The sequence below is a fragment of the Pseudopodoces humilis genome, chromosome 17, assembly GCF_049639895.1.
Source record: "Pseudopodoces humilis isolate 2021_Gansu_Grassland_sample_001 chromosome 17, ASM4963989v1, whole genome shotgun sequence".
In the NCBI taxonomy this organism is placed as follows: Eukaryota; Metazoa; Chordata; class Aves; order Passeriformes; family Paridae; genus Pseudopodoces; species Pseudopodoces humilis.
Window position 1 is genome coordinate 770,689 of NC_142216.1, and position 283,041 is coordinate 1,053,729.

A 283,041-nucleotide genomic window follows, 5' to 3' on the forward strand; every position below is an offset into this window, starting at 1 on the left:
CTTTTCGCCCCTTTTGGGTGTGGGAGGAATGACAGGAGGAGAGCGATGGTGTTGTGAGTCCCTCCACGAGTTGTGCATATCAGGAAAACGGAGCAAGGCACAGATTCTCTTCTTCCATGTGCAGAATGAAACAGTTCCAGAAATTCAGCTCCCCCTGAAGCGACAGCTCCCAGATTCCCCCAGGGCTCTGTGCACTTGGCTGTCCCTGCTTCTAGAGGTGATTTGTTGCGTTTTCCTGCGCTGGGCTCTTGCAGGAAAGCTTTGGCTGTGGAGAGCAGGCCCTGGGGCTGTGCGTGCCCTGAGCCTGTGAGCTGGAGACCTCACGGAGCAGGCCGAAGGTGTAGCATCCTCTCCGAGTGAAGGATAACCCTGACGCTGCTTCCCTCTGGGAAGGTGTTCCGGCCTTCCACAGAAGGAATCTCATCCTTCAGACACTGATTATGTTCTGATGGCAGCAGGGCAGAAACTGAGGCTGTCAGTTTTCATTCCTGGGTTCAGGCCAGTCGGGAACGGATCGCTGGGCACTCGCCAAATGAGAGATACTGCAAAGAGTTAACCTTTATCACAAAGGCATAAGCACGCTTAAGCCACACATAATGGCAGCATTATTTCCGTGAAACTCCCTCCTCCCATCTACAACCTTGGTCACATAATCAAGAATGAAAATCATTATCTATTTCGTTCACATCTGTTAGTAATTTTTTTGAAACCTCCTTTTAATCTGATTAGAACTTCTCCTCTAAACCAAACAAATTCTAAACTCAAGGCTAAAATATCAGGTTATCTTAGTAATCCGCGTAATATTTTCATTTTCTCTTCCTAATTGAATTTGTACATTGATCCATGTTACTGTTCTCCTGGCCGTTGTTAGCAGCCGCTCCCCAGCTGCCAGAGGTGTGTGATGCAGGGGGAAGGCGCTGCCCACGCTGCTTTTCCCCTGAATGCATCCCTGTCCCTGCCCAGGCCGTCACCCTGCGCCTGCCCCCGCTCTCCCTGCCCCCAGAACAATGAGGATTCTTCTCTATAACTCCCTGGGAGCTCTGTGGGAAAGGTGAGCTCCTGAGGACTGGGTGAGCTCTGGGTGGATCCCCCATCCCTGGCAGGGTTCGAGGGAGTGTCCTGTCCCTGGACAGGGCTGGGACAGTGACAGGAGTGGGACAGGATGGGCTGCAAGGTCCCTCCAGCCCAAACCACCCTGGGATTCTCTGGTTCTGACTCGGAGGGAGTGTCCTGCCTGGCAGCAGCAGTACAGGTGGAACAACCAGGCAATTCGAGGCATTTTGTTTGTCTCCTCCTGAGTGTCCCGGTCATTGTCGGGCTCTGCAGGCAGCGGGAGCAGGGAAGCGCATCCCCTCCGCGGAGCTGTGCGCTCCTGTTTTCTCTGACAGATATCTAGAGGTGTCCCAGTGCAAACAGCCCCCGGTCCCCGTGGGGCTGCTCCTGTGAGCCCAGCAGCCCCCGGAGGGCCAGGCCAGGGCTGGGCTCAGCTCCCAGCGCAAATAACACAAATAACCCGTGCAGTTTCACTTTCGTTCTGCCGCCGAGAACTGATGCTCCCGGGCGGTTTTGCTTTGTGGAAATCCCTTAATAAAGCAGCTCCAAAGCCCCGTGGGAGCTGATGCAGCACTTTGGGAGGAGCAGGCAGAAACCCCCGAGCCCCCGCGGCTCCGAGTGCGGGAGCTGCGATGGAATTTTGTTCTCATCTGGCCTCTAATTTTCTTGCCTCTGTCTCAGCCCTTCGGGGGCTACAGGCACAGCAGAGTTTTGGCAAGGAGACCACGCTGTAAAGCTTTTATTTGCCTTTTGCAGTTGTTTCACGTTCCTGTTCCTTGTTAAGCAGTAATGGAAGAAGTCAAACGCTGACCTTTCGTGTAAGCACAAAAGAGCCTTTTGGGGCACTGTAACAACCTCTGAGGACTCCTGTAGTTCTTCACAAGTCTGTATAAAAGTTGCTGTTCATAATCTGCTTTTTCCTTCCTCTCTGATGATAACTGAGTTATTTTAAATTGCTATTTAGTGGTTTATTAGTGAATATTTCTCAGTCCCTTCCATTCATTGGGAGCATTCTCTAACACTGCTGATTTAAGGTGCAGATGTCTCTGCCCAATGGCACAGGGTCGGATCAAAATTATCTTTACTGGCCCTCCCAGCCCAAACCTGCCTGGGATTCCCCAGTTCTCCAAACATTTCCTTCAGCTTTCCCAGAAGGAAATGCACACTGTGAGCACTCAGCTGGAGAGGCTGTGCCCGTGGGTGCATGGCAGGGATGCTGGCACACCACAAACCTCAGACCTTGCGCACACAAACCATGCAGCAAGGCTCAATGTTGGACTGCTCACAGCACCCAGGGAGCTTCAGCTCCTGAGAGACGTGAGAAACTTTTGTAGTAATTCCCTGTGAGTGCTGAGCCTCGAGTTCCCTTCATCTCTGCTAAACCCTATAAATCATCACACCTGCAGGACTTCTGCCATCACGCAGCCCCTTCGGCTGTGACAGCAGGGGTGCGGCCGCCTCTTACCTGCAAACTGACGAGGAGTTTCACCCCATACCTGAAAAACCAGAGTGGACTTGTTTCACGGGAGAAACGTTTGGGGTTTTTTTTTTTTTAGGAAGTTTTGCATTGGTACAGGAGAGTCCAAACCTGCAGCTTCATTAGCGCCTCTAAGGCAATTAACCTCGCTCGTGTTCTGTTGGGGAGAAGTTTGCAAACTGAGGAGTTCAAATGCTGAGTCTGTGCTTGGGCAAAAGCCCCAGTTCCTCCTCTCTGCTGCAGCAGAGGGTTTCTGTCTGCAGGGTGAGTCAGGCTCTTGTTCCTCTCAGCAGGAATCTCCAATTTCCTTCTGCTGACACCCACAGCAGAACTGTGCCCGTCATCTCTCCTTGCTGGGGCTCTGCTAAAAGGCCAGCCTCGTTCTCTGCCTTCTTGCCCCTTCAAGACAGCTTTCATCTCAGACAAATCTGCCCAGGGAAGGAGAGAGGATCCTTTACAGGGTCAAAAAGTGGTTAAAACGTAGAAGCAAATGTAGGAAGAAATAGATCATGTCACAGCTAAGTGGAGTCCCACAGAGATCTCTGCCATTCCAAATACTCATAAATGACTTGGAAAAGGAGAGGAGGTGGCAGGAAGTGACAAAGTTGACTGCTGAAAATAAATTATTCAAAGCAATAAACCCAAAAACTTAGCTGTAAATAGCTGTAGAAATACCTGACTAGAGTCTGACCTGAAAGTGAGCAGGTGATCAAACGCCAGGCTGAATTTATAATGCACACAAGGAGAAGCAAGGAAACAAATGAGTGTGTGCCATGACAAGCTGTGAATTAGGTATTGCCACTGGAGATACGGAGTTCTTCTGAAACAAATTCCCCACTGGCTGTCAGAAAAATCAGCTGGAATGTTCAGAATGATGAGGGAAGGCAGAGAACAGAGCTTTGTGTGGCCATGTCTTGAGTACTGTGAGTACTTCTGGTGTCCCCTCTCAGCAGGTACATCCTACAATTAAAAGGTGTAGGACAGAGCAAGAAACAGGATTAGGGCAAAGCAGCAGCTTTGGAGAGCACACTCTCCCGTTTGATCCCGTGGTGATCACTGTGTGTCTGCCCCTGGAGCTCCGGGACACGAGCTGTGACAAGGGACACACGGCCCCACTGTCCCCAGCGAGGGCACAGGGGAGAGCAGGAGCTGCAGGGGGCTGCTCCAGGAATTCCAGAGCAAAAACTGGGAGAGGCCCCGCTCCTTGAAATATTTTAAGTGAGGCTGTTTCTGACAGAGCTGCTGCTTATTCACACTGAAGTGTTTTCAGAGCCTCTCACAAATCTGTGTTTCAATGCCGCTGGCAATGCAGAAACTCTCAGGTGGCAAAATAACCACCTGTTCTGGAGAGCTTTTTGTTACCAGAATGTTTAGGCTGTCTCTAAACTCATCTTTAAATAAGATAAGACAATATGATTTTATTTGTTTTCTCTTTTCAGCACCAATTTCTGAGATGTCAGTCTGATGCCAAGCACAATCCCACAGAGGAAATACCTTGGTAAGTCTTCTGGTTTTTTATACCATCTCCCTACTAAATCGTAGAAAAAAACTGTTTAAAACAGAAGTGCTTTGAAAGTTATATCCATGTAAATACTGGAACAACAAAACACAGGGAGTAAAGAGGATGGAGCCCAAAGGATAAGGAAATGAAGCACTTTTTCCACAAGAAATTAGAAGATCAAAATCTCGCATCAAATTGATTGTCTCCAGAAAGAACATTTTAATTTTTTTGTGCCCCAGCTCCTTAAGTAACTCCCTTTGAATTCTCCCATTTTGGGTATGTGATATTTAGGAAAAGGTTTGAAAATTCTTTCTTCATGTGGTGCTCATACCACAAGTCCAAGAATCCTTCCCCTTGGCCGCTGGGATTGCCTCAGGCTCTAATTTAGGACCCATCCAGGGTACTAAACAGGGCAGAGTTTGGAATTATGGTTTCAGTTTGAAGAGGTACCATATCTCTTGCTGCAAAGGCAGATGTTTTAAAAGGCACATGGCATTTCATAAAACACCCTTTCAGTGGTAACATTTTTGTTTTGTTCATACCTTTACTTACGTATTTCACTCCTGAGTCCGAGCTGGAAACTCTGCCAGTGTAACAGCTGAATTTGTTTCATTAGTGAACCCAGCTGCACATAACTCTGCTTTACTGCTGACAAGCCCTGGATTTATAGAACGTGGTTTGAGATCACCAGCACGGGGATGCGGGACTTGCTTTAAAACCAAGCGGGGGTGAGCCTGCTGTGTGCTGCACTCCTGCCATGGCTCTGCCACGGTGCAGCCACGCAGGGCTGCAGCTCCAGGGCCCCTGGGAACACACAGCTGTGCCCACTCTGCTTCCAGCACGCTGCTGCAGCCCTGCCTTGGCAGTGGTGTTAATCTGCCCCTTTGCAGCAGCAGCAGCAGCAGCAGCAGCAGCAGCAGCAGCAGCAGGACATTCCAAAACAAACAGAGGAACTCCCAACACTGTTGTTCATCATTTCCTCTTGCCTGGCTCCTTGCACATGCGATTCCTGGAGCTGTCCCAGGAGCTGGTGAGCTGGGTCAGGCCTTCACTGATCCACCTGCCCAGGGACCTTCTCCCTGTGCCCTGGGCAGCTGAGCCAAGGTGACCCGGGGAGCTCCCAGGCTGCCATCAGGTCTCTGTGACACCAGGAGCCCCCAGAACCCTCCTGCCCATGGAGGGGCTGCGTTGGCAGTGCCACAGAGCCCAGACTCCACTAAAATCTGTGTGCCACTGGATTGCAGCAGGCATTCTGCTGCAGGAAAAAATACAGCTGCAATCAAAGGTGGTCCTCTTCTTGCAGGCATCCTGTAATTAGCTCAGGTTTTCTTTCTTCACAGAGAGGTCTTGATGCATAAACCAAAGGTTTCCTCTTCCTTGCATGTTGTTGCCAGATGTTTCTGCAAAGCTTCAAAACAACAAAGCTGTTTGTGTGTACTTGCACGTGACTTCACCCCATGCCTGTCACAAAGTGCTCCTCCTCCTCCTCACCAATCAACCTAATTAATTTCTCTCCCCTTCCCCCTTCCATTTCTGACCACTGCATTCACTGTCTGGCTGTCCCAGCACCTTGGAGTTTCAGCCCTTTGTCACAGACCCCACAGGAATGGGTTGAGCTTCAGGGTCCCTTCCAACCCAGGCCATTCCATGGTCCTTTCAGGGAAGGAACAAATGGATTCAGGATCAGATCAATACATGTAAAGAAGAAGGAGCCGGGAAGGAGAATGGCACAGAGGAAGAACTACAGAGTGGTTCAAGTAGATGTGAAGGACCTGGTGGGAAATCAAGGCACAAAATAGACCACAACAGACAAGGGCTACCATGGGAAATACAGGAAAAAACATGGTAAAAATAGAAAAAAATACCAGGAGTCATTAATGTGAGGAGGAGGAAGGAGGGCATGGCCCAGCCCCTCTGTGCCTCAGTCTGTGTCTGAGCACAGCTAATGGCAAAAGCACACTTGGAGTGAGCTCAGAGCCAGGAGCTCCCTGACAAACACGTGGGGGATGCTGTGATGTCCTGCTGGTAAAGCAGCAGCCCCTGAGCTGTGGGAGCCACAGCTGGGGAACATCCTTATCCCATCCTGGCTTCCCTGCAAAGCTATTGACAGGCTGCAGGCACCGCCTGGGGGACTTTGATGGATGTTCAAGAATTAAACAGAATTACTCTCAAGCTGATAGGAAAGAAAATGCAGCTCCTTACAAGGCAACCGAGAGCTTAAAAGGTTTGGCCTTGGGAAGAGCCTTAGACAATGGGCATGTCACTGCCCTTTCGGGAGAGAGCGGGTGGCAGGAGCAGCTCCTATAAAACTGCTTTACACGAGCTGGCTGAGGCACAACGACACAACTGGCCTTTCACAGGAAAAGGCAACACAACCCTTCCTTCTGGAAGTATTTCCAAGTAGGCTTAAGGACTTTATGTGTGCACTCCACAGAGCCTCCATTCCCTGAGTGCAAACTCTGATCCTTCCCCGTGTGACTCCGGTGCGAGGTGCTTCCTGCGCCCCACGTTCTGCACGCTCCCTTCAGTCAGATGTGACAGGATCTGCTTATCTCCAGGTGCCCCCATTGTCCGTGCTGACCCCAGGCAGATTTATGTCAGCCTCTGGCAGCCACGGGAGTTCCCTTCTGTGCTTCAGATGTTCTTCCTGACCTTTGGAACGCTCTACACAAAGCTCAAAGTGCCTCCTGTTCCATGAATTGCTCGATCTCCTCAATGAGAGCCATAATTATGTTTTAATGATTTAATAATATTCTCCACTTCTATATTATAAAGTCTATATTTAGTGTTTGTTAAGGTCAAGGCTCATTATCTCTGCAGTATTCTTACATTGTGGCGTAGGAACGTGCAGCCATTTATAGATTTTTGAAATCTGTAGTATGACATTTGGCACCGCTCTCCCTGTGGCTCCCCAAAATTCCTGGGGCTCTGGGCTCCCACCACATCTTCACTTACTTGAAAAAAAAATCACAGTTTTTTTAAAGCCTAACTTACTTCCTGCATTTTTATAAAGTATCAGAGATGAGATGTATTTAACTCTGACCATCGTCACACGACACATTTGTTCTGTATTGGATACACGTTAAGGTTGTAAAGCAGCCGGAACACACAGCTGATCAACTTGTACATTACATTTATTTGACAGTGTAGGAGTGTCCTAGGGAACCCTTCTGTGTGAAGGAGAAGGAGGGCTGCCTTGTTGGCTTGTTCAGCCGCAGAGGACAGCTGTTGGAAAGGTTTGTGCAGCCCCGGGGAGCCTCGGGCACAGGAGCATCCCTCGGTCCCTGCCCAGGAGCGCCTGGGGAAGGGACAGCCTGCAACATTCTTTTCCCAGTTTTATAGAGAGAGGCAGAAAACGTCGGACATTTTCATCTGCTCCGTTCAGCAGAAAACCTCTCCAAGGGAGCAGGTGTCGGGCAGAAGCCGGTGCGGGCGCGGAGCTGCGGGGACAGCCCGGAGCGTCACCGAAGAGCTGGCACTGAGCGCTGCTGCAGCCAGCCCCGAGCAGAAACTGTCCCCGGGCCACAGGGGCACGGCTGGGGCTGGGCAGAGCCCTCCTGCCCACCCTGCCAGGGTACGGTAAAATCCTGTACAACAATCTAAAATTGGGTTCTTCTGGATCAAAGATGACATTAAGATAAAGAATTATTCATTAGAGGAGGAGTGTCCTGCTCATTGCTGCACAAACTCAGCTGTAATTAAGCATCCGAACGGGTGTTTATAAACAGATGTTCCCATCCAAACGTATTAGATATAAGCAGCTTTGTTATTCCAGTTTCCCCAAGCTTACAGAAGGAGCTCCAGCTCTCCTCCAGAGGCTGATGTTCTCCCACACGTACCCTCATACTCGAGTTCCACAATTGCAGGGGTAAGAGGGGTCCCCAAATGCAGTTTCTGCAGCAGAACATTCACAGAGCAACAGTGTAAGTTTTCCGAGTGTAGTCTCAGCAGCAATTTTGGATTTCGAGCTTTGAGAGACGTTGTTGCCTTTATTGAACAGCCAGGAGCTCTGCAACAGCCCTGCACTGGTGACAGAGGTTTCAGTCTCTGCGAACACTGACTTCTGCTATTTCGGTTCCCTCGCATGGGAAGAAGCGTTTCCTGAGAGCTGTAAATCCATTGCATCATTCAAAATGCACCACAAGACAGTTTTGAGGGCTGCTTTAAACATACCTTTCAAAAATGGGGAAGAGCTACCACTTTTACAATCATTTCTCATAACTTGTGGGGAAAGAAAATAATGTTAATGTAACATTGTGTGCATACGTTTTTGCATTTTAAAAGTAAAATAACAGCTTCCAAAAGTCAGTGTGGCCTGAAAAAAAAGTTATAACTTAAAAAAAAAAAAAAAAAAAAAAAGGAAAGAAAGAGGGCATATAATTGTGGTTGAAAATCTCTTCATCTTGTCCAACCCTCTGCCAAGGCAGGGTCACCTGGAAGTGACGCAGGAACGTGTCCAGGTGGGTTTGGGATGTTTCCAGAGAGGGACAGCTCCAGCCCCTCCCTGGGCACTGTTCCAGTGCCTGCCACCCTCCAGGGAGGGAAGCTCTTCTTGCTGAGATGGAACTCGATGTGTCTGAGATTATTGCTCCTTGTCCTGTCACTGGCACTGAACAGGGTCTGGCACCATCCTCTGCCAGCCCCTGGAGATGTTTGTATGGATTTATGTTTGTATGGATTTATGTTTGTATGGATCCATGTTTGTATGGATCCATGTTTGTATGGATCCATGTTTGTATGGACTGATCCCCTCTCAGTCCCCTCCAGCCTAACCCAGCCCAGCTCCCACAGCCCCATCTCCATCAGAAAGATGCTCCAGATCCCTCAACATCTTCATGGCCTCTGCTGGACCCTCTCCAGTAGCTCCTTGTCTCGCCCGTAGAGCAGAGCCCAGAGCTGGACATGGGCTGCAGCCGTGCCTCGCCAGGACGGAGCGGGAGCATCTCCCCCTGCCCGCTCTGCCCTGCCTGCCCTGCCCGTCTCTGTCTGCTCTGTCCTGTCCATTCTGCCCAGCTCTGCCCGTCCCTGCCCGCTCGGGCCCGGCCCGGCTGCACTTTCCCGTCTCGACCAACAGGTCGCACCGTTCCCCCTCGGCTGGGGCTGCCCCGGAGCCGGGCGGCGGCGGGGCCGGAGCCGGGCAGGGCACGGCAGAGCCGAGCGGAGCGGAGCCGGGGCGCGGAGCAGCGCCGGCCGCGGCCGCCCCTCGCCGAGCCGGCTGTCTCCACTCCCTCTCCACGTCGGGGAGGCGGAGGGAGGGAGGGAGAGAGGGAGGGGAAGGGGAGGAGGCGGCCGCCGCCGCCGTCCTCCATTTTGTGGCGGGGGCAGAACCGCCGAGCGCGGCGCTGCCCGGCGCGGGGACGGGGCGGGGAGCGCGGGGGGGCGAGCTCCGCCGAGGCAATTAGCGCTAATTAACGGAGGGGGCGCCGCGGCGGCGGGCGGGGACGGGTCAGGGTGTGGGGCCCGCGGGAGGAGCAGCGGCAGCGGCCGGAGCAGCAGCGGGGGGAGCGGTGCTGCCGCCGCCGCCGCGGCCCCCGAGGGGCGGCTGTTGACCCCCCCCAGCCGGCTGCCGCCCCCGCCGCGGGCCGCCATGCCCGTGGGGGGCGGAAGGAGCCCCAGCGCCCTCCCCCGGACGAGGTAAGGGCGGCGGGGGTCCCGCGGGGGCCGCTCTTCCCCTCGGGAGTTGGGCGGGGGGGAGCGGCGGCGGTTCCCTCAGGAATGCCCGGGGCGGGGGGAGCCGAGCCGAGCCGCCCCCGGAGGAGCCCGGGGCGGGAGCGGCGGCGGGGCCGGCCCGGCGGGGCGCGGGGACCCCGGGCCGGTCCCGGGGGAGCGCGGCCGAGCCCCGCGCGGGGCTGGCTCTGCACGAGTGGGTGTGCCGGGAGACGGCTCAACAGGTCCCGGCACATTGATTGCTCTCAAAACTCTACTTTGCGAAGGCGATTTTATTGCGATCCGGCGGCTTTAAGTATTTGCAGTGTTTTCCGCCCTTGGGCAGGCTCTCGCAGCTGATTTTTGACACGTTTCCTACGCTGGATGATTCGCCGCCTTGCTTTTTGGGGCGTTGGGGGAATTGTCAAATGAAACAACTACCTCTTCCCTCCCCTTCACGTTAAAAAGGAAGAAGGCAGCGCTGGAGGTAGATAGCTGTATTTTTTCCGGTCGCTGTCGGGTGTCCACCTTAAGCAGCGCAGCGGTTCGTGGTGCCCGCTCCCGCCCGGGGCCGTGGCCGGGCTGCGGCTCCCCGGGGCTCCATCCCGGGGGGACAGCGCGGCCCGGAGCCCCCCGGAGGGGCCGCTCAGGCTGCCCGGGGCTCCGCCGCCAGCTCGCCCGGGCCACCTTAAGCTTTTCCACGTGGGGCCTTTTCGTCGCTCGCACTTTAACTTTGCGCACAGAAGCGGGGCCGGGGCTGCGGCGGTGTCCCCGCGGGTGGACGGGACGGGCCGGCACTGGGGCGCTGCCCCCCGGACTGCGGCACTGCCGGGGGAGGGCCGGACACCGTGTCGGAAGTTTGCCGAAGAATTTACGGTGCTCCTCCAAATATTTATGCTTTCCGCTGGAAAAAAAAAAAAACAAACCACCAACATGTAGCAAATACAAACATCTGAAACTTACGAGGTTTGTTTTCAGTGTCGGGTGTGTTTGGAGAGTAGCCGTGAATGGGCAAGGGTGCTGGAAGCTAATAAAAATCCTGCTTTGTTTTTAGGTAGATTTTATTTATAAATTTGAGACGTATTTAAAGATTATGCGAGGTTTATTGCGAGATGGGTGGGTTGCATTTCAAGACTGGACCTGTGCAAAGGTGGCAGATGCTGTGTGTTGTGGTCGGGAGGTTGAGTCCTGGGGAATGGCAAACCACGGAGGTGCCGCCTCTGGGATCTCCGGACCTGCTCTGCAAGGGGAAAGCTGACTGGGAAAGGTGACAAATGTCCTTTTCTCCTGCTCGAGGTGTAGTTAAATACCAGGGAAATTTACCTGGCAAAGTTTGTTAACCCAGTCCTTTAACAATTCTTACAGTTCCTTAGTGTAGGGATGGGTGACAGAGCTGGTGAGTGCGTGCAGAGATGTTGTGTGCTGTAGCTTGAATCCAAGTTGTGTGCAGGCAGACTTTCCCCTTCATCCAGGATGAGCAAAGTTTTAAAATACATAGTTCCTCCTCACTAGGCAGAAAACAAAAACAAAACCCCCCTGAAAACAAGCGCAGTGTGTTTGAGAGACGTGGCACGTGTCAGCCCAGAGCGTGGTGTGCTGTGCCTTCGTTCTCAGAGCAGCTGAGCCAGGTTCGCCAGGCAAAGGATTTGGGCTTTTTATTTTAAAGCTGTTATTAACATGTCCTTGCTGTGCTGACTTTGACTGCCTCTCATCTTTTTATAGTTAATGGTAAAGTAATGGATTCCAAAGAATTGCTTAACCCGTCGGATCGGGATGAAACCAGGAAAAATGCACTCATCAGTACCAAAGGAGGGATCGTGATGGACTTCCATCCACCCTTCAGGGGTGGAGCTACTGTCCAAGCCCCTGTGTCTACATCTCCTCTCCCTGCATCTTCTCAGTCGGATTCCGGTCAGCAACCTGCTTTGGCCGACTTTCCAAAAGGATTAGGAAACAATGTGCCTCAGCCAGACCTTTCCAAGGCAGTGTCGCTCTCGATGGGACTGTACATGGGTGAAACGGACGCAAAAGTGATGGGAAACGACCTTGGATTTTCGCACCAGGGCCAAATCCACATCTCTTCTGGAGAAACGGACTTCAGGCTCCTGGAGGAAAGCATTGCGAGCTTGAACAAGTCCTCGAGCCTGGCCGAGGACGCGAAGGGAACCGCGTCTTCTGAGGTGCCGCTCGAGCCGGATTTCCCAGGCATGGCCGGGCGCAGCGTCCCCGCGGAGTCGGGAGCTGCAGTCCAAAGCCAGGTGGGCTCGAATGGTGGCAACTTGAAGTTGTTCTCTGAAGACCAAAGCACCCTGGATATCCTCCAGGATCTGGAATTGCCACCGGTGTCGCCGGGCAAGGAGCCCAACGGGAGCCCGTGGCGGCTGGACCCGTTGCTCGATGACGGTGGCTTGCTGTCCCCCATATCCGCGGACGACGCCTTTCTCCTGGAAGGAAGTCTCGGCGAAGACTGCAAGCCTCCTCTTTTATCTGACACTAAACCTAAAATTAATGACCGTGGTGACCTTTTACCCAGTTCCAAAATGCCAGTGCCACAAGTGAAAACAGAAAAGGAAGACTTCATTGAACTGTGTACTCCCGGCATCAAGCAGGAAAACATGGGCCCGCTTTACTGCCAGGCCAACTTCTCCGGGTCGAACCTGCTGGGTACGAAAGTCTCGGCCATCTCCATCCACGGTGTCAGCACCTCTGGGGGACAGATGTACCACTATGATTTAAATACTGCATCGCTCTCTCAGCAGCAGGATCAGAAACCAATTTTTAATATCATTCCATCTCTTCCTGCCGGGTCAGAAAATTGGAATAGGTGCCAGGGATCGGGGGACGAGGCATTGGCTCCGCTGGGAACGCTCAACCTCTCTGGCAGACCTGCTTTCTCTAATGGCTATTCAAGGTAATTAGTTTTTGTTCCTCTTTATTAAAACGCTACAAGTGTGTTTAGCACAACTCTGCATGCTGGGCTGTTGCTTGGGCTTTTTTTCCTTTATTTTTTCCTTTTCTGTTTGGTATGTGTGGCTGATTAGACATCACTGGGGAATGTTTATCCCACAGTACAACAGCAGCTTTAAGCAACTACTCAATTATTGGTATTAAAGGGAAGAAAAGTGGAGGGGAGCTGGCATGCTCTAAAAAGTAAATAAATAAAAATAAAGCTTCCAAGATACAGCCTAGAGGGAAAATCGAGTATGAGGTAGAAGGACCGATACACAGGCAGTATGGAAGGAAGTATTTAAGTGTATACAAAAGCTCCTTCGTTCCCAGGGGTTAGAGGATCAATCACTGTGGGCTTTTTTTCCTTCCTAGCATTACTTAAAGTTATGCACAAAAATAACTTGGTTGCTGGGTAAATTTCTAGAATTACATTTAAGCTGAACTCGAGTTTTCGCTGTGCTCGGTATCGCATTTACCTTACATGGACAAGAAGATTCCGAGTGGGAAATACTCACCAGCTTGTTCAATAACTGCCTTTAAAGAGATAAGAATATTTGCAGTCAGACTTAAACATACCTGGAATTTAACTGGGGAGTGGGAGGGGGTGTGGGGAGCTGGTTCCTACCTGTGGCCAGTGCAGTGCTGGTTGTGTTTCCTCGAGTAATGCAGAAGTGCAGCTGATGCTGGGAAGGGCTGCAGGAGGAGCAGCGTGGCTGGGCCAGCTCCGGGGCCAGCTCCGGTCCTGCTCGGGGCCAGCTCCGGGGCCAGCTCCGGGGCCAGCTCCGGGGCCAGCTCCGGGGCCAGCTCCGGGTCCCGCTCCGGCCCCGCTCCGGCCCCGCTCCGGCCCCGCTCCGGGCCAGCTGCGCTCGGCTGTGCCGCAGGAACTGTTCCCGTTCCAGGGGAACACCCAGCTGTGTCTCCCTCGGCTGCCCCGTGTTTAACAGCGCCGTGCAGGAGCAGCGTGTGGCCTCCACGGAGGAGGGGGATTTCGTGGAGTCTCTTAGAAAATGGCTCTGCAAGCGCCTGTACAGAAACACAGCGTTTGTAGGCTTCTGATGAAGGATCTGGTTTAACATTCTGGGTTTTATTGCTCTACTGGCAATTGGATCCCTGGGGCGTTCTCACCAGTCCCGGGGCTCTCCCTGCACGATACTTGCTCCATTTTCCCATGGTTGGATTTCTTCTTTATTTCAGGAAGACAGCTGTTAACTTTCTTTCGTTGTCAGTTTCTTCCATAGATTTTCATTTCTGTTGTAAATGTTTTGGTTTTTTTTTTCCTTTGAAGTATTTCAAGCAATTTGCAATGTAAGAGATCCCGAAAAGAAAATCAAAATCTGTGGCTAGACTCCACCTTGATACATGAATACTGAGCGTGTCTTACCATTTATTTCGACAGAGCAGAAATGCTTTGTGCTCACCTTTTGCGTAATTAGTTTAATGCCATGTTGTGCTCAGTTTGTTTCATGGGGATTTTTTTGGGAGTTTATTTCCTCTGCTCTCACTGTATCTTTAATGATGATCATAAACTCTGTGTCAGAGCAAGAAGTGTTTCTGCATCGGGGAGGGTTTCAGGGCCAGTTTAAATGAGCAGATTCCCCCGAGATAATGGGAACGTCACTTGTGAGAGTAATTCCGAGGAGGTGCTGTGTAGGCAGAGCCCCAGCGCTCGGGGTGGGTGACACGGAGATGCCAGAGTCGTGTCCTGTGTGCGATCCTGGAGGGGTGAGGAGCTCCTCTGGGCTGTGAGTGTGGCAGAGCCGCTCCTGGGGGAGCAGGGGGGGATGTTCTGGTGCCATCTGCAGCACTTTGGGGACGGTGGTGGCGGTGCAGGAGCAGTGCAGGGAACGTCCCGGAGCATCCCGGCACCAGCTGCCTCCTCCAATGCCCAGGGTTATCCACGCTGGGCTTCAGCGTTGACGTTCTTGCTTCCTGCAAGGTCATCTTATATTTTATTGCTTCCTTTTTGCCGTAAGATAATGGATTTTTTTTTTTTTTCTTTGTGGAATGTGTAAGGAATTTTGAGGTGGCTCCTAGTTGAGCTTTGCATAAAAATGCATTATTCACAGCTTTGTGGAAGCTGTTCTTACTTCCCAAGGATCTTTATACACTTCAACTACAAAGTCCGGTTCTAAAAACAGCATTGTTTGGGTTTGCTTTATTATTTTTATTCTGTAACATTCAGGCAATTCCATCTTCCTTTTACAGTGTTTGAGGTATTAATGAGCCCTGGGTTTGAAGGAGGAATTTTCTTTCTTGTCGAACCTTGCCAGAAATACTTGGTCTAAACTGGGTTAGTTTAAGGTGATTCGTTGTGGATCTGTTTGTTTTTCTTGCAGAAGACTTAACAAAATTGGCATTTGTTTGAGAAACAAAGGAAGGACTTTCTTGCCAGGTTCCCGTGGTCTGGTTTTTTTTAGGTACTAAATGTGAGAGGTGGAGGCTGGGATTTTGAGAAGCTTCAGGTTCCAGGAGGAAATTCTTTTCGGTGTTTGTAGAATTATTTGTCTACTAATGACATATTAATTGTAGAATGAACACAGGGAAAGAAAAGCTGCAGTTCAGCCCTGGTTGTATTTAATCTGCCTGTTTAATGGGAAACCTGGAATGTCCCTTTCTATCCACTCAGCCTGGAATTGATGTCGTGCCATTTCTGAGTGGTTTTGCTCCTCCAGGTAGCCCGGCATGCTGGCTTTAATGAGACAAGTGCTAATCAGGCCCAAGCAAACCAATCAATCACAGCGAGCTGCAGGAGGGATCCAGGAGTTAACACGCAGAATGCAAACTTCGGGATTGGATTAATGGGAATGAATTGGCAATAATCAATAAGCTGTTGTCGGTGGAAGAGCCAGCTGGTGCTTGTGTGAGCTGCTGAAACGCTGAGCTGCAGCTCCTCAAGCTCCAGATCCTGAGTGGCAGGACGGCTTCGTCCGGGATCGCTCCGGGTCTCCCCTCCCAGCGGGTGCAGTGAATGGAGAAGGTGGACAGAATAAAAGGGAGGAAAAAGTAGGCTAGCAGACAGTTTACCTTAGATTGTCCTTAATGGCAGTGAGACAGCAGCTGGAAGGGAAGCAAATCGCGCTGCAATGCTGCACTGGAGAGTTGGAGGCTTTGCTGGCGTCCGTCTCCGATGGGATGTTCCTGTGATTTATTACACAAACCCAGGGAAAACCGTTCCATTTCAAGGAAATGGTTTTAGCAACACACACTCGAGGGGCTCTTGCATGGTATATACATTAAATCCTTCACTCAACTCCTGTTGCTCTGGCTTCCTGGAGATGTGGCTTGTTGTGGGGGGAGTGAAGGATGCCGAGAGCCGGCCCAGCAATGCAGGGTTTGCTCCTGCAGCCAGAATTCGCAGAAACTGGGCCCCATTGGCACTGCTAGGGCTTCTCTTATTACAGTTGAAATCATTCCTAGTACTTAAGCTTGTGGGGGATAAGGATCAGTAAGGAAGTTTAAGAAAGGGCAAGAGCTGAGAGAAGCCATTAAAGAGGAGGAGAGTCTGGAAGGAGGAGAAGTTTCTCTGGCCAGTCGCAGTTCAAAGCCTTGCTTCCAAAAGTTACCCTTCTACCCTTAACTCTTTCACTGGGATTCTTCTTGGGCTCAGGTGCAGTGTGAGAAGGAAGGGGAAAAAAGGGGATTGTTTGCCAGCAGTGGGAAAGGTCAGTTGTCCGTTTGTCTTCCCGCTTTGTTTCCCTCGGCTGCTGGCCAAGGCCGGTGGCTTGGCAGGGCTGGATGCAGAGCTTTAAGTGCTGCCTGACTCAGCAGTGGATAATGTATGGGACATCCGGAATCGGGGCTTTTTTAATAATTCTATTTTGATATAAAACCCAGGCGTGGTATTTGGAGTGCTCAGGCTTCCAGTAGTCTGTGTTGTGATTTGTCAGCTTAATGTAATACTGTACTTGGGGGTTTGCCTCTGGAAGTACATGGCAAAAAAATCTGGCTGTTTTGGCAGAAAGGGGTGAATCAGGAATGTCCTGCAGAATGTGCTCTGAGGTGCTGTGAAAAGGTGACCTCATAAATGAGAGGTCATGTAAGCTGTAATCCACTTTTCCCACTTTTGGCTGATCCTTCCATTGAACTCGTAGCCAGGGAGGTTGTTGTAAGTCCAGTCCAAATTGTCACCTTCTACAAATTTATTTCTCCCTACAATGATCTCTGTTTTAAACATCCTTACTTTTGTTGTCCATACCATTTAAAAAAAAAAATTATCTCCATGGTTCAATTCCTTGTAGTCTCCTTCTGCCAGTGAAGGCAAAGCTGTGGTTGAATGAGTCCTGCTCACGAATCTTCTCAGAAATGCGAAATACAGGTATTATCTAACTCCTACATCGTATATTTACCATGCTAAAGATTCCTTTTACTGTGAGAGTAATTTATCTTGGGGGAAGCAAATTTCCCTTGTTCCTTTGATTATTGCTGCTCGTTCTGGAAATGAACAAGTGCTGCATATTCTGTGTGTATATATAACTGCAAACTGGAATTATTTCTGTACTTCAAAAGGTTCTCAAGTCCTCCTGTCTTCCAGTTTTGTAGCCACTGCGCAGCGTGGTGGTAACTTTCCTCCTCCCATTCATTTTGGGATAGCTGAAGGCTGCCCGAGGTGCTGCTGTGGTGTCACGTATGCATTCTGTGAATGGTCCCTGTGGCACCAGTCCTGAGGAAAACAACATCCCAATAAAATCCTGTTTTCAGCCCAAGTTACGAGCAATGGGAAAAGCTTTGTAGAGCCGCAGTTACAATTACTTTGGGTTTGTGCTATTAAAAAACTGCGAGTGGCACCTGTGGTGTAGAGGAGTGAGCTTGGAAGTGCCTTTGTGAAGTGATCAGCTTGGAGCTCGGAAGCACAGAACGAGTGTGTGTGCAACAAGGTGGCTTCTGCACATTTGGGTGTGCTGAATGCTGTGCACCAGACCCGGGGAGTTTGGGTTAAGCTCTCTGGTTTCCTAGCCTTTGTCTCACAGAGTCTCAAGTATACACAGATTTTAATCTTATTTACTGAAGAATTAATGTGTGGCACTGTTGCATGTACAGATTATTGTTCTCATCCCAGGGATTTTCTGGCTGATTCACTGTGGTGTGAGATGCATTGATAACCATTTGTAACAGCCGCTGTAGTGTGAGATCCATTGATGCCCTTTTATAACACAGCCTTTGCTTAAATAGCCAAGGCCCTCCCAGACCAGGAGTTAATCCTGTTCTCAGTGCTGGGTTCTGGAAATACTGGTCAGATGCTGTCAGTGGATGGCCTCATCCCCCTGGGACAGGAGTGAACCAGTACAGCTGGAATAGATGACACACGCGAAAAAAGAATAATTTCATCTCATTGTCTTGGCTCTGACTCCAGAGCAGCTCCTTTGGGCTATCTGTGGGAAAAAAACAAAACACAAAATCCAGGGTTTCTTTGCCCATGTGTGAGGGTGTGGCCAGCCGTGGCGTGGCTGGTTGCCTGCAGAGGGATGTCGGAGAGCATCACCTGCACGGAGCGAGCTCCATCCGTGCCTCGGAGCTGAGGGCAGCTGGGAGACTCTGGCTGTGCAGCCCTTGCTGCCTGGGGGCAGGAGAGGCAGCAGCTCTGGGCTGTCCCCACACATGGGGATGTGTCCCCCAGAAGTGCAGGGCTGGGCTGGAAGGACAGTCGGGCACAGTTACCTTGTCTCTCCTGGGGGTTTTCCTCCTTGCCTCGCCTTCACTCCAGAGCAGGTGTGGTGCCTGTGCCTGCCATGTCCTGACTCAGCTCCCACAAACCTCTGCCGTGACGTTTCCTGCAGGAATTCCATCCCTGGATGGATGAAGCAGTGTCTCCCTGTGCTTGAGCCATGCCTGTGTTGTTTGAAGTGGAGCTATAAAACACCCTGGCCAAGGATTTCCCTCCGTGTGCCGTGGCTGCCCCGCCGGCTGTGTCACCTCCACGTCCCAGAGGTGTCTGGCAGGAGCAGCAGGAGCAGCTGCAGCTCCTCTGGCTCAGGGAGCTGCGAGCCTGGAGCTGGCCTTTGGAATGCAGGGGATGGAGATGGGGTCAGGTTTTCTCACTGCTCCTGTGTGAGAGGTGAGTTCAGACTCCAGGACACACTGTTACTTACCCAGGATATCATGTAGAGTTCTGTAATCCTGGTGCCTTAAACCAATAATCACCACGATTGTGTGAATTTCTGGAGGAAACTGTGCTCTTCAGAAGTCATCTTGACATCGTGTGTGGAGAATGTTTCTGTACCAGCCCCGCTGCCTTTCCAATCCAGCCAGTGCCAACAGGCCACCATTAAACCTCCAGATTCTGGCTCTACCTGTGGAGCTCCCAGTCTGTGCTAAATCTTCCTAGAAAATCACAATCCTGATGTGTTTTGGAAATTAATATCCCACAGACTGCCGATCCTTTGCTGTGGGGATGCAGTATCGTACACAACTTCCCCTTTTTGATCAACTATCTCGGTTTTTGTGAGATTGGGAAGGCAAAAGTACTGTTGGGGAAGGAATTCTAAAATAATGATCATGTCTTTCTTGAATTCAGTTCACTGCTACTGTAATTTAGTAAAGAAAACGAGTTTTATATTGGATTTTACAGTAATACATTCTTCATACTATTTGTAATATGTTTGTACAGTTACTGTGTGTCAGAAAACAGCTGGAGATCATCAAATTTCTGCACCACGGTCACACAAGATTTAATATGAAACTTGTGAGAAGCAGGGCGCCATTTACTCTTGTGTTGCTTTTTTCAGATACTTATTTCTTGTTGCTTTTATTTGTGTAGATGAGTTTAAAGTTAGTAAGTATTGCTCAGGATGGGACTTTTATAAAGAAGTGAGGGCGGAAATTAGTAGTTTTCCTCAAAATATTATCTGGGAAACTCAAAAATGGGCTGGAGAGTCAAGGACTTCATGATTTGCTCCTATCAGTGAAGTCTGTCATCAGTTCAAGAAGCAAATAATGGAAGTGGTTTCATGGCTCCCTGGCTTGGCTTTCTGTTTTCCAAGAAACCTGGGAAAGGTGCTGTCAGTGTCCTTAGCCAGAAGATGCCACGTGGTGCACTTCTGGGTGCCGCACGGACTTCAGTCTTGTCTTGTTAGAAACTTTGTGGGCAGGGGTGATCTGGGGGGTTCTTGCTGTGTGTTCCTGTCCCTGGATGTTTGAATCCCTGTTCCTGCTGGCAGCTCTCATGGAGAGGAGGGGCTGGAAGGTGGGTGACCCCTCTGCTCACAAGCGGGCAGGAGCTTGGCTGTGTCTCACTGGTGAGAGGGATGTGAAAACAGGATATCTGGGGTTACAAATTCTGTAAAATCTCTAGAAAATGAGGCTCTGGTCTTAGCTGAGAATCCTCCAGCCATTACACAGCTCCTTTCCAGCTGTGTGAATTGGGTATGACAGGGGAGGGCTTCCATGGATCTCTTCTTTCCCAGCTGCACATTGGGAAGGACATGGATGCTTGTGGTGTGTGTGCACCTGGCCTTGCTTTGGGCTTCAGCCCTTTGGCAGCTCTCCAGAGCCTGCCTGGTGTCTCCTTGCCTTCCCCTGCCCTCACAGCCTGCTTTGACAGCACCAGTTTGGGGGTTCTCAGGGATTTTTATTGCCAAGCTCCAGCAGGTCCATGCTGCCCTGAGCCAGGAGTCTGGAATCTGACAGAAAAGTGCAGCTGATGTGGTTTATTTTTGCTGTCACGGCTTGGAGAACCTGCACCAAGGTGTGGTGGGGTGTAGGGATGTAGTAACAGGGTCTGGGAGGGCTCAGCACCGTGCCACCGGCCTGGGGCATGGCCAGGAGAGCAGGAGCCCCTCGGGGGGCTGGTGTGGGGCATGGCCAGGAGAGCAGGAGCCCCTCGGGGGGCTGGCGTGGGCAGGGGCAGCTGCAGGGCTCAGCTGTGGCTGTGCAGGAGGGCGATGTTCCCGTGGCTGCACTGCCAGGAAAGGGCTGGGGGATCTCCCCCATCACTTAAAAACTGGGGGGTGCCGTGGGGGTGGTGTAATACAGCTGTAATGTATTAAACTCTGCATTTTATTTATGATTTTGTAGCTTTTCAGTTGGTCAGATGCTGTAAATTCAGAATGATGTCTTTTGAAGCAGCACACCTATCCACAGGCACGCTGTCCCTTGCTGTGTACCCGTTTTTTTTTTAATCTTGCTTATTTTTTCTTCCCCCTAAGAGATTCTGTTACCTTTCTGAATTAATACCTCCCTAAAGCCATCAGCAAAGGTTTTGAATAAATCCATGCTGCAAACATGCATGTTCTGCATGCACATGTGTGGATTTGTTGCACAAGAATGCAGTCCAGGCTTGTTAACTTCAAAAACAAAAACCAAAACTAAATAAAGAAAAGAACTGGCAGATGTGATAGTTTCATGTGGATTTCAGCTTGCATGCCGATTTCAGTTTCCTACTCCCCGGCTGTTGTTGTCTCTCTTGTATTTTTTTCTGTGGGTTACTTTTGCTAGCAGGGCCTTTGATGGTTTATTTTGCCTGTTGAATTTCTGTTAAACTCGTGTTCCGTATGAATTGCTCCCAGATCAATTGTGCTGTCCCATTATGAGTGTGATGTAGGTATAATTACACTTTTTTTTAATAAAGGACTCTGCATCTTGGTTCTCTTAAAACACAGACTAGATTGGAACATAAGCAAATATGAGAAAAACAGTATCTGAAAACAGATTTCTAAAACAGCTTTAAAAATTAGAAATCTTAAACTTCGTGTGCAGAATAGTTTTTGGATGCTGAAGATGTATGGAATTTAATTTCACTTCACACTTTAATTTTAGTAAGATAATACATGATTTTTACATGTTTATTGAAATAACAGCACTGCCTGTTGGTGAAGGTTGGCAGTGACCCCAGCGATGGCATTGGAGTGGCCTTTGGGGTTCCCCAGACCTGGCTTTTATTAATAAGTCATTCCCAAACAGAATCATTTTGGTTGGAAAAGCCCTCCTGGACCATTGAGTCCAAGCTGTGCCCAGTCCCTGCCTGGTCACCAGCCCAGAGCACTGAGTGCCACGTCCAAGGTGTTTTCAGCTCCTTACTGGGATTTCCAGGCTTGAATTAAAATTTGTTGGTAGAGAATGATTTTACATCTTTTCCTTTTTATTAATAAATGATGTAATCCCATTTGGGGGAAAAGGAAGACTTGCAATGCTTTTGGGGTTATTTACTTTGACCAAACAATCCTGATAAGCTTCAGGTTTAAGAGAAAACTGCAGCTTAAATTTAGGCTGTTATTTGAAGCAGCACGAAGTGTAGCCCTGGTCCTGGATCACAGATCGGCTCTCCCAGCTGGAATAGCGCTGCTGCTTTAATCCATATTTCAGCAAAGGCTCTTCCTCTGACCTACTTTGTCCCAGCCCAGCCCAGGCTTTTGAGAGGTCCCTTGGCCACCCTGACTGTGGGGGAAGTTCTCTGGTGTAGGGTCCCAGTCCTGCTCTGGTGTGAGTTCCCTTGGTGTCATTGCCATGCGGCTTTATGAATTCTGCCCTTCCTGGACACGTGTTTCTGCGAACCCCACACATCTGCCATTTTCTGAACTGAAAAGGAAGCTTCTCTGACACCTTCTTTTTTAACAAAACCCAGCTAACAAGTTCTGTGCTGACTTGGTTTCCGTAGCTGGAGAAGACAAGTCTGTTCTCATGCAGTGCCAGGTGATTTGCAAGTCCTGTGCATGATTTGATTAAAAATCCAGTGCTGAAACTCCCTCATCTAAAATGTAAGTGTTGTAAGAACCTGAGTGCTTGGAATTCTGTATTATGAGTAGCAGAGCATTTCTTTTTCAGCTCTTATTGAAGGGAGCAGTTAATATTAGGATGCCTGCACGACAACATCCTGAGTCATCGAGATACTTGACAGCTACTTTCCAACCAGAGCAACTGGTTTGACAAATGAGCTTGGACTTATTTTATCACTTTAAAGATAAATCTTTAAAGATTCTTTTAACACGTTAAAGGTTGGGACATCTGATATTTTATTAAATAACAATCTGGAGGTTTCTAAGTCCACTTATTTTTGTGCCTGAGCTTGTTCTGTGTTGCGGATCAAAGCCCGGCTGAGTCGCACGGCATACCAGTGGGGAGGAGGAAGTGACTGGGTTTCTATTCCTGGCTGACCCCAGCTCGGAACCGAGGAAGAGCTTTAAAGGAAATGCAGCATTCAGCTCTGAATCTTTCCAAGTATTCATGAGTGCTACCAGCACTGGCTTCCTGCATGCGGCATTTCAAGGTGTGGACGTCTTCAAACTGTCCTAATTTCAAAATGAAACGGGTAACAAGGGAAGCCCTAAACTTCATGGAAATAGCAAAACTTGCAATTCCAGATTTTATCAAAGACATCCAAACCATCCTATTTTTACCTGCAGGCAGCTCTGCAGGCCCAGCCAGGGTGGAGGGTGGTGGGAAGGGATGGCCAGAGCCCGGTGGGGCTGCTGGCACATGGGCTGGGCCCCTTCAGCCTGGGCAGGGAGAGCTCCATGGGACCAGGGCCGTGCCACTGAGCCCCTGGGCCAGCGGGGCTTCGCCACTGGAGGAGCTGCCAGCCCACAGAGATGTTGTCTGCAAGGAACCCGTGGTGTGGCTCCTGGAGCACCTGGAGTTGCCCAGGACCTCAAGCCCCGTGGGTTGGGAGCCCAGCTCGGCCCTTGGCAGAGGGGGAGCCTGTAAACCTGTAAGGTCACTGAGCACGTGGGGGCTCTTGCGAAAGAGCTGTCCTTGTCCCTGGAAGGAAAACATCCCTCATCCAGTGTCCTGGGCTTCTCTGAGCTTGTGGGGAGCTGGAAATCCAGTTGACATTGCTTTTTCTCCTTCAAGACTTGGACAAGCTTCCTTGCCAGAGGCCATTTCAAAAGAAAGAACCCAGCAGCCCTGGCAGGCTGTCATGGAAGTGGAAGAGCAGTTCTTTAGTGGGCTGGAGAGCTGGGCAGGGCTGGGATTGGGGGTGGCTGTTGAGGCTGGGGAGTTGCTGCTGGTTCCCTGCGGGTCAGCGCTGGGCTGGGCAGGGAGCGTGCACAGAGCTCTCTGGGTTAGCTGTTCTGAGCTATTTCGGGTGCTCAGTGCCAGGCTGGAGAGCTCTGCGAGCACAGAGGGAGCTCCAGCTGGAAGATGGAAGGCTGTGAGGCTCGGGAATATTATCCGTGCATTGCTTTCACAGGATGGAGCTCGGAGCTGGCAGCTGGGACTCGGAAAGGGGTTCTGGCTTCTCACTGATCATCTTGGGACACCCAGGGTGTCGAGGGGACGAGGGTGTTTGTCAGCAGGAAGGATGGAGGAGGAGCTGTGGCTGTGCTCCCATCCCAGCACTGCCCCTTCCCTGCTGCCTGCTCCTGAGCAGGAGTTCCTGAGTGGCCGCCAGAGCGCTTCTGTGCCTGCCTTTGGCTCCAGTGCTTGAGAAATTGTCCCCAGGTGCCACCAGGTAAACAGGCAAAATGGAGAGGGGACAGGGGCAAATCTGGGGTCTTGTGGTGATGTCTTCCTGCACACTTTTTCCTTTCTTCATTTTTGGTACTGGGATGTTCACGTGTGTGTGTATTCCCCCCACCCCATGTGTTAAATTCCATACTTCATTTTGTCTTTAAAATTTCAAATAAATCAAGGTGATTATAAGAAACAGGCTGTTCCAGATGCTGCCTGGGGAAATTCCTAAGGGCTTGAAAGCCATCCTTCACTTCTTCCATGCTGTAGTCATCGTTCCAGAGACATCTAGGAAATTAAAATCTTCTATTATAAAGATGGGTTACTCTGTCACACATATTACCGTCAGTGGTTTCCTTGGCTGTCCCTGTCGTCCCCACATGTTTTGGATTGCTGTACCAGCACTGGGGAATTGTTCTTTTCTCTCCTGTGCTGCTGCCACAGATGTGCCACCAAGAGCAGCCAAACCCCAAATGCCAAAAATCAATTTTCTTCTCTAGTTTAGCTGCAAGGAGATTGCAGTAAATAGAATAAATGTCAATCTAATACAATTCATACAAATTTGTAACCAAAATGTAATATTTTGAAGTATTTTCTACAAACACAGCAAGAAAGAACTTTAATTGTGCAAGAAACGTAAGAGCTTGACCACGTTACAGCCATTCCAGTAGTTTATTTTCCTTTATTTTCTAACTGCCAAGGGTAGAACTCAGTGCTCTCCTCTCTCTAATCATTCTTTCCCAGGAAAGGTGATTATGTTTGTTGTTGCTGTGTTAACAGAGTCCTCATTTTGAAGGTGCATTAAATCTGAGGGGTTTCCAAGGTGAGAAATTGGGCTGCTGTGAGGAGCTGGCTCTGCTCTGGGTGTGTTTGGAGCAGGCTGTGCTTGGGGTCTGGAGGGGCAGAGCTGGGGGATCCATGGGATCCCAGGGCTGATCCCAGCGTGTGCAGATCCCTCCTCAGCCGCTCTGTGTGTGTGCAGTACATTGTGTTACTGCTGTACATTTCCCAGGGTGATGATGAATCTCTAACAGTTTTCCCAGAATTGTAGTTTTAGTGAATAAAGCTGTTCTCGATGTCGGAACAGGGAATGGTGTTGGGAATCCTTTGCGTATTTCTGCCCTGAGGGGGTTTCTAATTCTTTCCAGTAGAAATTTATCGTGCAGATACTGCAGAGCATTAATTGCTTGGACTTAGCCTCCACCAACATGTGAAAATTACCAGTAATGCAAACAAGCTGACGATGAGATGCTGCACTGGGAGACGCTGTGTTAAAATGACAATTACTGGCTTCTCCAGCCTGTATTTTGAAGACCTTTTTGTGCCTGTAAGTGAGACCAGGCTGGGAGCAGCTAATGGCTCCATCTTCCATGGCTGCTGCTCTGCTCCAGGGCATGTTGCTTTGCTCTTATTTCTGGAGCTCAGTCAGGCAGGGCTTTCAGATCACGTCAAAAGCAGTATTTCTTTGGATTAAGTCAGTCTTCGGGCAGTGGTGTCCTTGCTGTAGGATGCCACGGTTTGTGCACAGAAGTGGAAGAGCTGTGCCACTGCACTCTGGAGCAATTTCTCAAGGAAGAGCTGTTCCACTGTTCTCACTGCCCTGGACTACCTGAGATGCTCCTTCTCAGGGCCTTCCTCTTGGCCTGAGCACTTGAATTACTTTGGACCCATTCAATCCAAACCTGCTGCTTTGTTGCTATTATTTTCCGTTCACGGAAGAGCTGCAGAGCGTTATTACTTTCCTCTTCCTTCAGGTGTCTGATTTGTCACCTGCCTTTATTAATGCCTTTGCAGCATCACTCTCACCAAGCTGCTGCTGGTTTGGGGAGGGGCTGTGTCTGTCACCGTCCTTCATCTCAAAAGTCAGAGTCAAATATTTGATTATAATTTTGTAGCACTCCAGCACTGACACATTCACCTTTTATTTTGGATCCCTGAGTTGGGGAAGTCTCTTTCTTTTTTTATTATTGCTGGCACAGTGAAGACGGGGGTCACAGAATGGTTTGGGTTGGAAAGGACCTCAAAGCCCATCCTGGGCCACCGTTGTCATGGGCAGGGACACCTTCCACTGGCCCAGGCTCTGTCCAACCTGGTCTTGGCCACTGCCAGGGATCCAGGGGCAACCACAGCTTCTCTGGGCACGCTGTGCCAGGGCCTCATCCAAAATCCCATCTAACTTTGAATTGAAACTTCCCTCTGTGCATTTAAAACCTTTCCTCAGACCCACATAAAAAAGGAAAACACCTTTAGTCTCCTTCTAAGTAACCTTTTGCCAGTCCAGATTTCAGTTTTCAGGCTGCTCCGTCTGGGTTGTGCAATTGCTTTTGATAAACAGGCAGTGTCTGAGTTTGCATTTGACAGGACAGGCATGTTGGAATTCACTTGGTGAAGCCTTTTGGCCAGTGAAAACTGCTTCTTCATCCCAGCAATGTCTTTTTCTTTTAAATCACCAGCTATGATTATATCACTTAACGTATGCAAGTACATTTTAAATTTTCTGTTATGAAACTTGTATTTACTTAGATTAGAAGGCACATATAGAAGGCCTGTATTTGATGTTTAATATTTTTAGAGAAGTAGTGTGCTGGTTTTGTCTCAGGGTAGACATGCAAATGTAAGACAAACACTTTGAGTCACAGGTTTGAAGGCTGTTGGTCAGTCCCGGCCTGTGAGACAAGATTAGAGTGTCTGGTTGTGAGAGATGGTCAAGGACCGAGTCTTTTTCTTAAAAAACCATGGGTTTTGTAACTGTCCACGTAAAGGCAGGGGAGAACTCAGCCACTATCCCCTGCCAGCTCCTTATCAGCTCTGCTGCAGCCTGTGCTGCTGGAATCATGGAGCAGGATTAGCTCGGGCTGGTGGCGTCACACGCAGCTGCAGGTCCAGCACGGCCACAGGTCCAGCAGGTCCAGCAGGTCCAGTCCAGCTGCAGGTCCAGCAGGTCCAGCAGGTCCAGTCCAGCTGCAGGTCCAGCAGGTCCAGTGTGGCTGCAGATCCAGCCCAGCTGAAGGTCCAGCCCAGCTGCAGGTCCAGCGTGGCTGCAAGTCCAGTCCAGCTGCAGGTCCAGCAGGTCCAGTATGGCTGCAAGTCCAGCCCCGCCGCAGGTCCAGCCCAGCTGCAGGTCCAGCCCAGCTGCAGATCCAGCCCAGCTGCAGATCCAGCCCAGCTGCAGATCCAGCCCTGCTGCAGGTCCAGCGTGGCTGCAGGTCCAGCCCAGCTGAAGGTCCAGCCCCTCTGAAGGTCCAGCAGGTCCAGCCCCACTGCAGGTCCAGCCCAGCAGCACCTGCTGCTGTGGGCATGAGGGCTCAGACACTGTCCCTGTCTCTGCACAGCCACGGTGCCCTTCAGGCTGCTGGCACCAGGGTGTGTGCTGGCCGTGGCTCCTGGAAGCCAGGCTGGGTTTATGCTCTTGCTGATGCTTGGCTCAGCCTGCCAGGATGGGGGTGCTGGTGGCAGAGCCCCTGCTGTCCATGGAGCTCCCAGAACAGCCTCGGGGTGTTTGGCAGCTCCCGCACTGCTGGGGGTCAGCAAGGGGCTCAGGCCCAGAGCTTCCTGCTCTCCATGGCTCCAAGGGAGGAGGAACTGCTCCAAGAGCCGCTGCTCCCTGCTCGTGAGGGGCAGAGGCACTTCCCAAAGCCGTGCCAAGGCTCCGTGGATGGTGAAGCTGGGACCTGGACACCAGGACAGGCTCCCAAGTGTCATGAGTGGTGAAGGTGCTGTGACAGTGTTCTGTCTACACTTTAGTAACCCTTGGCTTTTGGAATACTTGCCAGCCCCCATCAGAAGGGTTTTTCACTTGAATCACAAGATTAAACTTAGTCTTAAGCAACTGAGAGCTCTTGGAAGGAACATCTGTGTTGTGTGTCTGCTTCAGGCTTGTGTGTGCTCTGTGCTTGTGTTTGCTCGAGGAGCACAAGGTCCTGAAAGCTGGAGTTTACATGGGGGGCATGTACGTAGCAGCATTATTTCTCTGTAATAATATCATTCCTGCTTCTGTCTAAATGCTCCTGCTGGTTTGATATGTAAGAGTTTTAATTTGACGCTGGATTCTTTGATCACTGCATGTATTCAGAAGTGAGTGTAGTACCCATCAGCATGAGTATTTTTATTGTTGTCTGCTTTGTTCTGCCTTCCTCTCTGACTAGAAAACTAGGTTCTTTTTTGGATTCATGGATGCTCTCTGAGTTATCAGTGGTTAGACAACAAGTAAACACGTACTGTACATGGGCTGCTGGCCAGCTGGCCCTGGCAGCCGGCAGCTCGGGACTTGCTTTCAGCCCCAGAAGAATGCCTGTTTGCTTGGTCATTTCCTTTCCTTACAAATACAAAAAATAAAACTTTCTTCTTCCAATTATATTGCTTTCTTGGCCTAAATATTGGAATTAGGGAGAGAGCTCCTCAGATATTGGGGCTTGGGCAGTTTGGGAAGAAGCTTTTGAGCCTGCATTGGTGCCCTCAAGAAACAGATGCCGGGCTGGGGAGCGAGCGGGCCTTAAATTCATCTTTTTTTTTTCCCCCTTTCTATGTGGGAGCGTTTAACATTGAATTTCTGTCCCTGGCTGAGGCCTGCATTGTTTGTGGCAGCTGTGCCTGCCCCCAGGGAGGTGTTGGGGCGCACAGAGCTCTCCAGGGGCAGTGCCCTGACCAGGGGCTGTGTCCCTGAGGCTGAGCTTCCTCTGCTGGGAAAATCCCCTTGCACAAGGCTGTTTTCTGCATGTTTTGAACTCCAGGGTGGGGAAGGCAACTCAGAACATTACCTGAAGCACCCTGGGACATACCTGGCCACAGTACCCTGGTGTTTTGCCCCACTGTGACTAGTTTTCTTCCAATATTGGAGTGATTACATTCTGTAATGTGGCTGTAAGCTGGAGAATAATTAGTCTGAATGCATTCCTGCAATTGATCTTTTTGCTGGCTATTATACTAAAGATCTGCCAGGAAATTAGCTTCCTTTCTCGCATCCCTTTCCTTCTCCCCTCCCAATGTGCTCAGAAACTCCAAAACAAAATCCTTTGGCTGGGGAAGCCTCAGCCCATGAATGGAGGCTGGTGGTTGTGGCCACCTTCTTTGAGCAGAGGAGGATTTTTTCAAGGACACCAGCACAATGTGTGTGCTCTTCCCTGCAGCCGATGGGTTCTTCAGCCTGGGATAGTGTCAGGGCAGGTTTGGCAGGGGCTGCCCAGGGAGGGTTGGATCCCCATCCCTGGAGGTGTCCAGGGCAGGGCTGGAGGTGGCACTCAGTGCTCTGGGCACAAGGTGGGCATTGGGCACAGCCTGGACTTGATGGCCTTGCAGGTCTTCTCCAGTTTAAGTGATTCTGTGATTTTGATGGCATCCTTTCCCCAGTGTTACGTATACCAAGGAGTTATCATTGGATGCTGGAGTAAATCTGCTTTTGCAGGGAGCTTCACAGTAACTGTTTTCTACACAGCAGTCATCTCTCTTCTTGGCTTTAGTGTGAGGCCAAAAAGAAATCGGGGTGCCTTGGCAATGGGATTGAAACAGCGACACAGGTGATCTTGGATTAATTTACTTATTCTACAGAACCCTATTTCCAACTTAATTTTATCTCCTCTTCTGATCTGTTGTCTCTGCTGTCCATGTAATGCTCTTTTGCAATAGCAGTTGCATTTCTGGCAACTTCTGGGCTGGTTTTGCCACCTTGGGATGACAGTGCTGCCTCCGCACACCCACGGTCACCCCTGCTTGTGGCACACTGCTGAGGGGGAAAGGCGGATCAGAACACATGGATGTGTCTCCTGAGCTTCTGGAGAGGCTGGAGGGAGTCTAAGGAGAACTCCAGCATTCTGAATCTTGGGAAATCAAAGCAGCAGAGGCTTGCAGGAGAGTGAAGGCTGATGGTAGGAGCCACCTTCTTTTCCAGCTGCCTCCAATAAAGGTCGAGTAAAATGCTTTTTTTTACACACCAAGGGTGTGAGGGAGTTTGCCTTTAAAAAGTGTGTGAAAACTTTCTTTTCATATTGTAATTCAGGACTGAGTTTAAAGGCTGGTTTTGAAAGCAATAATATTTAGTGGAAGCTGGTTTTGAGTATCTTGAGCGGTTTTCTTCATTATTTTCCATTTGAGCACTTTAAAACCTATCAAGTCCATTTCCCATCTCCACAATCACATTGAGATTACTTGGTGGTTTCTCTGATCTTCTCAAGGCCTTGCTTTCTGTAAATGACAGTCCCTGTGATATTTATAAAATTGTTTTTTTACTTGGTGGTGTTATTAAAAAATATCAAGCAGAAAAAGTGAGTCCGGGAGGAATGAATTTGGTTATTTCTGACTTTGCAGCACTCTTGGCTGGCTCTCACCGGGGGAAAGAAGAGGCTGGTTCTGAGCAGGAGAGCAATAACCATGGGTTTATTCCATGTCTTGGGAGCACGTTCCAGGCTGCAGTTAAGGCTGTAACGAGTCCCCTGCAGTGTGCAGTCCTGCAGGGCTCCAGGCTTCTCAACACCTCACATTCCCACAGTACCTGGCTGGGAAACACCTGCCCGTACCTGTAGGGCTGTGCAGGTGAGCACAGCCACAGGGTCCCCTCAGGGCTGGTCCTTTACCTCCTGCACCCCAGGAGCAGTGGGCTTCGTCCTGGAGCTGGGATTTGTCCCCTGGTGTTGACTCTGAGCCGTGGAATTTGTTCCTTGCTTCATCAAAGTCCATAAAATATTTCAAGTTTTTCTTACAAAGCTTAAAAACACTACCAGGTCATGGTTTGAGGCTCAGCCTAATCGTGAGATTTAGTTGGTAATTTCCTTTCAAATACAAAAAAATAAAACTTTTTTCCTCCAATTAAATTGCTTTCCTGGCCTAAATATTAAAATTAGGAAAAGAGCTCCTCAGATACTGGAGTTGGTGCAATTGGGAAGGAAGCTTTTGAGGTCTTTGAGAAAAGGTTGTGCAGATCACAGAATCCCGGAATGACCGAGGTGGGAAAAGACCCCCAACACCATCGAGTCCAGACTGTGCCCAATCCCCACCCTGTCCCCAGCCCAGAGCTCCGAGTGCCACCTCCAGGAATTCCTTGGGCACCTCCAGGGGTGGGGATCCAACCCTCCCTGGGCAGCTCCTTCCAAACCTGTCCATACATTATCCCAGGCTGAAGAGCCCAGGAGCAGGGAGGAATAATGTTTTCTTTTTCTTTCCTTTGTGCAGCAGTTGAAGCTCTCCCTGGCTGAAATCAGAAGTGCTGCTTTGTTCTTTAGCTCTTCTGCTCATACATTTCTCAGCTCAGAACAGATTTTCTGAGAAAAGACAGATTCTCTTAATTGTCAGCCCTTAAGTGAAGCTGAAGGAGAAGTGCCAGATGCTGCAGGATTTGTGATTAAAGTTGCAAGAATAAGCAATCCAGGGATACGCTTATCATTGTCTCCTTGGAAAGGCTGACCTGCTTATCTCCAGCACCAGCTCCAGCTGAGGTGAGGAGCTGCAGCCCTTTGCCTGGATCTGGTATTTCCTTATGGATTGTTGCAGGGGAAAATAGGGTTAAGTTGTGACTTCTCCAAGTTTTTTTAAGCACCGCAGCTTCCGAAGTACTGAGAAGAAGCAGCAGTAATGGAAGTTGGTGGGTCTGCTCTTGTCAGGTTATCGTTTACTGTATTTCTCTCATGGTGCTTCCTGGGTTTTTCCTCCAGAACCAGCTATACGTACAGAAATAGGGGTAAGAGGAAGATCTGTATTACAGGTAAAAGCTGAGGATAATGATGGCGTGTTCAGCATCATGAATAAGAAAATACAAAACTTAAGACATTCCTTCCTGTCAGTTTGATGATAATTTATATTCAGGCGTTGGTTAATCTCATCTAAATTCAGATGTGCTGAGGACTCAAATTTAAGAGCATAATTATCCATAGTTCAGTTTTCTCCATGAGGCAGTGGGGAGGAGAAACAGGCTTGGATTGTTCTTTGCTGTTCAGTGTTTCTCTCTATTGCCAGGTAAGTGTTAATTATAGCCATACTTCTAAAATTAGAAGAGAAGAACTCTTTTGGTTCCTGAAGTGAGGTGAAATTAATCTGGGGGGAAAGGTTGACCCTAGATTTTTAAAAATATTTTATTCCTAGGATGTGTTAGTTTTTTTATTTTTAATTTTCCGTGGCGGTGGTTTATTTGTTGATAGTCTCAACTATACTTTACAGATTGGTTGTTGAAACATTGAGCTGTTATGACTGTATCCATCCTGCATGAGACAGATATTGTGTTAACTTTTAACCTGGTTTGTCTCTCAGCCATAGCCTTTATTGCCTTGCCATGAGTAGATTGGATGGCGGAAGCTTCCCTGGGCAGGGTGGAAAGGAAAGCCCCATGTGTGGTGGGATGGCTCCATAAAAACCAGGAGCTCCTTTTCTCCTGGGAGGGGCAGTGGGATGGCTCCATAAAAACCAGGAGCTCCTTTTCTCCTGGGAGGGGCAGTGGGATGGCTCCATAAAAACCAGGAGCTCCTTTTCTCCTGGGAGGGGCAGTGGGATAACTCCATAAAAGCGGATTCTCCTGGGAAAGCAGTGGGGTGACTCCATAAAACCAAGGGCTCCTTCTCTCCCAGGAAGGGCCAGCACAGCAGGTTCCTGTCTGGGTCCCACTGGGTCCCACTGGCAGCCCTGCACAAGCAGCCACAAACCTGTGCCAGGTGAATCCCTGGCCACACAAGGCTTTATCTGCAGGTTTAAGCAGAGCCCTCTCCACACAAAGAGTTAATGGTGCAGTCAGAGCTGGGTTTGTTCCTGGTGCAGACATGTTTGTCAGCGTGACCTTTGTTTAATGTTTCTCAGACAGAACATGTAAGTGACATAAGAGCAGTTAAGAAGTCGGACGGATTTTAGCCTGGAAATACAGCGAGGCTTTGGCCATACATGCATTTATTGCACCTTAAAAATACTCCTGGGGGAGCTGCACCTTCTAGGGGCCGTTCAGAGCCGGGTGGGAGCGCTGAGCTGGGGAGCCAGGCTGGTCCCACCCTCCTTTGGGATCCCTGGTTGTGCTGACGTGTCTGGAGTCTCATGTGCTGCTTCGCTCTGAACCACTGTGAAAAATAAGGGAAGATTAACCACTTCACTGTTTCCCAAAGGTGGTTTGTTCCTGGGTTAATTTCTCTAAAGCCCCACAAATCGGAGAGTTTCCAAGGGTAGCAAAGCTTTTGTCTGAGGGAACCTCATCCCAGCATTGGAGTTTGCTGAGCCATTGGAGCAGTGTCTCTCAAAGATGCAGTAGCAGTTGAAGCTACTGTATTGTTAAAGCAATACAGAAGTGCTTGTTTAAACCAGGATGTTGTGTTTTAGATAAAAGCACCTCTATGTGCCTTTCATTTGAAAACTTAAGGCTTTCTGTATGTCAGCATCTCCTGTTATATTAGGAGTTAAAAGCTTGTTTGGTGTGTGTGATTGCACCTGTATGGGGTCTGCACCCTGGGAGTTTCAGTACTGCTTTGGTTTGTTTCTCTGGTACTTGCTGCTGAAAAAGCTGATTATAAGGCTGAGACTGAGGTAAATGAAGTTGTACCCCAGTGAGGACTTCTCAGTAATGTCCGATTGAAATGGATCTTTTTTTTCTCCTTTGCTTGATGTTAATACTTTTGAAAGGTGGGATTGTTGGATTGACAGATCATCTGACAGGTTGAAGGAATTGGCTGATGAACCTTCATTTTTTCCTATCCTATCCTGCATCTAGCTTTGTCAGATTTTTGTCTCTGTTATGCTTTTTTCAGGTGCCTGTAGCTTTGAAACCTGTCCTAGCTGCAGCTCAAAAAGCATTTTTTGGTATTTTCATATTGTTTGATTTCATCAATAATATGGGGAACTGATGCCATACCTGTTCTCTCACCTCCTGTGTAATTATGCTTATGTAAGGAGATAAGGACTTAGGGACTAATACATAGTCTTAAAACTGAGTTAAACACCTGTTTTCTTCAGGTGCTGAGTAGAGTGAGCTCACCTTCCAAGCCCAGCATGCAGTGAATTCTGCCTTTCCTAGATTTCAGTAGTAAACATCCAGTAATTTTTCCATAAGGAATACTACAGCTCTCCTACTGGAACAGTCTTTAGATGACTTCAAAACCTGTTGCAGCTGTGAATACTATATACACTCCATTGAGTAAATCTTGAGTAATGACCATAGTTAAAATGTTTGATATGAGCTGTTGTAGCATGTTCTAATTCCAGAGAAGACAAGAGTTTCCCAGCAGGAAAGTTTTTTAATACTTTTCGTAAAGAATGTTGGAATTGCTGCTGTTGGACACTTGCAGTGAAGTCAGCCCCGAAGACACAGGAGGTGCCCTGGGAAAAGAGGGGTGCTGTGGAGGGCTCAGAGTCTGTCTGTCCCTGCCATGGTGGTTTTGTGAGAGGTAAACAGCCCATTAATGAAGTTTACAGATGGAGTTTAATTGGGAGGGGTTCCCAGTGCTGCTCAGGAAGAGAAAATACACAAAGAGGCAGAGGCGAACAATGTGGCCAGGAAACTGTGCGAGGTTCACAAGGAAGGAATAGAGGTTCCTTCAGCTGACAGGGAGGGGAGAGGACAGAGGAAAGACGATAAAATAATACCAGAAGCCCAGGAGAGAGAAAGAAGGTGAGAGCTAAAAGTATCTTGGAAGGGGGAAAAAAAAAGCACACCACAAAGGAGGCCGAAGCCCCAAGGTGAGAGTTGCCTGTAAAGGCCGGGTGTGGGCCACAGGAGGGATGTGGTGAAACATCTTAATAGTCTTGAGTGTGTGACATGGTTGCCAAGTGGAAATAAAAGCAGGTAATGACCTACTGTGTGTGCATGTCATAGCAGAAATTGTGTCTGTAATTGCTTAACAGTGTTGACAAAAGTAATTACAGCACTCTACTGGATAATTCAGTAAAGTTGACTTAAAAGTGCCTTGGAAATGACATACAATATACACGTCATACAGGTCTGGGGTGCTACTCCTTGCTTGGCCTTCTGAGAATATTACACAAGTTTCTGTGGCTGACTTTGTGTCAATAAACAAACTTTTGACATGCTTTTCTTCCTGTTCATGCGAGGAAGAGTGGTTTCGTATTTGTTCTTTGCATCCACTGTGTCAGAGGCCAGTTAAAGTGAAGTGAAATTGTGTTCTGAAAAGTGGTAAAAGTGGCTGCAAGAGTTCAGGAAATGCTTTTTAAACAGGTTTGCTCAGTTTTAAGCTCTGTTATGTAGATACACAGGTCTGGATATGAAAGATAAAATGCTCTAAGAACTAAATGTAAAATGGAAAAGAGAAACTTCTTGTAGGGTTTGGGGAGAAGCCTCGGCCTCTCCCTCAGGGCCCTGAGCCGTCACCGTGCTCATCCGTCAGCAACTCTCTGATGCTTAAGTCACCAGGAATTTTGAATTTGCTCCTTATCTTTCCTGTAGGAACTCCTGCTCCCTCTGTAAGATGGTAAAAAAGAATCTCTACCCTTTCAAGTGACGTTAGTGCTCATGACTAAATGGGGAACATAATCCACACGAGTTGGTGCTGCACCTCAGCTCGGGCCTGTGGCGCTGACAGCAGCTTGCAGTCGTCATCCTTGTGACTAAGATCTCAAAATCATCACAAGTATTTTTGTCTTCCAGCAGAGTACCCAGGATATGATGTTTTTATTGCTTTTTGTTTATTTTTCATGCTCTTGGAAGCCGTCACGAAAGCTGATTCCATCCTGGCGGGTTTATTGTAGCAAAGCCCAGTCTCCCTTCCCACTGCACAGCTCATTAAAGCCAGCTCAAGCTCCTCATCAGCTCATTTCTTTAGCTGCTGATGAAAATAAATGGATTTAACAATGAATTTCCTTCTCAAGCGATCTAAACATACTGAATACATACCTGAAACTGGAGTGGAAACACAGTGAGTTTAGTAAACAGTTTGAAAACAACAGGAATGAACCTTCAGTACAAATTCCTGTTGGTAAATGCAAATTATCTGTGTAACAAGTCCATGTCATGTCCCATCCATGTGGAAACAAACCAGTACAGTTTATGGGCATCTCTTCTGCCCAACAGAAGGGTGTCTTCAGTACTGAAACAGTAAGTGCTGGGGGATAAATCTTCATTTTCAGTTGCGGGTTGAGCACTGGTTGAAGCAAGTGACCAGTGTGCCCATTGACCATCCAAAATTTCAGGAATATGCTACTGTTAAAAATACAGTTCTCATTCGTTGGTTGGTTTATTTTGGGGGAAAAAGTTTGCTTTCTTTCCTGCAGATACTGGGAATATAACAGACATGTTTTAAGCCATGAGGTAGATTTTGATTCTTTAGCAGTTTCTGCTAAAAGCAAATGTCATTTAAGGAGAGTATTTTTCTTGCTTACGTTCCTTGTTTAAACTCTGTTTTGGCTGTTTTCTTTTTGGTCCACTGGTGTTTTTTGAGCTTCTGGACTTCTGTTCAAAGTTTAAAGAACAATAAGCAGTCAAATGTAAAATAATGTCAATTGAACCAACCGATGACTCAACAGTCAACCAAGTCATCCTGGCCCTGCACCAAATGGACCAAGGCCAAAACCTAAAGTTGGCACCGGTCCCCGTCCCTGTTCTCCATAGATTTGCACTGAAGCAGAGCCCAGAGTGCAACACGTTGGTTAATATTCCATAATGAAGTGCTGCACATGTAAATGCGTGCCTCCCATTGAGAAATCCGTGCTGGGGGAGGACCTGTCGTGCAGGGAAGCGGGGAAACGGGGTTTGTGCTCCAAGAAATTCAACAGCCTCAGTTGCTTCAGTATGGCTTCCCCTCTGAACAGAGCTTCCTGGAAGGGCTGGAGAAGGAATGAAGGGAAAAACATTCCTTTCTGCTTCTCTTGCCTTCTCTTAATTTTTCCCTTCTCCTCTTCTTCCTGCTCAGAGTTAACGTGTTACTTTTACTCTGTTATTTGTTTTTGACTTATATTACTTTTAGTTTCTTTCTTTATATTTCTTCTGATTTTTGTTGTTGTTGTAAAGCAGGAATTAGCTCTGCAGTGCAGCTAAAAGCATGAACTGGTGAATAAGTCCGTGTGGCCACATAGATACAACTCCAGGCCCACACCACTGTTAGATATTCCACTGGCAGCAGGAGAGTCTTAATTTTACTGTGTTTTTTTTCAGAATAGAAGAAATGAACTTCCTAATTACAAGTCTAAATTTATTTATATCTTGATGATTATTTGACTGGGGAAGGACTATACTGCAGCTTTGAGGCATTTCAGCCTGGAGAAGAGAAGGCTCCAGGGGACCTTGAAACCCTTTCCAGTGCCTAAAGGGGCTCCAAGAGGGCTGGAGAAGGACTTTGGACAAGGAGTGACAGAAAAAGGGGGAATGGCTCCCCACTGCCAGAGAGCAGGGTTAGATGGGATATTGAGGGTGGGGAGACCTTGGCACAGGCACTGAGAGCAGCTGTGGCTGCCCCTGGATCCCTGGAAGTGTCCAAGGCCGGGTTGGACAGGGCTTGGAGCAGCCTGGGACAGTGGAAGGTGTCCCTGCCCATGGCAGGGGGTCTTTAAGATCCTTTCCAATCCAGACCATTCTGGGATTCTATGATTCTACTGCAGTTTAGTTTAATCTTTTACTGCCTTTCTTTCTGTATCATTAATATTTTTCCATGTATGTTAGAATCAGCTTTCCAGATGTCTCTCTCTCCTTTCCTAGCAGCATCATTTTGGCAGCCTGCACGCAGTCCTGTGATTGACACGAGCACTGGACACGGCTCACACTGAGGTCATTAATGGAATAAGTCCTGTTTAATATTTTAAGTTCAGTTCCTCTGGTACAACATTAATGAGTGCTGGGATAAGGGGTCAGATCTGATATATGCTGACTGTGGAGGAAGAGCCAAAATGCTGTGGCTGCTCTGAGCTCATGGATCTCTTGTGATAATTGCAGAATGTCTCAGTACAGTTCTGCTGCTGTTGAATTCCAAGTGCTGGCCCTTGGAATTGGTGTGTTAAAGGGTCAGTGTTAAGACAACATGGTTTTGGGCAGTATCTTGGCTCTTGGTTAGTTTGCAAGGTTCAGAAAACTAAAAACCTGCCTCCAAGACAGGTAGAGCAGCTCTGAGGCACCTGAGATCTGAAACAGAATCCCAGAATCCACAGGAGTTGGAAAAGACTTTCAATGTTACCGAGTCCAGGCTGTGCCCGATGCCCACCTTGTCCCCAGCCCAGAGCTCTGAGTGCCACCTCCAGCCCCTCCTTGGACTCCTCCAGGGATGGGCACTCCAAACTTCTCTGGGCAGTTCCAGTGCCTGAGCTCCCTTTCCATGGGGAAATTCCTGCTGCTGTCCACCCTGAGCCTCCCCTGGCCCAGCCTGAGGCCGTTCCCTCTCCTCCTGTCCCTGTTCCCTGGGAGCAGAGCCCGACCCCCCCGGCTGTCCCCTCCTGCCAGGGACTTGTGCAGGGCCAGAAGGTCCCTCCTCAGCCTACTTTTCTTCAGGCTGAGATTTCTTGGGATGCACTGAAAATAAAAAAAAAACCCTCCAATTCTACTCAGACGTTTGCACTTTATTGTGCAGTGCATTATTCTTGCAGCTGTCCTGGTCCTGGCTCACCTGTGAGCACCAAGGGTGTCCCTGTGCCCTCGATGTGTCCGCGAGACCGAGTCTGTGAAAGGCAGGTTTGAGATGATCCATAGGCTGTAAATACAGGTAGATCAAATGGCTGTCATCCAGCAAAGCATAAATAATTTGTGTGGCCCAGGATAATTTAATTCCATATTTTTCCGTATTTTTATGTAAAGTCTGTATTTAAGTATAGAGGTACTGGCTTCTGTCTGGATCTCTTTTTTTGCTGCGTCTTTATTTAGGGAAGGAAGGGTGCACAATGAAATTTAAAAAGCAGCACAAAGCTTTGGAAAAGTGTGCCTAAACCGATTCATATAGAAATGAATTCTACCCTTGAAGGTAAGACTTTTTGGCTGCTTTACTGGAGCACTGTAATAAATATAAAAGTTTAGAACATATAATTTAATTATCATATTCTGGCCATAAATGCTTTAGGTCTGTAGTACATTTGAAATCCCAAGAGCTCTGGCTGAGGTTGCAGCTGCAACATCAATTACCATTTATCCATTCCAAGAAAGCTTTGCCTGTGCCCTTGAAACCTTTTCGTTCTGGAGAGGCTCCAGTGGGAGCGCGGCCGCTCCGCTCTGCGCGCGGCTGCTCCAGCGGCGCTCCCAGGGATGCCAAGATGGGAGCAGGCGCCATTTCACAGCGGGGCCGGTGCCTCTGGAGCTGCCAGCGGCTCCTTGGTGCTTCCAGACAGCTCAGGGTCCCCTTGGTGGATGCTCCTCAAGGTTTGGGCATAGCCGTGGTGCAGGCTTGGAGAGGACTGGAAGCACGGTGGCCGTGGCGCTGCCAGAGTGGGTTTGCTCCGTGTGTTGTGTTGGGAATCTGCAGATTCCTGTTCTGCTTCTGTGCTGGTGGTATCTGCCAGCAGTATTTGTACAAACCCACAAATCCTGCAGCCAGCTTCAGTTGTACGAAGGGATGGTAAAAGGTGTGTCCTGCAGGTGGGGGTGATCCGAGACTTTGCTGCTGGAGCTATCTCTGGTACCTTAGATGTTTCTGTTAGAACCCTGGCAGTCCCCTAGCACCATTTTCTGTGACAGGGTCGGGAGGAGGGACAGTTCCTGCCCCTCTGACTGCACACCAGGAGTTTCTCTGCCATGAGTTTCTGGCTCTGGCAGTGAAGGAAATTTGGCCGTGGCCTTCCGGAGTGACACATCCCTGACGGCGGCATTATCTCGGCTGTGTCATAGACACGTTACACAGAACGAGACCGTTAGCTCAAAATCTGATTTCCTGGCTTATCAGGGGGTTTTTAATACAGTGTTTATCTGGGTGTGTGATAAAGGAAACCCTGTTAATTGTCCTTCTTCTCAGAGAAGCTGGAAAGCAGAAGTGCTGGGGGCTTTTATTTACAGGCTTTGGTTAAGTACTCCAGAGTAGATTTTTCATTTGTTACAGCATCATTGAGGACATGCTTGTTGTCAAGACCAGCACTCCTACCAAAACCATCCTGGTCTCCATATTAAACAGAAAATATGAAAGAGAATTGAAGAATAGGTGGGTCTGTTAGGAAGTTATGTGGAGGGAGGATTTGTGGCTTGGTGAGCAGTCAGCACCCCAGGACACCTTGGCTTGGGGTCTTGTCACCTTGTGATTTGTGCCTGTGGCAGTGGCTCTGTGCCCCTTCTGAGGCACCCAGCCAGCCAGGCCTGGCTCTGTCTGCAGAGTTCAGGCAGCCTGGAGGGAAAACCTGGGTTCTTACCAATTTTCAGTCTCTTGAAAATGAAATGAAAACATTTCAAGAGACAGAAGAAACCAGTGGTTCAGGTTCTCAGCAAAATGCCTTTCTGGAATTGTTTCCAATTGGCAAACGCAATTCTATTTTAATAGTCATGACAAGTCTAGTGTCAACAGCCTTGGATTAAATTTTTTTCCTGCTTGAACTGAAAACTACTTCCCTGTGTAAGAGGATATAAAAATAATTAATAGTTTCTGTAGTTAATGAAGAAATAAATAAACAATTCAAAAAATGTAATCAGTCGGTATCCACAGCCTAGTGTTTACATTGTTCTCATTGCTGGAAGATAAGGAGGAGGCCCAGATGGCAATGACATTGAAAATGGTTTCTTTAGTTTGGTGATACCACTTACACCAATAAGTAATTTGCTTTTTGGAATACGTTCCCAGTAGTTGGTTCAGTTGAGCTGCAGAGCCAGGATGTGTGGTGGGCTGTGTTTTGGTGTCTGGGTGTGTCAGGAGTGAGCTCCTGTTTGGAAAGAATTTGATCCAGGCTGACCATCCCTTCCATGCGCTGGTGAAAAGAGGTGCAGGAAATGATCAGTAATTTTGGTTCCTGAAAGTGTTCCCCTTGTCATTGTCTCACTAGAGTTGTTTTTCATAGGATCAGAGAACCATGCAGTGGTTTGGGTTAGGAGGGACCTTAAGGATCATCTGATTTCACCCCTGCCATGGCAGGGACACCTTCCCCTGTCCCAGGCTGCTCCAAGCCCCGTCCAGCCCGGCCTTGGGCACTGCCAGGGATCCAGGGGCAGCCCCAGCTGCTCTGGGCACCTGGGCCAGGGCCTGCCCACCCTCACAGGGAGAGATTTCTTCCCAGTGTCTATTCTAAACCTTCTCTTGGAAGTTTGATACTTCCGTGATTTTCATTTAATAGTGGTAAATAACAGGAGGGCGGTATATTTTTTAAATTACATTACAGTGTTAGTAGGTTCAGCACATAGGGCTGTGGCCATTCTGTGTGTTGGGGAGGTTTTCTCTTCTTCACAGTAAAGAGAAAAAGGAGACAAGCAAATGTTCTCCTGAGCAGTGCCCACCTGCCCTGGGAGGAGGTCATTTCTTCACAGGGTGAATCCCTCCTCCCCTGCATCTGCTGCATGTCCATGGCTGGTGGCAGGGCCAGAGCCTGGTGCTCCCTGTCTGTGTGTCCTGTGTGTCCCTGTCTGTGTGTCCTGCCTGTGTGTCCCTGCTGTCCAGGCCATGCTGTGACCATCCCCCAGCAGGACCCCGGGACAGGAGCTCTCCCCAAGCCTTACCGCACCCTCCCGTGCTGCAGGTGACCCTTGAGCTGGGGTTGAAGTCTCTGGTGAATGATTAACACTGAAATGGCTTTAGTTAAACAGCTTGATTTCTGCAGAGCTCCTTACTGGGGCAGCACCTTGCTTAAGCCTTTCCATTTTGCCCCCTTCATTAAGATTTCCCATTTCACCCCCTTCATTAAGGTTTCCCGTTTTGTCCCCATATGTTGCCTTGATTGGAAATGATAAACACATCTATACAAATAAATAAAATCAGATTGTGTATGAATAGTTTCTGAAAAATACATGTGAATGTACTAAGTTTAGTACCTCATGCCAATACCTTGCCTCCCAAAATGAAATTTAATCAGTTTTTACAGATTTGGAACCCTGAAAATTGGGAGGTTTTTTCCTCTCTCATCTGTGCTGCTTGATTATTTTTTTTTAAATCTTGATAAGACTTACACTTTGCTAGGGTTTTGTTGAGCTGAAAGCAACTTCTGTAAACACTGAAAGGTATTCCATTATTATATTACCTCAGAGCATAAATTCCCTGCTTACCTCTTCCTTAGGAAGCGGTCATTTGCCTTTTACTGTGTATAACTTTCTAGGTGAGAGATTTGTGTGTAATGTCAGCCTGGTTAGGAGCCCTGCTGCCCTGCAATCCCTCCTGCTGGTGTTTTACACGCGGGGCTGTCTGGCAGCTCTCCACACCGTTAGTAAATATTGCCCTTATCTGATACAGCCAGGCTGGGAAGATATGCCTGCAGCCCGGATTGGATTGCTGGCTACTGCTTTATTAATCAATGTAATCATTTATTTTTAGTTTTCTAAGTCATATCATCTGTTTTCTTTCTCATATTACATTTTCTGTGGTGCTGGTATAGAAAATGAGCCCTGTTTAAAAATTAAAGGTGACTGAAAAGTTTCAGTGGAATATGTTTGGCACTGTCATGGTTTCCCTGACAGCTGATGAATGTTTCCTTAAAAATGCTTTTGTCAGAAATTTGAGAGGTATAAAGAGTTTTATTTTTGTATCTAAATTAGCTGTCTTCAAAACTATACATAGAAAGATGTTTCCATCTTTTTCTGGGTTTAATAATTTTAATGAAGCGAAGTTCTGAAGTTATATATTCCTTATTTAAAATCATAGCTCTCAGCCTGTACTTCAGTGTTTAATCTGAGATACTTAGTCTTAGAAAAGGAGTTGCTGGGCCTAAACCTTTAGAGAAAATAAGACATGTTAGAGTAGCCAGCCAGTGATTGCTGCTAGGAGAAGGGGTATTGCTTGGTTTTGAGGGAAGTGTTGGGCTTTTTAGTTGTTTTTTTTTTGCATATGACAGTCTAAAAACACAGAAACAAATTTCTTTTTCCAAATGTATCAGTAAGCTGGGGAGAGAAGAAAAAAACAAAAACCGAAACAAATGAAGTAACGTGTATCACATGAAAGGAAGCAGAGCTTTGAGGTCAGAATTGCCTGATGATCAGGCAGGAAAGCTGTGAGACAGCAAAGAACCAAGGACAGCGCTCGAGCCTGAGGTTCTCCTCTTGTCTCTGGGCTCCTTCTGCAATCTCCAGGAGCAGCAGACCTGGCCAGAGCCAGCACAGCAGAAATAGATGTGACTCCTCAGCTTCCTCAGCCATGAGCTCTGCGCTCCTGCAGCCCGTGCCCGGGGGGGACAGACCCCTCCATCCTTCCCAAGCTGTTCCTAGAGGTCTGTGCACTTGAGGAAGGCAGGCAGAAAGCAGGACCAGCCTGTAATTAAAGATGCGTGTTCCTACGGACATCAAATAGGTGGGACTGGCTTGAATTACATCCTGCCATGGCTTGGGTGCTGAGGGCTGGGTTGTGCAACCACGGGGGGTTATTAAAGCTCACTGTTTTAGAAAGAAGACAGATTAATTGGAAAAGGCAGAAGAGCCGTGCCATGGCTGATGAGCAGCCCATCAGTGAGCGCTGCTCCAGCTGACAGACACCTCGTGGGGGCTGCCAGCCTCGTGGCACAGCCATGGAGGAGACGTGCCGCAGCATTCCACAGATACTTGCTGAACACGGAGGAGCGATGTGACAGATTTGAGTTCTTTTCCAAGCTCTGGAAAGAAGCATTCTTCCTTTCGGGAAAAGAAGGGCCTTGTTCTTCCCTTTTTCCTCAAGTTTGACTCATTCTCCTCCATTCCTGCTGCCAGCCTTTCCTACTGAGGGCTTTGCGCCACCCTTGTTCTGGTCTTACTCTGCTCTCCTTCTCCCACTGCTCTTCCAGCACGTTGAAGCTGTTGCTGTGTTCCTGTCTGGTGTTTTCTCCTCTGCTCTGAGACACAGCTCAGCTTCTCCCCAGCTCAGTCACTGGATTTAGGGGGTCCACACATCCCTTAGGTCTTTGCCTGCCTGTGCTGTCTCATTTTTCCCCCCCTAAAGCAAGTAATTTTCACTTCTCTCTGCCTTCTGGTTCCATTTTTGTCAAAGTGAGAACTTCATTGACACATTTATTCTGGTCTGACTTTGATCCCTCTGTATTGAGTGGGAGGATCCTGCTCCTTGTCTTTTGATTGCCTCAATCCCTGTAGGAAAGAACACAGTGGCAAAGTCCTTTGGATCACTGGATGGGCCATTTCTCTGGTGCTCTCTGGGGATGGGACATGAGGACCTGTGCAAAAGCAGAGCACCCAGGTGTCGGAATCTCTTCATTCGGGATGGAATTTTAAGCTTTCCATGAGCGTGTTGGAGCTGTAGGTTTTTTTAAATGTGTGACCAAATCTGGTCAGACTTCCTTGAGGAGAGGAAAAGGAATTTTCCATGCAAAAGCCATCCCACATACAAATGTTAAGCCCACATCAGGGAACGTGGATGGTCTGGAGAGTTTCCAAGGAGAGGCACCAAAACCTTAAATAAAAGTGTCATTTTTCTAGCTTCATCTGGAGAGGCTGGAACCCTGGTGAACAGGATTTTCTGTGAAAATTAGTCTCAAGTAAAGCAGGCAGTATAGAAATCATATTTTAGAAGTTTCAAACTTAGCTGGAAATCACAGAATAGCTGGGGTTGGAAGGGACCCCTGGAGATCATCCAGTCCAACCAAGGAAGGGTCACCCAGAGCAGGGGATGCAGGAACGTGTCCAGGTGGGTTTGGGATGTGTCCAGAGAGGGAGACTCCGTGACCTCCTGGGCAGCCGTTCAGTCTCTGCCACCCTCCATGGAAGGAAGTTGTTCCTCATGTGGAGGTGGATGAGCTCAACAAGCTGGGGGCAGTGCTTGGGGCTGCAGCTCTCTAAGATCAGCCCCTGAGCTCTGGCCCAGCACTGCTGGGTCAGCCCTGAGGATTAGGAGCAGCTCCAAGGTGATTACGATGGATTGTTTGTTGTTCAAAGAGGGATTTGGGTTTTTTCTTACCAAGCCAACCCTTCATTTGTAGCTGGGCTGGGTGTTTACATCCAGATCCTGGAATGAGGAATATTTCTCACTCTGCTCCTAAACTGCTGGGGTGAAATGATCACTTGTTACTGTGAATATTTGTTACTATATGGCCCAATTTGCACAGCTTCTTGCATAACAGAATCCCAGTAGGAAAGCCGGTGGTGGTGCTGGGAAGGGAGCCCTTGTGCAGACTGCAGGGAATGTGGCAGTAATGGAAACAATATGGAGTAAGAACGTGTTTTAAGAGTCAATTTTAAAGGCTGGGATAATTGTGCAAGAAACTTGGCTTCAGAAACGTGTAAGGGAAGGAATCTTGATGCAGCCAAATAGGCTGTGAAAAATCCATACAGCTTTGCTTGGGTTTTACAGAAGTCCTTGTTTAACTGTTTCTGGTGCTCTGTGTGCAGAACTGCCCCCGAGAGTGGGGACAAGCCACTCTGGCAGGTGTGAACTCTGTGTTCACCTCTATCCCAGTTAAAGGTATTTTTCTGCTTTGTTTCAGCCCTGGAATGAGGTCAGATGTAAGCTCTTCTCCATCCACAACCTCAGCAACGACGGGACCACCTCCCAAGCTCTGCCTGGTGTGCTCCGACGAGGCCTCCGGGTGCCACTACGGTGTCCTGACGTGTGGCAGCTGCAAAGTGTTCTTCAAACGGGCAGTGGAAGGTAGGACCTGCTTGGATGAGTTTCCTGCTTACAAATATAAAATCCCCATGCATATCATCCAGTTTTGAGCCCAGCATCCATGGTCTTGCTAGAATCCTACTGAACATCCCATCCATTAGATCACCGATCTTGTCATAGTAAATCACATTGATAATGGTGCATTATCCAAAGCGTGGATTCCATTCACATTGATAAAATGCTCCCATTCACTCTGTGTAAAAGAATTTATTGTTGTCTTGGCTTTTGTCTCTTTCATTTTCTTTCACTGTTGTTTTTGTTTGTTTGTCACATTTTTGTACAGATCTTTGTCTGTGTGCAATAGATTTGTAAAGTTTGTGATTTTCAATTTAAGGTTATTTGGTTTGTGTAGAAAACTTACATGGAACTTGGTAAATCTGTTGTGTGTGAGGTTATCTTAGTTTTACAGTTCTTCCTGTAAACAATGTTGGTTGAATTGCATCCATGTCCCTGGGTGCTACTTGTGGGGACACTGGGTACCAGGGACATGTGTGGGATTGAATCACTGAGGTTTCTCTCTAGTTGTGATTAGAGAAGATCATTCTGGAAAACAGAGATGATGGAAACCTGACGTGATTAAGAACTGTGATTATGGGGTGTGTTTGTTGCCATTTTGTAAGGGACTAGGTCGTACCTCAAGATCTGACTCTGCTTCAGTATCACATGCAGAAAAACTGGAGCATATTCCCAATGTTTCTGGGAAGATGGTGATTCCTCAGGTCTGAAGAACATTGTTCTTAGTTCTGGCCCTCAGGGCTTCCTGTCTTGTGCCTTCCTCATGCAGCCCTCGCTGAACCAGGCTCTTTCTGCTGACATTTCTGCGAGCTGGGGTCACTGGAAGAGAGGCTGTTTGACAAAGACAAGCCACTGTTCAGTCCTCAGAGGCAGCACTTCCCCCAGTTCCTGGCTCACCGGGTGCCATGGGACCTCCATGGAAGGGCAGAGCATCCCGGAGGGATCAGAAAGTCAAGTTCATGTCATGGTTTCTGCTGGTCACAAAGGGGTGTTGGCTCTGTGGGAGCTGAACTTCAACAAGGCACTATGATCTCAAGTGCAAAGCAGATGATCATCTGTACCTTTGATTAAAACATGGTCACCAGAGATCCCTCAGTTTACAAGGCAGCTGGATGTGTGCCAAAGGCATGGGTTTGCCTGTTCTCAAGCTTAATTTAATCACAAAAGTATTGATACGGGAAGGAGTCACCCCAGTGATTCCTTTTGGTTTTGACACACCATAAATCAACTGTCTTGATATTAAAAATGTAAGCAGGCTTGTGGCAATCAGTTCCTCAGGGCTCACCTCTGCTTCCACTTTGATTGTGCCACAAATTATCCCACTCTTGACAGAATCCCAGAATCATTAAGGTTGGAAAAGACCTCCAAGATCATCAAGTCTGGCCTTTGTCAGCTGGGCCATGGCACCAAGGATTGAGCACCCTAAATCCTTCCATTAGATGCCATGGATGTTTTCAGGACACTTCCAGGATCCGTTAGTCCTAGTCTACACGTTAAAAAACAAATAATTTGGTTTTGTCTTTTATAGACATTTTTCTTATTAGGAACACATGTAAAAAGAATTTGTTTCTGCAATATCATTTTTATTAGTGGCTGCCAGGCACCTGTTAGTGTTCAGATCAAGCTGACTCTGCACACTCATTATCCGGCCTTTAGCCAAAGCCCTTTTTTCCACCTTTGCCTCCAGGCCTGTGTACTGTGACAGAAATACTCACAGAAACGGGAAGTGTCAGTGTCTAGGAAGTCAATATAAAGTGCATTTTTTTCAGCAAATAGTGGAACCAGAGAAGAGGAAGGGTGAAGGTGGGACAGCAGGTATCCACTTATGTGCAGTTCTTCAGGCAGACAGGCCTTTCTTCAGGAGCCCAGGCTGGCCAGAGACAGCTTTTTCTAGTTCTGATTTTGTGGTGTTTCAGAGCCCAGAGCCCTCGTGGCTGAGTTTCTCCAGCCCCAGCCCCGCTCAGCTCCCAACACTTCACCCAATGTACCAACCTTGATCCTCAGCGCTGCTCACACCTCCCTCCCTGAGGCTCCCCAGCACCTCTCCCTCCTGCTCTGCTCCAGATCGGCCCTGCTCATCAGCAGTTTTCATTCCATCTTCCCAAGTCCTTTGTCCGCAATTCCCAACCCTTTTCTAGGCTGCTGTGCTGAAACGGGCACGGAGCTGTTGGTGCCACAGCGCGGGATGGCGTGGGGATGGGATTGGCCAGCCTCTGAGAAATGTCCCTGTGTGCCCCAGATCCCCCTGGAAACAGCTGCATTGGCTCACTGCTGGTTTTTAGCAGAGCATTCGGGGAGTTCCTGGGTTTGAGCAGCAAAGAGAACGGAAGCTGGCACATCCCTGGGGAACAGGAGGGAGTGCAGCTCCAACTTCCCTTATTTTCCCTCAAAGTGGTCATGTGGCAAGAGAGCTTTGCTATAACATAACACAAAGAAATAGTGTAGCTTGGTCCTAGAAAAGGCAAGAATGGGTGAGCAGTAAATACAAGAAACCAAGCATTCATGGAGAGGAAGCCCTTGTGTCACTTTTGTCAGGAGTAAAATGGAGCAGCTCAGGAGAATCCTCACATGAAGTGTCTGTGTTGATGTGTGAAGCTGTGGTCTCATCAAACAGCGTGGAGGGACATGGAGCTGCTGTCTCTGCTCCACTGCAGTGCTGGCTCATGGGCATCAGTTCATGTTTCATGTGTGTTTCTGTGTGTTTCTGTGTGTTAGAATGCTAATGGCAACCAGAGCGGTGAGTCGAGGATCTGTGTCTGAATTAATTAAACACAAAGCTGGCACCAGGGTCAGGAAGATTCCTCTTCCCTGAGTGGAAGAGGTGTGGGGATCATTCAGAAAAACATTCCTTGGAATATCAACTTGAGGCGCTTCACAGGAGAAGTTTGGCCAAAGCCATAGGAATGAACTCTGCATGCCCATAATTTTAACAGCTGACTTGTAAGAAATTCCTTCTCCAAGCTGTTTTCCTGTGAGAAAACTCTTGGACTCTGTTGTTAATAACTCAGTATTTGGAAAGTCTGTTTGTTTCTCACAATATTGTACTGTCAGGACTTTGCAATAAAGTGTAAAAGCCCAGGCTGCAGCTTTCTGGCCTCTGGAAAAACATGCTCCTTGACCCCCACCTGGGAGAAGGATCTATTCTTTGGTCATACCTTTCCCTAAATAAGTTACATTCCGACATTCATTCACATAACTGACATAATTAAGAATAGATACTTCTGTTGTCCTGCTCTAAACAGCTAAGAAATACAGTTAATTTATGTACTTCAACTTGTCATGTTTTCAGTTTTGCGCTGAATCTGCAAATCCATAAAAATGTCAGAGCAATTGGTTTGTCCAGGTCAGGCTGTAAGTTACAGGAAGGTTTTATGACTGTCCAGCTGATGAAGCTGTGTCTGTGCTCTGTAGAAATGTTTACAAGCGTTCTCTCGGAATGTGTTTGTGCACATTATTCATGTCTCCTGTCAAACTATTCAGAGATGTGGGAAACCTGCTGTAGAAGGTGGCTTTGGTAAATGCAGGGGGGGATAGTTTTAAAAACAGAAGTTTCCTGGTGTTAACAAATAGAATATTATATAAATAATAAATAGAATAATAATATTTCAATAATATTTCTACCTAAGTGTATTGGCTTTGAGGTCTGCCCATGAGAAATGGGTTTGGATATGTGAAATCAGGTGGACACTGCTGTTTTTGCAAGGCACGCAGTGCAGGCAGTGAAGGTTCTCTGCGGTCCTTGCTGGGATGCAGGGATGGCTGAGCAGGGTCTGTGCCACGGGGAGCTGATGTTTGTCCGTGTCTCTTTGTGCCCAGGGCAGCACAATTACCTGTGTGCCGGCAGGAACGACTGCATCATCGACAAGATCCGCAGGAAGAACTGCCCCGCGTGCCGCTACCGCAAGTGTCTGCAGGCGGGCATGAACCTGGAAGGTAACGAGCCCTGGGGGCACAGGGGCTGCACTCTGGGCTGGTTTGTGGGCTCTGACACGAGACACAGCAGCGTTTGTGCTGGATCTGCTGTCTGTGCTCACTTGCTCTCTCTGTTCAGCACGAGTGAGCCACGCACACAGACCAGGGTTGTTTCTCAGGGTTGTTTCTCGTGCGCTCAGTTCATGCGTCCCGTGGCTTTCTCATGGAATGTGAGGCAGCAGAGCTCTTGGACAACACCTGCAGGGAGGTGTAACACCTGCAGGAGGGTGTGCTGAGTGACCTGACACTCAGACCATGGGGAGTGGGGATTACACCTTCCAGCTAATGAAAACTGAAGTACTCTTGTTCATGCTGTGGATACTTCTTAAATATCTGTCAAAATTTCTCCAGAAAACGTTGGTTAAATTTAACATACCACCACATCGTTGTTCTCTGCCGAGTCCTGAATGACTCGTGAGAATCTGAAGGCCACATCAACCAGAGATTTAGCAACAGTTGTAAAATGGCATAAAACACTTTTATTAGTGTCAGCTTCATTTTATGTTTGCTATTTTTCCCTGAGCAGCAGAGATTAAGGCAGCACTTAGTAGTGCAGTTATCCTGGTGGTACTTGTATAATCAAAATTGTCAGATAAAATAAAAATGTCAAAGATGTATTTGGCAGCTCCAAGGATGAACAGAATTTCATTTCAGTCAGTGATAATAGCCTTGGTGAGGTGTAAGTGATAAGTTAGAGATCAGTGAAGCACAGTCTGTTGTTAGCATGTCCTTCCTTCCTCTTCTGCTCCCAGCCTCCCTGAGGAGGACACAGCACCACTTTACCCTGCAGGGACCTGGACCTGCCCTTGTGTGTGTGTGCAGGAGGGGAGGCTACAGCCAACACCTGCACTAGCAGCTTCTGAAATAAATCCCTGAAGGACATGGATGGTCAGTGAGTGTCTGCCAGGAGCTGCATTTAGGTTTTGGACGCTCCCAGTGGGCTGGACCTCATCCTTCAGAGGTCAGAGCAGGACAGGCCTCTTGCCTCCTCCTGGTGTCCGTGGGGACAGGTCACTGCCCTGCCAAGCATGGCCGGGAGCAAGGACGTGTAACAGCAGAGCCTAAAGGCAGCTTAAATGGTGCCAAACCCCACAGGTTTGGTTTGGAGTGGAAAATAATGCATTTTGGTTAAGGTTGGTTTCTATTTTTTGTCTTCACAGTTGTTTTCAAAGTACATCTGTGATATTCATGTATTTATCTATGTGGAAAAGTGCTCCCATAGTGAGGAATAGCTCTCTAACTGTACAATAAACGTGCTCCCATTGTAAGCTCTCCCCCCTGAATCACTTTCAGTGGACACCAGTATTGCTGTCTGTGGCTCCAGGACATGGAATCAGAGAACTGAGGAAGGCTTTGGGCTGGGGAGGTGTCAGAGCTCATCCAGTCCCACCCTCCCCTAGCCCAGGTGGCTCCACTCCCTGTGCAGCCTGGCCCTTTCTGCAGCACAGAAAATGCAGGGCCGTGACGTCGGGCTCCTGTCACTTCTCCACGTGTTGCTTGGAGCCCTTCCAGCCTGGTTTGTCTGAATTTTGGCACAGAGAATCCTAGAGAATAGTGAGGTTTTGGAGGATGGATTTTGTTATATAAGTTGCTGGAGAAGGTGAGGAGAGGGAAGCTTTTATGGCTGAGAGGGAAAAGGAATCTAGAAACTCAGCAGCACAAAATGGAAGAAGAACCCAGAGCAGTGTGAAAGTGTGAAAAATACCCTGAAAACGAGGATTTTTGGGACATATCTGAACAGATGGAGAAGTGGTCATGCAGAAAAGCAAACTGGGAGGCAGCATAAAGTGCAGAAGAGACAAAAATCCAATTTATTTTATCTTGTCTATTTTAGGGTCACAGTTCAGGAACGACTGTTTAAAAGAGTATTTGCATGTTTTTTAGACAGTAATTTCTTTTTTGAGAAGTCCCCAGCTGCATTCTCAGAGCATGAACAATGGTTATAGCAAACCAGTGAATGGTCAGAAGAGATCCCAGTACCCAGCCCATCAATCCTTGGGCCCCTTGCACTCACCTGACTTCCTGCTGGACTTTTTCCAGGAGTTTTGGGTATCTCTCAGTTTCTGCTGCCTACAGTGGATTTCACTGTTAGGTAATGGGTAAAAAACTAATTTATTTTAAAATTAATTAATTCATTCATTCATTCTATCGTGCAACATTTTAATTGACCTCTTCTTGTCCTGAGTTAAAAGTGACCCTTTCTAGTCACTTGATAAGTTTCTGTTAGTCTTGTTCACCATAAAATAACTGAGGTTGGAAAAGACCTCAAGTCCACCAGTCATCCCTTTGGCCCTGCATATCATCCTTTTCTGGAACTTTCTTTTTTCTATTGCATGTTTTTTGGGGCGTAGGAGACTGGAAACAATCAAACTAGCAAGCTGCAGGTACCAGAGATTTACACAGCACAGTGATGATATTTTGTACTCCAGCCTTCATTTCCTTGAGTTCTCATTTCCGCTGCCACCGTTAATTGGTGTTCCTTGGCTCCCTTTCTCTTTGTGATGTGCTGGAAGAAAAGATTTATTGTTAGGTTTTGTGCCTGTAAAAAAACGGTCTCATAATTTTTTTGGTTTTTCATGCCCCTTTTTACAGTTAAACTTGGCAGTTAATCAGTTTTTTCTGCAGTCTTCACTTGAAATTTATTTCACTTTTTTGAGGAATCTTTAGTTGTTCCTAATTCTGTGCCCGTGGCTGCTGGGGGCGGTGGCAGCTCCCTCACCCACCTGGCTCAGGTGCTGGGGCCATCTGCCCCGGGCAGGGAGGAGGAAGCTCTGGGGCCTGGTGCCTGCCAGGCTGCAGGAGCCTGGGGCTTGGGGGTTTGTTTGTTTTGAACAAAAAATCTTGGATGCTTCTCTCTCCATGCTGAGCTTATCTATGGGGGTTATCTCCTGTAACGTGCCCTAAGGAGCTGCCTTTAAATTAGCAGTCCTTTTATTATCTGAAAATTAATTGCAAGGAAATACATTATCTCAACCTTCTTTTTATTCTTTTTTTTTTTTTTTTTGTGAGGTACAGCTATATATCTAAGTCAGGACTGGGAACAGCCTAATAAAAATCCTTGCATAATAATTTGTCTTATCAGATCTGTTTATTTTGATTATAATTTTATCAGGCTTTCTGGACTGAAAATACTCCATCCAGGTGTCTGCAGGAAGCTGAAGGCATGTGCTTCTAAATTTAAGTCAAAGTTCATTTGCTCTTCAGAACATGATAATGGGGCAAAAAAAAGCCAGAATATGAAAGGATTTTGAAGCAGCCATTTCAAAATTGAGACGAGAATAACAAGAAGCTCTTTGCTCCAAGGAAACAACTGTTGCTATTCCCTCATGGCAGGCTTGGCACATGTGGCCAGTCTACAAAACTTTGGGAAAATGCAATTTGTACAAGGTCTGTAGAGGATTCCTTGTCTCGGGCAGTTGTTTTCCGAAGGCTCTGTCGCAGCCAGAGGGAGAGGCGGCTCCAGGAGGGGGATTTGTGTGCTGGCACTGTGGGGTTGGTGCATTTTGGGTGCTCAGGGATTCTGAACAGGTCAGGGGAGCTTGGAGCACGACCACGTTACGTGATGCTTTTATGGGCTACAGATTTATCTGGGAAGTTCCAGAGCAGAAATCAATTAATTAACTGAGGCACCCAGGGACGGAGCTGGGCTCCTTTGGTCTCGGTTAAACAGCGAGTTCCGTGTGGCCGCCTGCATCCAGGAGAGCCAGAGCCAAGCAAGAGACTCCATTAGGGACAAGATGCTAATAAAATTGCTGCTCCAACTTTTTTTGTAGTTTACAGTTAACATCTCTGTGTGATGTTTTATTTACTTGGCGAATGAGTTTTATGGTTTAATTACGCAGCAGTGATTTATATGCAAGAGAGCTGGCAAGAGAAAAACCTCCTTCTGCCCAGCATTTTTTAAAAAAATCCTGTTCTCCCTGGCTCGAGAGATCCAGTAACTTCTTACCCATTAAATACATTTTTTTTTCCTTTCTTTTGCCTAGTTTCTATGCTTGGTATTTAAAGGAACTTTTCAAGTGTGCAGTCCTGCAGATATCTTCAGTGGTGGGCTTGGGCCTTGTATTTTAGGGTCGGCCTTGTAAAGCGCCTGTAGACATCACCAAGCATTTTGAAGCATTGGCGTAAATGTGTCTTTTATTAAAATGTGAAGTATTATTTTCACTGTTTGGAATGAACGTGAAATTCCTGCCTCACAAGCCAGCGCCGTGCAGGTTTCCCTGCCCTGCTGCCAGCCGCGGTGGGAGGAGAGCGGCGTTCCCTCTGCCGTGTTTGTCTCCCTGTGGTCACTTCCATGCCCTCAGCTGTGTCTTGCCCACCCTTTGCAGCTCGGAAGACGAAGAAGAAGATCAAGGGGCTGCAGCAGGGCGGCGCGGCGGGCGCGCGCGAGGCTCCGGAGGCGGCGGGCAGCAAGAGCATCGTGCCCGCGTCGCTGCCGCAGCTGACGCCCACCCTGGTGTCCCTGCTCGAGGTCATCGAGCCCGAGGTGCTCTACTCTGGCTACGACAGCTCCCTGCCCGACTCCAGCTGGAGGATCCTCTCCACGCTCAACATGCTGGGCGGCCGCCAGGTGGTCGCTGCGGTCAAGTGGGCAAAGGCGATCCCAGGTAATGCCCAGACACGGGGAGTGCTGCCTGCAGCCTTCCTTTTCAACCTAAATCTGCCTTTCTTTTCCTTCAGAGCTGTCCACATCACGTGTTGCTGCTACCGGGGCTTGTTCGTGGCTCAGGAAAGACAGCAGAAAAGCAGAAAAAATTGCAGATGCAAACATTTGTTTGCCACAAATTAGGTCATTTTACCCAAACACTTTGACTATTGAATATTAAAATTCTTAATTAAATGGGTGTTTGTTGTAAAAGTATTACAGAGAACTGTTTGTATTAGCTCTGTCTCCACCTCAGATTCACAGAATGCCAGGATGGCTTGGGTGGGAAGGACCCTAAAGCCCATCCAGTGCCACCCCTGCCATGGCAGGGACACCTCCCACTGTCCCAGGCTGCTCCCAGCCCTGTCCAACCTGGCCTTGGGCACTTCCAGGGATCCAGGGGCAGCCCCAGCTGCTCTGGGCAGTAAACAGTTATTTCTTGGATATTTTTAGCCATGAGGTTCTCTTGACTTGTGCAGCCCAATATCATCGCTGTGCTGGCTCATTGGTCTGAGTTCCTGGATGGATCTTTCCTGACTCCCCCTCACTGTCCAGCTCCAGGGTGGAAGTCAAGGTGTGATTTTCTCTCCAGCTCTGTTCAAACTGACTCTTACCTGGGCAAACAGGGAGGTTTGCTGCTATTTTGGCTCCCACCTAAAGACACGGTGAGGCAAGGAAGAAGTGATGGCAGATCTCAGCCTTGGACGTGACACATGGCAACTGTCTTGGAGAGGCCAGGGCCAAGGGCTTGAGCTGAAGATGTTTGTTCCTACAGAACAAAGCCCAGTGTTTATCTCCCTCTCTCCCCTGTCAGTGCTGTTCACTACCTGTTCTCAAAAACCCTGGCAAAAACACCTCCATGACGCATAGGTTGCCCAAAAATAACATCACATAACAGGTCTGCCAAAAAAAAAAAAAAAGAAAAAAGCCTGATAATGAGATTTATGAGTCATAACTGTGTCTCTTTGAGCAGGGGAAATAAATTACCAGTGGGAAGGAAAGGCTGGAAAACTCAAATGCATCTATGTCCAGCAGAGATGTGACTGGAGAGATTTGTGTGGGGTCTGGTGGACAAGGTGGGACAGGTGGGACAGGTTGGACTCAGTGATCTTGGGGGACTTTTCCAACCTCAGGGATTCTGGCATTCTGTGTCAGGGCTGTTTGCACTGGGCACTCGAGCTGAATTAGATCAGTCTGCTCTAGGAGAGGCCCACATGCACACACTTCCTTCTGGGACAGGTTTTTGGGAGACCATCTGGTATTTCCAGATCCAGATTTAGATTCCATTTTTTTATAAAACACTTCTCTGTTCATCATCTCTGCTGAGCAGTTTTTGTAATTAGCCAAACCCTTCAGGTTAGAGCTTATGCTCTCAATGAAAATGCCAATCTTCTCTTTAATAGCTACATTAATAGAAACTATTCTTATCATTTTTATCTCCTTTCTTTTGTTTGCTAAGGTGGTTCCTCATGAGTGTTTAATTTGTATATCCTGCTCCTGGTTGTAGCCCATCAGCCATGCTGACAGCACGCCAGCATTCCTTGCCAAACCCTTTAGTTGGGATTTCAAAATAATCTTTTCCTGGGGAGGGTTTGAGCACAGATTGCAAGGTCTGACCCAGAAGGACTGGAATCACTTTCAAACCCTTTCTTTGTATTTCAGGGGCAGTAGTTGGTCATTCCTGGTGACTCCAAAGCCAGGGCTGTGTTTAGACCCACCAAGTTTGTTACACGTTCATCCACTGGCTCTGTCTCTTGGCACAGCTTCAGGAAGCAGCTCTTTAGATGTTACGAGCTTTTTAGATGTCAGATGCTTAATAAAAATAGATAAAATCAACTTGTATTCAGGCTCTAATAATGGCTCCGTGTGGCACGATGGTTTCTTGCTGAGTGTAGGCTGGATCTGATAGGAGCTGGTGCTGCAAATCCAAAGCTGGTGGCATTTTCAGACTCTTTGAGGGACCAGTTGTCAGGTTTTACTCATTTCCTCCCCGTTCAGTTGGCTCTGATCATGCTGCATGTGAGATTAGAAGCAGTGATGCTGGTAACTAATGCACTACTTACTTTGTAGGTTCAGTGTGCAATTGTTGTTGAATAAGAACAAAAATTGATATCAAATCCTTTATTGTCCAGCAGACTGCTCTCGTGAAAAGGAGCTAACCCTGTTGTTTTTGGAAGGCAGCCCAGTGAATTACAGTGTATGTGAACTGTAATTGCTGCCTTTTGTGATGTATCTGACTGACCATCAGTTCCAGATAACCACACACATCTGTTCTGTGATCTTTTAATATTACATCCCTTTTACTCCCTGTAGTACCTATGCACCGATAACACAGCAGTTGTGCTGCTCATAACCCTGCTCCTTTTCCAAGTCACACAAATCTTCTGTCCTTTGTTGCTTTTTTACGACTGACACCGTCCCCCCTCCATTTTTATTTCTCCAGGTTTCCGAAATTTGCACCTGGATGACCAAATGACCCTTCTGCAGTACTCCTGGATGTTCCTGATGGCTTTTGCTTTGGGCTGGAGATCCTACAAGCAGTCCAATGGCAACCTGCTGTGCTTTGCTCCAGACCTGATCATTAACGAGTGAGTAGGAGCTGCTGGCGCTGGGCTTTGCCTCGGGGGTGGATCCTGAGTCCTCCCAGGGATCCCACAGCAGCCTCTCCTTCCCCACTTGTTTTTTTCCAGCAGCTTGCTTAGCGTTTTTCGCTAAGTCAAACGGAAGGTAATTGAGATATTAAGTGTATTTATATCCAGAAGTTTTTGTGGGAGGTGTTTGTGCTTTAACATTCCATATTGTGACTGTTCTGCACCATTCACTAGAATCATTCATATTATCAGAGCCAACACAGTCAGAGCTAAAAATATGCCTGGGATGGAGAGAAAAGTTTGGCAAATTGCATAATGTTCTGTCTGTTTAGTGTATCAAAGTGGCAATATGGCCTTACGAGTTTGCCAGAGTGAAACATTTCTGGCTGATCTGATGAAATTAAGGCTGAAAAGACAAGGTTAGAGATGGAACAACCTGCCTGATTTGTGTTTTCTTGTGAACTTTCTTGTCAGCTTTCAAGCAAAGTTGAATGTGGTGGAATGTTTGAACATGTTTTTTTCTTGCACCACACATCATTTTCCTTGAATTTTTCCAGGTTTATGTTGTGCAGTAACTGTGCTGTAGAAGAGGGGAACAGGGAATTTGGGATTGTTGAAGTGATTGGATCTTATTCACGTGTCTGTTTCCTGGTTTTGATATGAAGGCAATACCTTTAGCCTGCTTTGGCACAGTTTCATATTTTTGGTCCTATATAAATTTCAAAATCAGATCTCCCAAACGTGTTGTAAACAAATTAACGATTGTTACATTTTCTGTGGGATCAGCGATTTATATTTCATGTTTATTTATTCCCTTGCTTTTTTTTTGTTGCCAATATTTATCCAGGCTTTTATAAACTGTAATCATTGCCTTATAATAATAATAATTTCTTTTAAAAAGGCTGAGGAGGAGATGGCAGGTGAAGGCCCATCTGTGTACTTCTGTTTATTAAAGCGCTTAGAATGTGTCCCTGGAGCAGAATAGTCTCTGTGTGGTGGAATTGAAATAATTGATGTTGTCACTAAGTGCAATAACATCTAATTTGCTGTAAGTCAGAGGTCTCCTGCTGTTTTATCAGTGGGTCAAAACCACAGAGCTTCAGTGCTAGGTGTTGGAACTCTTGAAAACCCCCAGAAATGAAAGGGTAATGCTGTTACAGCAAGCACTATTTCCCAAATTCCTTCCAGCTCCAGTTTGGTGAGTCGTAGATCAGAGTGACATTTGTTTTCAATAAAACACTGAGCTGACTGAGAGCACTGCAGTTCCTTCCAGTGAGCTACAGGCTCTCCATAAAACCCTCCGGTCGTAACTTTTTATGTCCCATCCCTCAATAAAACAGAGCCACCTCGGGGTAAAACCTGACAAACACCAAGTGAGACACGAGAGCCCTGCAGGGGAGAGCTGGGGGCTGGGGGTGACCAGGGCAGGCAGACGAAAATAAATCCCCTTGGGTTTGGGTGATGAGCTGTGCCCATGGGGAGGGCTGGGGAGTGGTGCTGAGCTGGGCAGGGGTAAAACCCACACCCGAGCACAGAGCCGCTGCCATGGCTACAGAGAGCCATGGTTAAATCCTGGTTAATTCTCCTTGGGTGTGAGATGGGCTTTAGAAACCATTTATTCCATTTCTGAGACTTACCCTCGTGCTCAGAACAGTTCAGTGTCTTCAGCTTCACCAAGGCAAGCTCCACCTCTGAGGGGTCTCCAGGACTTGGTGGTTCAGTTGGACATAACTACAGTTACTGATTTCTTTATGGGATTAATTAGACTTTCTTTAGCCTCATGTATCTGCTCAAGCATCTGAGCAACATCAGTCCTTCGTGCATTTATCCTTGTGCCAGCCCTGTCCAGTGTGTTCCTGTGTATTTACTGCTACTTACAGGGAGTAACAACATCCAGTAGCTCGTAGTCTGTGGTGGGAAAGAGGATTAAATTCTCTTCTTATGTCTTAAACTGCCATACTAGTCATTTACTCAGTCTTCTCCTAAAAATGGAATATTTATTGAATATTCCACTTTTATGTCTGTACTCCTAGAATTTATTTATTTTTTTATGGAGGTATGTCTATACTAGCTGGCAATTTTATATATGTTATACGTGTTTTTATACACACACACATGAAACTTGATTCAAACTGTTGAAAAGTTTGGCAGCTGAATAAATCTTAGGCTTTAGGCCATTATTTAGTACTTGGAAAGGGTTTAAACCTGTGATTTTGCAGTATTGTATAACTGTTTCCCCAGTTTGTGATTGAAAACATGCCCTGCTGGAACTGGCCTTGGTTCTGTCTCAGCTTTCGTCCCCTGGGTATGACACAGGGTGCCCGAAATTACAGTGAGCACAGTGACTATGCACAGTTGTGTTCATGGAGTAGCAGATGCCATTTCATTGCTGTCCAGCTTGAGGCAGAGTTCCTGGAAGTCCTGGGCCCCGGGGTTTTGCCTCTGGTTCCTTGCTCGTCACTGGAGCTCCTTGCAGGGAGGAGTGAGGTCACGCATTTGTGCTCCTGATGTCCCGTGCTGTGCAGGGTGCCTGTGCTGCTGGGTTTGAACAGCAAAACAAGTGCTGGCACTTCTCTAAGCAGTGTTTTGTCAGTCCCCTTATTCCCCACATTTTTTCCCCAGCATTCTTTTGTAGCTCCTTGTGTGGAGTCGGTGCCATCTGGTTTTCAGAACAGCAGCATCTTGTTTCCTGGGGTTTGGTGCTGTGCAGCTCTGCTGAACCCAGTGACTGAGAGCCGTGCAAACCCTGCCGTGCTTCCCTCGCCCATGTGTCCCTCCTGTGCCCATCCTGTGTCCCTCCTGTGTCCCTCCTGTGTCCCTCCTGTGTCCATCCTGTGCCCATCCTGTGTCCATCCTGTGCCCATCCTGTGTCCCTCCTGTGTCCCTCCTGTGTCCCTCCTGTGTCCCTCCTGTGCCCATCCTGTGTCCCTCCTGTGTCCCTCCTGTGCCCATCCTGTGTCCATCCTGTGCCCATCCTGTGTCCCTCCTGTGTCCCTCCTGTGCCCATCCTGTGTCCCTCCTGTGTCCCTCCTGTGTCCATCCTGTGCCCATCCTGTGCCCATCCTGTGTCCCTCCTGTGCCCATCCTGTGTCCCTCCTGTGCCCATCCTGTGTCCATCCTGTGCCCATCCTGTGTCCATCCTGTGTCCATCCTGTGCCCATCCTGTGCCCATCCTGTGTCCCTCCTGTGTCCATCCTGTGCCCATCCTGTGTCCCTCCTGTGTCCCTCCTGTGTCCCTCCTGTGTCCCTCCTGTGTCCATCCTGTGCCCATCCTGTGCCCATCCCCATGCCCCAGGTGCTGCCAGGCCTGGGCTGGGACACAGGGGTGGGTGTTTTAGGGGCCGAGGAGGGGGCCAGGGTGGAGCAGCCTGTTCAGTGGCAGTTCAGCTGAGAAGGCAGATGTGTGGTGTGTTTCCATGAGCTGAGTGTAGCAGTCCAGGAGGTGTTACACTGCTGTGTGTGTGGGGCTGGTGAGTGCCCTGTGCAGGGGGGGATCCTGAGCAGGCAGAGCCCTGAGCCCTGCCCTTGTCCTGGTCTGTGTCCCCAGAACAGCTCCTGTGCCAGCTGAGATCATCTGATGTGCCCTGGCCAGGATGGGCCTGGCTGGGAGCCGTTCCCAGAGCTGTGCCAGCGCTGGGATGAGGTGAATCAGCCTCCCTGTGCCCTGACACGGGGCACGGGGCAGAGCTGCCCTGGCTGAGCACGGGGCTGGGGCTGCTCCCCTGTTCTGGGAACTCCAGCTTGTGTGGCCTCAGCACTGCCCCAAAGCTCTGTGTGTTCCTCTGGATCCTCAGCCGAGTGGACAGGGTTCTGTTCCCAGCAGGCAGAAACAAACGACAGGCTGACCCCTTTCATAATGTTTATTTTAACCTTCTGCCCAGAAACGGGCACCGTTTTACATGAGGAAAGCTGCTGAGCCCTGGCAGAGAATGGGTTTAAATAACTTAATTTAAAATATGTGAGATGCCCTTTGGTACAGCCCAGAGGGGCCAGGACAGCGTTTGCCAAGTGCTGGCTTTGTGTCAAGTGCCCTGACAAACATCCCACAGCCCAGCATTGCACTTCTCCTGTTCCATGCAGCATTACCTTGTGTGCACTTTGCTGCTCCTTGGTGCAGGAATCCAGAGGTGAGGCCGGGGTGTCTGGGCTGCTGTCAGTGCCCACAGCTGGAGCTGTAGGTGTGGGGCAGTGCTGCTGAGAGCAGAGCTTGCTGCTGAGCCCTTGGTGCAGACACTTTGTGAAGGCACTGGGGCTCAGGATGGCTCAGTGCTCATCCTCGGGGCCAGAGTTTGTCTGTGGCACCAAGGCAGTGAGCGTCCTCAGCTGTGCCAGGCTCACATACAGCTCCTCATCTGCAGCACAGAAAAACACATCCACAACGTGCAGATAGCCAAACACTTCACTCACTCCTGTGCTTTTATTCCTCAGGCAGAGGATGAATCTCCCATGTATGTATGAACAATGCAAACACATGCTCATGGTGGCCCGAGAGCTGTCCCGGCTCCAAGTCTCCTACGAGGAGTATCTCTGCATGAAGACATTGCTTCTCCTCTCTACAAGTAGGTGAACAGCTCAATACCAAGCTTTTTGCTTCTGCAGAAGTATGTGGTGGATTTGCAATAGATATTGTGAGATGTACAATATGCTACATGCTGGTTTCTATCTTTAGGTAGGATGTGCTGGGGTTAAACAAGTCACAGCTTAGTAAATTCTGTCTGTGCTGCGTGAGAGTTCAAAGTGCAGTGTCAGAAAGAGTCCCTTTAGAATATGCAGAAGTAAACTGAGACAACAGAACTAATACAAGTGATTATGTGTAAATACCTTTCACAGTGTTACTTTTCCCCTCTGCTGATTTCTCTGGTCACCAGTGGCTTTGTTCTGCTGGAGCTGGAGCTCCTGGGATCCGAGTTCAGCCCAGGCTGGGCTGCAATCCAGGGACTCACACAGCACAGCGAGTGTGAGTGAGTGTGTCTGAGTGTGAGTGTGAGTGTGCTGGGGTGGCTGTGAGCCAGGCACCTCGCTCCAGCACAGCCTCTGTGTCCTGGGAATTCCCATCCCATCCCATCCCACGGCCACAGGATCCCCAGGGAGCTGCCTCGGGCAGGGGCTGACGTGTTCCTGCTCCTGCCTGGCACGAGGGCCTCGCTTCAGAGCCGTGACAGAGGTGCCAATGTGTTTGAAGGGTTGCAAGAGCAGCAGAGCAAGTGAAGATTTGTCAACGTACTTCTGTAATTCTGCACCATCCTCGTCAGGTGCTTTGGCTTGGAAGGGACCTGAAATGTGATGAAAAGTAAATATTATTAAGTTTATTACATTGAGGGTGTAAACATTCCTTATCTTTAATTTTTACAGTGAATAATAGCATTGATTCTTACACAGAAAAGAGAATTTGTTCACCTTGGGCTTTTTGCAGATAGGAGCCAGGAGGGTTGGGAACCCCAGCACTGCTCACGTGTCAGGGCAGGGGGTGATGGTGTGGGCAGGGCAGTGTGAGGGTGCCATGGCCAGTGCCCCCCAGCCTGGCAGTGCCCAGCACTGCCTCACTGCCAAGCCCAGAACTGGGACAAGGGCTCTTTCAGAGGAAACTTTCAGCCTCTCATGGCCGTGGGCTTTGTAGGAACTTAAAACTTCCCTGAAACTGCAGATTTCAAACAGTTCCTGTTTGATTCTGACATCTCTCCCAAAAATTCCTCAAGTGTTTTGGGTGTGGTGTAGGCCAACTTTCCTCACAGGAGCTGGAAATTTCCATGGCAGAAGTGGTGAGGAGGCAGCTCTGGCAGGATTCAGCTCCTCCAGAGCTGGCACTGCCCGAGGCCTCTCCACTCGATTTCCAGTGGGAGAATTCATCTTCATTTTGTTAAGCACATACATTGTGTGAGTGTATCATCAGGGAACTTCTGCAATTGAATAGCTGAGATTTCTATAGCTCTTTAATCCACAACTTGACAATTTGAATTTGTTTATTGTGTTTCTGTGTTAAGTTTTCCAAGAGAAGATGAGGAGGAGGAGTGAAACAGGAATCCCACACAGGTCTAGACTTGTAGCTCACACACAGACGTAGCTCAGAGACCTTTTCCACGCGAGGTATTGAAACGATTGGCAGGTTTCATCTCCTGTGTAGGCAAAACAGATGGGAGACTTCATTCCAGAATCTCTCAGATGCTGACAGTGCAGGGAAGCTTGGATTTCCTAAGGAAGGGAATGTGCTCTGTGACCTCTATCCTCCTGCTGTGCTTTTGGTCACCTTTGTCTCAGCTCTTTCTCTCCTCTGTCTTCAACTCTTTCACTTCCCCGAGGTGACCAGAGGCCTCTGAGGAAGCAGCTGAAGGAGTCCACGTGCTCCATTTGCCTGGGTTGGTCCTTGGCCTTTGGAATGACCATCCCCACAGGAGGCACAGGGACTTCACCTGGACTTGAATCCCCAGCTCTTGGGTTGCTGTCCCCAGCTCCTCATCTGCCCAGCACTGTCTCCATGTGCCATGGCTGTCCCAGAGGAGCTGTGTCCGTGCCCAGATTCCCCATGGCTGCTGCAGTCTGTTTGCCTTGCCTGGAGCTGTTACTTGATCCATGTCAGGAGGCTCAGAACCAGATGATCTTTCAAGATCCTTTCCAAGCCAAGCCATCCTGTGACCCTGCCCTTGCTCTTCCCTGGGCACGCAGAGGTTTTATGGAACCTTCCTAATGTCACATTTCCCCGGAGCTGGAGAGCACAGGAGCTCCAGCCCTGGTGGTTCTCCATCAAGCTGCTTCCAGGGCTGGGTTGTTGTTGCCTCTGTGGTCCAGTTCCCTTCCTGCTGTTTTTTGGTGGGATACCTTTGGAGGCTTTTATTTTTTATTTTCGGCAGGCCTGTGCTTTGTGTTTGGCTGGTCACTGTCCCATCCTGCTCTCTCCTTCTCTCTCTGCTGTCACTTCAGTCAGTCCAGGCCCTTTTTCTTCACTCATTTTCACAGAATCACAGAGTGGTTTGGCTTGGAAGGGACCTTAAAGCTCACCTCATTCCACCCTGGCCTTAAACACGTCCAGGGATCCAGGGACAGCCACAGCTTCTCTGGACAGCCTCTGCCAGGGCCTCCCCACCCTCACATGGAAGAATTCCATGTTTTAGCCTAAATTTCCCCTCTTGCTCCTTGTCCTATCACTGCAGCTCCTGATGAAGATCCCCTCTGTGTGTAACTAACGTAAGAGAACTCAGAGCGTGTCACAGTTGGCTTTTGCAGTGTTGTGAGGGTTGGTGTCCATGTTGCAGTTCCCAAGGAAGGCCTGAAGAGCCAGTCCCTGTTTGAGGAGATCCGCATGACGTACATCAAGGAGCTGGGCAAGGCCATCGTCAAGAGGGAAGGGAACTCCAGCCAGAACTGGCAGCGATTTTATCAACTGACTAAACTGCTGGACTCTATGCATGATGTAAGTCCTGACAGGAATGCTGCAGGCATTCCAGAGAAATACGTGTGGGGCGGGGACAGCGAGCTCCTCCAGCTCTCTTCATTTAAAGGGACAGATATTGGGGAGGAGGAGGAGGAGGCCGTGCTCCTCTGCTGCCTCACAAAAGGCAAATTGACAGCCCTGCACATGGTCCTCTCAGGCTGCCTCTGCAGCACAACCCACAGCAATTAATTGTATCATGAATCTCATTTTCAGTTTCTCCGGTTTTAAAAAAATTACATTGCTTTAAAGAGGAGGAGCTCAGGAACTGTATCTGACTTTGCAGTAGAAGCAGAAATGTGATGTTTAAAAGCAGTCTTATCTCAGAGCCCAAGAAGGAAAGGATTTATGGAATAGCTTGAAATTCCATTAAAACAATGCCTCGGCACTATGTGTGGTGGTAGCAGTGATCTAATTTTGAAGGAATTTCCAATTCAGACTGTCTCCTTTGGCAGTTTAATTCCAATTACACATGTAGCACAAAGCAGTGTTTAAGACAAGGGTAACTTTGAGACCTCAAAATTACTGTTTTTTTCTTGTTCCTGTACCAAGCACCTGGAACGATCTCATTTAGCTTATCCATGTGTGTGTTATTTATCTGCTGGAATGGGAACTGGTACCAAATCTCCTCAGTGTTTGTAAAGCCTTGCACAGTCTGGTTTCTATCAGAGTGCCGTGGACAATTAATTAACGAACTAAATGAGGATTCCAGTGCACGTCTTGCCCGAGCCCCATCCTGTGGGGCAGGAGTTGGGGAGGAGGGAGGTGAATGTTCCCTGAACATCTTCATGTGCAAGTAATTCTTTGTCTTGTCACTCGTAGGTGGTTGAAAATCTTCTGAGCTTTTGCTTCCAGACATTTTTGGATAAATCCATGAGTATTGAGTTCCCAGAAATGTTGGCAGAAATCATCAGCAATCAGATACCAAAATATTCCAATGGAAATATCAAGAAGCTCTTGTTTCATCAGAAGTGACTGCCTTAACACAAAGGGTTGCCTTAAGAAACCGTCACACGATAGCTTTGTTTTGTAAAGAGAAAACCGACAGAACTTGTTCCTTTTGTCCTCGCAGGTGTTTCTTTTGTAATTATGCACTACACGTGGTTTACAGAGGGCCAAGAGTTAGGCTGGAGAAGCAGCGGATTTCTCGCCTTTGGGAAAGAATTGGGGAGAAAGGAAAGGAAAAGATCTGGGTTTTGGCAGAAATTTTCTCTCTCCCCTCGTGCACCATCCCTGGATGCATCAAACCACCAGTGACAAGCTCTGAGGCTGTTACGAACGTTCTGCTAATTAATTAATTAATTGCTGCAGTTGGCTGAAGACAATTTTTTAGGCTTTTTTTTTTCCTTTTTTTTTCTTTTTTTTTTTTTTTTTAGTAAAGTGTTTTGGATTTTTTTTTTTTTTTTTTAAAGTTAAGGTAGTATTTTGGTTTATGCATGTAACCTGAAGAAAGTTTACAAGTGTATATCAGAAAAGGGAAGTTGTGCCTTTTATAGCTGTTACTGTCTGGTTTTAGCAATTTCCTTTAACTTTATATACCGTGAACTCGGCTTGTTCATTTTTTCTTACGTAATTTTTTTGTAATACTTCAAGATGCCTATTGTACAGCTGGTTTTTTAAGGTGGGGCAGCTCGTAGCTTTCCTAAACGACCTCTAGACAGTAAATACTCGAGTAGATTCATGTGAAAACTGGGTTGGGCTTTTCTAACCTTATGCTTTCAACTGGCAAAGTGGCCATAAAAATTGGGCTTTTTCTAAGGGCCAGGGTGGGTGGGAGAACACTCTCAAATCTCATTTCAGTAGATCCGGATGAAACAAATCCTTTTGGTACATTGCAAAAGTGTTGGATATGCAGATTCATAGAAAATTAACCCAGTCCTAACTGGATGTAAATGAGCAGGTTATTTTATATGTTGAAAAAAAAAAAAAAAAAAAAAAAAGAAGCCTGATTTTTGCATATGATGCAACAGCCATAACGCAAAGAGTCACGGGCTGCATTGATGCCAAGAAGATCAGTCCTGACTTCCCATCAGGAAATTTTCAGGAAAATATGCATAGCTTCAGAAAAGTTTACTTCTGTGTGGAGAAACTCTGTTTTCCATACACCTAAAGCTGTCATCACACAAGTATTTCTGGAGACCCCACGGACAGGGGAGGACGTGTGAGTGCACCCGGTGACTGGGGTTGTTCTCCTGTAGGATTCCAGAATCCTCCTCTCCGGGGACTTGTCCACGCGGCTGGGACTGGATCTCCCAGCTCCAAACTCGCCTGGTTAGAGACCCAATTCCACATCTGCACCCTTCACTGACTGCTCCATCCTCTTTCCTGGAGAGCAGGAGAGCTCCGCTACTGAGTTCGTGGTCTTAGAGTTGTTCGTCAAACTTTCTGTCTTTGTAAGGCTGCAGCCCTTCACATTGAATTCCTGGCGTGCCATAAATTCCCATAGGCCTTGTGGATTTCTCCTTGTTGCCATTGATGAGGATATTTTCGACATTTAGAAGCTGTAGTAGCCTTTTCTACGTGCACCTTAACAATTTTCTGTATCTCAAAACTGAAATATTTACTATGCCACTCTAAAATTTGATTTTTACTCAAAGTGGCCAGATCGTTTGTGTAATAGAAATGAGAAAGATCATCTGAGAAAATACAAAACCTAATATATTTTTATATTTAGTTATAGTTTCAAGTATGTATAATCGGTATATTCGCTCATCCAAGAAAAAAAAAAGGGAAGGGCTACTGCAGCTTTAAAAGCAATTTATTAAATGATTGTAAAATAGCTTGTATAGTGTATAATAAGGATGATTTTTAGATGACAGATTGCTTTATCATGATACATGTAATTATATTTTTTGTAGGGGGTCACAGATACTGAGTGGAAACCGCCGCGTGTGGTTTGGCCGGAGGCAGCCCCGGGGCTGTCGGTGTCGGTGTCCAAAGAGGTGTTGTGTTCCCAGGGGGAAACCTGTGCTCCGTGGGTGTGTGTAGGCTTGGGTTGTGTGTATCGAATCACTGTGTAAAATTCCCGTTGGTTTGGGGTGGGATACTCCTATCTGTATGGTCGGGAGCCGCTCCCGAGGCACGGCTGAAGCAGACCCCGCTGCAAAACCTGGCGCAGCTCTGACGGGGGCTCAGGCACAGCCTCCCTCCCACAGCAAAAACAGCTTAGAAATTGGGCAATAATCCACGTCCAGGTGCCAGCAATACGTAAATACAGAGCGTGGGGTGTTCACAGCACATTTCTACATTGAGCAGACCTTGGTTTCCAAATGAAATAGGAAACTCAATTCTCATCCTTTCTTAAAGCTCTTTTTGAATGTTATACCTATTAAAAAAGATCCTATATTCAGTACTTCGGAGTAAAATAGCATCTTTAATAAAAGAAAATAATCGCTCTCGTCTTTGATCTGTAAGGAATATGTACATTTTGTAATAGGTAAAGGTCAGGATTTTAATTCCAACTTCTAGCCCAAGTCATTGGGAATCCTCCCGCGCCCCTTTGCGATACAGATAGGAGTTTGTGGGGTTGGGGGGGGGGGGGGGGGGTGGCTCTTGGGGTAGGGGAAGTGTGCTCTTACTTTGGGGAATGTTTTATAAACTTGCATCCCCAGAGCCCTCGTTGGGAGCCTGGGGACAGTGTGTGCGGGTCGGGGTGCAGGGACCCCAAATTGTCGTTTCTGCCAGCAAAAGCAACTGCAGCGAGCTCCAGCAGACGGTGCAGTCGGGGTTGGAACCGGATGAGCTTTGAGATCCCTTCCAACCCGAATTCTGGGGTTCTGCGATCCCCCCCGTGAGAGAACCGGTCACGGAGGAGGAGAGGCTCTCTGCCCCTTGTGTCTGTTTGCCTGTATATTCATTTTCAGTCTCTGGATTTAAGGAAAAACAAAGGAAACTGTGATGTTAGAGGAAGAATCGTCCTGTACGTGCCGTTCAGTTCGAACCTCACCAGTGAGACTCCGTAGTGCTGTAGCCAGCAGTGAGAAGTCCGTGTCCTGTTATCCGTGGTCCGTGTAGCAGTGGGGAGTCCCTGCACTCTGGATAAAGCAGGGAGAATTCGGCCCTTCAGTGCCTTATCACAAAGTGCACGGATCCGCCCGCGCGGCGGGGGCAGCTCAGGATCGCAATGGCCTTAGGGGGACAGCGGGACGGGGGACACGGGGACACCGGGGAGGGCGGGGGGCTGGGGACCGCTGCCAATCCATGCCGAAAAGTGACCTCGCCATTTCCACAGGAAAAGGTAGGGAAGGAGGAAGTGCCTGGATGAGCGTGGGCTGTGGGAAGCGTCCTGCGGCCCAGCTTCGGAGACATGAGTAGAGCGAGATTTTCTAAAGATTGTATTATTGCATCCCTGCAAGTGTTCAAGGCCTGCTTGGACGGGGCTCGGAGCAGCCTGGTCCGCTGGAAGGGGGGAAGGGATGGGCTTTAGGGTCCCTTCCAACCCAGTCCGGTGTGGGATCCCATCTCCACGGACCAGGCACGCTCTGCCCTTGGCCCAGGCTGCAGCCAGGGCTTGCTGAGCCATCGATGTTTCATAGGAACCAAATTTTCCGTGAAGGTCGAGGGCCTCTCCAGCCAGAGGCCTCGTGTCCGAGGGAAGGCTGTGAGCGCGTGGGAACGCCCCACCTCCAACCCCCTGCCCACAGCAGAGATGGGTCATTACTCTATTTTGTATATTAAACAAAAAGATATATACTGGGGACAAATCCTATATCATACCAGTGTATGGCATTATTTAAAAAAAAAAAAAAAAAAAAATCATTATTTTTATCACAGCAATTTTAAACAGCATTAAAAAAAAAAAAAATTAAACCAGTGACTCCTGTTTAAAAATAAAAGTTGTAGTTTTTTATTCATGCTGAATAATTCTGTAGTAACAAGTCTGTAGTTTTCACCTACTCAGTGAAATGTTGGACTGTAAAAGCTTGTGTGGAATTGTTGAACATTTATTTTTTCATTTAAATTTGCTGTTCTGGTAATACAAAGCCACACATCTGTACAGAAGTTGCAGTAAATGTGAGCCATTTACAGCAATGCCGAATAATGGACAGAAACCATATAATAAAATTCTGCTTTTTTTCATTAAATGGCTCCAAAATGCTTTTGTGGAGTTTTTGTCCTGGAGAGGGTTGGGTCTGACATGGCAGGGGAAGGACTCTGAGAGTTTGAGGTCCCTTCCAACCTCAATCCGTCTTTAATTCTGTGATTTTAAATGTATTTTGTCCCTGCAGGGGTTCCCGACTGTCTGATACCCATCAGAAGGTGATAAAAGCTCCCTCCCAAGGCAGGTGCCAGGTGCCAAACATCAGTGATAGAAATGAAATGTACTGAAGAGCCTCGGGGCCCCGGGTGAGGGTTGGGACAGAGGCGCTGGGCAGGGGATGGTGGTGGGGGCTGAGCCGCCCTGGGCTCCTGTGCAGAGACAGAAACCAGGAAAACGGGAAAAGGAAAACCAGCAGTGCTGAAAGGAGCCTCTCCCTGGCTGTGAAGATGCTGCACTTGGGTTCACAAAGTCTCAGCCCCGGAGCAGAGGATGCTCCATGAAGCTCCTTCCCTGCCAGTGGCCGTCGGAGTTTTCAGCGTTTCCAACCCCTCAGTCGCCAAAACCACCTCAGCCTCCCCCCCTCGAGCCACAGAGCGAGGCGTGCTGCAATAAAATCTCATTTAACTGCAGCAGAAAAGGCCGAGCTCCCAGCAGGGAATGATTCCTTTGAATTGCTTGCAATTAAAACAAAGCTTACATAAATTTCCCCACGATAATTCCCAAGCTGGATGGCTGCGGATGGGGGGGTCAGAGGCAAGACGAGGATGGGATTTACGATAACCACGTGTATTCAGGCAACAGCTATGGAGAGCTGCTGTAAGCAGAGCCATCAGACACTCAGAGAAAGCTGCTCAGTGGCTCATGGGCTCATGGTGAGTGCAGCAAGTTCTCAGTGTGGTCACATCCCAGCCAGAATCCCCTTTGTCCCATTCCATTTACAAAAGCATTGATGTTGATACCAGAAACATTTGTGGCCCAGGATCCGATTCCTTGCAGGATTTCTGCCCTTCCCTCTGCCCCCTCCCGTGCTCCACGGCCCTGGGGTGGGCTGGGGCACATCTGCTGCCCTCCCTCACCTGCCACCTTGCTTTGCTGGTATTTGCTCTCTCGGGCTCTGTCCTCAGCTTCCAAGAAACTCGGGTGAAGCCCAGCATGTGATTGCAATTCGTGATCTCTGTTGTGCTCACATTATCCCAGTAAGATGATGGCATTTCAGACTGGTTATGAAAAGATGCCATTAAATGCCATTTTTACAGTTCTGACATTTGTGATTTGAGCTGTGGAGTTGGTGTTTGCCCCCAGGATGGTCCCCAGTGGGCTGGCTTGTCCCTGGCCATGTGCCCTGTGCAGCGTGAGCTCGCGCTGAGCTCTGGGCACACGGAGCTGTGCCACATCGGGCACAAATTCTGGGCTTTTACAGAATAAAAGACTCCTAGGCTGTATCTTAGTGTTATCCCAAAGGGGCTCCCAGATGCTCTCAGTGCTCCTGCCAAGCTCCTGCCAGTTTGGTGCATTTCCTTACCAGGGTTACTGACAACTTCAATTACTGGTGAACCTGAAAATAAATTATGTCAATACATTGTATAGAGTACATGGACATTTCAAAATTTAAGAAAGTGTAAATGCTGAACTTGTCCAAGTCTGGCTGGAGGAGTGGCAAGGAGAGGAACCACCAGAAGGGAGTTCACTGGTGTCCAGTGCCTGAGCCCATGGATCAGCTGATAAAATCCAACCTGGAGGAGGGGTGGTGGCAGTAAATAGCTTTACCCAATCCATCACAGGCCTGGCACAGCTCCAGAGCATAACTAAGGATATTCTCTGAGGTCACAACAAGGAGCCTTAGGTTTAAAAAATAACAAGTGGAATCTTTCTAATTATGGGATCTGTTGATATCAGATCAAACCACATTAAAAAGTTGGGGCAAAACTGCTGAGGCAGCATCAGCTGCGGGCATTAATTGTGCTCCTAATGCAGGGGTGACACTTCCTGCTGGGAAAAGCGGCCTGGTGTGCCCAGGGCTGGGCAGGGGGCTCGGGGACATGTCCCCAGGGAGCAGAACATGGAGGGGAAATCATCTCCAGGGGCTGGGCAGGGGGGAGCTGCAGCTCTGAGGAGCTGAGAGAGGAGATGGGGGGACAGGCAGTGACACAGGGGGGGTTGTCCCTGCCATCCTGTCACCCTGGGCTCCTGCCTTGGCCCCAGCACATTCATTTCTGGGCTCCTGCAAGAGCAAATCCAGAATTAAAACCCAGCATTTTTAATTCCTCCTTTCTCCCCCACCGTTTCCTTTTTTACCCTTTTTGGCTCGCAGGCAGCGTTTCCCCAGCTGAGCCGCACGTGTTCCCACCCCAAACAAACAGCGCTGGCCTGCGAGCCTCAAACACAGCAATTACTAAAAATAATTTTAAAAAAATCCACCCGGCCCAACCCAACCCTTGGCAAGTCCAAGGGAAGCCGAGGGATGTGGCTCTCTCACCCTCCCCTCCCGCAGCCCCTCTGTGGGGCAGGGACAGGCTGGGGGTCCCCCCTGGGGTCCTGGGGGGCTCCTGCTGGCCCTGGCCAGGGCTCTCTGCCCCAGGCTGCTGCATTTGCTGAGCATAATGGGGCTGAAACAGCTCAAAGCTCCAGGGCTAAATATAACCCCGTTGCTGGGGAAATAAATAATAAACAGCAGCACGATGGGGATGGCGCGGAGTCATCGCTTCTGCAGCGCTCCAGGTGCCACACACGGCAGCAAAACTCAACCAAAACTGCACAGAAACAAGGTTGTGGCACTGAACTAAAAGCCCAGCCAAACCCAAACTTGGCAAAAAATAACCAGCAGTAAAACAGGGGCAAAAGCAGCACATGCATCTCCCAGAGTCAGAAATATTTCTGATAGATAATGGCTGCAGCAAAATTAATGAGCTTTAGGAAGGAACAAACCATCTCCGGGATCTCTGGGACTGGGAAGGGGAGGGCAGCAGGACCCGGGGCAGACGGGGCTGCTCCATCCCTGGGTGGCACCGAGGTGTCCCCAGGGGCTGTGGCTGGCTGTGGTGACCAGGGTCAGGGCGAGCTGGTTTGCACAGGAGCGGGGCAGCCGTGGGAAAGCTCCTCGCTGGCTGCCAGGACAGTGGGACACGGTGCCATCGGCTGGAGATGGGCACTTACCTGTGTGTGATCGTGGGGAGGGGCTTTGGACAAGGACATGGAGTGCCAGGACACAGGGAATGGCCGCCACTGACCAAGGACAGGGATGGATGGGATATTGGGCAGGAATTGTTCCCTGGCAGGGTGGACAGGCCCTGGCACAGGGTGCCCAGAGCAGCTGGGGCTGCCCCTGGATCCCTGGCAGTGCCCAAGGCCAGGCTGGATGGGGCTGGGAGCAGCTGGGACAGTGGGAGGTGTCCCTGCCATGGCAGGGGGGCACTGGATGGGATTTAAGCCCTTTCCGGCCCCCTGTGCAGGGAGATGCTCACCCTGGTGGTACCTGCACTGCCAGCCACGTTCCAGCCCTTCTGGAGCTCATCCCTGGAGCCTCTCCCATCACCTGTCCCTCCTGCTCTGCTCATCACTCCCAGGTGCTGCGAAGGAAAGCCCTGAGCACTCTGCAGACATTTGATTATCTGATTGCCCGGGGTAACAGCTGGGCCGGGGGAGCAGCTGTGGGGGGCTCCCCGAGAGATGGGGACACAGCAGGGACACAGAAATGTCCCTGTGGAGCTGGGATTGCTCCAACTCCCCCACACCCCCAGCTCCAGAGCCCGCTCTGCCATCCCCACCTAATCCAAGCCAGGCTGGTCTCCGGGGCACCCGGCTGCCGAGGACTTTTTCCCCTTCCTGTGTGCGTCAGTGAGTTTAGAGCCCAGGTGTGATTTTCTAGACCCTTTTGTCTGAGGTTTAGAAGCAGAATAGGCTTCATTAGCAGAAGGGAGGATTTACAATAAGTAATAGGTAGGTGCTACCTCGTGAGCTGTCAGCATGGTGCTAAATTACCAGCTGAGCCCGTCTGCAAACAATCAGCTCCTCACCCAGAGAACAGAGCTTTAAACAGCTATTTCTTAAAAAAACTTTGCTTTTAATCGTTATTTCCCAAAAGCTAAAAATCAGAATTAGCCCAAATGTACAAACTATAATTGCTTTGAGGTTTCTGGTTCGTTAGGAGCATTGAACCACCACGCACTCACATCTCCATCCTCGGGCTCTGGCTCTGTGCAGGTGAATTCTCCCCTCAGCTACCCCTGATCCATCCCTGGGCTCCACTGGTGTCCACGAGGCTTTGGCCTCTTCTCCAGGCAACCAGGGACAGGACAAGAGCAAATGGCCTCAAGCATCCAAACCAACCCCAGCCCAACGCAAACCAAATCCATCCCAATCCAACACCCAACACCCCACCCAGCTAATCCATCCACAACCCAACCCCAAACCCAGCCCAACACAAACCAAATCCATCCCAATCCAACACCCAACCCAGCTAATCCATCCACAACCCAACCCCAAACCCAGCCCAACACAAACCAAATCCATCCCAATCCAACACCCAGCACCCAACCCAGCTAATCCATCCACAACCCAACCCCAAACCCAGCCCAACCCCAAACCCAGCCCAACACCAAACCCAGCCCAACACCAAACCCAGCCCCAGCCCAACCCCAAACCCAGCCCACCCTAATTTATCCAGCTGCCACCAAACCCAAACCGAACTCACTTGTGGAACATTGGCCATCGATGTGAAACATGGCAGGGCTGCACCAAGAGACTCTTCTGAAGTCAGTTCCAACAGACACCATTGCACCATCTCTTTTTTTTGGTTTAATGCCCACAGTGACCAGCCAGGGGCTGCAGGAGAGGCTCTGCCCATCAGCAGCGTCACCACCCAGCTTTCGTTTCGTTTTGACTGACAGCTTTAATATCAAGCATCAAATGCTGTGTCAGGCTGGTTTAAAAAAAAATATTTCCTATCTTTAATTTCTGTTGGAATAAACCAATGTAATTACTACAGTATTAAAGCTGGCCTAAAATGGGAACATTTAGTGAGCGTTCCAGACAAGTTTTTCTTTTTGGAAAATTTTAATTAAAAAAAATATATTCCACTGGCTCTCCTGGAAGAGCAATAACTTCTGCCTCGGTTTGATTTCCTTTCCTCCAGGAGACATCTTGTAAATACATCTGCGTGGGACTTTTGTTCCCAGAAACTCTCTAGGTAGCACATCCAAAAGCTCCCAAGGGCCTCTGAAAAGGAATTTACTCCAGTCTCAGCAACTGGAGGAGCCGGGGGGGACCCTGCACGGGGAGGTTCTGTGGGGACACGGTGGGAGCGGCGGTGCTGGTGCTCACACAGCATCACTAAGCAGGATCCTGAACAGCCTGCCCCAGACAAAGCCTTTTGGAGCCTCTTGGCCCTCTGCAATTCCCATTCATCCCCAGCGCTGCTCCGCCCCGGCAGCACCCGGCGAGGCTCGGGACAGGACAAACACAAACAGCGCTGGCAGGTGACAGATGACACAGTGAGGGATTTTAAACCCCTTTCCACGAGCCCTCCCCACCTCTCTCCCAGCCCAGGGAGGGGCTCTCGCACACCCCCAGCCCCGGGGCACCGAGCGCAGCCGGGGCTGGAGAAAGCCAAGGCTGGATACAGCCCAACCCCATCTGATGCCAGGGCTGGATAAAGCCTCATCCTTGGCTTCAGGAAAGCCAAGAAATAGCACAAAAGCTGGCTATAAAATCCAAGGATGGAGATGAACCAGCAACGTGCGAGGAAAACACCGGATTTTATCCCTACAAACCTCTCGCCCTCTTCATCCAACTCCTCAGAGCAGAGACCACGAGGCAGTTTGGGGACATCACCCCTGCCCAAACCATACAAGCCACGTGACGAAGGGCCCAGAGTGTTCCCCAGGGGTTATGGAGAGGGTGTGATCCCATGGGAATGAGCTGTGCCACCCACCTTGGAAACAGGAAAAAAATTATCACCTTTTTCCTCTTTTTTTTTCCCCCAAGACAAAAGCCCAGGAAGTTTAATTACTGTGGACAAAAACATGAAGAGGGCTGAAATTTCAGCTCCCTTCTCTCTAAGTGACACCAGGGACTGAAGGAAGCAGCAGCTCCAGGCCAGGGGGCTGGGGGGTTTGGAGCCTCTTGGTCACCAGCTTCAAAGCTTTTCCAAAAATATCAAATATAAATCTTTTCCTCATAATATTTTAAGATACTCTATTTATACATTAATCCTTTCAAAAATAAAAAGCGACACATAGAGCAATTCAGTCACTCAGAGTCTTTAAAACTGTTACAAAAAAGCCATGACATCCATCCCCAGCGCCACGGGCCGGGGGTTCTCTTGAGATGTTTTTTTCTTATAAAATATGATTCCAGCTCTCAGAATCCCAGCTCTGCAGTCAAACAAGGCTCCTTCTCCCAGCTGCCCCCTTCCAAACGCCCTGGAGCCATGAGGGGTTTGCACACTGGCGCTGCTGGGCCCTCGTGGCGCGTCCAGGGAGGCAGGAGCCGGGCTGGCGCAGTCCAAGGGCTCCTCCCTGGCTCTCCACAGCCCCATCCCGACCAACAGCAGCAGCAAATGCCCCCCAAGGATGGAAATAATTCACCTGGCACAACCAGCACTGCACAGACTTGGCACAGACGAGGCTGCAAGCAAGGGGAGGCCTGAAGAACGAGGCTGGAGAGAGGCAGAGGCAGCTCCAGCAGGGCACACACACCGTGTGCGTGAGCACGGATGTGTCTGTACAGAGGGATTTGGGCAGGGAGGTACCGAACAGCCCAACAGCAGCACTGAGGTGTGCCTGGGGCTGCAGGGGACGGCAGCACGGGCTGCTCACCTCACACACACCGAGGGCTACCCCACAAAATCAAAACCTTGAAAATAAAAAAGAGCGTGAGGGGTTTTGGTCCAAACCCTCCTCGGTGCAGCGAGCAGGGGCCCGGAGAGCCCAGCCAGCCCCGAGCCCCCCGGGCTCGCTCTCGCCTGCAAGAGTCAGCGCTGCCCAGGGGCACCTCCAGTCCCAGAGCTCAGCCCCTTCCCCTGCCCCAGAGCCCAGGGTGTGCCCTGGCAGCACTGAGCTGGCCTTGGGACAGCCAGGGAAGGCTCTGGGAGCACAGGGCTCTCCTGGGTGGGACCCTGGGCTCCCAGGGAACTGTCCCCCTGCAGGGAGCCCCCCGCCTCGGGCCATTCCCAGTCCTCAGCTCGGCCCCTCGGAGCACTTGGCCGTCCCTTGGCTGGTTCTCCATCGCTGGGATGGGGGCTTCAGCACCCCCACCTGGGGCTGGGGGAGTCTCTCCACGTCCCCAGCACCGCTCCCCCGCAGGCAGCAGGGAGGAGAGGCGACGTCTGAGCCACACAAACATCCGGCAGCGGGCACAGGGGTGTCCTCAGCCCGGTCACACAGTGGCAGAGGGCACAGGGGCCTGCAGGACTCCCCATGGATACCATGGAACGCTCAGCAGTGGCACTGTGCACCCCACAGTTATAGGAACTCCACGTAGTTCTCGGGGATCAGTCCTGTCTTGCCGTTGAGGGTCCCTTCCAGCCAGCCGGGCTCCTGGGATGGGTGAACTGCAGAGACAGGGAGACTTCAGCTTGTGTGGATTCTTATGGAAGGAGACTAACAGAGTTAAAGATGGTCCTCAAGGTCCCTTCTGACCCAAACCATTCTGTGAACACACCAAGGGGCTCAGGCAGCTGAAATGCTCTGTCCCTGCCTGCTCCCCTGGGGCTGCTTGGCCTCTCACCAAGTCAATCCCACTGCAGGACCGAGCGAGCTGCAGGCTCCAAATACTCCCTGGGGCTGCTGGGCAGAGGGAAGTGAAGTATTTGGGATAAAAACAGGGGCTCAAAACTTCCTCTGGATTTGAGCTAAGATCTCTTGGAAGCTGGAGAGAATGTGGTTAACTCCGGCACATGGTAACTCTGCACATCCCGGCTCGGCCTGGGCCCAGGCTGGGAGGGAAATTGCGTTAGGGAACAATCCCAGCGGGAAAACAAACCCTGCAACCTGACTGTGTGCAACCAGAAACCTGATCAGTCCTCAAAAGCCTTTTCTTTATTCAATCAACCTCCAAAAATTTGCTGATTTTGCAGGAGCCAGGCCAGGGTTACGCCTGCAGGCAGAGGAATATCTCCCCCCTCCCACAATAATGGTGGGAAGCCGCTTTTCCAGAGCTCCTGGAGCTCCCTGGGACTCTGCAGCTCTGGCCTCGCTGCCTTGCTCCATGTCTGGGGTCGGCTGCAAGAGGCACCAGGGCAACTGGAGCTCCCAAAGTGCCACTGCTGCTGTGGGAGCAGCCCCAAACCTGGATCAAGCTGCTGCTCAGCCACCTGCAGCCTGACAGAAGCTCAGACTAGAACCTGGCTCCAAGCATTGCCAAGATCCCTTTGCCTTCTCTGGGCTGTGTAAAGCCCTGTGATGGCAGCGGGGCTCCCACCAAGCCAGGCTGGTTCCACCTCCCGTCCTCCAGCCAGCCGAGTGACCGGAACACGCTGTGTGCTTTTTCCCTTGAACGATCCATTGATTTTTATCAGCAAACATAATGTATTTAATTCAAACTTGTTCCCCTCCTAGCTGCTCTGATTCCCACGGGCCCTCAGAGGGGAGACCATGTTTATTTATAAGATGACTACAGAGCTGCTTGGGAGGATTGTCTTTAATTCACACATATTCATCCCCCTCCCCTTGCTGCTGTATTCGCCTCTATATCCCAGTGCCTGTGGCAGCAGCTTCCCAAATGACAATGCTTAGCATTTAAAAGCCAAGAATGACTTGGAAAGTAGTAAAAAGTCTTTTCCTGATGCTGGGATTATAACTAAGCCAGAGCTGCTCAGTCCCACAGGGCACAAAGTCTCGGAGCAGGAAACACCAGATCCGTGTTCATTAGCGTGGTCTCTGAGCAAAGCCCACCTGCCCCAGCAGGAAGCACTCGTGGCTTTCCCAGCTCCTGCACGAAACCTGACAGCAGCCACCCGGATCTGATACCCGGATCCCAATCTCCCCTTGGCAGAATCCCCTGGGAAAGGCCGTGTTTGGCAAACTCTGGGGAGCCCAGGGCCCAAGGGGAGCCCCTGTCACCCTGAAAACTCAGCTTCTGAGCTCGCTGACATAGTTTTCTAAGACTTTCCCAGGACAGTAACTATAAACACAGAGATAGGCATACATTCCTTCTGTTACACATCTTGTGATGGACATCTCTCATGGCCAGTGCAGTGGGAAAGCCTTATCCTGACCATCCAACCCCTGGCTGTGGTCAGAAACCTACAAATCCTGGGAGGAAAAATAAACTTTCTCTTCCTTTCACCACACCTCCAGCTGTGTCTGTGTGATCTGTTCAGCAGCAGCAGCAATCCCCAGCACTCACCGTTGTCGAACACGGTGCCGGCCGTGAAGGAGAGCTCGGAGTCGTGCTCGGCCTTGCAGGCGTAGAGCGCGCGGGCCTTGCGCAGAGGGGAGCTGCAAGAGAGGCCACGTGTGGGCACAGGGCCACCAGCACAGGCACAAGGCTCCAGGGGGACCACAGCACAAATCCCAGCCTGAGCCCCGCTGGCACCGCCTGGACTGGCCCGCACCGGTGCCCAAACAGCACCAGCCCAAGCTGGGGGTTCCCGGGACAGCTCCAGGCTCTAGGATGGAGCTGGAATGTTCTGTATCTGAGGGGCCATCACTGGCCAGAGGCTGGCACGGAGCAAAGGTGGCAGCAGGTGCTGGCAGTGACCCACTGCCACCGGCCCCGCTCTGCCAAACCCATCCTAGTGCAGCTGCAACCACGAGGAGAATTTCACAAGGCAGAATTAGCACTTGGGGAAGGTTATTTCAAAACAGAAAGCCAAGCAAATCAGTGAAGAATTTGCTGCACTTCCTTAGAGCCTGTACCTGAAGGTAAAAAAGATTTAACAGCCATTAGATTTTGCTGGAAGTGTCAGCCCACACTGCAGGGGAGGGAATCGGAGCAGGGAGAACCAGGAACGGAGCAAACTGCTGGCAGAGAGAGGAAAAAGAGGGACCTCAGGGCTCCTCAGGCACAGCACAGGCACACAGAGCTGTCCCTGCACCTGGAATCCCCAGCCATCCTTCCCAGCTTTGGGCTGGAGCAGGGCTGGTGACACTGCCAGGCTGCGGTGACAGTGACAGAGCCAGCCCAGCCAGGCCCTGCTCGAGCAGCCCCCACATCCAGCACTGCTGCTCAGCTTGACACGGCCCAGGGAAGTGATGAAGTGCCCCAGGAGCTGCTGGGGTGCAGAACGAGGTGCCACCATTCTCAGATCAGTGGTTTTATCAATTTTATCTTTCCTTGGACTCGAAGTTCCCCCGAGTTCCTCAGACGAGCCCAGGGAAGCAGCAACGCTTCATGGCAAGAGCAGTTCCCCTCCAAACCAAACTCCAAGCCCAGGAGCTGGGAATGGTTTTGGCTTTGCTGCAAAGAGAGCCCAAAATGGAGATCTCTCCTCTCCAAATTTCAGCTGCCTGACACGAGCAGCTCCCAAACACTTAAAAACCAGAATGGGCAAACAATCCTCCCAGCTCCAGAGGGTCCTTCACTGCCGGGGAGGCACCACTCACGCACTTGAGACCATCAGATGAAAAACAAAAGGTATTTTCAGGCACACAGGGACCCCTGGGCAGCGCCTGCTCTGGTGCGGGCACCCCAGGGCACAGGGGGACTCTGGGGCTGGCACACAGCTCAGCCTGCCCCACTGCTCCGGGAGCTGCTGGGAATCCTGCGCTGCTTCGTCTGCAGCTCCCAGGAACGACGTGCTCCGGCAATGCCCAAGGACCTTCAGCCTGGGATCAACAGCAGCCTGTGCCACCCCGCGTCCATCACCCTCCTGGGATCCCAGATGATTTCTGTGGCCAGAAAAGCAGGGATGGCAGAGCTTTCCAAAGGCTCTTTACTCCTGGCAGTACACCTCTTACCTGTGGCAGAGCAGAGCAAAGCCAGCGCGGGGCTGAGCTGAGCCCGGCAGGGACACCGAGCACAGCTCCTGCTCCCTGACCCAGGGGCTCGGGGTGTTCCAAGGGGCTCTCCTGGGGCAGGAGGGCTTGAAAGCTCCCCTCTTGCTGAATGCAGACAGCTGTGCTGGGAGGGTTCGAGCAGGATGCCAAGGGAAAGGGAAGTGAAGTGGGGGAAACCAAGGAAATTAAACAGAAATAGCAAAAGCAACAAAAAGCCAAGCGAATTGTGCAACAGACCTGATGGGGGATGAGTCGCTGGACGTAGAGGAGGTGGGCATAGGACTTGATGGCGCAGAGAACATGGGCCAGGACGGTGAGAGGGGTGACGTTGGGCTTGGATTCTGAGGGCTGCAAGACATAACCAGAGACCTTATCAACGTGCAACCACAGCAACAAACGGCAACCGAGAGACACAGAGACGACAGCCGACGATAGCGAGTGCCTTGGGAATATTCCGAGCATGAGACAGCCACGAAATGAAGAGCCAAGACCTTGGGAAGTGTTTCAAGGCTGGATCTGCATTTGTCTGGACAACAAGAGCTGGATCTTCCAGTTGACCCCCACTCCATTGCCCCGTCCATCGCACCTGGCACCCCGCGTGCCGAGGCTCTGTGCTGGCCACTTACCTGCCTCGTGCTCCCCCAGAGCTCCCAGAAACAGCTGCTGCCATTTCTGGATGTTAAAGATGCCTGAGAGCAGCCTCCACCGCCTCTGTCTGTCACTTGAGGTGCTCATACATGCCGTGTACAAAAGTGTCATTGATTTTGTTATCCATGCTTTACATCCCTTTTTCCCCTTGTGCTGACTCCTGAAGCCACAGCTGTCAACGGGAGCTGAGTCAAGCTACTGAACTGGTAAATGCACAGAAGTTTCTGGGTCCTTCCAAACTGTTTGATTCAGGTCATTCTCAGTTTCAGCTAAAAGCAATTATTGTACTAAAACATCAGTTTCATTCATTTACTGCTTCTCTGCTTAGCAACTCACTGGTATTCCCTATCCAATTCAGATTAGAAACTCCATCCCTGATAAAACACCAGAAATCCCTCTCCACATTGCAAATGCCTCTGTAAAAACAAGAAGTTTTGTAAAAGCATCGTGACTTGTGTTTTCTCCTTGAGAGAGGGACAGTACCTCTGATGACAGAGTGATGGGTGGAGACAGGGCACAACCCCCAGGATGTCCTTACCCCTCAGCTGGGGCCTTCTGGGGTAGAGGGAAGGGATTCAGGGAATGGTGGCTCCACAACAAGTGGAAAACCTCAGCCCTACAAGAGTTCAGACCAACATTTAACCTTCTCCAATGTCCTCTGGTGCCACCACAGGGGGATATTTATGACATGGATGCTTTCCCCTTGGAAATTGGACCATCTCTGTTCAAGACCAAACCCTTGGCTTGACTCCTTGCAGAAGCTGTGTCACTGGATTCAACAGACACTGATTAATTCCCTCTGGAATTACAGGCAACACCTTTATTATGTCAGAAGATTACACACACAGAGAAATGGGATACAGAAGTGAGTGAAGCATGACTTCACCAGAGGCTGGAAAACGGGGAATGCTGCCAGGTGGGCTATCAACGAGATCCTCAAAATGTTCTGCTAATAATCATCACTATTTAAAAACAATCCTTTAGCATTTCTGTCATCAAAACTGTCCATCTTCTGAAAAATGAGTTTTCCTGTCTTTACCAAACCTGACAGCCATTGGTACTTCCCAGATATTCCATCTATTCCTGCCCCCAAACAGGAGGTGCTTCCAAGGACACCCAAACTGCCAAAATTAACCCTTTAAGCAGCAGTTCTTTCAAAGAGATGGCCTAGCAATTCCCTTCTCCAAGAGGAGCCTGGCCAAGGTGGGACTTGGAGGGGTGATGAGCTGGTGGCCAAAATGTGGCTGAGCCTGTCCTGCTGAGAGTGGCCACCAACAGCCACCAGCCCTCCCACAACTGTGGCTGTGGGTGGCTCGAGGTGCAAGAGGCCATGGCACTGGGTGTGCCACCATGGGATGGCCACTGAGACAGGGCACTGGGTGTGCCACCATGGGATGGCCACTGTGACATGGCACTGGGTGTGCCACCATGGGATGGCCACTGAGTCTGCCACCAACCCAGGTCCTCTCCACTGCACGAAGGAAGGAAAATCCAATGGCACAGGGCTCCAGGACTAGGAATTGCTACTGCACTTTCTGAGATGAAATCATGGCACAAGAACGCGGCTCTCACTGCTCCTCAAGTCGCTCTGTCATCGCTCCACAACTGCGCGCCCGCTCCGCTCGTGACAGCGGGGAATGCAACCACAGGATTCTCCGAGTTACCAGGGAAAAAAGCCTGGAAGAACCAACACTCAGGCCAGCCTCTGCCTAGGAAGTTATCACTAATTTGGAGCAGGATCTTGGTGTCTTTGGATCCTTGGTGCCACAGAAAACACCCCGTGCCCATCAGGTGCTCACAGAGGATGGACACGGTCCTACGGTGACTGAGCTGCTCTGCAAGTCCTTCCGGAACATTTCCTCAAGAAGAGCCCATGGATAGCTCAGGACCCGGCTGAGCTGCTCCCCAGCACTGACAGACCCCAGATGATGAGTGTGAAGGGTTCACCTCCCTCCCATGAAATACAGGTGCTTCTTTTCAAGCTGCTGCTTGACTATCACCTTCCTGAGCTTATGTGACCGCGAGACCCGAGTCCTGCCTCGCTGGAGATGCCAGTGCACGTGAGGAACAGGCTATCCCGAGGTCTCTGGTGTTTTGGAAAACAGTTTTCTTGTAGGATCCAGTTTGCTTTGCTTCTCACAAAAAGAGCAGAGGTGGTGAGAGGCTGGGGGGAAGTTCTGGCTGCTGCCTGCAGGCAGCAAATGTCAGCTGGATGGGTTTTTTCCTTCTTCTTACTCAGGAGGGCTTTGCGAGGGGCTCTTCCTGTTGGGTGCACAGTAGAAACAAAACAGAGAAAATTGCTAAGAACCAAAACCATCAGAAGCAGGAAACAAAGAAATGCCTCAAATTAGAGTCTTCCAAGGTGAGAATGGACCCTTCCCCAGCAGAAGAAGCTGGGGGAACTCCATCAGTGCATAGCCCAAGGCATCCTGAGGCCCTTCCTGCTGGTCTGAGTGCCCCTCGAGCAGTGGCTGTGGTCCTGCAGGGAGGGAGCACTGCTGGGCAGGGCAGGGCAGGGCAGGGAGGGCACAGTGCCACAGCACCTGCAGGGACACCTTCACCTTCCACTCCAGCTCCCTCCAGCAATCCCACTCTTCCAGCAAGCACAGTACTTGGAAATGAATTTAGGAGCTAAATCCTCCTCCCTGCTTCCCATGCCAGCCATACACGCTGCCTTTCCCATGCAGATGTTTAGTTTGTTGCACAAACACGTGAAAAAAAGCAATAACTCTTGTTTCAAGACTCTGCAGGAGTTGCTGGAGCTAAAATTTTTTTTTTTGTGATCCCTTCTCCTAACTTGCCTCTTTCATTGCTCTTCCTCCACCCAGGCTGCCTCTGGCTGCTCAGCCGGCTCAGGGTCCCGAGGGATGTGCAGCTCTCAGAGCCCCTCTCAGCAGCTCTCCAGACAACTTCTGCTGCTTTGTTCTCCTGGCCGAGAGGACATCGCTTCCACTTCAAACATGTTTACAACTTGTTTATTTTTGTGGAACTCAGGGCTATTTCTGCCACAGAACATCTCACAGCTATGGATGGGAAGAGCCCACTGGAGCATTCCAGCCCTTTCATGAAATCACCTCAAGAATAAACAACAATATTCCCGTTCTGACATGATCAGTACCTGACTGCAGTAAAATACATCAAGGACCACCCAGCCCTTTGCTCCCTGATCTATTCCTAGCTGCAGAACATAAGGTTCTTCTCAAAAGCAACAAGAAAAAAGAAAATTACAGCTTTATGTAATGCCAGAGCACTTCAGCTCTGCTGAAACAAGGACAAGACTGCAGCTCACCAGCAGCCATGGCTCTGTTGCATAAATGAAATGGGAGGCAGCCTGGCTTTGGGAAGCTCCTGGGGCTCAAGGAGTGCTGCAGGTCCTAGCAAAGCTTGGAGTGATGGATGGGCTCCAGGAAGCCCAGCAGCTCCTGGGCACTGACCTGACCACCAGCTCACAGGGCTCCAGTCTGGCAGGGCTCCTCCTGTGCTTGGTACTTTGAGGCAAGAAAAATGATGTTTAACTCTCTGCAGTGTTACTCTCTCAGGAGTAATGTTGCTGCATGCTCGTTTGGGTGGAAAAAATGACACACTTAAAGGAATAAGCAGCTAAAATGGCCTGTGGTCAGCATCACTTGACCAAACTGGTCCAAAAAAGTCTCCAAATCTTCAGTACAGACCTTCCCCACATCTCCATTTACCAGTTCCCCATCTCCATCAGCACAGATTTCAGGATCTTCTTCCCACCAACACGGACGTGTCCCTCTGTAATCCCGATGACACCCAGCACATGTGCTTGTCTTGTCACTTGGCTGCTTGGCTGATTTCCCATGTGTGGGAATATTTCCCTGCTTTAGTCATTTCCTAAACCATCTAAAAGCTTTTCCACTTGAAGAAGAGAGAGCCCAGGATGAGTTCTGGCTGCGGGGAGGAGAGCTGGAGCTGCTGTCCCACGTTCCCAAGCGCAGATGGATGATGCTCGGTGGTGCAGAGGGAGGAGATGACAGAGCTGCTTTGGTACAGAATCCTGGCACGGAGCTCAGAGCCTGCTGCAAGTGCTGGAGAGAGTGAGGGAGCGAGCAGAGAGTCAGCAATGGATGAGTTCTCAGCATGAGCAGGCGCTGCAGGAAGGAAGCTGCAGGACCAGCCTGGTGCCAGCACAGGTGTCCTCCCAGGTGGGCTCCAGGTGATGGGAGCACCGTGACATCTTAACAGGGAACAGCATTTCAGTAACAGCTGCACAACTTGTTCACAACAGAGAATTACCAGTACCACCAGCAAGCTACAGACCCACCAGTGACTGCTCTCACACGGTCCCAGCACTGGGACAGGCAGGGGGAGGTGGGGCAGGGAACGGAGGCAGCCACAGCTCCACACGAACCAGCCTGGACAGGACACAGAGTCACAGAATGGCCTGGGGCTGGAAGGGACCTCAAAGCCCATCCAGTGCCACCCCTGCCATGGCAGGGACACCTCCCACTGTCCCAGGTGCTCCCAGCCCCAGTGTCCAGCCTGGCCTTGGGCACTGCCAGGGATCCAGGGGCAGCCCCAGCTGCTCTGGGCACCCTGTGCCAGGGCACTGCCCACCCTGCCAGGGAAGGATTTCTTCCCAGTATCTCCACCTTTTGCTCAGCAGCTGCATTTTCTGCTCCATCAATACCTCCCTCCCTCTTCCTCTCTGCCCAAAAGGCTCTCAGCAGACTCAAAACCAGGCTGGAGGGTTTTATGTTGAACCGAGTGCTTTCAAACTGTGTTAAAGCTCTTAATTATTAATAGAAAAGTTGTAATGTGGCAGCAGGGAGACAAAGTGGCAGTTTAGGAGGGAAGTGTTGGTAAATCAGGAGCCAGTGTCTTAGTCATGGCTTCTCCATCGTGCCACAGCTTCTAACATGAGCTAATGCTGCAAGGCTGGGTGCATTAGTCACCAACAAATTCTGTTTGCAATTAAGCAGAACCCAACAGCCCTCCAGAAATCTCACTCCTCCCTGGCGTTCATGCACTGCTATCTTACCTCCCCCTGAAAAGAAAACTCTCCCATCTGCCACCCCAGCAACCATATGGGATCCGTGGCAAATGAAGGAAATTAAAGTCCCTGTGGGATCACAGCTCCCAGCTCAGCTGTGGGGGGCTTGGGAGGATCAAATATTTGAGCTAAACACATCCTGTGCCCCGGGCGGCCCCGCGGCGCTGCCGAGCCGGCTCTGCCAGCCACGAGCAGCTAAAGCTGAGCTGTGTGGCTGAGGGTGACCTCCTTTTGGGAACCTGGAGCTGCAGAGAAGCTGAAGGATATGGAAGGACGCTGTCCCTGCTGCCAGCCACCGGCACCTGCCCTGGGGCAGCACAGCCCTGACCCCTGCCCAAGGCTGCGGTGGCTCCAGCCCTGCAGCACCCACCCCACTGCCCTGGAGCCTGCCTTTGGGTGCCACTGGGGACATTTGGTCATTATTCCCCCAAGCCAAGCCCTCCTCCAGCCTGCAGAGCTGTTCTGCTGCAGGGAGCCAGGAGGGATGCCCGGATGGGCAAGGGGGATCCTCCTGCTCTGCCCCACACCAGCCCCGGAGCAAAACCTGCGCTCTGGTACCACCCCAGCAGGGCACAGAGCTCGGGATGGCAGCAGCAACTCCCCCCAGGAGCTGCCACTGTCAGCTCTCCAAAGGGAGAAAGGTTCCTTTCACTCTTCAAGCAATTTCTGGAAATGACCAGAACAGTTATTCCCCACCGTAAAAAATTCATTCCTGACTAAGGAGTATCCCCCACATAACTTGACAGGAGGCCACTTCCAGGCTCAGATCTTAACAGAAAATAAAGATGGTTTCTTTGAGCCTCATCAGCACAGGCTCACACTCTCATTTTTTAGCATGTAAATCTGTTATAAAATAAATGAAAAATAAATGGGACCTCAAAGCCCTTCCAGTGCCACCCCTGCCATGGCAGGGACACTTCCCCTGTCCCAGGCTGCTCCAAGCCCTGTCCAGCCTGGCCTTGGGCACTGCCAGGGATCCAGGGGCAGCCCCACCCTGCCAGGGAACAATTGCTCCCAGTATCTCCACCTATCCCTGCCCTCTGGCAGTGGGAGCCATTCTCACTACCAGTCCAGACCCTTGTCCAAAGTCCTTCTCCAGCTCTCCTTCAGGCCCTGGCAGGGGCTCTGAGCTCCCCCTGAGCCCTCTCCTTCCCAGGTGAGCACCCCCAGCTCTCCCAGCCTGGCTCCAGAGCAGAGGGGCTCCAGCCCTGGAGCACATTTGTGGCACAGAAGGGAATAAACTTCCCCTGCTCCTCGGGTTCCCCCAGGGACACCCTGGGCACTGTCTGGAGCCATCCCCAGGCCTGACTTCCCTTCCCTCTCCACACAGTCTGAAGCCAGAGGGATTTTCCTCAGCTCCACAGGTGTCACAGCCACTGGCACTCATGTTTTTCCAGGTGCTGGTGCAGACATCACCGAAAGATGGATCAGTGCTCCTTCCCAGTGCCCAGCCAGGACACCTCCCCTGCAGGACCCCTCACTCGCAGGCCTGGGGCACGGTGCCAGTGCATGGGGACAGGCAGGGGACTGCTGCCAGCTCTGCTGCTGCTGACAATGTCCCAGCTTAGCACTGCCCTGTCACCAGTGTCTGCACAGCAGCAGGGGATTGGGTTACCCCCAGGTGAGGGGAAAGCGCTGGCCTTACAGCTCCAGCTAATTTAGGAGATTAATCAGGCACAAGGATCTCCTTTCAGAGGAGACACGATGTCTTTGTGAGGCAGCAGCCCTGCTCTCCTGGGTCCCCTCGGGGGATTGTCAGCCTTTTGCTGGGGAAGGGGCAGAGGGGGGGGTCCCCATCTGAACCCCACTCACGTCCCCTTGGCCACCCCAGCTCCTTCAGCAGTTGGAGCTGCCGGGCCAGGGGGGAGCTGTGGGATGCTCCCAGCACTGCCAGCGCTGTGTGGTGCAGCTGGAGCCTCAAAAACACTCCCAGAGCCATCAAAAGACTCTTACAAGGGAGAGTCTGGGCTACATCCCGGGGTTTGAATTGATCTCCCTGCAAAAAGAGGAACCAAAGAATGCACTCGGCCGTTTCTCTGTTTCATCTGAGGTGGCATTGATAGGTGGCAGGAAGACCTAATGTACCATCCTTCTGCTTTCAGCAGGCTCTGTGAAAGGTTTGGCTGTGCCCAAAGGAAACTCGGACAGACTGAGCAGAGGGGCTGGGAGCAGAGCTGGACGTGGGGGCTGAGCAGGCTGGGGCACCCTGGGACCCCAAAATCAAAGGGGGGAAGGCAGGCAGGGGAGGAGAGAGAGAACAAGAGAGGCCTGGGCAGCAGGATGATGATCCTGAGCTCCACACAGCAGCTCTTCACACAGAGTGCCTGTGACTGCCCCGGGGAAGGCTTTGGTGGAGCATCTTTGATTCCTGCATCTGCAACTGCAAGGGATTTCAAATCCTGCTCTGTTTGAAAGCAAAATTTCCATTAGCCAATATCTGTCTGAGGCAGTTCCTTTGAAGATGCTGCTATGCAGCAATCCCCACACTAATTACAGGAATTAGGAAAGCAATGGAGTACAAGATCTCTTTTTTTTCCAAGGCTTTCTAGAAAGCTCCTCTTAAGCATCACGTGCCGCTGAAGTTTTAAGGTGCTTTTTTACAACTCTTGCAAGGAAATCTAAATTCACTCAGCTCGTGAGAAGCACCCTTAGATGTTCCCAGAGCATCATCCAAATAGAAGAGTGCTCCACAAAGGCAGAGACATCTGAGGAGTCTCCAGAGGGGCAGCACTGGGAAAGGCTGAGGGTGGGGGGTCAGGCTGCAGGAGCTGTGGGGTGGCCTGGGCTGTGGAGCCCCTGAAGAGGCTGCTCGTCTGTCTGTCCATCTGTCCATCTGTCTGTCCATCTGTCCATCTGTCTGTCCATCTGTCCATCTGCAGCCACCCCCACACCCCCTGTGACTCCAGACCCCCGAGGAGCAGAGCCATGGCCAGGGCAAGGCAGAGGGTTCAGAGCCAGCCCCAGCTCGTTGCTGCTGCCCCAGAGGGCTCAGCCTGACAAATCCCCTCGGCTCGAATGGATGAATGCAGGAAATATTTTGATATATGACCACTGGGTCATGTGGGGCTGGCCACAGGGCTGGAGACTTGTTTTATGTGAACATTTGCCTTCATTTTCAAATTTAATTAGTGGGAAGTTTCTAGACCAAGAGCCGAGCGAAGAGTGAAGGAGCTAAAGCTTTACACAGTTGTTGTGCCAAACTCCAGGGCCCAAGGAAAGCCCACAGAGCAGGAAAACAGATCCCACCTTTTCCTCCTGCGGGCCTGCAGCAGCACACAGAGATGCTGGGGCAGGCAGGATCCCACTGCTGGGGGCTTCTCCTACCCAAACTGCCTGAAACATCCCACCTCAAATGGAAATCTGTCACCTCCCTCTGCCTTCCCCAGACCAACCCCTGCTCCTGCAGCCCACGAGCAGCACTCTTTTCCACACATCTTAAAATACCTCAGGGAAGGATACAGATGCTTAGAAAATAAACTCTGGATTATTTAAGCACAGCAAGGGAAGGAATTCACAGAATCATTAAGGTTGGAAAAGACCTCCAAGATCATAAAGTTCAACCTTCTATAAGAAATCTGTACATATACATGTGTGTGTATATATATATATATACACAGATATCAATTTAAAGATTATATGGCCATCAGCAACTAAGCCTCAAGTATATTTATCTGTGGAGTCTATTGAGTTTGCTGCTTGTGTTTTCCACGAGCCAGGTTTGAGGACATTTGCAAGAGCCCTGAATCACTCTGGTTTACGGAGCTTTCTCACCACGGGCACGATCTAGGACTCCCAAGCTAAAACTGCTCTAAAAGAAACAAACACACAGACACCCTCACAACAGTCTGCACCAAAAAAAATAAGTCATAAGATAGTTTGAATGTTATGTCATCTGGAATCAGCCAAGCAGCAGACTGGGAATTTTAGGAACTTTTCTCAAGTAAGAGGACGGGGAGCTAGGCGGGTTCTGTTCTAAGCTGGCAGCAATCTCTGCTCCTCCTGAGCACAAACCAACCCCTGGCTGAGGCACAGAAGATGCAAACCCTGAGCAGCCACACAAGGAGGCATCGAGGGGAGGGGAGATGAAATAATAGAGTACCCTGACCCTGCCTGGAAGGGAGCAGCAAAAGCCTGGCTTGGGGACCCAGGGCTGGGGGCCACCCAGGGCACCTCCTGCACCAGCTCCGGCCATCCCACTGTGCAGGAACCTCAGATATTGGGTGTAAAACCCCCTGTCCCAGCCCAGGACCACAGCTGGGAATGGGCCTGCTCCTCTTAAAGAGCAATTTAGATAAGGCTGTTCTGGAGCTGCTCTGATTACGAGATTTTACCTAATCCCCCAAAAATGCCATTTATTGTTTGGCAGCCCGCAGATCCACCCCTCGGGGCAGGCCTTGGCCATCCAAAGCCAGATTAGGCAGAAGAGCAGAGTTTTGGGGTCTGGGCTGAGCTTTGAGTGGCTGCAGGGAGCGGTTGGAGGGAGACACTTCCCCCCAGCCCCAGTGTCCAGCTGTCACCATGGGGTCCAGCACACAGGGGGTGCTCGGGGTGAATCCCCCCAGGGAAGGGCAGCAGGGGACACAGAGCAGAGGAAGGTCCCCAGGGAGCCCCAGCCCTGCTCTGCTGGCCCCAACACGCCTCTCCCAGCTCTTGGCTTGTGCTGGAGCCGCGGTGGCTCCCGGCCAGGCGGCCACAATGCAGTGGAAGGAAGAAGAAACAGCTTTGTTTTGCCCAAAGCCTCGCAATTAATCAAGTTCCTATTTCCTCGCAGTTCCACGTTCCCCACCCCAAATGCAGCAGGGAGCTCCCAGCCATGGCAGAGCCCCGGCGCCGAGCACAGGGCTTCCTTTGCCATTTCATCTGAACACTGAACCAGAAAATGAGATTGAAATGGAAACGTCTTTGCTACAGTGAGAACCACTCAGGGCCCTCAGAGTCCAGCGCAAGATGGGAGCCTCTGGGGCAGCCCCATTCCTGCCAGCACCATCCCCTGGGACCCCCCTGGGCACCAGCTCTCCCAGCCAGGAGGAACACACGGAATCCCAGAGTCACTGAGGCTGGAAATGACCTCCCAACCCATCGAGTCCAGGTTGTGCTCAATCCCCACCTTGTCCCCAGCCCAGAGCTCTGAGTGCCACCTCCAGGAATTCCTGCCATTCCTCCAGGGATGGGCATTCCAAACCTCCCTGGGCAGTTCCAAGGCCTGGCCACCCTTTCCATGGAGAAATTCCTCCTGATTTGGACCCCTCCAAGCACAAGTCACTGTTTTTATAGTGACACACACTGCAAAACAAAACACCAGTGCATTTTCCTGGCCTTTATCCAAATTGAAGCGGGGCTGAATCTCAGGGTGGAAGGAGAGCGGGTGAGGATCCAGGTTCCTCGGGGACAGGAGCACTTGATGCACGAGCCAATTTCTTAAACAGAAGTCCCAGAGATGCCATTTCAGAGGGACATTCCCAAAGTGGCTGCCGGGAAGGCAGGATGAGGGTGGGACCTGTGCCTCTGCACCTCTAATTGCCATTATTCTTCAGGATTATAAACAACAGGAGCAGAGATTGATGAAAGCTCAGCAGAACGAGGGCCTGGGAGCACAGGGAGAGGAACTGGAGGTCAGGCAGGTTAAGGACTCATTTCTGGCTCACCACAGCCCCTCTGGATGAGGACAGATGGGCAGGCACAGCCTGGTCTCTCCTGCAGCTCCCCAGCAGAGGAACCAGCAGCAGTTAAAGGCCTGTTTGCTTCACCTCACCTGCTTTTGCTTTCATGCGATAATTGTCTAAGTTATTTGCATTTTAAGAGACCATTTTTCCAAAAAAAATCCTACCCTCTCCTGTTTGATGTGTTGCCCCATCCCTGGAAGAGTGCAAGGACAGCCTGGACAGGGCTTGGAGCAACTTGGGATAGTGGAAGGTCATTCCAAACCAAAGCAGTCTGTGGTTCCGTGATTCTGGGATGCTGCACTTGGATTTGGGACGGTGAAGGCCCCCAGAGCAGCAGAGCACAGGAACAGAGCAAAGGGAGGAAGGTGCAGCAGCACCCCAGTCCCTGCTGTGCTGTCCCCTGTCCCCCTGCCCCACAGCTCACCCCCAGCCACTTGGAGAAGTTCCTGATGGAGACAGTAATATCTGAAATTTCTCTCATTTTCAGGCATGGAAAGAGAAATGTTCAGTTTTAACTGGGATGCCTAATGAAGATTTATTTATGTGGGAATAACCACTCTTCCTTGGAGTAACTGGGTTATTTTTTCATGACCACTAGACCTTAGATCTGCTCCTCATTTCTTTCCGTACCCACAGAGGGCAAAGAAATAGCCATACTTGGTCAGTGAGAAAATGAAATTAAATGCAAATAGACATGTACTGACTAAATCTGAGTTTCCCAAGGTTATTATTTCCCTAAATGCCAAGTCCCTGGGGTGAAGGAGGGGCAGCATCAGCCTGGGCCAGGGCTGGCATGTGGGGGCTCAGCCTGGCCCATGGCCCCATCCACCAGGGCCCCGGGCCTGAGGGTGAGGATGGGCAGAGCACTGGGAACACTGGCAGGCCTGGAGGCACGGATGAACATGGGAAGGGTGTTAAACTGGCTGTGTCTCCTTGGCTGCGACCACCCAGTGCCACCCCTGACACAGGCAGGGACAGCTTCCACTGGCCCAGGCCACTCCACGCCCTGGCCAGCCTGGCCTTGGAAATTCTCAGGGATGAGGCAGCCCCAGCTGCTCTGGGCAGCTGTGCCAGGGCCTGCCCACCCTGCCAGGGAACGATTCCTGCCCAAAATCCCATTGAACCCTCCCCTGTAAGGCATTCCCTTGCCCTTGCCCTGCCTCAGCTGAAGAACGCATCTCTGCTGGAAACACCATGCTCTCTGCTTCATGCTTGGCTGTTTTCTGAGGAAGCTGCTTCCTGCAGAGGCAGGATAAAGACACCCAGCAGGACACAGACACCAAAGGGACACAGAAACCAAAGGGACACAGAAACCCAGCACTGCTTTGGACACAAATCCCTGCCCAGGGTTCGGTGGCCCCGGTGGCTGCAGCCACAGCGACAGCTCCTGGCACGGGGCAGCAGTCCCGCTGACTCACCCAGTACAACTCCTGCCCAGAGCAGTTTTTCCATAAAAATAAACCCAGCCCTAATAAATAAATGCATTCCCATCGTAAAAGCCCGATTGGTGGCTGGGAAGGAAGAGCCTGAGCCCTGCAGCAAAACAATTTCCCTCTGGATTGGAGACTCTGCACTGTGCTCCAGGGAAAGCTGATGAGAAGGAGCTCCTTTCCTGGGGAGGGGGACAGGGGGACCAGCAGCGAGGTGGAGGGACCCCAGCCCCAGCACTTCACGGCTGCAGCAGAGGAAGAAGCGACACTCGCTGACGAGGGGGATTTGGGAACTGGCGCAGCTCCCGGCAGAGCAGACCTGGGGGATACACGAGCATTTAGCAGTGCTCAAGGGCTTTTGTAAACAGAAGCTCAAACAAACATCTCTCGTTTCACAGATGGTGCTCACAGTTTACAGCTGGCACATTTAAAGGCCACCTTGGACACACTGGTGCTCACAGCCTCAAATGGGACACAAGAAACGCCCCAGGCCTGCAGGCCTCAACATCTGCACTCCAAGGAGCCTCCCTCTGGCACCCACTGGAGTTATTTCCACAGGAATATCAGTGGGACTCCTCAGTAGGAACAAAGAACATCAGAATGACCCAACTGCTTTCCCTGCAGCTCCCCGGTGAGCGCAGGCTCCCAGCTCAGCAGGCCGGGGGCTGCCAGCACACAGCCCCTCCTGAACAGCTGCCCACAGCTAAGAATTACAGAAAACTGGGAACACAAGAGAAAACCCCAAAGTCCTGAAGCAGAGCTCAGGGATAGGTATCACAGGAGCAGCAGAGGATCTGGCAGAGTTCAAAGGAGCACAAACCTCGAGGCACCTCCAGGTGCTCCCCATGGCCACAGATCCTAACTGTGGGCCCAGTAATTCCAGGGGAGCACCAGAACCCCTGGCACGGCAGCAGCAGGGCCCCAGCCTGGGGCACAGAGCGAGGCAAAGCCCACATTTCTCAGCTGCTGGGACAAACAGAAGTGTCTTTATGGGGACGTTATTTGGGCAGCCCCGCGGAGCAGCGGGGACGGAGCCGCCGGACACTGGCACCATTCAGACACCCTGCCCCAGCCAGCCTGCAGCCACAGGGCAGGGCTGGGGACAGTCCTGCTGCTGGCAGCCCTCCTCACCCTCCTCATCCTCACCACTGCAAACCCAGGCCCACCGAGGGCAGAACCCCACGGAGCTCTCAAAAACACAGGCACAGCCCCCTTGCCGGGCAAGCGCGGGGAGTGACATCCACACACGCTCAATCAAATCAGGTTAGATGTTGCACTTCTCATTGAAAGATTGGATTAAAGACATTTAAATGGCCCAATATTTGGGGTCACAGAGGATATTTGTCCTGTGGATCCGTATTTCAACCTTTAGCTCAACACAGCCCAGAACCCCGTATGTTTCTGTGTGTGTAGGAATTATCTCATGATCACCCAGCTTGTGGAAAAGCACCAAATGGCACCAGCACTGCCAGAGCCAGGAGCTCCAGCACTGTCCTGCTCAGCTCAGCTCACCTCACAGAAATAAAGGCTCTGTAACTGGCACAAGCATCTGGTTCAGTGCCAGCCCGCTGACCTAATCCCTCGGGAACAGCACGGTGCCTCCACTCCCCAGAGACCCACACAGCTTTAACTGAGTGGTTCTGCTGAATTCCTTTCTAACTCCTGGTAAGAAAGAAATCATTAGGAAGAGGCAGCTCTTGGAATCTGAAAAACTGTGAATTTGGCAAGCAATCCTTGTAAGGTCCCAGCAACACCCAGGCTCATTCTGTGATAAGACACACCATTTTTTTTCCCCTTTGAAGGATAAACAGACTAAAGCCATCCTGTTTTGGGAATGGGATGAGACTGACTCCAGAGCTTCAACCAGGCATGACAGAGAGAAGCATCTTTACTCTGTATGTACCATATGTAAAGCACAGCCTTGATTTGGAGGTGTCCTACCTTTGGGTGGTCTGTCCTGCCCCACAGCTCTCCCCTGTGGGATGATCCCCACGGAGCAGGCACGGCACAGGGCTGGGCACACCGAGGAGAGGCTGGGGGGCTGCTGCAGCTCGGGGTTTAGTGGCAGGAGGAGGATGATGGAAGCAGAGCAGATGGTGAAGCTGGATGAAGCCTGTGTCCGTTCCACACTTACCTTCCTGCCTGGCAGAGCCGGGCAGGGCCTGGAGCCATCCCGAATGCTGCAGGGAGAGCTGCACCTCAAACCCCAAACCCAACCCAGCCAAGGCAACAGCGTCACCCTGCCCACAGCACCCGTCCCAGCACCCTGCCGAGCCCCCTCTGGCACCCAGCGAGCCCAGGCATGGCCCTGCTGCCCCCAGGGCATGGGGGCAGCTCTGGAGCAGTGGGAACCGGGAGTGTTGGGGCTGTGGGAGGGTGGGAAGGACGGTGTCCCTGCACTGGGACATTCCACAGCCGGCAGTGCCGGGAGGGGAGCAGCGTTCCTGCCGCCCATCCGCAGGGATGCTCCATCTCCTGCAGGTCAGGGATGCTCCATCTATCTCCTGCAGGTCAGGGATGCTCCATCTCCTGCAAGTCAGGGATGCTCCATCTCCTGCAGGTCAGGGATGCTCCATCTCCTGCAGGTCAGGGATGCTCCATCTCCTGCAGGTCAGGGATGCTCCATCTCCTGCAGGTCAGGGATGCTCCATCTCCTGCAGGTCAGGGATGCTCCATCTCCTGCAGGTCAGGGATGCTCCATCTCCTGCAGGTCTGAGCAGCCCTTCACATGGTGGGGAAGGGAGCTTCTGTGGGAAAATGCTGCGGGGCCGCAGGAAGGAAATTCCCCCGGCGGAGCCGCCATCGCGCGAGGGCTCCGCGCGGCGAGTTCAGGGACTTCATAAATAACTCGGCCGTCCCCAGGGAGGCTTTGCTAAGGTCACTATTTTTTCCCTTGAACTTTCCAGATGAAGGAAGCAATAGCAGAAGCAACAGCACAGATTTGGCCGGAGATCAACTGTACTGACAACAGTCGCAGGATTGAACTCAGAAGAAAAGTCCTTTGTGCGTGTTGGAGTTATCACCAGATGGGCCGGGCAGCACTGGCGAGTTCTGCTCAAAATTATTCCACGTGGACAAAACCATCAGAGCTGGAACCGATGGCAGATGTAACCCACAGAAACTAATTCCACTGCTTACACCGAGTTAAAAATGGAGGGCCAACGTTTGGTGCCCATTAAAAATTAAAATGTGAAATTGTATTCTTCAGCATACTGCTGAGGTTGAGAATAAGAAACAATTCTAATTAAAGATTAAGGATGGAGAGTCTATAAAACACTAATTACCATTGTACTTACAGGGAATTCGGCCTGTTGGGCTTAATTACTTCTAGTTCAAGATCACTCGAGTTCAGGCTGGGCTGGGGAGCGCTGTTGGAGTTGAGGAAGCTGTTTGCGTTTGAAGAGATGACGGATTCCAGGCTGGAGTTGATGATGCTGTTCCTGTTCTCCTCTAAAAGACACCAAAACCCAAGAATCACCAGCTGCCACTGCAGACAAAGTGAAGGACAAATGGCTGTCAGGGCATGGAGTGTTCCAGGAAACCCTGTGCCAGTGCAAACAGGGACATCTCCCCAGAGCTCAGTTAGTTACTGACACATTATACATTAAACCACAAGAAATACCAGGTACCCTTTGGCTCTTTTGGGTTTAAGATACAGATACATTTAAATGAACACCATTTTTAGTAGAAAAATACACACTTTTCTCAAGGTATTAATATTTTACATTCCCAGCAGCATCCAAAATGCCACAACCTGAAAGAAATAGAAATGTAAGCTATGTACAGGAATGGATTTGTGTGACTGAAATCAGTCCCAAAGGACAGAGGGTTTGGTGACAGAGCAGGACAATGAGCCAACAAGCAGCACAGACATTTCTCTGTCCCCAAGTCTGAAAGCTGAACCCTCAGGGCTCAGAGGCACCAGCGTCTTGTGATGAAAAAGATGATCCAAGCAAAGAGGGAAGAGTGAAGAAAACCAGAGCACTGACCTCCACAAATACTGACAGGCAGATGTGGCAGCCAGCAGATGAAAAAGAAAAGAAATTAAGCTGTCTAAGGACCTAAAAACCCCAAATCCCTCTGTTTTTGCAACCGCCAGAGCAGGTTTTAGGCAGCCCATGAGAGGCCACCTGTGCACAGTGGCCAAGTGCAGGGACTGCCCATGCTGAGCCTGGCCAGCCCCAAAGCCCTGAGGAGCTGACCTGAACCTTGGAGTGTGGACTGACACCAGCCTAGTATTTGCAAACATCTTCTGCCCAAGGCTGAAGGCTGGGAATAAGCTCCATAAGCTTGGCAGCTCAGCGTGGATTGTCCCTCTAATCTCCACGGCAGCCACGTGCCAAGAGCGAGTTCGGAGTCCCGACAGCCACAGGAATGGAAATGCCTCAGCTCAAGGGGAAGGGAGATGAATGGCAGAATCTGAAACTCCTGCTTTATTTTACTTCCTCCTTTTTAAAAGGGTGAAACTGTACTTTGCTTCATGTTTTCGAAAGCTCATGTGAAGGATTCTTCGCTGGAAGATTTAATTTGGTTTTACAGCCCCAAGAGCAGAGCTGCCCATCAGCTCAAGGGTGTTTCCAGCACACAGAGAAAGGAAAAGCCTTTCACCCCTTCCCCAAACTTTCTGTCTGTGGTGGGAGGTCAGGCAGGCAGAGCCACTGGATCCTCACCTTTGTCTCCAGGAACACTTGGATGGGGCAGGGCTCTGCCTGATAACTGATCAGGGCACTTTGGTGACAGTGACCCCAGGGACCAGAGAGGGGATGACAAAAGAACTGATAAGGAAGAAAATGGTGTTTGCTGTGTTGGTGACACTTGTGTCACCCTACTCCCTGGGTCAGATATGGATAAAAAAGTAAATGTTTAACAACAAAATAATCACTATAATCATAGATTAATCACAATTACCTAATCTGCTCCCTGTATGCTGAACGTGATAATTTTTGACTTAGACACAGCCTGGTAGTGAAAATTTTAGAAAGATATTGGACTTTGATGAACAGATTTCAAGTGATGGAAAAATCCACTCTCCCATTCCACTTCTTTTTATGTCAAACTGCTCCCAGTCTTAAAAAATGTGCACCCTGCTCCCATTTAGAATGTTTCTAGCTTCAATTTCAACTTTCCATTTCTGTGGTGCTCAACTGGGCTTGTGAAGCCCTTGTGCTTCACCCTGACTTAAGAGCCTTGGTCTGTCTCCAGACCAGTAAGGAAGCAAAGGAAGAAGAAAAGAAGAAGAAAAGAAACCTCACATATTTCTTGTGATGTGCAGCAGGGAAGGCAAATAAAACAGGAGTGGCTTCCCAAAGACACAGGAGGTTATGGACTGTCAGGAGAGAAAATAAGAAAATGTTGCTTCACATGGGAATAAATAAATGCAGAAATAAAGAAATGAGCTCAGTTCCTCTCCCAGGCATGGGGAGCATGGCACACAGAGGCTCCAGCAGCCCAGAGAGCCTGGAGGCTGGCAAGCCACTGCTTAGTTAGCAGCAAATAAATTACTGGGGCTCCAAGTTTTCAAAAGCGGCGTTTGATATTTGAGGCTTCACCGAGGGCTGTCCCACACCATTTCCAGAGCACGCTCTGGGGCCAGCACTGCTTCCTCAAACCCACGCGGATCTTTCCGCCACCCTCCCAAAGGAGAGTGCCTGGTGATTAACAGTAACTTAATCAGACAAACCCACGTGTTTTGAGAGTCAGCAAAGTCCACAGCAACCACTCTGTGCACCCTGGGGAGCTGGCTATCCCCAGCCCTCCCCTGCTCCTGGCTCCACGTGTGCCTGTCCTGCTCACCAGGAGACTCTGGCTTTTTTACCGAAGCGGGAGAGCTCCCTGTGTGCAGCTGCCTGGCTCTGGGAGCACACGGGCAGGAAGAAGCAGAGCTGGGAACTGGGTTTGCTCTGTAACATGAAACAACAGCCTGAGCAGACACATTTCTGCCACCCCATGAGCAGGGCTGGGGCCTTGGCTCCTTCACCCAAATATCTGGAGCTTCAATTAGTGACAGAAATGGAAAGATGAGCTCCAACATTTTTAAACTGCCACGGTACATAATCCTCAGGAAAATGCCGAACCTCCTGGCCGAGTTTTCCTGTCTGTAAAAGGCAAAGTGCCCGAGGGCATCCCGAAAGGGCCGCCCTGGGGGGACGCCGGCGGGCCCTGGGCACAGGTGTGGCACCCTCGTCCCGCAGCTGATGGCAGCGATGACGGGCCCAGGAACATGAGAAGGGGACACGCAGGGGCCCGTCAGGTGGGGAGGGCACAGCAACACTTTATCCCGTGCTAAGGCAGCCCCATGCCGAGCCCCAGCTAAGGGCTTGGATGCCAGGAGAGATTCCACTCCCCACTAACGCAACAGCAGAGGAAACCGAAGCCTGACCCTGTTATGGAATCATCCCTTCCACTGACAGCGGGAAAGCTGCAGGGGAATGGCACGGGAATGACACTCTGAAAGGCGTGATTAGGGCAAGGCTGCAGGGCTGGGAGGGCACTCACGCTTCTCGTTGGGCTGGGGCGTGTGGAAGAGCGTCAGCGGCCGCTCGCTGCACGAGGGAGGCTTCGACTCCGTGCTCTTCTTGCGGGATAACAGCAGCTGCGAGTTCGACGCCGGAGCCTCTGGCACCGTGTTAAATATCTGTTAAAAACAATAAACAAGCTGTTCTTTGGCATCACCCCGTGGAACAGGACAGCTGCCCACCTGCCTGGGCTGCATGGCCCCACAGCGCAGCCTCTGAGGGGGACATGCCCTCAACAGGGCAACATTTTGGGGACGGATTCCTAAATTCCACGTTCCCTCTCTGTCTGCACTCCTCTCCTTTTCACCTGCAAGCTGTGCAGATGCACACTGCAAGCTGTGAAGAACCCTGAGACTCTGGCACTCTGCTGACTTTCTGGGGGTGCAGGTGATGATGAGCAGCCCAGACAGAGCAGCCAGTGTCCCCCCTGTGCCCCCACTGAGAGATCAGCCCACGGCTGCAGACCAGATTGGGAAAGTCTTTGCAACTTCCAGCCACAGCTGTCAGAAAACTGAGTAATCACATTTTTCTCAAGGGGGTGAAATTTTAAAACTGCGCAAACCCAAAGAGCAGCAGCCTTGTTGCTTGCTGATATTTGGTTATGTATTGTTCCTTTTCTGGACCCCCAGGCTCAGAGAAGGGCAGTGACCCCTCCAGACCAGCTCTCTCAAAGTCTCCCTCCACTGCTGGAGTCCATTAAATCCATTCTTCAGTGTCTTTCCTGCTCTACCTGTCCCTGCCAGACAGACAATTGGCACGGCCAGGTGTTCCCAACAGGAAAAGCACACGTTGTCTTGCTCAAGACAGAACTGGATGTGGACTTAGAGCTGTGGTGCCACCCCAGCCAGGGCAAGCTGGTTTCTACTTCTGCCTTCACTGCCCAAATGCACAAATCCGTTACTCCTTTCCAATCAAAACCAGGCTGACAGAAGATCATCATCAGGGAACTGGCTGCACTTAGAAGAAAATGGTATTTTTTAGCAATGCAGCCAGGGAGGGACAGCCAGGACCTCGGCCCCACCGAGCCACCACTGCTGCACTGACAGACCACAACATCCACAGCCAACAAACACAAACCCATCAGGATCCAGATCAACACTGTGGATAAAGCCAGCTCTTGGATAAACCTGGATTTAGCCAGCAAAGCAGGAGCCAGCCCAGTCGTGCACCTCAGTGTTTCGCTTCAGCGTTCATCTCTTGAAACCAAGGACAAACTGCCATGAACAAGTGGGAAGAGGGGAGAAAGGGAATTTCTGTGATGGAGGCACAGCCATGCTGACTCACTCTGGGCTGACCATAAACAAGGCTGGCTACTGGCAGCACTGGTCACACAACTACAGCCCAAGAAGCAGGTGCCAGCTGCCCTCTCCCCAGCACAGCCCCACCGTGGTGCCACTGGCCATGGGGAGAGAGGGGCCTGGGAGAGGGGGCTGCCATGGGCAAAGACCAATTCCTTTCCATAAACTACTGGCATGAAAGAAGCAAGGGAAGCCATTACCTTCTCATGGTTTTCTATTAAAATTTCAATCACAATGTTCTGGAATTTGATGTCCATAATGGCAGCGACTGTTTCCTCTTGAGGTCGAAGCAGCGTCGGCCCAAACACCACACCCAAGTTAGCAACAGTCATCAGGTTCTGCTTGTGATTATCTGCAACTCTGGGAAAAAAAAGAGAAAGAAAATGAAGTAGGTGATGGAACTAATCCACAGGGAACCCCCTCCCTGCCTCGTGGCTGGCACAAGGCTTACAACGCTGTTTACATTTTTCACGCTCCTGGTGAGCTCCTTGAAGGCTCAGCCATGTGGAAAAGTACAAATTTAACTGTTGTGTTCCTGGAGACCTTTCAGCCTCCATGAATTGACTAATCCCATAAAAAAAAACCTCAACCCCACGCCAGCCACTGAGCCTCATGCTGCAAACCACTCCCAGGAAAACATCTTGAATCATTAATGCTTAAAACCCTTCTGAAAACAAATTGTTGGACCTCTGACACATGCTCCTCTCCAACTCTGTGAGTGACCTCATATGTTCCAAAGGCCAATTCCTTCCCAGCCATTCCAGCACCAGAGGTCAGTCCCATCTGGCCCAGCCAGGCTGGCTGGGAGGCCAAGATGGGGCTTTTCCCCCAGATCCCCATGCCCCACGTGTTCCCTTCTCTGTGGCATGGGGACCCCCCCAAGATGGGGACACCCAAGCCCTCCTCCTCACCACCTCCATCTCTTTTAGTTCTCAAGAGGGCACAGACCAGCTCAGCAGGGTGAAGCAGCTCTCACTGAGGATGTGGCACCCTGGATCTGGTGTTTGAGGGGTCACCCTGGAGCAGCTCCAGCTGGCACCTGGTCTTAGAGGGGCAAAGCCCCAGCAGGGCCTCTGCTCTGCCTCTCCCCAAGGGGACACAGCTACAGGGACACATCAGGCACCCCTCGGCCATGCTGGGCTCTCTGTGCCCCTGGACACTGCTGAGTCTCACAGGGACACCTCTGAGTCTCACAGGGACACCTCTGAGTCTCACAGGGACACCTCTGTGCCCCTGGACACCCCTGAGTCTCAGGGGACACCTCTGTGCCCCTGGACACTGCTGAGTCTCACAGGGACACCTCTGACTCTCACAGGGACACCCCTGAGTCTCAGGGGACACCTCTGTGCCCCCTGGACACTGCTGAGTCTCACAGGGACACCTCTGACTCTCACAGGGACACCCCTGAGTCTCAGGGGACACCTCTGTGCCCCCTGGACACTGCTGAGTCTCACAGGGACACCTCTGTGCCCCTGGACACCCCTGAGTCTCAGGGGACACGCGAGTGCCCGTGCCCTGTGCTGCAGCCCTGCTGCCCTGTCTCCAGGAGTCTTTCTTGTGGTTTGCTCCTGACCTGTTCAACCAGGAAATGTGGCGGCCTCAGGCTGTGTGCTCACCCAGCTGTAGCCTGAGGGGGTTTTAGTGGCTTTTCCTTCACTTTCTCTCCTGTTTCTCTCACAAATGCAGCAGGCCAGCACACAGTGACGCTCAGACTCACTTGCTGGACTGACCCTAAAATTTATTGCCGTGAGTTTCTGTCATTGATCTGGGGGTCAAGACATTCGTGTGCGAGCTCAGCATATTTCAGCACACTGCAAGCCCAGGATGGTTAAAAAGAAAAGATGCTTTCCATCATTTTCCATCCAAATCTCACCTGAACCAGCAAAGAACTCATCCCAACATACAGCTCCCCAGGCAGCAGACAGAGGCCTCATCACAAGGGGGGCTCAGGGCTGCTGGCTTAGCTCCCCCCAACAGCAACATCGGCCCTACTCACTGCCTGGGCAAGAAGCCTCATCTCATCTCATCCCTGGGGAACAGGCAGAGCTGTCCCCTCACTGAGTCTGCGCTTGGGATCCAGCCTCAGAGTGGGGAGCTCCTGGCCAAAGCCCTGGGGAGCTGGCAGGACCTCCCTCCTACCCGTAACTCCCCCCACTGCCAGGAAGCTCTGAATATTTGATCAGAGCCTGCGGGAAATCTCCGGTGTCAGTAAATGGCTGGGGCAGATGGGCAGCCCTGGAGAGGGGCTCTGCCACTGAGATGGGACATGCTGCTCACACTGCCACCCAGCCATGCCCACCCCTGGGCAGGCACAGAGCTCATCCTCATCCTCATCCCCATCCTCGTCCTCATCCCCATCCCCATCCCCATCCCCATCCCCATCCCCATCCTCATCCCTGCCCTCGTCCCCATCCTCATCCTCATCCCTATCCTCATCCTCATCCTTGTCCCCGTCCCCATCCCCATCCCCATCCCATCCCATCCTCATCCCCATCCCCATCCCATCCTCATCCCTGTCCCCATCCTCATCCCTGCCCTCGTCCCCATCCTCATCCTCATCCCTATCCTCATCCTCATCCTCGTCCCCATCCCCATCCCATCCCCATCCCCACACCCAAGAGCTCACCAGGCTGCTCATGGCCATGCCAGCACCCCTGAGCTGTGAGGGGAAACAAACTCTCCTTAGGGAGTCACAACCTCATGGAGCAGCGAGAAAGGCAGAGCAAGTCCAACAAGAAACAATATATACTAAATAATACTTACATGGGGATTCAAACCTCACAAATCCCAGTGACATTTTTGCATTGCAAAATTGCATTTCAGACACACATTCACATGCTCCTAATTGGATATGGTAAAATGCAGCTGCAGTCCAAATGGCTTTCAAAAGCACTAATAAAATAATAATTTTAATGATTTTCTGTGGTTAGTAAAACAATGTTCATTTATAAAAAAAAAAACACCTGAATTGATCTAAGTCGCACAAAATTAGGTGCCTCCATTTCTCATTACTGCTACCATGTCCTACATCACCCTAATAAATTGCACTGTCATCAGCTCATTACAGGGAGGCAGCTGAGCGTGGTCCTGTAATTATTTCAGACTGGGCTATTGATGGTTCCCCAGGCAGGACATGGTCCCACAGCACAGCCACGGGCCTGCCCAGGTTCTGCCCACTCACCCACGGCGTGCTGGGCCTCGCCCCCACCACCAAACCCCTGCCCAGGGGACTTGACTCTGCCTCTGGAAGCGTGGGAGCTGTTCTGCAGCTGTGCAGAAAGGAGTCCTGCTCCTTTCTGGAGTGAGCCTCGGTGGCACATGAACTCCTGCTCTGCACCACAGGTACTTTTCCAGCAGCAGCCATCCCTGTGCCGGGTCATCACAGCCGTGCTCCAAAACATGATTCACCTTTCACATCCTTCAAATTCCCCATCCATTACCCACAGGATAATTTACTCTGAATTACAGCTCTTCATCATCCTTTGTGCTAGGAAATAACGCGCGGTTTCTAACGATGGGTGTTCTCAGCCCAAAGTGGCCTTAATGCCGGGGCTGTTCGGCAGGGACTGTCAGTGCCATTCCTCAGCTGCTCTTTGCACGTTTTCCAAGCATTCACTGTATTTTCCTTTTAACCTGCCGTTTCTTTCCGGCCCCTGATGCACTCTGACAGAACTGCACTATCGTTCATGTCCATGGGTCCTTTTTCTGCTCCCCGCTTTACAGAGTCACTTCCAGCAGAGCAGAAAGCAACAATGAACGGAGGAATGTGCAGGACTCTTCACCTCCTCGCTCCTGCTCGGGGCTCACGGTGGCTGGCTCTGCCCTTGGGACCCCGGGCTGTTCCTTCTGCTGGCAGCACACGGTGAGGACCAGCCTGGGCTGTGGGACAGGCAGAGCCCCTTGGCCAGGGGAATGTCTGTGCTCAGCACCGCTCACCAGAGAGCAGCTCCAGCAGCTCCTGACCCACCTGGTGCTGAGCCAGCAGCCCTGTGGGACACTGCAGTGACACTGGTGTCACTGGGACCCAGCCCTGCCACACCCTGGGGACAGCCCAGGCCATTCCCAGGGTGTCCTTCACCTGCTCGCTGCCTTTCAGCAAAACAAAGGAGAATGGAGTGGAGTAAATCCATCTGGGGTGTTAAATTAGATTATGCCCGGGTTGCCTGGATACTGTATAATCACCGCCATGACCAAACACAATTTAATATGGGGTAATTGGTAGCCAAGGTTCAGTGCAGGGGAAGCAGGGAACAGTCAATATTCCAGTGTGGTCGGAGCTCCTGTGGGTGCCACAGGGGCTCCTGGCTCTGCTCCCACAGAGCTCCTGCCTCCTGTGTCTGGAATTACTTCCTACATGGATTTTATAGACGTATTTATGTGTATGTATATAAAAACTGCTCTGTGTGTATTTTCTATATAAACATGTATTATATATATATAGAACGCATGTATCTGAATCTCAGCCAAAAGTGCCATTATTAGTTCAAATATCTTCCCTGATTCAGAACGAAATCTCTGAGCAAACAACCATCTGAAGGAACAAAAGGAAAATCTGGAGTGTTTCTATTTCCATGCCTGGGACAAACCTTTGCAATCAAAGTGCTTGTTGTGGCTGGCCTAGCAAGTCTTCACAGGATGGAAAATAATGCAGCTCATTCCTTTTGCTACATCCCCTGTCTGCCACCACCAGCAGAGCTTCTGTTTAACAGAGCCCAGCAATCCCCAAAACCATTTAGGCTGCTCTGAGTGGTTTGATAAAAATTAAACACCTTGCACAGAGGGAAGGTAAAAAGCAGAGGGAGTAGAGGCAGCACGCTGGGTGGAGAGGCATCTGTGGCACCAGAGCCACCAGCCTTGTTCCCACAAATTATGTGCAAAGAATCATGGAATCATTTAGGTGGGAAAAGCCCTCCAAGATCATGGAGCCAAACTGCTCTCCCAGCACTGCCAAGGCCACCGCTCAGCAATATCCTCAGGTTTAAATCCCTCCAGCAATGGTGACTCCACCACTTCCCAGGGCAGCCTGTGACAGGGCTGGACAACCCTTTCAAGGAAGGAATTTTCCCTAATATCCAACCTGAAACCTCCCTACTACAACTTGAGGACATTCCCTCTTGTCCTGTCACTTGTAACCCAGGAAAAGAGGCTGACTCCCACTCACCTGCCTACAACCTCCTGCCAGGGACTTGTGCAGAGCCAGAAGGGCCCCCTGAGCCTCCTTTTCTCCAGGCTGAGCCCCTTTCCAGCTCCCTCAGCTGCTCCTCATCAGCCTTGTGCTCCAGGCCCTTCCACAGCTCCATTCTGTCTCTGGACACACTCCAGAAATGCCCTGGGGCAGCACAGCCCCTGCCTGGGCAGGCTCAGCAGGGCTGGGCTTTGTCCAGTGGACACAGCTGGGACCCCACAGCCCCTGCCCTGGCAGCCCCCACTCCAGCCCAGCCCTTCACCCTGGACCTCACCAGACAGACAGACAGACAGACAGACAGAGCAGCCTGAGCACACACAACTGGGGGCATTTGCCAGATACAATCTCATGAGTTCTGGGAAATGTTCCTGGGTGCATTTAACTCATCCCTGCACATTGCTGAGTTTAATGGGGCTGTGGCTGATGAGCGAAGAGCTGGAGAGGGAAGAGGGGCTGGGCTGGGCACCACTCAGCTTCACCCCTCTCCCAGGGGCTGGTGGAGCTGTGTCCCCAGAGATGGTGGCCCTGCAGCTCCCTGGGGATGATTCACCTCACACTCACAGCCAGGGTGGGTTTCCCAGCCTCGGGAATGTGTCTGATGGCAGCAGGTGTTTATTGCAGGAATGTTGTAACTGGCACCCAGCACAGAGCTGGTGAAACCAGTGATGCAATTCCAGCTGCAGCAGCACCCACTGGTGTCCCAGGCAGCTACATCAGTCAATCACACATTCCTAAATCGTTCCTAAAAAGCTCACGTGCATGGCAGGAGGTGACAGGGACACTGGTCTGCAGTGGCTGCTGGCAGGGAGGAGCAGGGAGCACAACCCTTCACCTTGTGTTCCAAAGCCATGTGGATGTGGCACCTGGGGACATGGGCTAGTGGTGGCCCTGGCAGTGCTGGGGGAATGGCTGGACATGATGATCTTGGTGAGTTTTTCCAGCTTTAAAGATTCCATGATTCCCAAGCTGGAGCACACATGCACAGAAACTCCACATTTCCACACTGCACCATCATCCCTTCATCCTGCCTGTCCATCGAGGCTCTGGACATGCCTGTGCTCCCCAGGCTGCTCTGGATGCAGGGAGCTCTGCGAGGGCCAGAGGAGTCCAGAGCAGCAGGAACAAACTGGGCTCACCCAGCCACTGTTGGAACTGGGAACACTGGGAATATGGACAACCCCTGTCTGCAGCCAGGCCGTGGGCCACAGCTCTGCAGCTTCCCCAGCCCCACCGCTCCAGAGGAGTGCACAGGGAGGCCAGCAGATCCAGAAGGAGGACAGACCACCAGGGAATGACAAAAGCTCCCAGCAAAGGCAAGGGGAGACTTGCTGAATGCAAAACCCTTGCTGCTCTCGGGTTCCCTGCTCAGGTGGGACCAAACGTGGCCCTGCGCTGATTCCAGGAGCTCTGACTTGCTCCAACAAGACTCACTCCTTCTCCCGGGTGGATCTGGCCACAGCTGGATGCTTGGGTTCACTCCCAGGGAAAAAAAAAAGGGGCTCATGTTGCACTGAGAAGACACCGAGGCCAAATGTGAGGTTCAGTATCGGCGAGCCGGATCAGCGCGAATACCAAACGTGCTGCGACTCGCAGGGAAACACGCAGGGAGCTCAGCCCTGCTCGGGCTCAGCCTTCCCAGACTGAGCCACAGGGGTTTTTCCAAAGCCATCCTCTCTGGCTTGGGGCAAGCTGAGCTTGAGGGGGGATCTCAGAGCGATCCCAGCCCTGCTGGGCTGAGCGGCACCGGGCTGGCACATTTCCCGTGCCCGCCCCAGCAGCACTGCAGCTGTCCCCTGACAGCCTGGTACAAACCACAGGCCAGAGCTGATGTTAAATGTCGCCGTGGTTTCACCTGCACAAACACAGCCAGCAAAGGGGCCTCACCTCAAACACCCCTGGGCACGGGGCTGGAACAGGACCTGCCGTGGCTGCAGACTGTGCCCCTGCCACCCCAGTGCCAGCCCCAGCACTGCTGCACGGGCAGGTTTTCCTCCAAAACCAGACCTCGCTGGTGCTGCCACCCTGCAGTGATGAACCCACATGGCCAGCAGGGCAAGGAGAGCCCCACAGCAGGTCTGGGTTAACAAGGAATCCTTTGGAAGAGCTGCCGCCACGGCAAGCGCCGCGCCGGAGTCAACAACCTGCTGCATGGAGAAGAGCCAAAGAAAACGGGCTCCCAGAGAGCCTCCCAGCAGCAGCAGCGCTGGGCTGAGCTCCTGCAGCTCCCACATCCCACAGGGAACCATCCCAAGCCGGAGCCAGGTCACAGGGCCACGTGCAGGACATGCCTGGGGCACACCTGCACCTTCACACCAGTGCAGAGGCCATAGGCAAGGGCAACAGAGGGGGGTTGACCTTTTCTTTTCCCTTGGAGGTATTTTGGAGCTCATTCACTTCACAAATGCAAGGTTGGAGCTCACCCTTCCAAAATACTGAATTCCTAGAAGACAGTGTTAGAAGAAAGGGAATGTAGGAACAAGCAGCTTTCAGAGTTAACGATGTGAACAGCAGCAGGAAAAATGCTTCTCACGCCTTCGCCAGTGGGACAAGGTTTTGCCCAATGATTGGAAACACCCCTCACTCCCCCACTTCTGTACCCCCTGCCACACACACAGCTTGGAATGAGATGACCTTTAAATGTCCCTCCCAAGCCCAACCTTTCTGTGATTCTGCAGGCCAGGGATCACTCAAGCATCCTGGCAAAAGCTGCAGCTCAAAGACATCTTGGCAATGGTGATTTCCAGTCTCATTTCTTCTGCTGAAAGACTCTGACTAAAATCTCTCTTATAGAGTTTGGTTCAGTGCTGGGTCTGTTCATACAGAGCAAACAAGGGATGTGCTCTTGAAGACATCTCCATCCCACTCTGTCTGCGGGGACGGTGCAGACACCACCAGGGAGACTCTGACCAGTTATTGGAAATCTTTTGCTCACTCTCGATTCAATCTCTTTCCATACCCAGTTTCAGTTTCACTGTGATAAACAATTAAAAAGAATCCAGGTAATTATGTGCTATCAACAACCTCTACCCAACAACACCAAGTTCAGACACAAGCCCACAAGAATTCTCACTTGAGGAATGCAAAATGCCTGGTGCTGCTCCTGGAGATGCAGGAGGAGCTCTGCAGAGATGTTCAACCACAGAAACTCCTCAGCAAACACAGCAGCTGCTGTGTTACAAGCTGCTAAGTCACCATGCCAGGCTGGTGATGCCAGCTTTAGTCCAAGACCCCCATCATCCTGTCTCCAGACTCCAGTCTTGTGCAGGATGTGGGTGCAAGAGAACCTAACAAGGGACTGCAGGCTCTGGGCACATTCCCCTCCAGCTAAAAACTGGAGAGCCTGCACGAGAGAGAAGGACCTTTCAGAGAAGCATGGAAGGAAAAGCCACCAGCACCCACACAGCTGCTCCAGGGACAATCCAGACAGGGGGGGTTAAAAGTTCATTTGCAGAAGCAGAACAAAACCTCTTGCTAATTTACACATTACAGGAAGCCAAGCCCAAAAAACCCAGTGAACACCTACAGGGCTTTTCGTGGTGGTTTGTAATTCTTCAGAATCTCATATTAAAAACAAAAGCAGAGGAGTGAGAGGGAGGCAGAGCTGGCAAGGGCAGGCACAGAGTGCTGCAGGGCTGTCTCACCTCTGTGGAAGCATCACTGGCTCCTCAAACACCAAACACGTGAGGGAGAGCAGAGCAAAGGGGAAACCAAAGGTGCTGCTGCTCCCCACAAGGCTCTGCTCCCTCCAGCTCCAGAGCACAAATCATAGAACCATGGAACAACACAATGGCTTGGGTTGGAAGGACCTTAAAGCCCAACTCATTCCAACTAGGGAAAATGCAGAAGGGGTAGAAGAGCACAGCATGAGCCTGACCCAGGAGAGCCAAGCCCCAGGCAGGGTTCTCCCAGCTCCTGCAAGGCAGCACGTGCCTACAGAGAAACTCCTTCCATGTCACCTCCCTTTCACCAACCTCACAAGCACCCAGATCCTTTGGGTCACTTGAAGCCCAGGGCTTTGCCTGGATCCAGCACTGCCACGACCCAAAAGGAGCAGAAGCAGGCACTGGGCATAAAAATGGCATTCCCAAGGACAGCAAGGAGAGCCACCGGCCCACAGACAGCTCCCGTTTGCCTCTGGCAGCCAAATCAGGCGAGCAGCACACGAGAGCAGAGCATCCCAGAGGCCTCAGTGGCTAGTGGAAATTTCCAGAATGTCCTGGACAAGAACGACTTACTGGAAGCAATACATAAATCAAGCAAATGAATAGTTACCAGACAGCAGCATAAACAGCTGCCACGGGGATGAAATCAGACCTGCTGTGCCAAGAGGCGGCAGCCTCCTTGCCGGCTGCACCTTCGGGGGAAACAGGCAGAAGAAGGCCAGGAAAAGCAGGTTCCCGGGGGAGCTGCCAGCCCTGGTCCTGCAGAGGTGCCCAGGGGCTCCTGGGGCTGCTGGGCACGGCGGTGCCGTGGTGAGCACCGGAGCAGCTCCCGCAGGGCTCGGCAGCGCAGCGCGGCCCCGAGCGCCGCCCGGAGCCGCCCCACGCCGACAAAAACAAGCCCTGCTTGTATTTTTAGGCAGAAGACCTGGAGGAATTTTTTCTTCTTCTCCTTTGCCAGCAATCCCTGGTTGAGCAGCGAGCCCTGGGGAACGTGCCAGGCTCCGTGTCCGGCCCCTGGCCCGTGGTGGCCTTTGCTGGATCCCCAGCAGCAGCTGCACTGCAGAGCCCATGGAAACCATCACCCTGATAAACAGCAAACAGTTTGTGCAGGAGATAACAATCACTGTCATCTTGGTTAAAACACGTAAACTAGAGAACACCACCACAGCAAAACCAAAGGGAACCAGCCAGTGTTGGCCAGGCCACGGCTGGGAGTGATTAGAGATAATTAATTCTGCTAAATACACGTAGGCACAGCTCGGCTGCAGCCTCCTCCATGGTCCTGACTTTGGCACAAGAGGAGTGGGTGTGTGGATCTGGGGCTGTGGGGGCAGTGGCAGCGATGCCAGCCCACGGAAGGGTCTGGGAATCACACTGAAGGGGTATGAGCCTGGCACCTGTCTGTGCTGGAGAACCTGGACTCGCTGCCACAAGAGCAAAGCAAAGCTCAGGTGTCAAATTATGGCCCTGCATGAAAAATAATTCCCTAAATGCTTGAAATACAATCAGAGTGAAATCCCCCCTACTCTGCACCTCCACAGCATTGACTCCTGGGTGAGAAAGTACATTACAAAAGAAGAAGGAGACAGGGATGATATTGCAGCTCCGCTAATAAAAATGGCAATTTTCTGCAACCAGCTTCACTCCAGCAGCACCCCTGGCACAGCCACCCTGGCAGCACCACAGGCACCTTGTTCTACTTTGACTTATTTGGCATTAAAACAAATTGGTTTAATCACAGAATCCCAGACTGGTTCAGGCTGGAAGGCTAAAAGGAGCAGGGGTGGGAACCACTCCTGCCATAGTGAAGAACTGCCTGGACATATGGACATGAGGCTGAAGGCAGCACAAATGGGCTTGGGGATGCAGTAAGAGGCAGAAATCAAAATTTTATATCAAAACGCTCCTCACCCTCAACCCTGTCCGTGCCTGTTCCTGAGATTTGTCCTCTCCCTCCTCTGTGGGCCCCTCTCACTGCACCCCAGTTCTGTGGTCCCCAGCTGCCATGGGACCCACCTGATGGGGAAGCTGAACCACCTCCAAGGCTCTTATCCTGTCTGATACTGGGGTTAATAATTGCCGTTTTTGAACATTTCATCTTTCTTACCAGTTTTATTACTGTTAATAAAAACTGCAGCTTCATCACATGAGGAGCCCCACATCCCTCATCAGTGCAGCAGAGCACGTACACCCCTAAAACACAGAAGTCAGAAACCACCCAAGATAGCCTCTTTCTTTACTTGACCGACTCAGCCCAAGTTCTGGTTTTAGTGTCAGAAATCTCCGCAGCAAGACTGTGAGAAATACTTTTTTAGCTCATCTGATAAACATGCAAATCTTGATTATTCATATGTTACTTAAAATAAAAAGCCCAGACAGAAACAGATGAGACAAAGCCCTCCAAGCAGTGCAGCCCAGCTTGGCAGGGGCAGCCAGAGGCCCTCGGCTTTGCCCACGTTGGCTGTGGGTGCCCTGCTGTCAGCAGCACCCACACCTGGCTGGTCCCACACATCTGGAGCAGCCCCCCCTCCAAACATCTGCTGCAGATGTGAAGATTTCTCTCCATTCTTGTCTTTAATCTGGCTCAATGGCACTGCAGCCTCAAGCAGCTCTTTTAGAGAGTAATGGCAACGAGCCCTGGTCCTGGCTGCCCCATGGGCACTCCTGGATCAGGGCTCCTGGATCAGGGCAGGGGCTGCAGGAGCAGCCCCAGAGGGATGCTGAGAGCTCATGCCTGGGGCTGGCTGTGCCTCCACAGCCCAGGATCCTCCAGGAATGGCACCAGGGCTGGGGAGCTCAGCAGGCTCTCACTCCTCAGCTTCCTGCCCTTCTGTGAGATAATTTTTTTCCTATTAAATAACACTATGAGCTGTTTCTCTTCCTAAAATAGCACACACCACCACACACACTGTTTGTTTTGTTTGAATTCCTTCCCCACTAAAGCAGCACAAACCCCACTGTAGACCTGACTCCACATCTCTACTCCATCACCAGGTTTTTCCTTTAGATGGAAAACACTGAAGCAATTACAGATTCCCTGCACATACAAAATCACAGCATCCCAGAATAGCTTGGCTGGGAAGGGACCTTAAAGCTCACCCAGTTCCACTCTTTGCCATGGGCAGGGGCACCTTCCACTGGCCCAGATTGCTCCAAGCCCCGTCCAGCCTGGCCTCAGACACTTCCAGGGATCCAGAGGCAGCCCCAGCTGCTCTGGGCAATCCCATCTGGCTGATGGGAGCACCTGGAACCACTGGGCCTTGGCTTCAGGCTGTAAATGCAGAAGGTTTGAAACCAACACCTAAACCAGCAATTTGGTTTTCAACAGCCTTTGCCAGGGACCCCATGAAGCAGACACGAGCCCAGGCCACAAGAAAGCATCTGGAGTTGTGTTTAAGCCTATTTAAATTACATTTGTTATTTTTTTCTTTTAAACAGATAACTTGGATTCTTCCAGATCTCCTCCTAAGCAGTCATCCCAATTTTTCATTCCCCAGGTTTCCCAATCCTGCCTCAGCCCTGCTGTTCCTGCAGGTCCAACCCTGCAGCCTTGAGGCTGCCACAAACACCTGACGATGCTTTCACTCCTAAAACACTAATCAAAGGTTTCCATGGGAACCTGCAGGAGCAGGAAGAAGAAGGGAAATTACAGGTCAGCTCTACCACCCAATGGAAAAAAAAAATCCCGTTCCTTCGCCCTCACAAAGTTTCAAGGTAACACAAAAATATTGATTCATCAAGGTGCAGAAAGACAGAAAATATGATGCCCCAGAGTCATCAATTGTTGTGTAAAGAAATCACTTTTAGTCCTTCAGTGAGAGGTTTGCTCTGAAAGCACGTGAGGAGCTTCACCTCTGCTCTGCCTCCTGGGCAGCCAAACCCATCCCAGGCCATGAAAGCAACACGAGGTTCCCAGGAGGGAATGGGTTCCTGGTGCTGCCCCAGGGCTGGGGCTGGCTGGGATCTCCTGGATCTGGGATCTCCTGGATCTGGGATCTCCTGGATCTGGGATCTCCTGCCCCTCATCCCTCCCTCCCTCTCCCCCTCCCACCCCACTGGGTCTCTCGGCCCTCGGTTCCCTCACACGAGGGTTTCCAGTTGCCAACCAGATATGACTCAGCACCACACACACACAAGGAAACTTTTCCACCACTATTAACTTTCAGAGGAAATGGAAAAAGGAGAGAAAAACACATCAGTCATAAACTTACTTTGCCAAATGGTTCATGAGCAAGTGCAGCATCTGCCTGTTTTTCTCCGGGAGCCGATGAACGAGGCTGTGAATCTCCGACACCCTGGACTCCTGATTCTCTAGTTCTGCATGGGAAACAGGAGATGATTTATCTCCACATTAGGGGGCTGGTATGGGAAGAGGCCTAATACAGTCCCTGACAGACATCCCAGGGAGCTGCTCCATCCCACACCCAGGCACTGCAGACACTCCCCACGGTGCTGCTCCTTCCCATCAAATCCATCCAGCAGTTTCCAAGGGAAGACTGAAGGGGCTGAAACGGGGAGCTGGGGGATGCCACGTGAGCAGCACGGTGAGCAGGGCAGGGCTGCCTGCAAGCAGGGCAATTCCAGCAACGGGAACTCGGGTACATTCCATGTTGAGTGTGTCCAGCACAGGCCAGGCTGGAGCATCTGCTGGGCCCATGGTGCTAAGTGGGAGCTGCTGGAGGAGGCCACGGACCACGGGGCCCTCCTGACATCCCACAGGCTGCCAGCAGAACATCCCCCAGCAAAGCCCCTTCCCCTGGGCACTGAAGGAAAGGTGGCCCAGACCTCTGAAGCAGCAGAGAGCCCCCCAAACACCGCGGTGCAGTTTAACAACAGCCGACGGTCCCAGCGCCAGCTCCCGGCAGTGCCTGCGCTTCCTCCTCCTCCTCTGGGCACTCCCTGCCCCACTCCAGCCCTGCCCTGGGCCAGGACACAGCCCAGGAGTGTGGCAGGGGGATGGCAGCCACTGGCAAGCGAGGCTCCTCTTCGGGAGCGGGGCCACAAACATCAACAAACTTACTCGCTGCTTTGATGAAGCTCCTTTGAAACTGGTACATCATGAGGGGCCCTGGGAGCATTCTGCAAGATAAAAAGGAAACAGGCACAAAACACATCTGAGGAACACAATCCACACCAAGAAAGCTTTGCCCCTACAATACACTCAGCTCCATTTTGAAAAGGCCAGAACTAAGCAACACCAGCTCTAATTAGTTCTCCCCATCAGAAGGAGTAAGATCTATGCAAGGACCTTCGATTTATTCACCACTAAATTAATCTTTCATTTTAGCTTTCCTCCAGTAACACAGCTTCAGTGCATTACTGAGGCCATGATTTCCAAGTTTGAAAATAAATTTAAAAGATAAACAAGCCTAGCTGTAAAACTTTCCCAATCCCCCCTCCCACTGCTGCATCCCTTCAGAGGAGCACACTGGTGCTGCCCACATTCCTCTTTGCTTTGCCAACAGTTCAGACTCCGGAGCAAAGGTTGCCAATCATGCAAAATTCTGTGATTTTCTAGGCTGGGATCCACCAGGCTAATTACACTTATCACCCTAATTGGATTTAGGCTCTCTCTTGTGCTCTCTCTCAAACACAACCCAGCACACAACAGTCACTGAGAGCAAGGAGCTGCGGTCACAACAGGTAGAAGCACGTTGTGGATAATGAGATGCTGCTGGTTGCCAACACCCAATCCTGTTGGGAAGATCCCCAGGATGATACTGGCTCGCCTGATGCACAGAAATCCTAACTACAGCAAAGCTGGAAAAGCTCTACAGCCCCTGCCCTTACACAGCACTGCCCTCCCCCTCTGCCACATGCCCAGAAGGTGGAAGTCCACCGGGAAAAGCTCAGGGAAAAGCTTAAATCAAGGCAGGGGATGCAAGAATGAGCTTTTAAAATCATGTTTGTATAATACATGCATCTGCCAGAGCTGAGTGTGTTCCCCAGATCCTTCTCAAACATACTGGAAAAATCAGGGAAAAGCCAGAATAAATTCCCTAAGAGCAGTTTCTGCTCTGCCTCCATAAAAGTGCTGCTGTTAATGATCTGCAATAACAGGCAACGCCCCTCCTGAAGCCAGGTGAGGCTTTTCTCCTTACCTCAGGTACGTTTTCAGCGCACTAGTAATGGTCTTGATCTCCCACTCTGCACAGATCTCTGTGTCTGTCTCTGTGGCTGTCTTGGGGTCTGTGGAGGAAGACAAAAAAGCAGTAACTGAAGGAAACTGAAGACAATTCCAGCTTGTGCCAGCTCAGCTGTGTGGGGAGACCATCCCAGCCCATTTTATTCGCTGTTCCCAGCTCAGGACAGGTCTGCAGGGGTGTGGGGCTCATCACCCAGGACAGGCCAAACTCACTAGCACGGGATGAGAGAAGGAACAGGGAATCCTCCATCCCGAGCAAGGACAGGGGAGCGCGGATGGAGCGTGCCAGGACAGCGGGCACAGCAGCCCCAGGTGCTCGGTGACAGCAGTGACAGCCAGGCACAGGCAGACAGGGACCTTCCTCCACACAATGTCCAGCACCATCATCCTGCAGCCACCTCCCCACCTGCCCCTGGCTGGCAATTACAGCCACAGCCACCTGTGGTCACCTGCAGAGACACCTGCACAGTCACCTGCAGAGCCACCTCCAGAGCCACCTGCAGTCACCTCCAGGCCAGTGGGAAGTGGGCTCAGGCTTAGCACTGAGTCCCAGACAGCAACAGATCTGAGCTGGGGCCAGGAGCACCAAACCAAGGCCAGGAGCACCAAACCAAGGCCAGGAGCACCAAACCAAGGCCAGGAGCACCAAGCCAAGGCCAGAAACACCAAACCAAGGCCAGGAGCACCAAACTGAGGGCAGTAGCACCAAGTCAAGGCCAGGAGCTCCAAGCCAAGGCCAGGAGCACCAAACCAAGGCCAGGAGCACCAAACTGAGGGCAGTAGCACCAAGTCAAGGCCAGGAGCTCCAAGCCAAGGCCAGGAGCACCAAACCAAGGCCATGGAAAAGCCGGGCATGGAAGTGCCCCATGTGCTGATCTCTCCTGCCTGGACACTGCTCCACCAACGCTCTTTGCCAACTCCATCCTGGAAACTCAGCCAGGTCCCTGCTCCCAGCAGAACCCAGGGGAGCCCCTGAGAGGGTCCCTGGCTGTGGGTCCCACCAGTGCCAAGTGTCCCTGGGGAGCAGCACAGGGCTCCCACTGTCCCCAGGGTGACACAGCAGCTCCCACAGGCTCAGCTCAGGGGATTTTTTTGCCTTTTCACAGATACAAATAATGCACTTCTGAATTTTAAAGCCCCATGTAAGCACTGGGAGATTTTTAACCTACTTAAAAGAATGCCATGAATAGAGTTCAGCGTTCCCTCAAGGCAAAGGGTTTATTTTAATTAAAAAAACCATCAAGAGGTGCTTGGAAAAGTAAACACATAAGAAATGCATATTCACACAAAGATCATGTGTGTCTCAGCAATCACACAAATGACCTCCATCCTCCTGACTCAACGCCCAGGAAACTTCCTACAGCACTGCCTTTACAAGGAGAGAATTTTAATGGAGTCAAGATAAGTGTGGCATAGTAAAAAAAAAAAATCAACAAATCCCCTAGAAGTTCCATCATTTTTAAAAAAACCAAAACTTTTTAACCAAAGTAGAACAAACAACTCCAGACCCTGTGTCTTTGCAAAGGCTCACCCAGCAGCTCCTAGGCAGGATCATGGAACACGAGGTGAAATTCCTCAGTCAGTCCCATGAAAAGGCTCAGAGCAGTTAATCAGCTCCCCTTGACCTTCAAATTCATGAGTCTGCAAGAAGTTGCTGCCGTGGGCTGCAGCTGCAGCATCTGTCTCCCCAGGCAGCGATGCCGCAGCCAGCGCCAGCCCAGCCTCCACAAGGACACAACTCCACAGGAACTGGGGCCAAGGTGGAACCAGGGGCTGCAAAAGCACCCACAGCCCAGCCAGCATTAACCCTGGAGCTGCTTTCTGCTGCCGATCCCTCGTCTGATGTCTCTCATAAATTCCTCCAGGGTGAGGGGAACAGCCTGGGGAAGCACCTCATCACCTCAGTGTGATTATCACGGAGAGACTTCCAGAACAGCCTCAGGGATGGTACATCCCAGCAGGGAGGGGCTGCAAAGGAGCCCCACTCCCAGCCCTTCTGGCCCCTGGCAAAGGAGCAGGAGCAGATCAGGTGCTGTAACTCACCTATTGCAGAGTTCACACCTGCTGGGGCTCCCACAACAAACCCTCTCAAGGGAGCTCCCACTGATGGAAGTTTGGTTATTTGTCGGGTTTTGTCCTCATTTTGATGGCACAATGTGAATGCTGGGGAGATGTTTGCCCCCCAGCAGCCCTGGGAGCACCCCCACACTGCTTCACCCCAGATCTGCCCCGAACCCCAAGCCAGGGGTTGCCCCGGAGGGAGCAGAGCCCTGTGGCCACCGCGCCGAGCTCCTGCAGGGACACCTCGTGCCAGAGCCCTCCCTGCAGCCTCACTGACACCAGCTCAGGGAAACTCGATCTGTTTGCCATTTAAACTGTATGTGAGGCAGTAACGCTGCCCACATTCATTTCTAAATATAAGGGAGACCTGACAGTGGCAGCTCAGTTTGGCTCCTCCATTCACGAGGAGCCACGAGGGCAGCGAGAACAGAGAGGGTTTGACAAGGGACACGTTTCCGTGTGACACCCGTTTCACAGACAGCCCAAACACCGGGGCTGATGAAGATTAATCCCCCACAGTTTGGAGGAATTATGGAGTCACGGGTTTGCAAAGCATCCCGAGGATTGACACCATGGGGGATTCCCAGAAGGGGTCCCACTCCCAGCCCTGACCCAGCCGGGCTTCCAGCACCAACAACCAGCGAGGACACACCGGGACAAAGGAAAAGCACCAGCGATTTATCACCTCCTTACGAGACACCAGGGCGACAGCTGAGTGGCTTCAGTGGCTGAGGAGATAATGGATGCTGGAAGGTGTCCAAGCCTGAATCCCTCCCAGCTCCACAGAGCTCTTCACCCAGGCGAGTTTTGCCATCTGTCGCAGCCCCAGGACGAGCACCAGGACTGACGCCTCAGTGACAGGAGAACCACGGCCCTGCCACCCGGGATGTGGTGATGAGCATCACCAGAGGACCTGGCAGAGCACCTGCCAGGACCTGCCCTGGGGCACCAAGCCAGCCTGTTTTTACCAGCAGGGCTCTCGGCTGGACGCTGTCCCCGTGGTGCCCAGCGTGTGTGCCAGGGGACAGCGCTGGCTCCCCGCAGCCCTGCGATCTTCACGCGGCCCCAGCCGGCCCCAAACTTCTCCAATAACAGCACCAGCCACCAGCTCTCGTGACTGCAGTGAACTTTCCACAGCAAAGAGGTCCCCTGCACCCAGATTTGGAGCTTGGACTCCAACCACCTGCATTATCTGTTTCCCACAGGTTAACACTGACAGCTGAAACAGGCACCGTGGGCTTTGCTCACCAAACACCTTACTGGTGGGAAAAGAAGGAGGAATTGGAAAAGGAAAAGATGTTGAAACACAACAGATGAAAACCTTCTACAAGAAGAAAAATTCAGAGAAAGGAGCACTGGAGTTTTGTGAGGACAAGGAAGAGTCATGTAGCAAAGGAAAGATAGTAGGTGGAGGGAAAGAAAAGGTGACCAGAAATGCCACACACTTTCCCCAAGGAGTAACAAACACATTCAATAGGGCACTAACAAATTAGTAAGCATTTGTTTCACTGTTCCTAACAGCTATTTCATCTGTGGTTTTGCCAAGTCTGAGCAGCATCAGACAGGACTGGCCAAGGGCAGCTGCCCAGCTCCAGCCCAGCTCTGCTCTCTCTTCCACTGTTGTGTCTCAGGCATGTCTGGACAGACGGACAGACTGGTCCAGGGCTGCAGACGTGGGATGGAAATGCTGCCTGTGAGGTAAGGGCTGAAATAGCTCTGTCCACACAGCCAGAGCAAACCTCTGCCGTGCCAAGAGCCAGCAGCTTGTCCCTGTGGAGCATCCAGAACTGCAGGATCCAATGCCTCAGTCACGAGGGAAACGCATGCTGGAAAACTCTGGGCAAGACTGAGATAAACGGGCACAAGAAAATCCGTGGGGAAAGCAAGAACAGCCACAGGCAGCATGCAACATCCAGGAGAAAATAATTTCAAAGGGTGCTGGGAACAAGGGGGCATGTAGGAGATGAAAAGCCAGAGCTTTCAGCTATTTCTTTGAAGAATTTGGTTTGCATTTGGGGAGGCTGCCAGAACTCAGAGCATGTGTGAGCAGGACAGCAGTGACTGCAGCAGGACCTGCTGAAGCCAGGCCCTACACGAGTCCTACCTTCAGTCCTGCCCACGGTGCCCAGGACCTCCCGGCCTCGACCAGCACGTGGTCCTAGGGGCACAGTCACCACCATTAGGGACCCCAACAAGAGCCTCTGCTCCTTCTGGCAAGACTTCAAAGCAGCACAATCTCCTTGCCTTTAACAAAACTCCAGGCACTTACCCATTAATATACTCAGCAGCTTTTGAACTCTGGAGTTCACCCCCACGATCCGGTAGAGCCCCTGCTCATTGATCCCTAGGGAAAACAAGGCACTCGTCAGCAGAGGGTCACAAGAGCTCCCAAGATTTCTTTCACTTCTTTGGCTTCTCAAATAGCAAAGCCAATGAAACCTTCTCACCAATCAAATACAAAGCTACAGAAGATGGTCAAATTGGGGGTTGATATCAAGGTTTTCACGTATCCTATTCTATTTCCTTAGAAGTGTTACCCCTTTAGCTGAGGAATAAGGATCTAAGGACACTTTTCCTCCTTCCCACAGCCATGGCAGCCCCATGCAGGATCTGCACTTAAACAAGACAATTTAATTTACAAATTAACAAACTGTTACTGTGTCAAGTTCTTCAGGTTGAGGTCTGAGCCTTTTGCATCTGACTTCCCCCTGTGGGGCTGGGACAATCCCACCTGTATACAAGGGGATTCACAAGAGGTTTTGGGGACGGAATCCCAGGCGAGAGGACGTGCTCAGCAGCATTCCTGCAGGAAGGATGCTGAAGGGAACATCCCCCTCGGTCCTGTCCCCACTTTTGCACACCCAGGGCATCATTTCCTAACTCTGCCCCACGTTTGTGAGTTCCTGCTGGCCCAGCCGTGCGGCAAACGCTCCTCGGCATCGGCCCGAGCACGTTACGGCTCCATCTGATGTGCCTCATGAATCATTCTGTCCGTGAAAAGGGCAGGAAAGCAACGGCTCCACTGCCAACAGCTGCCCCAGAGCAAGCCCGGCCCGAGAGCTGCCCTACCTCTTGTTTCCACAGCGTGGATGCACTTCTTGATGATGCTGAAGCCGATGGTGTCCAGCTGTGCCGCTGCAGGGGAAGGGCAGAGAGCAGTGAGCAGCTGGCAGGGCAGGGCAGGGCCCCACAGCGAGCACCAGGCTGCTCCTCAATCCCTGCCATGCCAGCAATGCACCACTGCCCAGACCAGGAGCAGATGAATGAGGGCAGAAAAACACAAGTGCAGCAGTTTGTAGCAGCTGGAACCTGGCAAACACAGGCACTGATCCTCATTCCAGCCTCCACGTCCTCCTGAGCCAGGCCCTGCCCTCTGCCAGGCACCTACCACTGCAGATGGACAAAATTCATTTAGGAGCAAGGTGAGATAACCCAAATTTGTCTGGAAAGTTGAGAACGGGTTGCTTGGAAAGAAATTAAATCATACATTTTGACACAGCAAGTCCTTGAAAATGGCACACAAGGTATCCTGCCTCTGCCCGAGAGCTACAACAATGAGAATTAATGGATGTACAACTCAATTCACTTGTGCCAACGCAGGTTTTCACTTCTAAATTCAAGGAATTACTAATACAGGGACCCAAACACCTGCTGGAAGAATTCATCCCACTGAGAGCTTTCCACCAGTGCCTGGAAAACTCTGCCCACAGCCAGCTGTTTGTTATGGAATATCAGGGAGGGTTGGAAAACCTTCCAGAGGGCAGGAGCCCCTCAGAGAAGGGTGGGCAAAGCCCCCCGGGCTGCAGCCGCAGGGAATGCCGTGATGTGAGAGCTGTGTTCTGTGCAGAGCAGGGCAGGGAGCAGAGCCTGGGGCTGGCAGTGCCCTCAGCAAGGCACGTGCAGCCCCTCTGCTGGCAGGGCACCCCCTGCTCCCCCTCCCACGGCAGCTGCCAGCTCACACTCGCACCGAGCAGCCCCTTCCTAATCCCCTGCTTTGAGTCCTGTGCTGGGGTGGGCTCTGTGTGGCCACAAGCACCCAAAGCAGTGCAGAGGAAAACAGCCCTGTTGTGTTTTCCTGGGCAGGCAGGCCGCAGTGCCGAGCCAACACAAGCACACGAGCTGCAGGATGCCCGTGCCACAGGACGGGCGTGAGGATAATCCAGGAGCTGCAGGGCCCTTTGCTGGGCACCCTCAGGGCTCCCAGCAGGGATGCAGCACAAACCCAGCGTTCCATCCCCCAGCAGGGCACAGCTGCCATTCCCAGGTCACTGAGAAACACAGGAGAAGCTCCAAACCCTGCTGTGGAAACTCTCTTGCTGCAGCAAACCCAGCCCAGCAGGTCTGGGCTTGGCACTGGTGTGACCCTGACCTGTGGGCAGCCCTGTGTGGTGCTGACAGCTTGGATCGCTGCTCCAGGCTCTCTGCCATCCACTGCAGGTGCCAACCCATCCCACACACCGGCAGTTTTCCTTCAGCCCCTTGTGTGTTTGGACAGGGCTTGGAGCAACCTGGGATAGTGGAAGATGTCCCTGCCCACAGCAGGATCATCTCCCAGGTCCTTTCCAGCCCAAGCCATTCCATGGTTCCATAACCCTGCAGGGATCCCACCTCCCCGCAGCAGCAGCAGGAGGAGAAAGCCCAGCAGTGCCTCTGGATGGAAGTGACCTGGCACAATCCCCCTAAGCAGATGAGGGAGCTCTTCCACTCCCTGTCAAGCTCTGGATCAGGAAAGGTTGGGGATTTATTTGCAGTAGCTATATCCAGAAATAATATCTGATTAAATATCCAAAGTGCTTTTATTCATCCTTAAATTTAACTTTTAATGAGCATTGTAAAAGCTTGATTTCCCCCCTGTCAGAACATCTGCTCTTTAGCTCAGTCATTTACCAAATGATTCAGCTCAGCAGTGGCCCAGATCAAAGGCAGATCTGGATCTACTCTTGTCCAGATCCCAGCTCCATGGAATTATCTGGGTTTGAAAAGCCCCCCCAGGACATCAAGCCTAGCAATTCCCCCAGCACTGCCAAGGCCTGTCCCCAAGAGCCAGATCCACAGGGCTGTAAAACCCCTCCAGGGATGGGGACCCCCCCTGCCCTGGGCAGATGGGCTGCAGAGCCTTTCAGAGAAAACACTTCCCCTCCAATCTGAACTCTCCGTGAGTGGAAGAGCCTCCCTTGAGGCTGTCCTTCCTCAGGGCAGGGTGTGAGGCTCAGCTCCAGGCCAGCCCCGTGTCACAGCTCCTCCTGCAGCAGCAGCATCCAGTGCCCAGGGAGATGCACTGCCCAGGCTGGAATCCATCCCAGGATCACTGCACATCACCTGTGCAGCAGCTGCTGCCCACACACCCCACACTCATCTGACCTTCCAGCAGCATCACATTCCAAGTGCTCCTAAATTGCTCTCATCCCCTTCTATTTTTGCCTGGCAGATTATTTCTGTTTAATCCATCAATTCCTTTCCTTTTTGCTGATGTGACACATCAGAGCACTGGGGAGGGGGCAGGAGGGCTGAATCAGCTCTGTCAGCCTGCCTGGCTCCAGCTGTGTCAGGGCACAGCAAGGTCAGAGCAGCTCCTCTGCCTCCCCACCACACACTCCTGTGCCATGGAACCACCTCTGCCTTGAATTCCTTCAAAGACATTTTGGAAATAAGAACCACAGAGGAGGGAGCAAATCATGAAGCAGAAACCAGAGGAATGAGCTTTCAAGTCTTACCAGAAATGAGTTCTCAGTGCCCTAATTACCAGTGAGCTGCCGAGACTGGGAGAGGAAGATTGAGGGTCAGGGTAGGTTGGAGAAATGAAGTTTTTTCTGAGGGGGGGCAGGCCCTGGCACAGCTGCTCAGAGAAGCTGTGGCTGCCCCTGGATCCCTGGAAGTGTCCAAATCCAGGCTGGAAAGGGCTTGGAGCAGCCTGGGAGAGGGGAAGGTGTCCCTGCCTATGGCAGGGAGAGAGGAGCTTCAAAGTCCTTCCAGAATATTCTGTGATTCCATGCCTGTGACTGCTGGGAAAGGCCAGGGCACCCAAGCAGACAGGGCAGCCAAAGGGACTCAAGGTCTGTGAAGAACTTGTGAAAATAAATACTTTGATGGGGTCCTGAACTAATGGGGAACCGACTGGATGTGGCAGATGGAGAGGGAAATGGTGGGAAGGAAGAGAAAGGAGGAATTTTGTGCTGGTCCATGAAATAAGCACAAATAGCCTGGAGGGTTTGCTTCCACAGAGCAGGGCAAGTCCTTCTGGTTAACAAACTAGAGCATCTGAATTCCCCTGGCTCTCATGGTTCAGTGACACCACTCAGCCCCTCTGCTCCGCTTCCTCCCCCTCCTCAGCAGAGCAAGATAAATCACACAGGCCCACGGCCATCTGGCCACACAGCAGGACAGAGAACCCAGCAGCTCTGCAGAATTACAGTGTCCTGAAAGTGCCACCACGGCACTGTGAGGTCCTCTGAGCCCCCCACGAGGGCAGGCAGGATACAGAGCTACAGAGGCTCCCAGGGTCAGGAGCTGCATCCGGACCCTCTCCATCACCACACTCGTTCCAAACCCTCATAGGAAGATCCTGTATCAAGGGCTGCTGGCAGGGAGCCAGCTGCTGAACCAATTTCACAGTGGCTGGGGAGGCAGGCACTCTAAACCAGGGATTTCATGAGGCTGAAGCAGTCAGACAACACCAGTGGCAGCCCCAGCCCAAGCAGAGGGTTCAGAAGCACCTTCAGCCAGGGCTCCCAACCTGCTCCCAGGACCAGGAAGGACAGACAAGCAGCAGACAAGGAGCAGACAAGCAGCAGACAAGGAGCAGACAAGGAGCAGCTTTCTCATTTTTAAGAGAGACCACCAGCATGGTTTCTTGGGCCAGAGCAGCAGGTACAGAGCTGGCAGGGCCAGTGACAGCCCATGGCCAGGCACACAGAGCTGAGCCACTCCTGGGCCCCACAGCTCACAAACTCCTGGGGAAGAGAGACCAGAGGAGCTGCTCTAGCACCGCTCCTAGCCCAGGGCCACTGGCCATGCTGCCCTTCCCAGTGTGAGGCACAGCACTGAGCCCTGCTGGGATCACCTGGGAGGCACAGAGATACCTGCAGGAAAAGATGGATGTGCAGCTGATGCCAGAGAGGATCAAAGGGAAGGAGAAACCACAGAGGAGAGAGCAGAGAGGGGGAAGAGACTGCTTTGTGCAAGGGCTGAAATGGGTGTGAGGAACATTAGCTGCAAATTATAGCAATTATTGAGAGAAAAATGCTTCGGCTCCAGATGAAAACGTCGTGTCTGGGGCAGCACCAAATGAACCAAGTGCTGAACGTCAGCCCAAGCCCAGCCCTGCCTGCCCAGTGGCTTTGAGGGAAGGAGGGAAGGGACTGGGGCTGGAGCATTGCAATTATGGCAAATCCAGCCTACTGGGAAATGGCTCAATTAAGGGTTTTAAAACACAGGAGGTAAGAGGCAGGACCAGGTGCAACTGCTCCTCTAGGAAGAAAAACAAGTGCTTTGACCCAAGGTTGATTGCCTGCACTACAACAAAAAGAGCTTTTTTTATTTTTAAGGGTTCTTGCTGACAATCTTGACAAGGCAAGACCTCCTTACTCCTACACGTCTGCTCCAGTTTCCCTTTGGAAAGACACGGTCACCCTGCACATTCTGGCTCAGAGAGAAGAGCTGGCTGGTCCCAGGTGTCACCTGATGCCTCTGCTGAACTTCAGGAGCAGGTCCCAAGGCCACCAGACCCCTGCACACGGTGTGGGGCAGGAGGGGAAACACCCTGAGGGGCGCAGGGAGCTGCCTGGCACTGCTCTCCGTGGCCCCAGGTCCCACCAGCAGGTTTCTGCCCCTGGTCCCTGCTGGGTGCCACACTCAGCTCTCCCTGGGGCCACCCTGGGTCCCCACACTGAGCCCGGTCACCCCCCAGCCCCGGGGAGCCCAGCACAGCCCAGTGCCACCAGCATCTCCTGCTGACCCCTCCCACAGCTCAGCCACCTCTCCGGGGTCAGGCTGGAGAAGAAATACTCACTGCCTTCGCTCTGGCTGTCCTTGTTCGAGTTGTACACCTGGAAAACACAAGCAGAAAGTCTTATGAAGAGCCTGGCTCCAGCTGGGGCTGCTGGCACAGCTGGTGTCACCACGGTGTGTCTGCTGCCAGCACCTCCCCCAGCAGCCAGGTCCCCAAACACCAGCATGACCTTCTGCACACAAAATCTGGGCTGGCCCAAATCTGGAGTCACTCTAAAATAACTGACTAGGACAGCTCTTAAAATGAAAGAATGCAAATGGGATGGACCAGGTAAAAACAGAAATTAGAGGTTTCTAAACAAAATGAAGGTGAGGTTGGACTAGATGACCTTCAAAGGTCCTTTCCAACCCAAACTCTTCCATGGTTCTATGGCTCCTCTCCTGAAAGACACATAGAGAGGATATAAACTTAGAGCAAAGCAGGCAATTCCACCTTGGGCCTTACAGGAACCTCTGGTAGGTGTAACTCAGGCAGGGAGCAGGTACCACCCTCCTCAGGAACAGCCTGAGCAAACGAGCCAGGCAAGGAGCAGGAGAGGGAAAGAAATGCCATTAATTTGGAGAGGCCAAGAAGTGCAGCAGGACGAGGCACTGAATGCATCCAGCCACCACCAGGACTCCATCCCAAGCCTCTCCAGCCTTCAAATATCGATGCTCCTCCTGCCACCCCCATCACCACCACAGCTTGGCTGCTGGAGATTAAAGTGACGTTTCAGTGGATGCAATAAAAGGGAAAACACTGGCAGAAGGTTTTAATCACGATGAGAGGGCACTTTAAAAGCCCAGGATAATACCAACAGCAGCTGTAAGCAGATCAGCCCTCAGACAGGTTGTATTTCTCCTGCTCAACAGAGTAAAATGGTTTAAAATAATCCTTCAGTGCTCAGTGTCCCACCAGGAACACGCACACACATCCCAGAGCTCCAGCAGCACCCTGGATGTGGCCGAGTGGGCACTGAGCAGGACAAGAGGCTGCTGAAGCTGCTGGGAGCAGGGATGGGAACAGGGATGGGAACAGGGATGGGAGCAGGGATGGGAGCAGGGATGGGAGCAGGGATGGGAGCAGGGATGGGAACAGGGATGGGAACAGGGATGGGAGCAGGGATGGGAACAGGGATGGGAGCAGGGATGGGAACAGGGATGGGAACAGGGATGGGAGCAGGGATGGGAACAGGGATGGGAGCAGGGATGGGATCAGAGATGGGAGCAGGGATGGGAGCAGGGATGGGAGCAGGGATGGGAACAGGGATGGGAACAGGGATGGGAACAGGGATGGGAACAGGGATGGGAACAGGGATGGGAACAGGGATGGGAGCAGGGATGGGATCAGAGATGGGATCAGAGATGGGAGCAGGGATGGGAGCAGGGATGGGAGCAGGGATGGGAGCAGGGATGGGAGCAGGGATGGGATCAGAGATGGGAGCAGGGCTGCTGAAGCTGTTGGGAGCAGGGCTGGGAGCCCCCTTGCCGAGGGAGCTGCCCCCATCACATGCTGCTCCCGAAATAGCCAGCGGGCAAGGCAAGCTTCCAAAGGCCGTGTTGATAGCAACGCTCAGGCAGCAACGGAGCGGGAGAGGCTGCGGGCAGGGCTCTGCTCCAGGGGATCCTGACACCAACAGGGATGCTCTGAGCTTCCTGTGGGGTCCCTGCAGTCGGCATCTCCCCCAGGAGCTCCAGGAGCTGCCTGTGATGTTCTCAGAGGAGCAGAGCCAGCGGCAGCCGGGCTCGGACGCTGCCGGCGGGGCAGAGCTCTCTGTGCTGCTCACCCAACGATCCCCAGCATCAGAAACACCCTGCAGGGCTGTGTGTCACAGGGCATGTCCCCAGGGCATGTCCCCAGCAGGGCACATACACAGATTCCTCCCCTGGAGGTCACCCAAACATGAGCCACTCCTGCGCTCGCCCGTGCGGGCACCGGCCAGAGCACATCAGGAGTCCTTGGATCAGCTCCACCACCCAGGACAGGCTCAGGAAGCACAAATCTCATGCAGCAGCTCAAAACTGGGGTTTGGGCAGGGACAGATCCCTCCAAGGAGCGTCTTCCCCCTCCCAGGACACCTGGCTACGTAACACAAGAGCGAGCAGAGATGATTGTTTGCGGGAGAAAATCCATCAGCCACATCTGGCGAGCGGGGGATGATTCAGCAGCAAAACCAGCTGCTGTCAGCAAGTGAGTTTTCCTCTAGGAACAGTGTTTATATCAAGAAAATAAAATAAGTGGAAAGAGGGAAGGAAAACGCCTGCAGGCTCCCCGACAGCAGCAGCCCTGCAGCCCCACCACGGAGCCAGCCTTCCCTACGGAAGTTCGGAAGTTTTCCCCCGACTTCAGCGCCTCTGCTGAGGGCTCACCGAAGGGACAGGGGGCTCAGCCTGCTTGTGATCCTTGGGATCACACAGATTTCGTGCCCCACACACAGGTAACACTAAACACAGCAAAGGATCAGGCTTGGAGCAAGCTGGGATAGGGGGAAGTGGAGTGAGAGGAGCTTGAAGGTCCTTCCAACCTCAACCATTCCAACTCCCAGTGCACAGCAGCTCCAGGGGCATCCTCTGCCTGCACATTTGCTCCTCCAGTTTGGATCCATGAAACAACAGAAGTTATTAATCACCAGAGACTGCTCTTAAAACAAGGGAAAAGGGCAGACAAGGAAACACAAAATGCTGTTGCCATTAATTGCAAAGTGTGCACACAACGAGAGGGAGGTTCCACACCGAGGTCAACAGCAACCATAAAGCACAGAGCCACTGCCACCCTACACCCATCTGATGGAGGAGAAACCTTTTATCCTTTGTCTCTGTTAATCCACTAGCACAGCTCTACACCAGCAGGGTTTCAGCCAAGCCCCAAGTCTGTAACATCCCTTCCTTTTCCAAGAAATGCTTTTCCTATACTGCCTCAAATCTTTTAGAGGGAGATTTTTCTGGGTAAGAGAAAGTTTCCAAGTATGAGGAAAGGGCTGCTGTGTAAGAGGTCTGAGAGTGAGGCTCCTCCAGTGCCCCAAGGGTCACCCCTGCTCTGCTGGCAAACCCCTTGGGCTCCTGCCTTGGCAAAGGTCGCTCCTGCCCAGCCTGGCCCCAGGGATGTTGATATTCCACCCTTTCCAAAACAGCTCTGATAACAGGCAGGGCTCAAAGCAGAAGGGTGCATTTGAAGATTAAGCCCCACAGACACGTCAGTCAGTTCATGGACCAGCCCCCCTTGGGAAAGGGGGCAGAATTTTGCAGAGGTTCTTGCAATTCCCCACACCACACACAGCACCGAGCCCAGGGCTGCAGCACCTCGGGAGGGACGGGCTGGGAACCCCTTGGAAAAGCTCTTGGAAGCCTCCTCCAAACAACTGCCAAGGGCTGGGCTGGATTTCCCCTGCCCTCAGTGTCTCTCACAGGTATCTGCACCATCCCCGTGGCCAGGCTGGCCGTGGGCTCACAGAGCCAGCTCTGGGCCAGGGGCACCAAGGGTGACACCTCTCAGGGTGACACCTGGCAGGGTGACACCTCTCAGGGTGACACCTGGCAGGGTGACACCTCTCAGGGTGACACCTCTCAGGGTGACACCTCTCAGGGTGACACCTCACAGGGTGACACCTCACACGGTGACACCTCTCAGGGTGACACCTGACAGGGTGACACCTCTCAGGGTGACACCTCTCAGGGTGACACCTCACACGGTGACACCTCTCAGGGTGACACCTGGCAGGGTGACACCTGGCAGGGTGACACCTCACACGGTGACACCTGGCAGGGTGACACCTCTCAGGGTGACACCTCACACGGTGACACCTCTCAGGGTGACACCTGACAGGGTGACACCTGACAGGGTGACATCTGACAGGGTGACACCTCACACGGTGACACCTGACAGGGTGACACCTGACAGGGTGACATCTGACAGGGTGACACCTCACACGGTGACACCTCTCAGGGTGACACCTGGCAGGGTGACACCTCTCAGGGTGACACCTCTCAGGGTGACACCTCACACGGTGACACCTCTCAGGGTGACACCTCTCAGGGTGACACCTCTCAGGGTGACAGCTCTGCCCAGGACAGGACAGGAGCTCTGCACACTCACACACACATGGCCCAGCACCAGGCCAGACAGTAAACCACCATGAAATGAGTGTGTTTTTATGCCCACACGCTGTTTTTCCTGTTGTTCACACGCTCTGGAGAAAACAGCCCAAAACCCAGAGAATTTCTCATGAAATAAAAAGCTTCTTTCACTTTCCAGTATTAGTCACTGCCAAAGGGTGGGAAATCAGAGAGAGGAATCATTGCTGGGAGGTGAAGGGCCTGTGGCCCAGGGACACGTGTGGGAACAGGCTGGGTTATAAAACTCCCAGAATCGGGACTGGTGACTAACGTGGAGACAAATCCCTGCCCTGCAGCGCTGAGATGCTTTAACCTCTCGCTCGCACTAATTATTCTCACTTGATTGTATTTCCAGAGCCAAGATATCCTTACCAGGCAGTTTCAGAAGTGATGTGCATAGAAAAATTATACATTAAGATAGCACAGAACTTACAGACCTTGGTGTCTTGTATTTAGTTTTCTAAACTCCTGCTGTAGATGGTCAAATATCCTGAACAGAACCAGACTGTATAACTTTTTTTAGCAGAAGCTACCGCTGCTTCATTCCTGCAGAACAATTGCTGTTTGGAAGCTTAAAGAAGGCCTTTACGAGCTATTATTGAAAAATTCCAAGATGCATCTGTAAGCAATCCAGAAAGATACATTTTATGAGAGCAGTTACAACTCATGACTACTTTGACACTTGCACTATGCTCAATTATGAACTTGATATTTAAGATAATTCTTTAAAGAACCACTTATTTCCTTTGGTGAGACATTTCACCAAATACAAGCTATGTTTTGCAGAGGAAATGGTTTTATAGGGATGATTAAGAGCTCTGTGATGTTTCAGGGTGTGGTAGAGGAGCACACAGCCCAGGAGGCAGCTCCTGCTCCCCTGGAGCCGCAGGGATGAGCTCAGGGATGAGCTGGGGGTCACTCCCTCACTCACTCACACCTTCCCCCAGCACAGCCCAGCGCTTGCTCCTGGCCCATGGAACAACGCCTGGGCAGGAGCAGCAATGCAGGTGCTGCAGCAATGCAGGTGCTGCAGCAATGCAGGTGCTGCAGCAATGCAGGTGCTGCAGCAATGCTGCAGCTGCTCCTGCCCTCTCTAAATGCAGCCCTGCCATTACCTCACACCTCGACACTGGAGCTGTGGATCATGCAAACATGAGATGTGGATTTTCCTAATCAGAAATCCTTTAAAAAAATCTGGAGCCTAAAATACTCCTACAGCCACTGACAGCCAGCATCTGGAGCCTAAAACACCTCTACAACCACTGATGGCCACCACTAAGAGCCTAAAATACTCCTACAACCACCAACAGCCAACACCCAGAGCCTGAAACACCCATGAGACACCATCCAGAGCCTGAAACACCCCTCAGACACCATCCAGAGCCTAAAATAGTCCTACAGCCACTATTCATCACCTGATGCACTTTCTGCTTGTGCACAGATAAAGCAGGAATTCAACCCATCAGTTTTCCAGCCTGATCCTAAACAAGCTGCACACATGAGGTGCAAAGAGCAAATGGGCCTGTGAGTGGCCCAGGATGACACCGGATTGTGAGAAAAGAAAAGGAAAAGGAAGTAGCTGGGGGTTGGAAGGGGAACTACAAAAAGATGATGTTGAGTAATTTCATTTTTATTTCCTCATTCCAGGGGTCACACTGCTGCCCATGGTGTTCATTAACCTCCACATGGGCTATGATTTCCTATGGCACTTGTTTCATTTTAAGTTTCATTCAGTTTCATTCAAAGTTTAAAATCCAAAATGGCCCAACCTAAGCTGCATCCCTCGGAGGCTGCACGGTGTTTAGCACAATTCCCAAAACCCTTCAAATTCCAACACTGGCATGAAATTCTGCCCAATGGCTAAAATCTAGAGGGAAGGATTGTCCAGCTGCTCAGAGGAAAGAGGGGTTTAAGGAGACCAAGAGGCCAGCAGCCCTGGTTTGCAGAGAGGGGGATCTCCACTGGAGAAGGATTTCAATGCCCTGGCATGGAAGATTCCACCTCACACTCCTTTCACTGGTGCTGGGACCTTCCCTTCAAGCCAGACTTTCCATTTGGGCTCTCAGAATGGGCCAATCCTGCCAAAATTCCCTGGTCTCCCTGGGGGAGCGTGGTGTTTGCAAGGTCCAGAGCAATGAGAGGAAACGCTGCAGTGTTATGCAATTTCCTTGTGATTCATATTCAGAAATCCTCAAAACAGCCAGGAACGAGTCTTTCAGCTTTCAGCTCGAAAGATGCACAAGCCCAAGGGGTATAAACAGATATGATATTCCCTCAGAACTGGTAGCCCCAAGCTGCTTCCCAGCCACGCTGGGACACGGGGAGCCTTGGGCAGGAGGAGCACAGATATTCCACACCAGGGTTTTGCAAACCTCTCCTAAGGGCAGAGGGGCTGAGGAGCAGCTGGAGCCCGGCCGCCCTGCCCAGCCCAGCCGCTGCTGGGTGTCTGCAGCACCCCGAGCTCACAGAGCCTGGGCCCGGCAGGGAAAGCTGGGAATGCTGCACATTCCCTCCTCCACAGCTGCCCCACGGCAGCAGCAATCGGCCTTTCCTCACTGGCCACAGGGGTGTGCCTGGTGCTGTCCCCACGGTCCCCAGCGTGTCCTGCAGGGCACAGGGATGCCCAGAGCGGGGATGGAGCTCTGGCACCCAGAGATGCCCCAAGCCTGGGGCACCCTGTGCCCTGTCCCTGCAGCCACAGGGAAGGGCTCAGAGGGAGAATGGAGAGAGGGAGGAAGAGTGAGAGGGCCAGGCAGGTGCCACAGCAGGCAGGACCCTGCAGCCCTGCCCTGAGCTCGGCACTGCGGAGCTGCTTCCCTGGGACACGGCCCTGGAGCAGCATCCCAGCAGAGCTCATGTACAAAAAGCCTATTTCCTTGTTAAAAGCAGGACACCTGGCAACCTTGATGAAATCAGCCCTTGTTTCTGGCTCTGCCTTATCAACCCTGTTCTATTTCTGTCTGAGAGCCAGGTTTTTGTACTACAAGCAGGATTTGCAGAGCTAGACTACACTGTGTTGTGGTTAGAAATAACCTTCCTTGCTCTGAGAGCCAGGATACAGATAGGAGTATGATCTCTCCCTGCCCACTTCCCCTCTCTGCAGCAGGAGGGGAGGGAAAATTAAGCCTTGCTTCCCAAGTGGAGAACTTGGCAGGGCAGCAGAAACCCACTGTGAAATGCTGGTTTATGTCATGCAGACGAAGCTGTTCATTTGCAAGAGGGTGGCCAGGGACCCTGGCAGCTCCTTCCTCCCTTCCTTCCTTCCTTCCTTCCCTCCCAACCTACTGTTCATCACAGTCAGAGTCAGCTCCCACCTCATGTCCCCCTTTCCCTCTCCTGCTCCTTCCTCCCAACATAGATTTCAGCTTCAAACTCATACCCTGGGCATGATTAAAGGACAGAAAACAAAAAATCTACCAAAAATGAAGCGTCTGGGGGGGCTTGAATCCTGTACATGGGTCTTGCTCTTCTGTCCCTCGGAGCTGAGCTAAAGAATGGCTCTAATTAAAAACAAACCCACATTTTATTACAAGTGCAGGCATTCCCAAGGGCCTGTGGAGCCGAGGCCAGCCAGGCTCCCCGCCAGCCAGCTGGGCTGCTTAGCTCAGCGCCGTTATATAACTGCATTTGTCACCCAAGGAAACAAATCACCTGGGTCAGAACAAGGGAAAAAACTACCTGGCTCAATCTGTCAGCTTCCCATGGCTCACCCTGCAAAGGGAATGCAGCAGCAGCCGCTCTGGGGGCTGTGTGGGGCGAGGGGAGCAGAGCGCGGCACATACGCGGCAATAACGCGGCTAAAGGTCAACTGCTCCAACAAAATACGTTTTTGGAATAACTAAAGCGCCTAAAGTCTCCCAGAGCAGCATTTTCAAGCGAGTCCAGCAAAGCAGACATGTTGGGATCGCTCAAATAACTGATTAAAAGTGAAAATTTCTACTGCTCTAAGCTTCCCCCAAGTTTTCTAGGATGCTTGAGCAACAGCTTGCACATCCTCCTCCGGCAGCTCTGCCTGGAGCCCGGCCAGCCCCAGCCAGCACACACGCCCTTCCTCCTCCCAACGTCTGCTGACGAACACAGGCTCTCAGCACATCAAAACCAGCCTAATTTTAAATGACAGTGTCATCTTTATTTTTAAAATAACTGTAACACAGCCGTGCCTGGCGCTCCTCCTCTGTGAAAGAGTTTGACACTACCCGGGTGTTCTGAGCAAGGGTGGCGGCTTCGTGCCAGGACTGGAGCTTTAAGGACTGGGACATCCCTGGGGTGAGACCGCTTTCAGTCCCCCATGTGCACACCTGGGACACGTGTGGGGCAGCACAGGAGCTGGGGCTTGGGGCAAGCAGCAGCAAGGGGACACAATCCCATCCCTCCTCTCCCACAGACTCCCATGAGCCCAGGGGGGCTGCAGAGGTTTCTTGGACCAATCCTGGGATGTGGCACAAGGGTCCCTCTGGACCTGGGAGCCAGCCTAGCTGGGCTTTAAAGGCTCCTGGTGTCCCTCTCCAAAACTGCAGCAGCATGTTTATCCCTCTCTAGCCAGGACCTGAAATTCCACAGCACTCCCAGCCCCCCTGGGAAACCCTCAGCCCTGCCTGCAGCCACCCCAGGGCTGCCAGCACCCACCACCACATTTCCACCATCCAACAAACACTGGCTGAGACACAGCGTGGGACACATCTACCTGCACCCTGCCATGGCCTGAGTCTGCAGCCTGCCCTGCTCCTGACCCCAACCCTTCTCCAAACCCTGCTGCTGATCCCAGCCCTGCTCCAAACCCTGCTCCTGATCCCAGCCCTGCTCCTGATCCCAACCCTGCTCCTGACCCCAACCCTTCTCCAAACCCTGCTCCTGATCCCAACTCTGCTCCAAACCCTGCTCCCGATCCCAGCCCAGCTCCACACACTGATCTGCCAGGAATGACAAACCAAGGGTAAATATAGAAATAAAATTATCTAAACAGAGTCCAAAGACCTTCTGGGGCTGCAGCTGGGAGAAGAAAAGCCCCTGGGTGAGGGATGGTGGTGGGGCTGCAGCAGGACAGTAAATCACTCCTTAAAAGCAAATGTAAGGCCCAATAAAGGAGGAAATAATGGAAGGGGCTGGCTTTGCGAGTCATTGTAGCATGAACCATTTACTTTAATTTTTAATTTAAAGTAGGAAACAATACTCTAATAGTCTATTTAAATTGGCAGGGAAATTTGTTCTCCCAACACGGAGCTATTCCCTGAATTTCTACATGTTTGTTGAATTGCCTGATCAAATAACTCAGCAGAGGTGATAAAGAGAGGAAAGGCAAGTGAGTACGCTCTCTTTGGTCTGTCACTCCAGCTGAGGCTCTGTGCCTCCCCACTGAGGGATGGGCAGCGAGTTCCCACCAAACCACGACACGAAATCCTGGGATGAGAGCACCCTGCGCCCTCCCCTGAGGCTGCTTCACCTCTCTGGGCCCAGGCTCACAAACAAGTTGCTGCAAGCAGCTGCTCCATCCTGTTCCACATCTGTGCTGCAATCCAGGTTCGATTATCTCGTTCCCCAGGCACCCCACAGACCCACCCCACCTCTCAGCACCCCTCTCACCTGAACCCCAAAGCCAGGAGCACACCTGCAGCAGAGTGTCCCACGCAGGAGACGTGTGCTGTGCCCTGTCCTGTGGATCAGGACCCACCCTCACATCCCCAGACCCCTGGGAGCTCCTCTCGGGGGCATCAGCGGTGACATAAAACAGAGGGAGAGACCTGGCTGCCACCAGGTCCCCACCAGAGGCAAGGAAGGGACAGCAAAACCCAGCTGGTGTTCTGGGAGCAGCCACCCTGAGCCCATCAAAGCCAACTCCTGCAGCCAATTCCTGCAGCACAGGCCCCAGGGCAGAGCAAGGAATGCATTACAGAAACAATTCGGTATTCACAGCAGAGACAGGAGCCACTGCTCTGCTCCTGGACACCCCCGACAACACAGCTGGAACAACAGCTCACAAACTCGCCAAAACTGGGTGGGACAGCACTTTTAGGTGTGTAAAAGCAATCCAGAGGGCTCTTTTCTCTTTTAAAAATTATCTATAATGCTTCTCTAAGTAATTTTCTCTGAAACAGCTTCTTAAGCAGAGGACAAACCCCGGCAGGCGCGGTGACTCCAGCTGGGTGAGCCCTCAGCCACTGAAGCAGCAGCTGCTGGAACCAGGAATAAAAGCCTGAAGTCAAGGCTTAAGACCTCACTGGCTTAAGTGCTTTAGAAGCAAAATAAAAGCTTACAAACTCCATGTAAAGTTACTGCTATTACAGGCTTAAAGGGTTACCAAAGAGGAGAGGGAGATGGAGGGAGCAGCGGCAAGAGCACGTGATCCGAGAACTGACACGGATCATGACACGGAACGTGCTTCTCTGAGGCTCCTCTGCTACCACCTTGTCCCCAAAAAGGACAAAGAATTTTTTTGAGCAATAATCCTGAGCAAAAAAAGCCAAGCAGGGGCTCCCCTGGGCCCGTGTGGGTGCCAGTGGAACTCACCATCACCACGGCTCCCCGCTCTGGGAGGTGGCAGCGACGCCCCCAGAGCTCGGAAAGACTGAGCTGCAGTCCAGGGGAAGTTCACTGGGTTGTCTGGGTTGGGGAACAGATTAGAGGCAAAGAGAAGCAGCAGACAATAGAAACTTAGATATTAAGAGTGGGCAGAGTGGGGAAAAAATGTTCTGTTCGCTAAAGAGAGAGACAGGGAGATGGAGAAGCAGCAACAGGAATGACTCAGGTCATGGAGAACAACAAAAGAAATCTGCTCTAAGCAAACAAACCCAGGCAGGATGAAGGCCATGAAAACCTGCAAGACTGAGTGCACAAAAAAACTGTATTTTCCAGAAAGCTGACAAAAACATGTCTGTGGGATTGAGAGCACAATCAAAGCTCAGCATGAAAAAGGCTGTGAGGGAAGACACTGAAGAGGCAGACACGGCGCAGAGCCTGGGGAGAGCAGAGCAGAGAACACGGCGAGCGCTCCGGCACTCGCCCACGGGCTCTCGGCAGAGAGCTCGGGCCACAGACACCGTCTGTACTCAGAGATGCTCTGGGTGAGGATTCTTATGGAATGAATTCCCATGATGGAGCAGATCTGCAGCTCCAGGGAGTCCCAGTGCAGTGTAGGGGGTTGGGAAGGGGAGCAGTGGGTGCCCGTCCATCCCCCACAGCCACGCTGGGACTGAAGTCCTTCAAGTGAATTCATTTTTTGAATGAGCCAAAATAACAGGAATGCCGAGGTTGAAAGCACTGGAGTGAGTTCAAAAGACAACGTTTCCACTGGGAAATAAATCTCTCACCATTCTGTATAATTAGACAAGGAAAATGAAAAACAATTTCAGAAAGAATTCCCAGAAGCAATATCCAAGGAGGAGGCGGGAGGTGTGCTGGGCAGGAATGTGGGGCTGGGCTCTGCTGTCACTGCCACACAAACACCACTGGCATCTCTGGGCAGCAGGGCTGAAGGAGCTCCAGGAGCACTGGCAGATGTGCCACAGGAGCACTGCTGGGACAGGAACATTGGCAGATGTGCCACAGGAGCACTGACAGATGTGCCACAGGAGCACAGCTGGGACAGGAACATTGGCAGATGTGACACAGGAGCACTGACAGATGTGCCACAGGAGCACAGCTGGGACAGGAGCACTGACAGATGTGCCACAGGAGCACAGCTGGGACAGGAGCACTGACAGATGTGCCACAGGAGCACAGCTGGGACAGGAACACTGACAGATGTGCCACAGGAGCACAGCTGGGACAGGAACACTGACAGATGTGACACAGGAGCACAGCTGGGACAGGAGCACTGACAGATGTGCCACAGGAGCACAGCTGGGACAGGAGCACTGACAGATGTGACACAGGAGCACAGCTGGGACAGGAGCACTGACAGATGTGACACAGGAGCACAGCTGGGACAGGAACACTGACAGATGTGACACAGGAGCACAGCTGGGACAGGAGCACGGCACAGGGAGCTCCAGAGGCACATCCCACCCATCACCAGTGCCCTGGGAGCAGGGCTGGAGTGGTGGAGGGTCGTGGAATCCTGGCATGCCCAGCCCATGTGGAGGAGCCTGGCAGAGCCCGAGGGGCACACGCTGCAGGAGGGGCACACAGGGGAACAGAGGAGGGGAGCAGCCCCGGACTGGGGCAGTGATGAGTTTGGGAGGTGAGCGCAGCAGGCACAGCCCGGGGGTGGCACAGAGCCCGGGGCACGGAGGGCACAGCCCCGGGGGACAATGGCCCGAGTGGCCGGTCTCAGCTGCCATCTAGTGGGGAGCGGCCATGGGGCACCCCCGGCTCGGGGCTGGCTCCGGATCCAGCAGCACTGGGGTGGGAAAAGCCCTCCCAGCCCATCCAGTCCAGGCTGTGCCCTGTTCCCCCCTTGTCCCCAGCCCAGAGCTCCGAGTGCCACCTCCAGGGATGGAGATCCAACCCTCCCTGGGCAGTTCCAGTGCCTGAGCTCCCTTTCCATGGGGAAATTCCTGCTGCTGTCCACCCTGGCCCAGCCTAAGGCTGTTCCCTCTCCTCCTGTTCCTGTTCCCTGGGAGCAGAACCCAAATCCCACCTGGCTGCCATCTCCTGTCAGGGGCTTGTGCCAGAAGGTCCCCCTGAGCCTCCTCCACACTCATTCTCCACAACCTTCCCTAAATGCTTACCTTGTTCTTTGCCACAAGACACAGCCTAATTTGTGCCTCTCCTAAACCCACAGCCCAGCACAGCCACCATCAGCCAACACAGCTTTTATTCCTGACTCAGCTTCCAAGGAAGTTTCACAATCGCTCTGGCCTCCACCATATACATTTGCAAACTGCATCAGCAGAGGAGAAAACCCGTAAGAAACTGATCCTGAGTATCTTAACAAAACCAAACACCACTGCTCCGACATGGACTTAGCAGCTTCTCTTGTTTCCAGCCTCTGCAACATGGAAGAAAACCCAAAGTCAACACGGGGGCTTTATCCAAATGAATACAAGTGGTTAAGAGTTAACGGCGTGATGAGAGCTGTCTGGAGGCTGCTCTGACTGCGAGACACAGCGGAAATCTTCTCAAGTTGTGACAAATGTCTTGGCTAATGCAGCCACATTCTATGTTTAAATCTCACTAAGATGTAATTCGACATTTGGGTTTACTTTTTTCACTATAATCGAGAAACAAACTCCAGTCCGCGTTAATCTCTCCACAGCCTGAATTTGCACGTGGAATTACCATCCCCACCGTGCCAATCCCTCCCCACTCTACAGTCAAATCAAAGGAAAACCAGACATTCTTCCCAGCAGGGTTCATTGGTTACAGAAATACAGTCAAAGCACAGGATGGATATTTCTAGGAGTCCAAAGGTTCAATCTCATCTCTTGCTCAAGGAAATCCCTGTGGAATAGGTAACACGAAGATAACACGCTGCACCCTGGTGTTGCAAGGTAAGAACCCAAACAGAACAGCCCACAGCTCCATTTTTGATGGCTGGAGGAGGATAACCGAGGACAAGGAGCTGCCTCATGTGTCAACACACACCACCCTCAGCAGCAGAGTGTCTCTTGGATCTGTTTCCATGCCGGCTGCATCCCCCCTGCACATCTGGAAGGGCAGCGTAAGCCATTAGCAATTATGGCACAAGGCATTAATGCACAGCCACAACCCCTGACGTGCTGGGTGAGCCAGCTGGCCCCACTCGGTGATGGGCACGACAGGGGACAACAGCAGCACGCAGCTGGCACCACAACCTGGAGTTCTCATAAGCAGATTCTGGAACAGGATAATCCAGGCAGTCCTGTCCTGGTTGCTCCACAGAACCTTTTGCACGCACAGCTCTTTGCAAGTCCCCAAAATCTGTGTCTGCACCGCTGCAGACGGGCTCTGCTCCCACGCTGCATCCTGGAAACATCAGCAGCTCCACACACAGAGGGGTGAGCGCTTCCCTGCGGCTCCTGTCACCCTGCCTGGCTTTGCCAGCCCTGCCACAGCAGAGGTGAGCAGTGGGAGGCTGCTGAGCAGGCTGCAGGAGCACAAGACTCTGTTCAGATTAGGAGCAACCAACAATGCACATTTTGTCCCTGAAGAAGTGGTGGCACCAGAACGGAGGCAGGAGTTTGTTTAGGAGGGATCAAGACAGCTGGCACCTGGAGCCGGAGCCGGTTGTGCCGCTAGAGCTGCCCCAGGGCTCAAGAGCCAAGGGTGGAGGAGCTGGTTCTCCCAAACAAGGGCCCCTTTTCAACAGGTGATAGAAAAATCAGGCCTCACTGGCTGTCACAGAACCAGAGAATGGTGGAATGGTTTAAATTGGAAGGGCCCTTTAATCTCATCCAGTCCCACCCCCTGCCCTAGGCAAGGACACCTTCCACTAAATCAGGTTGCTCCAAGCCCTGTCCAGCGTGGATCTGGGCCAGGGATGGGGTAACCAAGCTTCTCTGGGTGGGTGCAAATTGAAACAAAAGAGGTTCAGCCTTGGGGTCAGGAGGCCAGGGAAGCAGCTGGGCTGGAGCCCAGGCAGGCTGTGCCTCTCCCCGCTCGGATGCTCTCGGCTCCCGAGCGGTAACACCCGAGCAACTGCTCTGAGCAGGAGGTTGGACCAGAAACCTCCTGAGCTCCCGTCCTACCTGAATTACCTGATGGATCTACGACTCCAGGCTGGGACCTGGCTGCAATCCACCAGGCAATCCTTTCCCTGAAATGCAGGGCAGCACCTCCCACACGCAGCCTCCCCAGCTGCTGCACGTTCCAGAGGCGAGCGCTTGACCGAGCCCAGCGCGAGCTTCCCAGCGCTCACGGAACAGCCTCGCGTGTCCGCCTGCCTTCAATGAACACTTCTGACAAACGAGCACCTTCCCATGGATCTGGGGGGGATCTGCTCAAACCAGGACCAGTCTGTGGGAGCAGGCTGTGCTGGGATGGGGACACCCTGCGCACAGACAGCCGCTCCAAAGCCACCCAGGCTGTCACGGAACAGCCCAGCCTGCTCTGCCTCTCCACACGGCTTCTCCTCGTATCCCAAAACCCTGCTGGCCATGAGCAGGCACAGAGGCCACGGACTGGTCTTGGCTGCTCGGCAGTGCCACGGGAGAGTCACCACACGAAGCTGGGATGGGCCACACCGTGCGGGACCCGCTCAGAACCAGCCAACGCTCCTCAAGCTGGCAGTAAGGTTTGCAAACGCATTCCGAAATAAAAACTAACAACAGTGAGTTTCCTGAAAACCCCCCAGAATCCCTTCCAGAGGTGAGGAAGCCTTTGGCACAGCAGGAGCAAACGCAGGGAACAGGGGCCACGCTGCCAAGGAGTCGCAGGACTCCAAAAGCCCTGGAAATCTACAACGTATTTTCTTCCACTGCTCTTTTTGCCATGTTTTCCTTTCAGCACGGCAGAGCAGCATGTTTGTGCTGGCCAAGCCTACCCTCCTCCTCTCCACCGCACCTCCAAGCAATCCAAGCACGGGAGATACAGTATTACCTCAAATATTTAACCAAGGGATTAAAGGATTCTCTTGGCAGGAGGCAGGAGCTGCCACACGGATCCAGCTCCGGCGCGGGCCGGCCGGCGCTGCGTGCCAGCGGCTCCACAGCGAGCAATCTGCCCCGGGCTGGCCAGCACTGCCTCTGCTTCGGGGCCACAGCTCCTGCTCACCGGTTCCCGGCCGTCCATCGCCTCCATCCACAGCCTCCGCTCCTCCTCCGACAGCGCCTGCATGGTGATGACGCCGGGCCTGCCGGGAGAAAGGAACGGCGTCAGTGAACCGCGGCACGGCAAGCAAAGGCGCCAGAGATGAATTTGTCACGAGAGGAAGAGGGAAGGAGGGCAAGCTCCTTCCCAGCCGGGCCCCAGCACGAGGAGGACAAAAGCCACGGACATCCCTGCAGGTCCTGACCGCGATCAGCAAGCGAGCAGAGGACATCTCCAACAACCAACGCACCTTTCCAGCGGTTTTGTGCAAGAGCTGGGTGCCAAATTCCTCCTGTGGCCCTCAGCCAGCTCACCTGCACCGGGTTAAACACGTCCTCGCAATGGCAGGAGAAGGCAAGGAAGGTAACCAAGGAAGGTAACCGAGCAAGCCCCACACATCCCCCGTGTCTCACCGCCACCCCGAGCACCAGGCCCACGGAGGAAACTTCTGCTGTGCAAAACATTTCACCCCCAAGCTGCTCGTGCCCTCGTGGCTGTGCCAGCCCCCAGCCCTGTCCCTGCCCTGCTGACAGACACAGCAGTGGCAGTGACTCTGCTGCATGTCCCCTCCTGCAGCCTCACAAGGGAGCAGTGCAGGAGTCCAGGGTGCCCCAGGGTGCTGCTCCTGCCCCCAGCACTGTCACACACACACCAGCCCTGAGCTGTCAGCCCAGCCTCCAACAAACAGCCCTGGGACTGCTCATTTACTGTAATGAGAAGGGGAAGGGACAGGCCTGAGTGCTGCACACACAGCACAGCAGCAGGGGACAGCTCTGGCACTGCCCTTGCCCGAGGGCCGACGCCACCTCCACGCTCCTCAGCGGAGGCAGCCTCCACTCCTGGACCACCCCTTCCACACAAGGAGTCAAACCTCAATTACCTGCTCTGTTAAGCGTGACCAGCAAGGTGAGGGTGGTTTTGGCAATCAGAATGTTTGCACAGCATTGCGGGGGGTGTGGGGACACAGAGGGTGGGAGCTGTGATCCCACACCAGGAGCTGCCGCCTCACTGTGCCGTGCTGGGCTGCCAGGGTGTCCATCTCCACATCCCAGCTCATCCTGCATCCCAACACTCCCAGCTGGCTAAGCCTGCAGCCCCCAGCCCTGTCCCTTTGTGCTGGCTCTGCAGCCCCAAGGGGTGGCCACATCCCCGGGCTCAGACACCGAGACCTGTCCGTGTGCGCTCCGGTGCTGCCGCTCCCTCCCCAGACGCATCAGCAGCAGCAGATTCCCTGGCAACGGGAGCAGGCAGGGAGGCTGCTGGTGCTCCCTGCCCGTGGGGATGCAGACACACAAGCTGTGAGAGCAGAGAGCCCCTGGTGCTGCTCTTCCCAGCCCAGCAGAGCACGGGAGCACCGGGCACACGGAGGGAAGGGAAGGGGGATGGAAGCTCGGGAGCTGCCAACTGCCTGCGAGTGTTCCACAGAGCACGAAGGCTCTGCTCCCTTCTCAACCCCCAAAAAAACCTGCTAAAGCCTGGGCAGAGGGGTGATTTCTAACTTGGACTTCCCTGGGGTGATTCAGCAGGAAAACGTGAGCTGCACCAACACTCTGCAGATGCCCTTTGGTCCTTGATAAGAGCCTGTAAGAAAATTAAACTTTAACAGGGGCTCTCAAGAGGTGGGTTTGGCCCTTCGGCTGCTGCTTTGTGGCACACACAGGCCAGGAACCGAGGATTAACCCTTCTCCCTGACCCCACTCCCCATCCAACCAGCCCAGCTTCCAGCAGCACACAGCAGCTCAGCACTGTCCCACCAGTGGAAGCTGTGCCCAGGTCCAAAAACCAGACATAATGTGCTTGATCTCTGCTAATCCCATTGGTGAGTCAGTCAATACTCACCAGCTTAGTGGTTTGGAAGTTAACTCACTTCAGAGGGAAGAGGAAACCACTTAACCATTGCCCCATCTGAGAGGGAAAACGCTCCTCATCCAACAGCAAATATGCTCAAAGCAGTGCACAAAGCTCCTCCCTGTGCAGGTACAAAGTGACTCAAGAGCAGCCCCTGGTACCTGAGGAGCTGCAGTGGCCACTTTAGCCTGGGCTTGGGTCTGACTTTAAGCCAAGCTGCTGCTGAAGGCACAGACACCTCAGTCAGAAAGCCCTGGAAGGGCTCTAGCCCAGCTAGGGACACACAGGAAAGGAAATTCTGGGATTTCTGTCTCTTCAGCCAAGACATTAGAACAGAGGCATTTAAACCCTCCATTCATGGCATGCTGGGCACTGGGCTCCCAGTGGCAGAGCAGGGTCCCAGAGTGGCAGTGCCAGGTTCCCCCAGCACAGGGCACAGGTGTTAACAGCAAAACATTTGTTCAGCCTCTGAGCAGATAACAACTCCTAGGGCTTCACTTCAAAGTCAAACTTCTTTAACAGCATGAGGGGAGGGGCTGTGAAGCTGAATCAAACCCGATTTCCAATGCAAATAGCTCTGCATTTCCTCCCCCAGTGTTTACTTGCCAGGGCACCCATTGCATCACTTTCCTGAGCAGAGCCATCTTCCTGGCTGTGATAAATTTAAAATGCACCCACACATTACACCTCATTCATTATGGATGTGGCCAACGATGCCCACGGGGCTCCATGTGCTCACTGCCAGGTCGGATGGCACCGGAGCAGCCTCTGCCAGCAGCAGCCCTGCTGGGATCACTGCCTGCAAACAGCACCATCCTCGCCGAGCCCCTTCCACAGCTCCTCACCGCGGTTACCTCCTCCAGCCACGGCAAAACCTGCTCTGACATCCCTCCCCAAAAGAGAAACAAAACAGATCTGTGCCCTCACCCAACAAATGGCCCCAAATACTGGGGGTTACAGGTAATTATTTATAGAGATAACATACAGTGAATACAGGTTCTGCTGTGGGCAGCTCCCACCTCCTCCCAACACGGGATGCACCTGGAGCCACGTGGAGCCAGCCCACCCCAGCCTCAGGACAGCAGGACACCCTCCTGGATCTGTCACCCAAGGTGCACAAACCTGAGCTGCTGTGGCAAACAGGAGCCAGGACCTGCTGATTCACTCCTAGGTGCTGCACCCCACATTTCCACCTGCGGGCACCAAACCCCTTTGGCTTTTTCTGGGACACAAGGAGGGGAAGGGACATTTTGGGATCAGAAGAAATTCATATCAAAATGGAGTGAGTGTAGGAGGGTGAGACCAGAGCAGAACATGGCAAACACTTAATAAGAAAGAGTATTTTCAATATGTTACAATCTAAAAATGGAAGATTTTTCCATATAAGACCACACAGGAAATTTGAATTTTCTCAATATCTCAACTTTTGTGACAAATGGCCTGGCCTTAAGGAGCTGTGACTAAGCACACTGAGAAAATGAGAAACTGCAATAGCTTTTCCTTCTTCCAGGAAAACAAACAAATAAGGAAAGCAATAGAAACAGATAAGAACTTCCAACTGCTGTAGCAGCTTATCACAGCGAGACAATCTAAACTGCTGATGGAAACACACGAGAGTGCAATAACAACAGGGGCTGAGCTGGGCTGAGTGCACAGAGATGCTCTGAGCCTGAGCACAGCAGTGCAGCCCAGACTCCACCCCAGGGCCGTGGGCCAGGCACCAGCAGCCACAGGTGGCCCCAAAAATGGAATTAAGAGGGAAACCGACCCCGAGCTCAGCCACCAGCAAGGGATCGGGACCACCGTGGCCACCAAGGGGAAGGAGCCTCATCCCTGACTGTGACAAGCCATCCCTCCCTAGCTGTGACAGCCCTGAGGCTTTGTTTTAAAGGTCGCTGGAAAGGTGACACCGGCAGAGGAACAGGGACAGGCTGCACCGCACGAGAGGCGCTGCCGGGCCCGGGGACATGGCAGAGCTGGGCTCACCTGGCACAGGTGAGCAGGGAACAGGTCCAGGTGAGCAGGGAACAGGTCCTGCCACAGTCAGAGCCCTGGCCCTGGCAGGAGCACTCCCAGAGCAAAGCCACCAGCCCTCCTGGGGAAATCCATCTGCTCAGGGGAGCACTTGGCAGGTGCCTGGCAGCTCTCCCTCCCCCATGCCAACCACCCAGCCACCGTGCCAATTCCTTCAGGAAGGATTTCTTAACAGACAGGGGGCTCAGGGAGGTTTGGAGTGCCCATCCCTGGGGGTGTCCAGGGAAGGGCTGGTCAGTGCTATGGGCTGGGGACAGGTGAGGAGCAGGCACAGCCTGAACTCGACGCTGTGGGGGTCTTTTCCCACCTCAGTGACTCTGGGATTCTGGTTCTGCAATGCCACTGTGCGCCAGGCAGAGCCCAGGGCTGGTACCTGCACAGTTCACTGCCCTCATGAAGAGGGCACCAAGAGGCCAAAGCCTGTATTTGAAAGCCCCCTGCTCCCCCAAAAGCCAGCTGGCACCTGGAAGCAGTTCGCTTCTGGCCCAGAGCAATGACCTACATTATCCTAAATGACAAGGCCCTTGTCATCAGTCAAATGACATACTCCTCCTCCCCAGGCTCATTTTGTAAGACACTGGCTGTCATCCCTGTTCACCTTGTTTACAAATCTAATTTAATGTGCAGAGACTACAAACAAGTTTAGTTAATGAAAAAAAAGAGCATTAACAGTAAAACACAGTATCCATCAGACTGGGGGTGTATTTCAGCCAGACCCTGGGACACCATTCTGGGGTTCATTTTGCTGTAACAACACAACACCCCTAACTTGCTACATTGAACACAAGAACTATTTGTAAATGCCAGGCCAGGTTGGATGGGGGTTGGAGCAACCTGCTCTAGTGGAAGGTGTCCCTGCCCATGGCAGGGGGCGGAATGAGATGAGTTTTAAGGTCCAACAAAACCTATTCTGGGATTCTGTGACAAGGAAGCAATGCTGTAATAACAGACCAGGCTCCAGATTTCCAGCTTGGTTGTGCTGAATCATCTTTACAGGAGAAAAACCACACTTTTTTTCCCACCTAAGAAGGAACAGCTCTTAGCTGGTGCTATTGAGGGTGTCAGTGCAGAGCTCCAGCCCCGCAGCCCGAGGTGTCTGAGTTCCCAAGATGAGGCTGACAAAAGCCCATTTCTGTGCAGGAAGAGCCAAGGCTGCCACCTCCAGGCTGTCCCCAGAGCTGTGGAACAGCCCAGCCCTGGGAGCCTGGCAGGGTGAAGGTGATCTCCAGCACACCCTGCACTGACAGCAGGGCCTGATGCCCTGGTGGTGCCCAGAAAAACTTGTTGTTTCCTCTTCTTCTCAAGTTTATCTTGGGAATACCCAATGTTTTAGACATCTAATGACGAATTCTCATACAAGAGAATGCAGAGCTGCCTGTATATTGGGAAAAAACAGCTTTTTCCTTCAGGTGTGCCCTGCTCCCCTGCTCCCTCAGGCAAATCCCTGCAGCAGGAGTGTGAACATGAAAGGAGAAACTCCTCAGGTTTCCCCTTCCTGTGCTACTCCCCTGCCATGATTTTCATGGAGCACAGCAGATTTCTGGAGCAGCTCCTGATCCCATGCCTGGCAGGCTCCAAACATCAAGGGAGGCTTCAGCTGCCTCTGAACACGCTGAAGTAAATTATTGTGGCTCCCTTCTCCTTCTCCCACTTTTAGTTTGATTTTCACATTATAAGAAAATATCCCCAGGGCACAGCAAAAAAAAAAAACCATAATTCCTGTGTCAGCAGAAATTCTGCAGCTTTCTGGAGAAAAGCACAGCTCCAGAGAGTGGGAGGCAGCCCCAGGTTATCTCATCCCTCAGCCAAGCCAGGCTCAGCTCCCCACCCCGAGCCCTCCCTGCCACGGGCTGGCACCGGAACGCTGCCGGAGCACAGCCTGGCCAGGAGAGCCACCAGGGCTTACTCAACACCCACATCTTCATGAACTTGGGTTTTTCTGAGACCTCCAGGGAATTCCTGCAGATGAGAGGGCAGCTGGAGCACGGACAGGCACACAGCTGGGAGAACACAGTGAGTGCCTCTGGAGCAGGCTTTTGTGAACTGTGTGAACTTCTGCAGCGAGGGAGACCCGGGGCAGTGACTAATTCCTCTTGGAATAGCAACACCAGCCTGCCTTTCCTGTTTATATGGGTCAGCCATGCACCATGCTAACTGGTATGGTAACAGCTCTCACTCCTGGCTGCCAGAGATTGAATCCACACATACCTCTGGTCCAGCTGCTGTGTGGTAAGTCACAGCAGAAGTGGTTTCCTTCTTCAGGAAAAAGGAGTGAGAGTGCCTGCAGGCACGAGCCAGAGGTCCATCATCACCCATCCATGGTGAACCAGCAACAGCCACTCCAGCAGAAAAGCTGACACTATTCCAACACGTACCCAGCGTTGGAAAGAGGCAGCACATCCCTCCCAGAGCAGCCACAGAACACCTTCCCAGGCTGGCAACCGCTCACCTGGTGTGGCCAGAGGCTGCAGAAGTGCTAAAACATGCTTAAAGTCAGAGAGACTTGAGTCAGAGACCTGTAAACCAAAGCACTGACTCAGTACACGGAGAGCACGTGGCTGAGAAAGGTGTGATTCCATGGATTAGGGCTCTCCACTCACGGAGGGTGTGACTGAAGGGGAGAAACACGGGAACTGCACAGGAACTGTCCCACAGCCACGTGCAGGAGCACAGCCCTTCCCTCCACACAGTCACCACAGCCCCAGGAGCTTCCTGGCAGCACTCACCGATCCACAGCCTCCACATCAAAGCAGAACCTCTTCTCGATGGAGTCTGTTTTCCGCCGTGTGCAGGATTTCAGGGTGACAGCCTCATCCTCCCCCTGAGAAGAGACAAAATCCCAGCTGAGGCCAAGAACAGCCAGCAACCACAGGCCTGTCCCCAGCAGCCACCTCTGTCAATGAGCAGGTTCAAACCTGGAGGCATCTGGCAACATCACCCTGCTAAAGACATCTGTTTGTATCTCTGGCAGGAGGACTTGTCTTTTCACCCATATTTAGTCCAAACCCCTTCACGAGGAGCCTTCCCATGAGGGTGCTCATGATTCAATCTGTGCGTTAAGCACCACACAACCCATTTTTCATGTGGGCAGGTAATGCTGGACCACAACTTTTGGGCAAAATCAGCTTTATTTTCCACTGCTGAACAACACTCCGCAGACCTGCTGGCAGTTTGCACTCCACGCTGCGTTTTTGGCAGAACTGTGCACACCAGGACTCTTAACAGGAGCAAACATGTCTTAAAATGTTTATTATATAACAAAGCAATGACAAAACCATTCTCCCATCCAGAGAAGGCCTCTTTGCATCCAAGCTGTGCTGGATTTCCACGGGGCTGAGCAGTGATCCAGCAGGATCTGTGAGCACTGCTGTCCTCTGCTGGAGGAAATCCTACCTCAGCCCCTGCCAGCACAGACACTTCTGCTGCAACTGTGAAATTCCACTGATGACTTAAGAGAAAATGAATTCTGAAGGAGTTCCTGGAGACAGACACTTTTCTGGGCTCTCTGTGCTGTTCCTGATGACACCTTGGCTGACCACCCTGTTCCCTGACATCACCATTATTCCAGGAAACATATTTACAATCACTTAGATTGAAAAAGACCTCTAAGATCATGGAGCCCAAAAGCTGCCCAGAACAGCCCAGCCCACCCCTAACCCAGGTCCTCACATGCCACAGCTACATGTCCATTAAATCCCCCCAGGGAGGGTGACTCCCTGGTTCTTATCCATAAACTCCTGCCCACTGCCACCATCACTCAGCTCCTGACACGGTCCCACTCATCTCATCCCACCACGCCTCTGTTCTCCTGCTGCACCGTGGCTCCCAGCCCCTCCTGTTCCCACTTGCAGGCACTGCTGTGCTGCTCCCCTGTGGGGCTCTGGACCTGCCCCGTTTTGGGGAGAAGCCCTCATTCCCTCTCACGTGCTCCCACGGTTTCCTACTCCCCAAGAAGGCTCCTGGACCAGGCAAGGCACCCAGCACAGACCCTCAAGAGCTCCCTGCAGGTTCTCCCCAGGGTCTGGCAGTGGCCTGTCCCGGTGCCCCCAGCCTGCCCCACTGCTGGCACAAGGCTGCTCCCCCTCTGCCCAGAATTCTGAAAATGTCCCTGCTCCAAAGCCACCAATACCCAGCTCTGGCCACAGCCCAGGGTCACGGGGGGCTGGCACCAGCTGTGAGCCAGGAGTGATGGTCTCCTCATGCAGCAGCCTGGCAGCAGTGCCAGTGCAAGCTCTGTGCTCACCTGTCCATGTGGGCACCACGGCCAGGGCTGCCCCAGCACGGACAGTGTTCCACACCAGGCTGCTGCAGGTCACAGTGTGAGCACAGCCCTGCAGAGGGGCTCCAGCCTGGCCCTGGAGAGGGGCCCTGGCTGCTGGGAGAGCCCTGAAATGGGAAGGGACCAGACAAAACACAGGACAGCCACTGATGATTACAGGGCTGGGATATGTTAATGCTGAGCTATAATGAAGATGCTCCAAGGCAAGAGGAAATTAATTTTAGAAGCTTCCCTGCCCACAGCCGGCTCCCTGTGCCAGCAGGAAGCCGTGTGGGAGCCTGTCCAGCTGCCCCAGGCACTCCCCAGCAAGGGGACTGTGTTTGCAAACCCAGCTGGGAACTCTGAGGAGGGCTCCAGAGGAGCAAAGCCTGCCCTGGATACAGCCCTGGGAGCATTGGGACACAGCATGTGCTGGCTCCCCACAGCCCACATCCACTGCTCCCCCTGCTCCTCACACCTCCTCAGGGCCAACTGGAGCTCCAGGCTCTCCTGTGGCTCTGCCCAAAACAAAACAACTTCATTGGCCGAGTCACAGGATCATCAGAGACTCACAGAATGGTCTGGGTAGAAAGGGCACTCAGATCTCATCTTGTTCCACCCCCTGCCATGGGCAAGGACACTTCCACTCGACCAGGTTGCTCCAAGCCCTGTCCAGCCCGGCCTTGGACAAGTCACAGGCAATGGAGAAGGAGCAAAACAATGAACAGGTTCTCTAGTCCGTGCCTTGGAGCAGGAACGAGGCACTGGGGAGCAGGCACCCCTGGAGCTGGAGCGTGCTGGGTGCATGTGGCTGGCAAAGATCTGCGGGCTCTGGGGGTTTCCTGTCTTTTCTTTCTCAAACCAGGTGCCAAGTTCATTCCCCATGTGGCAGCCACTCAGCCTGGAATGAATGTGACCCACTTCACTGCACTTGTGTCACCTTGCCAAAAAGGTGGCACAGGTTGAGCCCTGGGAGAGGCTGCAGTGCCACATGTTCCCTGGCAGGACCCAGTCCTGCTCCCAGCACTCACCCCTTTTAATCCTGCTCCTTTTATCTCCTGCTCCCAGCACTCACCCCTTTTCCTCCTGCTCCTTTTATCTCCTGCTCCCTGCACTCACCCCTTTTAATCCTGCTCCTTCTCCTCCTGCTCCCTGCACTCACCCCTTTTCCTCCTGATTTCTGGTCGAAGGGCACCATGGTGATGCGCTTGGATTCCCTCTGGTAGGTGCAGTAATGCTTCACCCAGGAAGTGCCAAAGTGACCTGCAGAGCAAGCACAGGGTTCATGCCCAGAACAGTTTCAGTGCCCTCACATTAGGACCTGCTGTGTTTACCCATCATTTCACGTGCCAGACTCCTGTACCTAAAGGACTTTTACAAGGCAGTGGCAGTGATTCTCCCTGGCTGCCACATTCCCACTGAATTCCCCCCTCCCTGGGTCAATCCCTGTCTTGCAGGGATTCTGTACCTGCTGAATCAGCCTTTGTGCCCCTTCCCCAGGCTCCCACCACATCCCCCAGCCCAACACCTACGCTTCTCCTGCACGTAGAGATACCCCTCCATCGTGTAAGGGCTGATGTTTTTGTGTTCGTGGGGATTCTCCTTCATCTTCTTCATCAAAGCTTCAACCTCTGACCTCGTTCCTTCAAAGCGGTTTCTTGTCTGCAAATTAAAACAGGAATGTCTTCTCCAGGGCAGGGAGCAGTGCCTGGCTCTGCAGCACTTGGGGTGGGGCTGGGTCCCTACAGCCCTGTGGGAAATGGGACTGGGGAGCCCAGGGGCAGCCACAGAGCACCCTGTGCTTCCTAAAGCAAAAATATTACAACCATTGGCAAGGCCTTCCAGAACTTTCAGAGGGCTTACAAAAAGAGGGAGAGTGATTTTTGACATGGGCCAATAGTGATAGGACAAGGAAAATGGATTTAAACTAAAAGAAGAGAGATTTAGAATGGGTATTAGGAAAAAATTCTTCCCTTCACAGATTGCCCAGAGAAGCTGGGGCTGCCCCTGGATCCCTGGCAGTGTCCCAGGCCAGGCTGGATGGGGCTTGGAGCAACCTGGGACAGCAGAAGGTGTCCCTGGCCATGGCAGGGGTGGCACTGGATGGGATTTAAGGTCCCTTCCAACCTAAACCAGTCTGGCATTCTTTAATTAAAATACACCAGAAGGTGAGGTGGCTCTGCCAGACGCTGACAGTGATGGGCAGGGGGCACAGGGACACCCTGGACACCCCGGACACAGGGACACCCCAGGCACACTCACATTCTGGATGCTGATTGTCAGCTCTGTCTTGAAGTCGCTGAAGTCCTTTGCAAGCTCGTAGCCGTGGTGGTAGAACGTGAAGAGCCCCTGCAGAAAGGCCAGGAGCTGCATTGGGAAAAAGCAAATGGGGAGGGTCAGTGGAGACCCAGAGGCAGCACTGATGAGGGGAGGGGGCTGCCTGGAGGGCCCTGGGGAGAGGGGCTGTGGGGCAGGCTGGGCCCCCTGCCCTGCCAGGACCCCATCTCACCACACAGCCCCAGCTCACTTACAGGTTCCACAAACTCGAACATCTTCCTCTCCTGCACCTCCTGCACCTTGAAGACGTATTCCAGGGAGACCTCGTAGAAGTGCTGCCGGACCAGGTCCACCTGGCTGTCTGCCTGCAGAGGGGTGGCAGAGGAAACACCAGCTCAGGAAGGAGCAGAGCTGGCTCTGATGGGAACACAAGCACAGCAAACCCAGCTCCAGCCCCCAGTCCCAGCTGGACAGATGGCACAGCAATAAACAAAAATCAGATCCACGTGAGCACGCTCTTCCTTCAGCTGAGGAAAATGGGTGTGGGTCTCACCTCCCCAACAGCTGGGTAGAAAACACACAGCAGAGGTGAGAAAATGGAAATCACCATGAGCTTGACAAGCAAAGGCAACTCTCCCTTTTCTGGGAAGCATTCCCCCTCACCAGGAATGTCACATCCACATTTCACAGCTCCACACTGAATCCCTTTTCTGAGGTAGCCCTTCCCTTGGTGGGGTCTGAGCCACACAAACCACTACAAACACCACACCAATACACTTCCCAAACACCACACCAATACACTTCCCAAACACCACACCAATACACTTCCCAAACACCACACCAATACACTTCCCAGTGCACGGGGAACAGGAGCCAGCACCTGAGCTGGGAGCTGCTCCCAGCGACTGCAGGCTCCTCCCGGCAGCAGCCCGAGGCAGGGTCTGGCTGGGAGATGCCACCAGATGGCACCAGCAGCCAGCGCTGCTCCAGCGCACCTGCACAGCATCAGCATCCTCTCTGCATCCCAACAAACCCCCAGCAGAATCCCAAACAGAATCCCAAACAGAGTCCCAAACAGAATCCTGAATCCTGTGCTGCATCCCGCACAGAATCCTGCACACAATCCCAAATAGAATCCTGCACACAATCCCAAACAGAATCCTGAATTCCTGTGCTGCATCCCTCACAGAATCCCACCCAGGATCCCGAATCCCACACTGCATCCCGCACACATCCCACCCTGATCCCACCTGTATCCCCTGAGGCACCTCCAGGCAGCCCCTCAGGGCTGTGCCCTGGCACAGGCTCACAGCTCTAACAGCTGCCCATGGATCCTCCCTTCCCCAGCCAGAACTCTTCGCTCTCCTGTGCCCCAGAGCATCCCAAACACAAACCCACCCAAGGGCTCAGGCTCATTTAGAACCCACCACTCCCTGGGACACGTGGCTGCTTCCACGTGGGGAGTTATTCCAAACACCAAGGACGAGGCTGGCTTGCAAGCACCTCTGCCCAGATCCCGAGCCCTCCTCAGCCCTGATTTGCAGAAGATGATCCCCTGTGCCAGAGGTATTCAGGTATTTCTGAATTTCATGGTGTACCCGGGTACAGGAGCCCCGTGCCCAGCAGTGCCCCAGTAAGGAGCAGCAGAGCACCAGCATCATGCCCAAAGGCAAGGACACAGATCCTGCAGGACCAACCCAGCTCTGGGAGTTCCAGGCTTGAAAGAAGTGATTGAAAACTCAGCATACTCCTCCAGCAGGAGCACTTGTCACCACAGCTAACCACCTCCTGAATCACTGATGGCTCTTAAAGAGTTTAAGGCACTAAGCCTGATCCCTCCTCCCCTGGAGCACAAAGCAGAGCAGGCTCTTGCAAGAGAAGGAGACCAGACATCCATGATTTGTGCTGGCACATGGGAAGCCTGCAGCAGAACCAGTTCCTTTCTGTTACACTCTTTAATTACAAACCCTCTCTCCTTTTTGATTGCTATCCATTTTGGGATCTCCCTGATTTACTCACCAAGACAGCTCCATATCCTTTCATTACAGGAAAAGGGGAAAACCCAGCACCCACAGCCAGAATGAGGGAAAAAATGAGTTTACAGTCAGGACAATTGTTGTTATAAGCTGTGTGAGGCATTCAAAAAGCTCTCCACAGTCAGACATGGAAACTCAGAGGTTGCTCTCACCTCCTGAAGCTGGGACTCTTTCTTCTTGGAAGACAAATTCAAGTGCTTTTCTAGGACACCACAGTATTTCTCAGTCTCCTTGTCATATTTCTTTTTGGCATCCTGCAAAACAGAACAAAAAGCGTGGCACTGAACACAGCAGCCCCAGAGCAGCTGTGACAGCACCCCTGTGGCACAGGGCAGGATGGCAGCCCCAGGTGGGAGCCAGCATGAGACAGCACCTGGGGGCAGCAGCTGGAAGCAGGTGAGGCTGCTTTTATCTGCCAGCATCAGGCAGCTCCAGGAAAGCAGCTTATGCTGCCAAAAGCCATGGCTTGAGGGAGCCCCTCCTCTATTCCTGGGGCCCAGTGCTTGGTAAAACATCCAGATCCAGGTCCAAACACACAAGAGAGTGGGGAAAGTGCTTTCTAAGCAGAACATCGTCACAATCCCCCAGCCCAGCCCACCACCCCTGGCAACAGCTCCTCAGCCGTGGCACGTGGGACAGTGGCACAGCACCTCTGTTGTGGCAGGAGCATTCAGGACACCAACTCCCCTTTCCTTTGCACCTCTGGTCCCAGCCTGGCCACCCCAACACGCCAGGGCCCAGTCCACGGCAGCAGCTGCTCGTGAGCAGGTCCGTTCTGGAGGATCCTCCGTGTTTGGTTTCCAGCCGCACGAGGCCGGGCTGGCACCGCTGCCGTGCGGCCCCAGGCGCCGCCACGAGCTGCTTGCAGGCAGCAGCAGGTTGTTATAACAACAGGGGAGCCACAGACAGTGGTTTTCATTTCAGAACAAAGGCAGGAAAGCAAGAGGAGGGGGGCCAGGCTGTCTCGCAGCCGCCCTCAGCCACACCGGCGCTTCCCCGTCCTGCCAGAAGCGTCCGAGTTCCCGTGCAGCCCCCAGCGATGCTTTGGGGTGGGGATGCAGCCTGGGGCACTCAGGAAAATGCAAGCCCCTCCAAGAAAAATCCTAATTCTTCCTTGCAGTAAGGAAAGAAGCTGGCTTCAGCTGGCATGCAGTTTTTTGCCCTTGGCACGTTATTTGGCTGTGGGTGAACTCGGAACACCGAGGCACTTCCCAGGAGCTGCATCGCCCCCGTGTCCATCCCACAGCAGCACGCTGCCTCCTCCCACGCCTGAGCCCATCCCGCAGTGTGCCAGCTCCTGGCCAGCTCCGGGGGGCACTGCCTGCCTTACCTTGGCAGCCCCAATCTGCTCCTTGCGGAACTTCTCCAGCGGCGTGATCAGCACCTCGCTGGCGTTCTCGATCTGGGGGCAAAGACAGGCCCAGCTCACCTGCTGCTCCTCAGCTTTTCCATGGAAACCCTTGCACAGCCCCCAGACACCCACAGGCCTCACCCCTCCCACCTCTGCAAACCTGTGAGCCCCCCCAGCGGCAGCACTGCCAGCTCTCCAGCATCAGGACTCCACTCCTGAAGCTTTTCAAGTGTTTCCCCCACCAAACCCACCCTCCCCTCCCTCTGCCCTGCCCTGCAGCTCCAGCCCTGGGGCTGGCAGTCACTGTCACCACGCTGTCCCAGGTGCCACCACCCCTGCTCCGGGGCCGTACCATGCGCATCCGCTCGTCCTCCAGGTTCCGCAGCACCGTGGCGAACTCCTGCAGAGACTTGGCTGGGAGGGACACAGAGTCAGCGTTCAACATCCCATTTTTAAGGAGAGAAACTGCTCAGAGGGGTTCTGTCTGTGTTTTTGGGAGGAGGGGTTGGGGTTTTTATTATCTTTGCTCTCTCCCTAGAAAGGTTCCTGCCGCCTACAGGAGAGCAGCAGAGCATCCCCAGGACCAGGCTGCCTCCTCCAGAGAGCAAGATCCTCAGCTCAAAGCTGCCCTACCCAACAGTCAGTCACCAAGCAGCCCCAGAGCACAGCACTGGCCCCCAGGCATGGCCAGCACACGAGGGGCACGGCACCAGGGAGAGCTGGACGAGGAGCTATTTCTGCTGAGAGACTGGGCACAAATAAACGAGCAAAGTTAAATCAGGGCTAAAGCTTCTTTGCTCTCCTGGCTCCAGATGATGTGCACAATAAGCTCTATAAGTTCAGCTGGGGCAGGAGCAGGGTGAGAGAGGGAAGAGGCTGCAGGCACTGCCCTGTGCCAGGAGAAGCTGCGTGGCAGAGCCAGGCTCAGCCCAGGGAGCGAGGCCAGGCTGGGCACTGGTGATTCCCTCAAGCACGGGCTCCTGTGCTCCAGCAGCGAGGCTGCTGCTCCTCTGCTTCGGAGCACACCCCCTAGCAGTGTACCCAGCCACAACCACCCCCAGATCCTCCTCTCCACCGCACAACACCCAGCTAACTGAGATGGTTTCAGATACGGGCAATCTTCTCCCTTTCCTGTCTGGCAGGGACAGATTTAGGCCAAGAAGCAACAGCTGATTCCCTGGGGAAGGCTTTGCTGCTGTTGAACAGGAGGAATATGCTGTTCCCAGACCAATTCCTTGGTGTCCCCGTGGGTGTTTCCCTGCTGTGCCCTGCTCAGGTGGCTCCAGGAGCAGCAGGACTCACCGATGCAGATCTCATCATCCGTCTCAGCGTCGCCGATGCAGCGGAATTTAAACTCGTTGAGGGAATCCGCGAACTTGCGCTTGGCGGCCGACAGGTCTGTGAGAGCAGGAGCAGGGAAAACGGGGATGTTACAAATGGGAAAGTCCCCAAACAGCAGGATGCAGGCAGACACGTGATCCCATCGGGAAATACCCACAGAGGGACCCGTCCGAGGGAACCCTGGCACCAGGGAAGCCCCAGAGCGCTGCCCTTCTGCAGCCACCCCAGGGACACAGCCCTGTCAGCACCCCCAAAATACCCCACAGGAGATGAAACCCCACAACACCAAAAGAGGCACCCCAGAGCTCAGAGCTAGAGCCACGGGGCAGCAGCAATGGTGACAAGACAGTGACACTGCCCCCCAAGAGGTGGCAGCTCTGCCATGCTCCTGTCGCACTGAGGGAGGACGGCAGCACAGAGCTTTATTGCTGCCCAAGCTGCAGATTCTCTCCGAGATCTGGATCCTATTAAGTTCTTACTGGCAGTGACCTGAGTGGACGCAGGATTTCCAGAGGAGCCCTGTTAACCTGGCACACACAGCCTGTCCCGGGCACCACGGGGCCACCGTGTCCCTGCCAGCACTGCCGGTGGCAGCGAGACACAGCGTTCACTTCCCCGTGCATTTCTTCACTCAAAACCCAAAATTCCATGGGTTTTCCCCCTTTCCCAGCATCGGTGGAAAACGCGTGTGCACACAAAGGCCATTTCCTCCTCTCAGACACCAACAGCCAAGAGATAACCACAGCAGAGTCCAAGTGGTTTGCTTTCCCCACGGGATAAGGGAGCTGGCAACTTTCTCCAAGCATTAAAGCTGTTTTCCCAGTATCGCTGCTGACAGCCCTGGGGTTAATCCTGCCCAGTTCAGTCCCGGCTGCCTTCACACGAGTGCTTCCTAAGGCAGCAGGAAATCAGCCAGCCAAGGCAGGCAGGGACAGGGAAATCCCCGGGAACTTTCCCAGTGGAAAAGTACAGAGGGGGCTTCTTCAAGGAAAAGGTTCACACGTAACAGGATTTGCACTTTGCTCCCTGGAGGATGGAACGAGCACGGCTTTTACACCCTTCCTGTGCCAGGAGCCCCCACTGGCACCCACAGAAGCAAGACACACGCGTTTTTGGGGGAAACTTCCAGGTGTTCCTGGGCAGGGTTGAGAAGGGGGACTCGGGAGGGTGGGAGGGTTTGTTCCAGCTCAGCTCAGGGCTGACCAAAGGGCACTGGGACTCGTGCAGCTCTCCCTGCTCCCTTCCACGTGCCCGTGCTGGTGTCAGCAGCAGAGCAGCCTCCCTCCCTCCCCAGAGACTGCTGGGGCAGCACAGGGCTCGGGGACTCTCAGCCAGCCCCTCCTGCCTGCCCTGGAATAACCACCAAGATGATGTTAATGATTTGAGGAGCCATTTCCTCCCCCCCAACCCCTTGCTGGCCCCCAAACCCCGAGCCCCTGGCCACATTCCACGTGCCAAGCAGGCCTGATGTGACAGCCCTCGTGCCCACCCCAGGCTGGGCAGGACCCCAGAGCTGGAGGCTGCTGCAGCACAGGGATGAACACCTGGGGGATGAGCTGAGCCGCTCCTCCACCTGAGAGTGAGGAGCAGCTCTGGGACCAGGCATGAGGCAAGGCAAAGCCAAAGAAGCCTTTGGAGCCAGCAGACCTGACAGCAGTGGCCCACGGTGCTTATAAATAGGCAAGGGAGAGGCAGGAGGAGAGGGAGATAACTCCTGGAGTGACAGCGATAAAGGATAAAATTAGCAGCGGGTTCGGCCAAAGGAGAGAGGGGCAGCCGTGCCCACCCTGTGGGGCCTCACATCCTCCCTGGGCTGCTGTCAGGCCCTCCCATGCCCCAACATCCCCTCTTCATAAAAGCCGGAGCCCCTCACCTACATTTTGGGACAACAGCCCTGCAGTGGAAGCAGGAAGGCACAGGGAGAACAGGGCAGCCCCTCAATGAGCCTCGGATCCTGAGGGTTCTTCTTTCCCGGGGCTGTGAACAAGCAAACCCAAAATCCTGCAAAGGCTCAACAGAATCTGCTGCTTCCTCTCATGCACGAGCAAAACCACCCTGACACTGCACATGAGTCACACCAGGGCTGCACTGAGGGCTGGCAAGTTTTCCTTCCAAGTGCTCTGCTGGCTTGATCAGTCAACCACAGCTGCAGGGAAAAACAGCACAAAAAGCCTGAAAAATCCTTCTGCCTGAGCAACACAACCAGACCAGGTTGCAGTTATCATCATCATCATCATCATCATCATCATCATCATCATCATCATCATCATCACCTCCCATGGCTCCCTTTTCCCACCTGGGCTGGGGAGGATGGGACAATCCCTTTGGGAAAACTGCCACACACAAATCCACCTGCACAGCTACAGCAACCAAGGACCTAAATAAAATGTCCTTTTAAAAGAGATGCACCCTGGCCATGCACCTCAGGAGCAGCAGGAAGGGGGACAGCTCCCAGCAGGTCAGAGGGCAGCAGCTTTTCCTGGAAGCAGCCTCGGATAACCCCTTTGCCTGTCCCTGCTCCCTCACAGCCAGCCCAGGGGTCACCCTGCTCTCCTCCTCCTCTCCAGCCAGGGAGCAGCCTGAATTCCACCCCAGGCACACACCTCCAGCTCCAGGGCTCCCTCCAAACCTGCCTGAAGGGACCTTCTCCAGCCCCCAGGAATCCTGCAAGGGACCAGCAGCACCTCGTGCTCCCCACGTCCCCCTCCTCCTCCTCAGCTATTGAGTTTGGTCTTTCTGGGAAGTGGCTGCTGTTACTGCAAGGAGACTGAAGTGGTTGCTTTTTAAATAAAAAGCCTCTTCCAAAGGAATTTGGAATGACTGAAAAAGGCCATTTGTAGAAGGAAGTGTCCTGATTTCCCAACCCTCCTCCCTGAGTGCAGCACCCCAGGGGTGACCCCATCCCATCCCACCCTGGGGGTGACCCCATCCCAGCCAGGCCTGCAGTCAGCACCCCAGAAACAACGGGCAGGACACCGAGGGGAGCCCCAACACATCAAAATGAGATGGAGGCAGGCAAATGTCCCCCCCTGCCTGGTCCTGCTGCCTGATCCCGAGCTGGAAAGATCAGGTCAGCCAGGGAAAAGTGCAGCTGCTGGCCCAGAGCTGGGGGCTCTCCCCAGAGCTGACTCTGCAGCCAGTTTGCCACATGAGCTGGAAAGAGCAAAGAGCTCTGGCTCAGCCGGACCTGGGACAGAGGCAGGAGCAGCAGGATGGGGAGTTCAGGTTAAAGACAAGGCTGCTGCTGAGTCTGGCCATGAAGGGTTAATGCTGCTGCAGAAGGGGCAGAGGATGCTGCTGCAAGGCAAGCTCCGGGCTCCGCTCACACCGAGCGGGATTTCTACACTTCCTGCAAAGAAAACTGCTTAACAGCCTATATTTAATGTTCAAGTGGACAACAGGAACTGACACTCCTGCCCCTTCCTTCCCCACAGCACAGAACACACGAGCAGCAGGCTCAGGCTGTCCCCTGCAGGCCCCGGGACAGGGACAGGAGGGCAATGCCCGTCCCCACCAGCAGCCCCCTGCCCCAAGCAGGGCACATCTGGGGGTCAGCGGTGCACAGCTGGCTGCAGGGAACAGGACACAGCACCTGCACAGCCCCACAGCCAGCACGGAGCAGGCACAGGGGCCAGCCAGGATGGGTAATCCAGGGAGCAGCCGCTCTAATCGGCGGCCAAACCAGGATTACAGCCTGCCAAGGGTGCTTAGAAAGCAGCAATATGGTGTCTGTCCCCACAGCGAGCACAGCACCCATCCCCGGGGTCACACAACGCTCCTGCAGCTCAGGGATACCCAGGGAAGGGCTTTGGGACAGGTCAGAGCTGGGAATGGCCCCTGGCTGTGAGCACTCTGCATGGGACACTCATCCAAGCTGGTCCCCAGCTCGTGCAGGAATGCAGTGACAAGGAGCTCCTGGCTGAACACAGCGCTCGCAGCTGCCAGAATGGAGCTTTACCCGCCCAGCCCCAGCCCTCGCAGCGCTGGGGTCAGCACCAAGCGTCAGGGCAGCATCATCAAACGCTTCATTTGCTCCAGAAGGTTTAAATCCCCTCTCTGCGCTCCCCAGCAAGGTCAACAAAGCCCCGCTCCCACGAGACAACGCGCTGCTCTGGGCCTGATCCCAGAGTCGCTTCCATGCAGAATTAGCACTGATTTGTTTATTAAACAACTTCTCCACCAGGTGGTTGGAGTTAATCAGTGGTTTAGGATGGGACGGCAGCTGCTGGCAGGTTCCCCCTCTGAATCATCCTGAGCAAATCTATAAAACCAGATGGGCAGAGCCCGCCCCACCTCCAGCACAGCTTCTGCCCTCACGTTCCACACAGAAGCCGTGGAGAGGCTGCCACGGCTTGGCACACGCCAGAGATGGAGGTGAGAGGGTGCCAAAGACCCCAAGGTGACCCCAAGGACCAGGGCCAAGGGCACAGACCCTGCAGTCACCCCAGAGCAGGACCCCCAAGGCAGGGAGAGCATCGCTGCCGCAGCCCCACAGCTCCCCAGACCCCATTTGGGTGCCTGCTCCGCACACACAGCCTCCAGCTGAGCCTTGTCTCAGCAGCACACCCAGGGAGGCCAAACCCCACCAAGCAAGTTCACAAACACACATTCCTACAAACCACGCTCCAGAACCGCTCAGGTGCGCTAAAGCACAAAATAACCTGAAGCTCTGCCCAAGACGCCCCAAGAGGTGCAGGAGGTGCCAGAGCCCCGGCTCAGCCTGGCCCTGCAGCCAGGAGAGCGCTGGGCACTGCTGCCAGCCCAGGCATCCCCGTCTGCCCGGATTCCACACTCAGCGTGGCTCCGTACGGCAGCGTTTGCCCGAGCACAGAGGACCCTTTGTGGGCTGAATGGCACCATTGACCAGGCTCACACAGCAGATCAGATCTGAGCACCACGCTGAGGACACAAATTATTGCCACGGTATTTGAAGAGATAAAGGTTCTGCACCTCCTGGAAAACAAAGTCGTCCCTTGGAAGGTCTGCCTGGCTGCACAGCTAAAATTATCCCCACCAGCCCAGCACCCCGGCCACGTCATCGTGCCACCCCCAAATCAATAATGCTTGCAGTTATCTTGGGAGTTTTGCCAGGCCAGGATGTTTTTGCAAAGCTTCCCAAGATTCCTGATGGAAGGTACTGGAGATCCAAGGGAAGCGGAGCCAGAAGGACCATCAGGGCCCAAGCTGCCGGTCCAGCACGTCCAGGGTGACACCCTGCAGCAAGGCCGGGGCTGCAGCAGCACCGAGGCAAGAAGCCACTTCCTTCAAGCCCCACTGCTCCAGCTGTTCTCCTGTTCTCTCCTGGTTTGAGGAAGCTGACGGTCAATTGGAACCCTTGCCCTTCTGCCCCACTTCTCAACCCTGAATCAGCCCTGGGCTTCCTCAGGCTCTGGAGCCCCGAGCCCAGTGCTGAGCCTGTTTTGCCACAGAGGCAAAGCCTCTCTCCATCCTTCCTGTTCAGCTTTTCTTAGTGCTCGCCCATCAAGTGATATTGCAACAAAGCCACGTTGGTGAGTCAGATCTCACAGTGAGACACTGCAGAAGCCCAGCTCATGCAAACAGCTCTGCCTTTCTCCCTCGGAGTGTCACCAGGGCTGTGACACTGGCAGGGGAGAAACTGGTGCAGGCAGCAGCCATGGGTAAAGATGGAGCTGATGAAGTGTCCCTGACACGGTTAATGAAGTATCCCTCACCAAGATCCCACCTGGAGGGACTTCAGCACTGGGCACGTGAAGCATCAAGCAACGACCTCTCCATCCCACCTGTCCCACATGGAAACCCTGGCTGACGCTCTCCACTTGCCCTAACAGGACTTTTCACTCCCAAGTGAGGTGCTCAGCCTGTCCCTGTCCCAGCTCTGCATTGATCAGGTCATTTTAAGGAGCTGCAGCAGCTCCTGACTCAGGGACCTGGACAGAGGTGATGATGGTGGGTGGGGACGAAGGGCAGCGATGGCAGGGGAGCAAGCAGGAGCTGCCTGTAGCCAGGACATGCAGGAAACAAAACCCAGGAATGATGTAAACGACCCCCGGAAAGGCTTCCCATTCCTGGAGAGCCTGAGGAGACAGATGTCTGCAGCTGCAGGGAGGCACAGCCTGACAGGAGTCCTCACTCCCAGCGAGAAGCAGCGGGGCTCAGAGAAGCACGGGCCTGCCAGAGCCCTCCCGGCAGCGCTGGCAACCACTGGGTACCCCCAGGATGGCCCTGGAGGAGAAGGGGCCGCAAGGCAGGTACCAGGCAGCTTCCAGGCTGGAGGTCAGCGTGCAGAGAGCCAGCAGATCGGATCAGCAGAACCCCCCAGCACCGAGCAGAGCCTTTGGTGACCCCTGCCCAGGGGGTTTCCTGGTGCTCTGCACGAACATGGCAACGTCCCAGCCCTGCCACAGCCCCCAGAGCATCACTGTCCGCAGCTCGTGGAGGGGCACAGCCCATCTGGCCCCCAGCACGGGGCAGCATCCCCCGGATGCCATCCCCGCTCTCCTGCGCTGCACACGGGAGCGTTCCGTGAGCTTAGAGGCAAAACAAAATAAATTTCACCACTTCCCCACCCAGCTCCCATGTCTGGCACTTTTCCCTGTGCTTATTTTTGTTCACATCCTGGTGTTGTTTTATGGCAGAACCCCCCGGCCTGTCCCAACCTGCAGCCACAGAGTTCACGGGGCAGGGAGCCAGGCGTCGGAGCGACAGCAGCTCAGGTGGGAGCAGGCAAGGTCTTCAAATAAAATCAAATGTAAATATTCACCACTCCAACACCGAGGAGGGATGCATCCAAACAGCGAACACGGGCTTAAGTGCCTGGAAAACATCAGGGACATGGTAATGAAATGGAAAATTACCACCCCGGCTGGCATTTCCACGGGCAGCCGACTGCACAAGCGAACAATGTGAGGCAGCAGCAGTGAAAATCCCTGTGTCCCAGGCAGGGCAGGGATTTGGGCACAGTGCTGGCTCAGAGAGAGAGGTGTCAGACCTGCTGAGCACGGCTGTCCCACTGCACTGAGTGCCTGACCTTCCACCCCCGGTCCCTGACCGCAATTCCCAAAACAAGGATTTTGAATTTGGCATTTCCCCTCCACCTGCACGCTGCCCACTGCCACTGCTCCAGGCAGGTCGTGGAAATGCCTCCAGCCTTACACCTGTGAGTGAAGTGCCTCCGAGGGCAGGATGGAAATGCTGTGTTTTACTCACAGCTCCCTCACTGAGAGTGCAGATCAGTCCATATTAGCATTACACTGCTCCAAAAATTGTATCTTCTCCTCCAAGCCTTCTCCTCAGAGTGTCAGGGGATGTTCAGGGTGGGCATCAGGAGAAACTTCTTCCTGGAAAGAATGGTCAGGCATTGGAAGGGGCTGCCCAGGGAGGTGTTGGAGCCTCCATGCCTGGAGGTGTCCAAGGAAGGACTGGATGTGGCACTCAGTGCTCTGGGCTGGTTGACAAGAAGGTGACAGGTCACAGGATGGGCTGGATAATCTTGGAGGTCATTGTGCAATTCTGTGATTCCTCTCCAAACCCTGGCACGACCCACAGGAAGGCTGCAGATGACTTTACCCTTGTTACCACAATATTTCATTGACTGGAGCCTGGAATCACATTTCATTAGGACAGAACGCCCTGCCCGAGACAGCTAATCGATTTAGAGGACACTAATCCAGAAGAAATTTGCTCCTGACCCAGGCAATGCCCATTAGTGGAGCAGAAGGGGGTCTGGCAGGGAGGGGGGGCTGTGGCAGAGCCCCTGCCAGGGGAGCAGATTGCCTCAGGCACCGGCCCCGCTTCTGGATTAGCTTGTTATTAATTCTAATTAACTAATAGGTGGGCCACAGGGGGGCTGCTTGATTTCTCAAGGGGCAGCACTGGGGTCCCCAGGGGAAGATGGGCCCAGAGACCCCCATGCCCCAGCTGGGGAGGGGACCCACACCATGTCCCTGCGAGCAGGACAGGACAGGAGGCACGGGACAGAGCCTCCCCTGTGTCCCCTCTCTTGTCCCCATCCCAGCAGCTCTCACCCACAGCCGGGGCAGGGAAGTGGGGTCAGCTCCCAGCCCCTCCAGAAGCGGCTCTGCACACCCTGCTTCCTCCTCCTCCCAAGGAGGCTGCGGAAATCCTTTTGTCGCCGGTGCTCCTCCACCTCGGCTGCAAGAACAGGAAAAATCCCACTGTGCTTGCAGGAACATCAGTGGCAAGTGAGTCAATTTTTCCTGCTTTGGCAGGAAAAGAGAAATATAAATTAAAGTCTCCAGTGGAGCACAGGGAGACACGCAGGGTGAGAACAGGGATGCACAGCCCAGGGCGCAGCACAGAACCATGGAACAGTTTAGGTGGGGAAATCCCTCTAAGATTCCCATGTCCTGCGGTTCCCAAAGCCAACACTGACCATTGTCCTCATCTGTAAAACCCCTCCAGGGATGGTGACTCCACCACTGCCCCGGGTAGCCTGTGCCCATACCTGACCTCCCTTTCCAGGAAGAAATCACTGTCTTTAACCTGGGCTTTCTCCCAGAATTCGTGGGAGAGACACCCAACGCTCTGCTCTGCCGTGGTTGGGCTTTTTTTGTAAAACATTGCTTAGCAACCAGCGCTCAGTGAGGGCATCGCCCTGGACAGACGCTGCTTCAGCGAGAAAAAGAATAAAAAAACAGCAAAGGGCCGCCGTGGCAAAGGAAAAGGCACACACCAGCTCTTTTTACAGGTCACTGGGCCCAGAGAACCCTTCCCACTTCCCTCACTGTGGATCATGGAATCCCAGACCGCTTTGGGTTGGAAGGGACCGTAAAGCCCATCTGGTTCCACCCCGTGCCATGGGCAGGGACACGTTCCGCTGGCCCAGGCTGCTCCAGCCCTGCCCGAGGGTGCAAAACACAGGAGGGAGCGGTGAGGAGGCAGCAGCCACCCTCGGCTGGGGCTCCGCTGGCACCGGCGGCACCGGCCCCCGCTCCACGTGCCAGAGCCAGATGGTTCGGGGGCTGCTGTGCTTCCCACGGCTCCAGCTGGAAACCTGCTGGGCAGCACAGAACACACAGCCCATCTCCTCATGGTCCCAGGGCACACACAGCATCTCCTCATGGTCCCAGGGCACACACAGCATCTCCTCATGGTCCCAGGGCACACACAGCCCATCTCCTCATGGTCCCAGGGCACACACAGCATCTCCTCATGGTCCCAGGGCACACACAGCATCTCCTCATGGTCCCAGGGCACACACAGCCCATCTCCTCATGGTCCCAGGGCACACACAGCATCTCCTCATGGTCCCAGGGCACACACAGCATCTCCTCATGGTCCCAGGGCACACACAGCATCTCCTCATGGTCCATGGGCACACAGCCCATCTCCTCATGGTCCCAGGGCACACACATCCCATCTCCTCATGGTCCCAGGGCACACACAGCATCTCCTCATGGTCCCAGGGCACACACAGCATCTCCTCATGGTCCCAGGGCACACACAGCATCTCCTCATGGTCCCAGGGCACACACAGCATCTCCTCATGGTCCCGTGGCACACACAGCATCCCTTCATGGTCCCAGGGCACACACATCCTCTCCCCTCGTGGTCCCAGGGCACACACAGCATCCCTTCATGGTCCCATGGCACACACAGCATCTCCTCATGGTCCCAGGGCACACACAGCATCTCCTCATGGTCCATGGGCACACACAGCATCTCCTCATGGTCCCAGGGCACACACAGCATCTCCTCATGGTCCCAGGGCACACACAGCATCTCCTCATGGTCCCAGGGCACACACATCCTCTCCCCTCATGGTCCCAGGGCACACACAGCATCTCCTCATGGTCCCAGGGCACACACAGCCCATCTCCTCATGGTCCCATGGCACACACAGCATCTCCTCATGGTCCCAGGGCACACACAGCCCATCTCCTCATGGTCCATGGGCACACACATCCTCTCCCCTCATGGTCCCAGGGCACACACATCCCCAGCGCTGCCACAAGCCCAGCGAAGGCACAGGAGCGAATTCCCAGCTCCTCCACACCACACTTGAGACCGTCCTTGCCATCAACAGCTGGGGTGATCCCTAAAGATCCCTAAAGATCCCTAAAGATCCTCCTTGTCAGGAGCCCACGGGCGCAGGGCCACCAGCGCAGGCACGGAGCAGTGGGAGCGGGGAAAGCAGGGAAAGCAGGGATAGCATCCTTTCCATGGGTGACAGCCGCCGGCGTGCCCGGGGGAGGAGGAGGGGGATGATTCACAGCACAGTGAACAAGCTGTGCAGGTTTCCATACGAGCTCCCCCTCGCTCTGCCTCCCCTCCCTCCCACCCACCACGGTCACGCTACAGCGACTCATCGCAGCGCTCCTGGAAAGCGAGGCATGAGCTAACCCCAGCCATGGGTGCCTGCCACAGCCTGTGCCCTGCTGGCCCCCACTGTCCCCAGCCTGTCCCCACTGTCCCCCAGCCTGTGCCCTGCTGTCCCCCACTGTCCCCCACTGTCCCCAGCCTGTCCCCACTTCCCCCCAGCCTGTCTCCCAGCCTGTCCCCACTGTCCCCCAGCTGTCCCCCACTGTCCCCAGCCTGTCCCCTGCTGTCCCCCAGCCTGTCCCCCAGCCTGTCCCCACTGTCCCCCAGCCCATCCCACTCCCGGATGCTGCAGAGGGGTCCCAGAATGCCCCACACCAGCCCCCCAGGGTGAGCAGGGTTCGCTTGGCCACACTGGCAGTGCTGCTGCCCCTGGGGCACAGTGGTGGCACTGAAGCCCCCCTGTGATGGTGCAGCGATGCCAGAGCAGCCCTGCCCCGGTTTGTGCAGCGGTGCTGCCCTGGCACCACCATCTCAGGGTGCAAACAAAGGGGCTGGGGTCCCCCTCTGCCTGCTGGGGAGGGGTCTGGCAGACAGCAAGGGCAGAACTGACTTTGCCCCACGCCATCCCTGCTACTGAATCAGCCAGAGAAGCGCCTCGTGTGCCAACCTGCAGAGAGCACAGGGACACGGGCACAGCCACTGCCTCCCACCCTCCCCGCAGCAACCATGGGAACGGCATTTCCTCACGGATTCCCAACGTCACTGACAGCTGCTACCAGCAAAGCAAAGGAAAAAAGCAAACCTAAAGAGCCCCCTGCTCATGTCCAGGGCACACAGGTGATGCCACACACCTCTCGGCCTGGCAGCACAAACAAACGGAGACAGATAATTCCAGCTGTGCCAGCACATCTGCAGCCTTGGGAAAACAGCCTCCTGACCCAAATCAGGCAAATCTGCTCCACGCTGGAAGCATGAGCAGGACACAGCCTGTAGGTGACTCCCAGTGCTGGAGGAACACAGGGACATCCAACCTGGCCCTTCCCAGGTCCAGCCCCTGCTCAGTCGCTCCCTGCACACACCTGTATCCTCTCAGTCTCCACCAGCTCCAGCCCCTGCCTCTCAGAGCTGCTCTTTATCCCAAAACCCAGCTCGGGACACGTGCTCAGCACAGACCCTGCGGCTTCTCCGGGCTCTGTCCCCACCCCAGCGCATCGGGACATGTGCCCAGAGGTGCTCCGTGGCACGTTCCCAATTACAGAGATCTCCCAGGCCTGTTAATGAGCCTCCTGTCAGCACAATGTAAAAGATGTAATCATGAGCTCTCCTGCACATCAAACCCTGCTGCTCACGAGGTTCCCAGGCCAGCCCCATGTCCCACAGCACCCACTCAGTGCCTGCTGCAGGAGCCCAGGAGCCCTGGCTCCCAGTCCCCAAACCTGGCAGCACTGTGGGGTGGTGGCTCTCCCCTGGGAGATGGGTGAATGTTCCCTGGGGATGTTTTGGGGATCCTCCCGCAGGGATCACAACCCCTGCAGCATCCCCACAGGGGGAGTCTCCCTCTGACACCCAGGCAGAGCCAACTGGGACAAGTGTGCAGCCCTCTGGAGCCACAACAATCCCTGCAGGGCTCCCAGTGCACACCCACCACTGCAAAGAGCATCTCCCAAGCAGGAATATGTTCCTGCTGCTAATTTCCACTGGGGAGGAAGAGGAGGATCAACTTGTGCTAAAATTGGAGCACAGTATTATCACCTGTCCTACCCCTCATTTGAATAAAATCCCAGACAAGTTATTAAAGATGTGGCTACACAAGTCATGCAAAGGAGGAGAAGTCCTTGGTGCCTCTGGCTCTGCTGGTGCAGGACTGGCTGAGCCACAACCATGTCCCTCCTCCCCAGCTCAAAGTACTCCCTACACCAAATGCTTCTTCCAGGAATGAAGAGGGGAAAAACGAACCCTGGACACAGGAGAGCCACGTTACACCTTGGCTGGCTGAACAAAGCAGGAAAAAAATCAAAGTAAATCATTTTACCAGCCAAACCCCAACCCACGTGCTTTCCCTGTGGTTTGTGAGGCAGAGGGAGAGCCGGGGGAGGGAGGGACCCCCTGCCCCTCCGAGCATGGAACGAGCTCCTTGGGTAACGCACGGATGCTCCAGGAAATCCTCCCCAGCCACAAGGCAGCAATTCCTGGCGTGGGAAGACCCAGGCCAGGCTGTGCAGCTGCAGGTGCCTCACCTTGGCTGCCCAAGCACCATTCCTCACAGCACAGCCCGAGCAGAAGCGAGTGCCAGCGGTCACAGCGACCCAGCCAGGTGGTTTCTGTTGGTTTTGCACCCTCCAGGAAGCACAAGTCACCTTTTCCTGCAAACAGGAGCCTGCAAAGTCCAGCACTGTCCTGGGCAGGAGCACAGCTCTGAGCACTCAGGTTGGCACCTGTACAAACAGGGGCTGTTCCTGGAGAGGCCAGAGCTAAACCTCTGAACCTTGATCCCTCCGCTGCTCTGTGCAAAGGTGGGCTGTGACTGCTTTCTTCAGGGACCAGAGGAGCAAAAAGGATGGAAATAACCTCAGATGGGTTTTGGATTCCTTCTCCCCAGCACCAAACACCTGCGGCACAAGGACCTGCCGCCCCAGATGGCACCAGGTGACAAAGCAGCCCCAGACTGGGATCATGCTCCAGCACAGCCTAGAGCTTTCTCCCTGCAGAGGAACACGAGGGCACTTTGAGTGCACAGCACCCTGCTATCCACTCTCTGCCCACCCGAGTCAGGACCCAGGGGACCGAGCGAGCCGAACCAGGACCAGCATGGTGGGGAGCAGCGTGGGAAAGACAAAGTGGGCAGTCAGCAGCATCGGTCCTTCACGTTTCCTTATCACCTGCCTAAGCCTTGTTTGTGTGAAAAGGGAGTTAAGTAAACACTGGGTAAAAGTTTCACTTTCGCTTCCAGTCTGTTGCAGACCCTGTGCCAGCTCCATCCGGGAGCGGCACTGCCACCCCAGAGCCATGGGCACAGCCTCACCGAGATCCTGCAGAGATGTGCAACACAACCCAAGTGCAAGCACAGCCCAGAGTCTGGAGCACCAACAGCACCACCAGCAGCTACCCCACCACCCCACTTCCCGTTTTATCAGCCCTGGAGCAGGAGGTGTCCCAGGAAATACCCAGAGCTGCAGCAAAAGCCCTGCTGGCATCACCCATGGTGGCAGCACAGCCCCCACAGCCTGGTGTGGGGCAGGGACACAGGGGGCAGCTCATTAAAATCACACCCTGCAGGCACAGACAGAAGGGAGACCACAGCTCTGACAGCACAAGGCACCAGCTGAGAACCTCAGCTGGGAGCAGGGACAGGTCCCAGCTGCTCACCACAGCCAGCATGGGACACGCTGTGGGGGCAGAGCTGCCATGGCACCTGTGGGACAGTGCCACAGCACCTGTGGGACAGTGCCACAGCACCCGCCCCTGCAGGCCAGCGGGGCCACAGGAGTCCTCAGGCACTGACGGATCCAGGTCCAGCATCACCCCTTCGGTCCCATAAACCCTGTGGTGGCCTGGCCAAAAAGGCAGCTAAAGGAAAAGTGACCCAAAACACCAAACCAGCCCAGCTGTGCCTTTTGGGACATGGGCACCTCTGCCTTTCCCGTGGGAGCCTGGGGCATGGCACAGTCCCACTGAGGCCCAGCCCGTGTGCACTCGTGGGGAGGGGGCTCACAGAGCTGCCCCAGCCCAGCCCCAGCACACAAATTGCAGTTTGTGCTGAGCATGGCAGCAGCCGGGCGTGGACGGGTTTGGTGGCTTCAAATTAGTGCCTGGGAGCTGGAAGAAGGAAAACAAACCAGCAGAAACGTGGCAGGGCACCGGGCTGCACCCGGTGCCTGGAGGGGACAACAGCCCCATCGGCACCGGGACAGCCTGGCAGCACTGGGAGAAGGGCACAGGGAGGAGGAGGAGGGGGAGGAGGAAGAGGAGGAGGAGGGTGCCAGGCTCAGCCCTGTGCTACAGCACCAGGGAGGCGACGGCTGGCAGCCCCTGCACCCCCACATCCTCTATCCTTACATGTGCTGCTTATTCCCCAAAGCAAGCTGCGGGCATCTCCCCATCACCAGCCGGGCACCCGGGCTCCAGCTCCCCCTCCGTGCAAGCACAGGGGCTGGACGGAGGTGATGGCAGCACAGGGATGAGCCACTGGCTCCCTGCCTGCCCCTCACACAGGCACAGGGACGTGCAAAGGGATAAAATCCTTCAGCACCCCTGGTCCTGATGGTCGCCACAGCTCCTGCGCTGGAGAACAAGTTTCACGGCATCCGGCCTTCGAGTTCATTATTTATGTCACACTTGAAGTCTCTGCATCTGCAAAACTTTCTGAATAATTTATGGATGGTGGATCAGGGAGGAAGAGGGACACGTTTTGCTGAAAACCAGGTCACTGAATACCAGCCAAGCAGCAAAGGGAGACAATGGAAACAGGCACAGAAACTCACTGGGGGAAAAAAGATCCAACAGCATTTATGTACAGACAGACACACACACACACACACACACACACACTCCAGAGATGTCCTTGGCATCTGAGGATATTTAGCAAAACCAGCCCTTCAGCAAATGAGGATCGTTTTCAACCTTCTGAATTTATTCCTTCTTCAAAGGGAAAGAGGAAGCGCTGTGAATCATTCCTATTTCTCTCTGTACCTACACTGAGAGCAAAAGCAGGGCAGAGCAGCCCTTTCACCAAACCCTGGCAGAGACTTTGTTACGTGTCCTTACTCCGGTCTCACCATCCCTGCATGCCTGCTCCTGCCCAGCTCTGCTGAGCTCCTCTTCATCTTCCTCCCCTCCACCTCGCAGTCCGAGCGGCCCCTCACCGACACACAGAGCCACACGTTCTCCCCACGCCTGTCTTCACACAAAGAGGATGTGAAACGTTCAGCAGAAAAGGCAAGAGGAAGGAAAAGGAGAGAGGATATTGCCAAGACCTCACGTAACTCCGGCTGCAGGCTGTCACCCTGCCCAAGGGCCCCGACACCCTGGGAACCCCCACCCCACCTCAGCATGTCCTGAGCCAGGGCTCTGCTGTCCCCAGGCCTGCCCAGCTCCACAGCCACGGGTCACAACAGCTGAGGAGCAGCATGGAGACAATGACAGTGAGATAAGGCCACCGTGCCCAGCCACGTGGAGAGCCAAACCAGAATCACTTGGAAACACCACTAAATAAAAGCCATCTAAGAAAAGCAAGCACCTGGTCACAGTCAGGAATGGCCCCAGAAACCAAACTGGCTCGCGGTGGTGACATCCCAGCCCCTGCAGCAGTGCCACAGCCACCAGCAGCAAGCAGCAGAGCAGCTCCTCACCCCTGGAGCATCTCCATCCCTGCTCTGGACACTGCAGTGCTCTGTAAGAGCTCATGCAACACGTCAGACCCCGGACCTGTCACACGCTGAGCGTGACACACCGGGAAGAGCCGGCCCAGATCCCATCCAGCACCAGCGCTCACAGCGTGAAGCAGCACTGAAATCACTCCTACAGCAGGAGGATGCACAGGGGGCCGAGCATCCCAGCCAGGGAGGGGCTCCCCTTCACAGCCTCCCTGCCCCACATGCCCCAAACGCTCCCCCAGAGCACCCTGGGGACCAGCCCGTGCCACACGCGCCGGGTGGCAGCAGGGCAGGCAGAGCTGGGCACTGATTCACTCTCCAGCAGAATCATTCCTGGGGCATTCCTGCCCCTGGAACTCCCCCCCCGGCCCTGTGCAGGAATTAAGGGCTAATCCAGGAACACATTCAATAGAAGCTACAAAACAATTCAGCCATAAAAACATCCTTATCTCCAGAGGCCAGCGAGTGTTCTTCCTGCCCGGTGCGGGCAGCCTGGGGCGTGGGGAGGACGGGAGCCCACTGCCAGCCACGAGCCCACTGGGGGTCACAGCACACCCCAAATACCTGCACACAGCGTGCCCAGGGTGAGAGCACAGCCAGACACCTCAGCCAGCACCTGCTACGAGCTGACTAAGCCCAGAGACACCTCGGGACTCAGCAGCTCACTCCCAAAATGTATTTTCTGCGAAGGATAACGCTGCAGGATTTGCTCTGGGATAAAATGAATGCTACAGGCAGGGCCAGGCACTGCTGCCTTCAGCAAACGCTCCACAGCAGAACGCATCTCAGACCTGCAGAAGCATAAATGCAGCCACAGCTGTCGGGTTTGAGATTCTTTTAACCCCAAATGCCAAGAATTGGTACAATGGGAGTCCCTGTCAGCCAGATGTTACCAGCTGCTACTTCAGCATAGAGGAACTACACCCATGGGGCTCGGTGTGAGATCAGAAGGGCAGGGAGCAGGAATCAGCCCTTCTGGGAATGGACAGGGTGGTGGGAATGGATGGAGCATCACCTGCCCGTGCATCCTGGGGTGACCTCGCTGTCCCACAGCCCCCACAATGACCCTGGCCACGCTGGTTCATGGCAGGTGATGCTGCAGGGGCTCCGTGGCACCTGTGTTTGTGACGTGTCCCTGTCACCCCACAGCACAGAGTGGTGACCACGCGTGCTGCTGGCGTGTGGGGTACAGGCACGCCCCGGACGGGGAAGAACCCTGTGATTTGGGCCAAAGAAACCTAAAACCAGAAAAATACCCAAACGACCCCTTGAGGGAACAGCAGAAACAGAGCCACAGCTTGGGGAGCAGCCCACCCATCACAGCACCCCGAGGGCACAGCCCACCCAAGGCTGGCAGCAGGCAGCCATGCAGAGGTGTCCCCAGGTGTGGGGACAGGAGCCAGCCCAGCCTGGGAGGACAGGGACGCTGCCAGCCCCGGGTGAGGGTCTCCCTAGCCCCGGAGCCACAGCCTGCATCGCTGCATCCCCCTCCCACCCAGACCCCTCCTCACCGGTCTGCAGCTTTGCAGCCGCCTCCGCTTCCCCATGGAGATGAGAGGACAGCACTGGGGGGTGACCTGGGCAGAGCCACTCTGGGGGCTCCGGGCATCGCCCACCCTGAGCAGAGAGGGGTACAGGACAAACGGGGGGGCGAGGCACCAACCCATCACCCCAGAAAAGCGCTCCCAAAGGATGCGACCCCCGAGGGCCACGGAGCGGGACCTGGGGGACCAGAATCACACACATCCCAATGGACCATGGCCACGCACATTCCGATGGTCCGGGACCGGAGCCCGGCACATCCCGATGGATCCACACACGTTTAGACGGACTAGGGCAAGGCCCGTGCGTGCGCTGATGCTCCAGAACCAGGACCACACACGTCCCCATGGCCCACGGCCAGGCACATCCCGGTGCACCGCGCACGTCCTGCAGGACCAGGAGCAGGCACGTCCCGGTGGCCCGGCCACAGCCCGGCCCGCAGCGGGACCCGGGCGCAGCCGGTGCCGGATGGAGCAGCCCCCGGCGCGGGGCGGGCGGCGCTGGGCGGGCAGGGCCGGGGGTCGCGGGGTCCCGCAGGGCCGCCCCCAGCCCCGCACTTACTCTTAAGGGCGGCGACGAGCGACTTCCCGTCCTTGATGAGCTCCTTGATGAACTTGTTGGTCTTGTCCAGCTCGGCCTCGTGGGAGCGCAGCCGCTCCCGGAACTGCGGGCTGTCCAGGCAGCACTCGCTGAACTCCAGCGCAGGCAGCCCCATGCTGCCCGGCACGGCGGGGGAAAGCACGCAAAAATCCGGAGAAAACGCAAAACGGAAGGGCGTTTAGGGCGAGGCGCGCAGCCGCCGGTGCGGGCGTGCGGCGGGAGCGCGGTGCGGGGCCAGGCCGAGCCGATGCAGGGAGCGGGGCCGGGCGGAGCGGGGCCGGGCGGAGCGGAGCGGGGCCGGGCGGAGCGGCGGGAGCGGAGCGGGGCCGGGCGGAGCGGAGCGGGGCCGGGCGGAGCGGCGGGAGCGGAGCCGCGCCGGGGGCGGAGCTGCTGCCGCCGCTCTGGGGCCGCCGCCCGGGCCGGGCCCGCCCGCGCCGCCGCCGCGCCACGCCCCCCCGCCGCCAGCCAATGGGAGCGCGCCGACACCGCCTCTCCCCGCCCCCTCCGCCAGCTCCGCCAATCAGCTGCGGGGGCGGGGCGGGGCCGTGCCCTCCCCGCGGCTCCCGCACCTGGGCCGGCCCCGCTCCGCTCCCCGGGACCCCGGCCGGGCCGGCTCTGCTCCGCTCCCCGGGATCCTGCCCTGCCCGGCCCCGCTCCCCGGGACCCTGCCCCACCACCCTGCCCGGCCCGGCCCCGCCTGCGGGAGCGCCGCTCCGGCCCGCCCCGAGCCCGGCCCGGTGGCGGCTCGCACGTTTCTGCTGCCATGGCACATCTGTGCGGGAGATTACTGCCCGGGCTTAGTGGTATGATCTGAGAGAATAAACCCGTAATCTCCTGGAAGGGCTGGATGTGGAGCGGCAGCGGGAGAAGCCGGCAGCAGAGAGGAGCTGTGGGGCCCTGTGCCAGCGCTGTGTCCCCAAAAGAGCATCGTCCCACGGACGGTGGCTGTCACCACTTCCCTCCACAGAAGATGGATGTCGCCGCACACGCAGACCCGGTGGCTTCTCCCCACGGCCGCTTCCTTCAGGAACACGCCAGGAATCCGGCCCGGGCTCGTCACCTCCTTCCCTCGGCTGGGAGCTCCCAGGAGCGAGCTGCAGCCGCACACAGCAGCCGCTGCTCCTCGTGGCTCCGTGGGATGCCAGGAACACGGGACACACGGTGGGCACGGAGCCGAGCGAGCCCGGTCCCGGTGCAGACCCCGGCATCGAGCGCAGCGCCCCGAGCGCCCCCGGCTGCGGCACGGACCGAGCGCGGTGACCTCTCCCCGCGGGCTGGGACAAACAGCCGCATTTGCGGATAATCCCCGGCTGGCTGGAATTCCCCGATTCCCGGGGGGAAGCCGAGTTCCCCGATCCCACCGAGCGTTCCCGTCAGCTCCGCCGGGGCCCGGGCGAGCTCCGGGAGCCCGGTCCCGCACAGAGCTCGGGCTCCAGCCCACGCCCGATGGGGAAAAGTTCATCAACCTGTGCTTTCCAACGGGTGGGTGCGGGCACAGGAACCTGACACCAGCTCAACCTTTTGTCTCTGTGTTTTTAATCCTCTAAAGCACGATTCTCTCCATCCCCACACCACAGCCTAATTCGGGCTGAGTCACCGCCTTCAAATATGGTTTGTGAGCCACATTTTTTTGGATGAGGCCTCCTAATTATAAAAAAGGATGTAAGACTAATTACATGCTTATCTTGTAGGCAGGATATAAAGTTTAATGAGCTGTCATTTACGCCATATGCACGCAGGCCCATAAAAGCATGAGATGTTATTATTTGGATTATGCTCCCTAATTCTACCCTGCACAAAGCCATAAGAGCACTATTTTGGTTTTATCCTTCCCCATCACCATTGTTCGTATTTAAAAGTGTTCCAGCATTTACTGCTAATAGAGAATAACCTGTAACTAGATTTATAGGACACTGCCTTAGAGGATGCTCATATCTGGGGCTTGAAATTGAATTTCTTTCAGCACTTTTCCAGAATCACAGAAAATGATGATGCTCAGACTGTCATTTAATGATGAGGACAGAACTGAGGCCATACCAAGCTCTGCCACACGTGAAACACTACACATGCCACTGGAACCAAGGCCTCAGGCAGGCAGTGAGGAATCTTCTCCCCTTTCTCTGCCTTCATTCATCAGGAGACACTCGTGTTTGAGCTCCAAATGTGGGAGCAGAGCAGGGCAGCAGGACTGGAACAGCCATGGACATCTTCCAGCCCCATTTTCCTAGGATTGTGCATCCAAACTGCAGAAGGGTATCGCAGAATATCCTGGGCTGGAAAGGACCAAAAGCAATCATCGAGCCCAGCTCATGGCTCTGCACAGGACACCCCAGGAATCCCACCACATTCCTGAGAACATTTATCACTGAAGAGAAAAATAAGCAAACAAACGGCCCAGACATCCACATCCTCCTGCCTGTGTAACAGCTTGCATCCCTCTGTAATCCCTGCCATGCTTTGATTTATTGTTTTAAGCAGCTGGGTTGTCTCACTCCAAGTGAGACCCCGTGGAGGGATCCAGCAGCCCTGGACAGAACCATGGCCACTGTGAGCTCACCCCAGTGGCCACAGCCAGCCCTCCTCCGAGCCTCACACCTCCTTCCCACAGAGGAAAGCTGTGGCTGCCCTAATCCCACACTCCCACCCCTGAGCCGTCCTTGACCACACATTAACACATTCTCCCTCACTCGCCAACCCACATCCCACAGCTCACTCAGGGAACATCTGCAGAAAACTACGCCAGCATTAAAATAGAATTTTTTTAAAAGAGCAGTTTCTACCTAGATTAGGTGACTCTGGATCAAATTAGTGCTGGTGCAGTGGTGGGGGCTGCCACAGCCAAACAGGAGGAAGAGGGAGACTGCCAGAGGGCAGGGCTGGATGGGATTTTGGGCAGGAATTGTTCCCTGGCAGGGTGGGCAGAGCAGCTGGGGCTGCCCCTGGATCCCTGGCAGTGCCCAAGACCAGGCTGGACAGGGTTTGGGGCACCCTGAGGTAGTGGAAGGTGTCCCTGCCGTGGCAGGGGTTAGAACTGGGTGGTCTTTGAGGCCCTTTCCAACACAAACCAGGCTGGGATTCTCTGGCTGCAACGGCATCAGCTCAGACCAGCCCCAGCCCTCTCCTGCCACCAGCGTTATCTCTGGGTGGGTCACACAACCAGCTGGATTCAACCGGTTGCTTTGAAAAACAGCAATTGTTTCCAGAGTGAGCTTTCAGCTGGATCAGCTCCCTCATCTGAGCACAGCTTCTTCCCACCTCCGCATCCCTGCCCCATCCTCACGCCGGCTGCAGTTGTCACTGGATGCCCGTGACACATCCATTGCTAACACGGCAGGAGGAGCCCCTTCTCCTCCGGGAAAGCTTTCTGCCAGTTGAGCTTAGCAATTAGGGAAAGCTGGAGTGACAGCAGGAGCGGGAGGTGAGGAGCCAGCCCTGTCCCCCGTGTCAGCTCTCGGCATCTCACGGCTCCGTCTGGGCAGCTCGGAGCGGCAGAGCCCCGAGGAGAGGCTGGGTCCGGCCACAGGGACCTCAGTGGGGACATAAACCCCTCATCCCACCGCTCTCCTGCCCCGGGGAGCCTCCCTCCAGCAGCTGCCCCGGTGCCAGCAGCATCCCCAGCGCTGGGAAAATGGGAGCCCATGGGGGGCACGGTGGGAAAGCACCCACTGCACCAGAGGCTTGGGCACTAATGCATTCCAGGACAGCCCAGGGGACAGCAGCAGGCATCCCGACTGCCAGAGTGCAGGAGCTACACCTCGGAGCTGCCCTGAGGCAGCAGTGTTCAAGGTCTATTTATTATGTGGCTGTATATCACACTCACATCTTCCTTGCTCCCAGGACTCCTTTTATTGGGCCAGACACAGATGAGGCATTGTATATGGCAAAAATAAAACCACGCTGTTCCAGATAATACATTAGCCCATCATAATGAATCCCCTTGAATTCCCTGTTGTAAACCAAAGGGCATGGATTGACCTGTTGTACTGACAACCCTCCAAGAGATCTGATCCTTGACCTTGGACCTTTTGTTGGCTGTGAATACAACTCCAGGGCAGACACCAAGGGCTTCCCCCTCTCCCATGTTATCCTGGAAATATTCTTCTTTGACACTTCTCCATGTGACTGCAGCAAGCAGCCTCAGCGTGACAGTGCTCCCTCCACCGAGCGCTCACGAGCTTTCCACATAACATGATTTTAGATACATGTATTTTAGAGTGGAACAGTACTTCTCCTTACTGCGTTGCACCTCTCACAGTCACACATGAATTTCCGCCTACTCAATTCCTTTTTTCCCTTCTGCAGCTCACTTTTCTCCTTGCACTCATTCCTCCTGGCTCTCAGGCAGATTTGCAGGGGTGGGTGAGACGAGACAGGAGACGGGAGCAGCGATGACACAGCTCACTGTCTGCAGGGGGACAGATCCCCCCAAAAATGAAAAGCAAACTGGGCTGGGGTCTCTGCTCCCAAACCCTCTTCAGCTCCCAGCTCACACTCATTAACCTCCCATGATTTTTTGCAGCATTCATCATTAGCCACTTGTGCTGCCAAGTCTCCCCAGACACCACAGGTTTGGAACTGGTTTTGGAACTGGTTTCCAGTTGAACAGAAATATCAGTGCCATCTCCTGTTAGTCAGCTGTGGTGCCACGATGATCTCCACATCCAGCTCCTTGCAGGTCCCTGAAGCCGTGTTCGTGCCTTGGGCCATGAGTTCCTCTCCCTGCAGAGCACTCTGCTGGAGCTGACGAGCCTCTCAACTCTTTTAACTAATTGGCTTCAGCTCCTGCTCGTGCTGTGTCCCACTCACACCTGCCTGGACATGCCCAGGGCCTCGTGGTGCCACCTCTGCCAGGGCTGGCACGTGTCTCTCAGAGACCTGGGAGCACCAAGGAGAGCAGGAATCTCTGTGACAAAGCCCCCAGGCTGTGCATCCGGGGGGAGCTGTCTCCAGGAGAGGCATCTTCATCATCTTCATCTTCATCGTTCACCTCTCTGGCAGGTGTCAGAGCAGACAGAGCAGGACCCAGCTCCCGCTGCAGGGAGCACAGGGACACTCCCCAGGCTTGAGAGAGGTTTCTGGTGCTGGTGCTTTTAGCCAGTGGGAAAGGTTTGTTTCCTTTGATTCCTTGTTAAAAACAGAAGAAATCTTCTCAGCACTCTCAGCTGAGCCACTGGGCAGCTCTGTGTCCCCCTCTGTGTCCCCCTGAGCCTCGAGCTGCCCTCAGCTTTGCTCCTGTCACACTGCACGGGTGGCACTTTGCCCAACTCTGACACAATTCCCCAGAGTGCTGCTTGTCTCCCCCTTCCCCAATTTCAGGGACAGCTTACTGACATTTTAACACTTCACTAAGATTTAAACTCTGCTCCAACACCTGTCCAACTGCAAACCTCCCTCGTCCTGTCCGAATGTGTGACCCCAACCCTGCCTGCTGACAGGACCCCGAACCAGGATCCTCCTCAGAGCACAGGGACACTCACAAACCCCTGTGGCTTTTCCTAGCCTGATGTCAAGTTTGACTTTTGTTTTCAAGATGATCCTCAGGGTGCTGGAGGCTGGCTTCTACTCTCAGTGTCTGTTTTGTGTCCATAATTCAGGGGTGGTATTGATGAGCAATGATCAAAGACACCCTGAGAGCCTTATGTTGAAGCAGCTTTTAGAGCTGCCATGCTGGGGTCTGTGCTCACCCTGCTCTGGCCAGGAATGGGACACAGAATAAGTTACAAATCAGAAACATTATTTTAAAGAGTAATACCTCAGCAGGAGGATTGCAGAGGCTCAGCTTCCCGGCAGCACAAATCCCCATTTGACTGGAGCCACAATGACCCTTCTCTGTCTCCCTTGGGAGCAGCATTCCCACTGTAAATGTTACCAGGGCTGTGCACACATGTGGGACAGAACAAAGCTCTGCATTATCAGGCTGTGGCAGCAGCAGCCAGGCGGTGTGACAGACCAGGGAGGCAGAGCCTGCGAGCTCACAGCTCCTGGAGGTGTGACAGGGGCCCAGGCACAAAGGTGAGGGTGGGACATCACTGGGTCAGGGATGTCACTGGGGTGTCTGGAGGCATTTAGCACATTTAACAAGATGCAGGAAGAGCACACAAAGGAACTTCATGGAACAGCGTGGGTTGGAAGGGACCTTCCAAATCATCCAGTTCCAACCATGGCAACTTCCACAGGACCAGATTGCTCCAAGCCATGTCCAACCTGGCCTTGAACACTTCCAGGGATGGGGCAGCCACGACTCCACTGTTCTCACACGTGTATTTGTATTTTTAGTCTCTTTCCAGGCAAAGACAGGCTCAGTGGTGCTGAAGATCACTGTACCCTTGCTTATGGTCCAGGGTACATCTCATCCTGAGAGGAGGGTGGGCTTCCAGCATCATCATTCCCTTCATCCCTGATCTTTCCCTGTGCTGTCCAAAAGCTTCACTCGGTCCTTTTCCATCCAGGCATCCCTGGCACGAGGATTCTGCAGAGCAGGGTGGTGGATCTTTAGCAAGTGAGGAGAAGAAGGGAATCCACTCCCTGTAATTGCCAGAGAAGTGGCAAAGGAAATATCACCTTCCTCAGGGAAGTCCTTACTGACAGAAAAATAGAAGTCACACATAAGTAAAGAGAGTTTCAAGCTCAGGATTTTTTGGGTGAATTCCTTAAGGGGGGAGGTGGACACACAGCACACAGTATGGAAAACCCACAACACATCACTGGGATGGCAATGTTTTTGAAAAAAGAGCTGCTCATAGATGTTCTCTAAATTCCCTGGGAGGAAAAGAAAAGGCCTGACAGGTGCATTTTGGGCAGTGGCAAGGCATCAAGCAGCTGGCCAAGCTACAGTTAAACACACAAAGTCAGAAACAAGCTCTCAATTACATGGAAAAGTGAAATTAGTCACGCCCCTGGGAGTCATTGCCGTGCAGGAAGCTGAAATGGAAAAGTAAAGGAATCAAGGGTTATAAATCGTCAATGATATCCATGGAAGAAGTACTTAAATAACAGGGTTAATTATAAAGATGACAAAGTTTCATTGTCAGGAAAGGCTAAACAGTCTGCCTATTCTTACTCCCCTTTTTGGGAGAAACACAAAATCCCCTCAAAGGCCCAGCCAGGCAGCTGCCACTCATTTCCTCTCCAAACATGAAAGATCAGCCTCTCTCCATGTTCCACAGGGGAGCTGTGGTCTCATAAAGCTCCATGGACAAACCCTTCCACGGGTGTGACATGGGGGTGTGGGGAGGAGAGGGAGCAGCAGGCAGAGGAGCAGGACCCCAAGGAGTTGGGGGTGTAAGGCTGCTTCATCCTGTTCCAGAAAAACTCAGCTGTGTCCCTTGGAGATGGGACAGCAGCAGGCAGCACCCAGAGGTGACACCTGCACCAAGCCCAGAGCCAGGACAGGAAGGGTTTGGCCACCCCCTGCATTGGACACCCACGTGTCCCATCCCACACCAGCCCTGCCTTTGGCTGCACAGGAGCTTCAGGCAGTCAGAGCTCCCAGTGCCCCCAGGGAGGATTCCAGCACACACCAGTGCTCCCAGGCTGGATAACCAGCACAGCTGCCCCAGCCAGGAGCTCTGCAAAGCTCCCCCAAAAGCTGGAGGTGGCATTGATAGCCCACCCCACACTGGATCCCATCAGTGCTGACAGCCTGCAACTGCTCCCTCCCCCAGCAGCACCTGTGGAGAGGGAGCCCTGCCCAGAGAGCACCTGGGAGCCCAGACACACGAAAGAGATTCAGGAACATCTCATTCCAAACCCCCACCATGGGCAGGGAATTTAACCCAGGCTGCTCCAAGCCCTGTCCAGCCTGGCCTCGGGCACTTCCAGGGATCCAGGGGCAGCCCCAGCTGTTCTGGGCACCTGTGCCAGGGCCTCAGCACCTGCATCATAAAAACTTTCAAGGATAACCCATCCCTAAGGATTCCTGTGCCTAAGGAGGCAGGATCCATGCCAGGCAGACGGGGCTGCTTCTCACTGGCCCCTCTGAGGGGTGTGAAGCCATCCGAAACCTCCAACCACTTAAGCGGGGTTATATTATCACAAGACAATTCCAAGGAGAGGAATGTTTTCCTAAAATTTGTATAACCACTGGAAAAATGTCACAAACCACTGTGAAATTGAGCTGAAGCTGTGTTTCCAGGAATTAGAAACAGAAGGTCCCAAACCAAACTCTAGTTTCCTTTTTGGAGGGGCTCCAGAGATGTCTGCTGTGCATTAGCCCTGGTGCGACCGTACGAGGGACGTGAGCGCTGCCTCTCTCCTGTGTAAATAGTGATTTCCTCCTGGTGCTGCTCAGCAGTCCCAGCCCTCAGTGTTCCCTCTTTTTCTGTCTCTCCTCCTGGAATCTGGATGGGGATTTTCCTCTCAGGGACCAGCCCTACACATGGGCCACTTTACAGCAACTCCCTGTTTCAGCTGGCTTCAGTGCAAATCATTTTCATTCTTATAATTAGGCAAGGCCAGTGCCTTTCCTGCACACAAACATCTTCAAACAGCTCCTCGAAATTCCTGTGGAAATCCCCATGAATATCCCAGCTGTACCCGGAAACCCAGACAAAGGGTTTGTTCCTGGGGCCGGGGTTCAAGGAGCCAGATCGTGAGTGATCCTGCAGCTCTGTGGTGTCACTGCAGCCCCCGGTGTCACTGCAGCCCTGAGGTGTCACTGCATCCTTGTGGTGTCACTGCAGCCCTGTGGTGTCACTGCATCCCTGAGGTGTCACTGCATCCTTGTGGTGTCACTGCAGCCCTGTGGTGTCACTGCATCCCTGTGGTGTCACTGCATCCCTGTGGTGTCACTGCAGCCCTGTGGTGTCACTGCATCCTTGTGGTGTCACTGCATCCTTGTGGTGTCACTGCAGCCCTGAGGTGTCACTGCAGCCCTGAGGTGTCACTGCATCCCTGTGGTGTCACTGCAGCCCTGAGGTGTCACTGCATCCCTGTGGTGTCACTGCATCCCCCGGTGTCACTGCATCCTCACTGCATCCCCCAGTGTCACTGCAGCCCTGAGGTGTCACTGCAGCCCTGTGGTGTCACTGCATCACCCAGTGTCACTGCATCCTCACTGCATTCCCCAGTGTCACCTTTCCCTGTCCCCATGTGGCCTCTGCCTGTCCTTGGCTCTGCACATGGTTCAGGACTCTCTGGGCTGTCAGAGGAGCACAGGGAGCGGTGACAGAGCAAGAGGTGACCCAGAGGGTCCCCAGGGGCTGGGTGCGGTGGGGAAATCCCCGGAGGGCTGAGCCAGCCGGGCTGGAGGAGCTGGGAGGGCAGAACAGAGAGGCTGCAGCCCGGCTGACTTCCGAGAAAAGGGAGGAAAAACCAGAAAACGGATTTGCATTTTTGAAGTTAATGATTATAAGAAAAAGGAGGAGCTGCCCAGCAGGGAGCTGTGCCAGTCTGTCCCTGTGCCAGTCTGTCCGTGTGTCATTGTGCCAGCCTGTCCATGTGTCATTGTGCCAGTCTGTCAGTGTGTCCTTGCACCAGTCTGTCCCTGTGTCCCTGTGTCAGTCTGTCCCTGTGCCAGTCTGTCCCTGTGTCAGTCTGTCCATGTGTCATTGTGCCAGTCTGTCTGTGTGTCCTTGCACCAGTCTGTCCCTGTGTCCCTGCACCAGCCTGTCCTTGTGTCCGGCAGCCCAATGGGCAGTACGGCTGTAGCTTTGAATTTGAGGAATTTTTGTCCCATCCTATGCTGGACACTGCCCTGAGCTGGACACTGCCCTGAGCTGGACACTGCCCTGTGCTGGACACTGCCTTGGGCTGGACACTGCCCTGAGCTGGACACTGCCCTGTGCTGGACACTGCCCTGAGCTGGACACTGCCCTGAGCTGGACACTGTCCTGTGCTGGACACTGCCCTGAGCTGGACACTGCCCTGAGCTGGACACTGCCCCCATGTGCTGGACACTGTCCTGTGCTGGACACTGTCCTGAGCTGGACACTGCCCTGAGCTGGACACTGCCCTGAGCTGGACACTGCCCCCATGTGCTGGACACTGTCCTGTGCTGGACACTGTCCCCTTGTGCCAGGAACTGCTCCTGTGCTGGACACTGCCCTGAGCTGGACACTGCCCTGTGCTGGACACTGCCCTGTGCTGGACACTGCCCTGAGCTGGACACTGCCCTGTGCTGGACACTGTCCTGTGCTGGACACTGCCCTGAGCTGGACACTGTCCTGAGCTGGACACTGCCCTGAGCTGGACACTGCCCTGAGCTGGACACTGTCCTGAGCTGGACACTGCCCTGAGCTGGACACTGTCCTGTGCTGGACACTGCCCTGAGCTGGACACTGCCCTGTGCTGGACACTGCCCTGAGCTGGACACTGCCCCCCTGTGCTGGACACTGTCCTGAGCTGGACACTGTCCCCCTGTGCCAGGAACTGCCCCTGTGCTGGACACTGTCCTGTGCTGGACACTGCCCTGAGCTGGACACTGCCCTGTGCTGGACACTGTCCCCTTGTGCCAGGAACTGCCCCTGTGCTGGACGCTGCAGCACTTCCAGGGGGTCCCAAGGTGCTCCGGGCACCAGAGCAGCCCCGGGGGATCCCACGGGCACCACTGCCCACTCTGCCTGTGCCCAGCTGAGTGCCAGCTTGCCAGGGTCAGCACCGAAATGCCCATCCCCTCACAGCAGTCTCCTCTGCAGAGAGCAGTGGTCCCTTTCCCTACAAAGCTGTCCCCCAACAGCAGTCACAGTTTCCAGTTAACAGATCTGGCCCTGTTCGTTCCCCTCCTGCTCTCGTCCCTTTGCTGTCCCCATCCCTCAGCCAAGGGCTGAGCCCATCTCAGGCCTCTTTATATCCATGTGGCTTCTGAGATTTGGTTTGGAACCATAAAAATAGGTTATTTACTGTACAATTAAATATTTGTTTCCTAGTGGGCTGGGCTTGGGTGACCTGTAGTTTCTACAATACCCTTTAAGCATGACTTGCACTCTTCCTCACCGCCCTCCTTTTTGTACCTTCAATTCCCTCACTCCTTTGTGCCTTTATCAGCTGCAGGGAGGTTTGCCAGGGACTTTACACAGTTAAAAGTGAAACAAAAAAAGGGTGAAAATAACAACCCTAAAATTTTAAAAATTACTTTTAAATTGGCTTCATCTCTCACTTTTTCAGTGGGAAGAGCGGTGGCAAACCCAATGCAGAAAATTTCTTAATTACTCAGGAGTAATTGCACATCCATCAGCCCAGCCTGGGCAGCTAATTGCAGTGTTTCTAACGGTGGTGCCAGTGCTGTGACACACTGGAGGCTGTCACAGCCCATGGTGCTGGGCTTATCTGCCCCACCAGCCCTGCCCAGGCCGCTGTGTTGAGCTCTGATGTTTCCAGCAGAGCCTGGCAGGGCAGGGCTGGGTTTCTGCCTGGTGCTCCCAGCACGGTGGCTGTTCCACGGGGATGGGAGCAGCTCGGTGTTTCTGTCAGGATGCCCACGCTGGATCCATGGTGTGAATTTTGGGAATGTCCTGTGCAGGGCCAGGAGCTGCACACAACGATCCTCATGGGTCCCTTCCAGCTCAGGCTCTTCCACGATGCTCTCATCAGGTGACTCTTAATTTTTCTGGGTTTTGGACATGCATCTCCTAAACCCAGTTGAGTGTAGAGACCCAAATGATTTCCTCACTTTTTTCTGGAAGCAGGCGAGTTTCCCGTTCATTTGGCGCTTGCCGGTGGGGCTGTGGCCGCTCCCTGTCCCCGCACTCGGCACAGCCGGACCCCGGCCGCCCCCTGCCCTGCCCAGCCCCGCACTCAGCGCCCAGGACAAGGCCAAGCTGCGATTTTCCGGGTTAATTGCCAGGATGCCAGTGCAGGGGAGAGACAGAGATTCCTTTGTGCCGGCTCCAAGTGCCTCTGTTCCAGGAGAACGGCTTCTAACCGACCTTGCTTTGTGTGCCCAGCCCTGGCCTGACACTGTTTGCTGGGCTGACAAAGACAAAACCAGGAATTCTTGGAGATTTTGGGTGGTGAGGTATCTCCTGGAGCAGCTCTCAGACACAGTTCTGTTTTCCTCATGGGTTCAGGTCAGAAAATCCAGCGGAGCTGACATTCCTGAGTGAGCCACCACGCCGGGGTCCCGGGCTGCCCTCCCCTCCCTCCCTCACCCAGCGGGGAGAAAAACCCTTCTGGGGCAGCGAGGCAAAGAAAGATCCACCAGCAGCACCCAGGGAGAGCTGGGATCCTCCAAGTCCATCCATCCCTGCTCCAGCCATGTCCGGCCCTGCAGCAGCAGCACCTGCAGTCCCACCGGCAGTGCCGGAGCACGGCCTCGTCCTGCTCGTGCCAAAATGAGGAGAGGAAAGTCTGTGCTGGTTGTCAAGCACATGGGAAATAAAAGAAAAGCCAGAGAGTGCCCAGCAGAGCCCAGGGAGCAGCTGGGACAGCTCTGAGGGGATGGTCACAGACAGGACTTTGCCACCTTTCCTCAGAGCCACCACTGCTGATGACAGACACTGTTCAGAGCCTTTTCCTTCCCCAGTGGGAAGAAAGCTGCCTTAGCTTGGCTTCCAGGGAAGTGGGGCAGCTGCAAAGCTGTGGAAACCACACAACAATCAGAGGAAAGAGGAAAGTGAGGCTGATGAGCAGATGCTGGCTCTGGGCGTCACCTTGGGTGGGAGCTGGGAACGACCACAAAGGAGCGGTGGGCGATGCACCACATCCTGCCCGCAGGAATCCCCTGGGTGGCAGCAGGTCCCAAGGTCAGAAAGGTTAAAAGCAGCCAGAGCTGGATAACCTGAGCCTGAGGAGCCTCCTGGGCTCTCTGTGTTTGGATATTTATATATGTATATGTATTTGTATGTATTTGTATTTATATGTAAGTGGCACAGGGTGCCCAGAGCAGCCGTGGCTGCCCCTGGATCCCTGGCACTGCCCAAGGCCAGGTTGGACAGGGCTGGGAGCAAGCTGGGACAGTGGGAGGTGTCCCTGCCCATGGCAGGGGCTGGAACAAGTTGGGCTTTAAGGCTTCTTCCAATCCAAACCATTCCACAAGTCTGTGATTCTGTGCTTGGTAATTTTGGAAGACCGTGGTGAGGGAATAGCAAAATGCCCGTGGGATCTCAGCAGCTCTTGGGGAAAGGCTGTGGCAGTGGATTGATGCTGGTCATGATGGAGCAGGAACTGCAGGGAGGAAACATCTCTGGGAGCCAGGGGAGAAGGACAAATGGATTCTGTCAAGTTAACTTGATCTATTTTTAGATAAAACTGTAATTAAGCCAGTAGTTGATAACAGCAGGACTTTTAAGGTAATGGGGCTTCTGTTACATATCTAAATGCAACGTGGCACATATTAAATGAATCAGGAGATGTCTGTTTTCCCTGGAATGTAATTACAGGGAGGCCTGCTCAGGGTATCCAGGAGAGCCCTTTGGGAGGCAGCTCTGGACTCTGAGCTCATGCCCAGCCGAGTAAACAGCATCGGTTCAGTGTCTCAGGTCATTTGTTAAAATACAAAGCTGGGAGTCATTCCTCAGCTGGGGCTGCTCCCTCCTGGGAAACAGGGACTGGGAAACACCAAAGGGATCCTGGTGAAGGAGCCAGGACCGAGAGCCACGTTCAGGACAAACAGAGTCACTGTCCTGGGTCTGCCTGGGCGAGTGCTGGGTCCTGGCAGAGACCAGGGAGGGCAGGAGGATCTCAGTGAGGCTCAGGGGCAGAGCCCCGAGCCCACCCCTACTCCCGCAGGAACAGAACCCACACCTGGGGCAGCTGCAGCGGCTTTTGGGAGCCCCCCGGGCCACCAGCTGCTCCCTGGGTGTGACAGCAGCGGTGCACAGGGACAGCTGTACCGCCTGCCACTGGCTCTGCTGCCACCCAGATGTGCTCCAGCTGTGGATGCTGCACCCTCACCTGCACCGGCCTCGGAGAGCCCGTGGCTGCCAGATGTGCCGCAGCCAGACCAGCTGTGCCCCGCTCCAGCTGTGCCCCGCTCCAGCTGTGCCCCGCTCCAGCTGTGTCCCGCTCCAGCTGTGCCCCGCTCCAGCTGTGTCCCGCTCCAGCTGTGCCCGGCTCCAGCTGTGCCCCGCTCCAGCTGTGTCCCGCTCCAGCTGTGTCCCGCTCCAGCTGTGCCCCGCTCCAGCTGTGTCCCGCTCCAGCTGTGCCCCTGGCAGGGCCATCGCTCCCTCTTTGCCCCAGCTGTGCCCGCCCCATCCAGCTGTGCCCAGCTGCGCCTGCTGCGGCTCCGCGCTGCCCTCTGGCGGCCCCGGAGCCTCCCTGCGCCTCCCTCTCCTGAAGGATTTCCCCAGCTCAGTCATTTTATTCACCATTTCCTTCATTAAAACCTCCCTTACCTTTATAAAGTGACTTTCCTCCCCCCTTCCGTCTTCGATGATTGTTGAAAGGAAAAGTGGCTTCGTAGTTCTAGTTACCAAAATTCACCTTGTTATAATAAAAACCCAAATTTGGAGAGACTGCAAGAGGAAAGCTTTGGCCCTGGTGAGAGTCCCCCCGAAAAGAGAGCACTTAGTAATATCAGAGATCAATTCCTTATTTCACATAAAACTGGTTAATGGGGAGCAGGAATAAGAAAACAATTAAATAATTCTTTAATAAAATAATACGATTTAATAGCTTTACATATTTAGTCTACATTCAATATATGTCATATACTTAATATATAGAATATTTTTTTAAAAAAATAAAGACTCGGAAATGTGCTGAACAAATAAGTGACATCTAATTTTGGACCTGATTTTTTCCCATCTGTAGCACCCATTGAATGACCCATTTCTCCGTAACCCAAATCACACCCACCTCTGACTGAGGTGGGTCCCGTCCTTCACCTGCCCCTGGCAATTCGCAGTCAGTGCCAAACCAGCTTCTCCCGGATCTGAGGGAAATTCAGGTTTCCCTGAGACTCATCTCAGGGACCTTTAACGAGTTTTAGTCACGCAAAGACACAATTCAGGCCCTCACCCCTCCCACCACCCCCTGAAAGGGCGCGATGAGCCCTCAGTGACACTCTGGGGACAGCCAGACCCGGCGTCACATCCCTGACACCCACCCCACATCTGCAGCCTGTGAGCCAGAGCCAGGCTGTCCTTCCCCGTGTCCCCCTTCAGCTTTCATTCAGCGGCTCGAGAGACACAAACAGGATAAAAATAATCACCCTGACAGCGCTGAGCGTGTGGCACCAAGCTGTCCCCAGGGATGGCCTCGGAGGAGACCCCGGGCAGGCATGGGCAGGATGCTCCACAGGAATGGAGGAGCCCGCAGAGCTGCCCGGCTCCCCGTGTCCCTGTCCTGTCCCTGTCCCTCTGTCCCTGTCTGTCCCTGTCCTGTCCCCGAGTCCCTGTCTGTCCCTGTCCTGTCCCTCTCCTCTCCTCTCCTCTCCTCTCCTCTCCTCTCCTCTCCTCTCCTCTCCTCTCCTCTCCTCTCCCCTCCCCTCCCCTCCCCCCCTCTCCTCTCCTCTCCTCTCCTCTCCTCTCCTCTCCTCTCCTCTCCTCTCCTCTCCTCTCCTCTCCTCTCCTCTCCTCTCCTCTCCTCTCCTCTCCTCTCCTCTCCTCTCCCTGTCCTGTCCCCCTGTCCCTATCCTGTCCCGTCCCCGTGTCCCTGTCCCTGTCTATCCCTGTCTATCCCCATGTCCCTGTCCTGTCCCTCTCCTGTCCCTGTCCCTCTCCTCTCCCGCATCAGAGGGTTGATGGCAGTGCCCGGGGCCGGGGCTCGCCGCGGTTCATTCCAAGGCTGCTGCACGCTCCGAGCATATTTTTAATTATTTATCTCCCGCCAGCTTCCTGCCAGGCTGCTCTGGGGGAAACGGGCACGAAGAGGGGAATAAATGGTGCAGCCGAGCCGGTGCCAGCCCTGGGGTGGAGAGTGACGGGCACGGGGCGCTCCCCGCCGCTCCCATCAGCGTTCCATCCCTTTAGGGACATCCCTTCTGTCCCCAGGGCTGGAAGGGACAGAAAGGACAGGACAGGGAGAGGGTTGGTGGCAGGGTTTGTCCCTCGGGCGGGCGCGCAGAGCTCCTGGAACGGCCTCCGGGAAAGGGGGAGGCTGGATCCAATCCTTGTCTTTCACCTGGGCTGGAGTCCAGCCCCAAAATAGCCGTCCAAAAACAAGATCACATGAGAGGAAAAAAATAGCAAGGCGAAGGATTATCCATCCACAGTTCCCTGTCCTATGTGGGCGCCGAGCCGCGCCCGCCCCGGGGCCGCTCCGCCGGGCCGGCTGCGGGACCCGCGATCCCGGCAGGAGCCGCCCGGCTCCGGGGCTGGAGCGAGGGGCAGGGAGAGCCCGGCACATCCCCGCTCACCTCCGGGCAGCTCGGCAGCGCTGCTGCCCCCAGCGCACCTGGAGCCTCCTCGGGTGAGTGCCTTTTCCAGCATCCTGCACATCCTGCGGCGGCAGAGCCCCGGGGCCTTCGCACTCCTCTCCCGCGGGGTTTGCAGCACGTTCCTGGTTCCACGTGTGTGCTGCAGGTGGGGTTTCCTTCTCCTTTGCCCCGGGAGCTGGCAGGGGGCAGGAGAGGGCTCTCACTTTGGTGCTGTTCCCAGCTCGTACTGGGCTGAGCGGTGCCCGCCCGGTCCTTCAGGAATATCAGGAAGGATGGAACCAAAGCCCAGCACTGGCGGGTCCCGTGGGTCTCACTCTAAACTCGCAGGAAGATTTGCTTAAGTGGCTTCTGCTGTGGGACCGAGGTTTGGGGGGATGTGGAGCCCCCGGGGCAGCGGGGCTGGGGCTCAGCTGCCCCCACGGGCACGGCCCGAGTGTGGGGCCAGGCAGGGAAGCGCCTGCAGCTTCCTGGGGCTCCGTGGTTAATTATTCACCGTGATTGCAAACGGCCCCGGGAGGTGTGTGACACTGACGGGACAGCGAGGGGAGCGGGTTCCTCCTGCCGGCAGGGGCAGGACAGGAACTGCAGCAGCAGCCACACATCAAATTCACCCCGAGAGCCCGAGAAACACCGCAGGCACCTGCTGCAGGTCCTGCTGCTGCTGCCCAGACAGGGCTGGACTGGGGAGAGCAGGGAGGAGACAGAGCTGCTGCCAAGGCAGTGCCCCCACCCCTGAACAAACCCCATCCCTTCAGTGTCCCCATCCCTGAACAGACCCCATCCCTGCAGTGTCCCCATCCCTGCAGTGTCCCCATCCCTGCAGTGTCCCCCATCCCTGCAGTGTCCCCATCCCTTCAGTGTCCCCATCCCTTCAGTGTCCCCATCCCTGCAGTGTCCCCATCCCTGCAGTGTCCCCATCCCTGCAGTGTCCCCCATCCCTGCAGTGTCCCCATCCCTGCAGTGTCCCCATCCCTGCAGTGTCCCCATCCCTGCAGTGTCCCCATCCCTGCAGTGTCCCCCATCCCTGCAGTGTCCCCATCCCTGCAGTGTCCCCATCCCTTCAGTGTCCCCATCCCTTCAGCGTCCCCCTTCCCTGCAGTGTCGCCATCCCTGTACTGACCCCATCCCTGCAGTGTCCCCATTTCCACAGTGTCCCCCATCCCTGCAGTGTCCCCATCCCTGCAGTGTCCCCATCCCTCTGGCTCTCAGTGCAGGGCCCGGGGTCCCTGCAGCGCTGTCGGTGTCTGGGTTTTGAGCCTCTCCCTCGTGCCCAGCCCAGATCCCGCTGCCCGAGTCTGTGTTTGCTCTGTGTCTGCCTCGCTCCGGCTCTTGGCTCCATCCCGGGGCCATCAGCCCCCGGGACAGGCAGAAAGGACGCGAATTTGGCAGGACACCAAAGCACCAAAGCACCGCACCAGAGCTGCTGAGTTCCAGCCACAACCGGGGCAAGGGCAGCCGGTCCAGTGGGGAGGGCTGGGCTGCAGGGAGGGGCAGCCCCTGAAACAAGGGGGGCGTTCCTTGAGTGAGAAAATGGACCAGTATTTCCTGATCTTCCTCATGGCCTCACAACCCTTTTGCCCAGGAGAACCTGAGGCAAAGCCTGGCCTGCTCTTCTGTTAAGATTCAGGAATGTTTGGCTATATCTGCTTTTTATTTTCTGAAAAAGCAAGAGGAAATCTTGGGTGGGATTATTCAAAATAAAGGGGGCAAAAATGTGTATTGATATATCCGGAAAGCTCCGAATCCACCTGCGCTGGGGGGAGCGTTAGGAGCTGTCCCCAGCAGGCGCTGGTAACCGCAGTCAACTCGGGAATGTTTTATCCAAACGTCTGGGCCCGGGCATTTCCAGCCCGGAATGCCTGTCCAAACACACTGCTTCCACGTGAGCCGAGATTAAATCCTGTTCTGAGCGAGCTTTAGATAACGCAGCCTGAACATCACCGCACCAAAGGGCTCGTGGAGCCCGGCCAAGCGCTCAGATCATCGCTCGGGCTCCGGCACTGCCTCATTAGTGCTTCATTAGTGCTGCGGCAGCGACCTGGTACGGCACACAGCACCCACCCCTGAGCCCCCCCCCGAGCCCCGAGCCCACCCCGGCCCCCGGCGATGTCCCGGCACAGCCCCCAGGGCAGAGCCAGCGCCGCCGCCGGGCTCCAGCGCCCATCCCCGGGGACGGAGCTGCATTTTATCCGCCTGACAGCGCTCCCGGAACGCGTCGGCTTTTAAGGCCAAGCTCTCCCTGTGCCAGCGGCTGAGCCCGGCATAGCCCTGGGGCTGCCCCCGGGGAGGGCAGGGACCCCATGGCGAGGGCAGGGACCCCGTCCCCACCGCCCGGGGCACTCGAGGATGGCTGCAATGAGGGAGCTCATCGCCTTCCCGGAGGCACTGAGGCAGGCGAGGGACAGGAAGGCCGGTTCCGCTCCGGTTTCTGGGGGGTTTTGCCCTCTCCTGCTGCCCGGGGGGCTCAGCCCCAGCCCCCGGAGCCGGGCAGTGCGGGCAGGTGCCCGGCCCCGCTGTGCGGCTGGATGCGCTCAGCCTCCCCCTTCCTCCCCCCGCATCCTCCCGCCGCTCCCCCGCCCCGCGGCAGCTCCTCCTCATCCTCCTCATTCCCCTCATCCTCCTCATCCTCCTCATTCTCCTCATCCTCCTCATCCTCCTCATCCTCCTCACCCTCCTCACCCTCCTCATCCTCCTCATCCTCCTCACCCTCCTCATCCCCGCTCGCTCCGTTCCATCGGCTCGGGAGCCGCAGCCGGGAGCGCCGCGCAGCTCCGGTAGGTGCGGGCCGGGGGGCGAGGGGGGCTGAGCCCCACGGGATGCTCTGAGCGCCCCACGGACACCCGCGGGATGCTCGAACAGAGCCCAGGGCACGCGTTCTCGCTGCAGCCTCTGGGATCCCCTCGGGATGCTGGTGGATGCTCCGCGGGGAGCCAGGGAATGTTCTGGCAGCTCCAGAGCCCCGCGGGGTGCTCAGAGCCAGGGGCACAGGGAGGATCCGGAGTGCAGGGTCGGGTTGGGATGGGCTGAGGCAGCAGGTGCCTTCCCCACGGACACCTTTTGGGGTTTTTTTAGGCAGGGTGTTGCTCCCCTCAGCTGGGACATACCCCCCCAAAACGCTGCAGGTGCCCCCAAATCCTGGGAGGGAGGAGTGGCTCAGCAATGGGAGCATCACTCCAAATGACAATCTCCAAATTACCTGGAGCTCTGGGTAGATCAGAATTTGAACAGAAATTTACTAAATCCCAAACATTTTAAATGGCAAAACACAATATTTGGACCATTAAAAAAAGCAATCCAAACAAACTAAAAAAAACCCCTGAGCAGACAGAATGACAAACAGAAAGGAAAACTGTTGCAGTGACACAGCATTATAAACGGTTCATTTCTGATCCAAAATAAATAAATCACAGAACCATAGAACAGTTTGGGGAAACCACAGCTTCTCTGGGCAATTAATTATGATTAGGGATGCCCCTGGATCCCTGGCAGTGCCCAAGGCCAGGTTGGACAGGGGGTGAAGCAGCCTGGGACAGTGGGAGGTGTCCCTGCCCAGGGCAGGGGTGGCACTCCATGAGCTTTAAGGTCCCTTCCAACTCCAACCATTCTGTGATGATTCTATGATTTATGGCTGAAATAACACCACAGGGATTATCCTGAAGGGCCTGACACCCAAAACTCATCACCAGCATGCTCTGAGCTGCTCTCTCAGCCAAACCAAACGTGCCAAACACAAATTCCTGCAGGCTCCAATCTCCCTGGCTGGAGGTGCAGGTGTCAGGCTGAGACATGGCCCCGGGGCCACACGTCCCCACCGCCCCTTCCCTTGCCAGCACCTGCAGCCTCTTGGCTCCTTCAGGCCATTTAGCAAAGGTGAAACCCCTGACAGGGCAGCAGCAGGTCCCTGTCCTGTCCCCTCTGACAGCCTCAGGTCCCTGTCCTGTCCCCCTGTCAGCCTCAGGTCCCTGTCCCCTCTGTCCCGGGGGTCCCGGTGCCGCAGGGCTCTGCCTCAGCTGGTTGGGAATAAGGGCAAGGAGCCAGAGCCAGCTGCATGAGGAGCTGCCTCAGCTGGGAGGAAGATCAAGGTCTCAACAGTGGGAGGAAGGCCAAAGTCATTTAGGGAGCTCGGGAGGAAAAGTTCATCCCCTGGGCTGAGGTGGAGCTGGGAAGGAAAGTTTATCCAAAGGGCTTGCAGGGCTGTGGGTCTGGCTGGAGAGAATTGTGTGCAGCACAAATCCCAAGTGTGTGTTCCTGCAGATCCCGGGCCCGCAGGAAGCTGGGCTGAGCCGTGTGCAGAGAGAACAATTGGATATTGTGCTGCCTTATCACCACTGAGCCCTGTCCTGCCTGAGGAACCCATTAAACTTTAGACCCCTCTTTGGGCAGGCCTTCCCGTATGTCTCGTGTGCCTCTTCAGCCTCCCACCCCTTTTCACCTTCCACTTTTATTTTGTCTCTCCTTTTCCTTTGGCCTCCCACTTTATTTTGGCCTCCTGCCCTTTTCAGCCTCTGCATTTCTTTCCCCCCTCACCCTTTCTTGGTCCTCTACCCTTTTGCAGCTTCTATTTTTTCTGTCTTTGTTTTTATTTCTGATCAACCTTTTTTTTTTCTCTTGCACTCCTCAGCCTTCACTTTTCTCCTCCCCAGCCTTGTGACTCCAATTCTTTTCCAGGCTCTTTTTCACCTTTATCCCCCATTTCTCTTTCAGCCTTCCTTGCTTATTCCATCCCCATTTTTTTTTTTTCCCTTCTTTATTTCCCTCTAAACACATTAGCACTTGCACTGGAGCTTATAAACCTTTTTAGTAAATATTCCCTGAAAAAAAAGGTATATTCCAGGGAGGTAAAAGCTGTCCTGACCTGCCAGGCTGCCCCTGGGTACCAGCACTTCTCCCTCCTGGGCACAGCGGGCACTGACTCATGGCTGGATCATTTTTAGGAATCCTGTGAACATTGTCTGGCACTGCAGGGCTGTCAGGGATTATCGTGGGGGCTGGCTCTGGCTGGCTCTGTCTTTCAAACAGAAACCTCACAATAAAAATCTCTTTGCAGAAGGATTTGTTGAAAACCTGTTCAGCAAGAGACACAATGGCTCTGTCATGGTCTCTGCTGTGGATCAGAAATCCTCCCTCTCCCCCCGTGTCTGAAAGGTGCCTGACTCAGTGTTCAGCTCCTATTTCTTCTTCCCTTGTTCCCAACATCAGAATCTGCTGGATTAAAGCTGTTGGGGAAGCAGAGCTGAGGCCAGGGCCATGCAGAGCAGCTGCAGCAGCAATCAGTGATTTGCAGGTTTAATATTCCCCCAAATGTGTCGGTGTTTAACGGGGCAGGTGGCACTGCCCACCGAGGGATGGGGACCTGTGCCTCCTGCTGGGAGTGAGGCAGCTCTGGCCTCCAGCCCTGAGGGGGCACGGACAGTCTGCACCTGGCACCTGCAGTGCCAAAACTGCCACAGCTCCTGCTTCTCTAAAACTGAATAACAAAAGTGCTTCGTTCCCATCTGCTGAAGGGGGCAGAGAAAGGCTGAGACAGACTCACAGTGCCCAGAATATAATATATAATATATAATATAGAATATATAATATATAATATAGAATATAGAATATAGAATATAGAATATAGAATATAGAATATAGAATATATATAATATTATATATTATATATTATATATAATACATAATATAGAATATAGAATATATAATAAATATATAATATATAATATATAATTAATATATAATATACAATATATAAAAAATATAACATTATATATTATATAATATTATATATTATATATTATATATAATACATAATATAGAATATAGAATATAGAATATAGACTACATAATATATACTATATAATATATAATATAGAATATAGAATATAGAATATAGAATATAGAATATAGAATATAGAATATAGAATATAGAATATAGAATACATAATATAGAATACATAATATAGAATACATAATACATAATATATAGATAATAAATAGATTATATATCTAATAAATATATAGTATTTAGGAATTCCCTTAAAGATCAGCTAATTCACAGCCAGTGCTGAATAAAGTTTTATTAAGCCCAGCACAGCATCATTAACATGCACCCGTGGGCCAGCCTAAAGCCTGACCTGTTTTAATTAGGTAACAAACCCCATTCTTCTGGGTCTGTAACTCAGAAGGGAGCACAGAGGAGCCCCTTTCCCCTTCTGTTTGTGCTTTCCCCTTCTGTTTGTGCTTTCCCCTTCTGTTTGTGCTTTCCCCTTCTGTTTGTGCTTTCCCCACCCCCCGAACTCCCCCCTTGCCCAGGGAAAGCAGCAGACTGAGAGGGCTGCTGGGGAAAGGAGCAAGCTGGGATCCCACAGGCAGATTCCCAAGCCCACAGCGTCACAGCCTGGCAGCTGTCCCTGGGACAGGGTACAAAGGGGTGTCACAGGGTGTGGGAACCAGGCTGGCTGCTGTGCCCAGGTGCCACTGACTCATGGCATGGCACCTAAAACCCTTTTGTCCCCTTCAGACTCCTTTTGGGAGTGGTGGTGTCTGCCCTGAGCCATCCTCCCAAGGATGTGCCCACTGCAGTCTGGGCACACAATTCATCCCTGACTCACAGCATCACCCACTGCTGCTCACAGTCTGCCCTTGCTCCTGGCTCTTCATTTAGATCTGGGTGTCAGCCTTGATCTCAGATCTTTCTACAGCTCCAGGGTTGGTAAATCTGCCTGTCCCACCTGCAGACCAGCCTTGCCAGCTCTCACCTGCACAGGGACCCTGCAGAACCACAGAATCCAAGAGCTCTTCAGTTTAGAAAACCCCTCTCAAATCAAGTCCAACCATTCCCCCAGCACTGCCAAGGCCACCAGTGAGCCACGTCCCCAAGTGCCACATCCACTCTTACAGCCCTCCAGGGTGGATCCAGCCTGGCAGGGACCCCAGTGAGGGGCACAGTTGCCCACCCTGATGGATGCTGGTCCCACGGGGCATTCCCAGCCCAGGGGGTCAGGCAGGCAGACCCACCTTGGGGCACAGTCCCAGCTGCACACTGAGATTATTCTGCCCCATGCTCAGGCCAAGGAACAAGAGCAGGAGCCTGAGGAGTGGTTTCCCTTCTCCGCTCTCATCATCGCTCCGGGGCAGACAGGAGGGGGAGATCTTTACCGTGACAAATCCCGCTCTGAGCATCCCAAGATGAACTCCAGATCCGAGCCCTTTGCTTATCCCAGATGCTCTCTGCACACCACAAACCCCCTGGAAATGATGAGGGAGCTCAGTGCCAGGCCACCCAGTGCTGCCTGCCCCTCTCCCTGGCACACGCTGCCTGGGGCAGGCGCTGTGGGCACAGGGAGATCCTGCATCCCTGTGCCATCCAAACACTGTCCCCTCCATGCATTCCCAAACCCCCAGACCTGGCACAGGGCCATTCCTGTATCCATGACTGGCAGACCCCAAGGCAGCCCTGCTTTCCCCCACTCCAGTTAGGTTTGTCCCAGAGAGGTTCCTTGCTTTTCCCAGAGAGATCCATCGTTACTTCTCCGACAGCTGCACAGCCCCACAGGACATGAGGGTGCTGTACACAAAACTACCCAGCTGTGCACTTTTTCCTCTTGAATTTCCATCTCCCTTGATACTTGATTCTCTATTGAATGTCAAATCTTGGACATAAAGTACAAATATTTAACATCAAATTAAACACCCTCCCTTGCCCTTCCTTACTATTCCCATTGCTGCAGGGTGTTCACAAAAGCTTCCACTTGATGGGAAGAGTTACTGGCTGCCAGACTCCAAATGGGGATCTTGGAGCTCACACCTGCCCTGGTGTGGATGTGATCCCCCACAAACCACAGGGGATTCTCCCTGACTCCCTGGGGATCCCAGTGCAGGGCTGAATGTGCAGCTCACGAGTAAGGAAAAGGTGAAAACCCCTCGGGGTCCTGGTTGTGGCACTCCCAGCAGGGCAGGGGGCAAGCAGCTGCTGATCCCCACACTCTGCCTGCTAGTCCCAACATTTTTGGTTTAGTGTGGGGTTTTTTTGCATTTAGACAAGCCAGGGCATCTTTCTCTCTTGATTGTCAGAAGCATCACAGCAGAGCAGCTGGGGCTGGCCCTGGACCCCTGGCAGTGCCCAAGGCCAGGCTGGACAGGGCTTGGAGCCACCTGGGAGAGTAGAAGTTGTCCCTGCCATGGCATGGGGGGCACTGGATGGGCTTTAAAGCCCTTCCAACCCAAACCATCCTGGCATTCTGTGACCCTTGGCTGCGTGGCTGTGGGCCAGCCTGGCCCCACAGCTTTCCCCTAAAGCAGCTGTGGAAACAGCGGGCACAAGAAACGCCGCGGTGTCTCTAAACTGCCCACTCAGGAGCTGGAAATAGCCAGCGTGGGTGAGACCTCAGGGGCTGAGCCTCAGCAGGTTGTTAAAATTGCAGCCTTCTGTCCTGCACTGTGCCCTTTGTGGGGCTTTGTTGTTTACAGAGATGAGAAGGGGCAGAAGCACCCAGAGAACATCCCCTTCCCTCGGAGGGTTGTGTAATGGAAAGCCGAGGCAGGGCTGTTTTCCTTGGAGCGGTGTGGCAGCTCCTGCTGCTGTCACAGCCTGTGGTCACACACGTCACAGCAGGGCCCAGGCAGGTGCCCAGCTCTGCAGGGACACAGGTGTCCCTTGTGTCCCTGTCTGGGACAGCAGGAGCAGAAATGAGGGCTGTGCCTTCCACGGGGTCTGGCAGGTCCCAGGGGGTGACTCAGTGCCGAGGTCAGAGCTGGGGGTGACACAGAGAGCTCGTGGCCCCCAGAGCCACCCACAGCTGAGAACCCCCCAGTTTGTGCCTGAAGAACACAGACCAAAGCAATGACCTGTCTGGCTCCACCAACCACAAGAGGTGGAGATGCACAGCTGCTCTCCTTAGTTTACTCCATTGACTACTTAGCCACATTAATTCCAGGTTTTTTTGCTGACCCACTCATCTGCATTTAACAAGATTCGGCCCTGAGCTTGCCTTGCTCTGATCTTGCATCTTCAACACTCCTTGCCCACTCCTACACGCTGCAGCTTTTCACTGGAAGGCATTTGCTCCAGTCCCAAAGTCATGCAGATAAGAAAATTATTATTTATTGGAGGATTTTCCTGGTAATAGCCATTATTAACTCAAGCTTTCATTGCACTGTTATTGAGCAACAGCTCAAGCTCCTTACTCAGGCAGCTTGGAGGAAAAAAACCAGGAGTTAGCATCCAGGGGTACTAGAGGCTGAATTTAAAATAAGACATTGGGCAACAGAATTAAGAACAGGATTCTTCCAGCCAGTCTTACTTAGATGTTAAAAAGAGCAGCTGTACAGCCCTCACACAAACCCTGCAGGATGAAGACCATTAACTCCCTGCACATTTCCATAGTAAATCACTGCTGAGCTTATGGTGAACCCAGAAACCAAGAGATTTTCCTTGGAACAGCGCAGACGGAGGCTGTGCTGGAGGAAGTTGGGTTTCTGAGCCATGGTATGTCTACTGATGGTTAACCACCAGGATGGATGTGGCGTTTCACTTGGCCTGGAGATGAAACCCTCCATTCCAGCATCCTCTGCTTCTCTGGGGAAGGACAGGGGATAAAGGCTGAACCCAAAGCCCAGTTTTGAAGCTGGAGCCAACCCTCGGCTGGGCTTGGCCGCCCTTCAGAGGGCCAGCTGCAGGAACTGACATTCCTGCTCTTCCCTCCCCGTTCCAGCCCCATGAGCAGCAGCCTGGGAGGTGTTGGAGCCGTGTGAGCGCCCAGGGGAGGTGAGGGCTGCCAGAGGGTGACCAGGACAGAGCGACAGGCGTGTCAGAACACGGCCTTGGCTCAGGGTGGGGTTGGAGGGCTCACACGGGACATGGTGCAACAGGAGAGCCAGATCACGCTTGGATTAACAGCACAGAGGGAACTTCTGGGGCTGGAGTTTGTCTTTAGGCGTCATCCATCCGTCCGTGTGTCCGTCCGTGTGTCCGTGGGCGTGCGGGGCAGCCACACCTGCAGCGCCAGCCCAGACAGCCACAGCAGGGCTCTGTGGTCTGGCTCTGTGCCCAGGGTCCTGCACGGACACCGGGGACGGCTGGCAGGGGATGGGGACACTCCCAGCCGGCTGAGGTGTCACCAGCTGAGCCTCCTGTGTCACCAGTGAGCCTCCTGTGTCACCAGCTGAGCCTCCTGTGTCACCAGTGAGCCTCCTGTGTCACCAGCTGAGCCTCCTGTGTCACCAGTGAGCCTCCTGTGTCACCAGTGAGCCTCCTGTGTCACCAGCTGAGCCTCCTGTGTCACCAGCTGAGCCTCCTTTGTCACCAGTGAGCCTCCTGTGTCACCAGTGAGCCTCCTGTGTCACCAGCTGAGTCTCCTGCCCACAGGAGCCGGGCAGCGCATCCTGGGCAGGGAGGGGATGGGACCCACTGCAGGGTCCCCCAGTCTGGGGGTGCTGAGCAGGATCCCAGGGGCACACGGAGTGCCCCCCACCCCCAGGGGTTTCCCACATCATCACCAACACTTCAGCCAACAATCAGCTCATCTCCCATGGTCTCCACTCCCTCCAGATGCCTTTCCCTGGAAGCCAAGCACTGGCAGGTCCAGGGAGGAGAGCTGCCCACAGCCCTGCCCATAACCAAGGTGGCAAACCCAAAACAGAGCTCCTGTGCCCGGTGCGTGGCCCCTGAGTCCTCAGCAGCCTCGGCAGGACAGAGCCACCCTCCTTGGGTGCCAGGGACAGACTGGTGTCACTCGTGGCACCTGTCAGTGCTGCTCCCGGTGCTGGAACGAGGTGCTGGGAGGCAGCAAAGCACAGGAGCAGAGATGAAGCTTTGCACTGCTCTCCGCACCAGGAGAGGGAAAGGGCAGCTGGAAAGGGCAGACAGGACCCGCTGTGTCCCGGAGGGAAGGGAGAGCCCGGGGCTCTCGCTTTGCCTCCGCTGGGAAGCCCGGAGGTCTCCCCTGGGAGCAGAACATCCTCCAGCCCATCCCTGGCTGGAGGGACTGAGCTTTGGTGATGCTCTGTCCAGGGTGTTCTTCCCACCCAGCAGGTCCCACACGTCCAGCTTGCTCTGGGGCACGGGGCTCAGATCTGTGGGATCTGTGTGTGCAGCCAGGGCCGCTCGTGTTCGTGTCCCTGCTCCTGGTCCCAGCCCAGGCAGGACACGGGGGCAAGACCTTCCTGGCAAAGCTCCTGCTCTGGGGCCGGGTTTGCTCCTGGAGCTGGAACTGCAATTAAGTTAATCACCGGGTGGCAAAGGGTGGGAGGGAGGTGGGAGAGGCGGGAAGGAAATTAGAAAGTGGAGATCTCTTGGTTTTCCTGTCTCCCCACGGACACGGCCGGTTTGGTGGGATGTTGTAGGGCTGTCCCAGGGGGGAGCAGCAGCTCGGGTGAACAGGGCTCTGAAGCCCTGAAGAAGCCACAGCTGGCTCCAGGACATCCCTTGGGCATCCCTGAGGGCTGGGATGGGTTAACCCTGTCCCTCCCGTGGTGCTGCTGTGTTGGCCACCAGCCATTAGTGACAGCCACTCAGGAAAATGCTGAAGTTTCAGCTTTACAGCCCCTGTGTTTTACCTGCCACAAATCCAGTGTGGCTGAGTGGAATGGCTCTTTTCTGGTGCAGAGCAGGCAATGATGACAGCAGACATTAGTTAAATTGATTTTGATACTTTTGGTGGCACTTCACGCAACATATTCCACTTGCAAAGGGTAAAACCCACCCGATAAATATTTCATTAAGCAGCTAATCACATCGCTAGAGATAAAATCACCTGGCCATAAACAAGACTAGAAACGAGCCAATGCATTCCACTGGTACTCAGAGAGTGATCTATTACATATTTATGTATGCTTTGTCTAATCATTTATTAAATCCTGAGAGGATGTACAGCCCAAGGAATTCGAGCTGTGCCTTGCACTGCCAGCCCTCGGGAGGGGAGCCAGCCCTTGCAGGCTGCCCATGCTGAGGATAACCCCAGCCCCACCGAGCTGCTCCTGCAGCAACCAGAGCATGAGGAAACCTCTGCCTGGTCTCTAATCCTTTCCTGCATGAGGAAATCCATCCCATGAAATGGTTCTCCAAAACTCATGATGAATAAAATCCCTGTTTATCTGAGATGTTTGTTCCACATGCCTGGGTAGATCTCAGATCATCCTAAAACCCACAGGAACCCCCAGGAAAGGCAATTCAGAGCCTGAATTCCTTAAAAATAATCTACCTGTTGAGTTTTCCATTCCCATGTGGAGTGTCTGAGCTGCCTGGGAAGTGGCTGCTCTGTTCAGGTGGCTGCAGTCAGCAGTGGGAATGGGAAAGGAGCCCATCAGGAGGTGATGCTGTCTGACCCCAGCTGAGTCACACGTCCTCAGGAAGAAACAGGATTTCTGCTTTAATGGAGAAAATAACACTTTCCAAAGTGAAACCAACTGGAGTGTTTCCACTGAACTCACCAGAGCCGGGTTCAGGAGACACTGATCTCATTAAGCAGAGTTGGACAAAACCTCAGGAGACTCCTGGGTTTAACAGCTTCTCATCTCTCTGGAGTTCTCTGTGTGATCTTTAGCTGATCATCTAAATGACAATTGTAATTAACTGCACCTTTCATCACCATGGCCAGTCAGAGGCCATGCAGAACATTTCTTTCCAACTCTACATAAAAGATTGTGTCCAAAACCAAGGACAATTTTGGTGTATTTGAATCAACCCAATCTGATTTTAACCCAGTAGGTGAGATACTTCTGCTTTCCTCCATGTAGTACCCAGGTATTTCATCCCTAAAGGAAAAAGGCCCATCTCAGCCTGGCTACCCCTGGGTTGAGCCCTTGCTGGCCACTAAATTTGTGCCACAGGACCCATAAAAAACATAAAAAACCACAAAAGTTCCTGGCAATTCCAACATGCAAAAAACTTTTGGACCATTAGGAATCCCCCACATTTCCATCAACACCACCTTTGTCATGCAAACGAGAGCTGTGTAGTGCAGAGAGGTGGTAGCAGCTTCAGAGCAGAGAGGAAAGGTCCCCGCTCCTTCCAGGGCTATCCTGCTATCCTGCTGATATTGGCAGCACCACCAGCCCTCCATGCTCAGAGTCAGATGCTTGCAGAGTTTGGGATTTCACATCAAAGCCACTGGTTTGGCCAGTGATAAAGTTTGGAACCGACCCCAAACTTCTCAGAATTTCGCAGCTATTGCAGCCAGCGCCGGGCTCCTCTCCCTCCGAGCTGTGGGGAGCAGCTCAGCTCAGCCACCACGGCTCAGCAGGACCTGGATCAAATGAACATTTGCGTTTAGCTCACTCCCTAAGTCTTTTTTTTTACCTTCAGAAATGATTTCTGATCCTTTGGGCTGCTGACATCTCCATCCAGGAGAAGGAGCCGGGTGCTCTCAGCTCCCCACGCTGCAGATGGAGCTGGGGCTATCCAGGTGCTGCTCCCAGGGATTCATCCTCGCTAGGGTTTTCTCTCGGGCAGCACAGCAAGGCTGTTACACAGAGCTGGAGGAAAGAGGAGCCACAAACACAGCAGCCCTTGGGCAAAGAGACTCCAGCTCAGCTCCAAATCATCGTCCTGGTGCGACCGGCGGGGTCAGCAGCAGCCGTTCCCCTCTCACAGCAATCTCCCCTCAGAACATTTTCCTTTCTCCATGGGACACCAAATAACCACTGGTGTGTGGTGTCTCTCAGCTTTGCATATTTGAGAGAGCTTTCTGTTCTGCTTTGAGCTATTTAATAGCATTGTTGGGCTTCTACCCAAAGAAATAAGGCCCTTTATGTTGTCTTTGGTTCAGGTTCTCTCTCTCACTCGTGTTTTAATTCCCCTAAAAACCTAACATGTTCCTGCCAAAAGTATAATGGTAGGGCCATGAGTGGTGGTGTTTGTAGAGGAACAACTCCATGGCCATAAAGTCTGAGAACAGTGATAGTATTTAGCACGGGGAGGCGAGAGGAGTGGAAAAGTGTTCAGTGAGCTTTGCTGGGGCAGTCAGGGCAGCTGGCAAGCACTGCAGTCTTCCTAAAAACAGCAAAAATAACCTAGAGGAAGTAAGTGATGATGAAGAAGCTGTTTCCAGTTGGGGTGCTCTGGTCAAGCTGCCTGGAGATGCCCTCAGACCTTGAGGTTTGGGTAGAATCCAGCCTGCTCCTCACCCCTGCTGCCTGCAGGGTTTGCTGAGATCCTGCTCAGAGCTCTTGGCTCTGGGGTGTTTGCTTCCCAGTACCATCCATCATCAACCCAGGACACTTCTGGGTGCCTTTACCCTCAGATAAAGGCTCAAGAAATGCTTTGGTTCTAGGAAATTACCCAGTGCTTGGTTAAAGCTCAGAGGAGAGGCAGAGCCCTGTGTGCCACCCTGGGTGACCTGGGGGCTTTCCTTCAGAGGAAGGTTGGCACTTGGCAAGGAAACTGAGCTGCGTGGAAAGTGTGATGTCTTGAGAGAAAAAAAAATGTAGGGAGCAGACACTCCAAGAAATAATTTCACCTGACAGTGGTGTTTAAAAAAGATTTTGGGTCTGTATTTGGTATCACCTGGAGCTTCTGAGGCAGCATCTCCAACCTCATGGCAATAGATGGGGGCTGGCCTATGTTGTGACTCCAGAAAGCACTTCCCAAAATCCCAAAATCTGTGTCAGATGGGGTGTCTGAGAGCCTGGGCTGAAGTCTGTGTATGAAGCAGAGCTGGTGCAGTGCTGGGGCTGTTCCCCCCAACAGCCACAGCCTTTATCTCCAGGGGTTCTGCTTTTAGCAATCCAACTTCCAGAGGTTTTTATTCTCTGCAGGCATCTGGGATCCATTTCCAGGAGTAGCTCCCCTCTCTTGCAGCTGCTTTTGCATATTTTTTTAAAATACTGAAGAGTTCAGAGCCAAATGTTTAGCGATTCTCTGTGTATGCACACGTGTGCTGCAGAGCTGCCACCCTCAGTATCTCCCAGGGCACTCCAAGCAGCACAGCAAACCCACACAGTCTGGTACTGGCTCCATCCCAATGTACCAGTAGCACCACTCAGTGCTAAAGAGACATTTTTACAATCTACAAACACATATAAACAGTGACTATAAAATATTTTCCATAATATAGCTGTGGGAATACATGACATTTAAAGCAATTTCCTGTATCTAGATTTATTCTGTGCCATGTCTTTTTCTGTTCATAAATCCACTTCTCTCCAAGCACAACAGAACTCTGTGTGTGAAAGACAAAAAGAATTTGTGGGAGATTTTAAATGTAGTTTCTAGGCTAAAAACATGACTGCACCTGGAATATCCATGGGACTCTGGCCCCCACCTGTGGCATTTCCTGATGCACTTCTGTGACAGCACTTCTCACTTGTCAGCCTCCAACATCCACTGCATTTTCTTTGATTGGTCTGGTGATGCCTTCAGGTTTTGGCACAGCATCTACTTAAACATGGATTGTGACCACAGTCTCCAGCAAAATGAGACTTCAATATGATCTTTCATTAGACCAGCTTGCTCCCAGCCCCAGTGTCCAGCCTGGCCTTGGGCACTGCCAGGGATCCAGGGGCAGCCCCAGCTGCTCTGGGCACCCTGTGCCAGGGCCTGCCCACCCTGCCAGGGAACAATTCCTGCCCAAGATCCCATCCAGCCCTGCCCTCTGGCACTGGGAGCCATTCCCCCTTACCCTGTCACTCCAGATCCTTGACCAAAGCCCCTCTCCAGCTCTCCTGGAGCCCCTTTAGGCACTGAGATGCTGCTGGTGGATTCACGGCATATCCTAGACTCAAAATTCCCATTTTCCACATGCTATTGATCAGTGTCTGGGTAAATCTGCTCAGCCCAGGCAGTGAAAGCTCTTGCCCCTTGCTCATCTCCCAGCACATCTAACTTGTGTCCTGACCTTTTCCATGTGTGTTCCTGGGCCAGGTGAGCTGCAGAGTGCCAAGAGATGAGCAATATTTACTACCTGACACACGGTGGGTGTTGCAATTCCTGGTCATAATTGTGTTTGAGAGTTATAATAGTGGAGAGAGAGTTTTACCTGGGCTCCCTTCCCGCCTCTTGTGGGTTCCAATCAGACACCGGGTGTTTTCCAAACCGGTTTTCTGAGTGTGTAATTTTAGCGCGTACGTCAATAGAAAGGAGAAGAAAAACAGAATTCACTGCGATAAAATTAAAAGGACGGAGTCCCTCCAGCCCAGCCCCAGGCGGAGAGGAGACAGCCCCCCGCAGCCTCCCACGCTGGGGGAGCATCACCTTGGGCAGTGTCAGCGCTGTGAATCACCTGCCCGAGACCCCGGGGATCCCTCCCTGCCTTTAAATCCCGCACAGCAGAGTGTGCCCAGCAACTCGGTGCCAGCCCTGCCCTCACCTCTCTTGCAGCCTGCGGGATGGCCGAGGGGGAAATCTCCACCTTCAGCGCCCTGACGGAAAAATTCAACCTCCCCTCGGGCAACTACAAGAAACCCAAACTGCTGTACTGCAGCAACGGGGGGCATTTCCTGCGCATCCTCCCGGACGGCACCGTGGATGGCACCAGGGACCGCAGCGACCAGCACAGTGAGCAAAGCCCTTCTTCCCTTCTCGGGACCCTCCTTGTCCTGATCACACCCGCTGGGGAGGGGGGAGCTGGGGAAAAGCCATCCGGAGGAGCTCTGTGCCACAGCACAGCTCCCGGGGGCCGGGCACACCTGAGGAGCCGGGGAGGTGAGAGGTGTGGGCTGTGGAAGTGCAGAGGTTTATAAATAGATGTCTCCGGTGTTTATAAATAGATATCTCTGAGCCTGGCTTCAGCCCGTGGCAGCAGAGGGGAGCCGGCAGGGCTGGGTCACGCAGGGAGGGCTCGGGGCAGCCCCCACACTCACAGCAGCACATGGAATTCTGTGCTCTCTTTGCTTTGCCATCCGTGCTCCACAGCCATTTCCCGGTCACCCTGGCCAGGTGTCCCCTCAGCTGTCCCATCCCGACCCTGCTGGCTCCGGACACCGGGATCTCTGCCGGGAGCAGCTGCTCCTGCAGCCCCCGCCTTGTCCTTCCAAGGAACCATTGGGAACTTGACGCTTTTTGTGTTACCAAAACCTCCTCCGAGGGTTTCTCTTCAGCCGCTGCCCAGGAGAGATGGACAGGCCACAGAGCAGAGCTCCTGCAGCGGGGCTGGGCTCTTCTTATCCCGAACATTTACTGGAATGGGACCGGGACCTGCCGGGCTCCGGCCTCGCTGCAAGGAAGGGCTGGGAGGAGCCAAGCCAGTCTTACAAAGTGCTAAGAAACGGACTTTTATTTTCTTTAAACCGCAAACACACATGTGGCTTCTCCCCCAAACTTAACCTTTCCTCTCGCTGTTGTTGCTTTAATGTCAGGCAGTTTAGAGCCGAGTTTTAGTTACAAACTCTGTCTCCCCGGCACCAGGCCGTGCTGGGAGATGGATGAAGATGAGCTCCCTGAGGCTGGATAAATGCAGCGTGCTGCTCCAGCCTCCAGCCAGGAATAAATCTGGCCCATAACCCTCAAACTCCTGGGAAAGGCTGGATGATGACCCAAAGGATCTGCAGGAGACAGAGCCTGACTCACAAACACGCCAGGAGAGGTGGTATGAGCTCAGCAGGGTCCCTGCAGCGTTTTCCAGAGGCTTTGCTGGAGTCAGAAGGGGAGGTCAGGATCAAGAAGGCACCTCCTGGGACATGGGGAGCTACCAAGGACATGAGCACCCACTCCTGTGGCAGGCTGTTATCTCACAGCATGGATGCTGTCACACAGCCCAGTCCTTTTCCCTCTGGAAAAGCGAATCCACCACCTTGGAGTGGTGCAGGCAGGTCCTGCACCCCGGCACGCTCACTCCTCCCTGGCTGCTGGCCACGTGTTTGCAAACCTCTGCCAGAAAGGAACCTCCTGTAAATGCTCTGGTAAACTGGGCTATAGGAATACACTAATATTTACAGAGGAAACTCCTGAAGGGCTCTGTGCCAGCAGAGCAGCCCTGATGAGAGGCACCCTGCTCTGAGCACCCGCGGCTGCCCACGGTCCTGCCCCTGCGCCTGGAAAATGATGGAACCGCTCAGAAACGCTCCCTGGTGTGCCAGAGGAGCAGCCCAGCCCACGGCTGGCACTGTGGGATATTGTCACCCAGCTGGGACACACTCCTGCCAGCCCCAGGGAGGGACAAGACACAGAAACACCCGCGGCTCATTGGGACAGCAGTGTTCCAGCTGCACCGGTGCTCTGCCAGCTGCCAGTGCCCATGTGCATTTTCTTCCAGATAAATATCAAGAATTCTTCTCTTAAATGGCCTCAGAATCAGGGATGATCTCTAAGAAGAGCAGAAGGAGTCACTCTCTCTAAGCCTTTGTCCAGCCCCACGTCAGGATCCAGTTCCCACATCCTTTAGGTGGGCATTCCAAGCTCGCACCAAGGAATGGAAAGAAAACTTACCTGGACACTGCAGGTTCTCAAAGCTTCCTTTTCCCCTTTTCATCCCATTCCTTCATGGAAGGAAATCTGGGTACAGACCTGTAAGAGAACCTGTAAGAATTTAGTGCACAAGCTCCTTCCTCTGGACCCACTGTTCTCCCTCCCTCTGGGGCCAAAAATCTCAACATCCCCACTGGCAGCAGGAGGGTCCCTCAGTCCCCTCTCTCAGGGACATTTTTGGCACAGTATCATCATTTCACCCCATTTCCCTTTTCTCCCTTTGCTCCTCAGCCAGGTCCCAGCTCTGCAGCACCTCAGGGAATGCAGGTGGGCTGCGGTTTTCCCAGTGCACATTCCCAGCCTAAAGCAGGCATGCACAGGGGCCAAGCATTCCTGCAAACCTGCACCCACACAATTTCCTAATTAGCTATCATTTACTGAGCAGGAAATGCCAAAAATGAAGAATGTGAACCATTACAGCAAAGGTTTCACCGGAATGGGTGTTCCACCAGGCCAAGAGGCAACATTGCCTGTTACCTCATCTAAATAAGGATAAATAAATTAAGTATAAACAGGAAGGAAGGAGCTGGAGCAGAGACATCCGTTCATACTTCATTCCAACCAACCTAAATATTGCTGTTATAAATCTTAGGGAAAAAAGCTGCCTACGAGATGGGAATGAGATGGAAGAGCTGGAATTTGCAAGTCACTGTGACTGCAGGCACAGCCTTTTCTATTTCCCCACTGTCCACCTACAACACACCAGAGCAAGGCAGCTGCAGCAGACAGCTGGAAGAGAGGCTTTGGATCAGGGGTTTGCAGTGCAGGCAGCTGCAGGCTGCCCATCCCTGGCTTAGCTCTCAAAATACTTCTTCATATGTCACTCCTTAAGTGTCTTGTCAAACCACATGAGAAATTTGTAAATTAGAGCCAGAATTAAAACCCCAATCTCCTGTGTCCCATTCCAGCACTGTAACCAAAAGGCTGCCCTTCCTTTGATGTAAAATAAGGGGAAAATTGGTTTTTGGTTCCTAAAGGATGGCTGTGGGATTTCTTTGAAGAAGAGGGTACAAGGAGACACTTTTATTACACACTGTACTGTTTCCTATAAACTCTTTATAAGCCAGACTTCAACCAAATACCCCAGTAACCTTCCTGACCGCTCTTTTTCCCCTCCTTTTCCTATTTTCCTTTCACTGTTGTTGTTGTTTTATTTTTCCTGCCAGTTCAGCTGCAGCTGAGTGCAGAGAGCGTGGGGGTGGTGCACATCAGGAGCACGCAGTCGGGGCAGTACCTGGCCATGGACACCAACGGGCTGCTCTACGGCTCGGTAAGCACCAGGATCCCGTGGGATCGCCCATCAGAGGGCTGCACAAACCTCACAGCTCGCTAATGCAAAGCACAGGCAATAATTAGGCTCTGTTTGTGATTCTGGCACGGCCACTCTGCATCTGGCTTTATTTGGGGGGGCATAAATAAATTACCAAATCATGCCATTTACTGCCCTGCCTCTGACAAATATTGTATTTCCTACCTGGCACTCGATAAATGTTGTGTTTCGTACCTGGAGCAGCAGCTGCTCTGCAGCTCCCTGGCAGCTGCCACCTGGTGTAGGTGTCCCTGCCCAAGCTGGAGCTCCTTAAGGTCCTTTCCAACCCAAACCATTCTGGTTCTGTGCTCTGAGCCTGCAGCTGCCACCACACAGCTCAGGGCCAGAGCAGGAGCCAGGGCCAGGAGCAGCTCATGGAGCACGGGGCTGGTTTAAAATTAAAACCAATTAAAATTCCCAGGTCACAGATACCTTGCTACAGGAGTGGCCCAGGGGAGTAAATCAAGGCCAGCCACCCCACAGTTTAAATAAGAACTTTACTGGGGTGTGGGAATCTCAGAGGCAGGTCTGGATGGCATCTTAGAGGGGAGAGCTGGGCTGGCATTGTCACGTCAGGAGCAGCCCCATGCCCACGGCTCACTGCCCTTCCTCGGGCTCTCTTCCAGCAGTTACTGGGTGAGGAGTGTCTGTTCCTGGAAAGGCTCGAAGAAAACCATTACAACACCTACGTCTCCAAACTGCACGCGGACAAGAACTGGTTTGTGGGGCTGAAGAAGAACGGGAACAGCAAGCTGGGCCCGCGGACTCACTACGGCCAGAAGGCGATCCTCTTCCTGCCACTGCCTGTCTCAGCCGACTGAGACCCGGCCCCGAGGCTCAGAGATGGCCCCAAATCCCAAAACCCGACTGCTGCTGCCTCCTTAGAGCTCAGCAGAGCTCCGAGCTTTAGGTCAAGGCTTTGCCAATTTAGCCAAAGCCCCTTTGTTCTGCACGAAGCTTTGCAGAGATGAGGGGACGAGCCCTGACATCTTCCCAAGGTCCAGGGGGCCCCATCTCCCCCTGCCCTCAGCTGTGTGCCCACGTGTGCCTTGACCCTCAGCTGTGTGCCCACGTGTGCCTTGACCCTCAGCTGTGTGCCCACGTGTGCCTTGACCCTCAGCCATGTGCCATGACCCTCAGCTGTGTGCCCACATGTGCCATGACCCTCAGCTGTGTGCCCATGTGTGCCATGACCCTCAGCTGTGTGCCCACATGTGCCATGACCCTCAGCCATGTGCCACGACCCTCAGCTGTGTGCCCACATGTGCCATGACCCTCAGCCATGTGCCACGACCCTCAGCTGTGTGCCCACATGTGCCATGACCCTCAGCTGTGTGCCCACATGTGCCATGACCCTCAGCCATGTGCCACGACCCTCAGCTGTGTGCCCACATGTGCCATGACCCTCAGCCATGTGCCACGACCCTCAGCTCTGTGCCCACGTGTGCCATGCCCACGCTGTAGCTCCCAGGACCTGCCCTGGGCAGACACCCAGAAATGTGCCCAAGGATCACACCGGTTCCCATTTTGTGTCCCCAGGCATTCTAAGGCAAAACCTCCCCAGGTACTTACTGTGTGTTAATGTATTTATCCATCCAGGTGTGTGGCTTCTGACATGCCCTCGAGCAATTCCAGATTGCAGCACCAGTCCTGCTACCCAGGGCCAGCCTGGTAAGTGCCAGCTGGGCATGTTAAGCTGAACCAGGCAAAGCTCCAGCCTCAGACCTTGGCCTCCCTCACAACATCAATAGTGTGTATTTCATGCTAGTACCTGCCATATGTTATTTGTATTTATTTATTAAGTAAACATGTCTCTTCTACAAGCTGTTCACAAGTAATTCCGGGCACCTTGAGGCTGTCCTGGTGAGGATGGGGCAGTGATGGGCGTGAGGGTGCAATGTACAACAGCAAGGGGCTGCACAAGGGAGGCAGAGCATCACACCCATTCCCAGAGGGAATCCTCCCACTGCCTCGTGTCTGGTTAAATGGGGCTCTAAAAACACCACTGAGGCCCCTTTGTGGCTCCCAAACCCTGTGAAGCTGTTTCTCCACTGCTGGCACAATGCACATCTCCCAGGCAGCTCGAGGGCAGCTCAAGAGCAGCTGAGAGCATCACCAGAACTGCCATGCTCCACTCAGAGCATCCACAGCTCCTCTGGAAAAACTGTGCCAGGGCCTCACCACCCCCACGGGGAAGAATTTATCTCTAATATCAAATTGAATCTACCATCCTTCATCTTAAAGCATTCCCCCCTTGTCCTATCCTGCCATCAAGGACAGGGAGAAGACACAAGAACTCCCTGCTCCAGCAAACCTGGGATCAGCCATCCCACACGGAGGAAGGAATACAAGGCACTCTGCCTTGCATATTTCTGCTGCAGCAATTAGTCACTAATTACTGCACTCCCAAACTTCTGCACTTGCTGGCTCCCAAGCCTTGTCCCCAGCACTGGTAGCAGCTGTGTGGTGCTGTGCTCCCAGGCACACAGGGAATGCTGGAGCCATAGCTGGGAAGGAGCGTGTGCCTGGCCCTTGCACCTTCCCCATGGCCCTTCAGAGCTGCTTCCCAAGGAAACAGAGGGGAAAGGTGGATTCTGCAAATCCTGCAGGTCCCGGCTGCTCCTCATGGCCAAGAGAGGGACCCAACCACTGCCTGGCTCAGCTGCTCTGGTGGGCCCAGCATGATATTCCCATGGCAAACACAAAGCTGGGCAAGACAGGGGGATGTGGACAGCCAACAACACCCACACTCTTCTTAAACACAGCGTTCACCTTCCCTGTGAGAGGCTGGGCTGTCACTCAAGTCATAAAGTGAACTAATGCATGAGCAGGAGATCCAGGTTTCTAATTAAGCTGGGAAGTTGGACTGTGTAATGCTGGATTTAGCTGTGCTGTCTTGCAACACCTCATTAACCCAGGGCGCTCTCTCGTTAGGCTTCTGCTGCTCCCAAACCGCCCCCGCAGGTACGGCTTGACACCCAGCTGGGGAAAAATGTCAACACCTGGGCAGAAAAATAATCCCCGGGGAAGCTGCAGTAATTGCTTCAGACAGATGGACAAGCCAGTATTGCCCAGAGAAACCACTCTCACCTCAGGGCGTTTGTCCTTAGGGTGAGAGACAAAAAAGGAGAATTATAAGATTTAATAAAATCATTACACGTGAATATCTTTCCCGGGAAGTGCTGGGAGCCCGAGTGTGCAGGGAATAAAGAGAATAAACGAAGTGAGCGCGGCAGCTGGCGGGGCCGGCACACGGAGCCCTCCGGGATGCCCGGGAGGTGGCGGTGCGGCCGCGCCGGAGCTCGGGCAGCGGGGGGAACCGGGCATCCCCCGGCACCGCCGCTGCCAGCGGCAGCGCCAACATCTGGCTCAGCATCTGGAGCACGAACGGAGCTCCGGGAGCTGCAGCGGGCCGGGGCTGCGGGACCCCGGGGGGAGCAGGAGGGGTACAGCGGGGTCAGGCTCCCCGCAGCACCGCCCATCCCGCAGCGTGGCTTCTCCTTCCTCCTCCTCTCACCCTCCTCAGCCATGAGACAGCAGCGCTCGGCCCCGGCCCCAGCAGCCAAAGCAGCGAGAGAACGGTCTGGTATTAAAGTCTGGGAGCTGATGGCAGTCCGAGCAAAAGGAGGGTTTGGGTTTCTGCTGTTTCCTGTGGTTGGCATTTTGGAAGGGCTGCCGGAGGACACACACGGCTCGGGACGGGGCTCCGGGACACAGCGCCGGCCACCCCGGGCTCCTGCGGCACCGTCCCCTCGGAGGCTCCGGCTGGTCCCTGGCCGTGCTCACCAGCCCTGCAGCCCTCCCTGGCACTGGGGTGTCCCCCCTCTCCCGGCACCCTCCCCTGCACCCCAGAGCTCCCTCCCCACCGGCCCGAGCTAATGCCGAACCGTTTCGGGATGTCCTGACCGAGAGAAGCTCTTGGGACAGCACATCAGTTCCCCCTTGTGCCCCGACTCCGTTTGCAGAGCCAGGATCTGAAGAATTCCCGAGGTGAGGAGGGAGCTGGGGTCTACCCCTGTCGGGAGTAGCAGAACAGTGCAAATCTGCTGGTTAAAGAGCGATTTCCATGAGGAAGATGCCTTTGGGAGGAATGGAGGGATTTGCCGGAGCAAAGCCAGCCAAACCTCTGCCTCGCACGGTTCCTGCAGCTTGGGCTCTCTCTCAGCACGTGCAGCGACTTGTTCTGGCTAGCGAGGCCGGCTTGTGGCAAGTGCTAATCCCAGCCCCGGGGTCGAGCCCCTCAGGAGAGGGGAGAGGCCCCCAGTGGCAGCCCTGGCTCCTCCCGAGACACCGAGCATCCAAGAGCAGCAGCTTTGTGTAATCCCCACACAAAGAGGTGGTCACTGCTAATGGGTTTACCTGCTTAATTCTCCCTGGCCCTTCCTGGCTCTCAGGGTTTTCCCTTCCCCACTGGCTCGGTGCTACAGGAAACTCTGCTTCCCACATTAAGCAGATTGTCTGCAGCAGGACAGGCAAACGCATTTATCCTGCTGAATTCCCGAGCCGTGACACGGCGGCGCTTCCAGGATATGAATCCTCTGTCACTCACATCCTTCCCTGCCCTGTTTCCTGAGCCATGACGCATCCATCAATTTATCACCCGAGGCACAGAGCATCTTCAACCCCCCTGGCTCCCAAAGCACTTCCCCTGGGGCCGTCTGCTGTCACCCCCAGCTGCCCAGAGGAGCCCTGATGCTCGTGGTGACCACTAAAACATCTCCCAGCCCACTGCCAGGGCTCATCCCTGCCCCACATCAGAGGGTCCTGGTGGTGGGCACGCTTGGGACAAGCTCAAACACCCCCCACTAGCCCAAATTCCCTGCTTTCTGCAGAAATTATCCCAATGTGGGTTTCCTCTTCTTGCAGGAGAGAAGGTGGGAAGGACATTCACACCCACATGTGCCAAAAGAGCCAACCTCTGCAACCTGCCTCCATTGAAAATGGTTTCTAGGCTCAGACTAACAAATGTTGGCCTAATCTGGGGAGGAAGGGCTCTACCACAGCCCTGCTGGGCAGGACACTGGGCAGGAAAATCATTTCCAGGCACAGCCATAGGAGTTACAGGTTGATAACTCAGGCTGCAAGGTTTGTGATCCTTAGAGAACAACTCAAGCTCAGGCCCAAGCCCTGCTCTCCAAGGACAGCCCCAGCTTTCCAAAGCAGATCCAAGCACAACTCAAAGCCATCGGAATCCAATCATTGCTCACTCAAGCAGATTCCCCTTGTCACTGAGCACGGAAATTCAATATATGGGAAGAATTTGCAACAAAAAATGAAATTCTGTTTATTTTCTAAGCAGGAGTTTGGCCTAAACCCTTCACTTTTGGAAAGACAAGTCAGTAATTCTGTCACTTCTTTTTTTAGCCTCCTTTAATTACTTTTCTAACCTAAATGAGAACCAAAAGAAGGCTTGGGGCGCTATCACAGCATGGCTGGCCAGATGTACCCTGGCCAAAAACACGATCCCAAAATGAGACACTGCATAATGAATTATAACTAAAACACTGTTTTACCAATTTTCCTCAGAATCTCAACAGGATTTCCCCAATACAAAAAAATGAATTGTATTTTTTTTCTAGCCTAACAACCAGTGTGAGAAAGAGCTTGGGAAGGCATCCATGACACTTTCAAAAGTCAGAAATAAGAAAGAATAAAGCTCTGCTGAGATCTACTTTACCAGGTTGTCATGAAAAAATAAAATAATAAAAAGAATAAAAGAATCTCTCAGGATGCCACAGATGATTTCTGGGATGTGCTAATGGAGCAGTGACCACAGGTCCTGTTCTGGGGGTGTAACAGTGCTCCCCCACCTCATCAGAACCTTAATTCTGTGCCTTTTGGGCCAGAGCTTCTCTGTGATGATGACAGCAGGATGCTCAGCCCCAGCTGGAGCAGTGCCATGACCATCCCCCAGCCCAAAGATCAAGAATGAGAATTAAAAGAAAGAAAAAAAAAAAACCAAAACTCTTTGAAATCAGCTTTAAGTAAACAAAAAAATTGATCTCACAAGCTTCAGTAACCACAAGCATAAATTTGGGGTTGGCTGGGCTCTGTTTTGCTTGGGTTCTTCTGCATCACATATGAAGCCTATTTTAGGATGATTTGCTTGAGTGGTTCAGCACATCACCAGGGCCAACATGCCCTGCACAGTCCCCCAGGAGCCACTGCTGTGCCCATGGCCACGGGGAGGGGACAGCCAGAGCTGGTCTGGAGGGCAAACCAAGTCCCTCATCCCTTGGGCTCCTACTGCCACGGGCAAGCTCTGGCACGAGTCCTCCCGCTCAGCTCCTCCTGCTGCTGGCCATGTTCTCAGCCCCACTGAGCCTGTTTTTATCCACAGCCTGGAAGGAGCCCCTGGATGCCTGTCCTTGCCCCAGGCCAGGCAGCTGTGGCAGCTGTTACCTCCCCAAGTGCAGGGATGGAGGCACAGCACGACCAGAGATCTCCACACTCCCACAGCTCCCCACCACACGAGCTCGGCCCAAGCAGAGGGGAAGCAGAGCCCAGCCTGAGGAGTGGCAGGAGAAACGCAAAGCTGCACAGAGAACATCTCACCACAGCCTTCCAGAGAGATAAGGGCCTGGGGACAACAGTCCTTGGCAGGAGCTCCCAGGCAGAGGGAAGGCAAGGAACTGCTGAGAGCCTGGCCTTGGACACTCCTCTGCTTCCCAAAGCCTTCCATCCTCCCCAGCAGCAGCTGCTGCCTGTCCCGAGCTCCCTCAGCACTGCCAGGCTTGGGACACGCTGCCATGGCCAAAAGTCACTCCTTCCCTACCTGCTGGCAAGGCAGGAGCAGGGAGGCAGAGCTGACATCATCCTCATAGGAGAGGGGAGGCCAGGCTTGGCTGGGAGCAGGACCCCAGGTAATGGGTGAGGGGAGAAGGACCCCAGGTAATGGGGTGAGGGGAGAAGGACCCCAGGTAATGGGGTGAGGGGAGAAGGACCCCAGGTAGTGGGGTGAGGGGAGAAGGACCCCAGGTAATGGGGTGAGGGGAGAAGGACCCCAGGTAATGGGGTGAGGGGAGAAGGACCCCAGGTAATGGGGTGAGGGGAGAAGGACCCCAGGTAATGGGGTGAGGGGAGAAGGACCCCAGGTAATGGGGACAAGCTTGGAGCTCTGGGGTGGATGGAGCCTGGTGCAGAAGCACGAGTCCAGCACACAACAGTGCAGGCTGCTGTGAAATTCAAGTATGAGCTGCTAGGGCTGCCACATCGGTGCTGAGGCTGGAGGCCACACTCAGCTGGAGCTGTACCTACCCTGACAAAACCAGCAAATCAAACTCACACCTACAGAACACTGGCAGCTCATCCCCAAGTGATCTGCATTTAAAGAATGGCTGCTGCTATCTTCCAAAACTCTCTGGTTAAAATCTATGTCTGACTGGCCTGACTGCAGGTTGGCTGCATTTATTCATTCACTAGGAGTGAACTGTTCAGTTTTCCAGAATCCCGACCCAGAAACGCTCCCCACTGAGATGAACAGGACGTGCTTTGGGTGGTTTAGCAACTGTGCATCCTGTGTGTCCTCCGTGACAGCCACGAGCCCCACAGCAGCTCCCTCACACTGCTTTAAGCACATCTGCACTTTTGTAGTAATTCAATATAAATTCATATTTATGTCGAGTCCAGGAGCTGGGCTCAATGATCCCTGTGGGTCCCTTCCAACACAGGATATTCCGTGTTTCTGTGATATATTCCGTGATTCTGTGATATATTTGTCATGTGTTCAGGAAGGCTGACTATTCAAAGTCTTGCAGGGCTTGGAACAAGCAATGATTATAACCAGGAAAAGAGCAGAGTGAGATATCTCCCATCTTTTTATGGAATAAAAGTCGCATTTCTATCATTATAGGGATAGATCTGATATTAAACTCAAGCCACCTGGATACAGAAAAAAAAAATCAGGATTCTACAAAGAAAATTCCATACTGTTGTTGTCACATTTTAACATTTCAAGACAGGCAGGAAAAGTATTTCTCACCTATCACAGGAAATCATCTGGAATTTCTGTGGGAAAGAGCCTGACCTGCTGAAGCACACAGAGAAAATCAGATGGAGACACCAGGACCAGGGCAGCACCTCACCTCACTCACCAAAGACAGCTCAGGTGCGAGCATCACCTTGCACAGAACCTGCATCTCTTCCCCCCACAGCAGCAACTCCAACCCCTGTGTGGCTTTTGTGCATGCCTGGATGGAAAGAATAATTCCAATTATCCATTAGCTGTGATTATTTGGCATTAGTGAGGTTCTGTGTTTTGCTGCTGGTGTTTAAAACCTGCCATGGTTGGCTGAGGAAGCCTGAGGATGGCCCAGGACGTTTCTTAAGTGTGGTTTCTATCAAGATATTTAACTTTTTGATAATTTTTTATGCTTTTGCCAATTTTATTCAAATCTAATAGATCTTAATCTCTCTACCAGCAGCATCTGCATTGCTGTGAGGGAGCAGCATCTCCATGATCAGATGTGAGGGGGCACAAGTGACAAAGCCCTCGTCCCCAGGGCTTGTCCTCCCTGGCCACAGCAGCCTGCAATGTCCTACTGCAGAGCACAGGAGCTTTAACCACCTGCTGCCAGCAGGAAAGGACAATGACAGGGAGAAAAAGCAGATTTTATTGTGTCTGGAGAACTGCAGCTCTGTGAAGCTCAAGTATTTAAATAGACAAGAATCTTTTGTCCAGGAAACTGAGCACTAATAACATTTCCTCCCACAAAGGTTTCTTCCCAGCTGCTTTCCACGGTCTCTTCCTCCTCCTGTTCCCTGGCTCTGTCCCAGAGCTTGTCACCCCCCTTTCCCCTCTCAGGCTACAGAACACCCCACGGTTTTCCAGGCTGCCTTCACTCCACGCCCAAGCTTTCCCTCCTCCACCAAACATCCGGATTTTCTATTTGATTCCTGCTCTGTTTTCTCCTCCAGGCTGCCTTGGCAAGCACACAGCAGAAAGAGGAAGCCTCTCCTCTGGTTCTGGTGCCTGGAGCCATGGCACATCCCAGTTCCCCATCCTTACTGGGAGAGCCTGGTCCTGCCCATGCAGACATCCTGCTCAGAGAGCACAGGACACCAGCACAGAGCCGCCACCAGCATTTCCCCCAAATGCCCACAGCTTCCCAAAGCTATGGGAGAATTTTACGAGGGATGAAAGAGGCCACAGCCCAACATTCCATCCGCTCATCAACTTCCCAAAGCCTGGCCAGAGCATGGAGGTGCTCCAGCTCTCCAACCAGCTACAAATTATTGAATTATTCATTCATTTCCTATGGGCACACTTCCCAAGTCAGCCCTAAAGAAAACCCACCCCAGGACACCAGTCCTGTGTGTGGGTGTGGGGATCCACTGCTGTGCCAGCAGAAAGACACTCGGGGTAGCCGGGTACCTCATCGAGGGAAGACAGGGAATTTCCTGGAGCAACAACCAAGCCCTAATTTGTTCCTGCCAGCACAGAACAATGTGCTGAGCAGCCATCCTCTGGAGAGCAGAGCTGTGGTTCCCATCCTCCCCTCTGGAATGACATCCCTGTCCCCATGGCTGAGGGTTAAACAGCAGCCCCAGGAGCTGGGGGTCCCCTGGGAAAGGAGCCGGCCTCGCAGCCCCTTGCTGGGACAAAGTGATGTGAAGAAAATATTGGGTGGTCAGAAATGAGATCTTTTGGAAATCAAGTCTTACCTGGAGGAAATGTAGGGCTGAGGGAGCTGTCTGGGGTGGGAATGAGGGTTAGAGCAGGGGGTTGTGGCTGCTCAGAGATCTCGGCTCAAATCCTCAATATCCTGCTGCTGTTGGGGGAGCAGAGAGTCTCAGCAGAACCACGGCTTTACAAGGTGACAAACCTGAAATCCAAAGTGCTGGGTAACAAGAGGAGTAGAAAGAAATGAGTGAAAATAAAGGGGTTTAATGAAAACGTGCCTTGTTTCCATTTTAAAGAAGGAGAAGAGGCAGAACAATTCTTTTCCATAGCTTGACATATTTATTGGAATTAATTTAAGAACAGAAAATTCACAGATAGAAAAAATATTGTTCAATCAAGACTGAAGTGTCCTGACAGCATTGGTGCAAAATCTTTGTTGGTTCTAGTAAAATAAATTTGATTTAATTGGTTGGTTTGATCTCTAGAGTTCAACAGGTTCACAATTCTACCCTGCACCCTGAAGCCAGCCTCAGAGCAGAGGATGGGCGTGGAGTCAGGAAAGCTGCAAGATATTAACAAAAATATTGAAATTATGGTCCAGGTCTCCATACACAAAACCCTAAAGAAACTGGATCCCAAGTGCCAGTTTTTAATTAAATACCAGCTTGGAATATTATAAAAATCCAGGAAGTAACATGTAATTATGCATCTACAAAGCTGATGACTCAAATTATTCTATTGATTTGAAATACAGTGTGTCCAAATGCATTTTACATATGTAATAAACTTGTTAGCTTAATGAATATGTGGAGACAACATTGAAGTCTGTGTCTGATTTTAGAAACAAGTGGCTAAATCCCTGACCCATTCATCTGCATGAGTAAAGTGAAACAAAGACTTCACTCCTTTTATTTTATTTTATTCTTACAGAAGTAATGATCTAGAAAATGTACATTATCATCAACACTATAATCACCATCCCGAGTCTGTAATTCCATGAGGGAAGCCTGCTCTGCACATAAACTAAGTCTACTGGGGGCTGTTGAAGCTTAAGTTCCTTAAGAATTATATTTAAGTTCCTCTCCATCAGGGATGTTATGAGTAATGAGAGCAGCTGCAATTGTGGCTTTTTAGAAAGTGTTCTCCCAGCTTGTTCTAGAAAAGCTGTTTAAAGGTCGTGATGCTGAGCCTGTGGTGCCTGGGCTGGCTGGTAGAAAGGAACTGCATTTTAGCTGGCATCTGGCTGAGCTTATATTTTCATTTGTAAAAATTGAAAAATTCTTGGAAGAACTCCACAGCCTACCAAAAAAAAAAAAAAAACCAAAAAACTGTTCTTGAAAACTAATTACGAGTTAATGATAATTCCACTTTGGGCAGGAAGGAAGGGTTTGGGCTGGATGTCCCTGGGTGAGAGGGGAGGATGTTAAACCACAGCCCTGCTCAGGTCCCATTCCCAGCCCAGGCTCTGCTCAATGGGACAAAACCCCCCATTTCCAGGAAATTCATAAAACATCTTCCACAGAACCAAATTACTTTTATAAGCACTAATTCTGGATATGTGAAAACTTTCTGAATGGAGTTCAAATCCAGCTTTTCCTTTGATACATCCCTAGCAGGAACCTCAAATATTAAATCCTGAGAAATGTAGGCAAAATCACATAAAAGCTGGGACATCTTGGATGTACAATGTACTTGGTAAGTGCAATGGGATCCCTCATGCCAGAGATACAGGGAAACAATCACAGATATCACAGTAAAACTCAAATTCATCCCCACATTTAGCTACAGCCAGGGTAGAATTCTGGTTAGAGTGTCTATCTGTTTAAAATATATATATTTAACAATCTTAAGGAGTTTTGGAGTGATCCTGTGCTGGGAAAAGAACAGGTTATTATTCAGAAGGGTTTGCTGTAATTTCAGCACAAGAAAAAGGCTGGAGCACTGGAAATAACCAAAAGAGAGCTATACAAGGATGGATAAATGACCTCTCTTCTGCACAGAGGGAAGAACCTGCTTCTTTCTAATAAATGTCCAGATTTAAGATGGTTAACATGGATTAGCAAAGGTTTAGAATCCTGGAATCCAGCTTTGTTTTGTCTATTTCTTCACTGACGTAAATCCTAGAATCACAGAGAACTGGGGAGTTTTTAAGGCTGGAAAAGAGCTCTAAGATCAGGTTCAACCATCAGTCTATCAGCACCATCATGTTCACCACCAAACCCCATCCTTGAGTGCCACATCCACATATTTTTTGAACACTTCCAAAGGTGAGGACTCCACCACTGCCCCAGGCAGTCTGTTCCAGTGCTTGACAAACCTTCCTGTGAAAAAAAATTTCCTAACATCCAATCTAAACCTTCCCTGGTGCAACTTGAGGCTGTTTCATCTTGTCCTGAGGGACTCCAGGGAAGGCACAGGACTTTTGCAGCTCCATAGATTTATACCAGGATTTATGCAGCATACAGAAACAGAGAGAGCCAGGCAAAGCTGGAGAGCAGAGCAGTGCAGCACCTCACATGCCCTGGGCTTGGGATATGTCCAGCTCTGCTCACCCTCAAACCAGGGTACCTGAGGGATCAGCACCTTGGAAGAGGGGAGTGAAAATGAGATAATGTGTCCTGCTCATTCCTTTGCCAACAGCCCACATAATCTGGGATGTGCACATCAAAAACCCCAACTGTCCCTTGTCCCCTGCAGAGCTCCGGAGCTGCACCACGTCCCGTACTCATAAATGTTTCATTGCACTTCTGGAAAACAGGCGCTGCTTTTGAGCAGTCTATGAAACAATATTGTAAACAGCTCAGCTATTCTCCCCTCTGGCCTGGGCAGAGCCATGAACAATGTGAATTCAGGGATGAAAACCCTTTGCCTTGGGCATCCCGATCCAGGGATGCTCAGCGTTGCGTTCCCGCTGCAGCAGGGAGAGGTGATGGGATGGATGGAGGGCCATGGTACAAAATGAGCCAGGCAAGAGAAAGGGCTCAGAGTGAGCGAGCCCACGGCTGACAGGGATTGCAGGATTTAAACTGGAGCCAGAGAACACCCTGGGCTGGATGCGCCCGCCTGAAAAACAAAAAAAAATCCAATAAAATGGGCAGATGGTCCTGGAGACGTGGGGGGAAGGGGGGCTGGAAACAAGGAAACCAGATATTAAAAAATGTAAATGAGAGGGAAATTATAAAAAGCATAAAGCTCCTGTCCCTGAGGGAACAGCTGTGTATGCTAATCCCTCCTGGGCTGCTCCTTTTGGATCTCCCTTCCTTCCTTCCTCCGTCCCTCTCTAATAGCTCCCTTGTTCCTGCTGGACAAAACCGGCCCTTTGTGGCTGCTCTCAGAACAACATTAAAAACAGGAATAGGGAAATTGTAAACAGGAGGCTTTTGGCCTACAGGCCAAGGCACACACCGGCCTCTGAGGTCTACTTCATGCTAAGCAAAGAAACAGATCTTTGTTGCTGAAGGGATTAGGGCTGCGGGATTTCGGAGGCTCGGCAGAGGCATTCAGCTGGCCTGAAGTGGGGGCTTTGTAAAGAGATACCTCCATTATGGCCCCGCCAGCGGAAACGGCTCCCGCTCTTTATGCACCGGGGTAATGCGATATTGTTGGGGGCTGAAGGGCTCTCCTGAACCGGCCCTATCTGCTCAATGGCAAATTCTTTCCCTGCTAAATAGATGGGGGGTAATTACCTTCACTGGGGGGCAGGGAAACTGCCCATCTTTAACCCTTAGGTGCTTTAATAGGAGCCACCACAGCCAGAGCCTGGGGCTGCGATGGGCTTGTGGATGAGCATCCACCACCCTGAGAGTTCTAGCTCAAATCCCTCCTCCATCAAATAAGCACATGCCATAAAACATCCACCACCTGCATTATTCCAAGGCTCCCTTAGCCCTGCTTTGCTCCCACGGTGCCAATAACCCACACCACAAAGCCCAGCCCAGCCCTTGAGCAGAACCATCCATAGCACCACATCTTCCCCCTGCCCAAGGTCAGTGCCCTGCGTGGGGTTTGTGGTTGGGGTATTTTGTCTTTTTCTCTATTTTTTTTTGGTGTTAGAAATAATCAACCAACTCCCTCCTGCTGAATAATAACCTACATTCAAGTTTGCATGAAGATTATCCCTCAGCTGCACACAGCCCACTCCACCTCTAGGTAAGTATTATGGATTTTTCCATGGTTGACTTCTAATTAAATTCCCCAGCTGAGCTCAAGAGCCATGGGAAGATAGGCATGCTCACAAACAGCATGGTACTGCCAGCCCCTGCGCTTCCAGTGGGAATCTCTCCTGGAAAAGAAAGCAGGGAGCACTGAGCCTGCCAAGGCTGAACCGTGTCCATTGGCACAAACACGCTGCCTTCGGGTTTGTAGGGCATGGGTGGTCACACGTCTCTCAGTGGTAACTAAGAATTATTCCTTCTTTTCCCCCCAAACCAAGAGCATTTGCAACTGGAAGGTGGCTCTGTTCTGGAGAACGAATAGAAGAATCTAGAAAGGACAATAAATATGAAATAATTTGTCTTGGGGGCTGTTGGATGTGAGATTCTGCTCAGGCTGTACCAGTGTTGCCAGTGACCTGCTGCTGGCTGTCACCTCTGTCACCACCCCTCTGCAGTGCCACCAGGGCATCCTGGGGACAGTGAAGGGAAGAGCTGGGTTTGATGGCACTGCTCTAAGCCATTCCAATTTTCAATTGCACAAACTGGTCATATTGGAATAAAGTTCCTTAAAACCCATTAATGTGAAGTTTACATGTTGGCCTGATAATAAAGCCAACTAGCATGCAATCCATCTTTAATTTTTTTTTCAGGCACTGCCTAAATTTCAGTCTTCTCCTTTTTGGCTCTAGATTCAAACTCTCTTCCCAGGAAAATGTTTGTAAAAATAATTTGCTATAATTAGAAAAACGTTTCATTGGAAATTCATTATTGGAAGCCTGTCCTGCCAGTGGGAGCAAGGCAGGCTCCAGGACACCTCTTCTGGTGACATGTTCCTGCTGAACTGACAGCCCATGTTTATGGTACAAGAGCTGGGCTTTGAGTTCCAGCTCCCAGAATCAAAGGATTATGTGTGGTTTGCTACGTCTATTAAAAAGATCTGTTGATTCCAGTCCCTGTGCCTGGTGAGAGTCCTGACTCCCAACGAGAATGGAATAACAAGAGCAGCAGATCTGTTATTTTGAGGCATTTGCTGCGATGCCTGCTCAGGTGTGGCAGTGCCACTGAGAGCTGGGGCTGTACCTGTCTCTAGAGCTCAGTATTTGGCCTCAGAAACACAGGCACAGCCTCTGCATCCTGCTCTGGGTAACCTGGGAGCCACCACCCCTCAGGAGAAGGGTGAACATCATGGCAAGGTCGGAGTGAATTTGGGTGATGTCACTAAGCCCAGTCGGTGCCTGAGTTGTAGGTGTGGCAGTGCTCTGAGTGAGGAGCTCTGTCACCCCAGGCTCCCCCCGGGCTCAGCACAAAGACTGGAAACCAGAACTCCAGCCAGGGACGAGCATTCCCTTCGCTATCCCTCTCTCCACCCCTTTGCTCCGATGCAGAGCCCTTCGGATCCAGCATCCCACCCACGCTGCTGCAGCACAAATCCCTCTGCTCTCCCCATCCCCGAGCTCCCAGCGAGGAAAAGCACAGCTTGCTCATGCTGGGTAAAAAGGGAGATGGCACAAAAACGCAAGCCCTGAGCACATCCCTCTGATCTGGGACTCTGAGCTTTGAATATCCCTTCAGGTCTGGGGCTTTCCAAACACAGAGAGAAGCCTGGGGGCTGAGGGATGGTGACTCTCTGACTAATTACAAAGTCATTGAAGGACCCACCAAGAAAGTTTTGCATATGGACTTTAATTATTACACCACAGTCCTGCCAGAAAAACACAAAAGAGGATCTTGGGCAGCTCGTAGGATGCACATGGCTTGTGTAGGTGGAGAGACCTAAGAGACTGTTACTTTGGGGAGGAAGTGGATTTTCCCTCTCCTATAATCTTGTTAAATTACGCTGGTTTTAAATCAATGATTTATATCTCCCTCTTCAAATCCAGAGGGGGGGGAAAAAAACCCCAAACCCTCTCTAAACAGCCAGTGTGTGACAAGCAATACATTTTCACTTTCATTTACCCTCACACTGCAAAGTTCACTCAGCAAACCAGAAGTGTTAAAGGAAAATACTGGGAAGGACTGGTTAAAAAGAAAACCTTGGCTGAAGCGAGATGGAAAACAGATTTCCCGGGTTAGGTAAGTATCAGAAAATAATACATAATGTTAGACATCCGAAAAGGGAAGTAGGAAAATATTTAGGAATGTACATAACCATTTTCAGACTAAGAAAAGCACAAAAACCCAGTTTGACTGGGAAAGGACACTACAAACAGTGCCAGGAGGTGCCACGCTCCGGGATCTTCCTGGGAAATGGCCATATCCTGTGCCCAGCTCTGCTCTCTGTGAGTGCCTGTGTGTAGCTGGCTGAGGATTCCCAAACACATTTTCATTTGCCCTTTGGGTTCCAGGGGCCCTCCCTCCCTCCTCAACCAGTTTGAATCTGTGTAGGTCCTGCAGCTTCCAGGGGGAATCATCTCTTAGCAACACTCACAGAAATAAAATAAAGGCCCAGCACAGACCTGGAGCTGAGGCCACGCTGCAGCCCACCTGCAACAGGGAGCACTTCAAGTCTATCCAGTTAACATCTCCTCGACACTGAGGTGTGTGAAAGCCCCACCACACTGTCAGGGAGCACCAAGCCTCCGTTATTTGAAAGCCAGCCGTGCCCTGGGCTGCACTAAAAGAAGGGTGGGCTCAAGCCAAGGCAGGTGATTCCTCCCTCTACTCCTCTCTAGTGAGGCCCCACCTGGAACACTGTGTCCAGCTTTGGGGTCTCCAGCACGGGAAGGACCTGGACCTGCTGGAGTGAGTCCAGAGGAGGCCACAGAGATGCTCCAAGGGCTCCTGCTCCAAGAGCAAGCAGCTCTGTCCTACAGCCCAAACGCCCCATGGGAGGCGTCACCAGCGGTGACAGCGGGGAGAACTGCGTGTCCCAGAGCCAGGAGGAAGCACTGACATCACCCCTGGACACCTTCAGCCCTGCTGAGTCACTGCTGCTCCCCCCAGCAGGCAAAACACCCCAGCCCCGGGAGCATTCCGTGTCCCTGCTGCTGCATCCACGGCCGAGCCAGAGGGCAGCTCCAAAGAGCCCCTGTCTGCTCTGGGCCCTGGCTGATGTGGATGGAAATCACAGGCTCCCAAATCCCATGGGAAGACATTCACAACCTGCCAGACATTGCCATGTGCTTTAACAGCAGTGCTGTTATGGGATGCTGAGCCCCTGGTGCTCTGTACCCAGCATGGCCCAACCCTGGCACAGCCCTGGCACAGCCCTGGCACAGCACAGCACAGCCCTGGTACAGTGTGGCACAGCCCTGGCACAGCCCTGGCACAGTGTGGCACAGCCCTGGCACAGCCCAGCCCTGGTGTGCCGTGGGGCTCTGTGTGCCTGTCCCCACTGCCACGGCGTGCTTGGAAAGGAAATCCTCCCACGTGGCCTGCAGCACCGTGAGGGAAAAAAAGCCATCTGTTCACTGAGGCAGCTTCAAACCAATTAATGGAAAGAGCCTGTACTAAAGGGTCTCCCCTCGATGCAAATCCTCTGCTGTAAACAAACCTTCCAGGTCCCAGCCCCGGTCTCCAAGGCAAGTTCCAGTCTGATTAGTTACTCCACATGCCTTAAATTCCCCCTTACAGCTACCAGTGAATAAAACTATCTTTTTGCTGAGATGTATGAAACATTTGCTGAATTTCACCTTGAGGTGTCCTTTGCAGTGACAATTAGTGAAACTGAGACCTCTCTGGGTGAAAAACAAGCAATTTCATTTGTTTTTTGGCAGTAGTTGTCAGCACCCACACAGCGCAGCACCAGAAACCTCCACTACAGTCCAGCACACACTGAGTTTTATCTCCCATATTTGCACTACTCCAGACTATTTTTGGGTGCCTGCCTAAAGCTGAGCACAGAGTGCAAGGTGTGTAGTTCAGTATATTAAAAAGAGGAGAATGAATTAATGAGAAGTGAATGCAGCAGCACTTTTGTGCCGTTCTCTGAGCAGCAGTCCTGGAAAGCGCTTGTGGGAGAAGCACTTGGTGCAGGTGAGCTCACCTGGGCAGGACGAGGGCTGAGCATTCCTGCAGGAACACACACTATGGATTCTGGAAAAGCAGTGGGATGAGGAAACAGTCCTCCCTAGGGAGGAAATGCATTTGTTAACTGATGGTTTAAACATGGGAGCACCAAACTGGAACCACAGGCTGCTCCTGCACAGCTCAAGGAACCCCAAGGAAACTCCACAGCTGCCCTGAGCCTGAGCCTTCCCTCCCTCCAGCAATACCCACTTTCTTTTCTCAGATAATTGATTTCTCTTCTCAGTCTTTCTGTTTAAAGGCACAAATCTGAAAGCTCCCCAAACTGTAACACAACTTGGGAAAAGCATCATGTGCATCCCAGTTCTTTCCAGCTTCATCCCAGCCCCACTCTGCTCCCGGGGATGTGGTTCCAGCTCACCTCAGTCCAGCGTTATAAAGCTGAGTTGAAACCAGCCTGAATTCTTTCCCTTGCTTTGTACATGACTTTTCTTTTCTATTCTGTTTAAAAACAGACAGGAAACTGATAAAATTCTGAGAGCTAACTGAATATTAAGCACTTTATACCTCACTGATTTGCATTTCTTCCCTGTAAAGCAGAGTCTGTAGATGTTACCTGCCACGTTCACACAGAGGCTTTGCTTCTCTTGTCTTGCTTCAAGTCAGATCCCACAGTCTTCACTCAGGAGGAGAAGTCCCTTTCCCCCAGCAGTGATGGATATTTCCCAAACATGGATAAAATGATGGTCCTGCAGTAGAAGACAGTAAGAGAAGAGCGAGATGCATTTCCTAAAAGCTAAAAAATAAGATTTTCATTAAAGGTGAACTCTGCTGTCACCCCCAGCACTTCCAGGACAGGCAATGCAGAACAAACATCTCCCCCTTGTCCTGAAGGACCAGAATGGCAAGTTTTGGTCTGGCAAAAAAATGAATGAAAAAACGAAATTGTGGGTTCCCTGTGTCTGTGTGTGGGGCTGAAGCTACCTGGAGCTGCTGAGCTGCCCTGCCACCAGTGCAGGTAAACGGGAAATCTGATGGCCAGGGAAGAGTCAGTGCTGGGAGCACTTGTGATTTTGGCATTGAAAGCGTTACAGAAAACTTGCCATAAAGTTCCTCTGAGGCTTTAATTTCCCTCCCCCCAATCTTCCTTTGATTTTGATCCCCTCCTTTCCTCATGTCCTTTGAACTCTTAAAAAGGCACTTTGAAGAGATGTCATAAAGTGGGGGCTTTATTCAGGATCTCCTCTTTGATGCTCCTGCTCCGTGTGTGAAGTGCGGCCCCGCAGGATGTGGAGCCAGAGGAGCTGAAAGCCGAGACAGAAAGGAAAGGGCACAAAATGAGAAGTGTGGATGTGGTGTTTGGGAACAGCTCATGGACACGGGCACAACCCCACGGTGGATTCTTGGCCACAGGGGCCTGGTGTGGTTACACCCAAGCTGCTCCTCCGAGGGGTGAAGGAGAGGGGCCTGGGCTGGGAAAGCTTCATCCCAAAGGCCACCCTGGTCTCACCACAAGGTTCCAGCTGTGTGACAATCCCCCCATGCCCATGGGACATCCCTGTGGGAAGAGCTCTGTGTCACTTGGAGCATCTCTGGGTCCCAAGCCCAGGGCTCAGCTCAGCTCCAGGAGTCGGTGCTGCCATCACCCTGCAGCCCTCCCCACCTCCAGCTGTCCCAGCCATGAAAGGGCCTGCTGTCAAACACACAGAACAGTGTTAAATAATCAAAAATGTAAATAATCCTGTTAAATAATCAAAAACATAAATAGTCCTGTGCACACAAACTACCAAGAACAGGCCTTCAGCTTCCAGGCCCTGCCCAGGCAGAAGGAAGCAGGTGCAGCTCCTCAGAGCCGGGGGAAATGCACACTCCAAGCGCCCTTTCCATACTGCAGCATCTAAAAAGCTCAGAATCACAGGATCATTAAGGCTGGCAAAGCGCTCCAAGACCATCGAGTCCAACCTTGCTGCAGCCCAGGCTTGGGCTGGGTGACTCTTTTCCCCTCCTGGGCCTCTTTCTGAATTACGATGGGACATTTCCACAGTGAAGCTGTTTGTGCAGCACAGGCCCCGTGGCACAAGGCCACTGGCTGGAGCCTCTCAACTTTGTTTAACCTTTGCATAGGGAATTGCATTAACTCATCCGAGGGAACCTCTCAGCTAGGGAGAAACAGATGTTCAGGCATCAGATAAGCTACAAGCAAGTCCACGGTGTTTATCAGCAGGGATGTGGGGTTGAGTTTGGGTTTGTTGTTTTTAATGAGTGACCAGTGGTAGGAATTATTCAGAAATAAGCAAAAATTATCATGAAAACGGCTTGAAGGACTTCTGAAAGGATTTTTTCCTCAGTTGCTTCTTCTTACCTGCAATATCAATTTATATTCTCCTTTTTTTTTTTAGAATTACAGCCAAGTATCTGCTTCCACGACTGAATGCAGATGCAGCTGAAACAGGAAATTTTAACTTGCTTCCAACCTGGGAATTTTGCACTTTAAGCTTGAGATAAGGAGAGAACTTGGTTTTAAAGACACATGTCCCCTAACAAAAGACAGTTGTACTTCCAGAGGGGCTGCCCCACAGCCCTCCTGAGGAACCAGTACTGCAGAAAATGGCAAAATCTGGAGAGCTAAGTAATCATAGTGTGCATTTATTAAATTATTCCCATTTAATACGTTAAATACATTTAATACAATACAGGGACACCTTCCAGTGGCCCAGGTTACTCCAGCCTGGCCTTGGACACTGCCAGGGATGGGGCAGCCATGGCTTCTCTGGGCATCCTGTGCCACCTAGGCAGAGCCACAGCTGCACTGGCAATGCCCAGAAGTTCTGACAGAGGACAAGGGAGAGCTGAAAAAGCAACCATGGCTTTTCTTGGTGCAGCCAAGGAGCCTTGGGAAGAGCCACGGCAGCCTGGCTTCTCCTGCAGCTGCTCCCTTTGCACAACCAGCCTTGAGGAAAGCAAGCAAAGAGGGAAAAAAGCGAGGTAGTGAGTGAAAAATGAGAATTTTGTGACGAGCATTTTGTGTGGCTGACCCGTGGCAGATTTTTTAAAGGCACAATCAAACCTCTAAAGCGGCAAATATAAAAGCTGGCACTAGGGAGAAACGCAGCACCCAGCTACCCAAACATCACCTAAACTCAGGGCCTGAAGTTTCCATGTCCTTGAGCCCTGCTCTCCCACTCACATGGGGCATCTCCCCAAGGACCTTCCCCAAGAGCAGGGCAGGGAGCAGAGAGCTGCCCTGCCACGGCCAAACCCACTCTGCAGCAAAGTAGGTCAAACTGAAACGCTTTGCTCTCCACTGAAGGTCACCACTGTCTCCCCAGCCTGCTCTGGGCAAGTTAAGTGTATTTACATTGAGAAGATGTGGAGAGGTTTTGGAGCTGGAAGTGGTTAGAGGAAAAACAGGCTGTTAAAGAGAGCAGGAGCATGAGCCTGCATCCGAAATGCTGAACGCTGAGGGAGGAAAGAATGAAAAATCCCAAATAACAGACATTTCCCTCAAAGGGCAGGAGTGTTAGAACTGCCTTCCCCACTCCTGGGCAAGCACTGGGAGGTGTTCCTGTACAAACTACAGCACTGACAAGAGGTCTTGGGTAACATTTGCAGAGGGCTTTGACATGGAAAGTCCAAATTTCCCTTAACGGAGGCAAAGTCTGACAAAAGCATAATGGAAAGAGGATTCTGACGGACAAAAATTGACTCCCTGGCACACACACAAGCCCACGCAAACTTTCCAGCCTGCCCTCCAAGTGTGAGCACTGGTGTTTCCATTAAGTGCCTGAAAGCTCAGAAAGCTTCTGGAGAAAAAGTAAACTCATGATTAGACTGAGCACGACTTTTTCCTTGGATTTCTGCAGAATTTTTACAAGTGGTTTTGCAACAGGAGCAGGGATTACCCGGGTGCGTTTGTGGGTGTCTCTTCTGACTGTCCTGCCAGACATACAAATACCTTACATCTGTAGGGTATTTGTCTGAAATCATTGTTGGGGACATCTGTCAGAGGAAACTGCATACAGAGATAAAATCATAGAAGAAATCACAGAATTTTTCAGGTTGGAAAAGCCCTCTAAGATCATCGAGTCCAACCATTCCCCAGCACTGCCAATGTCACCTCTAACCCACATCCCCAAGCGCCACATCCACGTGGCTGTTAAATCCCTCTGGAGATGAGGACCCCACTCTTCTTTCAGGGAAGAAATTTGCCCCAATATCCAACCTAAACCTCCCCGGGTGCAGCTTGAGGCCATTTCTTTTTGTCCTGTCACCTCTTCTCAGGAGCGGAGACCGACCCCCTCCTGCCTACAACCCCCTACACAAAACAGGTTGGAAACAGCCCTGGATCTGAACTTTGGGAAATCCCAAACCTAAAGCAGGCTGCCTCCTCTTCCATGGTATCCCCAGCATGATCCCACCGCCCAGGGGGACTCCTGGAAGCCTCCAGCGGGGGACACGTGTTGACACGGAGGTTGCATCACAGCCGCCATTCACACAGTGTACAGACCATCTCCCCTGCCCCTGTGAAAGCCATAGCACTGCCTGCACAGGAGAGTTATGCTAGAAGACTAATTAATGTATTTTGGCTGTCTGCTAATGAAACTCGGCAGCTGGAAGCAGGCACGGTGCCAGCGCCACGTGACCGCTCCGTTCCCGCTTGGACTCGGTTCAGGAATGTCTTTGCTGAAGTATCCAGTTGTCCTGCACAACTCTTTTCCCCCCCAAACTGAACTAGTCAATGTCTGCCCGTGAGTTATCATGGAGGGAAGGGGAGAAGCGTGCCTGGAAAAGCTGCTGTGCATCACCCAGTGCATTGTAACCCCGCTGCCACACACAGGATTCCTCTCCTCCATTTATCTTCCCGCGAGCAGAACGGCTGGAAGCGGATGAGTGCCTGCCATGGAGAGCAGTTTTGAGTGAGGTTATTGCATTCTTGACTTAAGCCCATTTTTCTGGTTTCCATGCAAACGTCAATGAATTTTAAAAGGGAGCATTCAGCCCGGACCTTCTGATTCAGACAAAATGCAGAATCTCTCTGTACGGGGATTATTCTCCTGCTTGGCAAAGGGGGGATCCATTGGATTTCTTCTCCTCTCACCAACACAACCCCTGACTGTCCTGCACATCCCAGTTACCTCCATTGGTTGCTGCACCATTCCCATGACTCCAGGCTGGAGCACTCACTCCAGAGGCACAGGAATATAAACGCTTGCACCCCGTACATGAACAGCCACACACGTACAGGTGTGCGCCGGCACCGAGGACGGCAGGAATGTAAATATGTTTTACTCCTAATTATGGAAAGTACTTTGGCAGGAGGCAGCCGGGGACACAAAGAGCTACTATTGAGGTTCCTCAGGCTGTGGCCTCCATTCAGCACACAATTGACAATATTTAGACAGCATGGGCTGGTTCCTTCCTTCGCAAGGTAACTTCCTCGTCTGGCAGCCCGGGGCAGGCTGTAAATGACCTTGTGTTTGAGGACAGTCTCAAATCAAACAAGTGGTCAAAGGCAAGCCGTGCCTGCTCACTGCTGCTGCTGCTCCACCACCATTCCCTGCTCCCTCCTTCCCATGCACAGCCCCTGGAGCTGGAAGCTCTGGCAGGAGATGTTCCCTGCAGGGAGGCAGCAGCCAGGGAGCACCCGGTGATCCCACCACGCAAAGCAGGGACAAAAAACTGTGGCGTGCAAATAAAGACTTACTTATTAATCCCAAAGGAATCTCATTTGGGCTTTTGTCTCCCTCATCTCTCCCCTCCCATTTTCAGCCTTCCCCAGGCAAGCTCTCCCCTCTAAGATGCTCAAAGGTCTTTCACTGGGCAGCTTCACTCCCAATCTCTTCCTCTGTCCGTGCCCTGTTCCAGTCTGGCTCCCGTAACACACAGGGCCAGACCACAAGGCACATTGACTTCTGCAAGTCTGGCTCTAAAACCAAATAAAAAGCTTTTCATTGACACTCAAGTGTAGGTGCAGCAAGTCAAAAGCCTTATTTTCATGTTTTACAGCGCTCCCACCTGAATAAATTCATTTTAAGTGCCACTTTTCCATTTGTGGATTATGAAAGGTTGGGAGGTCTGGATGCCATCACCAGGGACCGAAAGGCAATATATCACCCACTGCAGGAGCCTGTCAGTGTATCCCACAGCCATGGCACTGCAGAGCCTTGCCAGGCACTGCCCCTGGTGACTCTGACCAGAGCCCTGCCTCGGACACACGGACACACACACGGACACACACACGGACAGATGGACAGCAGCAGCTCTGTTCCTCACAGAGTGGGACACGCCATAAAGCGATGGTGGGAGTTCAATGTGACATGGCTCAGTGGAAAAAAAAAAATCCCTAATATAAAATATTTCCTAATCCACCCACCTTCCTGCTCCCGTTTGGAGCAGAACGGCTCCGTTGTGCTCTGGGGTTTGCTCAAGGCAGAGCCTGCACGGGGAAAGGAGGGGCTGCACATCCCTCACTATGAGCACACCCCCAAACCCAACTGGGGCTCTTGCAAACACCCAGTTTGGACACAGGGGTAGCCCATTTCCAGCCATAATGCACAGCATCACCTTAAATTACAAATCACATGTACCTGTGGGCGTAAGTGCAAGTGCCCGAGGCAGATCTGGCACACCAAGAGCTGCAGGAGAAATCTGAAGAAATAAAGTGTCATGGAATTGTTGGGTTTGCATATATTTAATTTTCCAGCCATTTTTAATCATATGGAACCACAGCTTAGGGGTGTTGGAGCATCACTGCTGCCAGCCCAGAGGACAGAGGTGCTCTGTGTGCCCAGCCATAAGATTTGAAGCTCTGTTCACACTGGGAACATGCAGCATCCCATCAAACTCACAAAACACCAGCAAGCTCAGCATCTGCCAGCAGGAAGGATCACCAGGATTAAAATCAGACCAGGAGCAGGAGATGCTCCCTGTTTTGTCCCACTCAGCACACAGAAGGCTTTCCAGAGCCTTTGATGGCTCTCAAGCAAACCAGGGAAGGTTTGAGTTGATTCCCCACTCGTGCAAGGAAACTCCCCTGACCAAGCAAGCAGGCGTTTGGCCGAGGAGCCGCAGCACCAGATGGTTCCTCACTCCTCACACACACAGCCCTCCACAGTAATGCAGGGACAGAAGCACTAGGTGGCAAAAAAAGCCAACAGGTCCTTATTAGTTACAATCTGGAAATGAGCATTAATGCCTCTATAAAATTTCAGGGGGTTTAACACCAGCCATGACGGCTCTCAGCCCAGGACCAACGTGTTTTGCTGTTCCCAGTGGAGGATGGATGTGAGTGCTCACAGTCAGACAAAGAAAAGGGGGAGAAAGGGGTTAAACCCCAAATTGTTACTGAATAAATAGTACCAAAGTAGAAAAAACATCTTGCTGGATTTCTGAGCACCATTTCCTTCCTGGCAATGGCCGTGTAATAAAGCATCAAAATAAACAGTAATCAAAAAAATAAATGTCTGGAATTGGTCTGTATTCCAGATGAGAAACATCTGCAGGGGTAGATCAGCAGATCTTTGCTCTTTTTCCTGGGCAATTAGTTGGACAATTCTATGCTCTTATAGGTAAAATTATTCTCCCAGCCTCTTCTATCACCTCATAAATTAAATCAGTGTTTTTGCAAAGGATGGTAAAATCAATAAATACCCCCAGATAAATAAGAGCAAGAAACTCCCCGAGACACAGCTGAGCTGATCTCCTTGGGACCATTTCCTGTGCAGCTCTCCTCATTTCCAACTGCACTTTCTCAAAAAGATGGGGAGGAGAAAAAACAACCCTCTAATGTTTTAAAATTTAAAAATAAGGTTATAATTTTTCCTGTGCTCAGATGAAAGTGAGATAAGGGCTGGATTAGGCCAAGTACTGACTGTGACTTGTTACAGACCATCAACAAGGACAGTCTCGTTAATTTTGGAACCACCACTGCCAATTATGAAAGCATTGTGCTTGCCATACACATTGATTAGAAGAGCTGTTTATTTGAACTAATAAAGCAGTAAATGAGCTGAAATTGTCTTTTCTTTATTTTTAATATGATAAATGGAATAAACTATGGGTACATCTGTTCCAAGCTTCTTCTCCACAACATGTTATGTCTGAAAAGCCTGAGAAATGTTCTTTTCTATTCCAACATTTCAAAGTAATGATTTTCTGCAAAGCATCACCTACAAAACATCCATCAGGCTTACACAGTTTAATCCTCGTTCTGCATTTAGTTTCCTTTCTGAGCTAAACCACATTACATGGGGAGGAGAAAACAGGCATTAGCCTCCAGATAAACCGTGGGCATCTCTGGCTCAGCACCCCAGGGTGCAGCTCCCTGGGATGCCACAGAATCATGGAACCATTGAGGTTGGAAAAGGCCTCCAAGATCGAGTCCAACCTTTAAGCCACCACTAAACAAAGTCCCCAGGTGGCACTTCTGCAAATGTGGCACTTTCAGACAAATCTGTATCACAGCAACAATAGGGAGAAGCCAGAGGGACAGACACGTGCTCTGTTTTAGCCACAAACTTATTTTCCATTCTCCCATTACCACGGTTTTTTTAAACCTTGCTGCTTAGGTCTCTGAGCCTCTCCCAGCAGGATAAATCCCTGGTCATCTTGAGCAGGAAAAGGCACACAAACCTCTCGGATTTTAAAAACATTTCCACCAAATTGCAAGGAGAAATCCCTACAGCATCTGTGCAGCACTGCAGCAGTCCTGCTCCCCTCAGACACCACACCATTATTCCAGAGTCAATGCTGAACCTTTTTCTGCCAGGAGCTGTGGTGACACAGCACATCAAGGCAAATCCATATTCCAGTCTGGGGATCTCCCAGGATCAGTCCAGCTGGAGCTGGGAATGCAGACCTGCTCCCTGCACTGCCTCAGAATGGGAGCTTAGTAAAATAGCAGGGAAAAAAAGTGTCACCAAATAATGAACACCTTATTTTAGGCTGTGGTTAAGTAATTTGCTTTCCTGAGAAGAGAGTTTTTTATTGTATTTAGTGAGGGTTTAAGGGCAGCCATGGTGAAGTTTCTACATAAAGGAAAAGCAAACAGCTGAAGAGTCCTCCCTGGGCTTTGATCCTCCCTGCAGTGAGTAAACCATGAAGTGATTGTTCAATCCTAATCCGATTTAAAACTGCTTTTGAATGCTTTAGGGGAGGAAGTGCTGGCTCTCACCATCCTTTGCAGCCCAGGGATTTAAAGCTGTGTCACCCTGCCTGTGCAATTCCAGGATCCCCCTCCCTGGCAGCTGCTGAAGCCCAAAACACCCACCTCGAGAGAAAACTCATTCCAACTGCAAAGTGAATGAATCTCCTCATGTGGGCACCTGGAGAAAGCTCTGTGCAGCTCCCCAGGAAGTCAGCTCTCAGCTGCAGGAACAGGGGAGCAGTGTGCAAGAAAGGGCCAGCAGAACCTGCTGACTGAGGAGGCTGCAGAGCTGTTTAACACCAGGTCCTGCCCTGATGCCCAGCCCAGGGCACGCACCGACATCGCGGCTCAGCTCACGGAGCGGGAACACAGCTCGTGGAATTTGGGTCCCCACGTGAACAAGATCCATGGAACAGAGCCACCAAGGAGTTCTCATCCTGGGCAAAGCCTGGACCTGGACCAGGCAGGCCTGGCTTTGCTGTGATGGACCCTGCTAGCAGCACAACCCAACCCGACACCAACAAACTGCCCTGACTCTCCTGAGGAGAATTTCTGGGATGTGGATCCTGAAGAGAATTTTCCTTAATCTCTGTTGGATTTAGCACATAGAACGATTTCTATTTTCTCTTCCAGAAATACCATTCAAAAGGAATCAGAATTAAGCAACCTGCAAAAATGCAATGCAACAATTTCCAACCAAACTTCAGCTGCAGCATCTTTCCCCTGAGAGTCTCTCATGACATGCTGGCAAGATGGGTTTTATGCCACCTATTGTTTATTCCACTGCCCAGAGAATTATTATTCCCTGGACCCCTCTGGTTTGTTGCTGAGATTATCTAAAAATGCAGCTGGGCACAGGAACACCTGTTAATATATTAATGAGCCCATTATTACAGAGCTAGAGAGGTGTAGGACCCTGCCAGGCCAGGAGCTGCACAGCCAGAGTCACAACCCTGGTTTCAAAGGGTTTATGAAGGAGAAAACCAGGAACACTGAAGATTTAGGATCCTTACATCTGGATTCTGTCACTGGAGCAGGATAAAACAAAGCCATGATCCAACCTTCTTTGGTCAAGTGTAGATCAGAAGATGAGCAAACACATCACAGCTCAGCAAGTCATTATTTTCTGTGTGTTCAGTCCACCAAGAGCCTGGTAGGAACAGAGATTTCAACATGAAAACCAAAGCCCCAGGACACCAGGATTAGAAATGTGCTGGCAACTGGCAAGGTATCAGAACAGTTTCCTTGACTGGAGCCAAAAACCAGCAATTTTGTCTTGGAACTGTTTATAAATCCCAGCTCCAGAAAAGCTTAAGAGACTGAGTGTGACCAGTGACACGGGAAAAGCAGGACACGGGTGTTGGTTTTGGGGACATGGAACAGCAGGAATCTCCAGGGGAAAACGAGATTCCCGTGAATCCCCTGTGCCAGTGCACATTCAGCCACAGCTCTCCTGGTCCTGGATCCCACTTTGAATGTGGGCTAAGAGCTGCTTCACCCCACAGTGAAAGATCTCCAGGATGTTTCCACAGGTAGGAACGAGGAAAGGCAAGAGCAGAACCCTCCCCTCCCTTCCAAAAGCAACTTCTAAAGAGCAAGATGACCTTTACTTCAGGAGAATGTGCTTTTGTAGCAAGACTGTTACATTTTTTGAAATGATCTCTTTTCAAACAATTAAAATCCACGCCCACACCATATGCAAGGCTGCGAGTCAAATCTCTGCTTTACATCACACACGGCACTTTTAAATGACATCTCCTTTTTCCGGGGTGGAAAATCACAGTCAGCATTTGTATATAAATATTATTACACAGCTTGAATGTAGAAGCCAGGAAACACAGAGTGCTGCATGACAACGTGCTAAAAATTCCTTGCTGCATTTTTTTTGTGTGTGTGTGTGTGTGGAGAAGGCAGCACTGTTTGTACAGGGATCCCATTGTCACACACAGCTCAGCCAGGACCAACACGTCCTCCTGCACCCAGAGAGAGCAGCACGCAGGAAATTGTCTCCTCAGCTTCAGAGGCTCATCCACCGCTCTCCTAAAAATTACAGATTCATTTAACCTGTGCATACATTAAATCCCAGGCTATTGTCATGCTCTGACTACTCATATGCCTAAGAAGAGGAACACAATAATTAGGAGGGTAGGCTTGTCCTCCAAAGAGAAGCAGATGAAGAAACTGCTGGCACACATTCTCTTTAAAGCAATAATAGCATTACTTATCTTAAAAGTATTGCTTTATTCTAATGAAAGTGCATCTTATTAGACAGATTTTCAACCTCAACAGTCCCCTTTCATAGCTCACAAGTGACTGAAAGGGCCAAAGACCAGGACTGGACTTTGTTTTGGGCTAAGATCAAGCTCAGGCTGAGCCTGGCTGTCTGAGCTTGAGCCTGTCCGAGTGGCACCAGATCCTCATTTCTCCTGGGTTGCTTTAACTTGCTATTCCAGGGCTAGAGAGACAGAAGTTTAACAGTCATGGGCTTTTCCATCTCCAAGGAACAAATGACAACACCTGAAATTGAAATCCCCAACCTCCAGATCACCAAACCTTAATCCCTCCATATCAAATGGTCAAGTTTCTGCTGCTAAAAATACCCCAAACTGGTGCTGGCTCTTCAAACATCCAGAAATAGTGGCTGGTTTTTTGAAAGCCACACACTTCCATGTGTCCACAATGTGCTGCTTGCCTTTGAAAACAAAAACACTTCCACTGGAGATACACACTGTTCCATTAGGGCAGGCAATCCAAAAACCTTCAAGAGGGAGAAGCCACGTCCGGAGCACAGCGATCACAAATATCCAGCAGAACACGGGGCACCTGGGGGCTCCTGCAGCTCTGACATCAAACTCTTCCTGCTGAGAAGCACCAAGATAATGAAATATCAGCAGGGAAAGACACCCCAGCACTGACAGAGACTCCCCACGAGATGGGCAGAGAGCACAGGCCCTTAAATAATCTCACTGCTTTCCTGCTGGACAAAGCAAAACTGACTTGTCAAAGGTGCTGAAGTTACTTCAGGCTTAAAAAGAGAGCCTGGTAGATAAAAGGGACACATGAAACCCTCTAAAGAATATTTTAAAGGAAAAAATATGTCTGGAGCAGTAAAGTGCCTGGGATGGGGAATGAGTGGGCTAAGGTGGGGCTTCCCTTCAACCTGTTTGACTGCTCTGCAAATCTCCCTAAAATTCCTAAAGACAGCAAAACCTCTCCTTTTGGACCTCCCAACCTCAGAGCCCTTCAGAAGAGCCCACAGAGCTGGACCAGGGCCTCCTGCTTAAAATATCCCCGGGTCGGATGAGTAGGACAAATCCACATCTTTTCATGACTCACATCACTGAACTTGTTGAGATAGGACAAAATATTCTGAGGGTTCCCTGTCCCCTTGGCTGCCCAGCTCCCATCAGAGATATCAATTTGCAGGCCAGCTATAAGAATTTAACATTCCTGACAACTCTGGGGGCCAATATTTGATTTGATTATGAAAATTCAGAGTCGTTTCCAAGCTTTATCCATTCTGGTTCTAATTACTTCAATAACTGAGACAAGTTCTGAGGTGAAATCTCAAGTCTCTTTCAACACATGCTTTAATGAAAAGAAATGCACAAAACCAAAGGATAAACAGGTCAAAATTACTACACATAACTTTTCCCTTCTAACATTAACCCTTTCAAGGGATACTGGACATAACCTGATGGTCTTGGGAAGTGCTCCCATCCATTAGAGGGACAGAGGACTTTGCTTTAGAACTGAAAAAGTGAGGTTTTAGACTGGACTGAAATATAAACCTCAAAATTCCCAAAATTCTGGACCAACACTTTACACCAGTTTCTCCTCCCCAGTTTTCCGTTTCCCAGGCGTTTTCCATTTGTCCCACAGACAGGCAAAGCCCCTGCACTGCTTTGCACCCAAACTCCAGCCAAGCCGTGCCCGAGGGCTCGGGAGTATTTTCCCTCAGAGGAACTCGGCTGTCACATCCCATTCCATTTGGAACTTGGGCTATTTTTGCCCTGTGCATCATCCAGTGCTTGTCCTCGCTGGCTCTCGCCTGCCAGGACGATGACTAACTTTCTCCTTCCACTTGTTCCCTCCACCCCTGAGAACATTCACATCCATCTGGAGTTTCTCACAACAAAATATTTTTCAGCGAACCAAAACACCGTAAAACAGGATGGGCCAAGCCTGCCTGGCGTCCTCCTGGCTCCTGGCAGAGCTGGAGCCTTCACCCCGGGCTGGGGAGGCTCCCCATGAGCCTGGTGTGGCTCTGAGGGTGCCCAGGTGAGGAACCCCCTTGGGCTGCACAGGCCTTTCCTTAACCATGAGATCCCGTTCACTGTCCCTGATTCACTTACTGCCCGTTTTAAGAGAAATGGAAGAGAATCCCAGACTGGTTTGGGCTGGAAGGGACCTTAAATCCCATCCAGTGCCACCCCTGCCATGGCAGGGACACCTCCCACTGTCCCAGGCTGCTCCAGCCCCAATGTCCAGCCTGGCCTTGGGCACTGCCAGGGATCCAGGGGCAGCCCCAGCTGCTCTGGGCAGCTGTGCCAGGGCCTGCCCACCCTGCCAGGGAAGGATTTTTTTCCCAATATCCCAACTAGCCCTGCCCTGGGCAGTGGGAATTCCCTTTGTCCTGTCATTCCATGTTCACCTTTCCACCTGTTCCAAGCACGCAGCCTCACCTCCCCACCCCACCGGGAACAGGGGGCTCTGGAGCTGCTTTACCCAACCTGGATCCCATTCAAAGATTAGAAAGCTAAGGAGGGACAGAAACAAAAGGATGATTTTGGTTGAACAGGAATTAATCACATCAATTTCAAATCCTTTCTCCTTTTGTTCATCAGCAGCCAGGGCTAATTACGGTGCTGAGGAAATGCATCCCCTCACAGGTGCTGAGCTGGTTACTTTGTGAGCCCTGCCACTGCTAAATCCCCCACTTGTAGGAAGGAAGAAAACTCTGAAGGGAACCAGGAAAGCAGAGAGGAAGAAGGTGCCCAAAAAAGAGCTCATGAGGAATGAAGAAATAAATTAAAAAAAAAAAAAAGAAAAAAGCTTCTGAGATCCATTAAAGGCAAATCATTTAACATTTACTTTTCCTTCTGGTGCTGTTCTAAGTTTCCACATTACTGCACCATTAATTAGGCAAAACTACAGGAAATGATGGGTATTTTGACAGAGCATCGACTGCTGGACTCGGCCCAGCAGGGCTGTCATAACATCCTGATATACTGCACGAGGGGGCTGGGGGCTGCTGGGGCTTCTAAAGAAAAAACTAAACCACAACAGAACACTAAACCCCAGTAATTCTGTCAAAGGCAACAGGTTAAGGCCACAAAGAAAAGTGGGGTTTAAGTGCAAAAAAAAAAAAAATTTCTTTTCAAATGGCATGTTTTCCAGTCTGTAAATTTTTAAGGGATATAATCTGGGTATTCTTAAAGCAGAGACAGGAGGAAATTAGTGAGGAAAATATTTAAGTGTTAGAATATGGTAATTATATACAATTATGTGACTCTGTAATACCCAGTGATACCTCAAAGAGGGAAGGGTCGGGTTGATTTTGTTCTACTGCTGGACCCTGTGGAGGAGTCAACACGAGGGGTGGAAAAGCAGGGGAATCAGAGCTGATCTTGCAGGGAGAGACAGATTCCCCCTCATTCCCTGGGGTGAGGTTGGGCCCCCCAGAAGCTCCATCAGGGCCCCCACAAGCACCATCAACCCCCTGGAACGTTCCCACCAAACCTTAACCTGGAACAAACTCACACCAGCTCCTCAAGGGATGGCACTTTCCTAAAGGAACTTGAACTTGGAGGAATATTTTCACTTGCAGTTTATTTTAGCAGCTGTAGATCATGAGTGAGATGCTACATTCCAACCTTTGCCTTTGTGATGTGTGTTACAGATCCACCAAAAAGCAAAGTGAGGTAAAAATGACGGCGTGGGGCTGGAGACAGGAGCCTCCCAAAGCAGATCCATGTCACAGGGCCCAGAGCAGCTCTGGATAAAATATGCACTTAATTAATCATCTCCCATCCTGGGGAGTCAGCAGAGAGCTACAACCCAGAATGATTTCATAGCATAAAAACCCCAACCCAACTGCTTTCCACCAGCACAGCCCCTGCAGCACACAGACATCTCAGTGAAGTCTTTGCATTTTAAACCTTAACCTCAGAAATAACACAAGTTACTCCACAGAAATACCTTTAACTACTGCAGCAGCTACACTGGGATTAAATACATGCCTTTTTGCTCCAAGTTTCATAAACTTCAGGCAGAAATGCAAGAGGAAAAAGGCACTGGAGATGCCTCAGTGACCAAACCACCCTCAGCTCCAGGGATTTATCCACTGGCACTGCAGGACTTCAGCTCTTTTTAAAGAAACAGCCCCAACATCTTCCCCAGCAAATCAAAACTAATTGGACACAAAAAAGGTTTGAAAGCTGACAACAGATTGTTTAACTGAAGAGACCTTGGAGATTGTCTTGATGTAGTTTGGTTTCAGGGAAAGTTCAATTCTACAGAAGGAGGGAAAAACAAGAATAAAACAGTAATTTATTTGAGCTTTTATGCTGATACGTTAATACAGCATGGCTGTTACTCACCAGTACCCCTGTCCATCTCAGCTGGAAGATACAAACCTTATTCCTGCCCAAGTAAAGATGGATTTGCTGTCTGCTTTTGATCACTTCAGTAGATGTGCAAAAAACCACTTGATATTGAAGTGTTTGCTTTGCTGTTCATTAATTACATTATGCAGTGAAAAGTGATGTGGCTTTTAGGGAGGAATTAAAGGGTTTTCTGACCAAAATGTAGCTGAGTATTACTGAGGGTTTCAGACACAGATGCAGCATTTCTCCAGGCTGCTGTCAATAATTTGTAGTTCTGTCCATGGACAGAAGTGAGAACAATCCCAATGCTCAGATTTTTCAGTTTCAGCAATGCAGACACCAAAAGACCTGTAGAGCACTGCTGCATGGTCAGCATGGCTTTTAAGGTCAGGACTTTTCCACAATGTTGCTTTGTTGGCCAGGGAACGTCACTTCCTCCCTGTGAAAATTCATTTCTTAGTCACAGGTGAAGTGACGGCTCCTGAGAGCCCCGAGCCAGCAGGTGCTGCCTGCCAGCATCACTTCTTCCCTGGCATTTAGAAAACAGATATCCACCTCTCCTGAGCCCTGGAGTCCACAGGAAAGACAATTCCCAGCTGTTGCAGACAGGCAGAGAGGGGCTGTGCCCTGCCAGGGCAGCACCTGCCTCCCCCACAGGGCCCTGGGACAGAGGGGCCATTCCATTTCCATGACTTAGCTGCAGGTGACCAAAGTCCCTGTGCCTGCCCTGGCTGGGAAGCTCCACAGAAGGGACCTCAGCCCTGTCACACCCAGAGCACCTGGGGAGAGCTCCCACTCAGAGAGAACGGGGAGAGCAGCGCTTCCCCTGCCCTGAAAATATGTTTGCATTTGTTCACTTAGCTGCTAAAAATGCTCGAGTCACATGGGAACGCCTGGGAATGCAGCCCAGGAATTCAGTTTGTAAGCAGAATTGTGTTTCTGGAGACTATTGACCTGAACTGTAAATAAATATTCAGAAAAAGAAAAAAATATGGATATATCCACGACTTATGGTCCTTGAGATGATGGAGTCAATCAAAAGCAGGTGAAATATTTCCCTCCCTGATCAAGTGGCTGAGTCCTACAGGTTGGAAAATAACCCACAGCCCTTTGAGAAGATTGAGCAGCAGGTCCAGTCTCGGAGCTGGAGCTGTGACAGGATGTGATCCCTACCTCAGATCACAAATCCCTGCCTGATAAGGAGCGCTGCAGGAGGGATCCAGCAGCCTCAGAACCCACCTCAACCATCACAGCCAGGCTGGACCTGCCCTCTGCCTGAGCTGTTCTACCTGTGCACAGCAGTTCTGCAGAGCAGCCAGTCCAAAATCCCAGCCCTGCTCAGGTCCCAGCTTCAGAATTTGAATTTTTCTCAGTGGAATTCTCTATGCCAGCGAATGGCAAGTTGCTCTGATATACTGAGTTCAGCTTTTGAGATGATGGCACAGCCAGCACACAGCAAACATTCGTCAGAAAACATCTTCAAAGCAGCAAAACTCCAAAAAAGCAAGAGGAAAAGATGGGGCATTCAGGTGGAATTAAAGTTCAGATATAATTGCAAAAAATAAACAAGTATAACACCCAAACCCTCAAAAAAACCCCTTACATACTCTCTGTGTCCAAGGCCAGGCTGGACAGAACTCAGAGCACCCTGGGACAGAGGAAGATGTCCCTGCCCATGGCAGGGGGAGGAACGAGATGGGCTTTAAGGTTTCTCCCCACCCAAACCCTTCCAGGATTCTGTGATTTGCTGTTTTCTGAGTCCAAATTTGCTGCACAGACTTTTCTTTAAGTTTGCTTCAGGTCTTTTTTATACCACTCATAAGGAATTGGTACAGGATTCCCCACCACAGACAGTGGTGCAGCACCAGTTCAAGCCTAAAGAGCATCCCTTCTACCTGACTAAAATCTTCTTGTCCTCCCCGAGCTGGTGCTCCCAAATTTCCATTGCTTGTGTTAAAACCCAAAATAACCCTGAAGGCTCCACAGCCAGGTAAGGCCACAGAGCAGAACTGCAAGGGAAGGAAGGAAACCAAGCAGTTGGTGTTAATTATGCAAAACAAGATGTGACTCCAAGGATGTGAGTAATGTCTGGATACAACAACAGGTGCCTGATAAGAGAGGAGGAAGCCCAGACCTTTCATGTGTGCGGCAGAGCGGCGGCTGCGAGAGCTGCACTGGGAACAGAGATAACGAGTCCCAGTCACCCCCAGGGCGGTTTGCAGAGTTTATGAGGTGATTTCATAACAGGAGGGGATGTGCTGCCCGTGTCAGGGGCCTGGCTGCCAGGGAGAGGCGCCTGCTGCGTGCCAGGGCATTTCAGGCCGGCAGGATAAAGCTCGGGAACATTTCCATGGAGCGTCCCTGCACGGATGAGCCTTCCACCCACACGGAATCCAGTGAGGTGACACCCAGCCATCCATCCACCCCTTCCTGGGCTGTGGTCCAGAGGGAAGCTCCGGAGAGCTGGTGCTCCCCAGGGAGCCCCAGGCTCGCTCAGCTCCCAGATCCTGCTCAGCCCTGGGAGAGCTGCAGCCAGCACTTCCACTGCTGCTTTCTGTTTGGCATCTCAGCAGGTTCCCATTGCAGGCTGTGCCCGAGAGCCCACCATCCCACTGTTTTCCCAACACCTCTGTGATTCCACACCAACCCCCTCTCACTCATCTCCATGGCAGAGCAGCCTGGTAACTGCTGGTTGCAATGCACAAGGGGAGGAGAATTCCTATAGCAACATCCAAACAATTCCTCTGACTTATGTATGACAAATATTTGGCACAATCCACCAGTACTTATCAGTAGGACTAATCCTTCCTACTGTGCCCATGGCTGGAGGCATCACAAGCATCAAACAAATCGGGAATGTGGGATGCTGCCCCAGATGGATTTTGCAGCAATGCGTTTCCATGCAAAGGGCACATTGTGTCACTGGATTAAAAGTGAGACATTCCGTTTCCAGGTTTGATGAATTATTTCTAAGAGGTGATAAAATCTGAAATTCTCATTTTTCATTATTAATAGGAAAATTTAATCTAGTTTCCATCCTTACAACATGCACGGCAATGTAAATAAGGATCAGGAAAAGGTTCTTCTCCTTTATCACCAGGAGATGGCAAAACCACCCATGTGGGCTCCGAGAGGCCAGGCTGAGGTTACAAATCACCTCCTCCACAACAACCTGCACCCACTGCCAGCAAATTCGAGACTTCCCCGGGCAGGATGGGCTGAGACAGGAGCGAGCTCCCTCCTCACGTTACCCTGAGTTACCGTGAGCCTCCGACGCCAGCCAGGAAGGATTTGGAGGAACACGAAAACCTCAGCAGATAAAGTCTACACATCTGCTCTTGATTCAGCTCAGAGATAGCAGAATGCCAAGCGGCCCAGGATTTAAGGCAGAACACGGCTCCGCGCTCAGAACGCCTCTGAAGCCCGAGTTACGCGTTCCCCAGGGGGTTGCGCTTTCACTTTCCTAAATTGCCTGCATATTTGCTTTTTTCTGATGGCAGATTAGGAACCATGCATTTCCTTAAACCGCCAGCTTTGGGCCAAGACACACACGCCCTGCCTGGAGCTCTGCCAGCCCACACAGCACAGGCAGAGCTGGAGAACCGCGTTCAGAGCGAGCTGCTCCAAGGGGAGCCCGGCAGGCTCTGACTGCCAGCCACTGCCACAGCCCCAGCTCTCCCAGGCCAGGCAGCCTGCTCAAGATGCACAAGAACTAAATTAAACAACTTTGGAGGCAAAGCAAGTGTGGCAGCACCACAATGCACCCCAGAGAAGAAATCACGATCAAAAATCTGCAGCCATTTCAGGGTGTAAATGGGCATGAAATGAGCGAGCAATTAATTTCCTGCAGGAGGAAGGAGTGCAGAGTTCAGTATCAGCAGCACTGCCAACATGTATAAACTAATTACATGTCCTGGGATAAGTGGTATTTCTCTTAAAGCCTCAGCTTCCAGAATCCCACAGTGATAACACAACGCTCCTCCCTGGCACTGCGGCAGCCCCAGAGCCTCCTGCCCACAGGCACAACCTGCTTTTTCCAGCAGCCTGAGGAGATCTGGGGAGCAGACAGAGCATCAGCAGAGTGGGGAGACACCATCCCTCCCCTGGCCATCCCAGCACGGCAGCACAGGCACCTCCAGCTCCCCCCGTTTGCAGAGGGACTCCAGAGGAGCCGGGAATCTCCCGAGTGCAGAGCATCCACCAGCCTCACCCTGGGCTTTTGCTCAGGGACCCCTGGCTCAGCTTCTGGATCCTGACCCAGAGCCAGAGCACTGGTACAGATGGGAACAGCAGCTTGGAGGATCCACACCAATCCCAAATTCATACACAATCCCAAATTCACACCAATCCCAAACCCACACACAATCCCAAACCCACACCAATTCCAAGCCCAAAGCCTTGCATGCCTGAGCAGCCAGGCTAAGATCTGGCAAGAAACACCTTTGTCCATAGGGGAGAATTAGTCAAATAATGTTTTCAATACATCTTAAGGAAGAGGTGAATTAGCTCCAAGATTTACAATCTCATCATTCTCTGCTTGAAAAGGTTTCATCAATCCACAGCCACACCAGCAATATTCCCAGTTTTCTCTCCCTACACAGCCAGACCCCATTTCCTCCTCACTCCTTCACACGTGGATAATAATTTTTGTTTCCTCTTTTCAGTTTTATTGCTGGGGGGTTTCAGGAGGGCAGGGGCTGGCAGGGCTGTGCCTGGGGCTGCTGTGGGATTGCAGCCTCAGCCAGCAGAGCCACGCAGGCGGCCGGGGGCTGGTGGGGAGATGCTCAGTGCACTGCAACAAAGGATTTCCCCCGGGTATTGTGCCCGTGGCCCTGGAACACATTCAGAGATAAAAGCCTTGAATTCAGAGGTGCTCGACTCTCCCACTGCTGCAACGTTACAGAACACTGGCAGCACGCAAATCAAGGTGCGGAAATTATCCTGTGCCAGTGTTGTAAAATGATGGGATCAGAGATTTGTTGTGCTCAGGAATTTGAGTCTCTCAGCTTCAGGCTGGTTTCCAGCACTAAATACAGCACAATGATATTTTTTGCATTTTTTTCCTTCTATACAAGCTTTTATTAAAGTCACATTATTTTACATTATCTCTTTACTTGCCAGTTTCCCCAGACAGTGACATCTAATTTCTCTGCCAGCAGTATTTCACCACAAAGAACACAACCAGTAACAAAGCAACACTTTCACCTTCTATTTATTTTCAAAAGCACCCATCTGATAGATCTGAAGGCCAGCAGGATTTAACGCAACCTTCTGGAAAAGCTGTTCTTTAGGGAGTCTCCATCTTCCGTCCTTTCCTTGTCAAATTGCATTTGCCCATGACCCATAACACGGCTCCCACTCGGAAACGTCTCTGCTCTGAGACCAGCACAGGTAAGAAAATGATCAGCCTCAGAGCACAGCTCTTGGAGGCAGAAATCCTCCCCGGAGAAAGAAATCTCCCTTGTTTTGTATCTGCGGTAACGTACATTGTTTGTATTAGCACTAAATAAATAAACAACGGGGGTTTTTAAAGCGTTGGGCAAGCTTTGAAATATACGTGCCATAAATAGGGCAGGAAATGAGGAGGGCCTCGGTTTGTACTCTGCAGATGACTCCTCACAGATATTAAAATCCGTCGTTAATGCATCTTTGGGAGAACAAGCTGTCTGGGAGGCTCCTGGGGGGCCGCAGGGCCCGAGACTCCCCTGCAGCCGCTGCGGTTCTGCCTTGGCGAGCGGAGCCAGGCACGGAGGAGCCTCGGAGCTGCGGGCAGGGAGAGCCCGACACGGAGCAGGAGAGCAGGAGAGCTCTGCTGGGGATGCTCGGGAAGTCCGGGCCGAGGAGCTGCCGGCGGAGCGCTGGGAGAGGCTCCCCAGGATGCCCCAAAAGCTGCCCAAGGGCAGAGCCGCGGGGCTGGGAGCTGCACATCAATGGCCTCACGTCCATGAACCGGGAGCAGCTGCTGGCGCTTGGCTGTGGGGAAGCTGCGCAGCTCTATCCCAGCTCCCCTCCTCCCCAGCAGAGAAGAGCCACGAAATCAAACCCACGGGCTGCACCTACAGCGCTCAGAGGGGTTGTGCTCGCATTTTCACCCAGATACTGCCCCGAGCCGCCAGGCACAGGGCACTGGTGCGGACGACGCTGCGGTGAGAGGAACGAGCCGCAGCTCTCAGCACCGAGCGCTACAGGAGAACCATTCCCATCGTTTCGCTCACGGTCACACACCCCGAAGCCGGGGATGGCCAGAACCTGGAGCCGAGCGTGCCCCTGTCCCCTCCCGGCTCCCGGCGAGAAGCGCTGCCCCCCGGATAGGGGCGGCTGGGGACGCCCGGGGGACCCTCCCGAGCGCTCCCCGGGATCGGGCCCGCAGGGCGGGGGGCTCGGCCGTGCCCCCCATCGTTACCTCCAGCCCCGGGCGGGGGGCGCGGTGCATGCGCAGCTGCCGCTGCCCTTCATTCATAAAAAAAAAAAAAAAAAAAAAGGGGGAAAAAAAAAAACCCACCCCGGGAGCCGCATCCGCGCTCCCCTCCAGCCCCCATTCATAAAAGGCAGCGGAGCATGCGCGGTGCCGCCGCGGTGCCCACCCATTCATAGAGTCGGGCGGCAGCGCATGCGCACGAGCGGCCGCTGCCCTCCCATTCATAAAATAGCCATTTTCCCAGGCAGGCGGGCGCAGCGCCGCGGCCGCCGCTGACAGCGCCGCGCTCGCAGGTCCCTGCCCGCAGCTCCAGCCGCTCCTGCCAGCATTCTCCCAGGTCCGGCCCCCTCCTCCGCCTCGCAGTTGGGATTAACTCGCCTATGGAGAGATGGTCTTAGCTGAATTATTGAAAGTAAGTACGAGATCGGTGCTTTGCGAGCAATCGTTAAATGTTTTAAGTAGAAAAAGCCAAGCCTGCTCCCCGAGGGAAAATCCTGCGCTCGTTCTAGATGTGTTCGGCTGCTCCTTACAGATCACTGATCATGAGCGTATTTCTGGCTATGACTTTTCTAACAGTGATTAGCTGTAATCATGTACAGTGGAGAGCTGCCTGGTGCTTCCCAGGCGAAAGGAGACTCGGCATTCTGGAGAAATATCCTGTTTCTTGCAGAATTTCCATTTGTGTCCCTGCGTCTCTGATTTCTACCCCTTTTCTGCGTTCTCCCATCAACATCTGCATTTGCTGTACATATATGGCAGGCAGGTTTCAGCACACTTGGGTCGGGTTCGTTTGAAGGCTTTTGCAGCAGAATAAGTGTTTTTTTTCTGCTGATGGGATGTCTTCTCCTTCATCCCTTCTTCCTTCCCCGAAAAGGAGCATAAATGCATGGTCACCTGGGCTGACAAGTCAGAATTGGATCTTTCTTGCTTTGGAATGGATTATCCGCATTTCCTCTCTTTTCCAAAGCCCTGTCTTGTGAGTGTCAAGTAGTTTTTAGCTGTCTCCATAATAGGACACTTCAGAAATCAGCCACTCGTGTGTCAGACCTTTCCTGCATGACCTTTGCTCTTCAGCATTTTATTTCACGCAAGTCTTTTTTGCATTTTTTTGGCCTCAGTGCCTTTTTCCATCACTGTTCTCCCCTGTCTTGCTGTACACTTGTTTTAAATCTGGATGGATGCTGTATTTCAAAAGCTAGATGAGTAATAAAAATGTGTACCTGGAATAACTTCATCCAATATATGAAATATTTTCTATATGGAGGAAAAACCTGTGCTGGCTGCTCCTTTCTACCAACTGCGTAGCAAAGATAAGCCAGGATTTTATTTTGTGGTACCAGTCCTGGCGTCACAGGAGAAAGACAAGCCTAGAGACGACATGTTCTGAAAATTCATTATCAGGAGGGGAATGGAAAAAGCAGAAAGGGGCATAGAAAAGGCACAAAGGTCTTAGAAGAAAGCAGGACTGGGAATGCAGACCTTGGAAATGGCAGTGCAAAGGAATATCACAGGGGAAAAGGCTTCCCTCTTTTACCTCCAGTTACCAAGGGTCTGATTTCTTCATTTCAGTCTTTTATGGCCCCAAGTTTTTCATTAAAGGGAGAAGGAGAGAACGAAAGAGAAAAGGAAAAGCATCCCTGCATTATCCAGAGTGGAAAAAGCACGTTCTAGATTCTTTAAAACTTCTCCAGCTGCTGCCTTTCCTCCATGCCATGCCAAGGGGACAGCATGGCAAGGAATTGCTGTTTAATTAGCTGAAGAGAAACGCAGCTTTCCCAATATTAAAGCTTCCCCTCTCTGCCTTTATTTTGGGTTAAAGAAGAAAGCTCCAATTTGTGCATGGAATCACAATGATCCCGATGACTGGCTTCCCCCTTGTCCATATAAAAATGAATGATAGCAGGAGGAGGGGTTGTTCTCAGTTATTGGAACCCCACTGGGGATGTCTCGTTGATAAATGTGCCCTTTTCCATGGGCTGCTGTGTTTTCCCTTGCTGGAAGGGACTCTATATTGGGATTATAAAATTAAAAGGACCATTTCTGAATACTGCAGTCCCTTTGAAATTCTCCATGAGGTATGTGCAGGGGAGAAATTACTTGTTCTCCTCCTGAAACAGCAAAACAAAAGCTGTTTTCCTGGAATCATGACTAATTCCTAGATCGTACTGGGAAATGCAAGGTCTCAAAAAGCAATTCCTACCCCCCCAAAAAAAATTCTGTTCTCAGACTTCGGTGAAATCAAATTCCCATCCCTTATAACGCTACAGCAATAATTAATAACCAGTTCTGACAGTTTTCAGAAAATTAAATGTGAGAGAAAAGAATCCATTCATCACAATCCTGTACAACTTCCCAGCTTCAGCCCAGTAGTAAAATCTGTGTTTTTATAGTTGCACAAGTGTTGTTTTTTTATCCTTTTTCAATGCAATACAATGTATTTCCCCAAGAAAATCTGCAATCCTTCTAATGAGGTTATCATTTAGTGCCATTAGCTTAACAGATCATATCTGAGCTTAGTTTTCTGACCTTAAAATAAATGTTTTTGTCCAGTTAAAGGCTTTGACTGAGAAATTCAAGTCCCCAGAGATCTGAATGCCAGTGGGCCAAAATGTGCTTTATTCACTCGCACCATAGGAACAGACTTCAGCTGGACAGAGACAGCTTCTTGGAAGTCTACAGGTCTCATTTCCCAGCTCCTGAATTTCCATGCTCTGGCAAGAATTTAGTGTCTCATTTTAAAAATGGCAGGTTTCCCTAATAAGCTTTCTAATTTTTTTCCTCCCTTGTTACTTGTAGAGAAGATTCTAGCTGGCCTTAGCTAGATAAGGCTGCTAAGGAGGGGGAATAAAAAGAGTGAATGTCAATATTTTGTTAATATTAATACACACTTTAGGGAAAAAATCTGGTTTTTTTCCCTTTTTTTGAAGCATTTACAGCTCGACTCAAAATCCAGACAGCCGAACTCAGTCTTAATGAACTCCAGCCTTATGAATAATTCTTAATCCCACATTAAAAACATGTGCTTGCTGCAAGGTCTCCTTTAACTACCCCTGAGTGTAGTCTTCCTCATTAAAAGCTTTAATTGAACCCTTTGGCTTGCACCAGGAGCAGTGTGTCCCTTGTCACTGATGGCAGGCCTGGACAAGAGGATGTCCTTAACCCCAGGCAAAGGCAGGGGCAGAATTTGTTCCCTTGTCTCCAGCTCCTCCTCTGCTGGGCCTTGGGGAGCAAATCCTTTATTGATCACTTGGGTGGGAGTGACCCCTGCTCTGTCCCCTCTGCATCCCTGCTCTGTCCCCTCTGCATCCCTGCTCTGTCCCCTCTGCATCCCTGCTCTGTCCCCTCTGCATCCCTGCTCTGTCCCCTCTGCATCCCTGCTCTGTCCCCTCTGCATCCCTGCTCTGTCCCCTCTGCATCCCTGTCCTGTCCCTCAGCTCTGCCCAGCACCTCCAGAGGAGCTGTTTAACCAGAGCGCCAGAGGAGCCAGGCTGTTCTGTCAGATCAGATCTGGCCCTGGCTGCCATCGACTCTGAGCTCTGTTGCCTTGCACAGGCCTTGCAGAGCATCTCCCCACCCTGGCATGAAACTGCTTCCAAGTGTGTTGCTTTCAATTATGATCGTTTCCTGTATTAGGACTAAATATTCCATGTTTTTCTTGTTTTCTTCCCCTTGCACTGTATTTTCAGAAACCTGTGTGTCCCATACAGCAAAGAAAATAAACCAGATTTCTGCAGTGCATTCACTGCACCTATTGCTGCCTCTGTGTCAGTGTTGAGTGACTGTCACAGCTCTTCCAGAGACTAATTCAGCTTTTGCTTTGATAATGGAGTCACGGCATGGATTGGGTTGGAAAGGACCTTAAAGCCCATCTCATTCCACCCCAGCCATGGCAGGGACACCTCCCACTGTCCCAGGCTGCTCCAAGCCCTGTCCAGCCTGGCCTTGGGCACTGCCAGGGATCCAGGGCAGCCACAGCTGCTCCGGGCACCCTGGAGGCCTCCCCACCTTCCCAGGGAACAATTCCTTCCTAAAATTAAATCTAATCCAGGTCTAGTGTCAGTAACCAAGAGAAGGTGTGATCCCTGTGCAGGTTCAGGTTCAGAGGTGTCTGGTGTGACCCAAAGCAGATCCCCAAATGAGCAGCTCAACTCTCACCCAGTCCCAGTGCAGGGCCCAGCCTTTCATCAGTCCACAGCAATTTCTCCATCCCTTCTTCACAAAAGCTTGTGATGCTTCAATAGTTGGAAAATTCTTGGAAACCTGTGGTTGAAAATTCATGTTGAAGTATCAAATTTGCTTTATTCTATTTACAGCTGGACTTGACAATCCTAAAGGTCTTTTCCAACCTCATCAATTCTATTACAGGAGGGTGGCTTTTCGTGCACCAGTGCTCTCCATGCCCCCAGCACCATTACAATTTGGATTTTGAAGATTTCTAATAAATGTAATGGTCCTAGAGGTGGCCAGCAGCCCCTGGCAAAGGTTCAGCAGCTCCCTGATGTCCCAGGGCACAGCCCAGGCTCCAGAAAGGAGCCACCAGCGGTGTCACAGGACCTGGGGAGGACAATCCAGTGCCAGCAGAAATCTCAGTTTGCTGAGGCTGGCAGACACAACAGAAGGGCCAGGCTGCTCGTGAGGTGCAATTAAGGTGTCATTAATTAGGGAGAGATAAATGACCCCTGATCTGGTGCACGCAGCTGACAAAGGACAGAAGGGTTTGGGGGCTGCCCCTGCCCACCCAGGGCTCTCTCAGCAAACACAGCCCCAGCTGCACCTTTGGGCCTTTTTGGTTTTCTGTGACATTTGAGATTCCCTTTAGACATTTCCATGGCAGCAGCTCATGTCCAAAAAGGCTTGGGCAAAACTGTGGGACCTTGTACCTGATGCTGGCAGCAGAGGAGGAGCTCCTGGCAGCTTTTCCCATTTTCCTGCTGACTGCAGTGGGGATGTGGCAGTCCCAGGTTGTCCAGGATTGCTTCCACATGGGACCCTCCTCTAGACTTAAGTCCCTTATTCTTGTTATTCTTTTATTACCACAAACATCTAGAATTAATGTTAAACATGTGAGAAAGAACTTATTAAAATTATTAACCAGTGGGTGACTGAGTTATGAGCATTACATATTTCTGTGCTCACTGGATGTTTAAGTCAAGATCCATTTTGTTTTTCAGTAACTGGAAGATTTGCTGTCCAACTCCACTCTGAAAATAAAGATATTAGAACCTTATTATTTCAAAACTTTTTCTGAAGACTAATGTTCTGAAGATTAATGAGTTTTCCTGAGGGTTTACATGACTTTCTCATGGAACTGCCTACAAGGACGTAGCTTTCTCTAAAGTGATGTAGGCAAATCCAAGATCCTATTAAACACAAAATGCCTTTTGTTTTAATTTCATCTGATTTCAAAATCCTACAAAACTTCTGAATCTGAAATAATACCAAAACACTTTACAATTACAGCTGGTTTCCTACAACTTTAGGACTTGGAATTACCCAGTACAACAGTAATTTTAAATTGGCCATATCTTGATGAAGAGATGGAACAAACACTGCAACACGTGTATGAACTTGACTTTTGAGTCCAATTTTACTCCCTTGGAAGGAAGTATATTTTGACTTGAAAATTGTATGTGGTGAGTGACTCCACAGTCATGGGGAAAGAGAGATGTTTCTCTACATGGGAGTTTGCTGCCTTGAAAAGAACTTCATTGTTTGCCTGTAAAGAATGAAAAATGCTCTATGTAAGAACAAAGTCATGAATTTTTTTTCCTGTTGTCTGCTTTAAGAAAATTATCTGTACAGTTGCAACCAGTGAATTTGTGCCTGTGTTAATGCTGTAATACATCTGCAATTACCTATGAACAAAAATTAATTAATTTTGTGTGCTGTATGGCTTTTTTTTCTCTATTGAAATGCAATTTGCAGTCAGGATTAGTGCAATGGACAACAAAGAGCCCTAAGGTTACCCCCCTCAGCTCTTGTCCTCTTTCAAGGTCTAAAGTTCTGCCAGGTTACCCCAAACATTAATTTTGATGTGGGATCTGGCTGGGATAAGCTTTATAAATTCAGTTTATAAGATCCCAGTGTTGCTGCTGAAGGCACTGCTCTCCTTGTGAGCAACACCCCTGGTGTGGGACGGGTTTTGGGGGGAGGTGAAGAAATGCTGCCCTGCCTCTGGGCACACATCAACCAGAACAGGTCAGGTTGTGATGTCTTGGAGGATCACCCAGGGAAGTCCCAAGGTCCCATCAGGCATCCAGGCAGGCACAGGAGCAGTGTGGCTCATGATTTCCCCCAGCACAAATCCTCAGCCCCAGCGCTGGGCTGGGCTCCTCTTTGCACTGTGTGCCCACACAGAAACCTCCCCTGTCCTGGGAGCAGCAGCAGCAGCCGAGGGAAAGGTGCTCAGAGCACACAGACAAACCCTGGAGCTGTGAGACATTGCCAAGGCTGTCACCCAGGGGAGAGGAGCCTCCTGGCACCACCCAGCTCCCTCCCAGCTCAGCACTCGAGGTGTTTGACCTGGATCTGTCACCAGCGATCCCACTGCACTGCTGGAAACTCTGGTGACAAGGCCAGCAGCAGCAATGCAGTCATGGTCCTTGGAAAATTCCAGAAATATCAGAAACATTGTTAAGAGTGGCATGAAAGGGGAGAGCAGCTGAGTGTGGAACCCCTCTGCCCAGGAGAGAGAGGGCAGGGCAGGGGATGAAGGACCAAAACCTGTCAGGATGCACATCTGTGGTGGTTTAAAGGTGGTCTCCAGAGCAGGGCTCTGGGAATTGGGAGAGCTGGGTCTCATTTGGTTGTTTTCCCTTCACAGGTTTTATCCACATAGATGCTGATATCTGCAGGGTCTTTGAGATCACCATGTCAGGCTTCCCTTCCCCTTGTCCTGCAGAAATAGTTTGTCTATTTATTAAAAAGGCAATTTGAAACTGTATTGCAGCAAAAAAAAAAGAGGATGGAAAACTTCTACCATCAACTCTCCTGCCATGTGGTGTTTAGTCCAGGGTCCCCCTCCTTTCTGTGGTAATTAACTGAAATCTTGATTAGCATTATCTCAGATAAGCCATCTTTGACATCTGCCTGCATGAGGCCCTGTCTGTGCACGGGGGTGTTTTAGGAGCAGCCTGGCTCTAATCCTTCCCCAAATTAAAGTGGTGACACCGTTTTTGTGTGGTGGCATCGCCGGCCCTGGGGCACTGCAGGGTTCATCTAAAGCCCGAGTGCCACCTCCAGGGGCTCCCAGCCGGTGCCACCAGCGCTGCAGAGCTCCCTGGATGTGCCACCCTGGTGCTGGGGACAGGCAGCACCAGCTCCACTCCACACACGCGCTGGCACGCAGGGTCAGTAATTAAAATCAATTAAATAATTAAAATAAATGCTTCTCCATGGATCCAGTGGGAATGTGGTGAATGCAGCAGATTCCTGAGAGCTGGTAACGAGTGGGAGAGAGCAGAGAGCCCTGGAGAGGCCAGCAAGGCTGGGCTGAGGAGGAGCAGACAGGCTCTAACACCCTGCAGCCCTGCCACCATTTCCTCCAGCTACCTTCCATCTAAGATCAGCTCTGCTGCACTTACTCTTGGCAGCCAAAACAGCTGCATCTCTCTCCTTAAAAAAACAAAAACAAAACAAAAAAACCCAGCGGAATCTAAGTCTCCCTGCAAATGTAACACGCAGCCGATACAGAACTGATGATTTTGCTAAACTCTGACTTGCAGCAAGTACTTTTTATATCATGACACTGGATTCTGATGCACAAAAGAAAATCAAGTTCTTTTCCCTCTGCACGCCCCACAGTTGTCAGAATCATTGCTTCTCTTTGTTTTTTACGTACAGTAACTAGGAAGAGATGCTTTATAAACTCTCTTGTTCCTCCAGTCAGGATGTCAATGAACTATGAATAATGAAATAAAATAAAAAAAAAATCCAAGTGAATGGCTAAGATCCAGCAGAGAATTTTAACTGGGGAAGAGAAGCAGCATAAGGGCTGCATGACAATAATCATCATTACTGCTAATAAAGCATTTCTTCCTGCTGGTGTGGTGCAGGGGACAAAGGGGGCCCGGATGCGGTGCCGGACCCGGCATGTGCCGATCTGCCCACGCTCCCTCCTGCTGATCCCGGGAGAACTGGAACTCTTCCAACCCCAAATGCCAAGTGATCCATCAAAGCAACGATTTACAAATGCAAGAGTGGGCTCTGGTGGCATTTCTCAGGGGGTAAAGATGGACTTCCCTTTCTTCTTCCAAGAACGCAGAATCAGTTCTCGCTCCCTTTTCTGAGGTGTCGCGTTCATTTTAGGGGAGATGGGCTCTTGCAGAGGTGCCCACACGTTTACACAAACACTTCTCACGCTTTATTTGGTTGAAGTTGGATGCAGTTTTTTCCTTTTTCCCACTGCTGTGATATTAAAGTCATAGAACCACAGAAGCATTTAGGTTGGAAAAGGCCTTTAGGATCATCGAGCCCAGCTGTTAAACCAGCGCTGCCAAGTCCAAACCTTTCACGCTGTTGGAGAAGGTTAATTTGTTTGTTGAACACAAACAACTGGCAATGCCTTAGGCTGTTCACTACTTCCTTTTTCTTGATACCAGCAGCTTTTCCCCTCCTGCGACCGAAGCTTTACTCACGCCTTCTTTCAACTGATCTCCAGCATTATTTTATTTATGAATAAAGGTCACCCCGTGAGGAAATGGCACATCTACTAGAAAACAATGTGCACTTTCTAAATTTGAACCGAGTCGTTTCCGTTCTTTGATTTAAGTTTAGTTACTTCCTGTGGTTTCTTGTCCTACGCCATTGCTGAATCTTTGGATTGACTCCAGGATAAATTGCACTCTTTCAATGAAATTAGAAACTGCGGCAGTGACGGCTCAGCCAGAGCGGCTGGTAAACAGCGCTTCAGCGGGATATCAGTGCCCTCCGTGGGCTGCAGCAGTGTGTGTGTCACACAGGTGACACAGTGTCACCTGTGTGAGGGGATGGAGCCAGCCTGAGCCATGTGGGTGCTCTCCTGGGAGCTGCACCCCAGGCTCCCACCCTGCTCTGGCACCAGACAAGATCCTGAGCGAGCGCTTCCCCTCCCGTGGGAGGGATAAAGGAGCCTTTGGAACCAGCGGCTCCTGATGGAGAGGGGACACCTCCTCACCAAAATCAGGCTGTCCTGCCAGAGGCAGGTCCTTGGTTAGCCAGGACAGGTGCTCAGCCCCACGCTCTGAAGCACCTTTGTAGCAGGCCACAGTCCTGAGTCAGGCTTTTTAGGGACCTGAGTCGATTGGGGAAGACCTTCAAAGTTTGGAGAAGTCATTTCAGGAAGTTTGCTGACAAAACCACAAGCGAATATACACCAGTAGCCCCAGGATGTGCTTTCCCTCCGTGAAACCATGACTGGGCTCTTCAGGAGCCTGCAGTGACCACAGCCCTCCCAGGGCTGGAGCGGCTATAGATGGCCAAAGTCAGGGAGGGGGACAGCAAAGGAGGAGTGAGGCACTTTGTACCTGAGTGCTTTGCCTCCCTCAGACACAAATTTACCTTACAGGACCTTCAGCGTAACAACCAGCCCCAGTAAGGAGCCGTTCTGGCCTGCAGCATACTGCAATAATGACACGCTCTCTCTCTTTCCCCCCCATCCCTTTTCTTTCCCCTTCCCTTCCCGCAGGACACTTGAGCACAGATTTTCCCCCAGTAGTCAGACTGATTTCTCCATGGAGCCCCGGATTCCTCACAACATCACCGTCGTCCCCAACTCTGTGATGGTGCAGCCCTTGCTGGACAGTCGGATCCCGTACGGGCGGCTGCAGCACCCGCTGACCATCCTGCCCATCGACCAGATGAAGACCACCCACATCGAGAACGACTACACCGACAACCCCAGCGCCTCCCAGCCGCCAGCCCAGAAGCGCCCCCGCGCCCCCCAGGAGCTGGGCTTGGGCAGCCAGCACCCGCAGCGCTGCGAGCAGGATGTCACCCACCCCTGGATCTCCTTCAGCGGGCGCCCCAGCTCCATCAGCAGCAGCAGCAGCACATCCTCAGACCAAAGGCTGCTGGACCACATGGCCCCGGTGCCCGTGGCAGAGCAATCGTCCCCCCGCGCCGTTCGCATCCAGCCCAAGGCCATCAACTGCAAACCCCTGGAGCTGAAGGGCCCCGCGCCTCAGGAGCTGGACAAGCACTTCCTGCTGTGCGAGGCCTGTGGGAAATGCAAGTGCAAGGAGTGCGCCCTGCCCCGGACTCTGCCGTCGTGCTGGGTGTGCAACCAGGAGTGTCTGTGCTCGGCGCAGAACCTGGTCAACTACTCCACCTGCATGTGCCTGGTCAAGGGCGTCTTCTACCACTGCACCAACGAGGACGACGAGGGCACCTGCGCCGACCACCCCTGCTCCTGCTCCCACTCCAACTGCTGCGCCCGCTGGTCCTTCATGAGCGCCCTGTCCCTGGTGCTGCCCTGCCTGCTCTGCTACCTGCCCGCCACCGGCTGCGTCAAGCTGTCCCAGAGATGCTACGACCAGGTGAGCCGGCCCGGATGCAGATGCAAAAACACAAACAGTGTCATTTGCAAGGCATTGCCCGAGAGCAAAGGGGCAGAAAAGCCCTTTTAATGGTCTGGGAGGACGGAGTTGGGAGGATGCTCCGCGGAGCAGGGTGGTGGTGGCTCTTTTTAATAACCTGTGTTCTGAGGAGAGCGTTAGCCTCTTGCCTTCGGAGAAAGCAGAAGCAACTATTTCCACAAACTGAAGCACTTTGGGTTATTCAGGGTTTTTGGAACTGGTCACAGTTTGAGTAGATGGGGCCAAAGGAGGAATGTTAATAATGCAGAGTGAAGGCTGCAAAGCCGTGTACATCGTGAAGTACAGCTGCTGGAAAACTCCCGGCTTGGACGGACGGCTGCTCACCAGGCCTGCACACCACAGGAACCATTAACTGCTCGCTTGGCAGGCACCGCCTCACAACCAATCCCCATCCCCAGCTGCAAAAAGCTGCTTTGAATTTGGATTCAGGGCGGGCTACTTGTTTCCTGCCTCCTTCCAAACCCCAGCTCGCTCCCCGCAGCCTGTTGAAGGTGATGGGGGAACTCTCTCCACCCTCCTTCCCTCCTAGGCACCACTCCAAGGGCTGGTTGCACACAAAGTACGTGTTTCCCAAAAGCTTTCTGCGTCCCTCAAAGATTTTTGGAGCAGAAGTGAAGCTACATTTCATTTGCTGAAGGCTCTTTTGCCCTTTGGGCGTTTCCCACCCGGCCCCACTGGTTTGGAACCCCTTTCTAAAGCAAGATGGTAGCAGGGCTGCTCTTCCCAGGAGGAATCGCAGCAGGATGTGTTCGGACAGTTGTGTCAACAGCGGGTTCTCCTGCCTGTAAGCTGATCCGTGGCATCAGGTTTCACTCCATGGAATATGAATTTTCCATCAGCAGGACAGCCCCGCTCCGGGAGGATGGAGGCCGATCCCGTTTCCCCCAGGCCCTCGCTCGCTCCCCGAGCAGAGGGGATGCAACTCAAGGGCGGGGTTTGTTTCTCTAAACCTCCGGTAAGAAGTCACACCAAGTGTACGATGCACATAGGTGTATTTTTCTAGGGATCTCAATCCAGTACCTCCTCCCCTCCTGGAACAAGCTCCTCTTTGCTCATTAAATATTAAGATTTGTTTTTGTCTTGGGGGTGAATGGCATTTGCTTGAAGTACAGCACATTCCCCCACCCCTATTGCTGCTGTTTGACTTTTGCCTCTTCTGTACAAAAGTGTCTTTTTAAGTGTAAAGAATGCTTTTAGTGTTTATTTTAGTGTTAACACACACTAGGGAAAGCCAGGGGAAGGAGGAGAGCGTAGTTAAAGAGTGGGCCCGTGGTTTCCAGCACGCAAATATTGGCTCTGTCCTTGCACTCATCCTGGGGCTGGTTCTGCTTTCCCCAGGATGTTGTAACCCCTCTCTCTTGACAACTACAAGGTGCTAAACAAGAACCTTGGTCCAAACATGCAACACTCTAATGAGTAGGTAGGTACTTGTTGCATGCAGAAAACTGACCTAGTGTCTCTTGGTGTTTTTAATGAGAGGAGATTTCCTCAGTAAATGCACAGCAGTGACAGTGAAATGTCATCTCTAATTAGATAAGCAATAGGCAGAGCTCATGTAGCATTTCCAGGAATCCCGTTGGCCTGGCTGCAACACGGCCGCGGGTCGGGGCTGGCAGGAACATCCTGATGGGACTCTGGTGTCTGAGTTTCAGAACTCAGCTCAGCTGGATGGCTTGGGGTTTAGCTCAGTTGAATTGTAGATATTTATTGAATGGGGGAGTTAAAAAAAACCAACAAACTTTTCTATTTATAACATTTGCTAGCATGTACATGCTGAATCACAGAAAAAAGGATGTACTGTCTGTTACCAGATACCAGCTCCTCTAGGGTAGCCTCGTGTGTGGGCACCAGGAAGCAGGTGGGGATCCAGAGCTGTATTTATTATCCTGCACAAATCTGAGGGGAAAAGATAAAAGGAAAACCGACCCCAAACTGGTGGAACTGTTGGTTGAATGTATAAGATGTATTTAATAAAAGAAATCATTTTCCTAAGATACAGGCAAGTTAGAAAAGGCAGCAGGAGAGGATTTGCTTGCTGCCCTCCTCTGTTGGGAGCACACATGTCCAAATGGCCTCCACCCACGGCTGCTTTGCCTTTTTGACCCTCTGTCCCTGGCGAATCTGTGCTGAAAACCCTCAGTGGCAGAGCCCATGGCTCGGTGCCTGGTCCCCGTGAGCAAAGGCACCGCTGGAATGGTGGTCCCTGTGCCAACCTACACTCGTGTACACACTCCCAGCAATCCCAGCCGGGTTTCCTCTCATTGTACATAGCTGTAAACTATTTCTCTGTTGGTTTGTTTCAGTACCTAAGCCCTGTAAGGCGATGATGCCGTGCTGGAGCCTGGCGGGCGTTGTGGATGTGTTAGAGCAGTGGTCAGTGTAGCAGTGACCCTCCCTGCTCCTCGGCTCCCGGCACTCTGCTCCGGCAGCTCCCAGCCCAGGGCAGGCCAGGGAGCTGCAGAGCCCTGGCTGGAGCTGGGGAAGGGCCAGGGCTCTGCCAGAGGGAGCAGCTCCATCGATAACGTCGGTGTTCCCGCTTTTCCCCATCCCAACAATTCCATCCCCACATTCCCTTTGAAGGTACTTGGGGCTCCTGCTGGCCCAGAGCTGCACCACGGGCACGGTGTCCTGTCACTGAGTGACCCTGTCACCTCCCTGTGACCCTGTCATTGTGTGACCCTGTCACCACCCTGTGACCCTGTCACCGTGTGACCCTGTCACTGTGACCCTGTCATTGTGTGACCCTGTCACCTCCCTGTGACCCTGTCATTGTGTGACCCTGTCACCACCCTGTGACCCTGTCACTGTGCGACCCTGTCACCACCCTGTGACCCTGTCACTGTGACCCTGTCACCGTGTGACCCTGTCACTGTCCGACCCTGTCACCACCCTGTGACCCTGTCACCGTGTGACCCTGTTACTGTGTGACCCTGTCACTGAGTGACCCTGTCACCACCCTGTGACCCTGTACTTGTGTGACCCTGTTACTGTGTGACCCTGTTACTGTGTGACCCTGTCACCACCCTGTGACCCTGTACTTGTGTGACCCTGTCACTGAGTGACCCTGTCACCGTGTGACCCTGTCACCGAGTGACCCTGTCACTGTGACCCTGTCACCGTGTGACCCTGTCACCGTGTCCCAGCCCCTCACAGGTCCCAGCCCCTGCTAACGAAGGGACAGTGGCTAACGAGCACAACCTCTGTGATGGCCATGGGGGCAGGAGGGCAGGGGAGCTGCCCCTGGGACAGGTGCCATGCTTTGCAGGAGGAGGATGGCAGGGCTCTGCTAATTGCTGCAGCCCTGCTTATTGCTGCAGCTCTGCTAATTGCTGCAGCCCTGCAAATTGCTGCAGCAGGTTCATGCCAGGGTTTGCCCCTGCCCTCACACCATGTCCCAGCCAGCAGGAAGGGGGGAGCTGAGGGTGCTGGCAGTGCCACACCGCATTCCCAGCAGGAGCAGAGCGGCCCCAAGAGACAAAGACACTGTCACCACTGCCCCGTGCCCGTGCCCAGCCAGTGCCAGGAGCAGGTCCCAGATTTGGTGCTCCCTGGACACCAGTTTTGCCACCCTGATGAGCCCTCACCCTTCCCAGCACTGGGTATTCCCTTCCCCTCCCATGCTCAGACACCCTGAGAAATATTTCCCCACCTCCTCTTACCCTGCCCTCACATGTACACCCTGAAAAGTTACCACAGAAGGTTTTTCTTTGTATAGAATATTTATTTTGAAGCTCTATTTTAATAGTATTTATTTTAGAAAGTCTACTATTGTAAGAGTTCTTCTGTTTGTGAAGAAAAACAAGTACTGATGAATGTACTGATCTAGAAATTATATATATATATATATAAATATATATTGTTAAATATATAAATGGCTGTTGTGGTTCTTTAAAAAAAAAATCCCAAGAATGTTTATAGCAATTACTCTAAAAATGCAAGCAGAGAGTAGCCCAGAATTGGTTATTTCATGCTCTGCCCAGGAACTCAGGGTGATGCTGGGGTTGCTCTGCCCATCAGGGGCTCATCAATTCATTATCCCTCAAATCCCTGCAGTGGGAAGAGGCCTCAGTGAGGAGTGCCCTGCTCTGTGAACAGGAGCAATCCTCTCCTTCCCTGCACCTCTAAATCCTGGAAGCCAGGCTGCTCCTCACATCCCTCACAGCGGCGAGGGCACGGACACTGAGGAGAGCCAAGAGCGGCCCCACCACGGGGGGGCTGTGCCAGCCCCATCCCTCAGAGCCTCCCTCAGCATTTCAGGGCCTCCCTCAGCATTTCAGGGCCTCCCTCAGCATTTCAGGGCCTCCCTCAGCATTTCAGGGCCTCCCTCAGCATTTCAGGGCCTCCCTCAGCATTTCAGGGCCTCCCTCAGCATTTCAGGGCCTCCCTCAGCATTTCAGAGCCTCCCTCAGCATTTCAGAGCCTCCCTCAGCATTTCAGAGCCTCCCTCAGCATTTCAGGGCCTCCCTCAGCATTTCAGGGCCTCCCTCAGCATTTCAGAGCCTCCCTCAGCATTTCAGGGCCTCCCTCAGCATTTCAGAGCCTCCCTCAGCATTTCAGGGCCTCCCTCAGCATTTCAGGGCCTCCCTCAGCATTTCAGAGCCTCCCTCAGCATTTCAGGGCCTCCCTCAGCATTTCAGAGCCTCCCTCAGCATTTCAGGGCCTCCCTCAGCATTTCAGAGCCTCCCTCAGCATTTCAGGGCCTCCCTCAGCATTTCAGAGCCTCTCCCATCTCCCCTTCCCTGTGCTGCCCACCCAGATCAGCCCCCCCGGGGCCGTGGGTGGGCGCAGAGCATCCTCCAGCCCTGGCACCCCAAGGTGCCCCCAGGCTCGGGGCAGCCAGGACTCTCCCACCTCCCTGGAAAAGGGCAAGGAGCTGTCAAGGAGCGACTCCCTGTGTCCCTGCCCAACCTCTGAGCCACATCCTGGGGCTCCCAGGCACCAGCACCCACCACCCTTCCTGCCCCCAGCTCCTCCTGTGTCACCAGCATCGCACCCCACTGCTAAAAATACAGGATCCGGGTTATTTTTCACCATTCCTGTTATTTATTTGCACACTCTGCAGAGCTGTGACTCACTGGAAGCTGTGCCATGTTTTGTGTCATCACAGAGGTAACCCGAGTGTGTTACCTGGCCTGAAATAATATTATTGAAACAATAATGTTGAATTAGTCAATGGATCAGATAAAGAGACAATAACTACACTGTGCAGATCACAACATCTGATGCCAACAAATTTGCAATAAGGAAAAGATACTGAATTTGTTATGCTGGGGGTGGATTTTCTTTTTTTTTTTTCTTTTTTAAACAAACAGGCTGAGCCAGGATGTATAAATTTAAATCAGAGTTTGGCAACACCAACTGATGTCTTGCACATAAAGCTTTAAAAATACCAACACAATGCTCATGTCTCTCTGCTGGAAGCCAACCAGAGCACTCTGCTTCATTTGAGCAGTAGATGTTAAAGCAATATTTTTTAGATCTATCAAAATTATCAGCTTTTTTTTTTATCCTTTTTTATATCATTTTCTGTTATTGACCCTCAAAGGAAACCAGCTCCAACTTCACAGGCTATAGAATGGTAGAGAGATGCAAGAGGTAAGAATACAACAGACTCCCCAGGCCCTAGAGCAAGCCCAGCTCTTGGATATCAGACCTGAAAGGGAATTTCTAGTGAATCAAAGCACCCTAAAAACACCCTAAATCCATGTATTCATTCTGAGAGAATGGGCAGAAATTATGAACTTGCAGAAATGAGTGACCAGATGGAGCAGGTTGCATCCCTCGATCCCTTTCAACCCAAACCATGCTGGGATTCCACAAAATGAGACAAACACCTATTTTTTAATTCCTTTTAAAACTATTTTTCTAAAATATCTGCTTAATAAACAGGATGAGATTTTCCCAAAGGTGTTATAAAAGAAAAGCCTTATGAAATCAGACCTGTCACTTCTTCTAAGCGCAGATAACTTGCAAGTTCCCATATGAAACAATCCTGGGTATGAAAAGTTCGTTGACACAACAACCTGTTCTTGGGGAGAAAAATAAGGGCACCTGTATAAATAGATCTTGTCCCATGAGAATCCACAAAGGAAAAATGTAAACACCTGAATCTTAGCATGTACACACAGATCAACTTCTGACCAACAAGAAAACTCTCAAAAAATTTGTGCTGCACGTGAGGTCTGTGAAAACTGCATGGAATGAGTTATGGGAATGAAGAATTGGCTTTTCTGCATGAAGAAAATGGAGCCTCAGGTGAATTATTACAACCTGCAAGAAACACCCTGGATGAGATGTGAGGTTTGTCAGCGCTGCCAGCGATGGGAGGAGGGGATGGGGAGAGCAAACAACGGGGCAGAGGCTGCACCCACCCTCAAAGGCAAACACTCTGATAATACAGCTCCACATGAAAAATACATTTTAACCAATTCAAATAAAAAAAAACCCTAACTTCTCCTGGCCTGGCAGCCCCGAGGTGGGTGTTCTGGCCAGGGAGTAGGACACATTCCTCCCTGGTGAGACACTTGTGCCAGAGCCAGGGGAGCAATGGAGAGATCCAGGGAGAGCAGAACAGCACAGGGAGCACAGGGAGCACAGGGACCTCCAGCACCGGGGGCCAGCAGGGTGGGACCCCCATGGCTCAACCCTGGGCCACCAGAGCATCCCCAGCACGCTGCTCAGTGATGCCCAAAACACCAACCTGCTCAAGCTTCTCCAGGAAAGGGATTTTCTTTCAATTCTTTGCAATTATACACATTTTCCCACTGTGTGCACAAACAGAGGCAGAGTGGGGTTTTTTGGTGTCCCTTAGCAAGCACCTCTGCTGTGTTTACATGGAAACAGGATAAGGGATTGGAGGACTGGGACTGGCCTGTCATTAGCAACAAAAAATAAAGGGTTATTAAAAGTCATCAAATCATGCTGGTGGCTGAGAAGTTTTTCTTTTATCTTCAGGGGTGCTGTCGTGGTGAGCATGGCTGGGAGATGCTGCAGGGCTCCCACGAGGGCACCACCTCCCACAGCACCACTTCCCAGTAATAAATAATTTCTCTCACTGGGATCAGCGGTGTGGGAATGGGGTGATGGAGGCTGAAGAGGGAGGGAGAGCCCCATTCCTGGCCAGACACAGAGCCAGCTCCTCTCAGGGCTCCACAGCAGCCAGGGGTGAAGTTTGGCCTCAGTGTGAGGGGCAGACAAATGGCCAGGACAGAGATAAATTGTCTTTGCACTTTGTTTTACTTCCTCCCCACAAAACCCCCCATGGGAGCACTGAGGCCCTGAGCTCCCACTCCAGCCCTGCTGAGCACTGTAAAACCTCAGGGATGTCCTCAGAGGGGGTTCCCACAAAGGGAAACCCTCCCTTTTCAGGAGAAGGAGGAAATGGCTGCAGAGGTCAAGGCAAAGCCTTTCAGCAGGGTCTCAGCCCTCCTCTTGCACCCACACAGCCTCGACAGGCTTTGGGACACAGCCACCCCAAACAGACCCCAGGGTCCAAGCTGGACACCAGGTTTTGAGGCACAAGAGGGGTGAAGAGGCTTCACAGAAGTTTCTGACCATGCCCAGGCCACCAGAGCCCATCACAGCTATGGACACCCAGCTAGAACCCAGCAAGGTTTCTGCTGCTGAAAGTAAATGGCAAATAAAAAACAACCAGCAAGCTGAGAAACATCAGCCAAAGGTGTGACTGGAGGAGATACTCAAAAGATGTTTATGAAAATAAATAAAATATAAAAAAGAAAAACCAAACCACAAACCTTTGTGTCTCCCTGGTACAAACAGTTACATTTATTTCACGTGGGCTCAGCAGCCCCCCAGCAGCAGCCTGGGCTGGATGAGGGCTCAGGACCAGAGTTCAGTCCCAGCACAGCCTGTTAAACCCAGAAAAGAGCCAGGAACCAGCCAGGATTTCAAGTTTCTAAGGTTTCTGATCTCTCTGCCAGGCTCTTACCACAGCAGCCTCCACCAGCAGCGAGGGACTGGGCAGGACTCAGCGCCCCCTGCTCCCTTCCCAGCCTGCAAACCCAAGCAAGGCTTGTGCTCCCAAGCACAAAGACACAGGAATTTCTCCATAAAAAGCCTAAAAAAATTACTCTTCAGTATTCCTGAGGAGAGGGAAGGCTGAGCCACGTACTTCCCATTAGCACCATAATTCTGCAGCTTCCATCGACATCTTCCTGCCCTTACAAGAGGGAATAAATAGAAGTTTCTGCATGAAGAAACTGTTATGAATAAACCATCCAGCCCCTTTCTGCTCAGATCCAGGTATGTTCGTGATTACAATGCCATTATGTAACCGGCTGTTCCTAATCACAACCGCGATATTCCCGGAGCTGGGGTGTTCTGCACCACATCCCTTTGCTCCAGGAATGGCACTGGAGCCTCCAGCCACGTGTGGAGCAGCAAAATCCTGTGCCCAGAAACAGAGCTGGCAGGGCAATGGTTCACGTTGTCCCTTTGGGGACATCACTGTGTCCCAAGAGATGCTGAAGAAGGAACAAATGAAAACTCCATCCTCATGGGGACAGTATTTAATTGCTTTCCATGGACAGGGTGAGCCATTCTCACAGATCCTCTGCTTCCTACAGGCTCTTTGGTCTAACACATCTAGAGTCCCACCAAAGCCAATTTTTCATCATCTTTCGTGTCTGAGGATGAGGAGTTTCTGTTTTCCTCAGCAGCAGCCCCATCCCACGGCTGCACCACGGCAAGCAGCTTCAAGGCTGGCACAAACCTGCTCTCCTGATATTCCTGTAAATTAGCCTTAGGAATACAACTAAATTTATTTTATTTTTTTTACAGAGGTGTCTATCCACTGCTAAGAACCCTCCAGCTGTACTGGGAGCTAGAACTAGACGGTCTTTAAAGTCCTTTCCAACCCCAACCATTCTGTTTGATTCCAGGATTTCACAGTGACTGAAGCACAGTGGGACTGGGTTAGTGTGAGCTATGGACAGGACAAATCCCAGCTCCCTGAGGAGCCTCTGTGCCTGCAGCTCCCTCTCCACAGAGGCAAGGAAGCATCAGGAAGCAGCTCCCACCTGCTTTCAGCAGGAGACAGTTCTGGCCACACAGCTCTGGACTGAATGGGAAGGTGGGAGTGCAAAATAAGACCAGAGAGGACTCAGTGTAGTGTGGAGTTTAAAAAAAAATGGTTTGGAAGGACCCCATGCTGCTGGGAAGCAATGGGATTTCCTGCTGCTCCCAAAACCAGGAGCAGAAAATGGGGTTTAGGGCTCCAGGGAGGCAGCAGTAGATCCTAACCATCCCTCCTCTGCAGGGCTGAACGCTGCAAAGGAAACCCAGAATGACAAACAATTGTAGGAACCTGAAAAGCCCAGTTCCTCTGGATTTCATGGGAAGTGCGATTTTCAGTCCTCTGACCTGTCTGTCTGAGGGGAAGTGGGCAATAAATAGCAGCTGGGTTGTTATCAAGAGGATGTGAGCTATTTATAAAAAATTCTTGGGCTTTTTGAACTCTGTTTAAAGAGGCAATATCCTTGGCTTGGGTAATTGGGGGACTGAAATGCTAAAGCAAACAGGATTGCTCAGCCACCTTGGGAAAGTTTAGTGCTTAATTGTGCTTCTGAATTTTTGAGCATATTTCAACAGCTGCACTGGAATTGTCCCCAGATCCTGAGGGGAGTAGGAAGAGGGCTTGGAGATCCCTGTGCAAGGCCACATCCAACCATCACTGCTCAGCAATCCCAGCAGCTGATGGCTACATGGCTTAACTCAAACTCCAGGCTGGACAAGGCTTGGAGGAACCTGGTCTAGTGGAATCCCCACGGCAGGGGAGTTGGAAATGGAGGATCTTGAAGGTCCCTTCCAACCCAAACCATTCCATGAGGAATTAAAAATACCTCAGGTGGATGAACTGCTCTGTCTGGAGAGGTTTCTGTGTGCCTCACAGGCAGGATTTAGCCATCCCCAGCTCTGAGGCAGGGTGGGTGCCAGCTCACACCCCCTGCAATAGCAAGGGGGGAGGTTTTGGTGGCATGGCAAGGGGAAAACAAAGACAAGGTGAAGCCAAAGTCCACACAGAAGCACTAAAGACCTCCTCGCTCGAGGAAACTCATGCCAGCCCTCTGACAAATGATTGGTTTTCACTAAATCAGGAAAAACAGCTGGAACCAGCACACAGAGAGCGCCCAACTTTCAGAGGGTTGTGCTGGGAGCACCGAGAGCCAGGTGGGGCACAGCCACCCTCTGAAGGACAGCTCACTGCCCAGGTCACACTGCCCATGGCAGCCTGACCCTCCCAGTGCCACAGGAGGGACGGATTTTGTGTCACTGGACTGGGGAGCTTTGGGCACAGCCCCTGGATCTGCTCCTGTGCAGGACATCCTGAGCCTCCTCCATGCAGAGCTGCAGCTGCCACACGCCAGGGAAGGGTCCCTCCTGCCCAGCCTCGCTGTCCCAGGGTCCTCATGGCAGGATGTGGCACCAAACACAGCCCTCAAGGGCTTCCACTGGCTGCTGTCTTATTTTTGTGAGCCCAGCCATCAGGCAGACAACATTGCTCCTGTGTGGGAACCACACACAAAGTGTCCTGACAAAATGATGGCATCGTCTAAAATACACAAACACGCTCAAAAGAAGGAAAACCATGAAATTAAGGATAACAAACAACAAAGAGAAGCTCATACACAGAATCTGTTAGTGTTTATGACTCACTGAGGCCTTCCTGTCTCCTCTTATAAATTGTGGGAATGCGCTGTGGTCCATCCTCTCCTTGAAAACCACCAAGGTGCTATTTTCCTCAGAGCCCAGGCCAGGGGTGCGGGGAGACACTGCACAAATGAAAGAATTTTTATATTTTTTTCCCCTTTTTCCTTCTTATATTTTTTCTTCAAAGTAGGAAACCAAATCTGAGGAGCAAATGCTGTGGGATGGGTAAACAGAGGCGAGTGCAGAAGCCTTGGGGATGAGATCATCGAGCGCCTTGGCCTGGCGCTGTTTTCTGACAGCAAAGGGCTTAACAATGGAATGGATGGGAAATGCCAGGAAAAGTTAAAGAGCTTTGGACACGAGGTCTTTATAAAAAAGCTCATTCTTTATTATTAACAAACAACTTCTCCCTGTCTTCCTTTGTTTCGCCCTTCAGCAAATGAGGATTTTCTCTCTCGAATTTAATTCTTTATCGTTTGGAAGCTCTCCCAGCGTGTTCTGCTGCACCAAGGCTGCCCCAGCAGGCCAGGATTGTGGGACACCAAGCTGCATCACCGCTGCATGATGTGCAAGGTGTCCCTGCCCATGGCACAGGGCAGCGCTGGACAGGCTTTGAGGTCCCTCCCAACCAACCCAATCTCCTCATCCCGTGACTCTGTGACAACCCTGAGCTGCCACCACCTCACAGCCAAGGTTTCCCTCCAGGCTGCTGGGGGTTTGCAGGAGGGCCAGTCCCACCCTGAGGAAAGGCCATCACCCCTCAGTGAGACAGAGCCTGTGCAAACCCTGCTGGAGCAGGAGGGAGGGATCCCACGCATCCCAGCTAAAACCGGAATGCACAAACTGGAACCAGGAATAGCGAGTTTTGAGGGATTTTTATGTGAAAACCTCACACAACAGGATCTCAGATGGCCTCAGGAGGAGCCACCCAGGCTCACTCCAGCCAGGGCCAGCCCTGAACAGCTCATCCAAGCTGCACTGGCCACACACGGGCACATTTTGGGACTTGCAGTACCAACTTCACAGGTGGAGATAAAAATACAAACAGGATTGTAGGATAATAAATATAAATCCTTCCCTGGCAGGGTGGGCAGGCCCTGACACAGGTGCCCAGAGCAGCTGGGGCTGCCCCTGGATCCCTGGCAGTGCCCAAGGCCAGGCTGGACACAGCCTGGGACAGTGGGAGGTGTCCCTGCCATGGCTGGGATGATCTTTAAGGTCTGTTCAACACAAACCAGTCTGGGATTTTTGCTCTGAAATGGTGTTTGATACTAAGTCCCATCACCCAGGCCTTGGCAGAGCAGCTCGGAACCTCGACATGAGAAACGCTGCCTAAAGCTCAGAGGAGACAGAATTTTGTCCTTTACTGTCAAAGTTCCTCCCTTGTCCTTCTCCTGAGGGAGCACCAGAGCCACTGATGGGTTGTGTGGTTCCTCAGGCATTAATGGAAGGACAGAGCAGGAGCTTCCTCAGCCTGGAGCAATTCCACGAGTCGGAAGTGCTCAGCAACACCTCCACTGCCATTTCTGCTCAGCACACAAAAAGCAGATGATCCCATCTGTCAGCTCACAAAACACTGCTCCTGCTCCCTCAGGGCTCCTTGGTTTCTGCACCACAAGCACTGGAAATGGAATTATTACAGTAATGATTATGCTACAACAAAAAGGCTACCCCCAAAATGACATCCCTTGCAAGGAACAAGGGAGTTAAAAACCCAGAAATGCCAGCTGGGACTGTTATAATCTGATGTTTGCACTGACTGCAGGACGCATCTCAGCAGCCCCTTTCAGCACCAATAACATCTCCCTGCCGGAGCAGCCCCAGGCTGGGGGCAGGCAGGGACCCTGCTGCCAACAAGGCTAAAAACACCAACAAAAAAGGGATTCTGAGCTACAAAAGAGAGAGAGTGGAACCAAATCAGGGTTTTACAGCTGGTTTGTACCACTGCAAGTGGCTGCAGAAGGAGCAGAGCATCTCCTGGGCACCAAGATGCCCCCAAAGACAGGGCAGTGCGTCTGTGAGTTGAGGGCCTGGAGCTGGATTTTCTGTTCGGGTTGAATCAGCCACTGCTGACATAAATGGAAAAACTTTCTGAAAGTCTCTTCCATTCCTGTCTGCCCTGCCAAGCTCCTCAGTGGCTACCTTGACTGTAGAGGCAGCCCCAGCACCCAGCCTGCCCCACTGACACTCGTCCAGCCAGAAGCCACCAGCCCTTTTTGGATTTCTACAAAACCCAGTGGAAAAGGGCTGGGGTGGGATGTGCCCAAGCCCCTGTCACACACAGCATCTGCTCAGCCCCATGGCAGAGCCCCCAGCCCATGTGGCAGCGCTGACAGAGACCATGAATAAAACAATAGGTACCACTCATCGCCCCGAGGGCTTCCTCCTACCGGGACCCAATTTTTTTCCCTGGAAAACAAAGAACAATTCCCTGCATCGTGTACTGATGGGTCTTGGGTTTGGTCCCCAGTACAAACACACACACACATAATTTCTTCTTTTACATTTTTGCCTGATGACTTGCATGACAAGCCTAATAAAAGCCGAGACAAATAACCCAAAACACACAAAAATGTGATACTGTTTCCTATTAACATCCAAAGCACTTCAGTGACTGTAGAAAGAAACTGCATTAAAACATAAAAAAAAAAGAAAAAGAAAATGAACCACATATGGAAAATATATATATGTAAAAGGGGAATATATATAAATATATATATAAATGTATGTATATATATATATACATGGAGAGGATAGCGGGGCATGCTCCATGTGGGCATCCCCATGGGCAGCAGCCAGATGCTGCAGCTTCAGCACATCCAGAATCAATCCCTGCCTTAGAAAGCACCACAGCAGGAGCCTGGAAACCGAGCGGGTCCCCATCCGGGGCTCGGGACATCGCTCCCCATCCCGGGGCTCGGGACATCGCTCCCCATCCCGGGGCTCGGGACATCGCTCCCCATCCCGGGGCTCGGGACATCGCTCCCCATCCCGGGGCTCGGGACATCGCTCCCCATCCCGGGGCTCGGGACATCGCTCCCCATCCCGGGGCTCGGGACATCGCTCCCCATCCCGGGGCTCGGGACATCGCTCCCCATCCCGGGCTGCCCACGGGGCGCTGGGCAGGGAGGGCAGCATGGGGAGGTGGCCCTTGCACTGTGCCCTGTGCTCCCTCGCTGCCCTCCTGCCCCACTCAGGGCACTTTTTGGGAGCATCACCCCTCCGCTGGCAGCAGAGGAGGCACCAGGGACCAGCAGGAGCCCTGGGCCAGGAGCCCTGCCCGTCCCCAGCCTGGGGCAGCCCTGGCTGAGGAATGAGCCCTGTAGGAGGGAGAGCAGAGGGAAAACGCTCCGGGCTCGGCAGCTCTGGAGAGGTTTTTGTTGGCAGCAGCTCTCCCTTCCTGGCACAGGGACATCTTCCCCCAGGGATGCTGCAGCCCATCCGTGCCCGAGAGCAGCCTCTCCCCTCCAGCTGCACGGCTCTGATGGCCACAAAACAAGGAAAACCCAAAAATCTCCAACAAAACATCTCCACTGTAACAGGAACACCAACAGCACACGCTTAATGCCAGGAGCGCTCTCCTCTCCGTACATCGATGATCTGCCTTGAAAGCTTTTTGTCACCAAATGGCTGAGGGAAACAGGCATCAACACTTTAAATTACCACCTATACATAAAGAGGGTTGTATAGAAACGGGAACAACTCCTCCAGAAGCTGATAGCGGACTGCAAAAAACCTTTTCCGATTGCAGTTGTGCCAAGCAGCTGCGAGACAGGAATACCGGTAGGAATGGAAAAATGTTTGGGTGTATTTTCCTGGGCTGGCTGCCAGGCAGGACCAGGGGCAGAGGCACAGGAGCCCCCAGGTGCCCGCAGTGGCCAGGGCTGGATGCTTAAGGAGCATCTTTGTGGCCCAGCAGGGACAAGGGGAGTGGGGAGAGTGGAAACCAGGCAGGCACAGCCCAGGAGCTCCACTTGAAACCACTTCCTCTACCTCCCAACAATGCACAGAGGAATTCCCACAAATCCCAAGGCTGCCCTGACTTCCATTTCTAAACTTGGAAAAAGAAATACCAGGACATTCCTTTGTTGTTCCAGCTCACTCGCTGTTTGATCTGGGTTTTTTTTTTTGCTCCAGCTGAGCCAATTAAAGAATCCAAATTTCCCCTGGGAGAAAAAAAAAAAAACAAAAACCAAAAAAAAAAGCACAAACCAGTAACAAACGATGCGTTTTCTTCTTTGGTTTTTAACTAATTGTTTTCAAGTTGAACCGAAACCTGCCACCTCATTTGGGTCCATGTGGTTTGATGCTTAAATAGCATTTTGGCCAGAGAGATGAGTGTGATAGAGGCATTTCCAACTGCATTCCTGCTCTCTGGAAGGAAACCCTCCACTGCTGCATTTCTTGAATGTGGCTATTTGGGATCACATAAGCAGCTTGAAATATAAACACCCCCAGCCCAAACCCACAGCCAGCACCCAGCAGGGGCAGCACAGTCTGACAGTGCCCTCAGAAATATTTCTGTTCTTGTTGCCTGTGCATTCAGTCTGCTTTGCTAATTTTATAGGAATTTCTATTTCTTTTTTATTTTATTCACATTTATTTGCAATGGATTTGCCCTTGCCATGTGCTGTGCCACGCTGTCCTGATCCCTGCTGCCTGGGACCTCCCTTCCTGCCTCCCCACTTGAGAAAATCCAGCAGCAGCAAGTGGCAGACCCAGGTGCCAAAGCTGAGGGGGGATGAACACCTAAAGTGTCCAAAAACCACGTGGATGTGACACTTGGGGACGTGGTCAGTGGTGGCCTTGGCTGTGCTGGGGGAATGGTTGGACTCGATGAGCTCAGAGGTTTCCAACCAAAGTGATTCTATGGCTTTGTCCTGGCTCACAGAGAGTGCAATTGCTAATCCCAAATCCTGGCACCAGAAACCATCCCCAAACCATGACCAAACTGCAAAGCTGGTGGGGCAACCATGGCCTCAAGAGCAAGGAAGCATCTCCTCTTCTGCCAGGAAGAACGAGACACAAACCTTGACCCTGAGGAGGAAGGAGCCGGTTCCTGTTGTTCATCTGGAGCAATTAATCACGTTTGTAACGAGGAGATGGGAAAGGCAAGAGCTGGGCATGGAGAGGCAGCGTGGAGCCAGCTGGGGGAGAGGCAGTGACTCCATCCCCCCTCAGAGCTGGTGGCTGCAGACCATGGGCATGGCCCAAAGCCATCTGTGAGCCCAGTGCAGAACTGAACCCCCAAGAGCGGATCCAGAGCAGACACAGACCATCGTGTCCCCTTAAAGGGGATGCTGCAGTGCAGCATCAAAGTGATGCTGGGCATCATTAGGGAAATTTTCTTCTCATGCTACAACAGAAGCAGAACTCAGACCTCTTTTGCTCTTCTTTTTTTTTTTTTTCTGTAGTGTCTTATCATCCAAGAGCTCATTAGCCAGGAATTCCTCATGCTGTTTATTTTCCATTTGTCCATATGTTCCCCACAAGCTCAGCCTCGTCTCTGTTTTAAGTTTATACTTAGCAGCAGTAATTGGAAAGGATGAACAAAGGCACGAAGGAAGGCAACACACACACAAACAAACTGCCCAGATGGTTTGGATTCCTGCATTTCCCCGAGAAGCAGATCCTTACTGTTTTGATCATGTCATCACAGCACAGAGCTGCAGTCCAGAGTACAACTGGCTCCTCTCTCCTGACTCTTGGCAGGAACAGGAACTCAAGCCACCACAAGTGACCCAAACCATCCCACAAGCGAAAGTGAAAACCTGGGATGAGCCTGACCTGCACCAATGGCTGCAGTGGGCTTGTCCCAGGATGGATTTGGCTTTAGACTTCAAAACAGAACCAAGCCAAACTCCTCAACTCACACCACCCGCTCCTAACGTGGACCAAGAGCTCACCTGCCTCCCAAAGCATTATTTGAGCTGTTATCTCAGTTGTGCTTTTTTCCCCTTAAGTTTTATGCCAGCTAGAAATCAATTTAAGCTTAACCAAAAGAAATCAGTTTTAACAATGACAGGACAAAGGGGAATGGTCTCGAGCTGAGAATCAGAGCAGCTGTGGCTGCCCCTGGATCCCTGGAAGTGCCCAAGGCCGGGTTGGACGGGGTTTGGAGCAGCCTGGGACAGTGGGAGGTGTCCCTGCCATGGCAGGGGTGGGATGGGATGAGGTCTAAGGTCTCCTCCAGCCCAAACCAGGCTGGGATTCTACATAATACAAAACATGGCTTTGCACTGGTTAAATTAAAGTGGTCAATGCTTGCTTGCAAATACAGCCTTGGTTTTCAAGGCAGATATTGCAAAACTCTTGGGACAACACTGAGATACTCCACAGAATGGAAAGAATTAGAATAAGAAATCCCAGCAGTTGTGCAGGGTCCAAGGAGCCATGGACAGCCTCGACATTCCCATTCTCCATCTTCCCTCCCATGCAGAGCACGGAGTGAGAACAGGACAAGATTAACAAGAGGAAAAACTGTGACCGCAGCAAACAGAGTGACTCATTCCCACTTCATGGTCTTCATTTCTAATCTAGAACAGCAATTTACTGCAGGACCAGATTAAATGTATTTCACCTCCTGCTGAGCCTGTGGCCGTGGGGATGCAGCAGCCCACACTGGGAGCACTGGCCAGGGCCTGGATGAACCCAGCCTCAAAATTATCTGAGCTCTGCCTCAGCCGTGCACCAGGAACACGGGCTGGGGGTGAGGAAAAGCAACACACAGCAAAGAAATCCCTCCTGCTCCCTTTGGTTCTGAAAGGAAGCAGAGCCCTCCAAATGCCACCTCTGCAGGCTGGCAGGAATCAGCTGGATCCAGGGAACTAATTAAAGGGAGAGCACTAAAAGCAGAATAAAGACTGGAAATCATGTTCTAAACTCACATTAGGATCGGAAGGGGAACTTCCCAATTTGATGGCAGAAAGCAATTTGCTTCAATTAGCAGGGACATAACTGGAGCAGTTGCTTAATAGAAGCATTGCATCTCCAAAAAAAAGCAGCTCCCTTAATTGCATCCCTTGGCACTTTGGAGCTTCCAGAGTCTGCTTTAGGTGAGGTGGGGTGAAAGAACCCCTTGGTTCTTTCTTTTCAAGTGTCCTGCTGGGATTTGAGCCCTGTCCCAGTGCAGAGGGCACACACTGGACTAAAGAGGAGGTGGCCGAGGGGAAAAGCAGCAGAAGAGCCTTTCCCTGCCTCCTCCTCCCGGCACAGCCCTGCCTGCTCTCTCCTGCTGGCAGCTGCCTCAGCCTCTGCCAGCGTATGGATGAGTCATTCCCGGCAGCTTCAGGAAGTTCAGGCCTATAAAGTGCTTCTTCCTCTCTATTTCCAGCTGGGAGGTTTGTGGTGATAGATCCAGGTCTGATCAAATCCCGCTACAAAGCAGCAGTGCCAAGGACAAGGGGCTCTGGCACCCCCCACACCGGTCCCTACATGCCAGCCCCAGGTTTATCCCAAGTGTTTTGGGGCCACTTTATGTCCTTTGAGACACAGATTGGGAGGGCTGTAAAATTCCTCCAAGAATTTAGGAGCCAAACAGAGTAAAACCAACAGAAGACACTGGCACAAACACCCACACAATGCAGGAATCAAGCACAAGGGACTCATTCAGAAGTCCCAGCACAGAGTTCTGTATCCTATGCCACAAGAAACCACTCCCTAGGAGCCATTTAACACTGAAACACCTGCCCAGGCTGAGCAGCTGCCCCTGTGGGGCCAGGTAACCCCCTCTGGGGCTGGGTAACCCCTGCCCAGCTCTCACTGCCCACCCACCAAACCACCCTGGCACCAGGAAACAGCACAAGGATCTTTGCTTCCCAGTCCCACCTTTACTTAATCGGTGCAAGATCCAACCCCCTCTCTCTCTCCTCAGGGAACTGGAAGAGAATTTACCCTTCCAGGCTCTGTGGTCTCTCTGTGGCCAGCCCAGGTGGGGCTGAGCCCAAGGGTCAATCTGAGAGGGGACCTGTCCAGCTCCATCAAGAGCTTCTCCACCCAAACCTTGTCCCAGTGCTCCATGCCAGCAGGAGGATTTCGTGCTGCTCTCCCTTACCTCAGTGAGCTGGGAAATCAAGCAGGAGCTCAGACAAGCCCCAGCACAAACCAGGAGCACATTCTGTGGCAGATGGTGCTGGCACAGGTTTCAGCTTATTTGGGGACCCAGAGCAGGGTCGGGGTGCAGGGGAGATAGGTTTTCCCCCAGAGAAAGCTCCCATGACCTGCTGCAGGCACAGGAGCCCCAGAACAAGAAACACCCACCCAGAGCTGGGGCTTTTGGGCATCACCACCCTCTCCCAGCTGTGGGAAGGAGTGGGAAGTGACCACAAACACATCACAACCGCCCTGGGAGCACCGCGGGCTCAGCTGGGGTGGCTGCAGCTCCTCCTTCTCCCCATCCCTGGCAGTGCCCAGGGCCAGGCTGGACTGGGGCTTGGAGCAGCCTGGGACGGTGGAAGGTGACCTGTGGCAGGGCATGGAATGAAATGAACATTAAGGTCCCTCGCAATCCAAATCACTGTGGGATTCGATGACTTTTTTGGCTGCTCCGTGCTCCTGTCGGAAGGAGCCCCATGTGCCCAAGAGCCCCAGCAGAGCCCGGAGCCTCCATCAAGGAGCAGCATGAGGTGTCTCAGCCCCTTGGGGCCGTGGCAGCCGCAGCAGGATGGGCTGCCTGGGGACAGGACACGGCACAGGAGCGGCTCCGTGTCCCCACCTCGCTCCCAGCCCAGGAGCTGCGTCTCCATCCCATGCGGGAGAGTTTGGCTGCGGCAGCCGCGACTTCCATCGGGCACGGGAACAAACCCCCCAGATGGGAAACAGGGCACGGTGAAGAGCTCAGATCCCTTTAATCCAGCTGCTCCAGCGGTGTGCGGGGCTGGCACAGAGAGGATCCCGAACACAAGGCCACAATCTGCGGGCGGTGCCGCGGTGAGGATGGGCGGGGGGGGATGGCCCCACGCTCCCCCCGCTGCATCCCGGCCCTGCCGAGCTCGGCCTTTGCACATCTGCAACTCCTTTGCTTTCCTTTCTGTTGGTTTTTTGTTGTATTTTTTTTTTTTTTACTCCTCCCAGCTCACTTTAAAGGTCCAGCTTAGGGCATAATTAGCAAAGCAGTTAAAGTGGCGAGGGCAGTGACCTTCGGCGGTGGCAGGAAGCGGCAGCCGTGGGTGGCCGGGGGGGGCACAACACCCGCCGGGCTCCCAGGAACCGGCACCGGCTTGTGAAACCTCCTCCTCCATCCCAGCACAGCCCCGCTGCCCTCATCTGCACAGAGCAATGGGCATTGCGGTGAAATTCTGCTCCTGTCCCGGGGCTGCGCCGGCAGCGCTCGCTCCTGCACACGGTGCCCCATCCTGGCTGTGTCACAGCCCCGGGGACAGCCCAGGGACAGCCCAGGGACAGCCCAGGGACAGCCCCAGGGACAGCCCAACAACCTCGGCCAAGGGCTGACAGCCCCATCCAGCCCCATCCACCCCATCCATCCCATCCCATCCATCCCATCCCATCCATCCCATCCCATCCATCCCATCCCATCCATCCCATCCCATCCCATCCCATCCCATCCCATCCCATCCCATCCCATCCCATCCCATCCCATCCATCCCATCCCATCCCATCCCATCCCATCCCATCCCATCCCATCCCATCCCATCCCATCCCATCCATCCCATCCATCCCATCCCATCCCATCCCATCCATCCCATCCCATCCCATCCCATCCCATCCCATCCCATCCCATCCCATCCCATCCCATCCCATCCCATCCCATCCCATCCCATCCCATCCCATCCCATCCATCCCATCCAGCCCCGCTGTCCCCCAGCACGGAGGGGCTCTCTGAGCTCCCTTATCACCACCAATGCCTTCATCGCTGAGACTGGGGGCTGGAGCCGCTCGGATTTGTTTGATTTCTGTTGATGGTTATTAGGCAGAGGAAGTGCCAGAAGGGATTTTGACCTCGAGTTTAAACCTGCTCCAATTAGAGCCACTGAGCCTTTAATTACCGCGCTCCGGACACTTTGGTTAAAGCAGCAACAAAAACAAACACAGAATCTGGTCGAAGACGGGCTTTTCTTCCCATGGCTCCTCTGAGCTGCCACCTACTTCGTCCCTGTGCTGTGTGACTGTGGCACGGGGCATTGTGGCCCACCAAGCCCCTCATGCTGCCTGCAGAGCCGAGGTGACACCGCTCCAGGTGACCTCCACGGGCAGGGGACACCCAGCCTCAGCCACTGCCCCTCGCACCCCAAGGATGCTCCAGGGGTGATCCCCTCGTGCCCAGGTGGCTCCAGGGCAAAACACCCCAGGTTACAGCTCAGGGCCCGCTAGAGCTCACTGAGGGGTGATGGATATTTTGGAAACACTGATTTCTTTCTTGGCAGAGCTTCTATTAAGAGGAGTTTTTTTAAAAGCAAGTCCAGAGTGCTCTTGTTCTTCTCTCCACTTGGCCCTGGGACATGGACCATGTTTCATCCCCTGGCACCGTGTTCCTGATGCTCCAGAGCCTGGCACAGATCCCTGCCTTTTGCTTTATTGTTATAGTCATTGATATGAGGCTTTATTAACATCTTTCAAGCTTAGCAAAATAGAGTTTGTGTCCGTGTAAGTCCTATGACTTAAAATTACTTTCTAGGATGCATCTTGTGATTGATTTTTTACTTTAAATAGTGACTTAATCCTTGTGCTCCGATAATTTCTTTCCCTGCCTGGCTTTTGTCCATTTTACCCAAAAATCTCAGAGAAAAAAAAAAAAAGCCAAGGGGAAATTCTCCTTGTAAGCAGCACCCAGGCCTGAGCAGAAGTGGGATGGGGTGACAGTGGGAGCAGTGAATGGATTTGGGTATTCCCAGGACCTGGGGGAACACAACGACCCCCCCAGTACCATATGTGAAGTGTTTTATGTGATGGGTTACAGATACCAGCACTAAAACAGACCTTGTAAATGTTCCATGTTCAAGGAGGCTTTAAATACATTCCTTAATCCAGCTGCCACCACGTTTGGAGTATTGTGTGTCTTTTCAAACACTTTGGTTTCTTCTTCACTCCCATGGAAGCTGCTCCCAGCCTAGCCCAGCCTGGCCTTGGGCACTGCCAGGGATCCAGGGGCAGCCCCAGCTGCTCTGGGCACCCTGTGCCAGGGCCTGCCCACCCTGCCAGGGAACAATTCCTGCCCAAAATCCCATCCAGCCCTGTCCTCTGGCACTGGGAGCCATTCCCCTTACCCTGTCACTCCGTGCCCATGGCAGTGGTCCTGGGGAGTGTGAGCTCTCTTCCCAGCAGGGCACAGCAGCTCTGCAGAGCACCCAGAGCCTCCATCCCCTGCCTGGCTGGCAAGGAGGGCCAGAGGTGTTTATTTGGTCACTGCAGGTGACCACAGCCCTGCCACTGACGTGGTGTGAAGTGGCT

The 283,041-nt window shown here is 52.3% G+C and overlaps 4 protein-coding genes and 1 long non-coding RNA gene across 14 annotated transcripts; 4 read left to right on the forward strand and 1 right to left on the reverse strand.

Annotated features, from left to right (window-relative positions):
• Nucleotides 1-9,569: 9,569 nt before the first annotated feature.
• Nucleotides 9,570-67,639, forward strand: NR3C1 (nuclear receptor subfamily 3 group C member 1). 3 transcript variants are annotated; one of them, XM_014253222.2, is made up of 9 exons: nt 9,570-9,665; nt 11,400-12,588; nt 45,411-45,574; nt 49,424-49,540; nt 53,908-54,186; nt 56,668-56,812; nt 61,244-61,374; nt 64,063-64,220; nt 65,061-67,639. In XM_014253222.2, exons 2-9 carry the CDS (start codon nt 11,414-11,416, stop codon nt 65,211-65,213), a joined length of 2,322 nt encoding a protein of 773 aa, XP_014108697.2. In that variant the 5' UTR covers nt 9,570-9,665; nt 11,400-11,413; the 3' UTR covers nt 65,214-67,639. The 3 variants fall into 3 exon arrangements, with proteins under 3 accessions (XP_014108697.2, XP_087919922.1, XP_005523766.2); XM_088063796.1 differs by lacking the exon at nt 9,570-9,665 and adding an exon at nt 10,052-10,164; XM_005523709.3 differs by lacking the exon at nt 9,570-9,665 and adding an exon at nt 10,587-10,643.
• Nucleotides 67,640-75,445: 7,806 nt separating this feature from the next.
• Nucleotides 75,446-174,788, reverse strand: ARHGAP26 (Rho GTPase activating protein 26). 4 transcript variants are annotated; one of them, XM_005523708.3, is made up of 23 exons: nt 174,484-174,788; nt 156,707-156,802; nt 155,757-155,818; nt 155,384-155,455; nt 154,206-154,307; nt 152,272-152,382; nt 152,003-152,107; nt 151,273-151,402; nt 150,903-151,003; nt 148,209-148,303; nt 141,565-141,643; nt 125,846-125,882; nt 120,907-120,972; nt 120,107-120,181; nt 115,733-115,820; nt 114,652-114,710; nt 113,843-113,948; nt 100,985-101,144; nt 99,467-99,605; nt 96,268-96,421; nt 80,454-80,564; nt 78,625-78,716; nt 75,446-76,828 (listed from the first exon to the last, which is right to left on the reverse strand). In XM_005523708.3, exons 1-23 carry the CDS (start codon nt 174,635-174,637, stop codon nt 76,740-76,742), a joined length of 2,283 nt encoding a protein of 760 aa, XP_005523765.1. In that variant the 5' UTR covers nt 174,638-174,788; the 3' UTR covers nt 75,446-76,739. The 4 variants fall into 4 exon arrangements, with proteins under 4 accessions (XP_005523765.1, XP_087919836.1, XP_014108627.1 ...); XM_088063710.1 differs by lacking the exon at nt 80,454-80,564; XM_014253152.2 differs by lacking the exons at nt 75,446-76,828; nt 78,625-78,716; nt 80,454-80,564 and adding an exon at nt 80,571-83,126.
• Nucleotides 174,789-190,650: 15,862 nt separating this feature from the next.
• On the forward strand, nt 190,651-213,644 carry FGF1 (fibroblast growth factor 1). 4 transcript variants are annotated; one of them, XR_015774041.1, is made up of 5 exons: nt 190,651-190,809; nt 207,087-207,263; nt 210,338-210,441; nt 211,107-211,390; nt 212,080-213,644. XR_015774041.1 is itself a non-coding variant. In XM_005523706.3 (4 exons), the coding sequence occupies exons 2-4, from the start codon at nt 207,095-207,097 to the stop codon at nt 211,299-211,301; spliced, it is 468 nt and encodes a 155-aa protein (XP_005523763.1). In that variant the 5' UTR covers nt 190,651-190,809; nt 207,087-207,094; the 3' UTR covers nt 211,302-212,303. The 4 variants fall into 4 exon arrangements, 3 of the variants coding, with proteins under 3 accessions (XP_005523763.1, XP_005523764.1, XP_014108488.1); XM_005523706.3 differs by having other exon boundaries at nt 211,107-212,303; XM_005523707.3 differs by having other exon boundaries at nt 211,110-212,303.
• A 3,576-nt stretch (nt 213,645-217,220) lies between these two features.
• Nucleotides 217,221-219,548, forward strand: LOC148182947 (uncharacterized). Its single transcript, XR_015773995.1, has 3 exons — nt 217,221-217,343; nt 218,471-218,587; nt 219,397-219,548. It is a non-coding gene; the product is annotated as an uncharacterized LOC148182947 (long non-coding RNA).
• A 31,099-nt stretch (nt 219,549-250,647) lies between these two features.
• SPRY4 (sprouty RTK signaling antagonist 4) lies at nt 250,648-264,640 on the forward strand. 2 transcript variants are annotated; one of them, XR_015774055.1, is made up of 3 exons: nt 250,648-250,805; nt 260,058-261,922; nt 263,271-264,640. XR_015774055.1 is itself a non-coding variant. In XM_088063793.1 (2 exons), exon 2 carries the CDS (start codon nt 260,104-260,106, stop codon nt 260,995-260,997), a length of 894 nt encoding a protein of 297 aa, XP_087919919.1. In that variant the 5' UTR covers nt 250,648-250,805; nt 260,058-260,103; the 3' UTR covers nt 260,998-264,640. The 2 variants fall into 2 exon arrangements, 1 of the variants encoding a protein (XP_087919919.1); XM_088063793.1 differs by having other exon boundaries at nt 260,058-264,640.
• The last annotated feature ends 18,401 nt before the right edge of the window (nt 264,641-283,041 follow it).

Coding starts and splice junctions, on each gene's coding strand:
- NR3C1 (XM_014253222.2), top strand. CDS start 11,414: ATGGATTCCAAAGAATTGCTTAACCCGTCGGATCGGGATGAAACCAGG. Junction 56,813..61,243: donor CCAGACCTGATCATTAACGA/GTGAGTAGGAGC, acceptor TTTATTCCTCAG/GCAGAGGATGAATCTCCCAT. Junction 61,375..64,062: donor ATTGCTTCTCCTCTCTACAA/GTAGGTGAACAG, acceptor TCCATGTTGCAG/TTCCCAAGGAAGGCCTGAAG.
- ARHGAP26 (XM_005523708.3), bottom strand. CDS start 174,637: ATGGGGCTGCCTGCGCTGGAGTTCAGCGAGTGCTGCCTGGACAGCCCG. Junction 141,644..148,208: donor GATGTGGAGGCTGTGGATCG/GTGAGTGCTGCC, acceptor TTCTCCCGGCAG/GCCCGGCGTCATCACCATGC. Junction 125,883..141,564: donor CGATGGACGGCCGGGAACCG/GTGAGCAGGAGC, acceptor TGTGTTTTCCAG/GTGTACAACTCGAACAAGGA.
- FGF1 (XM_005523706.3), top strand. CDS start 207,095: ATGGCCGAGGGGGAAATCTCCACCTTCAGCGCCCTGACGGAAAAATTC. Junction 207,264..210,337: donor GGACCGCAGCGACCAGCACA/GTGAGCAAAGCC, acceptor TTTTCCTGCCAG/TTCAGCTGCAGCTGAGTGCA. Junction 210,442..211,106: donor ACGGGCTGCTCTACGGCTCG/GTAAGCACCAGG, acceptor GCTCTCTTCCAG/CAGTTACTGGGTGAGGAGTG.
- SPRY4 (XM_088063793.1), top strand. CDS start 260,104: ATGGAGCCCCGGATTCCTCACAACATCACCGTCGTCCCCAACTCTGTG.